This window comes from Mustela nigripes, chromosome 14 (assembly GCF_022355385.1).
Source record: "Mustela nigripes isolate SB6536 chromosome 14, MUSNIG.SB6536, whole genome shotgun sequence".
Taxonomy (NCBI): Eukaryota; Metazoa; Chordata; class Mammalia; order Carnivora; family Mustelidae; genus Mustela; species Mustela nigripes.
This window is the reverse complement of record NC_081570.1, coordinates 13,488,015-13,689,909: the sequence shown is the minus strand read 5'-3', so window position 1 is coordinate 13,689,909 and position 201,895 is coordinate 13,488,015. Positions and strand designations below refer to the sequence as shown.

At 52.8% G+C, this 201,895-nt stretch overlaps 5 protein-coding genes and 1 long non-coding RNA gene across 10 annotated transcripts; 3 read left to right on the top strand and 3 right to left on the bottom strand.

The window, feature by feature from the left end:
• The first annotated feature begins 21,086 nt into the window (after positions 1-21,086).
• On the top strand, positions 21,087-146,971 carry CAPZB (capping actin protein of muscle Z-line subunit beta). Of its 2 annotated transcripts, XM_059376437.1 has the most exons (10): positions 21,087-21,246; positions 79,299-79,388; positions 107,969-108,090; positions 113,231-113,344; positions 129,299-129,440; positions 129,721-129,837; positions 141,328-141,393; positions 142,071-142,147; positions 143,309-143,421; positions 146,138-146,225. In XM_059376437.1, exons 1-9 carry the CDS (start codon positions 21,244-21,246, stop codon positions 143,409-143,411), a joined length of 834 nt encoding a protein of 277 aa, XP_059232420.1. In that variant the 5' UTR covers positions 21,087-21,243; the 3' UTR covers positions 143,412-143,421; positions 146,138-146,225. The 2 variants fall into 2 exon arrangements, with proteins under 2 accessions (XP_059232420.1, XP_059232421.1); XM_059376438.1 differs by lacking the exon at positions 143,309-143,421 and having other exon boundaries at positions 146,138-146,971.
• LOC132001662 (uncharacterized) lies at positions 87,232-101,229 on the bottom strand. Its single transcript, XR_009399649.1, has 3 exons — positions 101,081-101,229; positions 87,751-87,942; positions 87,232-87,368 (listed from the first exon to the last, which is right to left on the bottom strand). It is a non-coding gene; the product is annotated as an uncharacterized LOC132001662 (long non-coding RNA).
• SLC66A1 (solute carrier family 66 member 1) lies at positions 146,233-168,974 on the bottom strand. Of its 3 annotated transcripts, none has more exons than XM_059376435.1 (8): positions 168,898-168,974; positions 164,684-164,871; positions 157,117-157,246; positions 156,757-156,844; positions 156,031-156,173; positions 155,812-155,904; positions 155,140-155,325; positions 146,233-154,520 (listed from the first exon to the last, which is right to left on the bottom strand). In XM_059376435.1, the coding sequence occupies exons 2-8, from the start codon at positions 164,845-164,847 to the stop codon at positions 154,449-154,451; spliced, it is 876 nt and encodes a 291-aa protein (XP_059232418.1). In that variant the 5' UTR covers positions 164,848-164,871; positions 168,898-168,974; the 3' UTR covers positions 146,233-154,448. The 3 variants fall into 3 exon arrangements, with proteins under 3 accessions (XP_059232418.1, XP_059232417.1, XP_059232419.1); XM_059376434.1 differs by lacking the exon at positions 168,898-168,974 and adding an exon at positions 167,526-167,643; XM_059376436.1 differs by lacking the exon at positions 168,898-168,974 and adding an exon at positions 165,549-165,684.
• A 123-nt stretch (positions 168,975-169,097) lies between these two features.
• On the top strand, positions 169,098-189,928 carry LOC132001667 (aflatoxin B1 aldehyde reductase member 2). Of its 2 annotated transcripts, none has more exons than XM_059376433.1 (7): positions 169,098-169,543; positions 172,479-172,666; positions 172,823-172,927; positions 176,276-176,372; positions 176,609-176,708; positions 177,325-177,454; positions 189,823-189,928. In XM_059376433.1, exons 1-7 carry the CDS (start codon positions 169,201-169,203, stop codon positions 189,835-189,837), a joined length of 978 nt encoding a protein of 325 aa, XP_059232416.1. In that variant the 5' UTR covers positions 169,098-169,200; the 3' UTR covers positions 189,838-189,928. The 2 variants fall into 2 exon arrangements, with proteins under 2 accessions (XP_059232416.1, XP_059232415.1); XM_059376432.1 differs by lacking the exon at positions 189,823-189,928 and adding an exon at positions 178,814-179,091 and having other exon boundaries at positions 169,105-169,543.
• A 4,644-nt stretch (positions 189,929-194,572) lies between these two features.
• On the top strand, positions 194,573-200,400 carry LOC132001618 (aflatoxin B1 aldehyde reductase member 2-like). The gene is made up of 7 exons (XM_059376342.1): positions 194,573-194,650; positions 195,243-195,332; positions 195,473-195,574; positions 196,501-196,597; positions 196,834-196,960; positions 198,348-198,597; positions 199,250-200,400. The coding sequence occupies exons 1-5, from the start codon at positions 194,573-194,575 to the stop codon at positions 196,929-196,931; spliced, it is 465 nt and encodes a 154-aa protein (XP_059232325.1). The 3' UTR covers positions 196,932-196,960; positions 198,348-198,597; positions 199,250-200,400.
• MRTO4 (MRT4 homolog, ribosome maturation factor) lies at positions 200,398-201,862 on the bottom strand. Its single transcript, XM_059376341.1, has 5 exons — positions 201,782-201,862; positions 201,535-201,602; positions 201,136-201,287; positions 200,665-200,741; positions 200,398-200,547 (listed from the first exon to the last, which is right to left on the bottom strand). Exons 1-5 carry the CDS (start codon positions 201,860-201,862, stop codon positions 200,398-200,400), a joined length of 528 nt encoding a protein of 175 aa, XP_059232324.1.
• Between the last annotated feature and the right edge of the window lie 33 nt (positions 201,863-201,895).

Genomic DNA, 201,895 nt, shown 5'->3' with positions numbered 1-201,895 from the left:
ACAGATGGCCCTTCTTTTCACTACATCTGTATCCTTGGGGTAAATACCCAGTAGTGCAATTGCAGGGTCATAGGAAAGCTCTATTTTTAATTTCCTAAGGCATCTCCACACTGCTTTCCAAAGTGGCTGCACCAACTTGCACTCCCACCAAGAGTGTAAGAGGGTTCCCCTTTCTCCACATCCTCTCCAACACATGTTGTTTACTGACTTGTTCATTTTGGTCATTTTAAAGAATAAAAATGAATAGCCAGGGGCCTCTGGGTGGCTCAGTCAGTTAAACATCTGCCTTGGGCTCTGGTTCTCATCCTGGGCTCCGGGGATGAGCCCCGCATCATCCCCTGCTTAGTGGGGAGCCCGTTTCTCCCTCTCCCTCTGTGTGCACTCTCTTGTGCTCTCTCTCTCAAATAAATAAATAAATAAAAATCTTAAAAAGAAAAAACAAAAAAACCCAGCCAGATGAAGAGACACATAGGGTGAGATCTGGTAGGGTCTTGAGCACGAAAGCTTCTTCTGCCCCTATGGAGTCTGGGTTGTGCTAGCCTCCTGACACAGGGATGCGTTCTACCTGGAAGATGACCAACCTGGAGCTCTCTGAATCTCTTAGGTTAAGGGGGTTCTTATGGAGGCTTCTTTGCGTAGGCACACCTGATTAAATCATTAGCCACTGATGGTTGAACTCACTCTTCAGTCCCTCTCCCCTCCCCAGAAGCTGGGGGGCGGGGCTGAAAGTTTCAACCCTCTAATCACTGTTGGTTCCCCTGGCAACCAGCTCCCCAACCTTAAGGGCTTTCAAAAGTCACCGATTTAACATAAACTCAGGGGCCACTGAAAGGGCCTTGTTATGAGTAACAAAAGATGCTCCTTCCACTTCTATCCCTCTGGAGCTATTTCAGGAACTGGGGACAAAAACCAGATATTACAATAAAAGATTTCGATTTCTCTTATCACCCAAGAAATGATAAGAGATTTTGGAACTTGGTGCCAGAAACTGGACGATGACCAAATATATTTCTTATTATATTACAATATCATAACATGTGTCCAGTTTTAGCCATGAAACCCGAATTGAGGTTAGGAAAATGTTGCCCCGCCACTACCCAGAGGTTATGGGGTAAGGGTAAAGGGGCAAGAGCTGGAAGTCAGAGTCAGTGGGCTTCAGCTGAAGTGTGCTGGGATAAGGGGGCCCAAGCCTCCTCCAGGGTCTGGAGAAGATTCCTTTCTCTCCGTCACTACCTCACCACCCCTGCCCCTTGAACCATACACAAAACTCTGAAGGCTGAACAATGGATTTTTTTTTTTTTAGGTTTTATTTATTTATTTGAGAGAGAGCGAGCACACAATGGGTTGGGGGAGGGGGGCAGAGGGACAAGCAGACTCCTCTCTGAGTAAGTGGGGATCCCAATCCGGGGCTTGATCCCAGGACCCTGAGATCATGACCAGAGCCAAAGTCAGACGCTTAATCAAATGAACCACCCAGGAACCCCTGAACAATGAAATTCTGCTTTGAAGAAGTCATAGTGCTGAAATAGATAAGCAACAAACCAGATTGTTACTCGTAGCTTGACAGACCTGAAGGCTGGATAGGATCTTCAGCATCATCTAGCTCACTGGAGTCACAGGGCTTTGAGGAGATAGGAACGAGGATCAGAGCTGGATTGTCTTGAGTTTGAATCCTAGCTCTGCTACTTACCAGCTGTGTGACCTTTGACAAATTACTCAACCTCTCTGGGCCTTGATTGCATGATGTAAATAGTGGCTCATAATAATGCCTACTTCGTAGGGCCATTACGCGGCTTTAGATGAAATTTTAAAGGAATTCATGCACGAAAGTCACTTAGAACAGAGCTGGGCATACTGTAAACGCAATATAAGTGTTAAGTTTAAAAAAGAATGATGTAGTGGCCTAACAGAGAGGCTAGGTCCTTGGAGAAACTCTGCTTTTATCTGTTTTACAGGCCCGGCTTCCTCATAAAATCTCATTAAAAGGAAGAACCAAGGTTGACCACCCCTGTTGTAATATAATCCCATATTTTACAAAGGAGAAACATCGCCAGGACAGCAAAGTTCTCTGCCTAAGTTCCCATGACCAATGAGAGGCTGGCAGAGCAGATGTAGGAGCTAGGGAAGGGCTGTTTCATCTCACTGTGCAGAGAGAATATGGGATTTGGAGGTTTTGTTTCCCTAGGAAAGCCTCTTGGATCTATGTCAATAGCTCAGCTTCACCCTGGCTGGCCTGAAAGCAGATAGTACTCATGAGCTTTTTATTCCTTTGTGGCAAAGGTCAATAAAGATGCCACATCAAGGAATTGTGTTCTCCTGTCCCATGAGTAGTAGACAGACTTCGAGTGATCTGGATGGTATTCCTGGGGGCTAGAATCTACCGTAATAGAGAGTTTGGGCTTGGCTCTCCCATATCCATACATCCCTGCTCTATTGATTAGCAGCTGTGAGACTCAGGGAATTGATACCAATGGCAAGCCTCTGGTTACTCTATGCAATCCCGACAATCCTGGGCCCTCTGCCAATGACTGGTTCCAAGATGGCAGGTCTAGGGTGATATGGGTCAATGAGACATCAAAGGATGTTTGCCAGGTCGTGAACTAGAAACACACTGTTCTGGTATCTATGGGCAGTCTTCATGCAACTGTGAAGAAGTCAGCCCAAGAACTAGACCGTGTGTGTGAAGTAGGGTAGGGAAAAATCCCGGAGTCCTGACTGCCCAGTCTGCAAGCCGTCTCTGTCCAACATGGCGGCAACTAGCCCCATGTGGCCCCTGAGCTCTTGCCATGTGGCTAGGCCAAACTGAGATATGTTATCAGTATAAAATACATGCCAGATTTTATATACTAAGGATTTAAAAAAAGGGTAAAGTATCTCATTTATAATTTTTATGGTACATGTTGAAAGGATAATTTTGGAAATATTGGGCCAAGTAAAATTGTTACTAACATTGATTTCACTTGATTTTTTTTTTTTTTACTTTTGTTAATATAGCCTAGAAAACGTAAATTACAGATGAGGTCTGTATTCTGTTTCTACGGGAGAATGCTCGTCTCGGCTTGCAGGTTTGTGAGCTGGGGGAATCTCACTGATGTGCTCCTTTGCAGGAATGTGAGAGCCTAGAATATGGAATGTCCATACTCCAGAGTAGGTAATTCTTTTGGACATTTTAATGGAAAAATGTGAAACATACACAGAAGTGGAGACAATAATGTAATGATCCCCATCTTCTAGCACCAACAATTGTCAACGTATGGAAGACCCTTTCTTCACCTATACTTCCTTCCTCGAAATGTGCTAGGTTGTCCTAAAAGCAGAGCTCAGATGTCAAACCTTCCATGTGTAAGCACCTCATTACATATTTCTAAAAAACAAGACCTCTTGTTTTAGAAAATATAAAAAAAAGTTATGAATAACACGTAAAAAAACCCCTTAATATCAACGAATATCTAGTGAATGTGCAGATTTCCCTGATTCTCTCATCAATTTCTCTTTATAATCGGTTCATTCCAATCAGGATCCAAACATCATCCATGCAGCAGCATATGTAGCTATTATGGTTGTCAAGCCACCAGTACTATTAATTCTGTTTCTTTGAAGGAAACAGTATAATATCACAACAGATTTTTAAATAAAACATTTTTCCCATAATAAAAACAATACTTGCACCTCAAGACAACCACTGCCAACATTTAAGTGTATTTTATTCCTGCCTTTTCAAAATATTTTTAAAATTTTTTTAAAGATTTTATTTATTTATATGATAGAGAGATCACAAGTAGGCAGAGAGGCAGGCGGGGGCGGGGAGCAGGCTCCCCACTGAGCAGAGAGCCTGATGCGGGGCTCTATCCCAGGACCCTGGGATCTGGACCTGAGCTGAAGGCAGAGGCTTTAACCCACTGAGCCACCTAGGGCTCCTATTTCCCTGTTTTTGAACTGTAAGCATAACTGTAAGTATATAACATATCCTAAGCAGAGATTTCATACATCACCATTCCCCTCTGGTTGGACATTTAGGAAGACCCATTAAATATTAAAAATACCAGATGGCTTCTCCTTCCTACCAGGTTCCTGCAAATCTGGTTCCCTTGTCCAGTTTACCCCCAGCCTCTTTCTTTCTAATCCAACATTCCATTCTCGCTTAGCTATACTTGTCTTAGATGAGCGGGGACGTGTGAATGATAACAGCGGGGGGTGGGGGGGAATAAGTTGGAAGCTTGCCTGGGGATCTCGGGTCTCAGACTTTATTTTACCACCAATGGGGAGCCAGCAGAGATCTTTGAATAACGGAGGGCCTTGAGCAGATCAGATCTGTTTTTCAGAAAGACCGGTCTGGTAGGAAATGCGAAAGAGGTGCAGACAGGAGGTGATGAAGGCAAGGAAGTCTAAGTGAGAAGTTTTTCCATTAAGTTCCATCTAGAGTCAGCGAACAGTGCAAATAGAACTAAGACAGACGGGAGAAAGACCTTGCAGAGAAAGAAGTGACGAGACTTGATCATCAATGAGAGAAGAATTTGGTAGAGAAGCCACTGGCCATTGGGGATGGTAAAGCCACGTGAGTAAAACCCTGCCCTTATGCCCAGGAGCCCTTGCAAGGCAGATAGCTACAGTCGTCTCCCAAGGGTTCCCCACATTCCTAGAGCCAGCCAACCACAAACAGCTGCTCAGTCAAGGAGATGGTGTGAAACAGATTATTCCTGGGCTTCCACATGTACTTTCTCTCCCACTTCACCTTTTTCTTTCTTTCTTTCTTTTTTTGCCTTTCATTTTCATCTTCGAGACGTCAGTTCCATCCACCACAACCTCCTGCGAATGAGGCTAAGAGACCTATTTCTCTCTCTCTCTCTTTTTTTTTTTTCAAGATTTTATTTATTTATTTTGAGAGAAAGATAGCAAGCACGAGTACAGGGGAGGGGCAGAAGGAGAGGAAGAAGCAGGCTCCCCGCCAAGCAGGGAGGGCTCTATCCCAGGACCCTAGGATCATGACCTGAGCTGAAGGCAGAGGCTTAACAGACTGAGCCACCCAGGCACCCAAGACCTATCTCTGTCCAACCAGTATGGATAGGTTCTTGTAAATCTTTGGGGCATTATGTTAAAAGACCTGCCTTCTCAACTCTTTCTGGGGTTAACAATGGGAAAGAGCAGAGAGAGTGCAGAGCTGAGGGTAACCCATTCTGCTACATAACCAAGAGAGGAAACATAAAAAGGACCCGGTTTGAAATTCACAATGCTGATTTCCACTTGATGCGCTGCCCTCTTAGTGACACAGGTTTTGTCCGCTGTTGGACAGACGGTGGCATGTCCTTGGCAGGTGACATCATTGCGGTGATCCAAGCAATAATGGGGACAATACTAGAGTCTCCATTCTTCTACTTATAATGTGGCCTGAGGGTTACCAGTACTGTTACAGCTCCTCCTGAAGGAAAACTTTCTCTTCAAGATCAAGTTCTGCTTTCTGGTTCAAGCAGTTATCATCTTTGCCAAGAGGCTGTGCCTGGGGGGTTGGAGTACAGATCCTTGACCAGGTCCTCACCTCTGTCAAGGTGTCTGCTGGTGGAGAACATCCTTTTCTCTGGCTTCACGATTCCATGTGGTAGGAGGTCCACCACACCAATGCCTCAGCTGCTCTTGATCCCCTGTCTTCTTGATCCCAGAAGAGGAGGCTTCCTCGACTGGTGGCTTTGGGAGAAGAAATAGGGAATGCTTGGCTCAGTGCCATCCTTCCTTTCTTTCCTCTTCCAACACACATTTTCTTCTGTTCCTCCATGGTCTCCTCCAGTCCAGTGTGTCTCACTCTGGGTGGCTAAGTCTGCCTAGCTCTGGAGGGAGGATTTAGAAAGACCCGAAGTCATACACTCAAAGCCAACATCTGCGTAATCAACTCTATTGATCATAAAATGACACTTTCATCTCTGCCTACTCGTTTCCTCTGTCTTCCCTTCATTTTGTTCTAAACTCAAGCAGGAAAAATTGGCATGTGATTTCTTGGGCTCTTCCCAAACCCTAACAGTCCCCGTAGACATACATTGAGGACGCCTATAATCAAATTAGAGAATTGGACCTCCCAATAAATAGAAATAACACATAATTCATTATAAGTCTAGCGATGAAGTGATGGGATTTCGAAAAAAGTTGTGTTCTTCCAATCTGTAGCTAAAATATTTACATGGGGCCCTGGTGACATGCAGGCGGTCGTTTACGGAGCACAGCCTGTTCAAACCAAACAGTTGCTCTGTTCCTGATTTTGGAAACTCGTCAAGGAATCAGTGTTTACTTAGACAACTTGGGCCCCAAGCGGCTCTTGTGTAGGCTGGATTCAATCCAAGGAGAAGCCATGGCCCGGGAACATTCCTCCTTCTCCCCTGACCATTGAAACTCAGACCTCTTAGCTCTCCAGGGCCCTCTGGAGGGCATCCAGCCAAGCCTCCGGTCAACCGTCCATTCCCCCCGCTGGACTGTGTAGACGGAGTTCTGCTTTAGAATTGGCCCCTTGGCGCCCAACCTAATGAGTAATCCTGTGTGTGAATGGCTTATTCATTTAACTCTCAAAGAGAGGGCGTAGGCTTCAGGATAAAGGATTTGATGTTTCAAATGTGGATGTCTTGGATTAGTTTGGCGCATAAAGCAGGGGTGGGCCAGCTATGGGAAACAGACCAGAGAGAACCTAGGGAGGTCACGTCTGAGTGTCCAGGAAATCAAATCTACTATTTCTATTCTCAGTAAGAAAACAATCACAACATTATTGAAGAACAATGTGTACAAGTATAACGATCCACAGTAATGCATGGGAAAAGCACGTGCCCCATCACCTAGGCTCTCAATAAAAGGAGTGATTGCCATCGATATTGCCATCGAGATAATTTTGACAATGAATGAGATCAGTATGTGGGTAGGGTCGGTGGCAATGATAATGGTGGGGTGAAAGTAGCAAATAGGAATTGTTTCTGTGTGCTCCATCCTTCTATTTGGCAACTATCTTTCCCCAACCTTAGGCGGTTCAATTGGACGGTCACTCCCCCTGCCAGTACAGCGGTGGATAAGGACTTAGGTGAGGCCAATCATGGTACTAATCTTTCCTTCCAATGTGATTGGTCCCCGGACGGACATGTTACACAAGCAGGGCCAATGAGAATCCTTCTCTGAGATTTGGAACCCTCCTCTCCCCTGAGGTGCATTGGTGTAATAGAGCATGAGCCTTGGTATCTGAAGCTATGATTCTGGCTTATGAAGTTGGGCAAGTTTTGTTTTGTGTGTGTGTGTGCGCGCGCGCGTGCTTTGTTTTTTTACACTTCTTTGAGCCTCAGTGTCTTCCTTTTAGTATATAATAGAGTAAAACCTATCCTGCAGTGTTGTATTAACAAGAATAAGATACACAAGCACTTGGAGCATGGTGGACATCATTAAAGGGCTTCTGTTGAGAACATACATAATAAAAAGCAATATCCTAACCCTCCCCACTGTCCCCCCCTGCCTGTCCAATCTTCACTCCATAAAGCACTTCTAAATAACTATAATTGGGAGACCCCACTTTTTAGTGGGGAGGGCCCCTCCTTAATTTTCCCTGACCCTTGTACTCTTTGGAGAGAACAGATGGGGTGGTAGAGTAAAATCTCAGGATGGAAAAGTCATGGTCCAGCCAGTCCATTGACAGCAGGTGACGAAGGTCCAAAGGTCAAGAGATTGTGTTACCTGATAGAACTTTCTGTATGTTTGAAACACTCTAGATCTATGCTGTCCACGAAAATAGCCGCTCATTGAGTGTAACTGTCGAGCACCTAGAATATGGCCAGTGAGATTGAGGCACCAAATTATTTAAATTAATTTTCCCTTAAACACCCATACATGACCATGGCTACCATGTTGGAAAGAGCAACTATAGAGGGAAGCTGGCACTGGCAGGCACCGAGGTGGATGAGAATGACAGCCAGTGCTTGTGTGGGCAGGAGCTCAAGCGAGAAGGGCTAAGACGTGGGAGCAGGTGGGTCTCCAGGGTTGAAGCAGTTGGTAAATGGAAGTCATCTATCTAATTAGCGACTTAAAACTATGCATGCTGGTTTCTGGGCCCCATGCGCCAAGCTACAAGACTTCTGAAAACTGTTTGATAATTGTCTTGTTAATCTGTAAATTGCAAAGTAATTTAACCGCATTGCAGAAAGATTAATCGCTAGAGAGGGAAAAAATCCTTCCAAATCTCCCCACACGATGATGATCATATTTATAGGGTTCCTTTCGGTCCTCTGCACATGCATGTTGATAAATTATAATCTCTATGGGCATATATCTTGTAGCCCACATCTTCTGTGTATCATAAAGACTTTTCTGTGTCATCATATTCCTCGTATCGTTTTCAATAATTGTAAAATATTCAACTGGCCACTGTCACTATAATTCTTTGGACTATCCCCTTATTTTTGTATTTCTTAGGATGTTTCCAACTTCTTTCAGAATGATTCTGGAATAGGTGTCCTGATGCACATAAGTCCCCAATGCTCCCTCAATTTTTGTGTGTGGCAGAGAGCATTAGTTCTGAAGGCGGGAAGACCTGGGTTTAAGTCCTGAGCCTTCTTCGCTTGGTGGTTACATGAACTCCAGTGAGATCATCCATCTCCCTGGGCTCCGATTTTTTAATCAATAAAATGGGAACAATAATATCTGCCTTTCTGGGTTGGATATTTGTAAATTACCTCCCAACTGCCTAAGACGGAGGAAATGTACAAGGAATTATGAAACTATTATATATTTTTTAAATTATTTATTTAATTAAAAATTAAATTAAATTAAAAATTAATTTGGGGGGCATCTGGGTGGCTCAGTAGGTTAAGTGACCAACTCTTGATTTTGGCTCAGGTCATGATCTCAGGGTTGTGAGATCAAGCTCCACATCAGGCTTCTTGCTGAGCATGGAACTTGCTTAAGATTCTCTCTCGTCCTCTCCCTCTGCTCCTCCCCCCCTCTAAAAATATGTATAATTATTTTTAGGAAGTTCAGTTACTGGTAGTCTTGCTAGTCAGAGGACCTTTAAATTTTGAGAAGTTTCCTGATTTGTTTATGCTAATGAGCATATTGGCCAGTCGCCCTTGATTGGACCAGGATCCCCATAGGCTTAGATGCTGGGGGGTCATGGGTCCCTAAGTGGGGGCCGTGGGACCCTTGGGGAGGTGCTAGTGGAAGCAGCAGAAAAGGCTAGGGAGCTGGGTGGGAGGGAGATCTATCCTTCCCCTACTAACCAAATGCACAAACCTCCCCTTAGGGTTACTTCCCAGAGCTCTTCTCTTCCCACAGCCATGGGTGGTGTGACGACTGAAAACAGGAACGTCAAAGTGAGGGCAGAGGAGAAATTAGGAGGTACTGGTAAGATGCACTTTCCTACTGGAGTTGGCAGCTGTGGGCATACAGTTAAGGCACTGGCATTTGGAATTCTGCCCCCCTGGGGGGGGGGGGTTTCGTCCCACCTGAGCTACCGAGAGCAAATCATCAAACCTCAGTGAGCTCTGTTTTCCTTGTTGGTTAAATGTTCACGCGGAATTATGAAGCTCATGTCATAAAGAAACCACAGCTTTCCTCCCCAGGCAGGGAGCACCTGTTACATACCAGGTTCCAAGGTGGGCTGTTAGTGCGCATGCCCCTCTCCGGATGTCACAACAGCCCCCAAAAGTGGGCATCGTTATTTTCACTTTACAAGGAGGAAATCAGGGGCGGGGTGTGAACGCCCTTGATTACCCCTGGGTTCCCCACTGCTTTATAAACCGAAAGCCCTGGACTGTCGTAATTGGTTGTTATGGTTCTCTGGAGCTCTTCTCAGCCCATTCTCTGGAGGTTTCTGTTATAAAGTTCTAGAGGACTGCACAGTACATTGAACAGATTGATTTGACTTATCCTTGTTGTACTCCTGCTGTGTGCTAGGCATGGTGCTGTGGATTCAGCAGGGAACACCAGCAGACAAATCACCCTCAAAGAGGATACACTTTTGCGTGGGAAAACCGACAAATAAACCCAAAACGAATATGCCCTGTGCTAAGCACTGGGGAGGAAAATTAAACAGAGAAGGGGGTTGAGTGTGCTTTCATGTCCAAAGGTCATAGAGGGGTCTGCGGTCGGGTAACAGCTGTGGTCAACAGCAAGGCAGTAGTGTCTATCCCCAGGAATACGATCTGTGCTCATCCCCGAAGCTCCAGTCCCCAGCAGAAGTTCTGGCTCCTGGTAGATAGGTACTCCATAAATATTTGGTGAATGAGTGAATGAGCAGCATGGTGTCAGATGTGCTGGGGAAATGTCCGCTTTAGGGCAGGCCTGGGCTTTCTGATTCCATTCCTACCAGCCGGCACTTACAGACCTTCCGTGTGCCAGGCACACTTTTCCCTTAGAGCTTCCAATCCAGCAGTCTAAAAGAGGAGGGAGAGAGAGAGAAAGGACCGAAGAGAATAAGGGAAGAGCGAGGGGTTAAGTGCAAAGAATGAGTTTCAGGGTCAGGAAGGGGTTCAGCAAGTGTATTGCCTGACTTTTTTTTCTTGGTGCAAAAAATAGCTAGTTCTGCTTTTTGGACTGGGACTCGCTGAGTCAGGGGTTCAAAGAGAGCAGCATGAGGATGGGAGGGGCAGATGTCCTCTGCGGCAGATGGTGATGCCCCAGGGACCGCCTGTGGCCTTGAAGATGCTTCCCTCCACCCCCTCTGGCTCAGAAATCAAGGTCAGGGGCAGACAACCAAGCTCAGTTCCCTAGGGGTCCCAATCCCAGCCTCTCAACCAGGTCAGCCCTTCCCAACAACATCACCCGTGTTCCACCCTTGGACTCCACACCAGGCTCAGCGGAGTCTCAGAGGCCAAGGGTGTGAGAAGGATCATCTCGGCATCTGTTATTCACCATTATTTCCATTCTTTTGGTCACGCTTCCTCCTTAGCTCTGAAGACGCTGGGTCAGTGTTCCTTTCTGCACAAACGAGACCATTCTGCCTGGGCCTTTGTTCGGCCTCACAAAAGAAGAGAATGGTTATGAAAAGAACAGATTTTGCATTTCATCTTTACCCCAGATGACATTGCCTTGATCCCTAAAATAACTCCAGATCTCCTAGGTGGAACTGGTTCCTTCCTTTTCATCTTTCTATTTTGCAACTGTTTACAGAAACCATCACCATAGCGATATTATCAGAGCAGGTCAAATGAAACTCCAAACCCTTGGGTTGTTATTGGTTTTTCCTTTGTACCTCGGAACATGACTTTTTCACCCCAAACTAGCTCTTTCATTTCTTAGAAGCACTTAAGTTCTCCGCTCCAAGTCAGAAGCAGCTCCTTCTAATTCCCAGCAGTGAAAATCACAGAGGCGGTCCCCACCAGGATGAGGGGTAGAAGTGTTTGAATTCAGTTTCCAAACTGGAAATCGTATTTACCAGAAATCTCCTTTCCTTCAGATAAAACTTGTGTCAGAGTTTCAGGGTATTGAAAGAGGCACTAAATAAACTAAAAATCTTAAGGACCTTCGGTGTTCGGTCCAAGGAGCATGGTTACAGAGCTCCGCAAATAAACACAGCTGGCGTGCGGTGAGCCTTTAGCAAATGCTTATCTTCTCCACTATTTTCCTTTAATAATCATCGTCTTGGACAAGAGCCTTTGTTATAGAATTCTTGTGCACTGCTGGTGGGGTTGTGAATTTGTATGACTTTGCTAATCGAGAATTTGGCAATAGGGAAGAAAGACCTTGACAATGCGCCCTTCCTTTGATGCTAACATCTACTTGTGGGTTCTAAAGAAATGATGAGGGATGTGACTAGAGGAGTACACACAAAGACATTCGTTGCTGATAATGGTGAAAAATTGGGGCGCCTGGGTGGCTCAATGGGTTAAGCCTCTGCCTTTGGCTCAGGTCATGGTCTCAGGGTGCTGGGGTAGAGCCCCACATTGGGCTCTCTGCTCAGCGGGGAGCCTGCTTCCCCCTCTCTCTCTCTGCCTGCCTCTCTGCCTACTTGTGATCTTTGTCTGTCAAATAAATAAATAAAATCTTTTTAAAAAAATTTGTTGGAGAATTTTTAATAATGTGTAAAATATTCATGATGTGTTATTAGGTGGGGAAAAAGCAGGTTACAAAAATATGCCATTTAAAAAAAATTTTATTTATTTGACAGAGAGAGAGACAGTGAGAGAGGGAATACAAGTAGGCGGAGTGGGAGAGGGAGAAGCAGGGTTCTCGCCAAGCAGGGAGCCTGATGTGGGGCTTGATCCTAGGACCCCAAGATCATGACCTGAGCCAAAGGTAGACGCTTAACAACTGAGCCATCCAGGCACCCCAAAATATGCCATTTTTGTAAAATATTTATATATGTGCAAAAGACAAAAAGATTGATAGGATAGGTTCTATAAAAAGACAGTAGTGATGGTTTCTTGGGTTTTTTTCTTTCTTTTTTTTCTGGTGCTTGTATCTGTAATTTTTCTACAACGGGCAGCTATTTCTGTAGCCGGATGCTTCAAATGCTATTTTGAAGAATGATAAGCTGGCATGCCTTTTCAAATCATCTCTCTGATGGTCTTACAGGGCAGAAACAGAGTCTTATTCCCGGAGACTCCTTGCCTAAAACTCATGAGATAGGAGGTCCTCAATGATCTCTTATTGTGGTTGGAATAATGAATTCACTGTAGGGTCGTGGAACCCATAAATATTTAATTACCATGGGTTTTCCTTCTACTTGGAGTTTAAGGTCACAGATACTCAAGGCTGACATTAACTAGGTGTCAAACATGTGGATAATATAATAAGATTGGCAAATGTGTTTACAAAATACCAAGACTTGTCTGATGTTTGGTGAGGACAGTGAAGACTGTTGGGGCGTGGGGGAGAAGTATGAAGAGCAGAACTATGATAGCATGCTATATGCCACGAGTTGATTGCTTATTTTCTTTAAACCTCACAACAACTGTATGTGGTAGGCACGATATCCCCATTTTATAGCTGCGGAAACCAGGATATGGAGGTTCGGCCACCTGACCTTTCAACATCACGGGGAGAAAGAAGATGCTTTTATTCACCAGAAAGCCCAGTTTATGACTGGAACAGTGGAGGGAGGAAGGGAGAAGTGGATGGAGAGGGATGATGTCTACTTGTATGGCATGGTCCCAAGAGGTTTTTGTTTTGTTTTGTTTTTTGACCAGACTGGTAAAAATTTAGTTTGCTAGCTAGGGAAATGGAGAATAATTTTAACTACCCACCTTCAAGCCCTTGGGGATGATGTTGATTTCAAAATGAGGATTCTAGAGTGTTCTTATAATCAATCTCACTCACCCATGGCAAGTAGCGGGAGCTTTGCGGTAATATATAGCACAAATGTGCCAGAGGGTAATATACAGAACCCTAGAGTCTATCCTCACTATGATCATCACTTAAAAACATCTAGACTACCTCTTTGTTTTGGGGTGGTGTGGAAGAGTGGGAAAAGCATAGGCTTTGGGGTCAGACAGACCTCCCTGTTCAAACCTTGACTCACCATCCGTGTAGCTGTGTGGTCTTTGTCTTGCCTCCCTGGATCTACCTGGAGATAGCCATGGAATCTTCACATGTTTAGGGAAATCCTGCCTCAATTGGTTGTCCCAAACATCTCCTGCTGTACTGGAAGCTATCACGGGAGCTCCTTCGACCTGTATTAGTCAGGATCATGCTAGCTGCTGAAACAAACAGTCCCGGACTCTTAGTAGCTTATGACCACACAGGTTGATTTTCTCCCTGAGACAGTCTGATCGGATGTTTCAGGGGACTGTGCTGGGAGGGGATTCAGGCTCCGTCCACCCTGGAGTCCTCCCTCACGTCCTATGCATATTCAACTAGTGGACAATCAAAGAGAGAGAGATTGAGAGTACGGCACAGGCCACAAGTGGGGTTTAAGGGTCCTACCTAGAGGTGGGTCCTCTCACTTCCTCCCACATTCCAATGGACAAACCCCGCCATATGACCACGACCTCCCTCAAGGGATGCTAGGAAACACGGACTATATTTGAGCCCAGGAAGAAGACGTGGAAAAGGTGAACATGTGGCCTGCGTGTGCCACACACCTCCAGCAGTCACGGTATTGTAAAGCAGAGGGCAAAAAGTCATCCAGGTGGAGCCCAACAGCACTGTAATGCCAGCTGTCCAGGGAGGGACAAATCCTGATGGAGAAATCTGGCCACCAGAGTTTTCTTGATCCATATAGGCTTTAAATGGGGCCCGACCTTACAGAATCTGGGATCAAGGACATCTGATCTTGTCCGACCTTTTAAGGTGTGAAATAGGCAGCACCAATGAATGTTAGAAATGGAAAACATTGCACTGAATCTACAGATCATCAAAATGAACATCTTAACAATACGGAGTCTTCCAATCCATGAATAGGGTACATCTATTTATTTAGCAACTTAATTTCTCTTAGCAAGTTTTCTAGTTTTCAGGGTGCACAGGACTTGTGTATCTTTCATTAAATGAATCCTTAAGTTTTTTGAGTGTTTTGATGTTATGGTAAATGTTTTTTGTGTGTGTATGTGTGTGTGTGTGTGTGTGTGTGTTTTAAGATTTATTTATTTGGGAGAGAGAGTGAGAGAGAGTGAGCACCAGGGGAGGGGTAGAGGGAGAAGAAAATCTTAAAATCTTTTTTTTTTTTTTTTTAAAGATTTGAAGAAAATCTTAAAATCTTAAACTAAGCGGACTCCACACTGGGCACAAAGCCCCCCACATGGGGCTCGATCTCATGACCCTGAGATCACCACCTGGGCCAAAACCGAGTCAGTTGCTCAACCAACTGCACCACCCAGGGGCCCCAGTAAATGGTTTGTTTGCTTGTTTACATATGTAAGTAATCTCTATGCCCAGTGTGGGGCTCGAACTCACAACCCTGAGATCAAGAGTCACATGCTCCTACGCCAATTCCACGTCTGGTTCAGTTTCATTTCCAGCAGTGCAGTGTCCGATTGGAATTAGCTATGAGCACACTGGAGGAGTTGGGGTTTGCATCCTCCCGGACAACTATGCTTGGAGGTTTTCTGGCTCACCAGGCTTCATTCACAGAGTTCTGCGTCCCAGGTACGATGCTAGTTGTGAATGAGGACTCACAGCCCCTGCCTCAAGGAGCCCGGAAAGTAGTAGGGGCAAATTGCAAGTATAAAGGTGTTCAGAGTACAAGGTTTCCAGAGGAACACAGAGCAGGAGGCCCCAAACTCAGCTTTTGAGGGGACTGTCAGGGAAAACTACACGGGGAAGGGTCAGCCTCAGACACATTGTAGAGGCCTATCCCAAGCCTGGTGGGCAGCTGGCTGGCCAGCTTAATAAACTAAACATGAATTTTCCCAAATATGCATATAAAAACTCCAACAGCTGGCCCACATGTGAGAGGCCTTTCTGTAACTCTGAGCAAGACCCCACAGATGGTCAGAATACAAATAGTTCTGGTCCAGCAGAAGGCAGCTGTGAGTTCTCCCAGGTACCTTCTAGAAAAGCCAAAACAAAAGCCCTAAGAGGATGGTGTCCAACCTCAGACCAAGATATCCTCTTGGCACTGACTTTGGGGATGTGTTTAAAAAGAACTGGATTGCTAGTGGTCTGTTTACCTTCCCACTTCTTGCTACATGTTCTTTCAAGATGCTAAGGGGTGGAAAAGTTGATGTAAGCTGTCTAGCCAAGACTGCCTCCTCTACAAACCACACAGTGTTCTGTCTTCAAAGGAAATCAGGATTTTGTTTTGCCTGTATCCAGTCCTGCTTAGGGTTCCAATGACTAGAAATTTCTGAGCCCCAAAAGGAGCCTGTTTCATTGCTTTGCATGAGTTTACCCAGAATGGATGGCCGTATGACCTTCTTCTTTTTTTTTTTCTATTCTACAGCATCTCTTCTCTTTCATTTTGTAACAGTACCCCGATTTCCCCTACCACCAGGGAAATAGTTCTCCTCCCTCATGATCAGTGTGGTGAGGGGTTAGAAGCTAATTCTAGGGTTCTTTTGTGTCCCCAAAGACATGGTAGAACATCTAAAACCACTGTTAGTAATCCAAGAAGATCCCCAACTCAGGAAGCAGGCTCAGGCTTGTTAAATCAGAGTTGATTTGGGGCTGAGTGAGCCCCAGTCCCCTGTGCCTTTATGAACCCACATTTCCAGCTGTGGGGATTTAATCAAAGGAAGGAAGGAGAGAAGCTTCTGGATAATGCCTGCTTTTAAGGTGTCCTGTATTAGCTGGTGAGCATCACAAAAGATTCAGTGTACAGGGGAAGGCGGTCTCCCTGAGGTCCTTGGGATTGTTTCTTCTTTCCCTGGCTGATAGTACAATTTGGCTCAGGGCTTCCCTCCTACCCTGCCTCAATTCAGCAAACACTTATGGACACCTACTATGTGTAAGTTGCCTTGTTATGGGCTGGAATGTAGTAGCATCATCTTTTGGCATTGACAAAGCACTCTCTTACATATGACCTCAGTTTAGGGATTCTCAGAACAGACTCAGTCAGAAAGACCAGAGTGAGGATGGATTCATCCAGGCATTTTCTGTGTGACCTTAGGCATGTCATTTCTGTGCCTCCGCTTCCTTTTCTATAAAATAGTAATAATAGAAATTCCTAGCTCAAAGGATTGTTGAGAGGAATTAATGAGGCAATACACTGAAAGAGCTTAGCACATAGTAAGCACTCATTTAAAAGTAACCATACTTTATTTGTTTTTCTAGGTCCACATAGATACACAATAATCAGTCCTATGATGTCAATATGACAATCTCATTTCTTAGACCTCCACTGAACACCTATTATGTTCTAGGTGCTGGAGAGCCATAGTAACCAAAGGAACATTTAGATACAGAAAAGGAGGCATCGAAGGAAACTCCGGGGAAACGAGAGAACCAAGAGGGGTGCATCAAGGAGACTGGCGAATGCAGCAAACACCAAGGAGTCAGCTGTGAACTGAGGCCCCACAGCGACCACTGGCTTCCACAATATGGAGTTTCCAGGTCGGCGGGTGGAGGCAGAAGCTGGACCCAGACTGACCTGAGAAACTGGAGCTAATGTGGGAGCAGCAGTTGCAGAGAACTCTCACAAGGTTTTGATGTGAAGGGGAGCAAATGAATGGGGAGGTGGCTGTAGGGAGACGTGGGATCAAGGAGCTTTTTTTTGCTGAAACAACAAAAATCCTTGTGTTTAAGATACAAGATATTGGAGCGTATTATGTTAAACAGATGGGAATGATCCAGTACAGAGGGAAAAACAGATGACGAGGGACAGAGAGATCCAGGGTGCAAGCAGAGGCGTCCGCTCTGATAGGTGGGCAAAAGCTGGAAAGCAGAGAAGGTGGGTAAGAGTGTGGAGCAGGTGGTAGAGCAGAGAGTTCTATAAAGTAAGAGGCAGGTGCATCTGCTTAGAGTGAAGCATGAGAAGGGGCACGGGTGGGAGACTGAAAGATCACCCTGGCACAGTAGCAAGGGGAACTGAAGACCGTGGAGATATAGAGCAGGGTTGCTAGCCAGGGCTCATTTGAAATCTGGGGGCATCAAACTAAAGGACGCTGGTCACTTTCCATTTCCCAGCAATGTTCAGATGTTCCGAAGCAGAGTGTCGGAGACTAGCTGGATTTACTTGGGTTTGCAGAAGTTAGAGGAAAACAGACAACGGGTTAGTGGTTTTTGCAAGGAGGCAGGTGTGGTGATCATGGCTAAGCTGGGTGAGGAGGTAAGTGAGCTTGAGAGGGAGAATAAAGACAAGGATCGGGTAGGGTCAAAGGTTTGCGGGGCTTGACAAGTTTGAAGAAATGCTTGTGTGTGCCGCTATAGTAAAGAGGTTCAAGTCAGACTTGAGATATGAGTCTGTGTTTTCTGAGGCATTGCAATTATGGGTGAGAGCAAGTCCAGGGTAAGACCCGGGGTGGGAGGAAGGAAAAACTCATTTTTAGGGAAGAAATCAGGGAGGAGTCAAGACTATTTTTGATGGATTATGTATATGGATGCTGAAGTCATAAAAAAAGGTACAGGAGGGGAGGAAGTTAGGTCATGAGAGCAAAAAGGAGGGGTGGTGCCAGATGGAAAATATGACAGCATGAACCTCAAGAGGGGTTGGGGTTTTGAAAAAGGAGGGGAGAAGAAACAATACTAAAAATATTTATGGTCCTTGTCTGCCTATCCACAGCCCCTGGTGGGCAGCTATGTGTAATGCCCACAGTCCCCATGTGCATGGCCATGGTTGACTAGTCACAGGTAGGGTCCAACCTGTGGGGACCCAATTTGTGGACCAGCCGGGGACCTGTCCAATGAGCTGTCATCATTAAAACAGGAGATGGGGCCATTGGATTCTGTTGCAATTTGAAGTAGGAGACACAATAATCTGAAGTAGGAAACAAAAATAATTTGCCAGTTAATAGAGGGAGCTGATGCAGAAAAAGAGGGGGCAGGATGGACCCAAAGCAGGCTGAAATGTTGAGGGGAATAGTGCTATGAACAAGCTGACGATGCAGGACTGCAAAGAAGGAATGGAGCAGGTGCATCCAAAGCAGCAGAAATGGGGCTGCGGGAGAGAGATGGTGTAGCCTGCCCCCGCACCCTCTTCCATGATATAACTTAACTTTCAAAGCAGGGAACTTAACTTTTCGAGTAGGGAAGCAACGGGATCAGACCTAGGGTTATGAATATGGGCTTTGGCTGGCTTTGAACTCATTAGTTAAGTGATCTCGAGCAAATGACTTAACCTCTGTGCCTGTGTGCCTCAGTTCCCTCATCTGTGAAATGGGACTAATAGCACTGACCTCACAAGGTGGCAGTGAGGACCAGATGAGACTATACAGATAATGCATTTTGAACAGCAAGGTTCCCTGTCAATCTTATTTTCTACGAATAAAAAGTTCAAGGGTTCTTTCTTTCCCAAATCTTTCCCTCATGCCTTGATCCCCCGTCTTCTAGGAGGGATACCACGTTCTCTTGGTGAGACCTCTCAGGTCACGCCTTCTCTGTCTCCTTGCTGGTTCCTCTTTACCACCTCGACCTCTTTTCCATGAACTCACCTAGATGTCTTGCACTCTTAAGTACCTTAAAATGTCATTTATTAGCCGACAGTTCTCATAGCAACTCCAACCTCTTCTGATTACTTACCCATTCGGATCTCCAAAAGGCATCCCAGACAGAGAACTTGCCCCTAACTGACTCTTACACTCCCCCACCAAAACCAAACCAAACCAAACCCTGCTTCTCCTACAATCTTCCACAGACGGGTAAGTGGCAAATCCTTCTGGTGCTGATCAAGCCAAACCTGTTAGCATCATCCCTGACTCCTTCCTTCTTCTCATCAAGCTAACAGCAAATATCCAGAATGGGATCTTCCCTTGCCACCTCTGTGGCTACTACCCTCGTGTAAGCAGTGTCCAATCTGCTGTATGGTTTTCAGTGTACCTCTTTCTACCTGTTTTGAGGATTAAATGAACTACTATTTGTAAAGTGCTTAACAGTGTTCATCGTATAGGAAGCCCCATTTAAGTGCTTTTTAAATAAATAATAGATGCCTTAAATAGCTTTCTACTGGCCCTAGCCCCCTACAGTCCATTCGGGACACAGCAGCCTCCCAATCCTTCTCCAGCCTAGGCCCCGTCCTGTCCCTGCTGGGCACTTCTCTGACAGCTTCCACCGGTTTTCTCCTGCTCAATCTGGGCCAGCCACCTTGGACTTCTCGGTCCATAAACACACCAGGGACTGCCCCCATTGGGTCTGTGCTCTTGCTGGTTCTTGTGCCTCCCTCTGATCAGATGTTACTTTCTAAATTAGCCCTCCCTGAGGCCCCACTTCCCTAATCCGCCTGGCAATTCCCCCACCCTGAGTCTCCTCCACATCTCTAATCACCACCTGACACTATGTTTACTTCATAGCTGATGGTATCCCCTTCAACTGTTCAAGCTCTGCAAAGGCATGCACTGGGACTGTCAAATTTGCTGCTCTATCCTTAGAGCCCAGAACAGTGCTCAGTACACAGCAGGTGCTCAATAAATGCTTACCAAGTGTGAGAATTCCCAAGTGGCACTCCATTCTCTGAATTCCCATAACACAGCCTTAAACACTCACTTGAATCCATTTTAATGACACTGGCAGCTTTTGACTACGAGCTCCCCGAGGATGGGGGCCTAGGACACAGCCTGGTGTGTGGTCGTAATTCCACCATTTGTGCAACCCTTTACAGTTTACAATCCCCTCACGGGTGTCCTGATTTGATTCTCAGAAAAGAGAGTGAGCAAGCCAGGCAAGGCAGGTTATTACCAGCAAGGCTAGAATCCCGGTTCTCCTGCCTTCTAGACCAAGCTCAGGGGCTATTTGTTGAATGGAGAGAGAGTGAGAGAGGAGAAATGGGGGGTTAAAAAGACTTTGAGTAACTCTGTGGAGTGAGGCAGCCCCACTGGGCAAATGGGCTGGTTCTCTGTAACACATCTCGCAAACGCCTAGGATTTATTGATGCAGTTTTCTAATCTCTACCTGTGTGGTCCACACAGCTATCCTGCAGCAGGTAACTCTGGGGGTATCTTCCTGTCTCCTGCACCTCTGCTTTCCTTCGGTGCCTCCAACAAGGCCTTGTATAGAGCGGGTACTCAGTGGGTGGTGCGGCCCCAGACTCCTTTAGAGATGGGGTTCAGGTGCAGCGAAATGCTTCCGGGCCCCCCACCTAGCAAGTCGCAGCGCCGGGACCCCACCTCGGGTTCGGGCGGCCTCGGTCTCCGGGATAGGTCCGCCCCGCGGCAGCTCTAGTTCCGGATCCGCGCGGGAAAGCGCGTGCACCGGGCGGGGCGGGGAGGGCGGGCAGGGCCCGACCCCTCCTAGCCCGAGCGCCTTCCGCGTCCCCGCCCGGGAGATCGCGCGCAAGGTCCCCCAGCCACCCCCGCCTCTGCAGCCCCAGAGCCGGAGGTGGGGCGTGGGTGCGGGCGGAAGCCCCCGTCCCCGCCCAGTCCTTGAGTCCCCGGCCGACCCGCCCACCCCGCCAGCCGCCGCGCTCCGCCCCGCCCCGCTCACAAGCCCCGCCCCGCACTTCCCTCTTCGGCGCTCCTCCCCCCGCGCCGCGCTCCATACTTGGCGATCGCCGCGGCCCTGCGCGCTCATTGGCCGAGAGCCGGCTGCGTGGGGGCGGGCCCGGGCCCGGCCGGGGCGGGGAAGGAAGGTGGCGGCGGCCCGGCGCGGGGGGAGGGGGGCGCTGACCCGGATGTTCACTCCTGGGCACCCGGGGAAGTGGAAGCGCCGGGCCCTGCTGCGGGGGGGAGAGCCACAGACGCCGGGACCGGGACCGCCGCCGCCGCCACCATGGTAAAGACCCGACGTCACTCTCTCCCAGGCCCGGGGGCCCCGCCGGAGCTCAAGTCGCCCCCGCCCCCGCCGTCCCACCACAGCCCCTGGCCCGAACAGGGTGGGTCCCCCGGGTGGGGGAGGGGCGGGGTCCCGGACCCAGGTGGACACCATCGCTGCCGGCTCAGGAGGGGGCTGCTTGCACGAGCACCTGGGCTGGGCAGCGACCCTGCCTCCCTCTCCCAGCCCCCGCCTTTGGCTCAAGCTGGAGTCCCACTCTCCGCCTCTCGGTCAGGCGGGTCTCCCCCATAGCCCAGGCGAGACCCTCCTGGACCCGTGATCCAGGCCGGGCACCCCTCTCCGGTGATCCAGGGTGGTCCCCCTTCCTCTTTGCCACGGCCGGGGCTGGTCCCCTTTGCCCGTCCCCGCCGCCGGGGTAGGCCGTCGTTTCTCCCTCCCGTGGCCCAGACTGGGCTCCCCTCCCTGTGGTTCGGGTTGGGCCTGTCTCTTCTCCATGGTTTCTGTCTGGACCCCAGTCAACCCCTCCTCCAGTGGCCTCAGTCTCGATTTGTTTGCCCCGCTCTTCCGTGGCTTCAGCTTAAATCTTCTCTTCCCTCCTTGGCCTTAGTCTGAACCTCCCCCTCCTCCGCCCGCGGCCCTCGCTGGACGTTAACCCCCGCCATCCCTTCCCCGGACTTCTCACCGCTCTTAGCGTAGCCTGCGTCAGCCCCGCTATCCTAGGTCCCGGGGTTTACCTTCCTTCCGGGGCCTTGGTCCCTGCCCTGCCCCCGACCCAGATAGTTCCTCCCCTCTGCCCCTGGAGGACCTTTACCGCCTCTAGGCAGCGATGGGAGCTCTCCTGCCCTCGGGGGGCGGGTGGTGGTCCCGGGGCTGTGCCTTCGCAGGTGGAGGGTTGCCTCCTTCTGGGGAGGCGGCCGGCAGCGAGCGGGCGAGCGAGGGAAGGGCGGGCACCTGTGTGCCCTGAAGGCAGGAAGGCAGCGCCGCGCTCTGCGGGCCCTTTTCCGTGGCCACTGCCTCCTTGCCAAGGGTGCACTGCCTGCGGGATGCCCTGCCCGAGCCTGAGTCGCAGCCGAGGAATGAGTGGGGGGGAGCCGACAGGACAGGAATGAACGCACAATCGCCCTTATGAGGCTGCAGCCCTTGGGGGGGCCGCTGGGGCTCGAGGCCAACTTATGGCCTGGACACGATGCACCCCAGCAGACGCAGCCTCCCTTTCCCCCTGAACTGTCAGCTCGTGAGGGTTGGAACTGCTGATTATGGAGGTACCTCGGATCAGGTGAGCGGGACTTGGAGGACAGAGCTGGAAAGAGCCAGCGGGCTACTTCCACTCGTGGTGTTTGTTTTGATAATGAGCCAGGTGCTCTGGGGCTCTGTGACTGGCTTGAGATTTCACCGTGGCCTCCACCAGTGAGCCTGCCCTGCCTCCACTTTGCAGCCTTCTGCGGGGCAGGCTCACCACCCGGATTGGAAGGGCCAGGTCAAGGAACCTTTGGAGATGGGCAAACAGAGCTCAGGCCATCCACCTGCTCTTCCTGCCCAGTGCTGGCAGGGGCTTGCATGTGAACTTTGGGCCCCAAAGTGTTTTGAGGATCTCAGTTTCTTGTTTAATGAAGTGATGTGGCTGCTGAACCAGGATGACTAATTAAAGAGTGGCTAAGTTTTTTCTTGCTGCCTTCCTGTATATTGATTAAAATTGTGGCTTATTGAATGCTATTTTAATAGCCATTTTTAATGCTATTGGACTTCTCCAGTGATTGTGTTGCCCAAAGGTGGCCCCACCCCAGGCGTGGGTGGGGAAGTACTCCAGGACAGGTTTGGGTGAGGACGGTGAAAGTGGAGTGAGGTTTTATAAATTTGCTGTCAGGTCAGAAGCAGGGGAGTGTGGATCCAGCGGCCAGGTGGGGCTACTTAGGGCAGCGTATCTGGCAGGGAGGGGCATCTTGCCTTAGTTCTGATTCTCCCAAGGTAGTGGGAAATGCCCATATCATGATCCAGGAGGAGCACAGCGACATGATTTCTCACGAGTCCTGTATTGGGGTTTAATTTGGACAGTCTGAAAACTGTGAAAGGGATGGAGGAAAAGGGCTAACATTTCTTGAGAACTGCTGGGTGCCTGGTCCTGTGCCGAGCAGTCGACCTGTATGAGCCTCTTGAACCCACACAGAGCCCTTGGAGGGTAGTGGCTGTCCTTGTTCTACAGGTGAAGCTGTAAGTGGAGTGACTTAACTCAGGGTGTTGCTCCGTTGCTGAGAGCAGGCCCGGCAGGCTCTAACCTCCATCCTCCCCATTGTCCCAGGCTGCTTCTGTGGCAGGAGATAGAAAGGACGCTGTTTAGAAAACAGAATAATGGGATACTCAGGGATGGCAAGGGAGAACCAGCGTTTACTGACTCCTGCTTGTGTTCTGGGTCCTTTACATAAGAGACCTCTCCTAGCAGTGTGGTAGTCCCATGGTGGTGCGGGCATATCTGGCCCCAGGCCAGGGTGTGAGTTCTCCAGGGCAGGGGGTTTTCTTTTGTGCTTTCCATGCCTGCACAGCTGGGGCCTGGAACATCACCTGGCTCTGAAGGAAGTGGCATAGAGTGCTCTTTTAGGTTGTGTCTCAGTCCATGAACTCAGGCGCTTGGATTTTCATGCTTCTCTCCTCAGTAACTCGTTCTTAGTATCCTCCAGGCTTAGAAATAATTTCTGACTCTGTATTGTCAAATTGATCCCTTACATGGACGCTCTAATAATCCAGACTAGACAGTTGGGCGAGGACACGAGTGGTGATGTGGTGTTGTGTAATAGGTAAATGAATTAAGGCCACTGTGTTTTTTATTTTCAGTAGATTTGATGGTAGAGAAAACAGCTAGCTCTCTATTAGCCATGGAGGGAAATAGCAGTTTGAGAGTCTAAAATGCACTGGACTTTGAAGTGAATTCTATGATTTTTGTTGGCATCAGTTAAGTGCACAGGCAGATGAAATGTATTTGCATGCATTCCCTTAGCAGGCAACAATCTTACCGCTGTAAGCTCTTTACAGTTTCAGAGCACTTTTCCTTACACAGCTGTAGCTTCTAACTCGGGAGTGATTGTTCTGACTTACCAGTTCTGATTCCAGGGCCAGCTGGTGGGGCTGCAGCAGTGAAAGGCCAGGCAGGCCCCCTCAGGAGTTGTCCCTCCGGCTCACAGATGGTTTTGCCTGGCTGGAGCTGATGGAAGCCTGTCACATTGCTGCAAGGTGAAACAATATAGTTGACGCTAATTTGTCTTGGCTGGGCTCCTGGTATGGACCCAGACCCCACACTATATACAGCCGTGTTCATTTAAACGCAACTAGCCTCCTTGGTGGAAGGGGTGCAGAGGGTAGCCAGTAGTCAATAGCTTGAGATTGAGCTGATAAATCAGAGTTTGAAAGCAGATATTCCTATTTATAACTCGGAAGTACAGTGCTGCTTTTACATTCCATGGGGGAGACCAGAGGACAGGTGACTAACAGCCCAGGGAGATGGGAGCGGGGCAAGTACATAGACTGGAGACGCCCCGCGTCCCAGGCTGGGAAATGCTTGCCCCGTAGGCAAACACAGAGGCGCCTCGGGGCACCTGAAGCTATAGGACGGCGTTAATTCTGTGTATAGTAAGTGCCTTTTCTGCACAGCTTTATGTGTTGAGGACGCACTGTTGAGCAAGATATGGGTCCATTCCTCACAGCTTACATTCTGGGGCTGGGGAAATGTCACTTTACCTAAAATTGAAGAGGGAAGATCCTTGTTTGATATGAGGGCAAGCCACTTGCGTGAGACCCGGCAGAGATTTAAGAGAAAGTGGGGGCTTGTGTCTGGTTTCGCTCCCAGAGCGTGTGTCTGGGAGTGTGTCTGTTCTTCCTGCTGCTGTAACTGTGGAAGCAGGTTGCCCGGCACACCCCCCTGTTGGTTCCTCTGCACCCCAGCAGCCCTCCTGCCTGGAAGTGTGACCTTGTGTCGCCCTGGAAGTCCTGCCCTTCTGACCTGCGTAGCGGCCATTGATGGGGGAGCTCCTGATCCAGAAACATGGCTCACATGATATCTCCCCCAGTTTACTTACATGGAACCTAAAGCTTGAGAGGTGGAGCGACCCGTGAGAGTGGCGCGCCTGGGCCTCGGAGCTGGGTCCCTCTGACTCCGGTGCTGGAGCTCGCTGTGTCTCGGAAGCTGAGAGCAGAAGGGCCCGTAGCTCTCGCAGCAGATCCCGGCAGTGAGAGCGGGGTGTGCAAGGCCAGAGGCTGCAGACGTTAGGACCAGCTACAGCAATGCCATTTCTAAACCTAAGCTTTCAGAGAGTCGTGTTGCAGCTTGAGGAGGTGGAGGTGTATGTTTTTAGGGCACCAGCCATGTGCGTGAGCTGTGCTGGGGGCTTTAGCCCACTGCATCCGGGCCTCAGCCCTGCCAGGACAGCTCAGTCTTTGGAGGGAGGCAGCACAGGATAAGCAGTTAGGACCGGGATCCCAACTGCCTTGGGATGAGAACAGGACCTCCTCATAAGGCTTGTTTCGAGGATTAAATGAGACAGTAGGCCTCAAGTCCTTCCAGCAGCATCGGGCACGTAATTACATACATGCTCACTGTTACTATTCTCGTCACCGTATTACAGATGATGTTCGAAAGGGTACGTGGTGAGGCCCTCCGTGGCTGTGAAGTGAAGGAACTGGGTTTTCTGAGTCCAGAGATAGACCCCTGTCCACTGCTCCTGACTGCCTGCTGGCGTTCGCTTGGCTATGGGCTATGTCTTGAAGAGCTTCTCTAATAGAGCCCGAGGCTCTACTTCCCCTGCAGAAAAGGCTCCTGTGCACACAGCCTGATGCTGTCTGTCTGCAGTTTGGATGCCTTGTCTGTGCTGGTGGAGGCCCTTGTGAGTCCTTGCCCTCTTTCCCGGACTGGGGACAGAGCTTGTGAGCTCCGGGCAGCAGGGCCCTTGTCTGCCTGGTTCCCACTAACCGCCCCACACTTCGCCTGGGCTTGTAGGTGCTTCATCATCGCCGAGTGAAGGCGTGGAGAGAGCTGAGACCGGTTGCACTTTGTTTGCTGCCTGCTCCGCGGAATGTGGGCTTTGGCGTTGGGCGCATGTGGGTTGGAGTCCTGTGTCTGCCACTCTGCATGTGATCTGAAGTGGGTCTTCTCCTCTCTGACTTCAGTTTCTTCATCTGTAGCATGAGGATAACATTTTTATAGGGCTACCGGGAAAAAGATGGGAAAATTTGTAAGCACTTAACCCAATGCTTGGCACACAGGGTTGGTAGCTTTGATTATTGTCTTATTCTGCATATGGGAGAGTAAGGTGCACCAATAGAAGCCATAATCCCTGTCCTCTAATCAAGAAAGGGGCACAGGATACATCCAAAAAGTTGAGTGCAGCAGAAGGACACAGTATAGAAAAGGCTTAAATAGCATGGGGAACTTGTCTGCTTGGCCTGCGTTCTACTTCCTCCAGGAAGCCCTGCAGACCACTTAAGTTCACAGGCAGTGGGTGGGGGCTGGGTGTGAAGCCCAGGCAGAAGGCTGGGGTGCAGTCCAGGAGAAGCCATTCTAGGCACTGCCTGGGACCAAAGCAAAGTTCAGGGGTACGGTCAGCCTCGTGCGTTTGGAAACCAGCCACAAAGTGGACAGAGCGGGTGCCTCAGTCCCGGGAGTGTGTTGGGGAGCGCTGGAGCTGCTAAGCTCAGGAGTTTGCATTCGATCCGGGACAGTGTGGAGCCAGCTAAGCATGTGGCGGGGCAGGTAGAAATTGGAGGAGGCTGGCAGAGTTGTGGTATTTTAGGAAGCGTCATTAGGCCGTGGTGTGCACAGAGGCCCCAGGAGGTGAGCGATGGGTTGGAGGCATCTGCCAGTACCAGCCTGCGGAGTTAGGAGGGTCCCAGGCCCTGTGAGGCCATGGGTGTGAAAAGGAACACATGGTTGAAAAAGATAAAGTTAGGAAAGCAGAGTGAAATGCTGTGATTTACCACCTCTGGGGCTGAGGGGGACGCTTCTGCCACCCCCTCCCAGCTCTCTGGTTAGGTGACTCCTCACGTCCCCTCCCACCCTCTTCCGATAGGGGGCTTTATCATTGATCCAACTGCTATTTCTGGTCACTTGAAATCCTAGATAGTAGTGTCTGCAAAGCCTTGATATCCTATTAACAACAGAGCAGGGATTTTAGTGGTTAGCCCAGCCGTTTCTGTGTCTGCGGGTGGCTCCCAGTTCTGCAGGGCTTGCTGGCCTTAGGCTCAGGGCAAACAACCGCCCAAGACAGCCAGTCTTCCCAGGGTGGCAAGGACCCAGTGAGGGCCCTGCATGGTGTCCCGAATAAATAGCAGGAGCTGGTTTTTATTGATGGCTTTTTAATACCCAAAGCAGCCCTGTGAGGCGGGTTCTCATCTCACCCTCATTACGCAGGCACAGGCCAGCGAGAACCCAGGCCAGCCTCCGCAGTCTGACCCTGGAGCCCGGGCTCTGGACCTTTGGTGCTGCTGCATCTAGGTTTTTTTCCCATCCAGCTGTTCATTCATTCCATGGATGCTCACGGAGCCATCAGACAGACCTAGTAGAGTATGAGTCTTACATGGAGGAGGTGGATGGACGCAGGGAAATCTTAGAGTCTAACGGCCTGGGGCCCAGGTGCAGACCCAGCTGGGTGAAGTTGAAGTCTACAACAGAAGGGCTTGAGCTTAAGGGAGCCACTTGCTTTCCCTTCTCCCTCCTGGTCACACCCCAGCAGCATCTGGAGACTTATGAAAGGGAGCCTTCCTCTGCAACTTTCCTAGTGAGAAGTCTCCAGTCCAGTAGCCCTGTTTCTTCCAAGACAGCAGCCCCCAGTGGCTCCCAGAGCCATCAACCTGTCCCAGGGTGGGGTGAGCCTGTGTGTGGCAAGTGTAGATGGTGCCTGGCACTCTGTAAGTGCAGCCGGAGTGTTGGCCGCGACCTGGTATTTTACGAATATGGATGCTTGCTCGGTGGTGGCCCACCGAACCTCCCAGCCAACCTGGAAGGCAGTGTAGCTCTCCCGTTCTGCTGAGAGCCCAAGAAGTCTCCTGCTAAAGGCTGGAAGTCTTGAGGGCTTGCAGTCTGTTGTTTTCTGGCCATGAGGGCCCGCAGTTGCCCCTGCTCAGTCCCTGAACATCCTCACCCACCACTGAAGGCTTCCTGCTCAGTTTGTTACGTTAATATTATCCAGGCTTACTGTTGGCAGAGGTTTCTCTGAGATTCAGGCAGAGAATTCATTCAACATTTACCAAGTTAAATATATTTTTTTAAAGATTTTATTTATTTATTTGACAGAGATCACAAGTAGGCAGAGAGGCAGGCAGAGAGAGAGAGAGGGGGAAGCAGGCTCCCTGCCCAGCAGAGAGCCTGATGTGGGGCTCGGTCCCAGGACTCTGGGATCATGATCCGAGCTGAAGGCAGAGGCTTTAACCCACTGAGCCACCCAGGCGCCCCCCCCAAGTTAAATATTTTTAATTTAAAATTTAAGGTTGTGAAAAGATGCTTTTGCATGTACTTTCTGCTGGGCTGAGTAACAAGCAGCCTCCCGGGGGAATTGTGTGTTTTCTGGTGGTACCAAATGCCCTCGTCCTTATCCGTAGCCATGATTAGTGGATGGAGGATTTGGGGTTGGCTCGCTCTATCTGATGCTGCTACACAAGGTTCTCCGTGGTAAGCTTTGGCCCTGAAGGGGTATGTCTGATTTTACAGGGATGGGCTACATAAAGAGTTTTTTTGCTAAGAAACTGAAAGGGGGAGCTTTTATCCGCCACACCTCCTGGTGAAAAACCCGATTTTAGCCACTGTGGCCACCGAAGGAGCTATTCTTAAATTTCTCTCTGTATCATCTCTCTGGCTTTGATTTTTTTTTTTTTTTTTAAAGATTTTATTTTTATGTAATCTCTGTACCCAACGTGGGGCTTGAAATTACAACCCCAAGATCTGGAGTCGCATGCTCCCCTGATGGATCTGGCTTTGTTTTTGTCAGTCCTTTTCTTTGCTGAACACAGCCTGTCTGCTCACCAACTGGCCCTCTCCCCGCCCCTACCTTGTAGTCACTGGGGCTGGATGGCACCACTGGGGGGCGCGCACCCCTCCGCAGCAGGGCCCGCATTGGGCCCCTTTCCCTGCTTTGCTCTTGGAGAACGTCCAGGGCCAACTGTGTTTGCTTCTTGCCTACCCCCTCCTGCCAGCTGGGGACCACTGGTCGTCCTGAGATTTGAGTCCTCTGACTTGGTCTTCAAGAGTGCCCTTGTGCAGCGGGAATTGCAGGTGCCCGAGTTAGCAGTCTTCGTCCCTTAGGTTATTGAGTGTTTCCTCCTGGGTCTCATGGGTCTGGAAGGTGCCTTCCTTCTCCCACTGTTTCTGCTGAATGCAGTCACGACCTTTAATTCCCTCAACCCAACCCTGTGATGGTGGTTTCCTCATTACACAGAGGAGGGAACTGAAGCTCGGAGAGGTTGAGGAGCTTGTGGAAAGGCCCCCAGCTAGTTAGCATCCCCCTGCGGGCCAGACCCTCTCAGAAGTGCCTGCTTCCCAAATTCTGCTACCCCGCCTGTCCTGCGCGGATTCGCCAAGATGCTTATTTTAAAGATGAGGAAGCAGAGGTCAAGAGGTTCACCTGCATGTCCAGCCATGGTGGCTGAAGACTGGGTTTAGACCTCAGAAGGTTTTGTTGGATCAGGCTGTTAAAATGAAAGTGACTGGATCTTTCTGAGCTGTGGCCTGTTTTTTGCAAAGGGTGATATGTCTTAGCCGGCCGTCGAAGGGTTGTGTCTTGGTATTTTGGGTAGGGCAGTGGATCTTTGTACATATCCTAGTGATGGTGACAGCCTCCCGCTGACAACTGTTGGTTGAACAGAACCTTGCAGGACCGCCTTGGCATTTTCCCGTGGAGCTCCAGCCCAGTCCAGGGTGCCACACACGGCGGCGGGTTGCAGGGCCTCTGAGGGGAAAGAGTTTAGCCGCCCATTTCAAAGGCCATTTGACCTCGAGCAGCGTCAATTGGTGACCCTCACAAAGATATTTCTTATCCTGAGGAAGGAAGATGGATGATAAGTGCCCCCTCAGAGTATGAAAGTCATCGCGGTGTCCTGCTGTTCCTGGCACATGGGCCATTGCGCCGTAGGGTTTGTTGCATGAGTGAATGTCTGTTAGGCCTTTAGTAAATGTGAGTGCCCCTGCCGCTTCCAAGGATGAGACTTTCTGGCTGGGCGGAGTTGGTGTCAGGGTCACTTTAGGTAGAGGTGACAAGAATGGAAGGAGCTGGGCAAGGCCTGCCTCCAGGAGGGTGTCAGTGCACCCTTCAGCTCTTCAGGCCGCCCTGGCGTTGAAGGTTTCTGGAGGCGCTGGTGGTGGCGGTAGTCCTAGAGGCTCAGCCCTTCGCTGGTGGCTCTGCACGTGGTGCGCACCCAGCACTTGGTGCAGAGTCACGGGACTGGCCTGGAGTTCCCGAGTGATCGCAGGCAGTCGGGGTTCCGTGAAGGGGTGGTGAAGGGCCCAGCCGGGAGCCCGAGTTCAGATTCAAGCCTGCAGGTTTGGATGGCTGCCTTCTCCCTTCCTCAGTTTCCGTGTTGTGAAGCCGGACGCAGTGATGTTATTGTTATTAAGTCAGTAATGAGATGGTGGTGTTATTAGAGACGAGAGTCTTCACATGCTGTTGGAGCCGGAAGAGACCTCGAGGTGGAAACTCCCTTTGCTTGGTGTTGGAAGGAATTTAGACTTTGTGTCCTGGCTTATCTCGCAGGGAAGTGGTCCTTCTCCTGTAGCTCAGGGGAAACTCCTGTCGGTTGTGGGCCTTGCGCTGCTGCACCTGGCTATCCCCTGATACGGTGTCTGAAAGGGCTCTTTGGTTCCAGGTTATAATAAGAGTCACTCTTCTGGAAAATGGCTCGAGTGGCCAACCCTGAAGTGCCAGTCACATTTGGTATCCAGGCCTTGAGGGGAGCAGGGCGTGGTGCTAATCAGTGATGGCTGTCTTCCTGCTCCCCCCCCCCCGTACCCCTGTACCTGAGCCATTTTCGTCTCTGCTGGCGACGGCAGGGGTCCGTAGGTGCGCCCAGCTTCTGCTAACCAGAGCTGCATTTGTGAGCTCGCTGTCACAGACGGGCGCGACTTCACTGCCTCAATGGGGAGTGTTCTGAGGACATGTGTGGGTTTGAAGGTAGAGTGTTGGGGTTTAGGGAGAAAGGAGGCAAAATAAAAGAAAATGGGCAGAGAAGACACTTGTTGGAAGGCAGCCTGTTAAGGTATAGTGGGAGGAGACTCCTGGATCTTATTTCTTCCGTGGGTGCCCATGAACTGTGGGAGCTTGAACTAGTCACTTCATCTCGCTGAGCCTCAGCTTCCTGATCTGAAAAATGGACACACTAGCTGCCTCTTCACCAGCAGCTAGAGGGTTAAATAAGAACAGTGTGCATGAAGTGCTGTGGCTCAGGCCTCCTATGTGGGCATTTAATACAGGTTCATTACTATCTGTAGGAACTTCATCATTCATCGTGTAAATTACATCATACCGTGGGGAAGAGAATTGAGTTGAATCTAAAAATCCCTGTATTGGGGCGCCTGGGTGACTCAGTGGGTTAAGGCATCTGCCTTCGGTCCTGGGATCGAGCCCCACATCAGGCTCTCTGCTTGGTGGGGAGCCTGCTTCTCTCTCTCTCTGCCTACGTGTGATCTCTGACAAATAAATAAAATCTTTAAAAAATTAAAAAAAAAATCCATGTATTGAGGAATACCATCATCTAAAAAGCAGATGTAGGGGCGCCCGGATGGCTCAGTGGGTTAAGCCGCTGCCTTCGGCTCGGGTCATGATCTCAGGGTCCTGGGATCGAGTCCCACGTTGGGCTCTCTGCTCAGCAGGGACCCTGCTTCCTCCTCTCTCTCTGCCTGCCTCTCTGCCTACTTGTGATCTCTCTCTGTCAAATAAATAAATAAAATCTTTTAAAAAAAAAAAAAAAATAAATAAATAAATAAAAAGCAGATGTAGGGACACCTGGGTGGCTCAGTGGGTTAAAGCCTCTGCCTTCAGCTCAGGTCATGGTCTCAGGGTCCTGGAATTGAGTCCTGCATCGTGCTCTCTGCTCAGCGGGGAGCCTACTTCCTCCTCTCTCTCTACCAGCCTCTCTGCCTACTTCTGATCTCTGTCTGTCAAATAAATAAAATCTTCAAAAAATTTTTTAAAAATAAAAATAAAAAGCAGAGGTAATGAGGGGAAGCCCTGACTTTCTGGCTTCTAGGGGCCGTGCTCTGGGCAGCCCTCCGCACATCAGCCTGGAGGATTTATCACGCAGGGGTCTTGCACTGAGCCAGTCTGTGTGCTGAGCACTATGGGTACCGTAGTCATCTAATCATGTAATCTATACCATAGCCCCATTTTGATCGTGGCCCCCCAAAACGTTTTGCAGATGTGGAAATGGGAGCCCAGGAAGTTAAGAGGTGTCTTGTACAGGGTCACACAGCTAGTAAAGAGCAGAGGTGGCCTTTAAACTCTGTCTTCTGGGGTGCCTGGGTGGTTCAGTCATTAAGCATCTGCCTTCAGCTCAGGTCATGATCCCAGATTCCTGGGATCGAGTCCCACATTGGGCTCCCTGCTCAGCTTCAGAGTCTGCTTCTCCCTCTGCCTCTGCTGTACGTGCATGCGTGCACTCATTCACTCTCTCTCTCTCTCAAAAAATAAATAAGGATCTTTTAAAGAAAACAAAAACCAAAAACCCTCCATCTTCTGGTTCCAGGTTCCAGTTGTCAGTACTCAGGGAAGGCTGGTCCGAGGATGAGGTTTTTATGTACAGAGGAAAGTATGTTGATGTTTCTAGCCAGTGTTCAGTGCTTTTGTACCTTTTGCAGCTCAAAGCAGACTGTCTGTTAGATGGCTGCCCCTGGTTCTGTTTTGATGACTTGAAGCACATCTTAAGATGCTGCAAGAATGAGGGGCGCCCAGGTGGCTCAGTCAGCTGAGCATCTGCCTGCGGCTCAGGTCATGATCCTGTGGTCCTATGGTCGAGCCCTGTGTTGGACTCCCAACAGGGAGTCTGCTTCTCTCCCTCTCCCTCTGCCCCTCCCGCTGCTCATGCTCTCTTTCTCTCAAATAAATAAAATCTTTAAAAAAAAAAAAAAAAAGATGCTAAGGAATGAGCTTGCAGTCGTTGTAGTTCTTCATTTAAAAGGGAGCCTTGTCTCCCCCAGTGTAACTGCTAACCTGTAGTCACAGTTTGGAATCACTCTTGAGACCCTGAGCACCCTGTAGTCTTTCTTTCTGCCTGCCCTTTCTCCTCTGTAGTGTGCACATCCAGGTGGACTGAAATAATGGAGTGTGGGGTTATAATAGCTGTTACATCTATGTGACCACGCTAGCATTTGGATTCAGGACCAACGTACTTCATGCCCTCGCTGGGTTACACCTGCTGCGAGGGTCAGAGACGAGCAGAGACGCTGTAGTCGTCTGCCTACCTACAGAACCAGTGGAATTAGTCCAGCCCCAAGAGGTAAAACCAATCGAAGATACTGGAAGAGATTCTTTTTTTTCTTTCTTTCTTTTTTTTTTTAAGATTTTATTTATTTATTTGACAGAGATTACAAGTAGGTGGGGGAGGAGGAAGTAGGCTCCCTGCTCAGCAGAGAGCCCGATGTGGGGCATGATCCCAGGACCCTGATATCATGACCTGAGCTGAAGGCAGAGGCTTTAACCACTGAGCCACCCAGGCGCCCCTCTGGAAGAGATTCTTGACAAGCAGAGAGCTGACAGTGCTAAGCTGTGGGTATCGGCACCTGTCTGCAGCGTGGGTAGGGTCTCTAGTTTCCGCTCGTGGAAGCCTCTATTCCTTTTTGTCTTATCATTAGCAGGAAGTGATATGCCTGGAAAATGGGTCCCATCTTCATGTTTTCTTAACGACCTTGATTTCTTCGTTCTTCCTTTAAATCACTTCCTCCAGAACGGATTATCCAGCTGTTATGTAGAATTCCCTTGTCCTTTTGCATATCAATAAAAACTGTAGGGGCACTTGGGTGGCTCAGTGGGTTAAGCCGCTGCCTTCAGCTCAGGTCATGATCTCAGGGTCCTGGGATTGAGTCCCGCATCGGGGCTCTCTGCTCAGCAGGGAGCCTGCTTCCCTCTCACTCTCTCAGCCTGCCTCTCTGCCTACTTGTGATCTCTGTCTGTCAAATAAATAAATAAAATCTTTATAAATAAATAAATAAAACTGTAAGGCTTTTCCTCTCTTGGTCACAGCCTGTGTGGGTCCTGAGCTTGCTGAATTCCAGATGGAGGGTACGCAGGGGCATCCTGGGAATTTTCCCCAGGATCCTGGGTACATATTGATTTTTGGGGAGGCATTTCTTGAAATAACAAGTGAGAAATGGTTGCCATGGTCCCCAGGGAAAGGCCCTCCCATCATGTGACTAATTGGCAGAACATGGACACACAAATAGAGTGTTGGACCTCCATATGATGAGCTCAGAGTGCCTTGTGAGCCATTGAGTTAACTAATAAAATCCCAGGAATTGAATTCTGTAACATGCTGGAATCTCTCAGGAAAGGGAAGAAACAATTTCCAAGCCTCAGATCATGGGCCGTGTGTTGTAACAAGTACAAGCAGATTCTAAGTCAGCTGAAGCATTCTGCAGGCCCTCAGAGTCCATAAGGAAGGTTCTAGCATCTGTCGCTCCCTACTTTACTTAGCACTTAACATGCATTCTCCTCTTTAGTGCCCAGATTTCTCCTAAGCATGGTATCCTGTGAATTTAGGACTTTATGTAAATCATAATTATGGAGATTTAGAGACTTGATGTAAATTGCTAGTAAATGACAGAGCCAGATTTGAACCTGACTGTCTTAACTTGAAAGCCGTTGCACATAACCTCTGCCATTGTGGAATTTTGCTGCACACACAGGGCTTGAGGCTTGTCCAGATCCTACAGAAAATCACTAGTGCAGTTGGGATGAGAGTCCTCTGTTTTCTGCTGCAAAAACTTCAGTGCATTTGGAAACTCATCTTTGAACATGCTTTTCCAGTGATGTGTGCAAAGATCACACTTTCCAACATGACATAGCTTCGTGGCAGTAGGGTCGACCAGCCCACAAAGCCCGTTCCCTTAGTTAAGAAGAAATCAAGGGACAGGTCAGGACTAAAACCAGGGTCCCTTTGATTTTAGCTCCTGCTTTGTTGCCGTGTCCGTAAGGGACCATGATTGTAGCAGCCAGGCTCAGGGGAAAGTGGCTGTCCCGCCATTCGGTTGAGAAATGGAGGTAGAGCAGCATTATGGTATATAATATCAAACTAAAACCAGCCGTTACAGTGTGATTGTCGGGACACCTGGGGGCTCAGTGGTTGGGCATCTCAGGTCAGTTCTTGCTCCTTAGGTCATGGGTTCGGGCACCATGTCGGGCTCCATACTGAGTGTGGAGCCTCCCTAAAAAAAAAAAAAGAAAAGAAAAGGAAAGGAAAAAGTGATAGTATTGAGTAAAGCAAAGCACCGAATCGGTCTGTTCTGTCGTAGCTCTCTAGAATGTTCACGTTAGAATTACCTACCTGCTTGGGGCTGTGAGGATTCAGTCAGTGACCGGTTTGCAGACACTACTGTGTCTGTCCGTTGCAGTGGATATTGACTCTTTACCTGGACACACACACACAGATGTACGTTTTCCCCTCCTTAGAGTCACTTCCTTACACTGTGTCCTCAGCAGTGGGTTGTGGGGTGAGGAGGACAAGCATTTTTCTCTCCACACGTATCCTATCTAGGGTTAGCCTCCCTGGATTTTGCCACGTCTGTCTCCATAGATCTGTTCATTCATTTTTCTTTAATTGCTTATTATTTTTTTTAACCTGAAGTTATTTAGGAGGGAAACTGTGTCATTACCATAAGTGGAAAACCAGTACCCGATGCCTCAAGTAGAAAGTATACATGAAAGTAGACTCCTCTAACTTCTGATGTAAGAGATGCTTATCGGTGGACCACTTAAAATTGATGGTGGCCAGAGTCTGGCTGCCTTCCGCCTCTGGGCCTCAGCTTGCAGCATCCCCCCTGCCCCCTGCCTTCCTCCCTTCCGGTGTCCATCCGGCTTACCCTTCGGGGACTGGCTCTGCTGCTCGTGGCCACCAAGCCTTCTCTGACTACTCCAGCCCTCTACATCCTGTCTGTGTATCCATCCATCCGTGCAGAAGCTTAACAACGCTCTCTGCACTCCTTGGAGGTGGGTGTCGTTAAGGTCCCTTCCATATCTATGTGGGGGCCATTCAGAGAAGGGGACACCATCTGTCAGAAGAACCTCTTGGTGGAAGATAATCACGGTGTAAGGGGGTGTGTGCAGGTGCAGCAAAGAGGGTGTCTGGCAGAGGAGGGGAGCACTGCAGGGGTCCCGGGGAGAGGCTTTTGCCGGAATTGAGATGAAAGGACTGATTTGCCAGGAGGACAAATGGTGGGGATGCAGTAGACAGAACAGTGTGTGCGGGAGAGTGTGGCACGTCAGAGGAACTGGCAGTGATTTAGTTGTTGGAGCCAAAATGGTAGGGGTGGGAGGGCTTGATGCCACCTGGTAGGGGTCACTCGTTAAGGGGCCTCTTATTTCACCCATGTCCGTTTCTGTGCCCTCCCCGTACCCTGACCTGACCTCTACAACGGGACCTTGCCCCATGAGGTTTACCAGTAGTCTTCCCGTCTTGAGTAGTGGTGGTTCATTGCCCATCCCCCTCCCCCATCATTATTTGCTGAGTGCCCCCTGTGCTCTGTGCCGAGTCCTGGGGCACTTGGCCAAATGAGAGGAGGACCCTGTTTTTCAAGAGCTCACAGCCTGGGGTGGGGAGACACATGGCCATCTAGTTGGGCGTGAACACCAAGGCCAGGGGCCTTGGGAAGCTTCCTGACCCCCGTCAGGGATCCCTCTGGAATGTGAAGGATTATTTTTTAAAGTTCTTAGTGTTTTCCCTTTTATTATAAAAGTACTGTGTTCATCATAGAAAAGTTGGGAAATATAGAAACGTAGGGGAAAGTGGCCTGCCAGCAGTCCTGGTCAGCCTTTGGTGTTTCGCTTCAGTGTCTTTGTCTCTGCACAGTTTTTAAAGGGTTCTCATGGATTGCCTTCATACTTCTGTGGTTTTTATATGTCATGCTGCTTTTCACAATAATTTTCTTGTTATAAAAAGGTCAGGAACTTTTTAGATGAATATTTCAACTGGGTCAGACTGTCATTTGCTTAACTGTCCCTCCCCCTGTTGTTGGATAAGTAGGGGTTAATTTTCCTTAATGTTGAGCTGCAGGGAGGGTCTTCCTACAGGGCTTTTTTTGGTCCTCCTTATCTGTTTATTGCATGCTATGACTTTGTTCCTGTAGCTTTGTCTGCGATGTGAACTCCTTGCCTTGGGAGTATGAGCTCACCCTTCACATGTGATTGTGTCTTGAGGTGTGAACTCTCTCCCTTCACATGTGATTGTGTCTTGAGGTGTGAGCTCTCTCCCCACCCCTGTGATTGTTTCCTAAGGTATGAACTCCCTCCCTCCACGTGTAACTGTGTCCTGAGGTGTGAACTCTCTCTCTTTGCATGTGATTGTGTCCTGAGGTGTGAACTCTCCCTTCACGTGTGATTGTGTGCTGAGGCATGAACTCTGTCCCTTCACATGTGATTGTGTCCTGAAGTATAAGCTCTCTCCCCACCTATGTGCTTGTGTCCTGAGGTATGAGCTGTCTTCCTACCTACATATGTACAGTCACCACGATAAGTGAATTAGCAAATCCTGAGCCACTGCTCCTAGGAGAGATGCAGGCTACAGTCCCTGGGATCCGCTGGTCACAACATTTTTGTCATCCGATTATTGCCTAACCAGAAAGACAAATGGTATCACTTAAATGTGGAATCTAAACAGCTCAGAGTGAAACTTAGAGAGTTGAACAGTGGTTGCTCGGGGCTGGGGCAGAGCAGAAGTAGAGTTTGGCGAAAGGGCACAAACTTTCAGCCATGAGAGGAATAAGGTCTGAGGATCTACTGTGAAACACAAAAGAAACCTCATTTTCTGTGTGTTTCTGGTTAAGGGCACCTTTTGATAGGGTTGGTTCTCTCACGTTGCAGTCCTGCCCGGTCTGGACGAGGCCCCTCTAGCACACGCACGTGCTCTGTAGTACACTCGGCCTTGTGTTTAGGAACGCTGGACAGAAGCAGGCTTGGGCGCCATTTTTCGACTGCAGACCCAGCAGAGAGGCAGGTGTGTGGGAAAGGGGGGCGCTGAGGAGACCACGGTGCGACAGCTGAATCCAGGAGCAGACCTTGTTCTGCCTCCGATGGCGCGCATTGGGCAGTTCAGAGTCGTCCTTCTGCGTGTGACTCGGGGGGCCGCCAGTGTCGACTCGGGGGTTACAAATAACATTTTAGTGAGCAGGTGAATTTGTAAACGTGGAATCTGCAGATCGCGAGAACCAGCGGTGCACACAAGGCCACCTCGTGTCTGCCTGGCAACATGGAGGTAGTCACAGTGATGACTATTGATTTTTTTTTTTTTTAATTTTTAAAAATTCATTTAGCCAGCTTGTAGTACATGATTAGTTTCAGATGTAGTGTTCAGTGACTCGTCAGTTGCGTGTCACACCCAGTGCTGGTCACACCGCGTGCCCTCCTCCTTGCCATCCCCCAGTTACCCATCCCCTCACGCCCCTCCCCTCCAGCCGCCCTCAGATTGTTTCCTGGAGTCCAGAGTTTCTCATGGTTTGTCTCCCTCTCTGATTTCTTCCCTTCGGTTTTCCCTCCCTTGTGCTATGAGCTTCTGTGCTGTTTGTTATATCCCACATGCATGAGACCATAGGATAAAGTGACGATGTTTTAAAAACAGGATTTTAGGGGGTGCCTGGGTGGCTCAGTGGGTTAAGCCGCTGCCTTCAGCTCAGGTCATGATCTCAGGATCCTGGGATCGAGTCCTGCATCGGGATCTCTGTTCAGCAGGGAGCCTGCTTCCCTCTCTCTCTCTCTGCCTGCCTATCTGTCTACTGTGAACTCTCTCTGTCAAATAAATAAATAAAATCTTTAAAACAAAACAAAACAAAAACCAGGATTTTAGGGTTGCCTGGGTGGTGCAGTTGGTTAAGTGTCCAACTTGGGTTTCGGCTCAGGTCACGAGATTGAGCCCTGCACTGGGCTCCGAGCTCAGTACGGTGTCCGCTGGGATTCTCTCTCCCTGTCCCTCCGCCCCTCCCCACTGCACTCAGGCACGCACTGTCGCTCTCTCTAAAATGAGAAAAATAAAATAGAAGATTGTAATAGAATTCTTCCACAAATTTTGAATTGTTGTTGTTGTTGGGAGGGGAGTCGTGGGGGAAGCATACCCCCTGCGAGAATTAGAGCTGGTTTCCTAGTAGTGAGTGACTCTCAGAGTCTGAGGATACTTGAGTGCCTGGTTGGGCGTTTAGAGCGAGTCTGACTCCAGTGTGATCATAACACCCTTTGTGTCCCTGGGATTTTATTTCTTTATCTATCTATTTATTTATTTTTTAAAAGATTTTACTTATTTATTTGACAGAGATCACAACTAGAGAGAGAGAGAGAGAGAAGGGGAAGCAGGCTCCCCGCTGAGCAGAGAGCCCCATGCAGGGCTCGATCTCAGGACTCTGAGATCATGACCTGAGCCAAAGGCAGGGGCTTAACCCACTGAGCCACCCAGGCACCCCTCCTTGGGGATTTTAGATGAGCAGCCCACTTCTAGGTCCTTGAGGGGTGGGTGGGGGTGACTCTGGAGAGCCTTGCTGCCCCTGTGTCTTCCAGCCACACATCCTGCCTCCAGCCTCTGGCACTGGCGTGGAAGGGGGGGGGTAGCATAATGAGGTATTTCGTGAACCCAAATTATACTTTAAACCAGAACAGCCCTGGGCTCTTAGCAACTGGGAGGCTCTGAGGGGGACTTCCGGCCCGCCCCCAGGAATTTAATGGAACCAGGCAGCAGAAAAGAAAGGAGAATCTGATTGTGACATCTGCATCTCTGAGGCAAGAGACCGGGATTGAACACTCATGGCTCAAGTATCAGGGGCAGGGTGAGGCTACCTTGGCAGCAGTTTTGGGGTGCCTTGGCTTGGGCTAGCAGAGCTTGGGAGTGGGGAGTGTGGGGCATGGACGCCCTTGGCTGCCAGCAGTCATTCCCTTTGTAAGGGCTGAGCTACCCCCGGGGCTCCACACCTCTGTTCCTCTCACTCTTTCACGTTTTCCTCTGGGTTCTTGCTTTGGCCTGCTGCCAGGATGAGCCCAGGGTCGTGTAGGTTGGGTGTCCCTACTTGGCCATCTGCCAGCGCACAGTACCATATTTCTATGCTACCTTGATCATTATTTATTTAATATTTTTCTTTAAATTGGCTCGAGCCTAACACCTCAGTCTGCTTTCGCCTCTTGCTAAGCAGAAACATCTGTAAGATCATGTTTGAGGTGCTATTTACATTTTTTCTGTATGTGTTATAAATTGGTGAGCACAGGACCCCATTTTTCTGTACCCCTCTAAAATCTCTCTCAGACCCCAGGGATCTGCAGAGCATACAGGAAATGGTGCAGGGGCAGAGGGCACCGTTCCAGGACGGTGGAGCCCAGAGTACAGGCCTTGTCTTGGCCCCCGATGGGCTGTGTGATCTCTGGCAGGAATTTTCTTCCCTGCTCCTCTTTCAGATTGGACTGATGAGCACCAGGGTCCCTCCAGGCTCGAGAAATCCAGGCTGTGCCTTCTAGTGGTACCTCTCCTCTCCCAACTCCTCAGACTGGGGTTCAGGATTCTGACCTGGACCTGTCATTCACTTACTCAGAGAAGTAGAGATTTAAGATTACTGCAGCTCAGGAACATTTGTCTTCCCTCGTGCTTCTCATTTTTATTTGGGTTTCAGCCCTCATGGTTTGTTAACCAAGGAAGCAGCTTGGTCTGGTGCAAAGAATAAGGCCTTGGGGCCTGGCGGCATCCTGAACCCCTTCCATCCTTCTGGCCTCCTTCTCGAACGTGGGAGTGGGTGGCCCCCATGGCAGGCCTGTCACACTGAGAAGGAGGCCAGGAGCACAGAGCTCTGTGGTGTGTGACGTGCTGCGTGGTCACTATCACCTCTGGCCCAGGAACAGAGTTGTTCTTGGACACAGATGTCAAGACCGGTTCCTGGAGCCATACAGCCTGGGTTTCTGTCCTTGCCCCTCCATTTTCAGCAGCATAGCTTTGGGTGTCATTTAACCATGAGGCTGGTGCCCCATCATAGTGTCTATTGGAGGATACACGAGTTGAAACAGGTAACATGCCCCCTGTTGCACCTGGCATGCGGTAAGGGCTCCAGGCATGCTGTCGCTGGCCTTGGGGCTATTAACAAGTGACACATGTCGCGTGAGTAGCAGCACCTGGGGTACAGTAAGCGCTCAGTAAAGGGTCATCATTGTTTTTCTACTAGCACAGTGGCTGGGGGGCTGGGACAGGCACTGCTGACCTGTGTGGGGAGAGAAGATGATGATTTTCTACATTTGACTCTCCACTCCCCCACCCCTTTAAGGTTTCGTGCCTATAACTCACCAGCAGGAACCTGGCCTTGGAACCAGCCATGGGTCGATCACCCTGCCCCAGCAGAGCCAGTGCCCAGAGCTCTCCTTTGAGTCCAATGTTGAAAGAGTTGTAACTCAGCTTTGGAATGGCAATGCAATCTCAAGATTAAAAATAAAAATGCTTGCGTACGGTACTGTGTAATGAACAGTCTCCCTCCTGTCCTTGCCCTCATGGGCCCATCTCCCCCAGCCTGCCTCTCCTTCCCCAAGTCCAGGATCCCACACTGGTAATATTTCCAAGTCTCTGTTTGGTTGTGTTTATCAAGGCATTATTTCCATGCACTGAAACTCACCAGTTGGAAGTATACAGTTTAATGAGTTTTGGTAATAGTAATGGAGCCACCACCACAGTCAAGTTGTAGGATAGTTTCCTCTGCCTAAAAAGTCGCCTGTGCCCCTTTGCCTCTCTCCTGTTGTCCCTACCCTATCCCTGGACAACCACTGGTCCGTTTTGTTACACTGGTTTTGTCTTTTCTGTAAATCCATAGAAACAGAATCATCATACATTGTCTTTTTTTTTTTTTTAAGATTTTATTTATTGGGGGCGCCTGGGTGGCTCAGTTGGTTAAGTGTCTACCTTCAGCTCAGGTTATCATCTCAGGGTCCTGGGATCAAGCCCCCAGGTCAGGCTCCCTTCTGGGTGGGGAGCCTGCTTCTCTGTCTCCCTCTGCCCCACTCACCCTTGTGTGCATTCTCTCTCTCTCAAAACCCTTTTTTTTAAAGGTCTTAAAAATATTTACTTATTTGACAGAGAAAGCACAAGCAGGGGGAGCAGCAGGGAGAGGTAGAGGGAGAAGCAGGCTCCCCACAGAGCTGGGAGCCTGATGCAGAGCTTAATCCCAGGACCCTGAGATCATGACCTGAGCTGAAGGCAGACGCTTAACCCACTGGGCTACCCAGGCACCCCAGTATGTTGTCTTTTGTATTTGACTTCTTTCATTTAGGATTGTTTGAGATCTGCCCGCGTTGTTGCGCGTGTTGAGATTTTATTCCTTTTTCTTGCTGGGTGAGATTCTGTCCCAGCCTGCTGGGACCCCAGACAAGGTGGTGGAGGCGGGCAAAGCTGCAGAGGGGGTCGCTCTCTAGGTCTTACTCCATGTTGCATGTCGCCCTCTGGGTCTTATTCCACTCTCGCTTGGTGGACCGTTCAAAGGGGCCAGTGGGAGGCTGTGCTGGGCTTAGGCGGGGTCGCATGTGTATTTTGGCGTTAGAATTAAATTGTAAAAGAAATCAGCGGGGCGCCTGGGTGGCTCAGTAGGTTAAAGCCTCTGCCTTCGGCTCAGGTCATGATCTCAGGGTGCTGGGATCGAGTCCCGCATCAGGCACTCTGCTCAGCAGGGAGCCTGCTTCCTCCTCTCTCTCTGCCTGCCTCTCTGCCTACTTGTGATCTCTCTCTGTCAAATAAATAAATAAAATCTTTAAAAAAAAAAAAAGAAAAAAGAAATCAGCTTGTGCACTGAATATATCTTGTTGCAAGACCATAGGAACTTAGCAGAGGCAAACTACTGGGCTTCTGGTGGTCCTTCTATGTAAGTGAGCCTTGGTGAGTGGACCACTGGCCTGTTTAGAAGCATGTTCAGTTTACTGATGTGGGTGGAGGACACTAGTGCAATTTTTGTGTTTGCTCAGAACACAGGTAATTACACTGCTATTTACTTTTACCTGTCCCTAGTCCTGGTGGCCTTCTAGATCCCAACACCGTCACTCCCCCAGTAATACATTGTTTGCAACTTCCTGAGGGAGATTAATCTTGTTAAGAATATGCAGATTTGCATCAAAAAAAAAAAAAGAGGCTGATGAGGTCTTTTTCTGATCTTCTGGTAGCGCTGTTACCAGGCAGTTGGATTTGGGAAACCGGATCACTGTGAAAGAAATTAAAGTGTTTAAGGATGTCTTCTGTCCTCTGCAGCTGTGCTGTCCACTGGAACTTTCCGTGATGCTGGAATTGTTCTGTATCTGCGCAGTCCAGCAGCCACCAGATGCATGTGGCTCTTGAGTGCTTCACATGTGTCTAGTGTGATTGAGGAACCGAATATTTAGTTTTATTTAATTTTTTAATGAACTTAAATAACCAGGTGTGGCTAGTGGCTGTGGTGTTGGGCAGTGCAGGTCCAGGCGAAGGTTGATGCCCCCTGAAACATTCTCTTTAACTTAAAACATTATTCTAGATTGTAGCCGAAGGGCATGCCATTAAATAATTTAAGTGATTTTGGAGCAGATTGGGTGAATATGTTGTTTCATTCTCAGTACTACCGTCTGTGCGCATAGCACCTTCGTGGGCGCCCTCTGTTGCTACGGCACTGAGCTGGGTGCTGGGCTGGGCAGTCCAACGTTACTCGGCTCAGCTGACCTTCCTGGGGTCTGGGTCCCTCTGTACTGAGGGTGTCGGACCAGATGGACCAGACTGTATGATTTTATCTTGGATGGCAATAGCGCTTATTTACTGAACAGCCTTGTGTGCCGGGCGTGGGATTCGAGACATTAAATAAACGCATTGTCTCATTTAAATGGATGATTTAATCTGTCCCAAGGAGGCTAATTCTGTGAGGCTCTCCTGGTTTCACAGATGCGAACGCAGAGGCTCCACGAAGTCGTTTACCTGGAGCTGGGACGTCCATTGACTGTAGAGTTCACATACCCACTCAGATCTGCCTCATTCTGAGCTCGTTTCCAGTGAAGGCTTTATTTATGCAATGGCTATGTTAAAAATAGATGTTTTTTTAAAACACTTAAAACTTTTTTTTTAAAGGCTTGTTTTAAGTAAAAGTTCAATCATGTTTTTTTAAGAGCTGGGCGTTTTACAGCAGTGCTGCAGGTGGGGTGGGTGGCTGTGAGGGTTAGGAGGGAGGCGAGCAGGTGGTGTGGGCAGAGGCCTGCTGGGCAGGCCTGTGTCCCCCTCCACCAGGAGCTCCAGGAGTGGCAGTGGGCGTGGGGTGGGGAGGGGAGAGGCGGAGCTTGATCCTGAAACATGCCTTGCTGCTGTCCATGTCCGTTGTGTGTCACAGAGACCTGTGGCGGACGGCAGGGCTTGCTGTTTTGGACTCAAAGATTGACTACCCGTCTGCTTCCTGGCTGGTCAGCCTTGTGCAAGTCACTCCGCTTCTCCAAGCCTGTGAGCTTTCACCCCCACACCCACCAGCAGTCCTTCTGGAGGCTCTCCTGGGAACCCCACTGTCCTGGGTGCGGAGGAGGCCGCGGTGGATGAAGCTCGTGTTCTGTGCGATGCGGGCTCTCCCACGCTTCCTTGAAACAGGAGCGCTGGTCTCCGTGAACTGCCTCACGGCGTTTTAGAGAGTAAGTGAGACCCGGCTGACAGCTCCTGGTGCCCTTCCTGGGAGACGACCGGCTTTCCTCGAGGCGCATTGGCTGCCTGCAGACAGCCCTAGCAGCTGTCCCGAAGGGCCAGGACACTGTCCAGCTAGCCAGAGGGGGCGGATGATATCGGGGAGACCCCTAGCGCCGTGCTGGGCCCTGGGGCGGCCTTCCAGCATGTGCTGTGGCTTTCTTCTAACACCTTTTCCCTTTTTTGGAGAAATTCTCCCATGTGGGAACTCAGAAGTAGAGGCTGTGAGGTTGAGCTACGAGTGGTAGGAAGTTTCAAAAAGAAGTAAATCAAAGCAGATCTCTCATTGTCTTTTTTTTAAAAAAATACTGATTTTCTATTTTTCTCACTATGCAAGTAATACTCTATTTAAACATAGAAACATGTGATGAGGAGAAGGGACCGTCCCTGAGTTCCACCCTCCGAGATGCCAGGAGCCTGGTGTACGTGTCTGGGTAGGTATTTTCTGCGTGCACGCTTAAAGCTCTTCGAAAAATTGCTCCACCTCTGCAGATGGCTCCTCAGTGTCCCTGTCCGTCAGATCCTATTTTCTGGGCACGAGGGATCCGGGTACTTCACTGAATAGCCTTGGTCTTGTCCCGAGGCCAGGAAGGGGGAGTAAGCATGCTCTGAGACACTGGCCTGAAATGTGGATCCTGGGTGCAGCGGGAGGCCTGCTGAAGGCTGGGCGGAAGTAGGGGAGCCCAGCAGGGATACCCCATCCCCTCCCCTCACACCCACTCACACACCTCGTGCAGAAAGCTGCAGCACTTGACCTTGCATCCTGGCTTTTTCTGACCCAGTGGAGGCTTTCTGCCCTTTGAACTTAGAGCTTAGAAGTGCCATCTCCACATCGTGGCAGGTGGAGAGCCTCATCTTTCAGAATTGGGCTTAAACATGGTGAAATTGATGTTCTTTGGCTGTTTTCTTTTTTCTTTTATTTATTCATTTTAAAAGATTTTATTTATTCATTTGACAGAGATCACAAGTAAGCAGAGAGGCAGGCGGAGAGAGAGGGGGAAGCAGGCTCCTTTCTGAGCAGAGAGCCCGATCCCAGCAGAAAGCAGGTCTCAATCCCAGAATCCTGAGACCACGACCTAAGCCGAAGGCAGAGGCTGAACCCACTGAACCACCCAGGCGCCCCCACTGGCTGTTTTCTCTATGGGCTGTTGCGTGTCCCCCTCGAAGGATCTCTCCACGTATTTGGATTACAGCGCTGTGCAGCTAGGCCCTCAGCCCCATCAGCTTCCTGACACACTGGGGTGTTTCTTTACATTAAGACGGAGTGGTGGCATAGAATAAGGACAGATGCTGTGAATGCCTGGAGTTATTAAAACTTAATTATAAAGCTATTAAGCTGAACCAGATGACATTGCCTTTTTTGTGGGCTGACAGTGATTGGCTATTGGCAGTTTCATGTGGTTCAGTCTCCGAAAGTTTCACAGTGAGAGGTTTGGATCGTAGAAGGAATAATCACTTCTTAACAGAATTTAAAAGTGATTATTAACAAGTCCTTTTGTTTCTCTTATGTATGTCAGTTTTGACTAGTGATGGTCATAGGCCTCATGTAATCTTTCGTCTTCCTTTTTTATTTTATTTTATTATTATTTTTTTAAAAGATTTTATTTTTATTTATTTGACAGGCAGAGATCACAAGTAGGCAGAGAGTCAGGCAGAGAGAGAGAGAGAGGGGGAAGCAGGCTCCCTGCTGAGCAGAGAGCCCAATGTGGGGCTCGATCCCAGGACCCTGGGATCATGACCTGAGCCGAAGGCAGCGGCTTAACCCACTGAGCCACCCAGGCGCCCCTCGTCTTCCTTTTTTAAAGATTATTATGACCAGACTGTGAGCTTCTCCCCTCCTCCCATCAGTTAGAGCAGCCCAAATCCAGACCACAGACGCCACCGAACACTGGCGAGGACATGGACCCGCAGAAGCTTGCTGGTGCTAATGCAAATGGTACATCCCTTTGAAGGCGTTCAGTGGGTTTTTACAAAATTAAAGGTGCATTCCAGCAACGCCTCTCCTTGGTATTTACCCAGAAGAGTTGAAAAATTAGGTCCACACAGAAACCTGCGCGTGAGTGTTCAGAGCAGCTTTTATTCATGATTGCTAAAACTTAGAAGCCACAAGTTGTCCCTCAGGTGAGCGGGTACACAGACTGTGGACCATCCCAATGGGACAGTATTCAGCACTAAAGAGAAAGAAGCCTTCGAACCAGGAACAGACACAGGAGCCCTACAAGGCACGTGTTCTTGGGAGAAGCCAGTCTGAAGAGGCCATGTTCTGCGTGATTCCAACAGTAGGGCCTTCTGGAAAAGGTGCACTGTAGAGACAGGAAAAACGCCAGTGGTTGTCAGGAGTTGCGGGAGAGGAAGGGCGGAGGCAGACGGAGCCCAGAGGCTTTGCAGGGCAGCGGAACGGCTCTGTGTGGCGGATGCCTGGTGGAGAACTGCAGACTCGGGGTGAACGATGTCTCGGTGCAGGTTCATCACGTAGAACCAGCGCTCCGCTCTGCTGGGGCTCTTGGTAAGGGGAGAGGCTGTGCGTGAGATAGGTGGGAAATCCTGCCTTCTGTTCAGTTTCGCTGCGACTCTAAAACTGCTCTAAAAGTAAAGTGCTTTAAAAATAACTTTGATCACCAAAGACACGCCCCCCCAGCTGAGAGCACAAAGTCTTCACAGCTATCCTTCCTTAATGGCTCCTTAGAGCAGAACAGATGGGCATGTCCCTAATCTCCCCAATGTCCATCTGTAGGGTGCTTCGTTTTCTGCATTCTGAACAGTGTTACCGCGACTGGTCCCTTCTGCAGTGTTCCTGGGATTTGGATTTCTTGTGTAGGATGGCCCCCCCAGGGGTAATATTCATGCATCCCGAGTGGGAACACTTTCCCAGCCCCTGACAGATACTGCCGGGTTGTCTTCCCAGGGGGTCAGCCGAGTCATGATACCACCAACGGCACGAGGGTCCCTGTGTTGCATCCTTGCCAGCCTTGGGTGTTTTTGTCCTTAAATTTCTTCTTCTTTTTCTTTCTTTTTTTTTTTTTTTTTAAAGATTTTATTTATTTATTTGACAGACAGAGATCAGAAGTAGGCAGAGAGGCAGACAGAAAACGGGGGTGGGGGCGGGGGAAGCAGGCTCCCCACTGAGCAGAGAGCTGTTGCGGGGCTCCATCCCAGAACCCTGGGATCATGACCTCAGCCGAAGGCAGAGGCTTTAACCCACTGAGCCACGCAGGCGCCCCTGTCCCTAAATTTCTGATTTCTTAAGCAATGACTCGTACCTTATTTTCCATTTGTTGGCTTAGCAGGATTGACTGTGTTTGCTCGTGGTGCCGCAGGGTGCCCTCCACACCGGTGAGGCGTGTGCGTCTACATGCTCCTACCGGATTAGAGAATTATCGGTAAGCAGTAGTGTCAGACCAGAGCTCCCCGAGTGCACACGGTGGATTACACGGTGCCCTCCGAGCCGGCCTCTGAGCCATTGTTGGGGGAATTAGAGGTGCCTAATTAGTGCGGATCAAGCTGGAAGCAAGCACTGCCGGCCTTGTCTGCAGTCCCTGGGGCCCGGTGGCGACTCCAGTGGCATCTTCCACCTTCAGCTGTTCTGTGAACTCAGCTGAAATTTGATCACATTACAGTATGGCTAAGGGACCTAATTAGCCGGAAACCTCAGGAAATTCGAAAATTAAAGAGTCCATTAATCCCAAGGCCCCTGCTTTGTCGAAGGGCTCCAATTCCCCTTTGGTTTGCTTGATTTTCCTGCTGTGCTTTAGCTCCAACAAGCCTTGGATAGAGTGACAGCCTTTCTGCTGGAACTTCCTGCCTTTCTGGGGTTAAATGGGACCCTTTAAACCTCCCCTCTTCCCTCTCCACACCCACTGAGCTAATCTCCCAAGTAATAGTGTGGAATGCTGCTCATTGTTCCATCTCCGATGGAAATCCTCCCGAGCACCCAGTTAAGGTGTGTAATGACCCTCATTAGTGCCCCCCACCCTCCTGTGACCTGGGAGCAGAGATGAGCTGTGCAGTGGTGTCCCTTGCCCAAGTTGTGTCTGAGACTGAGCACCCCATTCCTTTTCCCTTTGAGATGTTGGTGGTTTTGTGTTGTGTTTTAGGTTCTTGTGCTCTGAGCAATTCTGTGTTTGCAGTAGACTGCCCCTTCCCAGGTCGCCATGCGGGCAGCCGAGGGAGATGCTCTAAGGACGTCGGGTGGTTGGATGGGCTGATGCTTGGCCAGGCCAGGCCTGGAAGCCGGCACAGCCTTTCTGTGCAGTGCAGTCTTGGCCGGCAGTGGGCGTGGGTCTGCCCTGGATATATATATCCAGGGCAATTTGTATATCAACTAAGGGCACCTTCGTTCAGAGGAACTGAGGACTGGGATCTTGAGGCTGGTGTTGTTGGAAAGAAGTGCCGTATGACAGCCTCTTCATGGAACGTGTGTGTGTGTGTGTGTGTGTGTGTGTGTGTTTGTACACACATGTATGGTGTAAGCCTCCTACAGAATGCCTGATCCTGCTTTGGATTCGCAGCTGACCCTCCTCTGAGAGGTTTTATCAATATTCAGAGATGCTTTTTCATTTGTTTATTTCTCGAAGCTCTTTTCTCTCCAACTTGGTGCATTTCCCGTGGTAGCAGATCATTTGGTTGCTCTTAAAGTTATGAGCCTTTCATTTACGAACCCTAGAAAATGCAGGAAATTGATCTGTATTTTTCTCATGTGAGCAGTCTGCTCTGAGACTGTGCTCTCTTCAGGACTTGGAGAGAAAGAATCTGGTAGCCTCTGTCGTGCTGGACGTGACCATGTCCCTGGACCTTGGAGGCAGCCGTCCCGTTTGGAAGGCCTCAAGATGAGCAACATATTCGGGCATCTGGGCTGTTTTCTCTTTCTCTAGCTCCTCGGCGACTTATACAGAGCAGGATTGCAAATCCAAAGGCCCACCGTGGCAAGTGGGTGATAGGAGATAGGAGCGTCCTGGCCAGGCCGAAGAGACCGAGGACATGGCAGGGCCATGACACACAGGAGGGCACATGCTGCGGGTGTCCTGGTTGTAGTAGCCAGCCGGCGTAGCACAGGTTAAGCCACACATCAACCAACAGTGGTCCCAGCCTGACATGGCCAGTGGGGGTCAGGGAGGGCTTCCTGCTCGTCTGGACTCCCATTATCTGCTGGGCAGGCCTGTCGGTAGGCACGCAGAGGTGCTTGAAAATCGGCCTCTTTCTGATAACAAAGTTCATTGAGTTAGATCTTAGAAAGGGAAGCAGACTGTCACCAAAGTCTCTGATGCAGTGCCATCGTGGGCACTTGCTGGCTGCTCTTGGGAGCTTTAGCCATACTCCCCTCTCCTCAGCTGGGATTCAGCACAGCTCTGGCTTCGGCCATTTCTTAGATGCCACCTGTTTCCTCTGCCCAGGTAGCCCTGCCTGCTCGCCGCTCAGGAGGTGGGGGTCGCCTCTGTGGTTCCGTCCCTTGGAGCCCCAGGTCACTGGCCTATGGATCTCGGCCAGGCGGCCCCTGTGGGCCCTGGGCTTCCTGGCTGCTTGGTCTGCAGTTTGGCTTCCTCTTCGGGCCAGTTCCATAGATTCACAGTGTGAACTCGGCCGCTCAGCCCGCCTTCCAGGAGTGCGGCTCTGTATGTTCCTGGGGCTCCTGCTGACGCCCGCAGTTCACACCGCTGAGCTGGAGCTGCCGGGGGGGGGGGGGGGGGGGGGGGGACGGGGGAGCGTGTCAGCCATCCACTCAGAAGATGTGCTTCACCAAAAATGGCCTGCCTCTGCCTTGCAGTCTCCACGCTCCAATGCTTGAGCCATCGCTCTGAAGTCATTTGGAGAAAATTGGGGCTGTTTTCCTTCCTGGTCGAAGGCTTTGGCGTTGTGGTAAAGAGAGCAGATTTGCAGCTGGCCCACCTGGATCCCTGGGCCTGCTGCTGTGTGGCCTGGGGCCGCTGCTCTGTGGTCACTGAGCCGCCCTGCTCACTCGGGATGATTCCGTGTACCCCACAGGGCTAGAGGCTGGATCGGAGATGGGGCGTGAATGTGTGAGGTAGACAAAACCATCAGTAGTAGTTCTTAGTAATCTTAGGTAACTTTCCAAAGTAAAAGCCATAGGAAACCCCCTCCAAGTGTCATCTGTGTGACATTTTGTGGAAAAGAGTTTCTCAAGATGAAGTAGGGGGCTTGGCATCCAGAGAGTCAGGAGGGGCCATGCTTAAGCTGAGGGAATAGCAGCCCAGGCGGAAGGAACCACAGTGGGAAAGCCCAGTGGCAGGAAGGAGCTTAGCGAGTGTAGAGGGACAGAAGGAAGACCGTTGGGGACAAGGATTGGGGTGGGACACAAGAATCGAGAGGTGGGTGGGACTCTACTTCTAGCTGCCAGTTGCGGGAGGGAAGTTGTCTTCTTCCTAGGAGACTTTGAAGGGTGTAGGCCATGGGGCTGATTAGAGCTTTGCTCTGACCTAGGTGTGGAGAAGGAAGGGTACTGGGGCAAGTGTGGGTCAGTCAGACAGCTGTGGAGACCAGGTGAACATGCTGGCTTGGGCAAGAGGGGGATGGTTGGTATTGGGGATGGAGAGAAATACAAATACTTGCAATAATAAATGCTTCATAGCCTTATTACTGGCACATAGTATATGCTCAGTAAATGTTCGCTATTTGTGTAATGGATAGGCTTTGTAGGGGGAAACCCTGAAGTTCGATTTGGGTATGTGGAGGCCTCATACTATAGAGCTGTAGAGGCCTTTAAAGAAGTGGAGGCAGTAGTAACTGGCTGTTGGAAGGATGCATCATTTGCTCATCTTCCCAAACTGTCATGTGCAGAAGTGTTCTCACCTTTGGTCCCAGCCTTGTCACGGAGCAGCTGTGTGTCCCGGGGAGCGAGCACTTGCCTCCCAGAGCGTCCACGTCCTCTCCTGGAGAGAGGGGATGGTGCCGTCTGCCTTGCAGCTTTGTCGGAGGGTCTGGTGACTGAGGTGGGAGCACTTTGCATGCCCTTAGGTGCTGTGCACATGTCAGGTGGGCTCAGTAGTATTTTATCCCATGTTAGATACTCCTCTCCGTCCTTCCACCGCAGGTTAGTTGGGAGTAGAGGGAGAAAAGTTCTCACATTCTGCCGATTACAGGATTGCCCCCTCGCATTCTTAAACGCTTCCTGTCTGCTGTCTGCGCCAGTAAGTTCTTTCCTCTCTTCCGTCGTCTTCCCTTCCCTGTTCTTCCTGGCCTCTGCACCCGCTGCTCCCCTTCTTTGTGTCCTGGTCCAGCCTCCGGATCTCGTGGTGGCTTCTCCCTAGGGACTCGTGCTGACCCAGTGGGCATTTCTGAGCACCTCAGCCGCTGAGGTTGATGAGTTCTCGGATTGAAATGTCTATAAGGCCTTAAAGTGAAACAGGAACCGCTGGCAGTAATGAAAGGAGCACTGACAGTCCCTCCGCACAGCTGCTCTGGGGCATGGGAGCCCGTCCCACGGGGCAACACTGAGCAGTGATCGTCTTTGCAAGCTTGATGATTCAGCAAGATCTCCTTGGCACCAGATGAGAGTGGTCCTGGCATGCAGGAGCGAGCCCTGTACTAGCAGAGAGAGTTCTTACACATAATAAACATCCCTTTCTAGTATCCAAAGGTAAATATTAGAGGTGGTGTCGCTGGGGTTTTTCATAACCTTTTGTGGACTCTTGGCTGGTCTTTTCCAAAACAAACGTGGCGAGTGTCTGCGTTTGACAGCCTTCTCTTCCCTTGCCCCTTTATCCTTCAGAAGCAGGCGTTTGCAGCACCAGCCTCGGTATCAGCCGGCATTGCAGACGTGTAAAAGGATAGTTTGTAAGAGTGTTTGCTTCCACAGTTGCACCAGCTTGTCTTTTTCTGGACTCTGTTTTGTTTGTGGAAACAACCGAGTTGAACCTCGATAAACCTCCAAGTGATCTTCCTCCCACTTCAGAATGCACCCAGTCGAGGCTGTAGGGACATCCCTGAAGTGTATAGTAAGTACAATGGACTTTATATATCAGATCCACACTTTAAAGGATCATATCCTGAACTTTAGAAATTTTTTTATTTTTTACTTTTTAAAAAAGATTTTATTTCTTTATTTGACAGAGAGTGAACACAAGCAGGGGGAGTGGCAGGCAGAGGGAAAGGAGAAACAGGCTCCCCGAAGAGCAGGGGAGCCCGATGCAGGACTCCATCCCAGGACCCCGGGATCATGACTGGAGCTGAAGGCAGTTGCCCAACCAACCAGGGGAGCACTGCCCCCTGCCAAAATTTTAAAAACTAAGAATTCCTTGTGCGTGTGATTAAAACGTTGGCAGGAAATCTGTTTGGAGGTCGAGAAGCATTAGAATGTTCTTGTTTGGTGAGTCAGGAGGCACCATCAAATGTGGTCCTGTTTCGAGATGCCTTCTTGTTGACCTCTTTGGAAGCGCTCCAGCCTCGTGTTGTGAATGTACACCTGTTCTCCACTGGTGCCGACTGTAACCCACAGCAGAGCCATCCCTTACCCACCTGAGCCCCCTGAAGTCGAGCTCTGGCCCATGTGGGAGGACGGGCACTAGTGGCAGAGCGTGTGTTGGGAAACCACCATGCCACTCTTGTCAGAATCTAGGGTGCTGCAGTGGCCACCGTGGTCTTCTGAAGTCAGTTCCAAAGAACAGATTGCTCTGAGGTGTGGGTGCAGGCGGAGGGGCAGAGGCTGGCTCCCAGGACTGTCAGCATCAATCTGTCTATGAACTTGGACTGAGTTGGGGACAGCGGGGGGGGGGGGGTAGTTGAACCAGGTGGATCAGGTTTCAAGCGTGAACAAAGATACTGAGAAGTGCCTTGTAATCATTTCAGTGTGAGGCACGCGCCCTCCTCCCTGGACCTTTAAGGAAGCTGAAATAGTTGAAAGGGAGCAGCTGAGAGAGAGGGACGTGGTGATACCCTGTCTGTCTTCACCTGGAACTTGATCTGAAAGGGAAGTGGGGATCACGGAAAGAGCGTGGGCCCCGGAGTTGGGCAACCTGGTTCCAATTGTAGGTCGGCCTCTTCCAGGCACTGTGGCTCGGGGTGGTGGGGCGAAGCTCCCGAACCTCATTTTCTCCCTTTCACCTACCGGGGAGAGCGAGCATGGACTCCGGGTGTGCTACGTGCCTAGTGGGGTGGGCATCGAAAAGCAGTAGCTGCTGTTGTGAACAATGCTTCGGGCCTCCTGGAAAGGGTGTTGATCGCTTTGATGCCCGGAGCTCCACATGGCTCTCATTTCATCCTGACGAGTCTCCGAGGTTGGGTAGGGGCATTCCTGTTGCACAGGTGAAGAGACTTGTGCGTGTGGAGGGGGGATTTAAGTAACTGCTGGGAACTGGGCCACTTGGGTGGCTCAGTCGGTTAAGCGTCTTCTCCCTCTCCCCCTCCCTGTTGGTGTGTGCGTGCGTGCACACGCTTATTCTCTTGACAAATAAATAAAATCTTTAAAAATAAAATTTAAAGAACTGCTGGGGACAATTACTGGTGATCCCTAGTGCTAGCTAGCACACACAAGATCTTTCTTTAAGGACTCAAAAATGATAGTAGTCATGGTCTCCTCCTGATTTAGTAAATTGTAGAAAATTAGAAACAATAGCAAAGTTTAAAAAAACAAATATTACATGAAAACAAATAATCCCACTACTTGGAGAAAAATAGTTTTGGAGTACTTCTCTCTGGCCATTTGTGATTGTTACTTAATGTTCTGGTGGATATGTAAATAGGTACTGTTATGTTTCTATTCTGTTCTCTTCTGGGTGGCAGGAGAGCGTGGCAGTTCCAACCTGGCTCCTGGAGCCGGGCCACGTACCAGCCTTGTGACCCTTGATGAGCTCCGTAACTTCTCTGCATCCTGGTCCTCACGCCTATGAAGTAGGATTAGAAGTGGAAGCTATTTTACTTTTTTTTTTTTTTTAAGATTTTATTTGTTTGGCAGACAGAGATCACAGTATGCAAAGAGGCAGGCAGAGAGAGAGAGAGAGAGGAGGAAGCAGGCTCTCCGCTGAGCAGAGAGCCCGACGTGGGGCTCGATCCCAGGACCCTGAGATCATGACCCGAGCCAAAGGCAGAGGCTTAACCCACTGAACCTCCCAGGCACCCCATGAAGTGGAAGCTATTTTAGAAGCGTCTTAGGAGTCTCGAATGAATTAACACTAAGCACTTAGAACGGTGTCTGGCACACTGTAATCCTTCAGTAGAACTGTGGTTAAAATCATGATTACCGTTTTTATATATCCTTAGGTTTCCTTTATAAACCTGACCTTAGCTGTTTCGTAAGACATTGCGTAGACCTAGCATGGCTCACATTGAAGACTTGCTGCTGCCTTCATTATCTCAAGTGTGCCTGAGTGAGCTCGTGCTGGGGAACAAGGTCCCATGTCCCGGCATCTCCAATCTGAGACTAGATGCAGGACACTGAAGGGTCCCCTCCCTGTTTCCTTGGCTCCGGGGCCAGATCTGATTCACATCCTGTTAGACCAGGGCATTTCTTTTTCTTGGCTGTCATCAGAATTTCCAAGCCTCAAGACCCCACTTTGCTTTCTTACCCCTGGTTCCGGCCCTGTAAAGTGTGGCCTTTTAGTCCTGCTCAGTGACACACAAGCGTACTTTGTGCCTGTCGGCTGTGCCTCAACTCTAGGGTCAGGAGGTGTGTGTGGTGAGGGAGCTGCTGGGGTTTCATCTGCAAATGAGAACCACCTGGCCAGCTGCTCCGGTCAGATGGAAGCCAGATGGGGAAGGTGAGCTGGGGCCCTCGGGTGGCCTGAAGCAGCATTTGAGTGTCCTGGCATCTCGGCTCGTTGGGGGCTTGTTTGCAACCCAGCATCTGTCCGGGGGCAGGGTTCTCCCACCCGGGCCATGGCCAGCCCGGAGGATGTGACCCCGAACCGAGAGAGGTGACACGAGGTCAAAGCAGATAGAAGAGGAGCAGGTGGCTAAGCGGCCTTCGGGCTGGAGACTGTAACTGTCAGCCTTGGGGGGTGCGGCAGGGAAAGTAAATTGCAAAGTTAATGGACTCCACATGGCGCACGGGAAGAGAGGTTTTGGGATGAGAGCAAGGCCGGTGATTAAGCTGAAAGACACTGCAGACGGTCCCCCCAGGAAATGTGTTGGCCAAGTGACAACTTGCTGCCGACAATGGGGTAAAGGTGGTCTGGCCTCCAGGCCACGTCCCCGCGAATCCTTTGCAGCTGAGTGAAGGGAGAAGGCATTTCTGGAGGTAAGGGACAGCCGCGACTTTGCACCGTCCTTTGGTCCCAGTTGCCACCAGGATTCAGTTGGTGGTCGAGAGAGGAAACAAGGGGGAGTTGTTACCTCTTGGGCCGTGTGGGTTAAGGAGGTGGCCAGAGTGGAAAGTGGTGTGTTCATTTCAGTGTCTAAACATTCGTATTTGGGGGCAGAAAGAGTAGGAAAATATTAATTAGCTACCCTAACAGGAGGAGGGAGGAGAGGCAGTAATCCGGTTCGGACTGATTGACAGCGAGGAGTAGCACTTCTGCCTCACAAAGGAAAAGTCCCATCGGAGATAGAAAGTGCCGGGAGAGAAGGGTGTTCTGGATGTTTGCTTTCGCCGTTAGAGCTGCCCCGGCATGCTGCCATTCCTTGCCGGCCGCAGGCTTGCCACTGAGACCACGGGCCGCAGCCCTAGGTTTCTGCTCCATTACTTGGAGATTCTTCGGCTTCCTGTGTCTGTAGCCCCAGGCCCCTCAACACTCGATTGGCTGGTAGGTTGGCTGTCTTTTTCTAAAAGTGCAAAAAACTGGGAGGTCCTGGAGTCTGCCTGGCTGCCTCTGGTAGCCCTGTCTCCACCCCTTCCGTCCCACATTGGAGAAGGCTTGTGGGAAGTGACCGAGGCCTGTTCAGAGCACGAACATCACACCTGTTCTGAGTCTGAGCCGTAAAAGGAACTTCGTGCCTTAACCACAATTACCTGAACTTGGCTTAGGTGGCACCAGCTTGCAGAGTGGCACAGCACTCCGCTTGAGGTCGCCGAGCAGAGGAGTGGAGGGCCTGTGAGCTCCTGGGGCTGTGTTGACCTGGGCCCCTGAGCTGTGTCCTGCCCCGCCAGTTGCCAGTTCTCAGCTGAGCTTTGTCCGGACTGCTCTGCTGCTGACCTTGGGGAGGCATCCCGGGCCATGTCTCTTAAGAGAATCTGCCAGCTAAAATCATGTCACTAGACTGCAGTGTCTGCAGAACACTGTTGGGAAGGCACGAAGCTCTTGTGGCTCCAGCTTCCTTGTAGGCGCTATCGGGCTCCCGATACACAAGGATGAGGCCTTTGGAGTGACCCTGTGGAGCCTGAGGTTTAAATTCGTTGTATTTTTCTCTCCCGCTTGTAAAGGTAATGAAATTCACTCGGCAGGTAGATCATGGATGTTCTAGAGATGAAGGAATGCCTCTATAAAAGATCCGGAAAGTTCAGAACAGGTAGAAGGAGAAAAAGAATACTTAATTTCCCTATCCAGAGAAAAACACTACTAACATTTTCATATATTGTTTCTCTCCAGGGTTTTGGCATTTTTTCCTTAGTTGGGATTAAATATTTATATCCAGCTGTACTAACTTAACATAAAATACATCATTTCCCCATGTTTTGTTAAAGGACTTTCTCTGCAAACATTGTAATGGTTACAGACTACTTGATCATTTTCCCATTGTTGGGAGGCTCTTTCCAGTTTTTTGCACCCTAACTAGTGGGCATCTTTGTGCGTGATTTGAGTGATTTCTTTAGGGTAGATTTTCCTAGAAGGGAACAAACACTTTAAAAGCTTTTGACCCATCATTGCCAAGTACTTTCTAAGAGACTTGTTCCCATTTCCACCCTCTCCGGCACCCAGCTTGCTGATCTGGTCTGCAGTCCTTGTGCCTTTCCCGTGACGTCCGCTTCTCCGCTCACCTTCTCTTCCACGTGGTGGCTTGTCCTGTTACTCTCTTCACCTTCCAGTACTTCCAGGGAGTCCCATCTTTATCAGGGCAGCTTTCACGGCTCTGTTGGACGTGAGCAGTCTTCTCGGTTTTTCTATGCACAGCACATCCTGAACCTCTAGTGGGCCTGTGCTCCCTTCTCCGCTGCCACTCGTGGGTAAGGGTGAGCCGGGCGGTCCAGCCCAAGCCTGCTGAATGGCTTCTCGGGGCCGGTTCTTGGCTGCACCCTGTGCACAGGGGGATGACCTCTAGTGGCACCCCCCCAGCTCTCGCCCATCATCTGCGGGGCCTCTGTATGCGAGAGCTTTGTCCAGTGATTCCTGAGAGGGCCGCCAGCCTCCTCTGCTCCTGCCATAGGGTCTTGCCAGACGCTTGAGAGGAGCAGGTTGCAGAGCAGTGGGCTTTTCCTGCCCTGTTCCAGCAGAGGTGGGCCGGGGTGGGTGGTGAGCCCCGCAATGCCGTCGGTGCCTCCAGATGTGCCGCTGTTGAGTTTTCGGGGTTTTGCGGCTGCTTTACGGAGGTATAGTGTGCATACCCTAAATCTCCCTGTGTCTGAGTGTACGACTCAACCTTGTACATTTTTTAGCAAATTTACAGAGTTGCAGAGCTGTCACCACAATCCAATTTAACAACATTTCTATCACCCCCAGAAAGATCCCTTGCCTCCATTTGTGGTTACTCCTCGTCCCTCTCCTGCCCCAGGCGAACCACTAACCTTTCCTCCTTTCTGGGCATTTCATATATATGGAATCATGTGGATTGCTTTCTGGGGAAATTACTGGATTCTTGAAGTAATGCTTGTTGGAAAACATCTGGAAAAATGGAAGCCCCTTGATTAGTGTTAGTTATCTTTGGGGAGCGATGTCCTCTGGGTGGTGGGATCATAAGGGGGCATTGCGCTTTCTGTAATGCTTGAATTTTTTAGAGAGAGCCTGTATCCATTTACATTCAGAAGGGGCGGGGGAAGGGGCAAAAAGCACATATTTCAATTGTGGAAGATGCAAAAAAAGTATAAAGAGAATGAAAAACTAACAGTCGTAAGAATTCTCCCCTTAGGGATCAGGCCGCTTTCACTTTGGTGTGGGTTCCCCCCCACCCAAATCTTCTCTGAGCATATTTTTAAAATTGAGCTCCCATGTTTTAAATTTTGTGTTGTGGTTGTCCACACTGGCGTCACAGGCTCCCGTTTCCCACCTAACTGAAAACACCCTTGCAAACTTCTTGATCGTGTAATGGCTCTTTTTATGATCCGCCATAATTTAAGTGCAGTGAGCACTAAGGTCTCCGTTTTCCTTTTTGCTACTATAAATAATGTGGAATGAATGAGTGTGTAAAAGCTTTGTGTCAGACCATTGCAAAATCCCTGGGAAGGGGGTTCGCACCAAAAAACAAATTGTTTTTCTCCCAGTTTGCAGCTGTTTTTGCACAATTGCTTTCTAGATCTCTTCTCTGCTTTTCATCTACTCCTTGTAATTATTTATTTGGCTCTAGGGGTGGGTTTAGATTTCCAGGAGACGGCCCCTTTACGTCAGGTTGGGGTGCGAGGTGGCCAGTGGCGGGGGTGGGGGTTGGGGAGGGTGAATGGAAAAGCCAAACCAGGGCCTCTGGAGATGGCAGTGCCCTTGGGAGCCAGATGTAGTTTATCTTAACAAAATCTTGTGTTTCTAATCCAGATAGGGCTGAGGCACCTTGTGTTTTCTGTAAATAATTCCCTTTTGTTCATCTTTAGTTTTCAGCAAAGGTTTGTTTGTATATATGGGTGAGAAAATATCTTAGTTGTTTTAAGGGGGTCAGTCCAAAGAGATTTTTGGCCTATTCAAGCCAGAGTTGCCCAGGGCTGGTGTTGGTGGCAGCGCTTGGAAACAATCTGTGAGGGCCCCTCTGGGAGCATGCAGACTCCCAGAGAGGCAGAACCTGGGATGTTTGGGGATGGGAGGGGTCTGTGAACCCACCAGCTATCTTATGCACATGTTTCCCTGGGCAGTGGGTCCTCTTTGAGGCGTGGCACCATGAGTGCCCCAGAGGGACTGGTGTCTTCCCTAACAAGGGACACCCACACTGCAGCCCCTGCATCTGGGCTGCGTGATCTTGGTCACCGGTGACCCAGCCTCTCTCCACCACTCTCATTCACATCAGAGTTTTTGTTTGAATTTGGGCTCCTAGAGTTTTTAAAGGAGCCACAGACCCAAAATTGCCCCAGGCCACCTTCTCTCTCTCTCTCCCACCCTGAGTCTGGTGATGTTGATGAGGTTCTGTTACACCGTGTCCTGTTTATTTTAAAATAAGGAATCGAGGGCGCCTGGGTGGCTCAGTGGGTTAAGCCGCTGCCTTCGGCTCGGGTCATGATCTCAGGGTCCTGGGATCGAGTCCTGCATCGGGCTCTCTGCTCAGCAGGGAGCCTGCTTCCCTCTCTCTCTCTCTGCCTGACTCTCCGTCTACTTGTGATTTCTCTCTGTCGACTTTTAAAAAATCCTTTTGTAAAAGTAAGATGTACTCGTCATATAAAAAGTCTCGCTTATTAGTGCCTTTTCAGTTCTTCAGGCGCCTGGGCTCCTCTTGCTCCTTCCTCGGGGGAGGGGGCGCGTCCCTGGCCTAAATGCAAGTGGGAGAAAGTTGCCTGATACCCTGTCAGCAGGCCTCGAAGCCTGCAAGAGCCTGACTTAGTTGGCAGCTGGAGCTTAAAGCACATTGGTGTTGCCTGATAGAAATTTGTTTTTAAACACGCGCGCACACGCACACTTTTTATTATGGAAAATTTCAAGCATGTAATGTAATGAACCTCCTCCATCTTACCTGTTGCCCTGGCCAGTATTGTATCCTCCGTGCCCACCCACTCCACCCTCCCGTAGCTTAAATTAGTTCAAATCAGATCCTCTGGTTTAATGAGCAATCTGGGCAACCATTCTGAGAACAGAATTTTCCTACACTCTGTACTGAAGTCTGAGCAAAGAGTGAATGATTGCTGGCTTTTTTTTTTTTTGTCAGTTTAGCCCCACCCCCCCTTTTTTTTAATTTAAAAAACTCTACCTTTTGGGATGCCTGGCTGACTCAGTTGGTTAACCATCTGCCTTTGGCTCAGGTCATGATCCAGGGAACTGGGATCAGGCTCCTTGCTCAACGGGGAGCCTGCTTCTCTCTCTGCATGCAGCTCCCCATGCTTGTGCGTGCTCTCTCTCTCTCTCTCACTCTCGCTCTCTTACTAATAAATAGTATCTAAAAATAAATAAATAAATAAACTCTAGCTTTTTTGGTGATGAAAAAATGCATTCCCCTTATAATTGCAAATCACGGAATTTAGAAAGATAATAAAGCCCCAACTGGAGAAGCTGCTGAAGCGTTCTTGGTGAGACCTTGACCCCCTCAGCCAGCCAGTGAGCAACGCAGTACAGCAGCGCCAGGTGCGTCTGACGGGACTAAGATCTGGAGCGAGTGGGGCATCCGTGCCGCTGACCCTTGGGGTGCTGGATGGAGGGGGCGGGCTGCTCTGTGGGCGAGGACCCAGGCCCGGGAGGGCCGGCTTCAGGCATTTGGAGGGACATCGTGTGGCCTGGACCTGGTATGACTTGGGCTTGTCCTGGGGGTGGCGGGCAGGCCCCTGGGTGGGTAGAAGTTGCAGGCGGAAGAGCTGCTGTGTGCAAACAGGCTGCTGTAGGAGGATCCGGCAGGGGCTGCAGGGCCCAGAACCGTGGGGGCTTGGCTAGGGTGGGGGGGACTCTAGGCTCACTAAAACTCTGACCTTCTGGATTCTTTAAGATTGGCAGACCTTTAACTCAAAGGCATCACTGGTTGATGCCATCTTTTCCCACATGAATACAGATGTGGGTAGTTTCAGCATATGGGAAAGAGATTGTCTAAGGTTAGTTTCATAACTTTTATTCTTTTGGAGTAGGGCGGTTTCTTGCTTTATCTCACTTCTCCCATGTGGGAGTTTTGGGGATACCTTCCAGGAGACGTGTTGTTTCCCAACTTTGATGCCGTACCTCGAGGCCAGAAGACCTCTTTCCCACAGGACCTTCTTACCTGGGATGTGCCACTGTGTCCCCTGTCTCTTTGGACTTCGGTGGTCTTGGGCAGAACCTGCTGATTTTTACGTCCCTGGAGAATTCATCCTGGCTGCGGAGTCCATCGGTTTCCTGTCCTTCATTAGAAGCGGTTTCGACCCCTGCCCCCTTGCTCTAAATTTAATCTTTCTCTGAGAATCAACTAAGCCATTTTCCCCAGTTGGGGGAGACCCCAGCGTTGACCAAAGGCCTGCGGTTGGTTAAAAGGGAAACGGTGAGAAAGCGAGTGGGCAGTTCTTGCTAATGACCTTGAAGGCCGCTGAGGGCCTGTCACCTTTTGGTGGAGAGTTGGGCAGACATCCATGTTATTACCTTCTCTGAACAACACACTGTGCTCGAGAGCTGATGTCTTATGTGGCTCCTTCTTGTGCTGAGTCTCACTAGCGAAGGACACAGGAAAGTGGAAAAGGGAGCACAGCTCTGGGTCTGGGTCCTTGTTGCATACATAAGCTTGGGTAAGTCCTGTGCGCTCTCTGGCCTTCAGCTCCCCGGAGAGCCGTGGGAAGCGTTGATGGTCACTTTTCCAGAGGGCTTGGGGGGCCACTTGGCACTGAGACTCCTGGGAAGGTCTCTCTTCACTCAGCATGCTCTGGGTTTCCTTAATCTTACTTCCTAATTGAATTTTCTCATTCAAACCTGCTTTCCTGCGGCTGTCAGGCACCACGGTACTTTTGAGGTGGTAGAAACACGGCCGGCTCTCTATTTTTTATTCTTTTCTCCCAACCTGATTGAGGAGTAATTGAAGTACGCTAGTTGGCACGTAGTTAAAGTGGACAGTTTGATCGTTGCTGTTTGTTTTGTGATAACACGGAACATCTGCCTCCCCGCGCTTGCCTTCCTCCCGTGTCCGATCCTGCACTCCAGAGCTTTCCAGAAACCTCTTAGGAAGCAGGGATTCCAGATGGCAGATCTGTAACAAGTGTTTCCATAAGCATTCCCACGATCCTTTAAGTGAGGAGCCTGACCTCGGAACCATGTGCCCGTTCCCCTCCCCCGACGGAGGAGGAGGCCGGCGGTAAGAACAATACCGGGATGGCTCGCATGGCTGTGCTCCCTGTCTGGGGCACAGCCAGGAAGCTGAGCCTTCGTAGGCCATCCAAACACTGCTGTTCTCCTGGGATTCCAGGGTCAGGAGGGGAGAGTGAATGGATTTCTACCTTCACATTAGAGCGGAGAGAACTCGCAGAACAGCCCCCTCTGCTTTTCCAGGCTCTCCTCCGGTGCCTCCCCTTGGTTGTGGGCGCAGAACTCGTGAGCTAAGTGCAAGGGGCGCCTGGGCGGCTCCGGCGGTTAAGAATCCGGCTCTTGGTCTCAGCTCAGGTCTCCATCTCAGGGTTTTGAGTTCAAACTCAGCATTGGGCTCCTCTTTCTTGAAAAGAAAAAATTAGCAACTAAAGTGAAGATGCTTTCTGTTTGTGTTACGAAGCTCTTGCACCAGTGCGTTTTTAGCTTGCTTTGTTGGGCCCCTGGTGAACCATTCCTCAGTTTCCCTCAGCTGGTGGGAAGGATGTCTTGCTGTGACAGTGCCTGGACTGAGTTCCCCTGCCCGTTGGGTTCAGTTCCTAATCACTTCTACAGTGGTGGAGATCGTCCATCTGTGTCAGGTTTCCGTAAGCCCGAGCCAAAGGGACAGGCAGTGACTGATGTTACCGTTTATTTTATTAGAATTAGTGAGCACCCCAGTGGAAACCTTCTTTAGGTAGGTGTGCTTCCTGGGCCTCGGAGGCATGCCTTGGTCTGTGACTGTCATCTTTATCTGCAGGTGAGGAAGAGGCCAGCACCCACTAGAGGTGGGGAGGGGAGCTACACCCCGGCCCCCGAGTTGGTCAGCACCCTGTCCGCAGCTTGCTCCCTGCCCTGCTCTGGGAAGCAGGATGTGAAGTGAAGGCTTTTGGCCTGAGCCACAGTAACATTTCTTTTCTTCCCTTCTTTTTTTTTTTTAAGATTTTATTTATTTATTAGAGAGATAGTGAAAGAGACACCAGCAGCAGGGACAGAGGGAGAAGCAGGTTCCCCACTGAGCAGAGAGCCCAATGTGGGACTCGATCCCAGGACCCTGGGATCATGAGTCTTGGGGTGCCCCAAGACTCTTTACTTTTAAGGAAAGCTTACAGTGGATTTATACATCTGGATGAGAAACAGCTTTACCATGGGATGGGAAGACCCTGTTCTGAGAAATCGAGCCTTTGTGTTCATAAAGAACTGTCCTCTAAGCCATCCTTGGGTTGCCACATCATGGAGTTCTGTGCTGAATTAGCATCAAGCCTGGGCCAGCCCTGCTTTGAAGGGATGGGGAGGCCACGGGGCTGTGCAGGCAGAGCCCTCCCCGGTGCTCGCCGTCACCACCATGCCCAAGAAGCCCAAACTCCAGCACTGTGTTCTCTAGAGGTTGGCAGAAGACCAGAGAGCCCTTGATTTTCAAATTGTAGATGATATCCTTTTATTTTTCCCCCTTCCTCTTCTCTCTTGATGAACCTGTAAAGTTTCTGGAGCAGTGACTACATCCCATGTATGTGCTAAGTGCTGTATACAGAATCCCCAAACTTGATCCTTCAGATAACAGTACAAAGGACGTGCCGGTACTACCCTTCCTGTCATAGCTTGGGAAACCTGAGGTCCAGGACGGTTTGGTAGCTTGTCCAGGGCCACACAGCTGGAATCTGATGCACCCAGGATTTGAATGCAGACCCTCCCCCCGCCAGACCTGCATCCTCACTGCCATCCTCCCTTGCCGCCCAGCTGGCCAAAGGGGATGCAGGATGACCACTCCTCTTCCTTTGGAGACTTGGGAACCAGGAGGTGGCAGGAGTCCTTAGGACACAGAGCACAGGGGCGGCAGGTGTGTGACTGCTGGTGCTTGGGCACGCCAGCTTTGGCGTCAGGGAGACCTGTCTTTGAACCCCCGCTTAAGCACACTGATGCATGTAACACTCTCTGGGGCACAGTCTCCACGTCTGATAGGAACGCTAGTCGTGACCTTCCAGGAGTGTGTTTTCAGATTCAGTGAGATCTTGGCATAGAATCGCTTAGAACAATACCTTAATGCATTTTAGCCTTTACTGTGAACGCATTTGAAGTCCATGGTCCAAGCCTGCCGTGGTGTAACTGTTCAGTGGACACTGGTGGTTGCCTCTAGTGGTTGTGTTTGTGGGCGCTGGGGGTGGTCGGCATGACCGCACCCACTTTTGGGGCTTAGTAGTTCCTGGTTGCAAGATTCTTGGATCTGGAAGCTGCTGCTTCCCTTCCTTTCATTCTTTCTGCTCGTTGAGGCATGGTCAGCTCCTTACTCGCCCACCGAGTTTCTTTCTTTTTTTCTTTTTTCTTTTTTTTTTTTTTAAGATTTATCTATTCATTTATTTGACAGACTGAGATAACAAGTAGGCAGAGAGGCAGGCAGAGACAGAGGAGGAAGCAGGCTCCCAGCCAAGCAGAGAGCCTGACGTGGGACTCGGTCCCAGGACCCTGGGATCATGACCTGAGCCGAAGGCAGTGGCTTTAACCCACTGAGCCACCCAGGCGCCCCTCCCCACCGAGTTCTTGAGGCGAGAGCCCCGATCACTCAGTTAAGGGTAGAAGGGAAAGGTTTGAGCTTATGAAAATGTCCTGGTGGTGAGAGAGACAGCAGCTCTAAGGAGACATGTTGATGGAGGAGTAGTTTTCACTCCTACAGATCACTTTCTTCTAGCCCAGAAGAACCAAAAAGAAGTGGCCTGGCCCTGATGTGATTTTCACGCTCTTGTTCCAGGCGACCCGCTTGGAAGCATGCGTTTTAATTCCACATAGGAACGTTTGGTTCGCGTGTGCTCTGGAACTAAATGCTGTGGAAGAGGACAGGGATGGTATCTTTCTTGATATAAATCTCAGGAGCCGTGCTACTTTCTTTTCAGCTACTTCTGCAGGCGGCCCTTTAAAACAGTACTGCAAGGTAGGTACTAGTGATACGCCCATTTAGCAGGTGAAGCACTTGAAGCCCAGGGAGGAAGGACTTGGCTCAGCTCCGTTTTGCTTGGAAGAGGCGGGTGAAAGATTGATAGTCTCGTCTGTCTGTCTTCCAAGGTCCTTTGCCTACCACCGACTGGCAAGGTGGTCTGTTGTAGGTCTTAGATATTGAAGCCAGAAGTTCCTCGTTTTTAGGCATCTCTCTGCTTAGCTTGTCCTGACAGCCAGAAGGGAGGAGCTTTAACACTGGTCCTAGGCTAGATTTGCAGATGTGTCACAGGTTGGTAAGGTGTCGTCATGAAAGCACACAAGACCTTTGGCAATGTGTTGGGAGTGCCAGGGGGCCGGTCATTGGTGCAGGACTCTGTTGTACTATGTCATGGCTATGGTGGACCTGCAGAGGCTGATAGCCCTAAGAAGGAGCTGCCCTTGAGTGCACAGGACAAGCAAAGGTTGGAGAGCCTTCCGTGTTTATTCATATCTGGAACAGGGCGTCGGGAACCCAGGAAAGAAGTGGGCCAAGTGCTTTGCTTTATGGGTAAGCGTTGTGTTCGTCTTTTCCTCAAGCCTCCCTTTGGCCATAAGTCAGAAGGCTGCACGGCCCCCTTTTAGACAAAATTCTTGGATCGATGGAGCCTTTGTTTTCTCCAGATCCTTTAAATCTTGCTTTGCCGTCAAGATTTATGTTTGCAACATTACAGGTCAGAGCCAAGGTCTCCCCCACACCTTTGGAAGCCACAGACTTGCGTCATTGGTGTAAACCCATGGTGAATTGTTCAGTTTCATCCAGGCCATCTTATAAATCAGTGTGGGAGAAGGTTTATGTGAATTGGCTACTCCTTTAAAATTTATTTATTTATTTATTCACTTGACAGATAGAGATCACAAGTAGACAGAGAGGCAGGCATGGGGTGGTGGGGAGGCAGGCTCCCTGCTGAGCAGAGAGCCCGATGTGGGGCTCAATCCAAGGTTCCTGGGATCATGACCTGAATCAAAGGTAGAGGCTTTAACCCACTGAGCCACCCAGGCATCCCTGAATTGGCTACTTCTGCTGTGAAAAAGGGAGTCTACTTTTCTTAGCTTCCATCAGTGAATGTGTGGGTGATGTTTTCCCCAAACTTTTCTTTTTTTAATTCCTATTTGGAATACCATGACATTCTGCCTTAATCATCTTCCACTTACACGAAAGGCTTCTTGAGGTTTTGTGCCGTCGAGGTAGGAATGGACGGCGTGTATGACTTCCATGAAAGATGTCCCAGGATTGCCCCTAATTACGTATCTAACTATTAGCCGACAAAGTGGAAGGATTAGAAGCTCGTTACGTGACGGCAGTCAGGAACGTGCAGAGACAGCAGCTGTAGACATCTGCGAAGCATTAATGATCAGACAGTAGGTAATGGTGCACATCTTCCAAAAGGGTCCAGGAAACCATCAGCCAGAGAACTGCCTGAAAAAGGTGTTAGTGTTTTCGAGAAATCCACCCATTGATGATACACGTGTTTGTGAGAATCGAGTGTAATCCAGGGTGACAGGAGATTGGCCCAGCCTGGGAGAAGAGACGCACCCTAACTGATTTTATAAGCTGGTAAGCCATCTCCGGAAGTCATTTGTAATTATTATTATTTTTATTTTTATTTTTTTTAGTTTGGGTTTTTTAATATTCGCTAGAGAGTGTTCCGTCCTGGGAGGCAGACAGGCGTGTGTGTGTGTGCTGTGTCCTTCTCTGTCATTCAGTGCTTGGGATCTGGGACCAGACACTTAACTTTTCTGAGACTTGGTTTACCATCTGCAAAACTGGGATGAGAGCACCCATCTCATGGAGCTGTGGTGAGGCTTTCCCAAACCCACATGTGAAGGGCCTGGTTCCTAGTATGCCCCTAAGTTTGGCTTCTTAGCGTTCTTGATAAAGAATGACTAATCTGGAAAATAAAATTATATGGACAATATAGAAGTGTTCTTTAAAACAGCATCTTTCTAGGGCGCCTGGGTGGCTTAGTTGCTTAAGTGGCTGCCTTCATCTCAGGTCACAGTCTCAGGGTCATGGGATCAAGCCCGGCATTGGCCTGTCTGCTCAGCGGGGAGTCTGCTTCTCCCTCTTGATCAACAACGCCTGCTCTCTTTCTCTCAAATAAAATCTTTAAAAAAATAAATAAAACACCATTGTTCTAATAACACAGAATTGTATTAAAAATAATGGTTTTCGGGGCGCCTGGGTGGCTCAGTCGTTAAGCGTCTGCCTTCGGTTTAGGTCATGATTCCAGGGTCCTGGGATCAAGCCCCACACTGGGCTCCCTGCTCAGCGGGAAGCCTGCTTCTCCCTCTCCCACCCCCCCTGCTTGTGTTCCCTCTCTCCTTGTGTCTCTCTCTGTCAAATAAATAAATAAAATCTTGAAAAAAGAAATAGTGGTTTTGGGGGTATGAATCTATTCCCAGTCTTGAATTTTGATTTGTAAGCAGACAGCCCAAAACTGTATAATGAAGAGACTTGTTTTCAGGTCTTGGTTCATTTGCTTTTTAGTTCTGTGATAAATCTGAGTTAGTTTTTTAAGTCTGGGCCTCAGTCTTTATCACTTTTAAAAGAAATTGCTGATTAGATGGTTTCTAAGGCTCTCTCTAGCTAAACATTTCCCTCGGATTCTGCATCTTAAACAATCTGGAGAGGTAGAGGGAGGCACACCCAAGATAAAATGCTCCACTTCCCCCAGCTGGCTCTTAGCAGGGCCAAGAGCAGTGCGTAAGAAATCTGGCAGACCAAGGTCCTGTCAGTTGTCATCTGACCTGGGGTGTTTCCCTGTGCAGACTCCTCCCCTCCGCTGTCTGGGGCAATCTTCAGGAGCCGGGCCGCTGCTGCCTTTGAGTGGAGTGTGGATTGGGAGCTGGGATCAGTTCCTAGGACAGCTTGCTGGAGTATGGGCATAGGGCAGGCTGCAGGAGGAGAAAGGCTTCTGCCTTGCAGGGGGGTGGCAGCACGTGGGCTGGACCTGTGCTCCCTCCCCTGGCTGAGCCAGGATCCTCTCTGCCATTTAGAGGGTGCTCCCACACTCGCGCTTCCTTCGGGACTCGATGGCTGACGCCTTGTTGAGAATTTTTGCCGTCCCACCAAATTTACCGATGAACTACGATCCCTGCAGAGAGACCTTTCTGTGTTCTGCGGTTACAGGGTTTTGGACCGTAAACACTGAGTCGGTATCCAAAACCTTTTTTTTTTGACCCACGCTCCGGCAAGGCTACAGCTCCACCTGCTGAGCTGTTTGGTTTGGGATCTTATCCTGAAGGGCGATGTGTAAGGGGGACGTCAGCGGGTGGCCCTTGGGTTATGTGAGGGTTGCTCAGTTTCGCTCTGGAATGAACCTACCAGGGAGAGAGGCACTTAGAGATCGTTGCTGCTGGGTGGGGAGGCCAGGTCATCTGGGGACTCTCTGAGGGCTGTCCCACTTGTTTGCTTTCAATGGCCTCGATGGGCCTGGGAACAGCAGGCTGAATTGGTGGAGATACTCCTTGGGGCTGTCCTGGCCAGGGGGCTTCAGGAAGAAAGCCGAACCAGGAGAGGACGGCACATAACCGAAGAAAGGTCTTTTTGGGGTGAATATGGAATTTGATCCAGTCTTCCTGTCATTTGGTGTGAGGGGAGCTGAGGGTCCCCCGTGCTCCCTCCCGAACAGGGCGGGGGGCACGTGTGGGGTGGGAGGTGCGGGTATCTGCCCTCCTTTGTTGGTGCTTCATGACTTGGAAACGGAAATAACACTCCGCCTGCCTTGCTTGAGACTCCTGGCAGCTTAAATGGAAAACCTGCGTCAAAGGAGCAACAAATCAGGGAGGAAAGGGCCCTTGAGCCCCCACAAACTGTTGTGTAAAAGTCCTAGCAGATAAGCCATATACCTTGCCCTCGGGGAAGATCCCTACCCTTAGTGGAGGATGGGCTGCGGGGCGCCCACGGCCCAAATGCAGTACCAGACACAGCGCTGCATCCCGTCCCACGGCGGCGTGGGGCCTGTCCTCAGTCTCAAACACCAGGGCTCCGAGGGATTAAGCGGTGACCGACGGAGCTCCACCCTGCAGGTGCAGTGGAAGAATAGGAATTTTTATTGTTATTAGAGCACTTCTGTGCCTTCAGAGTCTTAGACTTCTTTGGAAAACCTGTGGACCCCTAACCTAGGAAAACTGTGTGCATACACATATACACACACACACACCTCCCTTCATGCATGTACACCTCTGCCTACATACACACACATGCCCCTGCCTTCACACATAAACCCTTTCACACATATGCATATATACACACCTCTACCTTCACACACACACACACACACACACGCACTCACGCACACACACATACACAGCTCTACAAACTGTCAAGGTACTCACGAGCTGTGGGGCAGTGACTGTACCCTGTTAAGAACCTGTGATTTATTCCTTCCATCAAAGTTGGTTTGGTTTTGATTTTGTTTTTTTTTTTTAAACAAGAATAGATTTCCAGTTTCCACATTCATAGTATAATAGAAGCAGCGTATTAGACGGGGAGGTGTAGTGCAGAGAAATGTAAAAGCTGACACAGGGCCATGTTCGAGGAATAATTGTTGCTAATGGTGTCCCCCTACCAGGGAGAAACAGTCACTAACTGTGTCCTCTGCTTTGTCCTCTTTGTAAGCACACGGACCCTGTAGAACACTTAGAAGGTGTCCCATCTTTCAGGATTAAAACGGAGCTGGTACTAGCTATCCCTGGGGGGGCTCCCCACTCCCCTGTGATCCCAGGAGGGGCGGCATGGTGGCAGTTCTCGTGTTGAGCAGGGGGGCGGTGTCCTTGTTTTCTGCTGCTTTGTCCTGGAGGCCTTCTTCAAGCTCCTTGAGGGTGGGGACCATGTCTGACTACTCCAGCCCTGTGTCCCCAGTGCCTGCCCGTCACTCACACAGTTGCTCAGGGACTGAATGGATTGAGGTAGGAAACCTGTCAAGTGTGCAGACAGCGGCTCACGTTGTGACTCTGTGACCTTGCCAGTCTTCCTCTGAAGCATCTGTAAGGTGAGAGGGCAGGACTTTGGTGAACTCAGAAGGCCTGTCCTGGGACCCTAATAGATTTGTTTGAGAGCAGAGACTTGTAAAGGCACCAGGTTTCCAGAGTGATCAAGGTCACCTGGGCCCTGCCACTGAGTCCTTGGCTGTAAGGTGGTTACTTCGTGTTGTGTGGTTTCCCCCTCGGGCTTTAGAAAAGGACGTGGATCCGGCTGTGAGGAGGAGCCCAGACGGGGGAAGGGCCTTCATCTGCCACGTGGGCTTTCACTGTGAGTTTGGTTCGCCCGACAGAGGGTACTGGGCTTGTCTGTGGGAAGGAGAGGTCAGCCAGAGGGAATGCTAGTGTCTGTGTCTTGCGAGCTGGCTCCCTCTGTGCGGGGCCCTCGCCGCCATGTCCCTCCTGAAAGAGTCAGTGGGGTGGGGGGGGGGGCAGTCAGGCAGCGGAAGAAACATTTTTCTTTTTGTTAACCCACATGGGCAGTTTTCCAGAGCGACTTGCAGATGGCTTGGGGGCTGCGCTGGCTGGTGACTCCCCGCATCGCCCCCAGCACAACTCTTTCCTGAGCCACGTGGCAGAAGACAGAGTCAGCTCTTCCAGAGTCGCTTGTCGGGTCACAGTTTAGACAAGACGAGCCAGGGTTACGTCAGCCTCCGTAAATTTGTGGGAGATCACCCTGGGCTCCGGCACAGTTTACCTTTGTGCTGTCTGTGAAGTAAGAACTTGCTAAGCCTCTCGGGAATGCAAACGAGTGAAGGTCTTGATGAACTTGAGAACAGACTGGAAAGGCCTTGAAGCTTTAGGTCATGGTTTACGTATCGAGTACCGATCTGCCTCAGCCGCTGCTGGAGCAGGCCAACCAGGACTTGTGCTCAGAAATCCACGCAAGGCAGTTACTGGCTATCTTTGATATTACAGACTTTTGAAAAGGGCACACGGAAACCATACACACATGCTAACGAGGCTTCAGCTGTCTTCTAGCAGGTGGTCCCTGCTAGAAAACAGAGCCCTCTCCAACTTCTTGGGCTTCCTCCCCTTTCCAGTAAGTACTCTCCTCCTGTCTGTCCTTCCTCTTAAGGGCCCTGACCCTTCCTTCCCTCTGGCCTCACTGTTCCCTGACAGTCACCAGAGATACCCTTCTGTATTGGTTATTATTGCCAACTGACAGAACTACCCCCGAACTTAGTGACTTGAAACAACAGTAATCATTATGTCCGGTGGCTTTTTTTTTGTTTGTTTTTTAAAGATTTTATTTATTTATTTGGCAGATACCACAAGAAGGCAGAGAGGCAGAGAGGGAGAGAGGAGGAAGCAGTCTCCCCGCTGAGCAGAGAGTCCAATGTGGGGCTCGATCCCAGGATCCTGGGATCTTGACCTGAGCCAAAGGCAGAGGCCCTAATACACTGAGCCACCCAGGTGCCTCTGTCTGGTGCTTTCTGTGGGTCAGAAATTGAGGAGGGCCTTGCTTGGGTGGTGGCTCTGGCTCGGGGTCTCAAGCTGTTGCAGTCAGACAGCTGAAGCTGGAAGAGGGGCAAGTGGGGGGTTGGCTGAGAGTCTCATGGTCCCTTCCTGTGGCTTTCCTGTGCAGGCCGGGTTGGGCTTCCGTAAGGAAGCATGGCTGCCACTTGGGGCCCCAAGCCCGAGTGTTCAGCCAACAAGGTGAGAAATGAATGGTCTTTTATGGCTTGGCCTCAGAAATCACACATCTTCAGTTCTGCTATTCTCGGTCGATAGAAACAGTTGCCAGAGCTCTACCATATCCAGGGAGGGGTACGTAGACCCCACCTCTCCGTGGGAAGAGTATCAGAGTCACTCCTTGAAAAAGGAGCATGCTGGGTGAGAGTTCGCCTTATGGCTGTTTTGGGACAATGTAATCTGTGTAACCTTCTGAGACAAACGCTGTTCCTCCTCCAAGGAAGAATCTCTAGGGGCTCCCAATCTTTCTGAGAAGGTAGATTTTAAAGTTGTCAAGGCCAGGGAACATGGCACGGAAGCCTTCCCTACGAAGGAGACCTAGTTGCCCGAAGACAGGAGGTCTTGGGCCTGGAGCCCACTGAGGAACCTGCTGCCCTCTGAGCTGTCTGAGTGGGAAACCAGCCTGACTGTGGGTCCCTGGCGACAAGGCCCTGCTCCCCTCCTAGTGCTGCACCTTCCTCCTGTGTGGGCCTCACTGTGCACTTTTATCCCACTGTGGCCGCAGGAGCGTATGTGTGTGGACGCCTGGGTGCACGTGGCCGGTGACAGCCGGCTCAGGCACCCTTCTGCTGAGAAATCTTCTGAGGTTTCCTACACCCCTTAGTATCCTCACTGTAACTTTGTTCGTTTTTTGTGGGTAGTTGTGTTCACCGTATGAGACTTTGAGTTTCTTACAGGTTGGGACAAGTCCTGTCCTTTCAACCTCGGGGCTGAATAATTGTCTGTTGAGGATTCCCAAATTGGTCTGTGCCATTTTACTTCATTTAATAGGACCGGGTTTTAGTACCTGCATGTGATGGACAACACTGGCATATGTCTGAGTTCCCTAGGAGATTTTTGAAGTAGTAGTGTTTTATTCAACTTATCATTCTGAAAAATTGTTCTGTTCTAGTCTGTATTAACAGTTGTTTTATTTGTTATAGGGTGATTGGAGCTGTTTGTGCTTTTTCTAGAAGTCATGTGAAAAACTAGCACAAAGTAGAGCTTTTCCTATCTTGGTTTATATGCTTAAACACACACCCACACCCAGAACTCCTAACCTGATCCCTGGAGCCCCACCAGCCTAAAGTGGGGTAACCGTTCCCTTCTTATTCTTTCATACCATAACAAAGACTGTTCCTCGATTTCCCCCCATACGAATGTTGACCGCCGCGGAAGTTCCTGAAGACGGGCCTACTTTGTTCTGTTCACCATTCAGCACCAAAAACAGCGCTTGTCACCTAGGCAGCACGCAGATAATGATTGAGTAATTGATTGGGGAGCGAACGCTGGAGAGGGAAGTGAAATGGGCCATTCTTTTCCTATTTACCTTTCAGCCTGGAAACCACCACCCGTGGGAGGTAGATCTGGCGTAGCACACTGTCCAAAGGAAGGATCTAGGAGCAGTTTGGGGTTTGAAGGAACCATCCCGGGGAGAGTCCTTAGTCACAGGACGATCTGCCCACACAATAAATAGAAAGGCAGTTAGGGACAGGAACTGGGGCAGAAACCCCACCCACCCCCCCCCCCTCCTACCCCCTCCATCATTGTCTCTCTGGGGTCACCCCGGTTGTTGCCCATAATTCGAAGGATCTGTGTTTTCTTCACTCTCCACCGCCCTTCGGGGTGTGGGACGCTCCCAGGTGAAGGGCTCTGGGCCAGTCTAACTTCCTACGAGCTCTCATTAAGCTTCACCATGCTGCTTCACTTCTGGGAGGCGTTTAGTCATTACCTAATTTAATGATAGTTGTCCTTTGCCCTAGGAATTTATAATGAAACATTTCCGATTAGGATTCATTGGGATTAATGCAAAATGGGAGTTAGAACATTTTCAATAGTGTTTTTTTACCGCTCTTGAATAGATCCAGTTGGACCGGTTTGGAGCTGTGGGCAAGGCTGTGGGCAAGGCTCCGTGCAAGGGCGGACACCGCTTCTTTGCTTTCGCTCTTCCCCAGCCGCGAAGAGTCGCGTTACAACGGGCTCTTCGTAGATAACACACTGCTCGAGTCTAGTTTCTGTCCTCTGACTACGTTCTGGGTGAAGATTTCAGTGTAGCTAAGTTTACTTCTATCCGAATTTGTTTTTTGTTCTCAGGAAATTGTTAGTATCTAGTTGAGAATGTTTCTGAAGACCGCAGGTTTTTAGGGGTTATGAGTGGTCTGTGACTTGGAATTATATAGAAGATGCTTCTGTGCATGTGTGGTTTTCTGGCGCTTTTGCTTTGATCAGAGTCTGGGAGTCTGGAGTCCCCCAAAATGATTGTTTTATTTTTATTTTTTAAAAAGATATATATATATATTTTTTTTTTTTTTGAGTAATCTACACCCAGCATGGGGCTTGGATCCACAGCCCCGGGATTGAGAGCTGCATGCTCCACAGACTGGACCAGCCCCGCACCCCCAAAATGAGTGTTTTATTTATTAGATTTTTTTTTTTAAGATTTTATTTATTTGAGAGAGAGAGCATGGGGCGGGCGGCGAAGGTCAGAGGGAGAAGCAGACCCCCTGCTAAGCAGGAAGCTTGATGCGGAACTCGATCCCGAGAGTCTGGGATCATGACTTGAGCTGAAGGCAGTCACTCAGTCAACTGAGCCACCCAGGTGCCCTTATTAGATTTTACGTATATATGTACACACTTATGTATGTATTTTAGAAAGAGCGAGAGCATGGGTGAGTAGGGGAGAGGGAGAGAGAGAGAATCCCAAGTAGACTCCCTGCTGAGCATGGAGCCCAGTGTGGGGCTCCATCTCAGGACCTTGATATCGTGACCTAAAATCAGGAGTTGGATGCTTCACTGAGCCACCCAGGCAGCCCCCAAGTTAGTGTTTCATTTTATTTTTTTTTTTAAGATTTTATTTATTTAGTTATTTGAGAGAGAGAGAGATCACAAGTAGGCAGAGGGGTAGGTGGGGGCGTGGGGGTGGGGGAAGCAGGCCCCTGCCGAGCTGGGAGGCCGATGCAGGGCTCGATCCCAGGACCCTGGGACCATGACCTGAGCCGAAGGCAGAGGCTTAACCCACTGAGCCACCCAGGCGCCCCCCAAGTTAGTGTTTTAAATCAGGGTTTTCAAACTTGACTGTGGCATTTGGGCCAGGTTGTCGGGGTCTGTCCTCTGCATTGTAGAATGTTAGAAGCATCCCAGTCCCTACCCATTGGCTGCCAGTTAGCGCCTCCTCGCCGGGTGAGGACAACCAGAAAATACCCCATTCATTGCCAGGTGTCTCCTGGGGGTTTGTGGGGCAGGCAGAATCAGCCCCAGTTGAGAAACACTAATTTGCATCTTTTTTTCAATAGATGTGATTTTTTAGAGTAGTTTTTGGTTCACAGGAAAATCGAGCGGAAGGTGCAGAGTGCCCTTCTCTTCCCTGCCCTGCCCTGCCCTTCCCTGCATGGCCTTCCCCACGCTGACACCTCGTAATAACTCAGTCCTTAGTCTCCATTAGGTGTCACTCCTGGTGTCGTACAGACCGTGGGTTTGGACAGATTCCTAATTAGGTATATCCGCCGTTAGAGCAGGGCACAGAGTGCACAGAGCGGCATCGCTGTCCTAACAGCCCTCCGCGCTGTGCTGGGCCTGTTGATCCCTCCTCCCCTTCAACCCCCGGCGACTGCCGATCTTCTGACCATCTCCGTAGTTCACCTCTTCCCAGATGTCACGCAGTTGGAATCCTGCAGTACAGAGCCTTGTCAGACCGGCTCCTTCCGCTGAGTCGTGTGCACTGAAGGTCCCTCCGTGCCTGTTCGTGCTCCGTAGCTTCATTCTCCCCAGTGCCGGGGAATATTCCCGAGTCTGGATGGACCGCAGGTGGTTTATGCACTTACCTGCCGAAGGACATCTTGGTTGCTTCCAAGTCTTGGTGTTGTGAATAAAGCTCTTAGAAACATTTGTGTGCCAGTTCTTGTGTGGAAATACGTGTTCAGCTCCTTTGGGTAAATTACCAGGGAGTGCAGTCGCTGCATCGGATGGTGAGACTAGTTTTTGTAAGAAACCAACATGCTCTCCTCAGAGGTGGTTGTGTACCGTTTTGCATTCCCACCCGCTGCGAGTCCGAGTTCCCTTTGGTCCACATCCTTGTCAGCAAGCAGAGTTCTGGATTTTGGCCATTCTAATAGGTGTGTAATGGGATCTCGTTGCTTTGAGTTTTCCTGGTGACAAATGACATGGAGCTTCTTTTCATATTCCTTACCATCTGTAAGTCTTCTTTAGTGAGGTGGATGTTTACGTCTTTGGCGCATTAGTTTATATCTCTTAACTTGTTTGGAGTCATTTAGGGTTTTCTCTTCAGGCCTGGGCGTGGGGGCGGGGCGTGTCCACAGCCAAGTTCACGGAGTTTGAGCACAGAGCAGCGCCACTCGCCAGTTCACAGCAACAGGGAAGACTTCGGGATGGGGTTGAGTGGGGCAAATGTTATAAATTATATAGATATATTTATTTTTTTCTTTTGGAAAAAGTTTTTAAAAGACTTAAAACCTGTATGTATTTATACACATACACAGAAAATACTCCCAAACACATAACTACTGTATAATAAAAATTTTACAGATATTTAATCATTGCAACAACCCTGTGGAACTAGATACTGTCTCCATTTTATGGATAAATAGAGGCTCGGAGAGGTTAAGAAATCTGCTTAAGGTTATAGTTGATGAATAGCAGAACTGGAAATTGAATAGAAGTCCAGAGGCAACCCAGTGTACCTGCGTTCTCAGCCCTTGCGTGTGAAAATGGCTTCCCGTGCCAGCAGGCCAGACCCACGTCACGTGGCCACGGCTGGCATAGAAGGCATGGCACAGGCAGGGAATTCACGGTTGCTGGAATGTTGCACTGAACAGAACAAGTACTGCGCCGTTCAGGGGTGAGTGAGTGAGTGTGTGGTCATTTGTAGGATAGTAGCCACTTTGTTGTGAATCCCAGAGTAAATGGTCCCTGATAACCACCTTCAGCAGGGGGCAGGTTTGTTGTTGCTTATTTGTTTATTTATTTTTCAAAAGATTTTATTTACTTATTTGACAAGGAGAGATCACAAGTAGGCAGAGAAGCAGGCAGATAGAGAGAGGGAAGCAGGCTCCCCGCTGAGCAGAGAGCCCGATGCGGGGCTCTATCCCAGGACCCTGAGATCATGACCTGAGCCAAAGGCAGCGGCTTAACCCACTGAGCCACCCAGGCGCCCCTGTTGTTGCTTTTTTAAAAACAGCCTGCTGTGTACATCCAGTCAGTTGCCTGGGAATGAAATAGCCTCCAGTTAACTTGATGTGTTAGTTCTTTGGTGAAATACAAAGTGGGTCCTTCTCCCATGGCCTATTTGTGGTTAATATCCCTGGAGTGTCGGCGGTCGTATTGGAAGGTCCGGTTTTGTTACAGTCAGCTATGGCATTTCGAGGATTACTTTATGTATTTTATGAAGATTCTTTAGCGTGCTGATTTAGGTATTTTAAAAATCCTGAGATTGGTCTGGGCACAGATGCTGCCTCTGCTGGGCAGTGTCAGCTGCCCCGGTGGCCTCAACTCTTCTACTTGGGGGATGTGCTGTGGTCTTCCCTGCTCTGCCTGGGCCACCTGGCTCACTTTTCTTGTCACACCTCCTGAGGTCTGCTTCTGAGCCGCAGCCCTCTGGGCTGAATTTACTCGCACTCTACCCCCGCTCCGCTCCACTCCACCTCCTTCCTACCTCCGTTATTGATCACATGGATCATCATCCAGTGACTGGCACATGGTGGCTCTGAGTGCATATTTGCAGCCTAAATGTCCCATGAGGTGAATCCTGGGAGCACACAGTGTGGTCTTTATCGTCCTGGGCCCCTGTGGCACCAGTGACCCCAGTTTGCCGCACTGGTCTGCTCTGCAACTGGAGACGCCTCTTGACCAGAGGTGCTCCGGGTCTCAGTTGCCTTGGCAAGGGCCTGGCACTTGGGGATGTGTCCCAGACTTCAGCTGAATGCCCAAAGCACTTTAGCCTTGGCATGTATCTTGCCACTTGTTCTTTGCCTGGCTTTGTCCCTGGCCTGGTGACATGACCTGCCTCATAGGTCCAGGTTGCAGCAAAGTAGAAAGCCTGACTTGCTACCTGAGCATGCTCCCTTGCTGAGCTGTTTGGGAGCACATTTGCATCTCCCGCGGTCCATTGACTTCCCGAGGTCCATTGACTTGGAACACGAGCACCGAGCGGGACTTTGAGATGTGGGTGGAACTCCAGCCCACTTCCCACTTCGAGTATCTTCCAGACATCTCCACTTGAGATAGACCGAGCTGTCACAGAGCCTGTGTTCCCCCTCCCCGCCCCAGGAGATGTGTTGGAGAGCCCACTTAGGGCCTGCTTGCTGTTAGAATGCTTTGGGCAAGCTGAAACTACAAGGATGTTTTTTTCCCCCCAGATTTTATTTACTTACCTGAGAGAGAGCAAGCACGAGCTGGGGGATGGGGAGGACAAAAGGAGGGAGGGGAGCAGGTTCCCCACTCATCAGGGAGCCCGATGTGGGGCTTGATCCCAGGACCCTGAGATTATGACCTCAGCCCAAGGCAGACGCTTAATCCTCTGAGCCACCCAGGTGCTCCAAGGGTGCTTTTTAAAAAAAGATTCCAGGTCTGCTTTTGGCAAAGTGATATAGACGCTTTTGTTTTCTCTTTTCACAGAGTGACCAGCAGCTGGACTGTGCCTTGGACTTGATGAGGCGCCTGCCTCCACAGCAAATCGAGAAGAACCTCAGCGACCTGATCGACCTGGTATGAGCTTTGTGGTCATATGGTTTCGTTTGGGCTGCGGCTCATAATCAGTTGCTTTTTCCGTGCGGAGTTCCAAACCCAGAAGAAGCCTTCCCCACCACCACCGAGTTCTGAGAGTCCTCCCTGTGGTTGTCCCTCTGAGCCCGCTGGGTTAGTAAAGCCCGGGACAGGGGCTTGGAAGTTGATCACTTGTGTCCCCTCGCCCCAGCTGCGTGTTTTCAGGTTCTAGAAGCTTGCATTTCAGCACAGGGTGGGGGGAGGCCGCACGCACCCAGCGGGCATTCAGAAGTGCCTAGTGCCTGGCTTCCTTCATTTCTTTGCTGTTGTGGAAGCTCCTCCAGCCAAGACAGTACAAAATTTACCCTGTTAAATACTTCAGGGGCTCCATTCCACTTTGGCTGGTACAAAACCTAAAAGTCGACTGTCAAAGAGTTCATCACCTCTGTTTTTAAAATATTTATCTGTTATTTAATTTAGAGTGATTGGTCTCAAATGATGCCTCAGTTTAACTGGCACCTGATACTGTTTGAAATGCTTCAAAATATTTAAGTAAAATCCAGAAGGCTATGGAAAATATTGAAAAGCAGTAACATAAACTAAAACCAGGCCCCAAAAGGGCAGCTGAGTCACTAGCTTATCTGGCCAGTGTGTTCGGGCTCTGGCCTGGGCTCCAGGTCCTCTGTTGGGCTTGTTGCACCCATCTCCTAGGATGTGCTGATGTGCCACTAGCCATGGCTCGTCAACGAGGCATCTTTTACAGGAATGGTTTTAAAACATGTCCGTGTGCTCTAGTGATGCTTCGTTCTACTATCTGACTTGAGAGCGATGGCACCTAGGAGAAGAATGACTTGTGTCATTCACAGAGAGGACTTTGCAGCAGTCCGCAGCCTGTCGTCATGACCGTGCATGTGCTTGCAGGCACCAGCGGTCCCCGTTGGGAGGCTGCCGGATGGGGGGTGAATGCTAGCCTGTGCTGGTGACACCTGCAAGTGAGGAGGGGGAGGTTTCTCGAGGTCAGTGGCCCTGATGAGAAAGGCAGCCTCAGGCCCTGTGATGGAAGGGAGGAAGGTGGCCTTATGGACGTGATGGGGCCCGGCTAACAAAGACGTGTGAGGGGAGTGTGAAAGAAGAGAGGGTAGAAGTGCAAGGCAGACAGGGCTCTACGTGCGCATACCAGGGTCAGAGCCCAGAGCCAAGGTGGGGTGGTCAGCCTGTGAGGGCTGTGGCGACAGGCCCCCTCCGGAAGGGCAGTGGCCCCTCCCTCCGGCTGTTCACTGTGGCCCTGTGGAAGGACGACCCTGTGGGGCTTGTCTTCAGACTTTTCTGGGGAAGCCGTATGTTTGGAGTTGGATGTGAGATCTCCTGGTTTTTCCACATCTGCCCAAACGTGGGATTGCTAGATCTTGTCTTGTGTAGCGTGTGAGTGGGGGCCAGCGCGGGTTAGGTGGGGGTGTTTAGCGGAAGCGTTCTTTTCTGGGAAATGGTGAAGGTCACAGTTGGACAATTGCGAGGGGTCCTCGCAGGTCAGAGGGAGGGCTTGAACTTGAGACAGAGGTTATTATCACTGTCCCCCAGACCCCAAGTCTGGTACGCACCGCACCAAGCTGCGTAGTTTGCTCGCTGGGCCTGGTGGGACCCCCCACCCTGCAAGGCAGCAGCCTGGGGCGTGCTGTGTTGCTTCTGTTTCTCTCGGTCGGAGACGTTTGCTGGATCCTATGTGGCAGAGGTGGGCAGAGGAGAGCACAGGAGGGCAGAGGCGGAGGGCGTGATCCGATCCCTAATCGGGTTAGCAGCAGAGCTTTCTTTGTCTTGAAATTCAGCAAGTCAGTGTCCTTGGCTGAGTTTAACCCCCGTGTGCCAGTTGAGCAGTTACTATATTTTAGAAATCAAATAAACAGAAGAAACGATTAGCGAACTTTTCTCAGTGCACCCTTCTTGGTGTTGAGCAGGCTGTTTTGTTCTCATAGCAGTGGAAGTGCGTTTTCTCTGCAGCCTCCCTGGTTGCCTCCTGTCTCCGAGGCGGGCACGGCGCTGCTTCTGCGGGAACCCGGGCAGCTGCTGTCTCTGCTGGGCCTGGCCCGGGTGCTTGGGCTTGGCGGGAAAACTGCAGCACTGAGTGTGCGTGAGGGAGACTCTTGGGAGCTATCTCGCGCCTCAGCCACACACCGGGTGCTCCCTGGGTCAGCCCCAGCAAGCAGTTTGCAGAAGGCACCTTGGATCCTGGACGAGGTGGCACAGTGTTCCTGTCCCTGAGGGGATATGCTGTAGGGCCTCCCACGGGTTACCATCAGGACACACCGCCTTTCCCTTGGCGACTTCGTCCTCTGCGGAATGTGGCTGGTGGGGGGGATGGAGGCAGACCTGTGTTGCGGGTACGACAGCTGGCAGTGCCGACCCCTGCCGTGTGCACAGGACTGAGCTGGACGCCCTGGACACAGTGGTCTGTGTAGTGCTCTGGCCAGTTTGCATGGTCCCCCTAGAATGCACATTGGACCACTCCACCCCTTTTTGATTGAGACTGTGAGCAAGAAGCAAAGCAGCGGCACCGGGAGTCCCAGTTCCTTCTGTGGGGGTAGTTCCTTCTGCTGGGCCCCTTTGCGTGCATCCCTCACCCCCGGGACAACAGAAGAAGTGCGGTGTCTTCTGAGGTGTCTATCTGAACTGATAGGGAGCACAGTGTTAAATAATTCACTAGTAACCTAAAATATTAAAACATCTGTTTTATGGAGAATAATTTAGAGTTCCTGTAATTAAAAACAACCACCGCGGCACTGGAGACCTGGAAGGCGGCCCCTCCGTAGAGCGGCCCAGATGGGATTAGCAGGTCACCCTTGTCCATCGCTCTGTGGGGGGGTGGGAGAGGTCCCCACTGCCCCTCGCCAGGTTGTGTAGAGGCCCTGGTAGTTTCCCGTCATCCAGAGTGGGCTGAGGAATCGGTGTTCTCCTTAATTTTTTAATTTGAAGTATGATGAATGTCAGAATGGAAATGGAGCGTGGCTTTTCGCCGAATTAGGATCTGGTAAAGCACACCTCATTAAAACTATACTGACGTGCTTCAAAAGCCACTTTTTGATTAATGGCCTTCCTTCAGGGTCCCTGCTCTGCACCATAGTGTATGAGGGGCATCTGGCCTGGTTTTGTACAGGGTCCTAGGACCAGTCCTAGAAATTACTTCTTTGAATGTTTTCCTTTCGCTGTTGCTATATTTCTTCTCTTTGCCCTGGGAATGATGCCCGGGCGGGGTGGGGGTGGGGGGTTGTTTTTAACTGGGTTTGCAGAATTCCGTCATTCTTTTAAGAGTTGGTCCATGCTGAGTGTACTGCTGTGTCTCTGAAGTTCACTTGCAGTTTTAGTTCTTCCCAGAGCTGTGATTGCAGAAAACTCACACCGTTGTGGGTCCATCTAGTAGCAGCGGGTCCAGGCCTTTGTTTCACGTAATCTGCGATCAGTCAGATGTTTTCAGAGCAGCAAGTGCCCTGCTCGGTGCAAATTGCAGTCATTCCTCCCATGCCCACCTGCCTAAAATAATGAAGGGGAGGGAGGTGTTTTCAAGGCAAGTCTCCAATTTTAAGACTGACAAGAATGTTAGGATTTGCCAGCATTCTCCATGAGGGGAATGGCCACGCTTAGATGTTGGAGCCAGAGAACCGTAGGGGAATTGATCTGGCTTACCAGCGGTCCGGGTACAGAGTCGCATGAAAGAGAAGTGCGGTGTGTGCTTGGCAGCCAGGCCAAGGAAGCCCAATTTATCATGCCAGATGAGCTCTCCTTCTCTTTTCTGTCCAGCATCAGAGCTTTTGCTGCCTTGGGATTATGGTGCATGCTGGGATTGGTGGGAAATGACCTTCCTTTGCAGATGGCCAGAACATCATTTCAGTACATATTAATCCCATTGTACTACAGTGAAGCCAGCCGAGATCCGTTGTTAAGCCGTTTCAAAAATACCCACTGGTCCTGTGGGCCAAGAATCATATGATGTTTAGATGCTCCCTTGGCTTCCTACACTTTGACCTTCTATGGCTTTACTCCGTACACTGGCAGGAATAGCCTACACTTGGCTGGGATATATTTTGAGCCCTGAGCTGAGGAAGGAGTTTGTTTCTGCAAATTGGCATCCAGCAGGCCATCCATCCGTCCTTTGCCCTTTTTAAGAGCAGACCAAAAATAGCCCTAAATCTGTTTAACCAGGCAGGAGAATCTTTGCCTGCAAGCATTAGTCATTTCATTTTTAATTTGTTCTCTCTTCTGTGCTGTAGCCACCCAGAGGTCCAGCTTGTGAGTGTCCCCAGACCCTACTCAGGCCCGGAGGTGGGCATCAGCTGGGAGAGCCTCTGAGCCGTCCTGGGCAGCCTGTGGGTTAGAGGGGGAAGAGACCTGGGAGCTGAGAGCATTGTTTTCGTGGCAGCATATCCTTCGTGACAGCTAGAATCACCCTCTAGAAATAGAAAGGGCCAGCTGGGTGCGGGGTTTGGCCCCGGCGGCCTCGGTAGGACCTGTATTTTGACTGGCATGCAGAAATCGCCCACCCCTTTGCAATTCTTCAGGCCTGACCTGTCAGAAGGTTGGGTGCATGGGGTGTACTTGGGCCCTGGGGGCCTGGCGGATGAGCTTTAAGTCTCCAAGAACCTACGCTCCGTGAAGCAGCAGGGGAAGCCAGGCTCCACAAGTTTGTGATTGCTGAAGGCGAATATTTAATGGTTCATTAATGTTGTTATCTGTCTGATTCCTGCTAAGCGTTGTTACTTAATTTTCATTCTTTAAGGTGGAACCAACAAGTTCTGGAAATTACTCTTCCATTGGTAGCTGTGTGGAATGGAGCACCAAGCTCAGCTCTGTTCCCAGGTGCTGAAGACGTCCCGGGCGTGGGGACCAGGGTCCTGCAGGCCAAGATGACCCAGTTTATCTGTGCTCAGCACCAAGGAGGCGGCTTGTGCTTTCTTCCCGCCTAACTTGCCTCTTCTCTTCACCATTTAAGAGTGGTCTCACACCAGTTTTTTTTTCCTCCTTTATTCAGAGGCGACCTTTAAAAGGTCGTCTCCTTTCTAAAGGGGTCTTAGCTTAAGTGGGTGAAAAGTTAGTGGATTTAAGCCCACATTTCCTGAGCACCCCCTCTGAGTCAGCCACTGTGCTCAGCGCTGGGAAGAAATCCTTTATTCCTTGGCTCTCCTTCCACAGGAGAAAATGCCAGGATCCTGAAACTGGTGAGAATGACCTTGGCTGGGTTCTCAGCCCGCTGGCCTTCATCGGTTCATCAGCTCCGAGGAGGGCTGTCAACGGTTATTCTACAAGAACTTCACCTCCACTGTTGGTCGAATACTCTTCCAGGTGCCGGCGATGTGGGATGGGAGGTCTGGCTCCATAGAACTGGCTTTTAGTGGAGAATTTAGGGAAGACTTCCAGAAGAAGGAAGACTTGGCTTCGGCCAGCTTGGCTCTCTCTGTCTCCCAAGCAGATGCCCAGCCGGCATGTTGGTTTGTCTTTACTTTTGACTAAAGGTGGCCCAGGCTCTTCTGTGGCTGTGCCCTGTCCCCTGACTCTGCTGGCCACCTCGGACCTGGCCTCTCCCTCTCTTCCTCACGTTCTTCCCCCAGAGCATTCCTGACAGCTGAGCAAAAATGCTTCTTTGGAGTTTGGGGGGCAAATCCCAAAGTGGCTGCCTGGAGTAGAGAATTTTATGTTTCTTCTCTTTAAATAATAACATTCTGGTCCGTAACATGCCCACATGTAAGACATTTTAATATAAGAAGAATGCTTTCTACACTGAAGCCTTAAGTCGAGTTGAGGCTCAGAGAAGTTGGCCTTTTCCCGCCTGGGGCTTGGTGAGGGGGCCTCCCAGCCGGGCGTCGCCTTCCCCCTGCTGGGCACCGACCAGCTGAGCTGTGGGTCAGGGGTCCCCCACTGACAACACCACGGACGCATGTGGGGCTCGTGCGTGGTGGTTCGGGAGTCATCTGCCAGACCCCATTTGCTGCTGCTGAGGGAAGTTTCCCTACAGGTTTATGTCAGGGGTGGGGGGACTCGGCTTCTAGCTTCCATTCTCCTGTTTGTCCTCGGGTCCACCCAGGGTCTCCTGGGAAGTTTTCTCTCCCAGGCCGGATATTGTCTCTGGTAATTATGCAAAAAGCCCCTGCGCAGTCTCTGTTGCACTGATGTTTCTGAGCTTATCCTGCGCTTCCCTGCAGGCAACACTGAGCTGCGGTTCCCGTTTTACAAGGGGAAAGCGTTCTAGCCAAGGGCCCCCAGCAGTATTTTAATGAACTCCATTCCTTGAAGTTGTGGTGAGACTGCTCATGCAAGCGTTTTTGCTCTTTGAATGGACTGCAGCTGTGGGGACTAAAAGCAAGGGAGGGGGGGAAGCAGCCCCTGGACCGAGGTGCTGAACTGGCCCCCTGTTCCCTGCCCAGGGCTGCCTCTCTGTAGTGAGATGGCCTCCCATGACCTCAGCCTGTTGCAGAGGTGAGGACCCTGCCATCTGATGGCGCGGCCTCTGATTTGTGTCAGGGTGACAGCTAGGCAGCCCTTGTAAACAGGGATAGGATGGCATGATTGGCTCGGAGGGGGAAGTGGGGCTCCCTGGAGTGCCTTCCCCTGACCTGCTCCCTCATAGATGCTGCTGGGAAGTTATTTGAAATTCTGATGAGCTCTCTTCTCTGCAGAAGAATGGGCCCTCATTTGATCCAATTAAGAATGAGATGGATTGCCTCCTGTGCCAGCAGCCCAGACCATTAAAACTTGAAGCCACGCGAATGAAGGAGAAAAGTACAGGGGCCATTTGCTTTCCTTTGTGCGCATGTGTTCTGTTGGGGAGCCAGGACTGTTTCCAGGAGACCAGAATGACGTGTCCGCTGGTCCTGAGCAACGCTGGGGCAGTAACGGAGATGACTCATTATGGCCAGGGGCTCAAGATGCTCCAGAACTAGGTTATTGGAAAGCAGTCTTCTGTCACTGTTGATGTCAACCCCCTAGTTCACTTTTGTTGTTTTTAAGAGGAAATGCTAAAGTTCCAATAGAGATGTTGTGTTTGGCCTCAGATTTATAATTTGACTCTCTTCTCTTTTCATTCGTCCTAAAGTCATTTTCCGTGAATAACACGGAAAAATGGCTTTCACGGAGAGCCACCCGGTGTGGAGCACTGATGTATTCGGGCCACGTTATTACACATTTGATCGGCATCTGGTTTAAGCCTCTCAGCCACCCTGTAAGGCGAGCGGGCAAGTCCCCTTTCATAGCCGAGGACAACAAGGATGTCCTATACCGGACGCGGGACCTAGGACCCAGTCGGGTCCAGCTGTGGGTTCAGCGTGTTGCCCACTGGATTACAGTGTTAAAGGTGAAAACGTGATAGTATGTCATTTCTTGTGTGTCTTGCTAAAATGATCCCTTCAGGTGAAACTGTAAGAGGAATCTGTGATAAGGGCGGGCTAGTGGCCACAGAACCTGTAAGTGCATCAGGAGAAAAGCCTCTTCACCTTCTCTTCTTGCCTCTTCTGGTTCAGAGCTCCATCAGAGCAACCCGATTTCTGCTTGGCCTGGCTGCTGGGAGCAGTGGACTCAGTGGGATTAGTGGTGCGGGGGTGAAGCCGTCAGTAACTGTCCCCCAGCACATATGCGCATACACGCACACACTCCTACTGTGCCCTGTGTGTGTGTGTGGGTAGGGGTGCTCTTTAAAAAAAAAAAAAGCATTCTGTCCAAACACAGGTTGTTGGCCACTCCTTATTTTTTCAGTTAATAAAGCAAATCTAGACATTTTAGGAAAAGCAAGTTCTTGCGCCACAAGAGCTAAAGGGATGGGTCAGGAAGGGGGCTGCCTTGAAATCAAACGTACCAGAACTAGCGCACAGCCCGGCAGAAGGCACTTGGAACATAGGAGGCACCTGGGGTGGGAGGACAAGATCCCGTTGGTGACAGCAGGGGCAGCTGGGCGTGGGCTCCCCATGCGGCAGGCGGCCGTATGTGACAGCGCTGTAGAGCTCAGACCTGAGGGCAGAAGCGAGGGGGTCAGCCTACTCAGCACGGGGCCCCCGTCCCCTAGGCACCTAGGATGGATTTTAAATGACATTCATGTTTCAGTGGGAAGAAGCAAATCAGATTGCTGAAACAGCTAGAAACATCGGAGGCAGACAAGCGGAGTATCTCTTGTCCGGCAGGCGCTCATCCCGCTCGGGGACTAACAGGAAGTTCATAGGCCAGAAGCAGAGGGAAAGCCTCGACAGTGGCCGGTGCTGAGGTCGGGGAGGCCTTATTCCTGAGACTGACACCGAAAGGATGGTTTATGACCACAGACAGTTTTAACTTAAAAGTTGGGATAAAATTAAATGAGGGAGCTGAGAAAAAGCTCTGAAAAGTATTTGCCACTTACGACAAAGAACGTTCCTCCCTAAATCTCAAGAAAGCAGCTTCTGAGGCTGTCACTGTTGTTCCCACCAGACAGAAGCAGCAGCAGGGGCCCGGGCTTCTTAGGCAGGGTCACCAGGTGGCCATGCTGGAGCCAAGCTTTGGACCCAGGCAGTCTGACTCCAGGATTCCCGGCCGCTGTGTGCGGACATTTCCACTAAAAAGAAAAGTGGGAATACTTTGTTAGGACAGAGAGCCAGGTGCCCAGACTGGTGGGTCATAGAGGGAGCCGTGCAGATGTCTCGTGCACATCCTTTGTGTCCTCCTGAGGAGTACAAAATGAAACAGGATAGGATGGCTGGAAAAGTGGCCTTCACGGATGACCCGACTTTATGCTCAGTGGACGGATTGAATTTCTTCCTGGATGCAACCTGCATGTTGCCTGCCTGTCATGAAATTGGGCAGCTCACCTTGGTTGAGACTCTTGAGGAGCAAAGACTGTGAACAATGGGGGAAACATGGCCAGCTCTGCCGTCTGGGAGCCATCCATGTTGACTTATTAAAGGTTCTGAGGAGTCCTGCAGTTACAAACAACATTGCCTCGATCCCAGCACTTCTCTGACTCACTTTCATGGGATCTACTTTGGAAAACATTGGTTTCCTAGAAAGGTTTATAACCTGCATAGTCAAATGGCCTGGATTCTAGACCCTTTTTGGCAATGGCCATAAGTGTGGTGTTAACCAAGCTCACAATTTTTGTGACCAGTAAAGTGGCATAGGAAGAACTTGGCTCTCCTCGTGGCTTCTTCAGATAGAGAACTGCTGCAGAGAACTCACAGCTCCTTCGGCAGTGGGGGAACCAGGAAGGTGGGAAGGAAGCACTGTGTACATTGAGCAAGTCTTATCGAAAGTCAGGGACCCTGGGTTGCAGCATTGGGTCTGCTCCTAACTTCTTTGTGATCAGCAGCAGCCAGGTCTGTCTGGGTCTCTTAATCTCCTCTCTGAAGTGAAGGCCACACGGTCACAGTCTCAGAAGCTGAGTCCCATTGCCTAGAACTAAAAGATCGTCACTGTGGATCCTGTTGTGTGGCGGTCACTACTTTTGCCGGCAGAAGAGACATTGATTGCTGTCAGGTCTGTGACCGAATAGCCTGCCGTGTATGGTAAAAATGTGGAGAGAGCCAAGCCGATGGGGACCTGTGGCACACCCCACACCCCCCCGGGGCTGGGCTCCATGGCCTCCGCAGCACCCTTCTGTGTGGGTGAAGTTAGGCTGACTGGGACCTGGATCCCGTTCTGTCACCTTCCAGCTTCGAGAGCACAGGCAGGTCGCTTTACCTCCCAGAGTTTGCTCCAGCATAAGAGATGGGGGTAAGAACACTGTTCCTGGAGCCCTTGTGAGGGTTTGAGCATGTATGTCACACACCGATGCGCGTGGCAGACAGGTGCTTAATCAGTGCTGGCTGGCTCCTTTCTTACCTTCGCAGGCTTTCCAGGACCTGTTGCTAACCCCTAGGCTCTGGCAGCCTTCCCTGTTTGCACAGGCAGACGGTCCCCATCCTGACTGCGTCAGGGGGATGGGGTTTAGAACCCAGTGCGCCATGGCTGGGACTTGGTGTATTTAACCCGGCAGGGAGGAGGTGAGAGGGCCCTCCACTGAGGTGTTGAGGTGCTCCTGACAACCATTCCCCCCGTCTGTGGACTCGGACAGTGGCATGCCTCTGACGGGCTGGAAAGCACGGCAGTGCCATCGCCCTCGACCCCTGGGCCAGCAGAGGAGGTCAGAGACCTGTGTCGTGGCCAGGAAGGACAGCTGTCATTCCACAGAGTGGGCTGATGGCGTGTCCAGCCTCCCATCCCGTCCTGGCAGAGTGGGGGCTCCCGGCCTGTGTGAGTCCTCTCTGCTCCTCCTTACCCTGGGAGCTTTGGTGGGCACGGTGCTCCCTGCTCAGCTCCCTGGATTCGCAACATTCAGAGTCCTTCTTTGGAAGCCCTGGCGGAGGAGCCAGACACAGTGGCTGCGTGTGGGACCGGTGGGGAGTGCGAAAATGTCCAAGGAGCCGGTGGCGGATCCCGCAGCCTCCCCGCTCCCTCCAGCTCATCGCCTTCACTTCAGCCATCCACAGGCACCGCACAGGCAGGTGGACGTCATCCAGGATGGGCCACCTGGGACCCAACACCCTCAGGAGCCCCCTCTGGGGTCCAGTTTCCTGTTCTCTGTGCCTTCGCGTCCTTCCATCCCATCAGGGTTGCTGGGGTCCCAGCCTGAGCCCCAGTCTCTTTAGTCTCCCCTCTGCACTGCCAGTGTGACCCCCACGCACCCCCTCCCCAGCTTGAGAAGCAGCCCCCAGGCCGACATCTGTGGCTCCTCCAGGGTCACCCGGCAGAGGGCCTCCCCGCCCCACGTCTGTCCCCCTTCAGCCTCTCCCGATCGGCGTCTTATGGCGCAGAGGCTGCTTCAGCCCCTCGCCTGCTCCTACCTATTCCTGCCCTGATGTAGACGTAGGCCTGCTAGAGGCCACCAGCCGCGGCGTGGGTGTTCGGCTGGGCTTGCAGCAGCGTGCGCATTTATCCTGCACATTTCCTTGGACACGGACTGATTGTTTAAAGATCTCCCCCTCCCCATATACCCCTTGTATGTCAGGCTACAGAAAGCTTAGAGATGGAGCGCCTGCCAAGTTCTCGGCCGGGAAGTGTTAGGGCCCCTGTGAGTCTGGCATGTCTGGAGCTCCAGACCCGGTGCGGGTGAGCGCCTGGAGCCCAGAAGGCCTGGCTGAGCCGAGCCCTCGACTTCCCCGTGTCTGAGCGGGGTGACTTCTCAGTCATGGCTTCTTCATCTTGGGGGCAGGCCTGATGTCACTGCCCTTGAAAACTAGACCTGGTGTGTGTAGAGCTCCTGGCACAGTAGGGCTTAGAGGAGGTAGCCGTCCGTGGAGGGTTCTTGCCCCAAGTCTGATGTGGCCATTGAACAGATGAAGGAAAGCTCTGCCAGTTGCCTGGTTGTTGGCTGGTAACTGTGAGCTGCCAAATCTTTTCTTGGTCCTTCGCGTGCTTGGTTTCTTGAAAGCACACCCCCCTTACAGATGAAACAGAGCGGCTCAGTAAGTCAGCCAGAGCCTCACAGCTCGTTACTGAGTAGCAGGGTCGGATTAACCCCAGGTCCGTCAGACTCATGTGCCCAGTTTCCTCCCACCATGCTGTCTGTCCCCGCACTTCTCCAGGATTAGCTTCTGCCTTGTCGCTGCAGGTCCCCAGCAGATACCGCCACAGTTATTAGCACCTGCAAGAGGTTATTCAGTCTTTGCAGAATGGAGCTTTCCCCTTCCCTTGTTGAGAGGAAGACTTGTTCTCGCCTTCCATTGTTAGAGAGAAATGCTGGTGGAGGTGGCTGTGGTGGGGATCACGTGCCCCCCAGGTCCGCATGCTGCCACCAAGTAGCGCTGTTGCCTGGCCTCTTTCTGTTAAGAGGGTGGAGGCAGGTGCCTTCCAGCCCCCCCCCCCCGCCCCCACTCCAGGCTTCCCATTGCTTGCATTAAAGAGTCAGCGCTCTAGAAGAAGGTGCAGGGGTGAAGACTGATTCCACCCTCCTCTTTCGGGTCACTGGCCTTCATCAGGCGGGACACTTTTTGTTCATTAGTCAGGCCGTTTGCAGTTGCTGCGTTGCCACATCTGTTGCTGCCTTCCTGGACCTGTTGCGCTCACAATTAAGGTTCATTACAGACCCTGTCAATCACAACAGGCACAGAGCCTGCCTTTGAGAGGCCTGGGAAGGGCTGTCCCTGCGCCCTCCCCTTCGCAAATGGTCCCCGACCGGATTCTGGATGTGTGGTGTGCGGGAGAATGGGGAGGGACCGCGCTTGTAAAACTCCACAGACTCCCGGGTCCTGGGGGGCCTGGTACCTTGTGTGTAATTGAAACCTTCACGCCAGGACGAGAATTGATGTTACAGATGGTGCTGGTAGGAGCTGTGTGAGATGGAGGCTTTGGAATAAGTGTCTGACAGCAGGCCACTCGAGAAGAGATTCGAGGCCAAACACAGAAGAGGTTTAATTATCGTTGATCTCCCTCTCTCCTCTTTCTGGAATGTGTAGGCACACTTAATTACTACTAACTGGAAGCTAAAATAACCGTCTGGGTTCAGAACGAAACCCTTTCGGAGATTTGCCCCAGGCTGGAAATGATTATTCTTCCTACAAGTGGATTTTCCCTCGTTCTCACCGTGCCAGATGTCAGAAGGGAGTGAGGGGCTGCGTCAGGCCTGGAACGTGGCCTCCTGCTCCTTCCCCAGCATTTTCACGCCTCGTTTGTTCACCTTCCCACTTTGAACTCTGCCTGCTGGGGAGCCCCACATCCAGGCTGCCTCAGTCCACGGGGCCTGGTGAAAGCGCTGCCTCATGGTGCCGCACTCCTAGCACGGGGGTGGGGGGGGGGCTGGGGCCGAAGCACTGCTGCCCCATAGCCCCGGGGTCCACACGGTGCCGGGCCACATTGCTGATGCAAAATAAGTCATGATCGGTGAGCCAGTAAACCTGCCCATCCCAGACCCGAGAGGGAGGACTCTCCATCTGTACCTTCTGAGCCGTGGACTCTGAGGAGGGAGGAGAAAGGGGGCGGCAATGCCATGAGAAGCTGGAAGGACTTCAGAGGCCTCAGCTCTGTGGGGTCGGCGCTGGTGGCCTGGGCAGTGGACAGGGGCGCACGGGGGCAGCAGACCCCAAGTCCGCTGGGTCTCGTACCCCCAGGAGACCTAGGTGACCTCGAGGAGGCCGCTTCCACGCTCAATGCCTTCGTTTCCCCGTGGGTACAGTGCAGGGAGTTGTGAATTCACCTCGTCCTCGGAGGGCAGGTGGGAGGATCAGGGGGCTGTGCTGGGGCATCGCAGGGCACATTGAAGAGCGTGGGCTTCTGTGAGAGCAAGTAGTTTGTGCAGGAGAAACACGGGGACTGGGGCAGCTGGCCTGTTGCAGTTCAGCTGTCCTTCTGAGGACGGCTGTGTCCCTTGCCAGAGTGCCCCACGTTTTCTTGTGCAGCGGGCAGCGGGCGAGTGCTTCATGATCGGGCTCAGGGAGGTGGTGCTGTCCTCCAGGGTGGAGTGGGCAGTGGGGCGCGCCAGGTCCATTCACAGTGACCGGTGCACTTTAATGCCCTCCCCTCGAGTACTTGACCTCTCGGGTCTTGGCTGAGAACACATGAAGTAGGGTATGTGGCTTGTGGAAGAACCTCGGCTGAGAGTTCAGCACAGAGGGAGGCCCTGGGAGCACTGGATGCAACTCGGCTGCCGGAGGCCGATGGGGACATGGTTTCAGGTGCCCAAGGCCATTGCTTCTAAGGAGTGCTGCCCATCTAGCTTGTCGGCCGAAGGCATGTTTATCATTTAGGGCCGTTCGGTGCACACTGATTGCTACTACCCTTTCATGGGTTACTGGATTATTCTAAGAGCCTCTGGATCTCCCTGCCTCTGGCCCCTCACCCACCCCATCTCCCTCTCAGCAGCCGGAGTAACCTCTCCAAAATGCAGTTCTCACCATGACCCCACAGAGTCATCAGGATCAAACCCAGAGAACATTCTGGGTTTAACAGACTCTTGAACTGGAGCCCTGCCCATCCCTCCTCCCTCCTCCAAGTCCCTTCCCCTCCAACCATACCGATGTGCTAGGGCTTCCCTAAGGTCCTGTGCCCAGTATTGTCGGATCTTTATACGTGCTGCCCATTCCTGGGAACACCTCTCTACCCCAGCCCTGCTGATCTCAGATCTCTGTTTGGGCCTCACTCCCCCACCCTTGTCCCTTGGTCACTGCTGCTCACGAAACTCTCTGAGGGCAGGGATCTTGTCCGCTCTGTTCACCTCTGTATCCACAGAGTGGGCACAGATGGACTCCCAGGGAAGGCGTGCCCGGCCCCTTGTGAGGGCTAGAGCCTGCGCTGAAGCATTGGGTCCCAGTGGTGAGGAAGGTAGTGCTTGTGTCTGTAGAGCCACAGTCAAGGGCTCTTGCCAAAAAGCAGGTGATGGGTGCGTACTCTGGTCGCACTGAGGATCCCGTTTGTTGCCACGGAGACTTTCTAGTTGTGTAATAGAAGAGACAGCAACTGATTATTTGTGATTGTAAGATTAGAGCTGGGAAACGGGCCTCTTCCCTAAACTGCTCCGCGAGCCAGCCTGCCTGCCACCGGAAGAGCCCCCGTCAGTTCCTTCCTGAGAAGCAGTGGCCCTGTGGACTTCGTTGACACTGAGGGCTTCATGAAATGGGCACTGCCACCCCCTTTGTCTTGTCTGATCTCACAGGGGCCTCGGGCTTTCCAAATCAGGTCAGGTGCTCTGGCACCTGCTGTCTCCCTCACAGCTCCAGGTGGTAACAGCTGCTGCTCCCAGAGGAAGCCGCAGTAGGCTCCCGGCTTCCTGATTTTCCTGAGCTCTTAGCTCTTCGGTTTTGGCAAAGGGCCGCAGGGTCTCTGCCTTAGTTTCTGATCCTTGTTACCTTTCTTAGATTTGGGAACTTCTCATAACTTCCAGGGAGCACAGGGTGTCCTTCAAAGCAGAGCTGAAGCCCCTGTTTAAGAAGACGGACCCCAGGGCTGCATCGGACACGCGATGTCCCGCAGAGAAGAGCCGCGACATGGGTGCGGGCTGTGTGCGGAAGACGTCGGCTCCTCCTCTGCCACCTGGGAGTCAGAAAGGCGAGCGCTCCCCCCGGGTGGAGGTGGGGAATAACGTTTTTCTGTTTTATTGCACATCTTTTCTCCGTGGACAGGATATTCAAGTCCACGGAAATGCTTATGAAGGTGCCATATACTAATCTGCAAACAAGAAATGCAGTTCCTAGAGCGGAGGGCCTCGCTAGTTTTCCCTGGAGTTAGGTTTCTGCCTTAAAACACCTTGAAGAAGAGCTTTCCTGTGTGCAGTGAGAGGCACCCTTAGAATGGGGCAGGTCCGGCCTACCTCCTCCCAGACCAGGGCGTGGTCCTCTGTTGCTCTAAGGCATGGGTCACCAGAACTGCTGGGAAGATGGCAGGGGACCAGACGGTGGGGGAGGAGGGGGGTGTTCATTCTCAATGAGAGTGTCAAGCTGACTGTGAACTTGTTGGTCACCCCATTGGCTTCCACATTCTTTCCATTCCGGAGACCCAGGGAAAATTGGCCAACGCTCCACAGGCTTTGCAAACCTTTCCCTAATTAAAGGGCCGCCCAGCTGTGTGCACAGCTCCTCTGCTTCACATCTCTGCCCTCCTGTGTTTGTGTTTAAAATTCCATCTTTCCCAAAAAGCTCGCCGCCAGCAAGTCTCCTTGCAAGCCTCCATGTTTGTTTGGCGAAGTCTTTTCCTCCGGTTTCTGTTCTGCCTGTGTACAGAAAGTCCAGGTCTCTTCGGGGTCACTCAGGCAGGTGCGCTGTCATTGTCTGTGTTAGCGTTGATGTAGGCCCTGGGAGGTGGCACTGGGAGCTCCGGGCCTCCCAGATGTCACACTCCTGGATGCCTGAGGGACTAGAGTGTTGCTTTGGTTTCCTTTTGGGCAAAAATGAACAAGAGCTTAGTCCTCCCGTGGTTCTGGTGAGGGGCAGTGCTACTGCAAGATCAGAGAAGTCGTTCCAGAAGAATCCAACTTAGGTCAGGATCAGGTCCAGCTGCAGGAAGCTGGGCGTCCCAAGGTGAAGAAGAAACGGGGTTCTTATCCGCTGGAGTCGGGAGGTATAATTCATCAGAAACACACGAAGATCCCTTCCTTGGCCTTACCTTGCCCAAAGCGGGGAGGGTCTGTCTGGCTTCTGTGTTTTGGGATCCCTGTGGCATCCTATTCTCACCAAACCCCAGGGAGCAGTGTTTAGGTCACGTTTGGGGAGCTTTCACGGAGGAGGTTTGAACAGTATCTCTGTAGGTTAGGTCCTGCCTCCTGGTGGGTGAGAAACACAAGGCAGGAAAGTGAGTTGGAAAGAGAGTGTTTCCCCAGGACCCGGAGAGTCAGAAGGCATTTCCTTCCTGAGAGCTTGGCAGGCACTGGCCCTGGGCGAGGCATGCCTGGGTCACCCTGGAGCACACGTCAGGTTCGGGGAACAGATTCAGAGCACTTGAGAACAGGGCCCAGCCTGCTTTCCCTGGCGTTTTAAGTAGGTCTGGAGTCTGGACGGGGACGTGGAGCAGCCTGCCTGTCCTTCAGGGGCTGGGGATTCTGACGCGTGTCTGTTCGCCAGTCCCTTAAAAGCCAGTGGCATGCTCTCAGTGACCAGGTCTCCGATGATTAAAGGGCACACCAATGTTGGTATCTGTATCATGGGCTGTGGGAAAGCCTGGACTTCCTTTTAGTGGGAGGCTGGGTGGGTGGGAGATCACTCCTGAAAGAGAGCAGAGGGGTAATGTAGGTTCTGTGTGCAAAGAGAGAAATTTCTGAAGGACCTGGAGTTGGAATTGAGGGGCAGAACCCTTGTGCTCAGAAGCCGTTCCTTAAGTTCTTCTCCCTCAGGCTGTGTCTGGGTCCCGAGGCTCGGCACCGCGGGGGGCGGGCTTAGCTCTTAGTCCCTCTCGGATCACCCGTAGCGCCTCGCTCAGTAGATGCTGTGTTTAGTTTCAGAAGGACCGTCACAAACTTCTGATGAGCTCGCAGAACCGTCTCCCAGAGAGGCGGAGAGCTAAGTACATAGACTGTCTTCAGCTCTGAGACTTTGTAGGAACTTAAGGCTGAAATGAACCTTGCTGGTCGTTTGGTCCAGTGGCTTTCAGACATTTCTTAAATCGGTAGAGCCCTCTTTCAAGCTAAGTCTTACACAAAACTTCCACGAAGTAGAGAGTGGTGGGTGGGCCTCCCCTTATCCCTGCCACCCTGAGCCCCCCACCCCCACCAGCATCCTACCAGGCGTCTCCTCTCTGCCTCCGAGAACTGAGAGACACATCTGAGTCAGTTGGCCCATTTTAGAGATGAGGAAACAGGACCATCGAGTGATCTATCCCCATTTCGTTTTAGACCCAGCTCTGACTTCAGGCCAACAGTGCGTCCCTACAATGTGTTATGTTAATTTATTTATTCCGACATGGGAAGCTCTGGGTTGCGAGGGTCACTAGTCCAGGACCTACTGAACACGAAGTGAAAGGCAACACTGCCGTCGGGAGCCTGATGCCCAGAGCCTCTGCTGACGAACCCAAACTTGTATTCTCTCCTGAAAACCCAAACTGATATTTTTGCATTCGCACCGAAGTTGGAGTTCCTTGGATGTATCTGTGCTCTCCACGTGGGACATTCTCTCTTGATTCACTTCTTTTTTTTAAAAAAACGTCTTTGTGGACGTTTTTACACATCGTGTAACACTCACCCTTTGAAGGAGTGCGTTTCAGTGGTTTTTAGCACGTTCAGAGTTGTGCAGCTGTCTGTACCCTGGGCCATGCTCCCGTGACCTGGGGGGCACCCCATCTGCACCTCGGTCCCACAGGCTTCACCGTGATTTGGCACCACACTCGGGCTTCACCTTCTATAACTCAGCTCTGTGTTAGCTCCTCATGTCTTGCCTGGACCCCCAGCTCTTTCTCTCCTGGGGGGCTCTGGGCCCTCCTCTTCGTCTCCATGGCACATAGTATGTGGGTGCATTGTTTGTGCTCTCTCTCCTCCTGGACTTGGAGCTCCTGGAGGGTAGGAACTGTATATAACTCCCCGTACAGTTCGGTGGGTCTTACCTCTTAAGAGCCAAAGTGGAGAGGAGCTCTTGGTCCTGAAGACCCCCGCCAAGGAAGACACCATCGGTGGCTCCAAAGCAGAGCTGACTTCTCCCCAGGAGAAAGAATTACAGATTTTATATTTTTTATTCCATGGTAGTCATTTTCTTTGGATGACTCAGTGAAATTAAAACAAAACCTGATGAGACCTCCATCCAGTGGAAGGAATCCAGTGGGAAACGTGGCCAGCCAGCCAAAATGGTTTTATGCTAAGAGAAGGGGAAAAACGCCCTGACTTGTGCATATGCCTCCCAGAACGTGGCCCATCCGTGCCGGCCTCCAGCCCCGCTCAGGCACACACACACGCAAACAGAACAGCACGAACAGTTCCACTCGGAAGGAACCAGCGGCCTCACTGGAACTTTGGTGGACTGTTAGGGCTGTTGATAAGTTTGTGATCCTGAGCGTTTGGGGAAGAATGTGTGGTGGAAAGAGCCAGAATGGTGGTCTGTGACTCAGTGGCTCTGAGCCTCTGCTGCTGCTTCACAGGGTTATCGGCCTCCTGGGGTGGGGAACAGCGGCGGGTGGCTCCTCCCGGGGGCGGGGGTGCTGTACAAGGCCTGGCTCGTGGGGCGGGCGGGGGGGGGGCGCTCGGCAGGTTGGGGTGGACTTGCTTTTTGGTTCACCTGCCGCACACACTCTGGAGACCTGTCCCTTGGCCAGGACACACAGATGACTTTCCAGCTGTTTGTCCCCGATTGGCATCGGAGCCCCTTCCTACGTCTCACCAGTGCGGCCCATCTCGCAGCTCCCTTCTCGTTCAGGGAGCACATGCCCTTTGTCAGGGTTCCGCAGCAGAATCTCATTTCCTGGAGGCTTTGAGACGTGTATTTTCCAAAGCCTGAGGCCTGGCCCCAACCTGAATGCCCAGGGACGAGGGAGCAGGCTGATCCTTCGTTTGCCTTCCGCTGGGACACCTTGCTGCCTTTCCCTCAGGCGGCCGTGAGGAGGGAGGTTCACGGGGACCCAGTCACGCAAAACCCCCCCTTTGCCGGGCACTTGCTCTCTGCCACTGTCCAGCTGGTGATTCTTTTGGCGGAGATGTTTTCGCGCCGCGCTCGCTCTCCAGGCCGAGGGCTCAGGGTCTTTCCCAGGATCACAGGAGGGCCACCGCGTCCTGCGGGGCCACCGTGATGGGCAAGTGAGCACACGTGCAGGGAGCTCAGAGGGGTGCCTGGTGTGCGGTGAGCCTTCGGAGAACGACTGCCGCTGCCAGGGTCCCAGCCGATGCAGCCAGAAATGAGGCTGGAGGTCCCTTGTCCCGCCCCTGAAATCACAGGGCCTTCGTGAAAAGATTGTATTCTGAACAGGTTGTTTAATGTAGTTTTCACCTGGTCATTTCCCCCGAAAGATCTGAAGTGATTTGAAAGAACGCAGCCAATGCAGTGATCCCTTAGCAGTGAAGAGGTCCCGCAGGACAGCCATGGCTCTGTGTCCGTGCTAGCCTGTGGGGGCCGGCACCAGCCCCACGGTCTCTGCACGGTGGTCGCCCATTCCCCCAGGGCTGAGGACTTGAGTCTCCGTCTAACTGGGGGGCTGCAGTGCCATCCCCAGTCCTCACCATCCCTCTTGGGCATGCTCACCCTCAGCCCCAGCCGGCCAGCCCCCGGTCCCACCTCCAGGGAGCCTGCTTCCCCCGGAGTCCGACTCGGACTTCCGAAGATCAGAACTCTGCACGAGGGACCATGTCGGCAGCGCTGGGAGCCCCACCAGTTCTGAGCTCCACCCCTGTCTGGAGGAGAAGGACCCTTGCAAGGCCCGCTACAAGGCCTTGTGGTCTGGAAGAGCATAGGCTGGGGATCCATCTCCTCTCTGAGGCTTGGCTACCTGGAGGCGGCAGGGGTCATTAGGCCCCCGGGGGGAAGAGCAGCAGCCTGGGTCGGGATGGACCGGGATGGACCGTGTAGGACGTGGGGGCCCAGGCTGCAGGCACTTCACACCGAGGCTACTGAGACTTCTATCTGGTGACTTTGTGGCCTCCGGCTTCATGAAGGTGTTTGTGTATTGTGCTCTGTTCCTCAGGGACAGGGCCTTAATTAAGAGGAGCAGGCGGGTTAGAAGGACCCTGACTTCTCTTGACTTCCCTCCACCAGGGGAGGAGTCGTGCCCCCGGCCAGGGAACAGTTAATTTAATTAGGCTCCAAGTGCTGGTTCATCCTCTTCAGGGAAGCGTAGGGTTACATGCGGACAACAGGAGCCTTGTGTGCCTGCCTGTGGTTGACTCACAGATAGCGATTTTAATTTTTCCTTTCAATTTGCCTTCTCTTTGTTTTGCCCCTTCCTGACCCTTGCTTTAGAAAACTTCTGGCCTCTTATTCCAGGCTGTGAGCTTCTAGAAGGCAGAGCTTTGGAGGCTGGAGCATGAATGGCTGAAACCCAGCCCAGGAAATTCGCCCTTATTATTTATCTGTGGGGTGGTTTGGGGCACCTGCCTGAGGAAAGGAAGCTGGCAGGGACTTGTTTCTTGAGAAAGTTCTTTGTTGTTTGTGGCATGTGAAAAATTTGTTTCTAAGTAGAATAAAATATTTGTTGATCAAAAATGATTTCCTGGGTGGGCGCCTGGGTGGCTCAGTGGGTTAAGGCCTCTGCCTTCGGCTCGGGTCATGATCCCAGGGTCCTGGGATCGAGCCCCGCATCGGAGGGGCTCTGCTCAGCAGGGAGCCTGCTTCCCCCTCTCTCTCTGCCTGCCTCTCTGCCTACTTGTGATCTCTGTCTGTCAAATAAATTAAAAAAAAAAAAAAAAAGATTTCCTGGTGTTTGCCCTGCTGGGCAGCTTCATTTAGGCCTTGAGGACTGTGCCACTAGCGACCAGTTGTGTGTGCCTGTTGTGAGCAGGCGCTTGGTCTGCTGCACCAGCCTCCTGGCCCTGAGGTGCACCTGGGTCATTGCGTTGTCATGTTTCCCAAATAGGGAAATTGCTGCTTCCATTCACACGTCCTTCGAATGCTATTCTCGTTAATCCCGCATCTTAACAATTTACAGATATCTAACGAAGGATACAGTCTGTGCTTTCATTTGAAGAATAGCATTCTTAGAGTCAAAGGCTAGCTTAATTGGAAGAGGGCTGGATCTGAAAGGTGCGGGCGGGACGGCGCCCCCACCTGTGTGTGTGTGTGTGTGGTTGGGAGTGGAGGACTGAAGTACACAGTGCCTGTCTCTCCTCTTGCTTGGCGCTGGGCTGCAGGCACAGGGTCCCTGCTGAGGTCCAGGCGTGGCTGGAGGGCTCTGGGTGGGCAGAGGGCCCCACAGCACAGAACCATTGCTGGTTCTGTGCCCTGTCGGTGTCCAGTGGCCGGAGCATGCTTTCGGCTGTGTGTGCCTGCCTTGCCCGCCACTGTCCTTGGCCCCTAGCATCTCCCTGGCGTGGGTACCTGGCATGCACCGAGCAAAATGAATCTCTTGGAGGCGGGTACCGTCACGGCATTTCCGAGGTTAAGGAAGGGTACACTCAGCCAGGAAGTGGCAAACCAGGGATTTGAACTCGTGTTTGATTTCAAGGTTGGTGTTTTCCAGAATGCCACACACTAGATTGTTTCTTACACCAGAATGTGTGTCGCTACAAACGCCCTCTCTGGTCTTACATTTCATTTTTATGTTTGTTTATTTTCATTAAGGAAAAAAGGGGAAAGTTTGTAGCCTTAGAAAAAATAAAACCAACCCACCTGTAAGCAGAGACCTCTGCTGGCCGCCGGGAGCTCCTGTGTCCGGACACTCAGCCACCGGGGAGCCCGCGCTTCCAGCGCTGGGAAGGGGGTGCGGGGCCGGCAAGGCTCCCCCAGCCGCGATTTCACCAGCGTCACTCGGCCAAGTGTGCGACCCAGCGAGCAGGGTCTGGTTTTGATTCTTATCTCTCTGGTGGCGGGCTCCCAGCCAGCGGGCTCCCAGCCAGCGGGCTCCCAGCCAGCGGGCGGATCAAACGACGAAATGTGTGCATTTGGCCATTTTTTTTTTTTTAAGAAATCGAGGCACAAGGGTGCACTTCTTAAGGATAGGGGTACCGTGGATTGGATTATCCGTGCAGTTGAACTGGTCTGGCTTTTGTGCTTTTTTAAGGGGCTCATCTCAAGTTTCTTTTTCTGGTTGAACAGTTGTTTTCAACATTAATAACTAATGGAGAAGGGGAAGAGGCAAAGTAGAACCACGTGGCGGCACAGGCACGAACCTCGCTTGCGGCCGGAAGCTTCTGATTTGTATCTCTTTTCATGTGATCTGCTGTTGGGTTAGACAGTAGAAAAAGCCTTCAGTTTGGGGCAGCAGCAAGAGTGGATGTGATTTTTTTCATAACCGAACTGTTCTGTATCTCGCATGTCCTGTCTCAGCTCTCTCGCAAGTAGTTCTGTGACTTCGGGCACGTTCTTTCTCCAAGGCCCAGCTTACCCTTCTTTAAAATAAGGGTTCTCGGGGCTCCTGGGTGGCTCAGTGGTTAAGCGGCTGCCTTTGGCCCACGTCAGGATTCCAGAGTGCTAGGATCGAGCCCTGCATCAGGCTCCCGGCTCAGTGGGAAATCTGCTTCTCCCTCTGCCCCTGGCCCTGCTTGTGCTCTCGCGTGCGCGCGCTCGCTTTCTATCTCTCTCTCTCTCTCTCTCTCAAATGATAAAATGTTCAAAAAGTAAAAAAAAAAATAAGGATTCTCTAACTGTTCGACATCAAGGGGTATTTTGAAGATTAAAGGAGGTGTTACAGGGAGAGGCTGTGGTACGGTGCCTGGCATGCACTCCCAGGGGCGGGCTGTGGCGTCCTGCTCATCCTTGTGCTCATTATTATTAGAGGATCACCCGTGGCTGGGGCTCAGGACATCCCTCCTGGGGTTTTTCCCTCCCTGTCCCAGTTCACTTTGTTCCCGTTGCGCTCCCCGCCTCCCCCACCCCCCCACCCCCCGCCCCCACCACACACCAGGGAGCCAGGTGGTGGTGTAAGGGGCATGGCGCTCCCTGCTCCCTGGGGTGTGGCCTCAGGGGAGTTAGTTCCGGGCAGTGGAGAAATGAACCCGTGGAGCCCTGAACCCCACCCCACCAGGATGGTGCTCGGGCCAGTGAAGTGTTGTTTACAGTTCCAAGTCACTTAGAATTAAGTTCAAGTTCCCCCAACAGCCTGGACTGATCTGACAGCTTTGGTGTTACCCGAACATTCCTCACAAAGGCTGTTAAGCGGTTCACATGGGCAGTTTGGACAGAAACCATCCGGCCCTCGGGTGTCGGCACCAACCACATGTTCTCACTCCGAGGCAGCGGAGCCGATGACACGAGCTCCCCGCGGTGAACTCTTGGCTTTGTTTGGACCCGTCCTTTCATTTAAATTGCCCTGCAAACTCCTGATCCTGGAGACTTCATGGGATTTCTTCCACTGTCCTAAGCACTTGACAGGACTGAGTGGGGGGTAGACTTGGGGCTTGAGTCTGGAGAGTGCTGGTAACTAATGGACGGCAGAGATAAACGGCCTTTCTTCGGAGTTTACGGTAGGACCTCCAAGCAGTCAGCAGACCCGCTGGAGCCCCCACCACCCCCTGCGTGTCGCTGGGCTGGGTCGAGGGACGGGGCTCTGCCTCTCTAGGCTCAGAGTCAGCACTCAGACTCCAAGAACAGTGAGTAGCCAGGGAGGAGGAAAGTGATAGCTGATGGCAGGATTAGAACGGCCCTCCCCAAAGCGTTTGGGCTTCCGTTGACATCTGCGTTACTACAGGAATTCCAAAGAATATGGCATCTTGGTCAAGAAGTCAGAGTTTGGGCTGGGTTCTGAAGGGTCCTCGATTTGAGAGAAGAATGGGTTTGGGTTGCCGGATTTAGCAAATGAAAACATACGGCACGTAGTTCAGAGTCGCCGTGTGTCTGAAGTTAAAGTTGAACTGCCCAGTGGTGTATTTTCTCCCGCAAACCTTTAAGGGAGGATATTTTTAGGCAGAAGAACACATGTGCTTACTGGCATGTGCAGAGAGCTGCGAACAGGGCAGGGTGGGGGTGGGAGGCTGCGGGGGGGCGGTGGGGGGGGATGGTATGGGAGTAAGGTTGGCGGGTGGCGTGCCAGATCGTGACTGACGCACGCTCGGGCAGCTGCTCTGGTACAAATCTGGGCACGCCGTGTCATCTCCACTTCTCGGTCCCCGTGACGACAGCAAGAGGATTCTTCCAGAACACTTGATCTCTGATCAAAGACACGGGACTGCTGGAAGGGAGTGGCATACAAAAATATGGTCCAACTTGAAAGTTGATCCAAAAGCCAAAAATTGTACTTGCTTGGGTGAAGAACCGGCTGGCCGTAGCATGTCGCAGATGCTCCTCACAGAAGGACACGTCCCCCCGCGCCCCAGGAGTTCCCCGTGGTTGTCTGTGCGCTGCTGTAATTTTGTGGTGACAGTGCAGATGCGTGTTCTTCTGGGGTTGGTTAGTACCTGGCCGTGGACGTTGAACGCCCAGTCACAGATCTTCAGGGGTGGTGGGATGGGGGAGCTCAGAAGCTCACGCGGATGCTCTCCTCGGGCCTGCTGCTGTTGCCCCAAACCGGGCAGCAGTGGGGTGGAGGTCAGCTTTGCCCAGACCTCGTGGGATCGAGAAGTTTCGTGACCGAACAGGAAAGGTAGGCTGGGGAGGGAGCAGGAGCGGCCGCTGGGGACACCCGGCACCGCAGACCCACCCGCTGCACCCCTGCCTTAGCTCTGTACTTTGAAGACCTTGAGTTACAGTGTGGGAGGAGTGGAGTCTCATCCGGTGCTTTACACTGACCTTGAAAGTTACCCTGATCTGCTTGGACGGCGGGGAGGGCTGGATCCCATTTTCTAGACCAGTGGCTGCCACATTTTTTTATTTCACAGGCCAGAAACTTTCTTCTTCTTCTTTTTTTTTTTTTAAGGCGGGGTGGGGGGTAGTGGAGAAAGAAAACAAAAGAAGAATAGGGCATGGGGTCGCCAGCTTTTAAAACAGAAATCAGGGCGCCTGGGTGGCTCAGTGGGTTAAGCCGCTGCCTTCGGCTCAGGTCATGATCTCGGAGTCCTGGGATCGAGTCCCGCATCGGGCTCTCTGCTCAGCAGAGAGCCTGCTTCCCTCTCTCTCTCTGCCTGCCTCTCCATCTACTTGTGATTTCTCTCTGTCAAATAAATAAATAAAATCTTTAAAAAAAAAAATAAAAAAAAAATAAAACAGAAATCAAAACCTCTCATTTCATAACATTAAAGGCATCTTAATACCCTGCCCCCAAAAAGGTATTCTCCAAATAAAGGATGAATACATTTAACTGTATGAAGGATTTTATATCATTTTGTTTATAATCTTTCTTTACCTGTGGTATTTTCACAGAGCAGTGACGTCCATGTCACAGACCAACAGCAGTCGGTCTCCAGCGACGCTCACTCACTGTGTTGGGCACGCGAGCCACCAGCGCAGAGGCTGGAGCCCAGTCGCTCAGTTCCCAGTCTCGCCACCGTTGCTGTGCTGCCCGGGTAGTGATAAAAGCACAGGGCTTGAGTTACAATGCCAGCTCTCTCGTCTTAGGGCTTCTGCACTACGTCACAATGCATACATGAGAAACCACAAGTGAAGTTGGTCGCTGGTATCCTTCTAAGTTCAGTTTTTGACGACCAGTTCTTCTGATAAATGTCCTTACTGTACACCAGCTCACAGACTTGAAAACAAAGCAGACTGGTGTTTGGGAGGCTCGGTCCCGGGCCCGGATGCGGCGCACTCTGTGTGGCGCGCTCCCTGGAACGTGGGCCCCAGCGATGCTGCCAGGCCCCGCCCCCGCCTCCAGCAAAATCTCCGTTCTGGGGAAGGGGATGTGAGATAGCAAATAAATTTAAAACCCTCTTCAGTCAAGGGGCGCCTGGGTGGCTCAGTGGGTTAAGCCGCTGCCTTCAGCTCAGGTCATGATCTCAGGGTCCTGGGATCGAGTCCCACATCGGACTCTCTGCTCAGCAGGGAGCCTGCTTCCCTGCTTCCTCCTCTCTCTCTCCTGCCTCTCTGCCTACTTGTGATCTCTCTTTGTCAAATAAATAAATAAAATCTTAAAAAAAAAAATAAAAATAAAAATAAAAATAAAAAATAAAAAAAAATTAAAAAAAAAAAAAACCCTCTTCAGTCCATATAAGTGCCAGGAAGAAATTATTGAAATACTTCTAATTCGTGGGTTAACCTTTTGGGCAGTGGTGCGGGCTAGCCTGCTTTGTACCAAATCCCATTAGCTCACAAGCTTTCCTGGGTCAGGTGGTGGAGCTGCAGAGTAGCAGGACGGACAGCTGGGCCCAAGCAGAGCATTTCAGAACTGGATTCTAAAAGGTCCATTTGTATCCAAGGCCTGGAGCGGTGTGTTGAACTCAGATGGGACCCAGACTGATGTTGCCATCGGAGAATCACAGACAGCGCATGACACGGAGTACAGAGGAGGGAGAGTGGGCCCCTCGGTGTCTGTTACTAGCTTGTGTGTATATCCCCCCCCACCCCGCCCCCACCACACCCTGGGCTAGGCGCCGAACTGAACGCCGGATGCGTGGTCTCATTTGATTGCCCCAAATCACAGTGAGTGGGGTTTGTTCTCCCTACTTGACAGATAGGGAAATTAAGCCGATAGTGCCAGGGCCCCAGCTGGTTAGAGCAGGGTTCTAGGCAGGAGTCAGGGCCCAGCAGGTAAGCTAAGGCAGCAGCCCAAGAGAACAAATGGTGCTTCCGGAGAGGGCTGGTCTGGCGGGCTGGCATTGAGGGGCTGGGGCCATTTCACTGGGGCCTGCGCAGGAAAGCAGGCCTGCTTCCAAATCCCAGCCGCCCTGGGCCTGGAGCTGTTTGAGTCCTCTTCTTGGCCGGGACTTTCTTCCAGGCTCTGTGGCCATCAGTTGCTGAGTGGGGAGAGTCTTTGCCACCACAGTGTGCCTTCGGCAGTCACTATCCTTCCTCTTCATGACTGTGTTAAATCAGAGTTTGAGTGTCTACTGCTTGCTTCTTGTGTGGGCCTGGGGCAGCTCAATAACTCTGGGCCTCCGCTGTCTGCGGTCTGCAAAATGGGCATAATACACGCGCACTTCACACAGTGAGAGTGAACTCTGGCCCAGCTTAGTGCATGGTACACAGCAGACACTTGGAAAATGGTGGTGGGGGTGTGGGGGTTGACGTGCTCATCACCAAAACTCACTTTGAAATCGCCCTGTTTGGGGGCGCCCGGCTGGCTCCGTCAGTGGTGCACGCAGTTCTTGATGCTGGGTAGGTTCGAGCCCCATGTTTGCTGTAGAGATGATTTAAAAATAAAATTTCAAAAGGAAAAAATAGCCATGTGTGTGTGTGTGTGTGTGTGTGTGTGTGTGTGTGTTCAAGGCGAGGAGATGCAGGCGGGCATCGCAGGTTGTGTGCGGGATTTCGTGGGTGCACATTCCTTGCAGGGCTGGAGGACCCGCACCCGCCCGTGTAGAGGGAACCGGTTGTCTCATGGAGGCCAGAGCTCAGGTGAGCCAAGGTCTCCATCCTCCAGTCATGTTGGTTGGGTCCTGGCGAGCTGTTCTGAAGTATCTTGGGGCTCAGCAGAGGGTCCTGGGGAAGCCCACAGACACCAGGTGGTCTAGGACGTGGCTGTCCCCTGCCCTGCCTTTCTGGAACTGCTGTAGCAGTCCGCCGCCTGCTACCAGGCTCTTCTGGGTATCTTTGCCATATGATCTAACTTTTCCATTTGGAAGGGCTGTTGGTGCAGTTGGCAGCCACTGGCCTGGTAAACGATATGGTGGGGCCTCCATAAACCTGGGGCCGTGAAACGAGTAAGTCAGCACGTTGAAAATACAGCATGGAAGTGACTCAAGCCCAGCGGAATCCGTTTCTGAAAGTGCTGCCGTCCCTTCCTGGAATATGTTGGTGGAAATGGATGTTTGAATTGGGAGGAAGAGGCCGGCAGCCCGGTTACTGGTGGAGCCCTGGGTCCCGTTGGGCAGGATTTGCCCTGGGAGTCAGCCCTGCCTGGCCCAGGCCCCGGGGCCACCCTCCTCCTCGGTGACGTGGCTCCACGTGGGTCCACCTGAGACAAGCCAGCCGGAGCTCGGCGCGGGGCCAGGCCAGTGTGCAGCTCCCTTTGAGGCAGGTAGGGGCAACTGTGCAAGCCGGCCTGGTAGTGCTTGGCCAGGGGCCTGGAAAGTGTTGGAAACTCCACCCAGCATGGGAGCCCTTGGGAGTTCTTGAGCACGGACGGGTTATTCTCCGAGTTCTTTGGATTCCTGGTATTTCATATGTTTACCTTCTTCTCAGGACTTGAGCTTGCACTTTGCCCACCAGAGACCAATACCAGGCACAAACACTCTTAACCGTACCAGACCACCCTGGCGACCAGGTAATTAGAGCTGCACGCAGGTTTGGAAGGCAGGCTGTGTTGGGAATCCTGCTCCACTGTAATTCAAGAACAGATTTCTTTATGGAAGGACACAGTTGGTGTCAGACACATGTGGAAAAGAACAGAACAGGCCCATGACTCTGGCAGAGGACCAGGGGCCAGATGTTCAATGTGCTGACCGTGATGTGGTCACAGTTGCCATTAGCCAACCTGGGTTGGACGTGTTGTTCTAACCCCGGTTCTGCCTTTTCCTTTCTTTCCGCCAGGTCCCCAGTCTGTGCGAAGATCTCCTGTCTTCTGTTGACCAGCCCCTGAAAATCGCCAGAGACAAGGTGGTGGGAAAGGATTACCTTTTGTGTGACTACAACAGAGATGGGGACTCCTACAGGTGAGCACCCATCAGCCCTCGCCTCTCTGGCTTTCTGCCCTTCCTCCCGTCCGTCCTTCCATCCAGTCAACCTCTGTCTGTGGAGGGCCTCCTGTCAACATTGGAGACTCAGCAAGGAACAGAGGGCCCCAGCCCTGGCAGAGCTTCTGGACTGACAGGAGAAGGCCCTTGTCATGGCACAGAAGTTGCACGAAGTCGTGTTGAGGTCGCGAGGTACAGGATGTACCCGGTGTGGGGATCTGGAGCACGAGGATGACCTGTGTGGGCGAGGGATGTCGAATGAAGCTTTGTCCAACAAATACGGGACTCCTTTCTCTTCCTGACGCCGTGCCGAGGGCTGTAGATGACAAGGCTGCCATTTGTCCCCACACTGGGCGGTCCCTGCGCTAGACCAGGACATGCTCCTCGCGGCTGCTGGCCATGTGTTTTGTTTGAGGCCTCCAGGGCCAGGCTTGTTTGGAACTGGAGGAGAGCATGGAAGAGGCTGGGGAAACTCCTGGAAAGTTTGCTGAAGGAGGTGGTGTGCGAACTAGGTGTTTAAGGGTGTCTAGGCATTCTTCCTGTTAAAAAAGATCAGGAATCCTTAAACCCTCCAGCATTTCTGTGATGGATGGTTGAGGTCAGTGCCTTGGAGAATGGCAGAGGAATGCAGTCTGCTTTAGGTTTCTAATTTAGAGGCCATAGAACCCAGGCTGGGTCTTAAAGGTCCAGCTTAACGTTCTTCTGGGGGAGCAGGCAGATGTCAGCTCCAAACCAGCACTTCCCCCTCCCTGAGGCATTGAGGCCTTTGACAAGTTCCTTGTTGTTTCTGGTCTTTGGCTTCCTCCCGTATCATCCGGAAACGAGAGCATTTGTTCCTCCAGCAGAACGTGCGGTACCCTCTGTCAGCCTGTACCGTGTATGCGGGCTCTAGTCTCAGTCCCTCTTCTGTGGAGCTGCAATCCCAGTGAGGAGGCCAGCTCGCCAGTAAAAGCGGAAGTGGTAGAACATGGGGAAAGTGAGTCAGGAAAATAAAAAAGGAAAAGGGGAAGGAGAGGCGGGGTGGGAAGTCAGGGAGGCGCCCCTGTTAGCGGGACGCTTGAAACGGACTGGAAGATGAGGAAGTCAGGTCATGCGCGGTATGGGAGGAGAGCCTCCAGGTGTAAAGTCCCGGTTGGGCTAGAGCTTGGCAGGAAGGCCGGAGCAGGAGGTGAGGCCAGAGGGCACAGCACGGAGTCACCAGGGTTACGAGAGTTGATAGACTCCACGTGCCGAAGGGCACAGAGCTTGGTGTGAATTACAGAGATTTTAGTAGTGCTGACTTCTCAGAGAGACCAGACAGATGTTTTGTGATCGTGTCCCCGTGCCAGCTTCAAATGGAAGTTAGATCAAGAGTAGATTGAGGCCTAGTGCAGACCAGAGACCAAGGGGCGATGGCGAGCCTTCATCGGACTTGAGGTCTGTTCTGAGAGCAGTGCCGGCGGCAGGCGCCCGTGGATGGGGGGAACGGTGGGGGGCGACTGCAAGGCTTCTGGCCTGAGCAGCTAGAACGGAGGGCCCTCTGTGGGTTGAGGTGAGGAAGACTCTGTGAGGAGCTGGTCTGGGGACATTGTAAGCCTGAGATGTCCAGTGGGCTGCGGAGAGCCCCAAGCTCCAGGAGCGGGGGCAGGATGAGGTGGACGCGTGGCTCCCCCACCTGTCCCAGAGGTGCTGAGGCAGCCCTGGGCTAGATCGGGTTCCCCCGGAAGGGCCAGTCACTGTCGGTCGTGGGCATAGCGCCAGGTCCAGTCCCCGCTAGACAGAAGTCTGGTGGCCCTAAGTGGTCTGACAGACCAGACGACATAGCAATGAGGGACAGCTGGCCCGTCCAGCCCTGGGGTTCAGAGGCAGCTTCCCAGGGGGGCGATCGTTGATCTGAGTCTTGCTCCCCCAACGTCATCACTGTATTTCTGGCTTGCTTGTTCTGAAAACTCCGGCTCGCTGTGGACGGCAGCTGTCCCCAGCAGCCCGTGGACGTCTGCAGTCATTTCCAGAGCCGGCGTCCACGCCTCACCAGGCTTCCCGGGACTCGGTGCCTGCAGCCCTGCGGGTTGCCCCACCGACTGACTCCCGCATTCCTGGGGCCCCGCCAAGGGGTCTGGGGGAACCTCAGTCTAAGAGGGGTCCCAGGTGTCAGGGCACAGAACTGTTCTTTCCTTTTTCTCTTTTCAGTCTAAAACTTCAAGGTCTTCTGATTCTCTCCACACACTTCCATCCTAACTGTGCTTGATCGTTTGCTTAAATAAGATCCGTATGGCGTGACCATTGCCAGCAGCACTGTTTGAAACCTGTTAGCTCAAACAAAAAGCATTCTCTGAGGGAAATGAAAGGCCTGACTTTTGAAATCTTAACCGTTCCTGTCCATCTGTCTTTTTTCAAACGGCCTCCATTTAAGCTCTTAAATGTGTTCCGAGTGCCCCTTCCACTAAGAATATTCTGGGTAATGTTATGATTTTTTCCCCCAGCTACAATTACCCCGGCTCCAGGACTAACGGCTTCAAATGCTGTCGTCTGTGAGCCGGGAGAAATGTGAGTTACAGGCTTCTTGAAAATTCCAGGCCCCCGGTCTACAGAAGAGAGATGGGCTCTTGTGTCTAATCAGGTCTCCTCTAAATGAAAGCCAGTTGGAGAGGGTCTTCGAGGCCCTCAGGAAGGCGAAGGCTGTGTAGCCGGGGGAACGAAGGTCAGACCTGGGGGTGTGGCGAGAAGTCCTGAGCAGGGCACATGGGGGAGGGAGGCCTCTGGCAAGTGCAGGTCCCAAGCCTAGTGTACGAATCCGTAGTGTGGGGGACCGCACCCTGCCGCTGATTTGTCTCGGGTTTGTTGTTGTTGTTAAGTGCTTCGGTGTCCCTCAGAAAAATCAGGCTCCTTCTCTGCTGGTTCGGAGGACCCTTGGCACAGTCCCTTTGGGTCCCCGTTCCCACCTGCGCTGTGAGGCTTTGGCCCATCACCGCTGCTCACTGCCCAGGAGCTCTCCGGTTGGCACTGGGGGGGCGGAGGGGGAGGACAGCACAGGCGCCTTCCCCACGTGCCCTCACAGCCTAGGGAGCGGGCGGGCTGCCGCGGCTGTCACATTCCACGTTCATATGCGAGAGTTGGGGCTGGCGGGGCTTCTGGGGGGGGGGGGGGGGACGGTGCGAGGGCATCTTCCTGCTTTTAACAGCTTTCTCTAATGAGCGCGTTGTGAAGCGCCAGGCTCTGTTGTGCGGAGCGAGCACTGGCCATCAGGACAGGAAAGACTGGCCCTCTGAGAAACTCCGCTCCAGGATCGGTTGTCTGCATCAATTCAGATACAGTAGAGTTAAAAATATAGCTCCTTGGCTGCGCTAGACACATCCCAGTTATTCAGTGGCCTTCTGAAGCTCGTGACTGCCATTTTGGACCAGCTGATATAGAACATTTCTGTCCTGGAGTAAAGTTCTCCAAGGCAGCACAGTTTAGGGGGTTGCTGGAAGATGGGTTCTAACAAGAAGAGACACGTCAGGCCTGCTCTGGAAGCGAGAGGCCCCTCGGTGAGGATGTGAGGGTGCCCAGTGTCGGCTTCACACCTGCCCCCTAAGCCGGATGGATCCTGGCTTACCCGACCTCCCTTCCCCATGCCATGTGCCCAGTCCCGGGTGATCAGAACTGGCCGCTGGTCATGGGGCAGAAAGGGCATCGTACCTCGTTCTTGTCAAGTCTCTGTACCAAGTGAGGAGAATGGCGGGGTGGAGTGGCGGCTGGGAAAGAGGGTTTCCAGAGGCTCCTTGTGCCTCACAGTAGCCGGGGCTGCTGCTGTCTGGAGCCCCTTTTGGGAAGCAGGCACAGTGACTCCCAGCAGCCGAGAGAGCTGGGACCTCTGTGTGGAGGCAGCCCTGGAGAGCGGCCACCCAGCTTGCTCTGGTTCCATACTTGGGAGAAGAATGATGGTTGTGCGTGGAATTCTTTAAAACGGGGTTCTGAGGGTGGTGGTCCCCTTTTTCCATAGCATCAATTCCAAATTGAAAGGTATTGTTTGAGCCTTCCATGAGGTCGAGGTTGCTTGTCAGAGGGATGGGAAAGGCCTAATGCCGAGGAGTGGAAGGACTTTGTCCATGGCTCATGGCTTTCCCACCGCCCTCCATTCCTCTCAGCTTTTCCTTCTCGTTCTTTCTCTGAACTCCACCTGCTGGAATTAACAAGTAGGTACTTCCCCTAGAACCGCCTTTCCAGTACCCTCTGTCACTAAATGCTTTCCTGATGTGGCAAAATATATTTTTTTTAATGCAGCAAGTTTTGGGGCTGGAAAATGAGAGGCTGGTTCTCATTACTTGGCAGTCTTTCTTTTTTCTTTCTTTTTAAAAGATTTCATTTGTTTATTGATAGAGAGTGTGTGCACAGGCACACAAGTGGGAGGAGGGGCAGAGGGAGAGAGAGAGTGTTGAGCAGACACTCTACTGAGTGCAGAACCCGAGACCGGGCTTGATCTCGCAACCCTGAGACCATGACCTGAGCCAAAACCAAGACTCGGACACCCAATGGATTGAGTTTTTAGCAGGCTGTGTATTTATTCGTCCATGGTTTCAGATGGGCAGGCTCTCCCATTCCCGTGGAGAATAGGACCCGTTAGGCTTTCTCATGTGTCCTCAGCAGGACCTGCCTGCCTCTGCGACCGGCCGCTCTCTTAGTCCTTACCTGCGCAGGGAGGTCTCCGGAGTCCGCATTCGTCTAGCACTGCCTACAGGTCAGGGAGGCGACGGGTATCAGGGAAGCTGTCTGTCCCATTGTTGACAGCACACGCCCAGCTCTGGTCTGGGCACCCAGGACGTTTTCTCTTTTGCTCCTGACAGCGGCCCTGTGGGTAGCAAATGGTAGCCTTATTGAACACGCTCGGGGAGGCAGGCTCAAAGAAGTCAAGACACTTGCCGGAAGTCCACAGCTGGTGAGCAGCGGCACTCAAGGTCCCTGCCCAGTTTTGTCTGCCCCCAGCCCTGGCTGGGCAAACCTCAAGGAAGCCGTTGTTTATTGCAGGTCCTGGAAACCTCTTTGCTGTGGGTAGTGGCTTTGCCTCTGAAATGTCGGACAGCCGGGGCTCGGCTCACAGCTCACAGGCCGTGTCCCCTGCAGTGACCGGTGTTATTTCCTTCTCCTTCCTCCCCTCCAGGTCACCGTGGAGTAACAAGTACGACCCTCCTTTGGAAGACGGGGCCATGCCTTCCGCTCGGCTGAGGAAGCTGGAGGTGGAAGCCAACAACGCCTTCGACCAGTACCGAGACCTGTGAGTGACTTCCTCCCTTCCCGCGCCCGTGGTTCTGGTTAGTGCATCACAAAGGAAAGCGTGTGCAGGCGCAGCAGCCTTCCTCGAACCCGTGACGTGGCTTACCCAGTGAATTAGAACTGAGCTGTGAGGGAGAATGCTGGACATAGATGGCGCCCGGGTCACTGGCAGGGGCCTCGGCGGTGCCGGTGCTGGCGTGTGCAGGCCTGCCTGTGCGGGCCCGGCCTGGTGCCTCGGATACCAGCAGGTGCCCCCAGTGCTGCGTGCCTTGTGTGCGTCGTCCCAGAGCCTCACAAACACCATAGCTGGTAGCCCCCTTGCACAGATGGACAGATGAAGGCTCAGAGAGATTGAGGCATTTGTCTGACGCGAGCAGCAGAGCCGGGAGTCCGTCAGGCCTGTCTGTCTCCGGAGGCCCCATGTTGTTACCATCCTGCACGCCCCGACCAGTCGTACCTGCGGCCTGGAGACCCCGGCCCACGTCAGGGCCCTTGCCCTCTCCGAGCCACTTTGTCCCTGACTCCTGAAGTTTTGGGGGCCTTCGCCCTGTCTTGGAAAGCATTTGTGCTGGATCTGCTTAGATCCCCACCTCTCTTCTCCGCTTTCGTCTGGTCCTGCTGCACCCCGTCCCACCAAAAAGAGCGGCCACTTATTCACCCTCCTTGCAAGAAGGGCTCTGGCGAAGGTTAGCCCCTGAACCAGTAGAATCTCGTGGTAAAGTAAGTTTTGCCTTGAGAGTAGAGTGCGACTGTAAAAGACCCGGTACCACCACCACACAAACTCGGTCATCTCGGGGAAGGGCCCACAGACGTTCCTGTGAAGGGCCAGACGGCGAGCTAAAAGTTTGGGCCTCGTGGGTCTAAGAAGTCCCTGTCATTTACTCTTTTTGTCTTGTTTTATGTGTGTCACCGTCTACAAATGTAACCCCACACAGCCCCAAAACTACAGATGTAAAAGCCCTCTCCCAACCCTTAAGGCGGGTGAGATTTGGTCTGCGGCTGTCATTCGCCCGCCCGGACCTAGGATCTCGGCAGGAAAGTGGAAGTGGGAGGAGCGGAGCATCTGAGCTGCTGGGACCATTGTCCCGGAGCTAGTCCTGTGGCGTGGGGACCGCGGGCTCCGTGTGCGGCAGTTGGCTGGCCCTCCCTCTCATGGCAGATTCGGGGGAACACCCTTCATGAGGAGAAGTGATGCTTCTCAGCCTGACACACAGGCCAAAAACACATGACGCCAAAGCAGACAGAGGGAATACCAGGGCCCGGCCTGGAGGAGGCACGGTCAGGCGGGCCCCCATGTGTCTGCGGGCCCCGGCTGCACCCCCATGTGGCTCGGCTGGAGCTCGAGCAACCGGCACATGCCAGCAGGTCTGGCCCTTACGTCTCATCCCTGGAGGATCCTTGGGGACGAGGGTTGCCCCTTATAGATGAGGAGACCGTGGGCTCGGGTCACTAAAGGACTCGCAGTAGGACGCAGAGGCGAAGAGCTAGGATTGGGTCTGTGTTTGCCTCAAGTTCCCGCAGGTTACCAGTCTTCATGGTTAAAGTAAGTCGTTGTGTTGAACGTGCCGTCATGTCCGGAAGGACGCTGTCGGAGCCCAGTTGCTCGCGCGGGGAGGCTGACATGGACAATCGCTGTGCCTTCGGTGGCTCGTGGTGGGTTTTACTGTCGCTTTCCCCGGCCATTCGGCAGGAAGCCAGTCCGGCTCTCACACAGGAGCTTCCGGGTGGGGTCCGGCTCGCGTTGTAGTGGTACGATTGGCAACAAGAGGGCAGCGATGATCAAGCAGTCCCAGCCCCATGTGTCCACAGTTGGCTCTGTGTTCATAGCCCTGCGGCTCTGCTTATCCCATGTCTCCAGGACAGCCCGTGTGCCAGGATCGTCCCTGTCCCAGAGGAGGGGACAGAGTCACAGAGCCACAGTACCTTGCCCGGGCTCACACAGCTGGTGAGTGGTGAGCCTGGGATGGAAGGCCATCCTCATCCAGTTCCAAAGTCCACAATCTTCATTTACTTGACCTGCACTGAAGGTGCCCACCAGGTACTGGGGGTGCATCCTTAAACGTGGCAAACCATGTCCCCACCTTCTGGGGTGTCTACTGTGGGAAGACACCATGTGTGAACAGGTGTCACAGCAGGTGGCAGGATGAGGAGTGACTCGCTGCTGTAAGAGGAGCGGCTGGGACGGCCTCTCCAGGACGTGACCTTGGAGCTGAGTGAGGTCAGATGCCGGGAGGGGGCTGGCCATGCCAGCGGCCAGGAAAGAGCGGTCTGTCAAGGCTGCTTCTGCAGGCTCCTCTTGGATTCCGCGGGGGGTCAAAACGAGAGTGGTTTCTTTTACACACTAGGGTTTGAGTTATGACTTCCTGAATGAAGCGATTCGGACGTGTGGCCTTTGTACTGGCCTTTGGGCCAGCCCTGGGGAAGAGCCCAGCTCTTTGACGTCTTACTTTCTTTCTCCTTCTTGCCTTGTTGGTTCGCATGTGTAGTGATGCGTGCTCATTGTTAGGCTTGTCTCTTCTGTGAGGCCTTGACTGGCCACGGTGTTCACCTCTCCTCAGGGCGGTCACACTGCTCGGGGCTACTGAGCTTGGGACCCCACCCCCCACCCCCGCCCCACTCCAGGTGTATCTCCTTATGGCACCTCCTGGGAAGACTTCCCTTCCTGGGCAGATGTCCATCTGGAAGGTGGCAGATGTCTGTGAACCTGTGCTCACCTCTCCAGGGGCAGGTGACCTACTGGGGGCATGGGAGGGGCTGACGGGACCACTGCTGACACCCAAGTAGGAGATCAAAGTGGACAGGCCCAGAGCCAGCGGTGCTGTGGCCATCCGCAGGCGTGGAACATGGCCCAGAGGACACCCTACTGTCCCCAGCATCAGTGTGCTGCTGCTGGTCAGGGGGTAGAGTGTTCAGGACCTCTGGGTGTTGGGGTGTGGGGTGGTCCGTGTCTCCCCAAGTGACAGGCAGCTGCCAGCCACCACAGGGGTGGTGGTTAGAGCCATCACTGGGGATCCAGAGTCCTGTTTCAAACCACCCACTGTTATCAGAGTGATGAGGACGTTCTCTCCTGAGACCACGTGTGGGGGCATTTTCCCAGCCGGACCACACATGATGAGTTAAAATGAGACCTATTTCAGGCTAAAAATTATGAAAATAAATCTTGTATTTTTCCTTTTTTTAAAAAAACTGTCTTGGTGCATTGCTCACCTCCAGAAGTTGCCATTCTCAGAGTGCCCTGAGTTGTTGGTGGCCACGTTGGTGACCATGGTATGGGGCCCAGAATGTGAGCTCTTCTTTTTCCTGTGGTTTTGGGGAAGGGAAGAGGGAAGTCAGCCAGGGGCTAAGAGGCCGTGTCTCTGCCTTGAACTGAACATAGGCCAGTGGTTACCTGGTGTTCTAGGGACCGGCTTGTTCCCTAGGATGAAGGGGCAGTAGGCCACACCTTCCCTCTGTCCTTTCTCTCTACCCCTTCCCATTAGAAAGACGCGTTCTAGAGGCGCCTGGCTGGCTCAGTGGGTAGAGTGCAGGACTCTGGATCTCCGGGTTGTGAGTTTGAGCCCCACGTTGGGTGTGGGATTACTTAAAAATAAAATATTCAAAAAGAACAGCAACAAAGACACATTCCGTTCCTTCCTGTGGGAAGGCTCATTCATTGTCACCCCCAGGGAATGAAGCCACGGAGCTCTCCTTCCGCCTCTCCTGTCACTGGCAAAGGTTGCTCTGAGCGGGGAGGCATTCTGAGCTGCGGCAGGAGGAGCCGGCATGGTGGCCATGTCCCAGGCCTGTTGGGAGATGCCAGGAGGCTCGGGAAGAAGAGGGAGTGCTGCCACCATGAGCGTGGAACAGGCGCACCACTGTGTCCCGGAAGATGGGATGAGCAAGCCCGCCCCCTCCAGGGCGCGCGGTTCCAAACTGGAGCTTGGCCTGCACCCCATGGTGGTTGAGGAATGGCAAGAGCAGACGTATCCCCTGTGCTAACTGGGTCTTTGAGTCCGGATGACCCTAGATGTTTCAGATTCCTTCAATCCCGATGGGTCACAGAGTTAGGACTGGGCCTACCCTGTGCTCGACTTCTTGACCACTGACCCTCTCGGGTGACTGAAGCTGCCAGGCTCCAGCCTTCGGGCTCGAATCCTCCTGTGGTGAATGCTTCGGAGAGCTTCTGGTTGTGTGGACTGCTGCTGGGAAGGGCCCTCGCTGTGCTGGGAAGGGCACTGAATTTGGCTCAGAGATTGTCTGCTTCATTCTCTGAAGGTGTGGAGACTGGACATACACGAACACCCCCCCCCCAAAAAAATGCCTAAAGTGTTCTTTCTGCCACCGCACTGGTTTATGCCCTAAGACTGGCCTTGTAGAGAGATTGTATCATCCTGACCTTTCTCCTTCTACTTGTGGCCCTGTTAATCTTGTTCCTGCTGCTGATGTTCTCCTTGGGAGGATGACTGCCAGAGACTAGAACTGAAATGTGATCCAGGCCGGGCACCTAGAGCTGCCCAGGCTTTTCCAGAGAGAGGGAGGGAGAGCTCGCTGTCTCCCCAGGAGCTGGTCAGAATGCTCACAGGGAGGGAGCTGGAGCCAGGGATGGGTGGACCTGGACGCCCTCCACTTCTAACTCCCGTGGGGGCATCGCGCCCCCTCCCCTGCCTGCACACCCCTTTACCCATTGTGGAAGAAATGTGCCTCCCTTCGGGGTGTGGGCAGGAGGCGAGTCGGGGCCCCTTGGAAGCCAGTAAAGTCTCTGCTTGCCTGACGCTCCACAGCTCCCTCACTGTGTTCTTCCCTGAGTCCCTACCATGTTTATTGGTGGGGTGTTTTTTGCCGTCGTCAGTGGCAGAAAGGGCCTGTGGTGGCAGCTTTCCCTGGGGAGTAACTGTCCAACATCTGTAGGTTGCACCACCCAAGCCGTCCTGGTTTTCGTCTCAAGTAGTCCATCTGCTGCACATGCTTAGGGATGTCAAGCCTGTTCTGCGCGCCGGTCAGGTGGGGTCTGCTCTCGGGCCATACTGACTCCTCGCTGCTCTTCCCCCAGCCCTCCCATCCTGGTCACCAGCATCCAGCCTGCTCGATTCTTCTCTATTAAGCCCCAGTGTAGTTTTCTGCCTCTCAGCGTGGGCCCAGCTCAGTCCAGGGAATGTCATCGGAACACGCCTGGCATCTAGGGAGCAGGGAAGGTAGCAGAAGGGGCAGGCTCTTGGGCGGCTGGCTCATGGGATCGCTTCACATTCTTTCTTGGCAAAGTTGACTGCTTTTTTAAGCCCAAGCGAGGGTAGCTCATCAGTCACAAAACCCCACAAGTTGGTCTGCGCATCGTTCTTGGGAGACTCGGCAGTGGGGTCTTCAACACAGGGTGGGCGCTTGCTGCTGCCGGAGACCTCGCACTTGCACTGTGAACCACCGGTTGGCTGCCATGAACCCCAGGATCAGTACTTTGACTTTTTTGGGTTCCCAGGGAAAGCTTCCCAGCTCTGGCTTTCACGTTGGGTCTCACTGTTGCCTCTGTCGGCCTGGATTCTGCTGAGACCAGATGTTCTGACTGAAGGGGCTGGCACTGCTTTCGTCCAGAGATGATTACTCCCATCTGTGCCAGACATCTTGCCCCGTGCTCTGCAATCCTCGGCTCTTGGCTTGCAGCAGATAATACCTTCAAACATGCGGTTGCAATTTATAGGCCTTATAAGTTAATTTTAGTGGGTGTGCAATTGATTGAAATCAAAGCTTAATGAAGGCCAGAGTCTGGGGGGGTGGTGGAGCAGGGCGGGAAGGCGTTCTGTGTTCTTCCCTTGCTTCGGGTCTGAGATAATCTTCAAAAGATTTAATTAGCTTTTCTAATCAACCCTTCTTGTCTGGAAGAAGTTTACAGAATGAAACAAGGCTGGCGTCCCTGTGGCAGTCCAGAAATCCATGAGCCCCTGGGAGAGGCCAGGCTGCCTGGTGGATGGCCTTGACCCAGCTCCCTGCCGTGTCTCCTCTCTCTGGGGCCATGCTGGAATCGTGGTTATTTCTGCCTCTTCCTCCTGTTCTCTGGCCCTCTATCATTTGACATTTGGGCAACACTGACTCTGGAAGGGCAGGGCATCCTTATTCATGTGTGAAGAAAGTTCGTTGCTGTGGTTTTGGGAGTCCTGGAAACTCCCATGTTCCCGGCTGCCTTCCCAGACCTTGTTTCTGGGCACCTCAGATCCCCCCTCCCACCCCTCACCCCCACCCCCCACTTTCATCGGACATCAGCATCAGGCCTGGGGGATTTCAGCATGTCTGTCCTGGTAGGAATTGCAGAAAGCAGTGGGAGCTTTTCTGAAGAGAAGGGAGCAGCAGAAGCAGGGGCAGCAGGTAGGCAGTGGCGGGAGGACCAACTCGGACAGGAGGCGGAGACGGCCTAGGAGCAGTCTCAGGCCCACCGCCGTCCAGCCAGCTGCACAGTCGGGAGGAGCCGGGCCCCGAAAGGGCCTGGACTTCATTCTGTCTTCGGCCCTACTCGCTCGCTGACTTTGGGTCAGTAAGTGAACTCTCTGAGCCTCTTTGTTTCCTTATCTATTGAGGAGGTCAAGGTCGTTCTGCCGTCTTAGGGGCTGAGGGGCCTACAAGGCTTCTCTTGCACTGACCTGTCAGGTCCACGTGGTGACCTTTGAGCTGTCAGGAAGACAGGATTGTTTCATTTTATGGTCGTTATCCTGTGGTTGTCTTATGTTCTGTGGACACAGGGTGTTTGGGTGCAGACTCAGTGAGGGAGCAGGCCCTGGAACGCGTCCCCGGCCCCAGTGGAAGGCTGCGTGTTCTGGCTGGGCCTCTGCTCCCGGCCCGCCCTGAGACCTCAAGTAAATCCTGTCTCGAAAACGGAGTGAAGTAGTTCCCATCTGTGGTGACAGGCGAGTATTTACGACCTCGTTGTGCAGACACTGAGAACCCATCGTGCTCTGAGCACAGGGCACAGTGGGGAGTGCGTCAGGGACAGCCCCTGCTGTCGTGGGGCGCAGATTTTCGCAGGGCTTGAAGAGGTACAGGTGCACACAGGAGGAAGGGAGCAAAGCAGACGAAGTGCTTGCTCGGTTCCCGGGCGCTGGGAAGGACACACCCAGGCAGGGAGGCAGCGAAGCCTGACTTTAGGAAGGGGTGGAACTGTGCGCTGATGACACTGGATTTGCCCTGGTGCAGGAGAGAGTTCGAGTAGCCGGCGTGGGACTCCTGCCCTTGTAGCGCTGGCCTCGGCTGGTGTCCAGGAACTTGGCTTTCTGGAGGGTCCCTACCTTTCCTTGATAAGAATGGCTCACGGTGCTTCAACTCTTCACGCGAACATAGTGGTTTATGCCGAGCTCCTGCTTCCCTTCTGGGAGCCTGGAATTCTGCCGTGTGCTAGGCAGACAGCACTCTGGCAGTAAAAACCCTGGTCGCCAAGTCCGTGGGCGTCCCTGCAGACAGTGTCGCACACTTGCTGGGGGAACGAAGCATGTTGTGTGCGAGCCCTGGAAGAGGAGCCACATGCTCTCGCAGACTCGTGTCCGGTTTCCTCTGGACTCTTCCCTCCTGCCTCTCCTTTGGCTGCTCCTGCCCAGTCTCTTTCAGCTGGAATGACTCGTGGTGGCAAGATTCCGTGCTGAGCCCCGTGAGCCTCTCGGTGAATCACTGAGCCTTGGGTGGTCATGAAGAGCCCAGGCTCTACCGTGCTGCCTGGCAGGAGCAGGGGGAGCACGGCTTTGGTCCTAACTACTCGTCCCTCAGCCTGGCTGGGTGAAATCTGTAGCTTAAGGTCGCCCAGTGCCTCCACGACCAGAAACAGCTGGCCATTACTTTCGGTCTCCAGAGTCACAACTCCAGCCCCCCTAGGAGGTGGGGGAAAGCACTGAGCAGGCAGGCGTGAAGGGGTAGCGGATCGTGCAGGAAGGTTCTGCTAGATGGAGCCTGGGCCATTTGGTTTGGCCCCTCTGCCCTCTGTCCCTGCGCCTGCCCAGAGGTCTGATGGTTCATGATGCAGAACACTTTTTGTTCCTGCCCAGAGGTGTGGGACCTCTTCCAGATAGGAAGGTCTCTGGCAGGCCCTGTGACGGGCCCCGCGTGCCGCATGTGCTGCGCTCTAGGGACTGCCGGGCGGGGCGGGGTCTGCGTCTGGCTTTTCACTTGTCGGCAGCGTAATTAGTACTTGGGTTTTCGCATGTATTATTTGTATCTTCAGCCATGCGTACAGAGGGCCTCTGAGAACTGCCCCGCCTGCTGCGGGACTCTGGCTTGCCACTCCTCAGGCTTTTGTGAAAGTGCTGGAAGCACTTAATGGGGAAACCTGGGCCCCGTTCGGTTGTGCTATTGTAACTGACTAGGGAAACAGGTCGAGAGGGTCCTGTTGGCTTTCCAGGGGATGGAGGTGCTGAGCTGGCCTGTGTCTTGCCCTGACAGTGTTGAGTTTTAGCTCTCCCATGCCACTGCTCTGAAGCAGAGGTGTTGCCTGCCACAGTTTCTCAAGCCCCTAAAGAGAGGGTCTGGACAAGCCTGCAGGATGCCCCCAGCCTGCAGGCCAGGGATGGGACCCCTCCGGCTGGCATCCTAAGGCTGCAGCTCTGGGTTTAGCGGCCGTGGCGTGGCAAGCACCATCTGACTTTCATCTGCTAAAACAAAGTTAAACAAAAAGCAGGAGTGTGCAAAACACCTTTTTGTTAACAAACACGGTCCTGCAGATCATCAGCATCAGGGACTCTGATTCCTTTAGAACTTATGGGTTCTTGCAACTACATGGCACACGGTCACATTCTGGATTGTGCCGATGCACTTACTGGAGTGCCAACACCATGTGGAAGGAGTGCCCAGGTCCATCCATGGTCAAGCTGTGCTCTTGGCTGAGCTGCCTCCCAGGCTCCTGGTAGACCCATCTTTGTCAGGAGGCTGCTTTGTGTGGGGTCCAGGGTGGGTGGTCTTAGGAAGATTCAGCCAGTAGGCCCTCGTGGCCTCATTGAGGTGGGGGACCCTCCTTCACCAGCGTCCCAGAGCGGGGTGCTCCGTGGTGAGGTCCCACCTCCCAGCCGCTCAGTGTAGTGTCCTTTGTTCCCCTGACTTTCTCCCTGACCTTGAACTAGCACCGCACACAGCAGCATGGTGGTGGGTGTGTGTTCACCTTTACCAAATTCAACCTCAGTCTGAACCAAGGTCCCGAGCCCAGCTGCCCACCTGCACTGCTGTGGTAGCCCTCCCACACGCGGCCAGCCAGACCCCAGGGCTGGTCCCAGCGGCCCTCTTCTCGGCCATGTGGCTGGGGCACCGTTCTTTCACTCTCTGGGTTTTGGTTTTCTTAATAATGTGTTCAGAGCCCTTGACACAGAATGGGCTCCCACCAGTGGCAGCTCCTGGATGAGAGCGGTGGGTCTGCACTTCCAGAAGGCTTGGGTCGTCGACATTCTCGAGTCGTGGGCCAAGCTGGGCGGCAGGATTGTCATGAGGGGCGCGGACAGCCAGGAGATGGTCACAGTGGTGCCAGGCGTGGACAGCTCGCTCGGGTCCCAGAGCCAGGTCTGGAGCCCCTGCAGCAGCTCCCTTGTTTCTAGAGAGGCCTTCATAGTGTGTCTGCAAGTAGAAAACTGTAAAAACCCCGTGACGGACTGTAAAGGGCTGCAGCTGGGATCCAGATGGCGCATCGACAGGCGAGCAGCATGAAAGCCACACGTGCCTGAGCCAGTCGGTGAGCTTGCTCAGGACGGACACACCTGTGTGTCCTGGAGGGCATTTCCACAGAATAGCTGTCCCATGTCCACGGACAGGCTCGGACACGTGCTGCAAACTGTGGTGAAGACACATGAGGACAGTTGGGGTCTCAGCACGCATCTGCCAGCCCAGAGCCAGGTGCCCACCTTTCTCCATTTTGGGCAGAGCCAACGGCAGCCCCCAGGGAAGTGCGGCTAGGACCATGCTCACAGGGCAGGCGAGACCTTGGCTAAGATTAGGAGGAGGGAGGAGTTGTGCCCTTCTCGGCCCAGAGAGAGAGACTTGGGGACTCAGAAGGCCGCCAGTGGCTATGAACGTCTTGCGGTTTCCTGCGCGCTTCCTGCCGCCTCCACCAAGGTTCACGGATGCACCTCAGCAGAAGCTGGGACACCGGCGTGGCGGGGAAAGCCCACAGTCCCCAGACCCTCAGAGTCATGGCCATCGGCCTGTCTCCTCTGGCTCTCTGTGGGCTCTCCAGAAGCCGCATCTGTCGGGCAGCACCCACCTCCCTCTGTCAGGCAGGGAGGATGCTTAGCCTCTTGTGGTGACTGGTTTGGAGCCAGTGAGGAAGGAATGTTGGTCTGTGCTGCGAGGAAGGAGGCCAGGTGTTAGATGCCTCTCCAGGCAAATGGGAGGTTTTTCTTTTTCCCCGGGGTAGAACTGAATTGTTCCCACCTGTGGGTACCAGGTGCCTTTTTAGGTTGTAAGGATGTTTTTAAGGATGACCAGAAAAACAGACTGCTGCTGGTGGCTGGCAACTTCAGTCTCTGTTTTAGGCTGGGAGGACACAGGAGGTGTTGTTCTGGGGCCAAACCCCAGCCACCGGTGGAGTGGCAGTGGCTCTGCCTCGGGGTTTTGTTCTCCTTGTCTTTGCCATACACTCAGTCCGCGAGCATGGGGGTTTCCGTTGGAACGAGGGCCCACATGACCTCCTTGTCACTGTCATGACCAAGTGCCAGGCACAGTAAAGAGTGTCCCTCAAGTCTCACTGCTGCTCCTCGGCAAGACCCCAGAAGCACAACAGACTGGACATGACCCCTGAGCCTGCAATCCAGCTCCTTCGTTTTGCAAATGGGAAAACAGTCTTTGGCATCACATTGGTGCCAGATAAATATTCCTTACCTTTCTCTTGGCATATTCAGTGACGCCCCCTCACACTCCAGCATCGGGGGAGGGGAGTGCTCACCTTATGATGCCCCAGACTTGTCTTAGAGGCTTGGGAGTGATGGCATGGGCCTCTGCGTCTGCTCCAGCCTCCTGGCCCCGCTCCCATGTGGCAAAAAGGTCACATCTGAGTGAAGCCAGCCGGGGCCAGCCCCCAGCAGGTGTGTCCTGGCTGGGGTGAACCGGGAGGGTGGTGGCAGGTGACTCATCACCTGCTGAGGGCCTCCATCTTGGGAGCACAGGTCTGGCTCTTCTCCCTGGAGGGGATTTGAAAGGAAGGAGTGAAAGCCAACGACGTCACAGCCCTTTCCAGTCCCATCTTCCCGTTGGGTGTGCAGCTCGGTGTTGGCGGAGACTGGGGCTTGGGTGATGCAGGCTCACAGCTCACGCTCCCGGAACAAGCGTCCGTGCTAGGGCTCCACACACGGCCTGGCTTCGCACACTCCATAAAGCTTCGGGGGCTGGGGTATTTTCTTTCCTCCTCTCTTTTGTGAAGTAGGTCATTTTGCGCAGGAAGTGTTAGGTTTTCCCTCTTTTCTCCCTGTCCCCCTTGGTGGGGGGGGGGGGTCCTATAGTTGAAGAATTATGGACACAGAATCCATGTCCGTGATTGTGACATGATTCAGGAGCAGGAGTCATTTTCTGGGAGAAACGATGCTGAACTCCGAGGACAGGACCGTTAACTGGCACATTGGCCTTTTAGTTGGTCCATGTTCAGGGATCTGATGATAGAGTGTAAACGTGACCAGGTGCTTCATTGTCATTGTGCTACTGCAGAGCTAGCCCTGCCATGTGCTCCCTGACCAGCTTGGGTCGGTGGGGCCCTGATCCTGAGCTTACAGAGCCCGTATCTGTGTGTTGAAATCGAGTAGTTTCCAGACGGCCTGACTTCAGGAGCCAGCGCACAGCTACCCCGGCTCCTTGGTGCCTGCTGTCTGAATTCCCTGCCCTTCCATTTGCCTTAGGGCACCTTCACCCTCGGGGTGCCTGGCTGACTCCCAGCAGTGGAGCCCGCGACCCTTGAGCTCTGGGTCGTGAGCTCGGGCCCCATGTTGGGAGCAGAGTTTTCTTTGAGAAAAATCATTTAAACAAATAAAATATTGGGCGGGGGGGCAAGTGGAGAGAAAAAAAAAACAGAAACTTAGTGTTTTCCGTTACTGGGAAAGTGTTGGAAGCTGCCGAGACTGTGCGTGGTTGAATGGGTTTGCTCCTCTGTCCGACTCCGGTCTGTCGTTCTCCCCCAGCTGTGTTCCTGGCGCTTCCCAAGGCCCCGCTGCCTCATGGGTCAAGCCCTCCCAGGGGCTGGGGTGCTCCTCCAGTGTCCCTGCGTTCTGTCCCTGCGTTGTCCACCTCCAGGGTCATTCACCTCTTCACTGGCTGTGGGTTTCAGGCCTAAGAAGAGCCTGTGCTTTTGTCTTTGGGCCTCTGTGCATTAACGTTCTCTGACCGGCGCATTCACCGCAGGAACTCCGGGCCTTGCCTCACACAGCAGTGCCGTGGCCGTCAGTGCTGGGCCTGTCCCCCCGCCCTCCCTGGATGGCTGGGGCCTATGAAGTGATCCAGAGCTGGCAGAGCCCTGGGTAGGGCCAGGTGGCTTCCTCTGTAGCCCGCTCTCGGTCCCGGGCCCCATTTGGTCATTGGTTCACGTCGATGTGCAAGGGCCCAGGCGTGGGGCAGTGGCAGTGGTGGAGCCACCTTATTGGAATGGCATGTTAGCATTTAAACAATATTAATACTATTTGACTCATTAAGTATACAAAGGCCAGTTAAAGTGCTTCCATGTGTGAGCTGTTAGTTCTGGCGGGCGACTCCTCAGATGGCTTCATGTGGTTTCAGACAACATTTTAGCACATTCTTAAAATACCCACAAAAGCCTTTATGTAAAAACTCATAAATGTGAGCCACATAAAAATTATTTTTTTCCTGTTTCATGTCATTATGATCAAAGTACAGTAGGTAAGAATAAATTTTCAAAAACTTGTTGAGGTCCCTCTTTAATTAATGCTTCACTCGCAGAGCAGAGCCGTAAACCATGTAATGGGGGGCTGTCTGTATGCCCCGCAGTCACCCTGCCACCGGCCTGCTCACCACGGCCCTGACGGCACTTGCCAGAGAGGCTGGTGTTTCTGGGAGACCCCGAACCGGCCCTTTCTCGTGGCACAGTCCTGTGCTCCCTTTGTCTTGGAGCATCAGGTTGAGACTTGCTGCTGCCCCGGTCTCTGGAGATGCCTTTTGGTGAATGGAATGCAGGTCCGTTGTTGAATTGTTGCGGTGTTGGGGCCCTGCCTGCGGATCCCCAGTCTCAGCACGCCCGCCTCACCCCGCTGAGGAACACCCTGACGATGGGAGAGGAAGTAGATTCCAAGCCAGGACGATAGCATCGCCTCCGACTCGGCTGCCATTCCTCTGTGGCAGATCCGATCTACTGTAAATTAGGGTACTAGCTGGTGGAATGCGACCTCAGCTGCGAAAAACAATTACCGAGATCGTGTGGCTCCCCGGAGAAGCGCTAACGAGTCCCTGCCAAGCGCAGAGGCTGAACTCAACACGGCACCGTGGCTCTGCTTGTCGTTTCGTAGAAGTGAGGCATCCGGACAAAGACTGGAAGGGGATTTGGGAAAACGAGATTTATGGGATAAGTTGGTGTATGGTGTTCTGGGCTAGTTTTTCAGTCTCCCTGTTTTAGAATGTCCTTGCCATGAATTGCTTAGTTTTGGAGAAAAGAAGAGCAGCAGAGGTCAGAGTTAAGTTTGCATTTTGCCCTCCTGGTCTCCAGCATCTTGGCACCTTGGGTCCGGTCACTGTGGCCCACAGAGGAAGCTGAGGATGCCAGGGAGAAGCTGCCCAGAGTGGGAGCTGGGCCACTGGGTGGGGCGTTGGAGTGGAAACGGCCAGTTCCACCTTATAAAACATAATGCGGTTGTTCATTTTCCGGAAGAAAATAAATCTAAGGGACAGGACAGAGGGGATGGACTGCAGCTGCCTAGCGCTTTGGAGCAGCTCTCCAAGGACATCATCAGGGGCTCTTGGGCCCCCAGAGTCTCTCTGGGCTCCCTTCTGGGGCAGCCTGGCCTGCTTTCCCTGGTATCCTGGCACACAGAGGGCGTGGGGCCTTAGACAAGACCAGTGCCGCTCTCTGGTCATGGGGATCGGGGCACACGCTGTGGGGAGCAGAAGGGGGAGCACGACCACTGGGTGTCCGCCTTTACTCCTGGATGGCCAGCACCAAGAAGGGATTATTGGCCCTTCCTTCAGACCAGCATGAGAGAAGCTGCAGATTTAGAGCTGTTGCTTCCCTTTTGATGTGGGGCTGCTCTCCCTACAAGCCCACCAAGGAGGAATCCGAGTGCTGGCGCAGCCCTCTGTGTCCGGCAGGACTGGGATCATGTTAGCTGGGCTGCTCTTCCCTCAGTGGTGCTGGTGTGACTCCTAGGGAACTTGGATCTCTGAGTTCTGTTACGTCCACCCGCCCATTGTGTGTGTGCTCTGCGTCGCACTGGCCTGGGGCTGGTCCTCTGTGCGTCTGTCCAGCAGGCCCACTCACCGGGCGTCCACTGCGCCAGCCCCACCTCCCAGGGTGACCGGGGCTGTGAGGGTAGGCAGTGGGGTGAATCTTATTGGACAGCTTAATCACCATGGAGCCTGTGGGGACAGAGAGGCAGAGACAGGATGTGGTGGCCACGGCGGGCTGGAATCCCAGTGGGCAGGGGAGCAGACCTCGTGTGCAGCCTTTGGGCCCTCACGGGCCCTGCGGTGGGTTGGCCCCGTGGCCCCTTACAGCTCAGCAGGAGGCTGTGGTTCTCACAGGGAAAGACGCTTCCTTTGCTCTGATTGTTACAAAGAATTCTTGTGTACTCTTCACCCACATTCTCGAAATGTTAGCGTTAATCATGTATATTTTTATTATGGAACAGCTTTATTGAGAATTCACGGACCTGTTTATTTTTAGTACTTATTTTTGTTACTAAAATCAATAATAGTCTTTGGTCAGATTATTTACTTTCCTATTTTTTTTGTATCTCAAGAGTCCTATAAAGTAGGTATTACCGTTCTTATTTCATAATGAAATGAAGGCCCTGTTCAGATGGTTGGTCCCTGGGAGCACTTAATAAAGAGTTGGTGGCTGGGGAAGGTGCGGCCGTGGCTGGTAGTGGGGGGCCCGTGCCGCACCCCCCACACACAGCCCCTGCTGTCACACGCGTGCTGCTGGCCCGGCTCCTGCGCTCACACGCGATAGCGCCCTCCTGGCGGGGCCCAGCGTGCCTGCCACACTGTGGATGCTGAGGTTAATTGGGGTCAAAGAGGCCATAGACACACTGGTAAAAAACATGCCAGGCCACAGAGACACGTGTTTTCCAGCGTTCCGGTTGGTCGTCGGCGGAGTTTGAGGCCCCATACGGCAGCTGGTGACCCACCTCCGCCCCCGGCAGCCCGGCCCTGCCATGCTGTCGCCTGGAGTCTCTTGGATTTGGGACCCTGGCCTGATTTCCTTTCTCCTCTGGCCTTTTCTTGTGTTTGTTCTTGGGAATTTTTCCGTGTCGACTCAGACCTGAGTATGGAGCTCTGCCCTAAGCTCAGCTCTTCATTTCCAGCTCCAAAAGACCAACAAAAACCCAGGCAGCGGGGGCTTGGAGGGAGGTGGGGAGGGTTGGGGGGGTTCGGGGTGGGGAGGAGTGTGCTACTCTGGGTTTTTTCCCCTTTATCCCCCTGTGAAATAGCCATCCCAGGAGGTAGCAGTGACCCCCCGGGAGGTAACAGCAACAGACCCGAGTGTCTGTCCCATGTCACACACGTTGCTGGGTCCTTCCTCTGGAAGGAACATGAAGCCAGAGAAGTTTTGTAAGCTTGCCCAAGACTGCAAAGCTCGATTTAGCAGCAGAGCTCGAACTCGAGTTCATCCTGAGCCCCTGGTCTTTCCGGTACTCCTGCCCCCAACCAGCAGGTACTCAGGACATGCACAAGAGTCCGGCCCGGAACCATCACAGGGAGGGAGGGAAAGAGGGGCCTTCCTTCCAGACATTCAGGAGAAGCTTTGCCGAATGAACCCCTGGGCTGATCTGTAATCTGACTGGCTTGGCGTCTCATGGGCACGTGGGCCTGTTTCCCGCAGGTATTTTGAAGGCGGCGTCTCATCTGTCTACCTCTGGGATCTGGATCACGGCTTTGCTGGAGTGATTCTCATAAAGAAGGCTGGAGACGGATCCAAGAAGATCAAGGGCTGCTGGGATTCCATCCACGTGGTAGAAGTGCAGGTACACTCTCCGGCCGGACCTGTCTCTTGAAGCAGTGGGAGGATGCTGTGATACGTAAACCCCGGTCACTCCTAGAATGCCCCAGAGCCAGTTCAATTAAGATAAATCGGGATTGCAGTGGTCACTAACGATAAAGACCCTGTGGTTGCAGATTGGTCCCTTTAGAGACCAGCCCCGGTTTTATAAGGTCGTGCTGTGACCCCACATCCAAGGAAGGGACATGGGAGAATGACCCCAGCTCAGGCTCAACCTTGGGGTTCTGACCTGTCTCCTCCCACAGGAGAAATCCAGCGGTCGCACCGCCCATTACAAGCTGACCTCCACCGTGATGCTCTGGCTGCAGACCAACAAATCCGGCTCCGGCACCATGAACCTCGGAGGCAGCCTTACCAGACAGGTAGGGGCGCCAGGGGCAGCCTCTGTGTCCGACAAGATCTCCACAAAGTCCGAGATCCGGTCCTGATGGCCTTTACCTTTGGGTCAAGGTATTTAAAATTAAAATTAAAATGTTCCTGGGACAGTTAGGATGGACTCCTGATAAGGTAGAATGAATGAACGTCACTGCTGTGACTTAGATCCCTCCGGTGCGGACCCTTAGTTGCAAGTGACAGAAGTGAAACCCTGCCATTAAGCAAAAATGGAAACAAGGCAGTTCAGCCAACTGAGGAATTCAGGGTTTCTGTGGTGTGCCTGGGCCTAGGACGTCAGGACGCCAGGACGCCAGGAGCGTTGCGGCGAGCCCCGGGCTGTCCCGGAGGAAAGAGCTTCTCTTTCAAAATTCGGTCTGCCCTAAGCCCAGAAATGTCTCCCTGGCTTCAGTTACTTGTATCCACCAAAGAATCATCCCCCCCCCCCTTTTTAAAAATATTTTACATATTTGTGAGAGAGAGTGCGTGTGCACAAGCAGGGGGAGTGGCCGGGAGAGAGAGAAGCAGGCTCCCCACTGAGCAGGGAGCCAGCAGGGCTCCAACCCAGGACCCTGGGATCATGACTGAGCGACCCTGGCGTCCCCACAGAATCTGCTCCTGAGGCTGAGGGGCACGAAGCCGTCCAGCCAGAGGGCAGGTTGTGTGGCTGCTAGGGTTGGTATCGATGGAAAAGGGAGCGGTTGCCTGTAGTCAAATCCAGCTGCTTCTCGCCAGCGGGGGGATGCTGTGGGCCGGCAGCGGGCGCCGGGCACCCCTGGGGGAGCTTTGTACAGAAAACTGACTGGCATTCTCTCGCCAGTGGGGGTGGGCGGCAGGCTGCAGGGGCGTCATAGCCAGCGTCTCCAGAAAGGAGCCAAAGGGCTGAAGTCCGAGCTGAGGACCCACGGAAGCGGGTCTGCAGGCCTTCCCACAGGTGCCCTGTCGCGGCTGGGACGCAGCAAGCCTTGGGGGGCACGTGGCCTCCCGCCCAGCAGAGCCGAGCGCCAGCCCCCAGCTGCTGCACTCCCGGCCTGGCCAGCGACACTGCCCAGAGCACTTGTGTGTCGGTGAGAGCAGGTTGCTGTCAGGCCCCTCGAGCTCCTTCCCCGCAAGAAGATGCTACCTTAGTCGCAGGCCACCCCCCTCCCCCGCCCCCTGCGTGCCAGTTGCCGACAGGCAAGCCGAGTCTGCCAGCCTTCTTCCCTGGCAGCCTGAGGACGCCTGCCTGTCCGCCTGCAGCCCGGTCCCAGACCGGCGTCAGCAGCACCAGATAGCTCGTTGGACACGCAGGCATCTTGGGCCCTACCCTGACCCCCCAGCCTGGGATCTAAATGTTACATTTTCTAGGTAATCTCTGTGCACATTGACAACCAACACACCTCTTTCAAGCTCCGCACCCCATCCCACTGCGGGCGGAGCGTGGGTCCCCACCCCCACAGTTCTCTGCGCACTGGCGGGGCGGCCTGCAGTTCGGCTTCCTCCAACACTGTCCGCCTGAAGTGGGCATCAGATCCCACAGGGGAAGGGCTCAGCCCCACAAGACTGCCCCCCGACAGATGCCCCCCGACAGAGTTCGATTACTTTGTTGGAGTGGCCCACAGCGACTCGGGAACCCCGTGGACTCGTTAGATGGGTGCGGCCTGACAGGGAGCAGAGGAGACAAATCAGCCGCCTTTGAGGGGATGCATCGGGTGAGGTCTTAAAGGAGTTTCTGTCCTCTCGGAGTGGAGCTTGGGGCTCAGCATGGTGGCACTGGGAAATGTTCTTTGAAGCCCTCTTCTCCCCTGCCTGGAAATTGGGGGTACTGAGAGTTCCTTGGGCCTCCAGCCCCCATTTTGAGGTGCTTTCCAAAATCACCTCGTTAACACAAGCCCAGTCATAGTGGGAAAGAGGATTTTTTTTTTTTTTTTTTTTTTTTAAATTTAACAGACAGAAATTACAAGTAGGCAGAGAGGGGGGAAGCAGGCTCCCTGCTGAGCAGAGAGCCCGATGCAGGGCTCGATCTCAGGATCCTGGGATCATGACCTGAGCTGAAGGCAGAGGCTTAACCCACTGAGCCACCCAGGCACCCCATGGGAAAGGGCTCATTGTGAGTAACAAGATCCCCTGGGCACCTGGGTGGCTCTGGAGTAACTTCAGGAACAGAAACCAGGAGCCCGGCAGAAGATGGTCCCAAGGTAGCTCAGGAGATTCCAGAGATTTGGGGAGCCATGAGCCAGGAACTGTGGACTGAGACCAGTAAACGTGAGGAGTGTGTTTTGCTCATCTGAATGGATGTGTGTATTTCTTACGGGTCGGGATGTCCCCGCTCCCACGTGCCTCTCACCAGTCTTCTGCTTCGGTGTCCTTACTACCCCGTGTCCAAGGTGTCCCCTCCACGTATGTCTCAATTGAGCTACGAGCTGGTTCCCCCAGAGCAGACTCCTCTTACCTTCTGGTTCAGGTGCCTTTCAGATGCTCCTACGTGTCTGCATGTAGGAGCCCTGACTGCCCGGTCCCAAGGGGTAGCCTTTGCCTGGTGCTCATGCCGCACGTTGTAGTGTCTCTGTGGGAAGGGAGGAGAAGGCACAGACCCAGGAACATCTGGTGTCCCTGACGCCAGCCGTGGCCGCAGCACCATGCCCTGGAGAGCACCCTCCAGGGGAGGCTCCCCGGGCCAGTAGTGTATGACCTCACTGTGGTTCCTTTGGACAGCAGATACCTTTTTATTTTTAAGAGTGTACTTATTTATTTGACAGAGAGAGAGCACAAGCAGGGGGAGGGGCAGAGGCAGAGAGAGAAGCAGACTCCCTGCTGAGCAGGAAGCCCAACACGGGGCTCCATCCCAGAACCCCGGGATCAAGACCCAAGCTGAAGGCAGACACCTAACCGACTGAGCCACTCAGGCACCCTGAGCAGATCCCTTTTTTCTCTTTTTCTTTTTTTAAGATTTGAGTTATTTATTTGACAGAGATCACGAGTAGGCAGAGAGGCAGGCACAGAGAGAGAAGAAGCATGCTCCTTGCTGAGCAGAGAGCCCGATGCGGGGCTCGATGCCCGGACCCTGAGATCATGACCTGAGCAGAAGCAGAGGCTTAACCCACTGAGCCACCTAGGCACCCCATGAGCTGTTTAAATGAGATTAAAAACTCAGTACTTTTAACACCTGTATTTGATAGAGTAGATGGTGAAAAGGATGAATCTGGTGACTCTGCGGGTCTGTAGCCTAGTCTTGGGACGTGGCATGCATTCAACGAGCGCAGAGCAGGTGTTTTGTCCACGAGCCTGGGGTGCCCGTCGGAGCCTTGGACTCTCTGTGCGAAGCCTCCACTGCCTCTGCTGAGTCAGAGTGGCCCGGAACCACCAGGGATCTCGGGGGTCCCTGTCGCTGGCCCCCCATGCAGGGCTGTCCCCACTCCTCCCGGATCCAAGGCTGATGCTCACTGGGGCAGATCCCATCATTCTGTGTGGACACAGGCCCTTGGCCTCCAGGAACCACTGGCCGGGGAGGGCAGCCGAGCCCCCAGGCCACGAGCTCTACCACCGCCCGCCTCCCCCATACCCTGTTACCTGGGCCCCAGTGGGAAATTCTAAATCCATATCCAGAGATGGCTTCCTGCCCCACTTAGCGTTCCCAACTATTTACAGTTCCATCAGTTGACGGAGACCTGGACAAATACTTCCTGGTAGTTTCAGTCAGAGCCACCAGCCCACGGCCAGGGTCACGTCCAGCTCGCCGGGAGCAGCACCTCCTGCCGAGCCCCGTGGGCCTGTTTGGACCACCTGGTGCTCTTGGGCTTTGATGAGGAAATTCATGCTTCTCTCATGATCCTGACGACCAGTCCCGTAACTCATCTGAGGTGCATTGGTGCTAGGCTGCTTTCCAAGGTCCGTAGCTGTGAGAGGAGAGGCAGGGCAGCGGCGGGGAAGGCCGGTCTCGGTTAATGATGTAGGGCTTCGGGGCAGATGGGCAGTGCGAGTTGTGGGATTAACCATGTGTCCCAGGTGCACCTTGGGGAAATGTCTGGTTACTTTGGATGGGAGACGAAGGGCTTCCAGGCAAGTGAGCAGAGCGGTGGCAGTGTGTGAACATGCATGGGGCAGGGGGAGGTCTCTGTGCTTTGACGTAAGCAAAGTAGTATTGCCTTTCCCCTGTGACAGTGAGGAGACCAGCATTTGAGCCCTGAAGTGATCTCCTCATGGTGATTTATTCACTTGGAGGCAGAGCCACAATTTGAACCCAGATTTGTCTGTCTAGGAAAAAAAAATTGGGCTTCTTCCCACCACACTACATTGTTCTGCTCTTTGTCCCATGCCTGACATTTGGTAGGTGACTGGAGGTTTGCACAGAAGTGCGCGGGGCGGTCCGCTCAGTGTGGCCAGGACGCCCCACCCCCACGGGCACCTCTCCACCTCCAGCTGCCAGCCAGGCCCTGGGAACAGACACCCTGAGTTGGGGGGTCTTGTGGAGGGACCGGCCTCGCTGGGGGACAGCAACCCCAGCCTCGGGGTGCCTCCTCCACTGGACTTTCAGTAAAGTCAATTTTTCTTTTGGAGGTAAGTTGGCCACATGAGACCACGCTCACCACCAGTGGTGCTGGGGCTTACTAAGATGTTTAGTCAGGGGACGCCTGGGTGGCTCAGTCGTTAAGCCTCTGCCTTCAGCTCAGGTCGTGATCCCAGGATCCTGGGATTGAGTCCTGCATCAGGCTCCCTGCTCAGTGGGAAGCCTGCTTCTCCCTCTCCCTCTGCTTGTGTTCCTCTCTTGCTGTCTCTCTCTGTGTCAAATAAATAAATAAATCTTTAAAAAAGAAAGATATTTTAGTCAGTTGAACAATCTGATTAGATTTCTGTTTTCAGAAAATGGCTCTTTGGGGTGTCATGGGGGGAAGTTGGCAGGGGGAGGGAACTGTTATAGTCCTCCAGGAGCGAGGTGACTCGGGCCAGATGGAGGCGGTCCGGAAGGGCTGGAGGGGACAAGCCTGTAGCCAGGAGGTCGGTACATGAGCTGGTGTTGGCCTCAAGGAGGGGAGGGGACAGGGCAAGAGACATTTTGAGGTAGGGCGGGCATGGCGTGGGTGGGCCTCCACCGTGTGAGCGGTGGGATCAGAGGTGGCTTCCTCATTTGAGCTCGTCCCATCGAGCAGTGCTCGCAGCGACCAGACCCGGGCTCTCCCTCTGGCAGGTAGGCCTCAGCTGCCTCGTGTGTGTCTGGAAGGAAGGACCCACGCCAGCAGGCACCGGCCCTGTGAGCCGGCCTGGCCATGGTCAGGAGCACTGCTCCGCAGAGGCCCCCTGGGCTGTTCCCTCCGCTTCCCTCTTCCCCGCACCCCAGTCTCCCCAGCTGTCCCTCTGCCGCTTCCGCTTCGGAGGCTTTGTCGCTGGCCCTTTCCCATCTCATGAGGTGGCTGTGAGTGTAGGGTCGGACAGGGAGAGCTTTCTCTAAATTGTTGGTAAATTTAGGGCACCTGGGCGGCTCAGTTAAGCATCTGCCTTCAGCTCACGTCATGATCCCAGGGTCCTGGGATCGAGCCCAGCATCGGGCTCCTTGCCCAGCATCGGGCTCCTTGCCCAGCAGTGAGTGAGCCTGTTTCTCCCTCTCCCTCTGCCTGCTGCGCCCCCTGTTTGTGTTCTGTCAAATCTTTTAAGTAAATAAATTCTCGTAAATTTAACAGTGACTTGGGAATTGAGCCACACATGTCCCCTCTGGTCGTGACCCCCAGGCTGCAGCGGCATCCCCGGGGGCTCCGACCGGGTGCAGCCCGGCCTGTGCGCCCTCAGCACACTCACCCATCACCACCCCTTTGGCCCTTTCTTCCCTCCACCCCTACGTAGCGACGTCTCCCTTAGGGATGTCAGCTGGAAGGCAGGTAACTGAGGTGTTTGGGCAGATCTGTGCGGCTGGGGCGGCTGGGGAGGAAGGGGGCGCGGCGGTCTTTGTGGGAGCGCCTCACAGCCAAATCCTGCAGTCCTTCCGCGGGAGGAGGGCGGAAGGTGCCCGTTGGCGCCATGCCCCGCCGGCCCCAGTGGGAAGGCTGTGGAGCAAGTAACAGATGTTGCAAGCCAAGTACCAACATGCTGGAAAGGAAGTTGCGCTGAGAGGTCACTTCTCCTGTGTGACAGCTGGAGACGCGGGAAGGCGGCAAAGGCCGTAAATCTCTGGAAGGAGACCCGAGACTTCCGATTTGGGGATGGGCCCTGCAGGTGTTCGTTTGATATTTTTTTCAGATTCTAAATATTTAGAAACGAAGGTGGAATGTTCTGTCGAGTTGGGGGATCAGGCCAGTCCTTGGCCGGCTGTACGCTCTCTCTGCCTGCTCCAATGTACTCTCCCCGTGACAGAGAGACTCCCGCAGGGCCACCTGCCCGTGTGTCATGGCCGGGAAATGCTCTTTGACTCGAGCTTGGCGCTCGGTTTGGCCAGCCCGGGCGGCACGTTCTGGTGTGGGGAGGAGGCCCACGGCCCTCTTCCGGATGTGGGGGAGCCGGGCCTAGGCCCAGGGAGTGCTGTCCTGCTGGGGGAGGCACAGCTGCAGCCGGCTCCTTGTGTGCCGGGGGGTGGCCTGCGCAGGGATGAAGGCCGAGAGCCTTCTAGGAACAGCCAGGCCGGAGAGGAAGGCACTGGAGATGCGAAGAGGGGGGCCCTGAGGGGGAGGCACGGGGCTGAGGCAGGGATGGTCACTGTTCGGAATTTCCAAGCCCTGGATTGTGCTTTGTCTTTGATTTTTCCGGTAAAGGATGTACATGGGTGTGAGCAGAGAGGTCTTGTGCAAGAAAACAAGTTTCAGAATTGCCGAGACGTGGTTCAGTGCTAGCCTGCCCCCTTCCCAGCTGTGTGACCTGGACCGTCCACTTCCCTTCTCCAAAACTCTGCATTTTCACCATCAGGCTAATTATGCCTATTCGGAGACGGTTGCAGAGAAGAAGGTCCGCCTGGACTCCTGGTCTGTGCTCAATCAGAGCTGCTTGTGCTGCTTCCCCGTGCCTCACAAGCAGAGACTTTCTCGTCTTCTAGAATATATGTAGTTTTAGGCTCAGTTAAAATTTCCCTGGACTGGGCAAACTGAACCTTCCTTGAGAGGCTGTCTGACCACTGTCTTCAACTTGACAGCAGGCTAAGTCCTGGCCCCCAGGCCAGCTCTTCCTAGAGCGCAGGTCAGTAACCAAGAGGACAGGACAGGAGGAGCCCCAGGAATGGAGCTGCCGTCCCGCCGGGCCCCGTCCTCAGCGCCGTGCGAGTAGTTCCTCCTTCAGCAGAAAGCAGAGGCCTAGGCAGGCCCGAGGCCCTCAGAGTGGGAACCATGGCGCCGGGGCTGGCTTCCCCCACCCTCTGGGCCGTGCCTGCTGGGAAGCGCTGCAGAGCCAGGGGAGGGACCGTGCCCTCCTTCTGAGGAAGACGGCCTGCTTTCCAAACACTTGCCATGTCCTTCCTGTCTCCAGGCCACAGAGAGAAGGAGAGGGAGGTGCTTGATGGGGACAGGCGGGCTGGGCTCTGACTTCAGACGTGTTTGGAACCACCTTGTGGAACATCTGTGCGGCCACAGCACATAAAAATGTTTTTCTCTGGCAGCCACTTTTATAAGGATGTAATAATATATGCATTGCAAAAAGAGGCCTATTTTTGGTGGGTCAGCGTTTCCAGCAGGCTGGTCCTGACCAGGCGTGGAGGGAGTCAGCACGGCTGCCCGGGAGGGCGCCGTGGAAACGTCCGCGTGTGCCAAGGCCTCCGCCCGCACCCGGCCCACGTCCTCCTTCCCTTCCCTGGTCCCTGCCAAGTCTTGCCTTGGGTTCAGACCCCCTGCCTCGAGTTTAGAGCCCCCCGCTTCCCTCCCAGGGAGTCCATCTGCTCGCAGAGGAAACCAGGTGTCCTTACCTTTCCCCTGTCCGTCCCCAAACCCACCCCAGACCTTTCTACCTTCAGGCGATGAGTGGTTTCGCCACGTCAGTTCATTGGAAGGTTGATTCTGGAGCACAAAGACGATAGCCAAGAGGTTGAATTGCTGATGTGACTTGACCTACCCTGATGGCCCGGACCCCTTTGCCAGCAGCCTGGGCCTCCCTTTGGACTGTGGAATCCTCATTTAAAATGGGGCCCTCAGTGGGGACCTGGTTGGCGTAGTCAGTTAGGTGTCCGACTCGGTTCAGGCAGTGATCTCGGGGTCGTGGGATTGAGCCCCATGTCAGGCTCTGCACTCAGCACAGGGTCTGCTTAGGATTCTCACTCCCTCTGCCTCTGCCCCTTCCACTCACGTGTGTGCACGCTTTCTCTTTTTCAAATAAATGTTTAAAAAATGAATGAAAAACAAAGTGGGCCCCTGTGAGCTCAGAGGCTCATCGCTTCCCTGAGATTGCCCAGATCCTGCCCCCCCGCACTGAGCTGGGGAAGGTGCGGGACGTCTCATCGTGGGAGCACATGATTTGTCTGGGTCCCACCCCCCAGGCTTCTCCCTGCCCAGAGGAGCAGCTCTCTGAGCTGCCCTCAATCTGGGCACAGGAACCATTTCCAAGGCAGGAGGGGGGAAAAGCACCTACTCCAACTACTCCTACTCCTGGTGGCCAGAAATCCCTTTTAAAAGTGGGTAGATGAAGGGGCACCTGGGTGGCTCAGTGGGTTGAGCCTCTGCCTTCGGCTCGGGGCATGGTCTCAGGGTCCTGGGATCAGGCCCCACATCGGGTTCTCTGCTGGTCGGGGAGCCTGCTTCTCCCCCCCCCCCCCCCCCCCGCCCGCCTCTCTGCCTATTTGTGATCTCTATCTGTCAAATAAATAAATAGAATATTTTTTATAAATAAATAAATAAATAATAAAAGTGGGTAGATGGAGCACCATCCTTCCTCCCGAGCGTGCGCCAGCTTTTGTCCAGCTTGCGCACTGCGCCTGTCTCAACAGCAGGGTTTGGCTAAGGGCATGTGTTCCGGCAGGTCCCTTGGGATGGCCCAGGGTGGGGGATTTCGGAGACCTGAAGTGATGGGGAGTAGCTGTCACTTCTGAGTTCAGGAGCTCTCACTGCTGTTTGGTAGGGACTCAGGTAGTCTCTGAGGGTCAAGACTCCCCAGGATCACTGGTCCAGGGGCACGGAGGCAGGGCACATGGCCCATTCTTGCCCATTTCTTGAGGTCAGGGTGTTCGGACCTTTGAAGCTTTGCCCGTGGGTCTCTTCCAGCCCGGCCTCTAAACTGAGTCCGGCCCTGCAGGCGTGGCTGTGCCAGGCCGGTACTTCCTGAGGGCTGGAGCCCGCTGCTGCAGCATCGTAGTGGGACGCCACCCCCGACCGGGCCCCGGCACCAGTCCTTTCCCCAACATTGTGGCCGCACAGCACGTGGTTTTCACGCTTGCGAGCCCTTCAGAACAATGAGTGTCTTCGCAGGACTCGGTTCCCATTTTTTACTTGGTGGGAGTCATGTCTGAGCCCAGGAGAGCGATTCACACTCCCCTCAGCCCGCCGAGGCAGGAAGAGCAAACGTGCTGTGACCCGGGCAGATGACCCCTTTGAGCTTCCATGTCCTTGGGTTGAGAACAGAGTTCTTCTAGAGACTGAGTAGAACAGGCGACTCTGTGCTTGGCCATGCTCCATGGTAGCCCATCTTCCTCGGCTCTGACTTGGACCCTCGCTGCAGTCACCAGGATGCTGAGAAGGCTCACGGCTGTGCCTTCTCCAGGTCCCACGCAGGCAGGCTGGCTCAGGGCCAGGAAGGAAGCCTGCAGGACAGCAAAGGGACAGCAAAGAGGCCGCCCTGGGGACCTGGTATCCCAGCCATGGCCACGGGGGACTAGGTGGGAACCTGCTAGTGGTGTGATCCCCTAGAGGAGTTCTCTGTACCCAGCATCCCCATCAGAATAGGAAATTGGGGCTTCTTGTGGGACTTGTCCACGATGAGCCCATGTGGATTCCTAGATTAGCGATAGCCGATTTTAGATGTGCTGACAGATGAGTCTGAACAGTCCCATCAAAACTTGTGAGGGAGCCTGCTTCCCCCTCTCTCTCTCTGCCTGCCTCTCCATCTACTTGTGATTTCTCTCTGTCAAATAAATAAATAAAATCTTTAAAAAAAAAAAAAAAACAAAACTTGTGTGAGTCAGACGGTCGGACCCAGGGTTAAATTCTGACTCTCGTCTTCCTCATTTCGTGAAAGCGGGATCAGCCTCCGCCCTCCTCGGGCATTCGGCCCCTCCTGGGCGCGGGGTCCTTTTTCAGGGATGGCTGACGGCTCCGTGGAATTGGACGTGTCCAGCCCTGCGAACCTCATTAGTGAGAGTGACTTGGGTCTCTCCTGTCATCTGCTCGCCCATTTGGGGCCTCATCTCACTCTTAACTGGGTCTTTTCTACCATTTTTGGCCTGATGATCATTCTCCCTAATGGAGAAGAGAAGTCCAGACAGGTGAGCCGCAGCAGCAAAGCCTTGAGGCTCTGAGCCTTGGCCACACTCCCCGAGCAGCCGCCAGGGTCTCCAGCCTCTGAAGCCCGTTCACTGGCCCAGCTCGGCCATGCACTCTCCACATGTCCGAAGCCCTTCCGAGCTCTGGCCATCCCGACACCACCGTTCCTAGCTCTTTGTCCTGTCTCGAGATGACCTGTTTCAGCGTCAGTGTTTTATTTCAAAGACAGTTCCGTTCTGTAACTGAGCATTCATGGGCTCACCGCTCTCCTGGGCGCCCCTCGAGGTGTCGACAGGGGAACCTGTCCCTAAGGGAGCGACCTGTCCCGTGAGGGAAATAAGGCTGATGCAGAGGGAGAGGTGGGGGGTCCCGCACCTCCTGCATAAGGACACAGGTCAGGGATCCTGTCCCTCTCCCCCCGCCCCACCTGCTGCCTCCTATTAGTACTTTCAGTAAAACTTTACCAGAACTTTAATAGTTACAATTATTGGGTCAGACCAAACCCTGCCCGAGACTCGGCTTGCTGGGTCCCACTCGGTCCCAGTCTAGGCATCTGGGTTCAGATTCTTCTCTTCCAGCCGCTCCCGGGCCCACAGCCAGCCCGGCAGACTGTGCAGTAAGAAGACTCTGGCCTCGGTTCGGCCCTCACTGCCTGCGGCACCGCCTAGCTGAGCCTCAGTCCCCCCAACCCGCCCCCCTACTCTCTCCGGCTGCTGGATCCTCCCTTTGAAGCCGCCATCGCAGGGCAGTGGAGGCGTGGTGAAAGCTCCCCTGCATCCCTAGCCGGTCCCCTGCCAGCATGGTCCCTTGTGCCCTCCGTGCAGCGGCCCTGGGACTGGGAGGGTCATCATGCTCCCAGCAGGGCAGCAGCAGAAGACCCTCTGCCAGGGTGGGACCTCTGGGTCTCTGCCGGCTGAGCTGTTTAGGCCCTAAAGCTGCAGTCCTGCGTGCTTGGGGCCCAGCTGGAAAGGTGGCCTTGTACCTCCCCCAGCCAGCTCTACAGCTGGCAGCAGGAGCAGCTGGCTCTTGGTACACCCCCAGAGCGCATGGTGCTGGAGGCAGAGGCTGCCCTTTGCAGGGAGTGCCCGGCCCTCTGACATGGAGGAATGCTCTTCTCTTTGGCAGATGGAGAAAGATGAGACCGTGAGCGACTGCTCCCCGCACATAGCCAATATCGGACGCCTGGTAGAGGTGAGTGGGCCTCGGGGCTTGGGTCACTCCTGCAGTGTGGGCCGTTCTGCCGCCGAGGCCTGAGTGCGGCCTGCTGGCCTTCTGCCTGACTGCTTCCAGCCCTGTGGCAGCCTGCAGCGCCTGTCACCTTTGTCGTGCTTCTCGGGTTTTGCTCTGTTGCCCTGGGCTCATGCTCTGAGCCTTCTGATGGGCACGCAAACAGGGCTCTGCTAGTTAGCCACCCCCTCTCCTGCCCGCGCAAGGAACCCCCTCCTGCTTCTGGAAGTCTGCACTCCAAGGCCATGGGCTCAGATTGCAGTGGCCTTTGCCTTACCTTGGTGGGGGGGGGGGGGGGGGGGGGGGGGGGGGGGGGGGGGGTGGGGGGGGGGGGGGGGGGACTTGGGGCGTGGTGATGTGGTTTAGACTGGCTCCCATCGAGGTCAGCATTGGCCTCCAGCCCCTGAGTATTGGCTTCCTGGTGCCTGAAGCCTAGGAAGCACTCAGCCTGCAAATTGGTGGGGGCGGTCCTCGGCCTCTGGGGGGCTGGCTCACCTGGCTTTGGCGTGGTCCTGTGCCTCCCCCCTGTGGTCGCAGTGGGGACTGCAAGGGTGGGCTGGTGGGCGGTGGGGGTGGGGGGGGTAGAGTAATGGGCCTCAGCCTGCTGTTTGCCATCCTGTCTGACTGGCATCCCTTCCCAGGATATGGAAAATAAAATCAGAAGTACGCTGAATGAGATTTACTTTGGAAAAACAAAGGACATCGTCAATGGGCTGAGGTAACGTACCCCAAAGCATAAGCTTCGGAACCAAAAAAGGTGGATTAGAGTTCCAGGTGTTCGACGTGGTAGTCACGTGGCACTGGGCCTCAGGTTCCTCGTTGGCGCCCCTGGCACCTCATTGGTGCCCCCACCCCGTGGGGTCGTTAATGCAGATTCGGAAAGGTCAGACACCTCGTACGTAGACGCTGGTTCCTACCCTGCTGTTTCTGTTTTCTGGGGACTCTCACTTGGACAGCCACTGGTGCCCTCGTGCCTGGAGTCACCCCTCAGTCCCCTGCCGGGCCAGTCCCATCTGCGGCATCTGCCTGGACCTCCCCACGCGTGAGGGATTGCAGCCCCCTGAGCAGCCTGGTCCCCAGCTGCCCCTCCCCACCCATCCTGTGCCCTCGGTTCTGTAGCGTTGGCCCAAGTGAGCTGAGAAGGGCTTTCTGGATCTTCAGAGTCCACGGGGTGGACAGAGCAGAAGGCCAGAGCCCCTTCCAGCGAGGGGCGGGGGGAGACAGGAGAGGTGGCGGTGGGATGAGCGCCGTTCGCCCGAGTCGAAAAGCGAAGAGCTCAGACAGGTCTCCTCTCCAGGACGCTCATGCAGTCAGAGAGGCAGGCATGCCGCAGGGGTCAGATGGGATAGCGTCTGCCCCACCACAGTGTGAGGCCAAGGTCTGGTGCGCTGCCCTCAGCATCCAGCACCCCCCCCCCTGCCCGAGCCTGTTTCCCTGTGTCAGTCTCTCCTTTTGGGCCAAAAGCGGAGGTAGGGAGCAGTTCAGGGGGCTGCCTTGATTTGCAAATTCCCCCAGGAGACAAATTTCTAGTCTCCTTCTCATTAGAGTTTAAAATAGCGAGGAGCCCCCTCTGCATCTGCATCTTTCCAGTTTCCCACCTGCCAGCGGAGACATGCGGTCTGGCCCCTGGTAGGTTTCCCTCCCCCGCTCCTGCGGCATCGCTGTCCTGTGGTCACGTGGGGGCCAGCGCGCCATCCTCCAGGAGCCCACTCCCCGCAGCGGGGGGTGGGCGTGAGTACCTTCAGCATCGGGCTCTGCGGCTCCCCTCCGTGCGCAGGGGGCTGTGACGACACCGCTCTGGCCCCGCGTCTTCAGCAGCCACCTGCTCCTCGGTGTGTCCCGCCACCCCGCCGCACTCACCTCTGACCACTCTCTGTAGATCTGTTGACGTAATCCCCGACCACCCCAAGTTTCAGCAGCTGCAGAGGGAGCTTTCCCAAGTGCTGACCCAGCGCCAGATCCACATCCAGCCTGATAACTAAGCCGTCACAGGTACCCTGCCTGAGAGGCGTGAGCACCTGCCCCACTAAACAGGACTCACTAGCCCGCCGCCGCCCCTGGACCGGCTGTGGCCACGCGGTCCCTTAAACCACCACTAACCCCCTGTGTGTTGGCTCCCGGCCGTGGGCAGCCACGTTAATGTGCCGATGCGGCCCCATGTAACACAGACCCGCGTCACGTGTGTGCTGTGTGTGTCTTGCACTCTAGGCAGGGCTGGGTGTGGGGCAGGGAGGGGGTTTTGGCTCTGGAAGAAGCCCAGTCTGGGGATTAACCCTGCCTCTCCAGCAGAAGCTACTTGTCTACACCACTTGGGTTGGCCACAGAGCAGGGCCGTGTGCCCGGCCTTCTGCAAGGCCACTGCCCCAGGACAGTCTCCCCGAGCCCGCGGTCTGTGCGCCCAGGGTCTCGGGCTTCCCCGCCCAGCGTCCCAGAGGCCATAGAAGCCTTCTTGGTGGGAAGTGGAATGTGGGCGGCCACGACTTTTGAAAGGGGCGTATGGCCCCGAGCCTGAGGAGAGAGCACAGAGCAGAGGTTGAAACCCCCCGGCTGGGCTTGCTGCACCCCTCCACCCCCCACCGCACCCCCAGAGCGGCTGCTGCTGGAGCTTGGACCCGCGTAACCTGTGCCTAACACGCTGCGGCCGTCCTCATAAATGCCTCACACTGACGAAAGGGAAATAGTCTTGCTTGTTGAGGACAGCCGAGAACCACAACTTAAGCTTGGACAGATACAGGTGTCTGAAAGCCATCGGAGTCCCAGGAGGGGCTTGGAAGGCCTGTGGGGCAGGGCTGCAGAGCGCAGGGCTAGGGGATTTCTGCCCAGGGACTGGCCCCTGGGGGCCTGAGCCAGAAGAGGCTCAGCAGGATTTCCAGTGGGTCGGGGGGTGGGGGAACACCATTTATGGAACCGGGCGGCAAGGCTACTCTGCATTCGTGGGACTTCCGCATGTCCGTCTGGCTTCACACCGGGACCATGACATTCCTGTCACAGCAAGAGAAAACCTCCCTTTTGAGGCGTGCCACGGTAGTGCAGTTTTCTTCCCAGCCCTGCCGCGTTGGCGGGGAGGTGCTTCTAAAGTCTTCTAGATCCCTGCCCTTGGTCAGTCCCGTGGCCACCACTGGAGGCTTTCTGTCATAAACCTGCCCCTGCAGTAGTGGGCAGCTGGCACTCCAGGGTTCCGGGACGTGTACTTCCCACACTGGTTTGATGTGGCTTAGCAGTGACCTTTCCAAGCTCTGTCCCCTAAATGAGTTCTCGGTCCTTACACCTCCAAGCCATTCTAAGCCCGGTCTCCCGTCTCTTACCTGATTCTCACTCTGGTTCTAACTCTGGAACTTTCTCCCTGGTGGGGGTTGAGGGCTGGGCACAGCTCTGCTTGGCTTCTCCCTCCAGAAGAGGCAGCACCCGCGCCAGCCAGGATGCTGAGCGAGTTGCCACGGCCTTCCGCGGGGGGCTTTTCCTGAAGCACGAAGTGGACTGCCAGGGCTGGTGCCGACCCTTCCTTTGCCACCGTAGAGCCAGGGGCCACCAGGACAGGTGTTCAGAAATGTTAAAAAATGACAGCACTCGTGAGAGTTTCTAGCGGCGCGGGGATGGTCTTGCCTGTGCCCTCTGGGAGCGTGGGGAGGCCACTTCCGGTGCGTGTCCGGGAGGGAGTAGCCAGAACTGAGCTGGGGATGATCCTCTCCTCGGCACTACTTGACCCATTCGGGGACGTTGAGGATTGTTTTTTGGCCCCTCCTTCCCACCCCTCCTCATGGCCAGCGCACACGGAGCCTGGGATTCCTGAGGGGCCTGATGTCCGCACTTTTCCCACCAGACCCCTCTTGTCTGCTGCTGCGGAACTGTTGGAAAGTTTATGAGTAGTCGAGTCAGTGCTTGGTTTGTCGACATGAAGGGTCATTTGGACAGAGTGACCATTCAGGGCATCATCAGGGGGCGTTTCCCGAAGCCTTCGTGTCCTCATCTGTGAACTGGGGACACCAGGAAGACCGCCCCCCCCTCCAGGACGCCGTAAGAGGAAAAGGAGGATGTGTGGGAAGCGCTGCGTGGACTGTCCGGCCCCGCGGAGCTGGGCGGCTGCTCGCTTTGGGGAAGAGTGTGAGCAGCCACGTCAAGTGCACGCACGTCAGCCTGCCCCCACGAATCCTGGATTTGGTGGCGGTGACCCAGGGCCCCTTAGCTCAGTCCCATACTGCCTCTGGAAATCCAGGCCAGGGGAGTTTCTTGGCCGAGTTCAAGTTGATGGTGCCTGCCCTACAGGAGCCCCCCTGGACGTGAACCCAGTCTGCTCAGCTGTCCAGAAGGTCTCAAATGTTCAGTGGGTGGACCTCTGTCCCCCTGCACATGGGGGGGGTTAGCAGCGGGCTGCTTCTACCGGGCAGGGATGTGATGAGGGGGAAGCCCAGGAGCCCCCTTCTGCTTCAGGCTGACTTTGGGACCTGCACCCAGAGAAGTGATTAGGGTGCTGGTGGCTCCAGTGGGCGCCCCCCGCCCCAGCCTGTTGCAGAGGTGAGCAGCCGTCCAGGTGGGCTGTGCACCTCCCCTGTGGGGCCTGGTGAGGGGCCGGTGGGGGGTGGTGCGTGTCTGGGGCACTGTGGCCCTCAGCCCCTCTCCGGCACCACCCACCGTGGGGCCCAGCCCGGCCCCAGCACTGCAGCGCCCCTGCCCAGTACACGGCCTGATGGACTCCTTTCCTCCCTGGCAGGTCTGTGCAGACTTTCGCAGACAAATCAAAGCAAGAAGCTCTTAAGAACGACCTGGTGGAGGCCTTGAAGAGAAAGCAGCAGTGTTAGAGCTCGGCTCCGGGCTACCAGGACGCGCCACACGCTCGTTAGTTTCCTTTCTTAGAGAACTCGTCTTCTGCTCCCTTCCTCGCCCTGCGCCTCCCCACCAGGTCCTGTAACACCGGCTTCACCGACCGCACGGCGCCGTCTCCCCCCGAGAATAAAGCCCAGTCAACACCCTCCGTCTCCGAGGCCTCCTTCCCACCACGTTTTGCTGTCCGAACTCTCCGCGTTTCTGCAGAGACCGCGTGTTCGTGTTTGCCCCGGCCCCCGACCTGCCCCCCACCCGTTTATCGGCATAAAATACTGTCCATCTCCCCTTCCTTCCCACCTTTTTGTTACATTGGTGTAAAAAATGTAAAACAAAAAAATTTTATGAACTAACTGTGGTGTGTGAAAGAGAGAAGAAAAACTGGAAATCTGATTCCACGTGTGTTTGGGAGTAGCTTGGGGTTGGGGCTGGGGGACAGGGGACAGCTCCGGGAGAAAGGGGGTGGCCCTCCGCTTTGTCCTGCACGGACTTGAACCCTGTCCCACGGAGACCACGTGGTGGGGGTGCGGGGGTGGGGCCTGCTGACTGTCCGCTCTCTGGCCAGGTGCTTTCTTTCAATTTTTACGGAATGCAAAAGGAGTTTTTTGTTTTATTTTGTTTTTTTGTAAAGCTTAAAAAAAATCTACATCTTATACTTGAGCTTCCATACTTAAAAAAAAAAGAAAAAAAAATAAATAAACAAACAGAAACTGGGACGCAGTTAGCACTGGCCTCGTGTTCTTTCTCACCCGCCTCCCTTCGCAAGCATCCGTGGCCCCAGGCGGGAGCCGGGCAGACGCAGGTGGGACCCACACCACAGCGGCGGGACCTGTGCTGTGAGCGGGGACAAGAGGGCCCCTTCCGGAGCCCGGGGCTGCCGCTCAGCTCCCCAAGTCCTGCTCCAGCGCCACGTGCCCCGGAAGACCTGGGCATCCCCACGTCATTCTGTCACTCTGGGTGTGGACTCCCCAGACCCCTCATTTCTGCAAACACCCTGGGCGTGTGGGACGCCTGCATGCCCCAAACCCATCCTCGCAGCCGGCAGGGACTGTCCCTGCTCTCCCCACTGACAGCAGGCGGCCGTGCAGCCGGTCCGGAGGGCTCACACCCTGGCTCTGGGGTGAAGCCTGCACCCAGTTGGCACCCCTGGACGGGTGGTGGCCTCAAGAGCATGAGGCCTCAGGGGACAAGCTGGGCTGTCCAAGGCCCTTCCACCCCTCCCCACAGTGTCCCCAAGTCAGCCCCTTGGAGCCTTCACAGAGGGCCTTCTGGGACCCTGTTTCAAGATTCGCTGTGTCCAAACTGTCATTCATTCGCATCCTGGACTAAGGAGACACTGTGTGGCACCTCCACCGCTGCGGGGAGCGGGCACCGTGCGCTGGGCCTCTAGTGCTACCTGCTGCGGATGTGACCCCTGCCCAAACCAGGGAGCTCTCGCCGGACAGACTCTGAGTTTCATTCCCACAGGGAGGGTTTCCTGCTCGCAGGATCCCTGGCGCAGACTTGGCCTCTGTCTTTCCAGATGCCACGGGCTCCCTTTCCCTCTCCGCGGGGAGCCCCATGCATCCTCTGCGGCAGGCGTTCTCGCTCAACAGGTGGGCTTCTGCTCCTGGCAACCAGCGAACTAAGGAGAAAGGGCTCCTGGGGGCTGGCATGGGCGCTGACACCCCCCCCCAACCACATGCCCAAGGGGCTGACAGGTCTACCCCCACTTCACAGGAAGCGGGGTAGAGGGGCGGGATGTGCACTCCACCCCCCCTGACCCCACTATCCCTCACTGGCCCCTCCTGCCTGTTTTAGAATTCCAAGAGAAGACCAGCTTTTCCTCCTGTTCTCTTGGTGATGAAGCATCTACAGCAAAAGCTGCAAAACTTTTTAAAGATTTGATTTCAGGGCGCCTGGGTGGCTCAGTGGGTTAAAGCCTCTGCTTTCGGCTCAGGTCATGATCTCAGGGTCCTTGGATAGAGTCCCACATGGGGCTTTCTGCTCAGCAGGGAGCCTGCTTCCCTCTCTCTGCCTGCCTCTGTCTACTGTGATCTCTGTCAAATAAACAAATAAAATCTTTAAAAAAAAAAAAAAGATTTGATTTCATTTGAGAGAGAGAACATGAGCCGGGGAGAGGGAGGAGCAGAGGGTGGGCGGGGCAAGCAGACTCCAAGCTGAGCCAGGAGCCCGCGCAGGGGGCTCGATCACGTGACCCCAAGATCATGACCGGAGCTGAAACCCAGAGCTGGCTGCTTCACCAGCTGAGCCCCCCCAGGCGCCCAAGGCTTCAATTTTTTTTTTTTTAAGATTTTATTTATTTATTTGACAGACAAAGATCACAAGTAGGCAGAGAGAGAGAGGAGGAAGCAGGCTTCCCGCTGAGCAGAGAGCCTGATGCGGGGCTCGATGCCAGAACTCTGAGATCATGACCTGAGCCGAAGGCAGAGGCTTTAACCCACTGAGCCACCCAGGTGCCGCTTTTTTTTTTTTTTTTTTAAGCTTTTATTTGGCTTCCAATTTTTTAAAAATAAAGTATGTCTCATTCCAAACAGTAAGTTAAATAAATGTTAAAATTTACCTATCACAGGGGCGCCTGGGTGGCTCAGTGGGTTAAAGCATCTGCCTTCGGCTCAGGCCATGATTCCAGGGTCCTGGGATTGAGCCCCAAGTCAGGGTCTCTGCTCGGCAGGGAGCCTTCTTCCTCTCTCTCTCTCTCTGCCTGCCTCTGCCTGCTTGTGATCTCTGTCTGTCAAATAAATAAAATCTAAAAAAAAAAAAATTATCATAGAAGTGAAAATGCTTCATCATTATTTTCTCAATATAACTAAAATATGTAAAACTTTCAGCAGGAAAAGCAGATTACTTAATCATACCTTGTCAGCTTGTTCCTTCAACCAGAACCGACCAGCTTTGCTGCAAATGTTTGGACTGAGGGCTTCGTCACTGAGTTTGCAATTCTGTCTTCCACCCTTAGGAAGCAGATGATCTATTAAACAGGTAATTTCTTGGGGCACCTGGTGGTTCATGTAATGATCTCAGGGTCCTGGGATCGAGCCCCACATCAGGCTCTCTGCTCAGCAGGAAGCCTGCTTCCCCCTCTCTCTCTGCCTGCCTCTCTGCCTACTTGCGATCTCTGTATGTCAAATAAATAAAATCTTTCAAAAAAAAAAGTAATTTCTTTCAAAGAAGTTGGTGTTATGATCCCAGGGTCCTGGGATCGAGCCCCGCATCGGGCTCTCTACTCAGCAGGGAGCCTGCTTCCTCCTCTCTCTCTGCCTGTCTCTCTGCCTGCTTGTGATCTCTGTCAAATAAATAAATAAAATCTTAAAAAAAAAAAAGGGGGGGGGGCGCCTGGGTGGCTCAGTGGGTTAAGCCACTGCCTTCGGCTCAGGTCATGATCTCGTCTGATCTCAGAAGTTGGTGTTATTTTTGTTTCATAAAAACATTGGTTATAATTCGCATGACCAACACTCCAATTCACTGTTTAAAAAGATGAAGTTCAGAATATAAACATATAAGCTCATAATTTAAAGAATTTAAGTTTCTAAAATTGAAATGTGGTACAAATATTTTTAATGTTTTATTTTTAATTTTCTATCCTTACTTTGTGTCTTTCAAAATATTACTTCAGGGGCACCTGGGTGGCTCAGTCAGTGAAGCATCCGACTCTTGATTTCGACTCAGATCCTGATCCTGAAGGATCTTGACCGTGACCTGAGGCCATGAGACTGAGCCTTGCATCAGGCTCTGAGCTCAGCAACGAGTCTGCTTGTCCTTCTGCTTGTCCCTCTCCCTCTGCCCCGCCGCCACACACACTAGTGTGTTGCGCACGCCCTCTCTCCCTCTCAAATAAATAAATATTTTTAAAAATTTCTGGGGCACCTGACTGACTCCGTTAAGTGTCTGCCTTTGGCTCAGGTCATGATCCCAGGGTCTTGGGATGGAGTCCTGCATCGGGCTCCCTGCCCAGTGGGGAGTGTGCTTCTCCCTCTCCTGCTCTCCCTACTCTGTCAAATAATTTTTTTTTAATCACTTCATAGACTCTCCTACCACTGTTCTCTACCTTTTTTATGCAACTTTTTTTTTTTAAGATTTCATTTATTAGAGAGAGTGCAACAGAGATAGAGTGGGGAGGCAGAGAAGCAGGCTCCCCTCTGAGCAGGGAGCCCAACATAAGGGTCTCAAGGCTCCATCCCACGACCCTGGGATCATGACCTGAGCCAAAGGCAGACGCTTCACTGACAGCCACCCAGGCCCCCAACCCCAAGATGGAGTCACAAGCTCCACGACCGAACCAGCGGCCCACTTTGTGCAACTTTTCAAAGTAAATGCTCCGTTAGTGCTTCCTAGAACGAAGAGCCTGTGTCGCATACAACGGATCTTCGACCCGCCCAGGGAATGAAACCATTGACAGTTCCTCACGCATACTGGGCGTCTGGGTCATCTGCAATGACTACAAGTGAGCAGAAATGTTGCAAGATGAAGTATATCTATACCCATAACTTCCCATGCGAATTTAGTCATCGCTGACTTGATCCTTTCTCAAATAGCGGTCTTGAGACAGAGCTCCTACAGCACGCTCTCGCCCCACGTCGAGGGCACACACTCAGCAGTTCCACGATCGTGGGTTCCATGCCTGGTACCTTCAACCAGACGGAGGCTCCCTGACGGCCGTTGTGTCGGGCATTCACTCACTCAGACATTTACTGAGCACCTACTGTGGGCTGGGTGAGCGGGACAGACGTCTGCCCACACTGTTGGGCGTGGGGAAGTACTGATAAAAAACTGGTCTTCCCAGAGCACTTCCGGTGTGCTGCGCAGAGATCCCCGTGGGTGGCTGTGTCCTTGGGCTGTCACGGGGCTGGGGGACTGGGCGGTAGTACTCAGGTGCATGGAGTTAACCCGCAGCAGAGGGCAATCCCCCCCGCCCCCCACCGTGGGGCTAACCCTCCTCTGGATCCGCTCAGCGCACTCAAGGGAGGCAGGTGGGCCAGCTGGTCACAGAAGTCAGCACCTGGCTGTCTACCCAGCGGCCTCTGCGGTCCCTCCTTTCAGCAACAGTGAAAGCCAAGTCCAACAGCAGAAGAGGTGAACAGGGCAGTGAGCTGCAGGTTGCTCCCCTTCCTCAACTTTGGGGACTCAAGGCCATATCCAAATTGTGGCTTAAAGAAGCCCATTAAGTTCACTGAAGAACCCTGGGCTGGAAGGGCCTGGGGCCACATGCACGCTGGGTCCTTCTGCTTCCTAGGAGACTGCTACCTGCCCGCCAGCTCTTCCTGTCCCCGCCAGGATTCGGGGGACACGGGGACCAGGCGCTGTGAGAGGCCTTTGCACACACGGCATCTCATTCAAGGGAGAGTCAAGAGCCAAGCGAGGGCTCTTTTGGGGTGACTGGTCCAACCTCCTGCTCCCCCTGAGTGTCCAGAGAGAGACTCCCTTCCGGACAAGGACACCCGACAAGTGACAAAGGTGGTGCCCCTCTTGGCTGAGTCTGGCCTGAAACCTGGAAGCAGAATGCCGCCGAGCCTGCGGGTTAGGTGGGAGCGCTCACCCCTCCCGGCCACCCCCTGCCTGCAGCGAGCTAAGAGGTGTGCACCCGGGGGGGGGGGGGGGGAGGGAAGTCTCCCCGGGCTCCCCACCCAGGCCTGCCCACCTGGCCCCGTCCATGTGGGGGAGCTGCCGGAAGAAGCTGGGGGGTCCGGGCACCGGCGATACTCATGTCGCCATCCCGTACCTGCCTCTTGCCCGGTGGTGGTGGTGGCGGCGGCAGGCGCTGGAGCCTAAACACTCCACCACCAGCACTCCCTCCTCTGTCGGACAGGGTACTGCCTGGGCCACAGCCATCAGACCCGGGCCTCCTTTGGGAGGAAGAACCGTGGCTCAGCGCCGACTGGGCATGGCAGAAAAGCAAGAGCTATGGCCCCGCAGACCGGTGCTTCCCGGGAGGAAGTGAGGAGGCCACCTTCACGAGGCAAGGTCCTCCGGACAGGGCTGTGACCCGTCCTCTCTCTCAGGCGGCTCTGACTGAGGCCCGCACTTGGGGTGCTCACCGCTATGGTGAGGGAGTCCCCGGTAACACATCAAGCAAGGTCCTGGCCCTGGGGGGAGCCAGAAGATGGCTGGCGAGGGTGCCCCAAGAAGGCCCAAGCGAGAGCCAGCTGGCACCTGGGGGCAGCTTCGCCGGGGAGGGCCTGGGGGCTCCAGGAAGGAGGAAGGGAGCCTAAGCCCCCAAAGTTGGGCTGCCCGCAAGGAGAAGCTGTGTAGCCCACAGCCCTGCCCTCTGGACCCCTAGCCAGGGAGGGGACTCCGAGAGCCCTAGTCCCGGGCAGGTGTGGGATGAGGGACAGAATGGGGTTCAAAAAGCTGCTCCGCCGTGAGCAAGCTGCTTGATCCCTCGAAGCCTGTTTTCCATCTGGAAACTGGCCATCCTAATTGCACCGACCCCATATCACCCTGCCCAGCATACAAGCAGCACTCATCAAAGACCGGCCCGGTGCCAGGGTACACACAGGGCTCCGCAGGCACGACCAGGACAGGCACACGGCAGACTGGCCCAACTTGGCCTCACTGCCCACCTGAACCTCAGAGGCAGCTCTGAGGTCTCCCCAGATCCCAATTCCTGCCTTCTTTTCCCCAACCTGCTGTAAGCCACTGCCCCGGCCCCTGCTCCACGACCCAGCCTGGCTTTCCAGCGGCCCCAGCTCCACACCTGGGCACGCCCTTCCCCCTTCCTGACTCCCCTCCGTCTTCAGGATTGACCCCAGGGCCCCTCCTCCGAGAAGCCTTCTTCGCGGAGTCTCCTCATTCTGATGGCACTTTGTATCTTCTGGTCAAAGCCCTCACCCCCAGGCTCGGGCGACCATCTTCGCTCCCTGACAAGGACCAGAGCCCGGTCGCCCCCCTCACAGATGCCCAGCACAGCCGGGCCTGGTGGAGGATACTCTCTGCCGATCTATGTGGCACCAAACTGGCCTGTGGGCCTCCCCCACCCCCGTGAGCTCCTTCCTGTCCCTCGGGCAGGAAGAGCCACAGCTTCTCTCCCTGACCAGCCCTCAGGCACCCAAAGATGCATGGCCAGTAAGTGGACTCAGAACGGGGTCTGGGAGACAGAGTGAAGTTGGGGTCCAGGACCAGAGCTCAGGCCTGAGCCCTGTCCTCTCCTCCCTTCCCACTGCTGCTGCACCTCCATCCTCTGCCTATCACGCGCATGTGCGCGTGCGCGCGTGCGCACACACACACACACACGTGATCTCCTGCATGTCACCCTCCTCCAGGAAGGTCTCTGATCTGCAGGGAGATCTGCAAGTGCCTCTCCTCCAACTGAAAATTACCAAAGCTAACCTTTATGGTACGCTTACTACATGCCAGACTTTGGGACTAACTTCTGCTAATTACACCCATTTCACAGATGAGGTAACTGAGGCACAGAGAAGCTAAGAGGCAGAACCAAGATCTGAACCTTAACTTTTTTTTTTTTCCCCTGCTGCTTCCTGAGCACTGAGGGGCTGGGACCCCGTCATTCTCGCTGCTGGATCCTCAGCCGCGGGTGTGGATTCTGTTAAAGAGAACCAGGTCCTGGAACCCGAGGTCCCCTGGAGGCGGGACAGTCTGCTCCTGTTTGGCTCTGCCACATCTCAGCCTCTAGACCCCCACCTGGGACCTGGAAGCTGGGGCCCGGATCCCTGTGCACCGCGGCTGCCCAGCGCAGCCTAGACCGCAGCACCTCGGGGAAGGAGCACCAGAAAGATGCCTCGCTGGGAGGGGCCATTTACTGCGCTGTCTGCGGACACTGGCGACAACCACACCCGCTCCAGGGGTGTGTGTGTGTGTGTGTGTGCGTGGGCAGACGGAAGGAGGGGAGTTGGGGGGCGCCCACTGCCTTTGGAGGAGCCGAGGTCTCAGCTGCAGCCCCCATGGGGGCTCCCAGGGACAGCAGTCTCAGATTCTAGGGGTGTGTCTCGGGGGGGACGAGCCCCAGCACCCCCCTCGTTCCCCACGCCCTGCCCCCCTGAAGAGTCCATCAGTCAGGGTTCCTGGAAGAGTCACCCAGCAGGTTCCGGAGGTGGGGGAGGTGCCTGGGCCGGGCCCTTAAGGCACCCCCGGCTGCCTGCACGGCCCACTCCAGGGTCAGCAGCACCATGTCTGCCCCGCACTAGTCCCTTCTTGGGAGCAGCGTCTGGAGATCCCCGTTGTCCTGGGCTTGGCCTGGGTCCGGGTCAACTGGGGAGGAGGGGCTGGCGCTCCGAGGAGGTGGCCGTGTCCCTGTATATCAGGAACTGTATGGAGATCTGGGGGGCCAAAGTCAAGGCCAAACCGAGCGGAGGCTAAGACGGCCACGCTCTTTCCTCCCTCTCACCCCAGCCCTCCCTGAGACGCCAAGGTCTCAAGCTACAGCCCCCTCCCATGAGGCTCTCGGGACAGCTTCCTCCAGGGTCCAGCTTGTACTCCTCTGGCCTGGAGGGACTGATTTCCCCAGATTCCTCAGGGCCTTGGCATAGGCTGAGTCGGAAGCACCCCTCCCTTGCCTTTGCCTGACTCCGCTCTTCTCCTCCAGGCGCTTCAAACGGCACTGCAGGGTCCCTGGCTGAGCTTCTAAACTAAGACAGCCCCTGGGGTGACACCAGGCAGGTTTCCCTGCAGTGCCCAGCACCACCGCGGTGAAGCGTGTGCGGACCACCTCCGCCCCGAGCCGGGAGCTTCCTGGGCCACTCGGTTCTTGCTCGCTGCCGGATCTGGCACCTAGCGGGGTGCTGGGCCCGTGGAGGTTCACTCTGGATGGATGGGCGGGCGCATGGACGGGTGCAGGGTGGGTGGGTGCTGAAGCCGCCTGCAGCGATGCTGTGCCCGCCTCCTCCCCTGCCCCCACCCCACCCACCCCGCAACCTCCGTCCCCACCGCAAAGGATACAACAGTGTCGAGCAGCAGCACGCCCAGGCTGCCCACGAGCCAGGGCAGGTGGTGCAGCACGTAGCTGCCCTCGCTCTCGCCCACCTCCGGGTTTTTGAGCAGCACGCTCAGCCCGTACAGCGTGTTCCCCAGCATCACCAAGGCGAACAGCGAGTAGGAGACACCCCGCGTGGACTTCCTCAGGAACTGGGGGTGGGGGGCAAGGACGAGAGGCCTGGGACGGGGCTCCTGCCGCGCTGCCCCGTCCCACTGAGCAGGGTCTGGGCACGTTTCTCACCATGTGCCCGGCGAGCATGCCCACGACCTGTCCCGGGTCCGCGGAGACCGGCCGCGCCCTGCCCGGGGCCCCCGCCGACGGCCGCCTCTCCTGCCCCAGCACCCCTCACTGCCCCGCCAGCCTCCCCGGCCCCAGCACGCCCCTTGCTCCCCTCCTCTCGGGACTGTCGGCTGAGCCTCTGCCCCCTCACCGGACTCCTGATTCTCTGAGACACACACAGGGCACCTGTGCCCCTCGAGACCGGCCTCACCTGTGCCCACTTCACAGAGGCCGAAACTGAGGGCTGGAGAACTGGATTCACTTGCCCAAGCCAACGGTGAGTTTGAACCCAGACCTTCCGCACCATGACCCCACCCCTTGACCCGGAGGACCCCCTGCCCCGGCCCCAGGCTCACGTTGGTGCGGATCTGAGGCAGCCGGGAAAGCAGGTAGAGCATGCTGGAGACTGAGCCGATGACGAAGCCGATGATCTCCTGCTGAGTGAAGGGCTGAGAGGGCAGGCGCCGCTCAGGGCCCGGGCGGGGCCAGAGGACAGTGCCCTGGGGATGAGCCAGTCCCCCCCAGCCCGCCGGCCCCCCCCGGCCGCACTCCACCGTCACTGACCCACACCTCACCTTACTGCCCGGCTCCACTGACAGGAGCGTCCGACCCCGGAAGACCTCCCTCCGGGCGGCCACAGGGCCTGTGGTCCTCAGCAGTGGGGCAGCACACGCCATCCCCAAGATGAACAGCAGCGCAGAATTGATGGGGGTAGACACTGGACAGGAGACGTGGGGGAAGCCGAGGTCAGGTAGCAGAGGCAGCAAACCGGGCACGACTTGAGTCCTGGCCTTGCCCTTCCGTGGCTGTGTGACTCCGGGCAAGTAACCCAACCTCTCTGAGCTTTAATGCCTCCTCTGTAGGATGGGTGTAGTAGCACCCTTCTCCTCGAGTCGTAAAGGAGACACAAGGGCAGGAGAGGATCACCCAGAGCAGAAATGCTCGTGAGACAGCCCCACCCCCAAGTGCCTCCATCTGCCCTCCACTCCCGCCCCCTCTCAATCCTCAAGGGCAGCTGAGACCGGTGTCCTCGTCCTCGTCTCCTTAGCTCCAAGCCCAGGGCCAGGTACGGAGGAGCAGCTGAAGCCCCATTTGTGGAATGAGCCTCAAGAGGAGGGAGGTCCCTGTGGTCGCGCCCGGATGCACGAGCCATCCTCCAGCCTCCCTCTCTGCGCTCTGGGACACCTGCTTGCAGATAAGGCCCGTTGCTGCGCTGATCACTGCACAATGGGAAGCCCACTTCCTCCCGCGCCCCTCCCATTGCCTCGCGCCCCTCCCATTGCTCCACGCCCCACACGCACACAGAGAGGGGCGCTTCTTAAACTTGTAGTGAAAGTAGAGGGACAGCATCACCAGGTCCGCCAGCACGTAGTACACCGCCGTGTAGGTCTGCAAGAGGAGTGGGAGCCCGTCAGCGGCTGTGGGGCCGACCAGCCTATTTCACCTCTCGGACCTTCTGTCTCCTCCTCTGTCTAGCCCACAGCAGAGGGCCCGGCCTGGACGGAGGGAGGAGAGGTGGCCGGCGCTCCTCATCAGGGCAGAGTGGGACTCGGAGCTCAAGGGAGGGCTCTGGTTTGGACCGGGTGGGGTCCTCCCTCTGCCATGGTTGTCCCAGGCGGCCTGCCCCGCCCCGCCCCGCCCCAGCCCCGCGTCAGACCCACCTGCAGGGGCAGCTGGTCAGCGAGGAAGGAGCCGATGAGGTTGCAGGAATCCCCTCCAATCCAGCCCAAAAGGAACCACAGAGACAGCGCCTGGTCCATGTTGCCCGTCCTGCAGGCTTTGATGTACTGGCTGCGGCCGAGGAAGGAGACGCAGGCTCAGGGCAGGAGGGGGCCCGGGCCAGGGAGGCAGGGACGTCACCTGTGAGCCCATCCTGCTGGCAGGGGGAGCTGCGGGAGCCTCTCGGTGCCCCTTGGGGATTCTCACCCGCAGATTCTCTTCCAACCAGGGAACTCAGCGGCAGCCGCATCTTTCCAGAAGCATCCATAGCATTCCTGAGACTCCCCTCCAGAGCACCCTAGAGTCTCCCAGCAGGGACCTGGCGTTTTGTGTCAGGCCCTGAGACGCGTCACAGGGACCCTGCATTCTTTCTTCCATGGAGGGGAAGGGGGGTGGCTGTGGCAGGGACCTGCGGCCTGGCGCTGCCCTATCTTCAGGAGCGGCTGATGATAAGATAGGCCAAACCACAGCCTGTGGCCTTCAAAGGGCAATGTGGCAGGGCTGGGCGATGGCCTGAGTTTGACCTCAGGGCTTTGGATAACCTGGTAGTTTGTATTTTGGTTGTTTTTTTTTGTTTTTTTAAGATTGTATTTATTTATTTGACAGACAAAGATCACAAGTAGGCAGAGAGGCAGGCAGAGAGAGAGAGGGAAGCAGGCTCCCTGCTAAGCAGAGAGCCCAATGCAGGGCTCGATCCCAGGACCTTGGGATCATGACCCAAGCTGAAGGTAGAGGTTTTAACCCATTGAGCCACCCAGGCACCCCTGGTGGTTTTTCCTCAAAGGCCAAGTGTCAGCACGAGCTCCAGGCTGACAACAGGTGTTAAAGGGTTTCAGGCAGAGGTCTGACTATGAACTCCTTCAGTCCTGCAGACTACCCCCCCACCAACCCAGGGCAGGTCTAGTCCCGAGGCTCCTCCTGGGGCAGGGAGACTCAGGGCACATGGAGGCCAGAAGCCAGGATTACAGCCAGACCCTGAGCCCTCCCTCTCCAGTCTCTCTGCACCTCTATGCAACTGCCATTTACTCTTTTTCTGTTTAACATATATATTTATATATATATATAATATATACAAACACACACACACATATACATATATTAGAGAGCAGGGAAAGGCAGAGGGAGAGAAAGAAATCTTTTTAAATTTTTTTATAAAGATGTATTTATTGGGGCATCTGGGTGGCTCAGTGGGTTAAGCCGCTGCCTTCAGCTCAGGTCATGATCTCAGGGTCCTGGGATCGAGCCCCGCATTGGGCTCTCTGCCTAGCAGGGAGCCTGCTTCCTCCTCTCTCTCTGCTTGCCTCTCTGCCTGCTTGTGATCTCTCTCTGTCAAATAAATAAATAAATAAAATCTTAAAAAAAAAAAAAAAAGGATGTATTTATTTATTTGAGAGAGAGCGAGCTAGAGCACAAGAGGGGCATGGCAGAGGGAGAGAATCCCAAGCAGGGGCTGAGCTCCAGGCCCGATATGACCTGAGCCGAAACTAAGAGTCAGCTGTTTACCCGACAGAGCCACCCGGGCATCCCTCGTCTGTGTGTATTTAATTAAAGGGGGACTAAATGGCACTTAATCTTCCCCAAGACCCGAGTCAGAAACTGAGAATGCCAGGTATGGCCCTGGTCCTTCCCATGGCCAAGCTTCTTCCTCCTCCTCCTCCCGTGGACACCCTCCCACCCCCCCCCCCCCCCCCTCCCACCCAGTCTGCGTGCCTCTGTGTCCTACCCAAGCTTCGTTCCCCCTGAATCTGTCATCCCTCTCAAGGATCTTTCTAAAGCCCCCGGCTGGCTGCAATCATTTCGAGCCTCCCGCTGCTCTTCCGGGGAGCCTCCAGGGCCAGCTGTCCCCCTGCCGCCGCCCCCAAGGGGGACCTATTTCCCTTTCTCCAGACTCACCAGCAGCCAGTCTCCCCCCTCCTCTTCCCCTTTGTCTTCCATGGCTCAGGAAATCTCACTTCCTCCCCCAGGCCTGCCTTGACACAAGCTCGCCAGTGTCCCCTACTTCCTCCTTGGTACCACAGGACATCCTAGTCTCTCCTGGACTCAAGCCTCCTGAGGGCAAGAAGAGTGTCCAGCTCAGGTCTGGCACCAGGGAGGCCCCTAATGAAGGTGTAGCCTGTGGCCCTTAAAGCCCCTTCTAGGACATGCGATTTGGCCTTCCTGCCTCAAATCTCGCTTCCTGTCCCTCCAGTCCTCCCTATGACTCCCAGACGGCCTTTTAAGGATGGCTGGATTGGAAACTCTGCAAAGGCAAGGAAAGCATCTGTTTTGTTTACTTGCAACATACCTACTATGGCGCCGGGAACAAGCTAATTCAATGAAAATGTCAAGTCCACAATGAGGTAGTAGGATAACTCCATGGGGAAAAGAACGCCTTTGAAACACCGGGTACTGGGACAACCAGACATCTCCATGCAAAAGAATGAGACTGGACCCCTACCCCATACCATACACAAAATATAACTCAAACTGTAGCAAAAACCCATGAAAAAGAAAACCACAGGCCCAAGATGGGAGTCGCTTAGGCCAAATCAACAAACAGAGGCTTAATAACTAACCTAATCACACAGAAATGTAGCCTTAATGGGTCAGGAATTTTCTGGCCGGTAGTCATGAGGTAATCTATCACACGGGCCCTCTCTATGCCCCACAAAGGAAGATGAGATCATCTACTAAGACCCCCTGCAGGAAAGTGAACTTGCCTGATATAATCCTTCCTCCCCCAGTCATTTCGTACCCAGCCTCTTTCCTATAAAACCTTCCATTTTATAAAACTCTCGGGAACATCTCTGTTTGCTAGACGGGATGCTGCCCAATTCCTTAATGGCTTGATAACACAGACTGTATCTTCAAATTTAGTCAGGAGGATTTTGTCGGTTAAGTATCAGAGACTTGATTTTGGCTCAGGTCATGATCTCAGGGTTCTGAGATGGAGCCCCACTTGGGGCTCCATGCTGGGCTTGGAGCTGCTTACGATTCTCTCTCTCCCTCTCGCTCTGCTGAAAGAAAGGAAAAGGAAAGAAAGAAAAGGGAAAAGAAAAGGAAAAAGAAAAAAAGAGAGAAAAGAGAAGAAAGAAAAGAAAAGAATATATTTGGTTTTCACCTCATCCCTGGCAGAGAGTTCCTAAAACTCTTGGAATTTCCTAAGTGATTTGAGCAATAAAGGTGCATTTGTTAGTTAATGAGGTGACTTTTGGAAAGCCTCAGTGTGCCCTAAAGATGCGGGCTGGCTGCCATGATGTGATGAAACCCTTGGAACTTTCAGTCCCATTCCCCTGACCTCCGGGGAGCGGAGAGGGGCCGGAGACGGAGTTCAATCACCACTGGCCAATGATGTCATCCATCATTCCTGTGCAGCGAAGCCTCCAGAAGAACTCGAATGGATAGGTTCAGAGAGAGCTTCTGGGTCAGTGAACGTGCTCAGGGAGAGTGGCGCCCCGGGAGAGGAACCAAAAGCTCCTGGCGCCCCGCCCGCATCCTCAGCCCCGTGCATCTCTCCCATCTGGCTCTTCCCTGTATCCCTTCGTAAAACACCAGTGATCTACTGAGTCAAGTTTCTCTGACTTCCATGAGCTGCTCCAGCAAATTAATCAAACCCAAGCAGGGGCTTTGTTGGGACCTCCAGTCTATAGCCGGTCCACACCTGTCAGAAGCAGAAGTGACAACCTGAACTTGTGACTGACCTCTGAAGGGGGAGGGGCAGTCCTGTGAGACTGAGCCCTTTGCCTGTGGGATCTGATGCTGACCCAGGGTATACAGTGTCTGAATGGCGTTCACTGTGTGGCGGTGTGGGAAAAAATACACATGGGCACTGGCATCAAAATCAGGTCAATCTATAAAACTGTTCAAGGAAAAGATAACGCAAGAGGGCTTGACTAGCCCCACTCTGACCTCAAACTTTCTATACTTGATTTTTAAGTACACTTCACACCCAGCACAGGGCTTGACCTCACCACCCTGACATCAAGACCTGAGTCAAATTCTAGAGTCGGAGGCTTACCTGAGTGAACCACCCAGCTGCTCCTTGACCTCGAACTTTCTAATTGATAAAGTTCTTCTTTCTAGTTTATTCCTTAACTCAGGCAGAAGACCCCGTGGGCAAAGGATCCCAGGAAGGGAAGTGGAACTACCTCCTCAAGCAACCAGGACCGTCCTGTGTCTGGGAGATCTGGAGTGACTGAGCCCATGACCATGACTGACCAGACTTCACCGCCCCACTGCATGTTACCAACCGGCCATCGTCCCCAACTTTCCTTATATAATTCTGGAAGGACTGTCAGCACTTGTGAGACAGTCTACGCCAGCTTGTGGGTCTCCTGGTGTTGGCCTCACAGAGATAAACCGCTTTCTCGCTCCACCACCACTCGCGTCTCTGCCGTTGGATTTGGTCGGCGGCGAGTGGCTGAACTGGATCTGGCTACCCGCCTCCCCGCCAGAGCCAGATGCTCTTGTGCCCCTGTGCCCCGGTTACAATCAGGGTAAATCTCTGTCACTTGGATAAGGCATCGATGTTTTTTTAGATATGACACCAAAAGCACAAGCAAAAAAGATAAAAAGAGATAAGCGGGACATCATCCAAATGCAGAACTTCTGTGCTTCCGAGGACGCAATCAAGAAAGCGAAAAGAGAACCAGAGAATGGGAGAAAATGCTTGCAAATCATGACGCTGTTGTATCCAGAATATATAAGGAACATTTGCAACTGAAGACGCCTGGGTGGCTCAGTCGGTTCAGGGTTTGCCTTCAGCTCAGGTCATGATCTCGGGGTCTTGGGATGGAGCCCCACATCAGGCTCCTTGCTCAGCTGGGGGCCTGCTTCTCCCTCTCCCTCTGCCCCTCCCCACCATTCGTGCGCTCTCTCTCGTAAATAAATAAATAAAATCATAAAAAGAAAAAAAGAGAGAGAGAACTCTTACAATTTAACAACAAAAGGGCAAATAATGTAATTGAAAAATAGACAAATGGGGGCGCCTGCGTGGCTCATGGTTAAGGCTCTGCCTTCAGCTCAGGTCCTGATCCTAGGGTCCTGGGATCGAGCCCCACATGGGGCTCCTGGCTCAACTGGGAGCCTGCTTCTCCCTCTCCCTGTACTGTTGCCCCTGCTTGTGCTCTCTCGCTGTCAAATAAATAAGTAAAATCTTAAAAAAAAAAAAAAAATAGGGCACCTGGGTGGCTCAATGGGTTAAGCCTCTGCCTTTAGCTCAGGTCATGGTCTCAGGGCCTGGGATCAAGCCCAGCATGGGGCTCTCTGCTCAGTGGGGAGCCTGCTCCCCACCCCCCCACCTGCCTCTTTGCCTACTTGTGATCTCTGTCAAATAAAGTATAATAAAAAAAGACAGAAAGTACGCCTCGATGAGGATATGGACGCACTGGAACCTCACACGCAAGGGAATGGAAATGGTGAAGCCACTTTGAAAACCGGTCTGACGGTTCCCTGTTAGAAAGAAAACCACAGAAGGCACCAGGCTGGCTGGCAGAGTCTGTGGAGCACGAGACTCTTGATCTCGGAGTTGTGAGTTCGAACCCCATGTTGGATGTAAAGATTACTTAAAAAAATAAAATAAAGGGGCGCCTGGGTGGCTCAGTGGGTTAAAGCCTCTGCCTTCGGCTTGGGTCATGATCCCAGCATCCTGGGATCAAGCCCCGCATCAGGCTCTCTGCTCTGCAGGGAGCCTGCTTCCTCTTCTCTCTCTGCCTGCCTCTCTGCCTACTTGTGATTTCTGTCTGTCAAATAAATAAATAAAATCTCAAAAAAAAAAATAAAATCTTAAAAAAAATATATATATATATATATATGCATGCACACACACACACATACATAGAAAACCAGGGGTGCCTGGGGGGCTCAGTTGGTGAAGCATCTGTCTTCACCTCAGGTCATGATCCCATGGTCCTGGAATCAAGTCCGGCACGGGGCTCCCTGCTCAGGGGAGCATCTGCTTCTCCTTCCCTCTGAAGCTCCCCATGTTTATGCTCCCTCTTTCTCCTGTCTCTCTCAAATAAATAAATAAATAAAATCTTAAAAGATCATAATAAAAAATAAATAAATAAACTTGCTCCTTGAACACATTAAAAAAGAAAAAGGAAAAAAGAAAACCAGAGGCCCCAAATGACATCACTAGGGCTAGGCCAAATCATGAAACCGGACTTAACAATGTTTTTTTAAACATCTTTGAAAGATTAAACATAGCATTACCCCATGACCCAGCAATTTCACTACGTAAGCATATACCCAAGAGAAGTCAAAACATATGTGCCCACAGAAACTTGCACAGGAATGTTCACAGTAGAGACAAAGCCACATTTATCAGCAACCGGCTGAGTAAATGGTGGCCTGTTGCACGGGGAACATTACAGCGACTGCACAGGAAAGTCTTGAAGAGGTTCTGTTAAGGGGAAGAAGCTGGACTTTAACATGCTCTCTGATTCCATTTACAGGAAATGTCCAGAGTCGGCAAATCTACAGCAACAGGAGGAAGAGGGGTAGTTGCCCAGGGCTAGGAGCTCCGGGCGAAATCAGGGATGACTCATTTCTTTGGGGGTTTCTTTTTAGGGTGATGGAAGTATTCTAAAACGGATTTTGGCATTGGTTATACAACTCTGCGGATACACTAAAAACACTGAATTATACATGTAAATGGACTAATTCTATGGTATGTGGACTATCTCTCCATAAAGCCATTTTTAGAAAATGCTGAGCTCCTGATTAAAGCCTTATCTTTCTCCCTCAGGATAAAGCACCCATTTCCTAACAGTGGAGAAGCCTCACGGCACAGTGTCCTCGGTGACCTCTTCGACCTCCCTTCTCCCCGGGGGGCCCCTAATGCCCACCCCCTCCAACCAGCCACAGGACTGTGCCCACATGGTGCAAAGGCCCCAGGTCCTTCGTGCCGTCGTCACGGCAAGCCTGGGAGGTCATCAACACCGTGCCCATTTTACAGATGAGCAAGCTGAGGTACAGAGCAGCAAAGTGACTCCCCCAGGTCACAGCGTGTCCCTGTTCCTCAGTCACAACAGTGGTCACACTCTCTTGTAATCACGCTTGCCCACCCATCACCAGACTGTCACAGGACAAGGCATGGCAGCCCTCCCAACCCCTGCTTTCTCTCTTAGCAGTACAACCTAGAGCAAGTGACTTAGCCTCTCTGGCTTTCCGTTCCCTCCTAAGTAGGGACAGTTACACGGTTATGAGGCTTAAACGAGGTAAAAACATGACAAGTGCTCAGAACTGAGGTATGTAGCGTGCACTGAACAAACAGCAAGGGTTAATACTGTTACTGTCACCTGTGTGTTGGCCTTGGCCAGCACAAGGTGGGGCCTAGGCCGGGCTTCAGGGTAGGGTCCTCCAGGGTGTGCTGGAAATCAGTGAGTGGGAGTGGAGGAAGGAGTCCGTTTGGCCTTGAGTCTGGAGAGGCCCAAGGCAGGTCGGACAGACCTCTCCTCCAGGCAATGCCTGAAGCCATGGCCCCAACCCGCTCCCCTGTCCTGGTCCCACCCCCCTGCCACCACTCACGGGAAGGTGGATGCTGCAAAACAGACAATCGAGATCAAGCCCAGGCCCACACTGGCCTCATCCCAGCCGTCCTGGGCGCATTCGCCGAACACGTCCCATATCCACCGGCGGGAGCCATTGGGGCAGTCGGAGAAGTTGCCGGGGCCCAGTTTCTTCCAGACCATGGCTGCCGCAGGATGTGGGGAGGACTGTACAGGGAGAAAGAAAGGGGGCCTTTAGCCTCGGCAGGTCTGGATCCTGTCAGCACCACCTCCAGCAACGCCCACCCCCAGTTTCATTGCCCGGCACAGACTGAGCCTCTGAACCGGAGGGCACAATCAGCTTCAAGTACACACACCACCTGTGCGGGGACAGTGCTAGATCAGCGGTCAGGGACAAGTGTGTCCAAATGCCAGTTTTTTTAGCACTGGTCAGTGCTGCGACTCTGGGCAAATGCCTCAGCCTCCCTGTGCCTCAGTTCCCTCATCTGTAAAAGGGGTCCTCACAGTGTCTCCCTCAAGTCCTGCCCCTTATATGAATTCATACAATGAACCCACAGCATCACTTTGTTACAACTCTCCAATGTTTACATTGTTTCTGATCTCTTGTTCTGTAAATTACATCTATAGAGACCAGCCCCCATTAAGTATTTTCTCACTGAAAGTAGGACTGGGGTACCTGGGTGGCTCAGTCATTAAGTGTCTGCCTTCGGCTCAGGTCATGACCCCAGGGTCCTGGGATCAAGCCCCACATCGGGCTCCCTGCTCAGTTCCCACTTTCCCTTACTTGTGTTCCCTCTCTCACTGTGTCTCTCTGTCAAATAAATAAATAAATAAATTTTTAAAAATTTAAAAAAGAAAGAAAAGAAAGTAGGACTGTCACCTACAGAGGGTCAGAGAAGGCAGATGGAGAATAAGAGCCAGGTGGGTCCAGGGCTTGCACAGATGGCTGGCACTCAAGCAGAATTCTCCAGGAGCAGCGTGGGCGGGATAGGGTACCAGGCGACCAGGGCCACTTCCCCGTTCAAAGCCCAAAGTGGCTGGTTGCAGGGCAGGCAGGAAAGTCCCCCTCCCGATGCCCTGGCAGCCTGCACAGTGACTATAGCACTCACTGTCTGTGCGACAGTCCCAGAGAAGGGACAGAAAGCGGAGCCAGACGGCGCCATCTCCACCAGGCGAGACTCACCACAGCCCCTGATTACGAAGCTCTTCACCAGCCCTGGGCTAAATACCTTGCAGGCATTTTACTCATTTTGCCCTGAAGGGGCATGAAGGGGGCGGGGGAGCTCCAAATATATCCAAGGAACCAGGGAAGTGACTTGCACCCAGCCAGGAAGCGGCAGAGGCAGGAGCCAAACCCAGGATGGGCCCCAAACCCCGACTCCTAGCCACCGTGCCATGCTGCCTCAGGCGCTTCTTTACCTGGATGTGGTAGGACCCCCCTCCCCAGCCTGTGGTCTGGCTGACTGTCCAAGCGCCCCAGCAGCCAGAAGGCGGGTGTGTGTGTGTGTGTGTGTCCCCCATGCTCAGAGGCTCAGAGGCTTTACTGGGATCCTCTCCAGCTACCTTCCATTTCTCCCTCTGCCTACTGCTCCCCCTGCTTGTGTGCTCATGCTCTCTGTCAATAAATAATTAAAATCTTAAAAAAAAAAAAAAAAGCAAGTTCTTTTGTCCCCCGGTCACCCCCCAACGCCCTTTTTTACAGATTCTGAGTGTGCCGCTCCCTCTCCCCACTGTAATACACTGACACCCTCGTAATTTTCCTGCGAGCTGGGGGAGACTGCCCCCATGTTCCAGGTACGGTTGGGTCGCCCTGCCTGAGCGAGGAACCTGTTTGAGCCTGTCTGTGAAATGGGACTGATGACACTGGCTCCTTGGGGTTGGTGGTAGAGATGAAATGCAGGTAAGGAAGACTCTCAGCCCCGGGCCTGACCAAGCCATGCAGGGGGGTGTCGTGAGGATGAGAGGCCAGGAGCTCGAACACCCTGTGGCCACGCTCTCACTCCCTTTCCACCAGGTGAGGGAGGAAATGAAGGGAACGCCTGCCCAGTGAGGGAAGGGGGTACCTGGATGATTGTAGCTTGGCTCACAGGGCCCAGAGCACAGGGCAGGTGCTCCCTGATCTCGCACAGGGCATAAGCACAGCTGGGGACACTGAGACACGCCTGAATCCCAACCAGAAGGGGCTGTCCTCTGGGGGCAGCTGCACACAGGGCCCATCATCTGGAGGTCCTGACCCAGCTAGAGAGTCAGCCTGGCCCCAGGCCTGGGTTCTGGGAATGGGCCCACCTCCTGGTCAGACAGCACTGTGAGGATGGATGTACAGGGTTGCAACAGTTTGACTGCATCCAGAGATTTGACAAGGACCACAGCAGGGGTGGGCGCCTTGGAACCACAGAGAGCACGTGCCCAGAATTCAGGCTCAGTGCCTCTGGACTTCAGAAGCAACCCCAGGGGCGCCTGACTGGTTTATCTCGTAGACCGTGCAACTCTTGATCTCAGGGTTGTGAGTTCAAGCCCCAAGTTGGGTACAGAGATTGCTTAAAAGTAAACCCTTAAAGGGGCGCCTGAGTGGCTCAGTGGGTTAAAGCCTCGGCCTTCAGCTCAGGTCATGATCCCAGGGTCCTGGGATCGAGACCCGCATCGCAGAGAGCCCGCTTCCTCCTCTCTCTCTCTCTGCCTGCCCCTCTGCCTACTTGTGATCTCTCTCTGTCAAATAAATAAATAAAAAATCTTAAAAAAAAAAAAAAGTAAACCCTTAAAAAAAAAAAAAGGCAACCCCAGCTGATTCTGATGCACTTGGCCATGCTTTGGGAAGACCTACACTGGAGAAGGCATCTCGGGCCACACCTAAGCTCTCCTACCGGATTCCAAGATGAGTCAGGGAGATGCTTCCCGTGAGAGCTTCCCAGGGAAGCAGCAGGCCTCCAGGCTTCTGCACATGTGGTCTTTTCCCTTAGGAGTGTCCTCCCCCTGGAAGTCCTGGTAAGGAGACACAGTTCTAACATGCCATCTCAAAGATGCCTTGCAAAGGCTGGCTGGAAGACACCTGTCACCTCTTCCCTCCCCCTTCACAAAGCTGAAGAATGCTTATCACAGTCCTCAGCTACTCTGGCTCCTCAAGTCCACACCCCTCCCTTCACCCTAGCCATGACTGACTCTCAGGGCCAGCAAGACCAGCTGCACAGTAAAGGTTCAGACAGTGCTGAGGAAGAGAGAGGAGACAGAGAAAGAGGGAGACAGACAGGAAAAGGAAGGAGAGGGACAGAGAAAGAGGGATAGACAGGGAAGGAAGGAAACAAACAAACTAGCTGTGAGCTCAGATGACCCAAGTTTGAGGAGAGAGCACTAGGGAACTGACCTGCTTAATGCCCACAGCATAGAATTCCAGGGCAAGTGACAGCCTCAGAATTCCAGTCTATACAATGGGGGGATAACCTATGTACCCACCTCCTAGGCCGACCGCAGAATTAAATGACAGGATCCAGGCCAAGGGATTAGAATGGAGCCTGGCAGAGAGTAAACACTCAGTAGGAATAGCCAGGGATGAGTATTACTCTGCTTTGGTTGTACCATGTCCCCCCACCACCTTCCCTGAGACCATGGGACAAACCAGCCTTTGGTTAAGGGTTGCAGGGACAAGACGGGCGCCAGTCCCAACACTTCCAAACCCAGCCTCCCCACGTACACACTTCCCAACTCGTCCCAGGCCTGAGCAGGGGAGAGTAATCTGGGATCCCTGTAAAACCACCTCGTAGGTGGAGGGGAGGGGAGTCCCCACTGGCGGCCCACCCCCTCCAGGCCTCCGAGTCCTTGGCCACCTGGTGACTAAGACCAGAGCGGGCCACCTGTTTGGCAGGGATAATGACAGGGCAGCTGCTGGGATCAGCGCTCAAACGCCGCGAGGCCCCCTCCCCTGCCTGCCCTGGGGAAAACAAAGCCGTCGGAAACGATGGGGCCCGTCCGCCGGAACCAGGAGGTGAAAAGAGGACCCAGACCCCCCAAACCCTGGCCAGGCTGGTCCGAGACCATGCTCAGGAGGGGGACGTATGCTTCTGAGGGTCCAGCTAATCCCGGCCCAGAGCCTCGTCTGCGGATCTCGCGCCGCAAGGAGGGGACAGAAGCCCCAAAACAGTCCAGGGGCTGTAAGAAGTAGTTGGAAAGATGTGGCCGCGACGCCCCAGAGTCCCGACCCGCGCGCCTTCAGGCTTGCCCCCAACCTCAATTCCCACTCACCGTGTCAAGTTCCGCCGCGGGTCCCGGCTTCTGGGCTCTGCCTGCGCCCGCCTGGGTCAGCTGACCCGAAGCCCCGCCCCGTCCCGCCCCCGTCCCGCCCCCGTCCCTGTGACACGTGGCTCCGCCTCCTCCGCCGCGCGCAGGGCGGACAGTCCCTGGGGGCGGTGAATGCGGCGAGAGCGAACCGAGCGTGCGCGGTGGGGCGGCTCGCGGCCAGTCCTTGCTCTCTCCTCGCCTCCCGGCTCCACCCCCGCGGCGGGGTGGGCGGGACTTGAGGCGCCCCAGGGCGCAGGCGCAGACCTCATGCTAAGCGCCCTGTCTCGAGCAGTGGCCGGGGCAGCGGTGCGCTGCACCCGCGGTTCCCCGGCGCCCGAGCTTCGCGCCGCTGCCGCTACCGCCGCCGCCACCATGTCCCGGCCGCTGTCGCCGCCGCGAGCCGCTTCCGGGGCCCCGGTCCGGCCCGCCACCGTGCTGGGCACCATGGAGATGGGGCGCCGCATGGACGTGCCCGCCAGCGCCGCGGCCGTGCGCGCCTTCCTGGAGCGCGGCCACACAGAGCTGGACACGGCCTTCATGTACTGCGACGGCCAGTCCGAGAGCATTCTGGGCGGCCTGGGCCTCGGGCTGGGCGGCGGCGACTGCAGAGGTAACCCCTATCTCCCCCTGCACGGTTCGGCGCCCACCCGACCCCAGCCGTGGCCTGGCCGCCGTCACGACCAACGGTTTCGGCCCCTGCGGGGCGCTGACTGCCCCGCGGACCCCTCCCACCTGCTCCTCAGGCCCCATGCACGTGTCGCCCCGGACAGACAGACAGATCTTTGTCCTGACCTCCTTTCCCTCCCCTTCTCTTTCCTCTGGGAGTCGCAGTCAGGAACCGCCCCCCGCCCCCTAGTCTTACCGCGAGGCTGGTCTAGTCCTTCGTTTCCTCCCCGCCTTGCTTCTTGGGGCACCTCTCTGCGGCAGCGGTCCCCAGAGCTATGCAGTACCCCCTCTGACCCTGTCAGGTGCCCCCAAATCGCCCCTCTCCCCATGGCTCCCTGAGTACCCTCTTCTCATCCTGGCCTTTCATCAGTCCGTAGACTTTGCTCTGTTCAGCTGGCAGTACCTGGCTCCCAGAGGGACCTGCAACTAGGTCACGAACGAGCTAGGGGATCGGGGTGGTATGGAGTGGGGAGGTTTGTTATGGGGCTCTAAGAGGGAGAGTGGGTCCACCCCACCCACAGGGAGCTTAGAGTCTAACGAGGAAGAAGAGGAAACACTTTGGAGGGATTAAGGGATCAGGAAGAGGTGTGAGAGAAAGTTCAGAGAACACTGGAGCTGGGCCTTAAAGAACCAAGTTCGCGGTGAAGAGAATGGGAGACAGCTGCATCAAAGCTGAGGGCAGGGCTATGCAGACCAGGTTTGGAAATGCAGCCTCTGGTGCGTGCAGGGACCGCCAGTACCCAGGTGCAGCTTGAGTGGAGGATATCAGTGCAGGACAGGGACTGTCCCTCATTAGCCTGATGCCCTTGGAAATGCCTGGCACGTGGTAGCAATATAGGAAAAGGGGGTTTGGAGCCAACGGCAAGGAAAGAATTCTTGTGATTCTTGAGACTTCTTCCATGCAAAACGATGCTTTTATCAAAGCCTGGGGACAGGCCTGGTGCGCAGAAAGAATACCACTGAGGTTGTGATGGGTGACTGATTATATTCTTTCAAGTTGGGAAGGTGTTTGGGACAGCACAAGCCTCCAGGGTATTTTGGAAACAAGGTTTCCAGGACCTTGAGGGGGCTAGCTATTGCTGGGAAGAGGTCATGGGGCACCTGGGTGGCACAGTTGGTTAAGTCGGTTGGTTCCTTGAGCTCTCATGTTGGACTCTGTGCTCAGTGCGGATTCTGTTTAAGATTCTCTCCTCCCTGAGTTTCTTCCCCCTAAAATAAATAAAATAAATCTTAAAAAAAAAAAAAAAAAAAGGAAAAGTTCATTTATTACCGTTAGTAAAAACTCAGTCACGAGGCCCTTCAGATGTGTATCGGTCAGTCATATGCCTGGAGGATCATTACCGACATGTCTTGCGGGGGTAGAGATAAAGGAGAAGTTTCTAAAGGAATTTTTATATGTTAAAGTAGGCTTACAGGATCCTGGAGAAAGGGGGGAAGTGGTCAGACTAAGATTACCTCTTGCCTTTAGCAAAGTATTAGCATCGAGGCGACTGAGTTCCTAGAGGCATGTCCCTCTGCCTGTTTCAAGGGCATGTCAGGAAATTTTATTTTTTCTTTTGCCTTTTGTCTCCCACATCTGTGGGCCCAGTAAATGTTCACCGTTACTACCGTCCGCTGCTTCTTCCTTTCCGCCTCTCCCGGCTCTTGTGCAGAACCCACCTGTGGGTCCTCCTCAGATTTGGAGCTTGGTAGATGTGGAGGAAGCTGTCAGACCCATGCTTTCTAGTGAACCCAGCTAGCTGCCCCCTCCTGAATAATGGAGATTTTGTTTCTGACTCGGTTTTTCTCCTCCAGCCCTCTCTGCGGACTGAGCCAAAGTCCGCAGGTTGGACTGGAGGCAAAGTTCACACCCAGAGTGCAGAGGATTTGAGAACTGGGGGAACATGGAGAAAGTGTGCACAAGAAGCCGTGGGACTGGTTCTCTCCCGCATCCCAAGGGATCATGTGCCTCCCCTCTGACCTGCTGAGTTGCCTTTGCCGCCTGTGAAAAGTGCACAGTCCTGACAAAATGAGCCGCTTGCTTGGCAGAACACGGTTTCCTTCTCCTGGGGGCTGTGGGTGGGTCGTGCGCATGCGCACGCTTCTCTGAGTCAGAAGGGGCAGGGTAGGGAGCCCAGCTTCTGCTCCTTTGACATTGTACCTGTCTCTCAGGTGGATCTGTGCCCGAGGCGCCCTCGGGGGCTGCTGCATCTTAGCAGAATTCTCGCCGTAGCCTCTTGCCTCCCTGTTCCCAGGCCTGCCCCCTCAAGTTCCCTCCTGAACACACACACAGGAAACATAGCTGACTTTGGTTGATGGGATTTGAGAAAAGTGTTAGCAGTTAGGTCTGCCACCTGTCCCCCTGTTCCCAGCCCAGGCCCGGAGTCGACACTCTTAAAACTCCAAATTGCAAAGATGGGCCTCACATACTGTGTGTGTGCCGTTCTGACTCTGCCCATTTTCCCAGGCTCGGGAATATGCTTCCTACCCTTCGCTATTGGCAGGGTCTCATTCTTAGAGACTCAGCTCCCAGGGTATCCCCACAGGGTGCCTTCCCTGGTCTTTCCAAGATGGCCACACCCTCTGTGCTGGGCTTCTTTAACACTGGGGGCCTTCCTCTGTTGTGCATACCTTACAACTTCACCTTTAGTCTGTGAGCTCCTTGAGTGGAGGGAGCAGGTGTGTCTCCCGGCAAGCCCTGGCTCAGTAACTACTACTAGTGATTGTAACCGCGGTGGACATTGAGAACTTACCTATTTAATGCTCATGATCTCCCTGTGAGGACAGTTCTGTTGCTATACCCCCATTTTACAGATGAGAGAACTGAGGCTCAGAGAACTGAAATAATTTAGACAGAGTCATCTAATAAGCCTCCTAACCATTGCACGCTCCCCTCAAAGTGAAAATCGCTACCAAGGCCAATCCCTGGGAAGGGAAGTCGCTGAAGCCTGACAGTGTCCGGGCCCAGCTGGAGACGTCCCTGAAACGGCTGCAGTGCCCCCGGGTAGACCTCTTCTACCTACACGCCCCAGACCACGACACCCCCGTGGAGGAGACGCTGCGTGCCTGCCACCAGCTGCACCAGGAGGTGAGGCCAGCCCCCGAGCCTCCAGGAGAGTGGAGGCACCAGGGTCATCCCAGAGCAGGGCCGGGGACAGAACCCACTCCCAGGGTCCCCACGCCTGTCTCCCCTTTGCAGTGTCCTGGGCCGTGGTGGGTTCTGACCGAGGTCTCTCCCCTGCAGGGCAAGTTCGTGGAGCTTGGCCTCTCCAACTATGCCTCCTGGGAGGTGGCCGAGATCTGCACCCTCTGCAGGAACAACGGCTGGATCCTGCCCACTGTGTACCAGGTGAGGGCCTTGGCCGCGGGGGCCTGACTGCGGGGCTGCTGCTGATGCGCGGTTCTCCAGCCCCTCTCACTGCCTCCTGTGCCCTCTCCATGGCAGCCTGTGGATGGCTCCCAGGGGCTGTGGGGATGACATGCGAGCTCCTCAGCTTGGCCAGCAGGCAGCTGCTGGCTCTGGGCCTGGCTCCCCTTCCTGCCCGCAGGTGCTGCTCAGGCCCTTCCTTCCTGCTCCCTGACTGTGGGCCTGAGCCTGGACCAGCCTTCCCCTTCTCCCGGGAAGGGGTGAGTGCTCAGGGCTCACTTAGCGGGCTCGTCCCCTGGAAGCCTTTCCCGATGTCCCAGAGGAGCCTCCAGTACCCAGACGGATACAAGGATTTTTGAGCCCCTGCTGTGATCACAGAACCCTCCTCTCTCGTGATCGGCTGTCTTCTTTCTGTGCGGGTGTATCTCTGTGACTGAAGTGTAGTGACACAGTGTTATATTAGTTTCAGGTGTGTGACGTATTAGTCTGTGCGATGCTCTGCTCCCCACAAGTGTGGCCACCCGTAGGTCAACATGCAGGCTGTTAGGATGCCGATGCCGTCTTCTCTGGTCCCTCTGCTCTACCTTTCACCCCTGCGCCTTACTCCATCTGTAACTGGAAACCTGTACCTGCCACTGCCCGTGCTCCCTTTTGGCCCAACCCCCAACTCCTTCCTCCCGACAGCTGGCAGCTTGTTCTCTGTGTATATGGGTCTGTTTCTGCTTTTTTGTTTTTTCATTTGTTCTGTTTTTAGATTCCACGTGTAAGTTAAACCATGCAGTATTTTTCTTTCTTTGGCTTATTTCTCTTAGCATACTCTAGGTCCTTCCCTACCGTGACAAAAGGCAAGATCTCCTCCTTTTTTTTTTTTTAATTTAAGATTTTATTTATTTATTTGACAGACAGAGATCACAAGTAGGCAGAGAGGCAGGCAGAGAGCGGGGGGAAGCAGGCTTCCCGCCAAGCAGAGAGCCCAATGTGGGGCTCTATCCCAGGACCCCGGGATCATGACCTGCGCCGAAGGCAGAGGCTTTAACCCACTGAGCCACCCAGGTGCCTCCTCCTATTTTTTTTTTTTTAAGATTTTATTTATTTATTTGACAGAGTGAGAGAGATCATAAGTAGAGAGGCAGGCAGAGAGAGAGGGGGAAGTAGGCTCCCTACTGAACAGGGAGCCCGATGCGGGGCTCGATTCCAGGACCCTAAGATCATGAACTGAGCCGAAGGCAGAGGCTTAACCCCCTGAGCCACCCAGGCGCCCTAACTCCTGGTTTTGACTCAGGTCTGATTTTGGTGTGACATTAAGGTCCGCGCTCAGCATGAAGTCTGCTTGAGTTTCTCCCTCTCCCTCTGCCCTTCACCCTCCTGCTCACATATGTACTCTCTTTCTCTCTAATAAATAGATAAATCTTTTTTTTTAAGATTTTATTTATTTATTTGTCAGAGAGAGAGAGCACAAACTGGGAGAAGCAGGCTCCCTGCTGAGCAAGGAACCCCATGTAGGACTTGATCCCAGGACCCTGTGATCATGACCTGAGCCAAAGGCAGCTGCTTAACCAACTGAGCCACCCAGGCGCCCCAATAAATAAATCTTTAAAAAAATAAATAAAAGGATAGCCACATGCAGAAGAATGAAACTAGACCGTTTCTTTACACCACACACAAAAATAGACTCCAAATGGATAAAAGACCCAAATGTGAGATAGGAATCTATCCAAATCCTAGAGGAGAACACAGGCAGCAACCTCTGTGACCTTGGCCACAGCAACTTCTTTGTAGACACTGTCTCCAAAGGCAAGGGAAACAAAGGCAGAAATGAACCATTGGGACTTTGTCAAGATAAAAAGCTTTTGCACAGCAAAGGAAACAGCAAAACCAAAAGGCAACTGACAGAATGGGAGAAGATATTTGCAAATGTCTTAGCAGATAAAGGGCTAGTATCCAAAATCTATAAAGAGCTTATCAAACTCAGCACCCAAAGAACAAATAATCCAATCAAGAAATGGGCAGAAGACAGGAGCAGACATTTCTGCAAAGAAGACATCCAGATGGCCAGCAGACACATGAAAAAGTGTTCCCCATCACTCGCCATCAGAGAAATACAAATCGAAACCACAGTGAGATACTACCTCACACCAGTCAGATTGGCTAAAATTAACAACTCAGGAAATGATAGGTGTAGGTGAGGATGCGGAGAAAGGGGAACCCTCCTACACTGTTGGTGGGAATGCAAGCTGGTGCAGCCACTCTGGAAAACAACATGGAAGTTCCTCAAAAAGTTGAAAATAGGGGTGCCTGGGTGGCTCAGTGGGTTAAGCCTCTGCCTTCGGCTCGGGTCATGATCCCAGGGTCCTGGGATCGAGCCCCACATCGGGATCTCTGTTCAGCAGGGAACCTACTTCTTCCACTCTCTTTGTCCCTGCCTCCCTCTCTGCCTACTGTGATCTCTGTCTGTCAAATAAATTTAAAAATTAAAAAAAAAAAAAAGTTGAAAATAGAGCTACCCTACGACCCAGCAATAGCACTACTGGGTATTTACCCTACAGATACAAATGTAGTGGGGCACCTGGGTGGCTCAGTGGGTTAAAGCCTCTGCCTTCAGCTCAGGTCATGATCCCAGAGTCCTGGGATCCAGGCCTGCATCGGGCTCTCTGCTCAGCGGGGAGCCTGCCTCCCTCTCTCTCTGCCTGCCTCTCTGCCTACTTGTGATCTCTGTCTGTCAAATAAATAAAATCTTTAAAAAAAAAAAAAAGATACAAATGTAGTGATCCAAAGGGGCACGTGCGCCTGAATGTTTATAGCCACAATCTCCACAATAGCCAAACTACGGGAAGAGCCCAGAAGTCCATCAACAGATGAATGGATAAGGAAGATGTGATGTATATACAACGGAATACTATGCAGCCATTGGGAAAAAAAAATGGAATCTTGCCATTTGCAACAAAGTGGATGGACTAGAGGATATTTTGCTAAGTGAAATAGATCAGAGAAAGACATTTCGTATCACCTCACTCATGTGGAATTTAAGAAAACAAGGATCATAGGGAAAGATAGGAAAAAATAAAACAGGACAAAATCAGAGATGGAGAACCATGAGAGACTCTTAATCACGGAAATAAACAGGGTTGTGGGGGTCAGGGGGCAGGGTAACTGGGGGATGGACATGAAGGAAGGCTTGTGGTGTTGAGAGCACTGGGTGTTATATAACACTGGTGAGTCACTGACCTCTACCTCTGAAATGAGTAATACATTAGAAGTTAATCGAATTTAAATTAAAAAAAAAAAGCTGCGGGGTTCCTTCCCTTGACACTAGCGACCTCCTACCCACAGGGAATGTACAACGCTACCACCCGGCAGGTGGAAACGGAGCTCTTCCCCTGCCTCAGGCACTTTGGACTGAGGTTCTACACCTACAACCCTTTGGCTGGTAGGGGCTGCTCGGCGGGGGGGCTCCCCCTGGGGTGGGAGGCCATTCCTGGCCCATCTCTGCCTCTTGCTGACACGGGAGGTGCCCGGCCCAGGGTCTGGGCAGCAGGGAGGGCTTTGAAGAGAGGCTGGGCCGTGGCCTTCATCCTTCCTGGGTTCTCCCCAACACCCCCACCAGTCCAGAACATCCTCTGGGAGCAGGGTGGGCCCATGGCTCTGATGGTGGTCTCCCCGCAGGGGGCCTGCTGACCGGCAAGTACAAGTATGAGGACAAGGACGGGAATCAGCCCGTGGGCCGCTTCTTCGGGAATAACTGGGCTGAGACCTACAGGAATCGGTGAGCCGGGGATGGGCTACATCAGGATGGGTGGGGTGCAGGGTCCCCTTTATCTGACTTGGAGAAATTCTAGGAGGTTTTCCTGGGGCTTCTAAGTCTTCCCTGATGTCTGGACCCATGTCTCTTGATTCCTGCAGAAATTACCAAACTCTGCTGGGTTTCTTGTTTTCTTGGGAGCTCTGTGAGCAAATGTCGACCCTAGGTCTTATACTGGGTCTTCCAAGGCCAGGCGCTTCCTTGAGGACTGCTTACCCCTTGCCAGGAAGGAAAGAGGGAGCCCTGGATCCATGCTTAGGAGGCCTGGGACTGAGGCCTGCCCCCACCCCCCACCCCCCATACTAGTTACCTTTGCTTCACCAGGTAAAGTAAGGGCAGGCAGTTCTGAAGAACTCATGAAGAGACTAAAGATGTCTTTGAGGTGTTTGGTGAGGCCCCTGCAGCTGCCTCCTGTGCCCAGTGGCTCTGCTGCCCCATCAAGCCAGCCCACTGCTGGAAGAGCACCGGGCCCCCCCTCTCCGCGGTGTTGGGTACACACGGCTGCTGTGCTTGGCTTTGTGGCTATACCTAGTGTGACCTCAGGTTATTAACCCTTGTGCCACCCCCTTCACCTGCCCAGCTTCTGGAAGGAGCATCATTTTGAGGCCATCGCCTTGGTGGAGAAGGCCCTACAGGCCACATATGGCAGCAGCGCCCCCAGCATGACCTCGGCCGCCCTCCGGTGGCTGTACCACCACTCCCTGCTGCAGGTGAGCCGGCTGCCCCTGTGGCAGAGCCAGAATTACCTGTAGGTCATTTCTGAGTCATGTGTTCTTTTTTTTTGCCCCCCAAGATTTGATTTGGGGGCGCCTGGCTGGTTCAGTTAGTGAAGCACGTAAAAAGACTTTATTTAGTTATTTATCAGAGAGAGAGCATGAGCACGAGCAGGAGGGAGGGGGAAGAGGGAGAAGCAGGCTGAGCAGGGACCGCCCCCCTCCACCCCACGATGCGGGACTAGATCCCAGGATCATGTCCTGAGCTAAAGGCAGACACTTAATTGACTGAGCCACCCAGGTGTCCCGGCATGTGATTCTTTTTTTTTTTTTTTTTTAAAGATTTTATTTATTAATTTGACAGAGAGAAATCACAAGTAGACGGAGAGGCAGGCAGAGAGAGAGAGAGAGGGAAGCAGGCTCTCCGCTGAGCAGAGAGCCCGATGCGGGACTCAATCCCAGGACTCTAAGATCATGACCTGAGCCGAAGGCAGCGGCTCAACCCACTGAGCCACCCAGGCGCCCCCCGGCATGTGATTCTTGATCTCAGGGTTGTGAGGTCAAGCCCCATGTTGGGCATGGAGCCCGTTTTTTGTTTGTTTGTTTTGTTTGTTTTAAGATTTTATTTTTCAGTAATCACCCCCAGTGTGGGGCTCGAACTCACAACCCTGAGACCGAGAGTCATATGCTGCACCGAAGGAGCCAGTCAGGAGCCCCACCTAAGCAGTTTTTCCCGGTGAGAGAGCTGGGGAGCAGCTGTTCCGCTGTCCTGAGCTATTGTCTGAGCACCAGGCCCCGGATGAGGGCTTCACATACACGTACTTAGTTACTCTTCTGGCCCTACGAAGTGCCATTCCCTCAGTTTTACAGATGGGAAAATGGGTTCACACCGCTGCGCAGGGGCTAGAAAATATCTCCAACCTCATTATCCTCACACACTCTTTGGCGGGAGTTGGAGCTCCCTATCTCTGTTTGGCTAAAACCCTTCTCCTGCATCAGCCTGACGTACAGCGTTTGACGTGCCTAGAGTAGTTTCCCACAAAACTGGGCTCAGTGCCTGGCCTTCCTCTTCCCTATAACCGTGCTGAGGATAGAAAAGACCAAGTCACTGAGAGGCGGAATGACTGAGCCCGGGGTACCAGCTGAGTGGCCGAGCTGGGCTCTGAGCCCAGGTCTGTCTGAGGATGAGCGGAGAGACAGCGGGGTTTGGGGTCACATCCTAAAAATCACTAAGCGCGTCAGGCTCCTATGGAACTCTATTCAGTGTGAATAAACATCCGCGCCCGGGTCCCGGCAGGGGCAGGGCGGGGAGGGCGGGCAATGGCTGGAGTCACAGCTGGCTGTCTCCCCTTGCAGGGCGCCCACGGGGATGCGGTCATCCTGGGCATGTCCAGCGTGGAGCAGCTGGCACAGAACTTGGCTGCGACCGAGGAAGGGCCCCTGGAGCCGGCCGTGGTGCAGGCCTTCAACCGAGCCTGGCACCTGGTTGCCCACGAATGTCCCAACTACTTCCGCTAGGGCCAGTCCCGACTCAAGCTGCCAAAGGTTTCTCTCTTTTCCATCACTTCTTCTATCCTCTATCCTGACCAGTCTGCCTTAAGTTGATTTAACATGGTCTTTTTTTGATTGTCTGACTTGATGCGGTATTTTTCTAGATCCCTCTCCCGGCTCCCAGTTGCCTTCGCTTCCCAGTCTAAAGGCTGGGGCTGTGGTCCGCTTGGGCAGTTCCTGTCTGAATAAAGCAGGCATTTGCCCGGGCTGTGGCCTAGGCCCCAAGGAAACCCCACAAACCTGTCTCCTTTACTTTCTGCTGCCTGTTTTCTTCCTACCTGGGGGCTTCCTGCCATCAGGGCAGAACCATGAGCTGGAGTCTCCGAGGGCCAGGGTAGAGCACACGCTGCCCTCAGGAGGCTCTCTCCCGCCTTCTGTCCTGAATCCAGCCTGAGCTGTCAACAGCAGGGCTGAGGTGGCCCTCGCTCGGCTCTGCACAGGGTCAGACAAGCAGGCTGTGCACCCTGAAGTGTACTTTTTCTTATTCAGAATCACCTCAGGAAATAGAGACACTTAGAACTAGAATCCCTGGGGCCAAAACCTCCTAAGCTGCTCCTGGCACCTCCTGAGATGCAGCGTGACATTTTTAACAGACTCTCCAGTTCAGCAGCGGCTTTACTCTTGTCCTGGTGAGAGATTCCTGTCTCCCTCTTGTCCATCGGACTCTCAGCCTTTCCCTGGGTCACCTGCTGTTGGAGGTGGAGTGTGGCACGGGCAGCCAGGGTCCCCATTTCCTTTGGCAAACCCCCTACTCCAAACAGGGGCACCCGACACTGGGGAAGAAAAATCCCAGGTCTGATGGTTGCTTCCCAGTGCAGAAAAATCCGTCTAGCCCTGGGTGGGGGGCTGGGGTGTGGGCCAAGCAGCCGAAGTCAGTACTTGGGGCTTGTTTATCTGGAAGTGAGGAAGGGGGCTCAGCTTGGAAATGCCAGACCAAAGCACCAATCAGCAGCACTATTTTCTTCTAGCAAATGTCCCATTTGCCATCTAGAGGGAGATACCTTGCAGACAAAATTGTATTCTCTACAAAACAGTCACCCTCCCTTGTCCTCATCCACAATAAAATGCCCTCAGCAGGGTGGGATATCGGTACCGTTGTACAATTAGCTCTCCTAAACCAAACTGCTTAAAATGACAGAATCCCCAAATTTAGATTAAAGATTCAATGCAATCCCTATCAAAAGTCCAACTGGTTTTTTGTTTTATCTTTTTTTTTTAAAACAAATTCATAAACAAATCCTAAAATTCATATGGAAATTCAAGGGACACAGAATAGATATAATCTTGAAGAAGAGGACTGAGTTCTCTGATTTTTTATTTCAAAACTTACCCAAAGCTACAGTAATAAGGGCAGTGTGGTAGTGGCATGAAGGTAGACATAAAGATCAATGAAATAGAACCCAGAGTCCAGAAGTAAGTACATATAGTACTTTCAGTTGATTTTAGAGAAATGTGTCAAGACAATTCAATAGGAAAAGAACAGTTTTCAACAAGCGAAGCTGGGACAACTGGATATCCCCATGCAAGAGAATGAAGTTGATCCCCTTCCTCACACCATCCACACTCACACAAGATGAACTTGAGGATGGTAGACCTAATGTAAAAGCTAAAACTGTAAAGCTCTGAAAATACAGGAGTAATCTTCATGAACTTGGGTTGGACAGTGATTTCTTTGATGACAGCAAAAGCACCAGCAACAGAAGACAAAAAAGAATTAGACATTATCAAATTTTAAAATATGTGTGCTTTAACGGATACCATCAAGAAAGTGAAAAGGCAGGGTGCCTGGGTGGCTCAGTGGTTTAAAGCCTCTGCCTTTGGCTCATGATCTCAGGGTCCTGGGATCGAGTTCCACATCGGGCTTTCTGCTCAGTAGGGAGCCTGCTTCCCCCTCTCTCTCTCTATCTGCCTCTCTGCCTACTTGTGATTTCTGTCTGTCAAATAAATAAATAAAATCTTAAAAAAAAAAAAAGTGAAAAGGTGGGGGGTGCCTGGGTGGTTCAGTCAGTTAAGCATCTACCTTCAGCTTAGGTCCTGATGCCAGCCAGGGTCCTAGGATTGAGTCCCACATTGGGCTCCTTGTTTGGTGGGGAGCTTGCTTCTCCCACTGCTTGTGCTCTCTCTCTCTGACAAATAAATAAAATCTTTTTTAAAAAGTGAAAAAGTGACCTACAGAATGGGGAAAATATTTTGCAAATCACATATCTCATAAGAAACTTCTACCTACAATATATTAAAAACTCTTACAACTCAATGGTGAAAGATAGAAAACCCAATTTAAGGGGCACCTGGGTGGCTCAGTGGGTTAAGCCTCTGCCTCCAGCTCAGGGCATGATCTCAGGGTCCTGGGATCAAGCCCTGCATTGGGCTCTCTGCTCAACAGGGAGCCTGCTTCCCCCTCTTTCTACCCACTTATGATCTCTGTCAAATAAATAAATAAATAATCTCAAGAAAACCCAATTTAAGAAACAGGCAAAGAGTATCTGAATAAACCTTTTCTGAAGAAAATAGACACAGGGCCAATAAACACATGAAAAGCTGTTCAACATCATTATCCACTAAAGAAAGTAAATCAAAACCACAGTGATACCACTTTACATGCCACCAGGATGGTTAAAGTGAAAAACAGACAGTAACAAGTGTTGACAAGGATGTGGAGAATTTGAAATCTCCCACACTGCTCGTGGGAATGTAAAATGGTGCAGGCACTCTGGAAAGCAGTGTGGCAGTTCCTCAAAAGATAAGACCTAGAGTTACCATATGACCCAGCAATTCCATCCTTAGGTACACACCCAAGAGAAGGGAAAACACACAAAAATTTGTACACAGATGTTCATCGTAGCAATAGCCAAAAAGTGGCAGCAGCCCAATCCATCTGCTGACAAATAGAGAAATAAAATGTGGCCTATCCATACGGTGGAATAGCAATAAGAAAGAATGAAGTAGAGAAGCATCTACCGTCTGGACGAGCTTTGGAAACAATGCTATGTGGGAGAAACCAGTCATAGAAGACCTAGTTGATGCTTTGGTTTACATGAAACGTCTGGAACAGGCAAATCGACTAGAGACAGAAAGTGGATTAGTGGTTGCCAAGGGCTGGAAGGGCACTGGAGGAAATGGAGAGTGGCTGCTAATGGTGGCTAATCTCATGGGGGGTGATGGAAAACTCTACAACTCTGATGACTGTACAACTCCAAATACCCTAAAAACCATTGACTTGGATGCTTCATGTAATGTGCGAATTATGTCTCAGTGGGGAATGCTCATCTGCTCCCCATTGTCTGAGAAGGGACCTTAAAGCCAGAGATGGCATCACCTGAAGTCCAATGCACCCACACGTCTGGCGTTGAAGGTGATCTCCAGCGGGAATGCCAGCTGCTGTGGTCAAGCGTAGACTCATGTGTGATGCCTCTACATAGCCTGGACTTCCTCAAAGTGTGGAGCTAGCTTCTGAGGGCAAGCATCCCAAGAAAACCAGGTGGAAGCCATAACGCTCGATATGTCCCATCTTTGGAAAATCCACAGCAGCACTCTTGGCTCATGGGTTGAGCGTCAACGTTATGTTGTAAAGGAGGATGTGAGAGAACAAACGGTCGTCTTTGGAAGACAACCTCTGTCACGGGGAGCAATAGTCTAGTGGTCAAGTCAAGAAGATGTGCCTTTGGACTGGCCAGGAGACCTTCAGTCCCGAGTAGCCCTGTTTGGGATGTGTCCTCTAGGTCATGTTCCATCTGTTAGAACTCTGAGGTAGTGGATCTCACACAGGTTTCATGGTTACTGGAATTCAGCCATTTCGTATCTAATGAGCTTTTTTAAAAGACAGAGGAAGAGAATTCTGGAAAACAGCACAAACTTAACTTCAGAGTGCCTGGGTGGCTCAGTGTGTTAAGTCTCTGCCTTCAGCTCAGGTCATGATCTCAGGGTCCTGGGATCGAGTCCCACATCCGGCTCTCCGCTCAGCAGGGAGCCTGCTTCCCACTCTTTCTGCCTGCCTTCGCCTACTTGTGATCTCTCTCTGTCAAATAAGTAAAATCTTTTTTAAAAACAACTTCAAACTAAGGAAACTGGTCTGTGGTGTATGAAAGACTGGAGAATGACGTGGAACAGATTTTGTGTACTCGAATTAACATGGCAGAAAGGCATCTACTGAAGCTAGAGGCTGGAGGGGGGCATCTGTGCTGACATACTTGCTCACGTCCCATTCTGGTCTGTTTGTCAGCATCACCAGTGTCGAATGTGGGGGTGAACATTATCAGTGGCTCAAATTTGCATTCTGAATACCTTTCAGAAACCATGTGGAAGGGGGGAATGTGAGGCTCCATACTACATATGATAAAGTACATTCGTATTCCATTGATTTTTAATTTAACAGGACAATTTTTTTAAAAGATTTTATTTTTCATGTATTTGAGAGAGAGGGAGCATGAACAGGAAGAGGGACAGAGGGACAAACAGACTCCCTGCTGAATGAGGAGCCCTATGTGGGGCTCCATCCCAGGGCCCTGGGATCATGACCTGAGCCAAGGAAGATGCTTAACCAACGGAACCACCCAGGTGCCCCAGGACTATTTTTAACGTGACACCATGGTGCATTAGAATTTGTGTGTGCTCATTGCAAAAACACTTCCATCTTTGATGCTGAACTTAGTAATTGAATTTAACATAGCCTTTACAGGGCACTTGGGTAGCTCAGTCAAACGTCCAACTCTTGGGGCGCCTGGGTGGCTCAGTGGGTTAAGTGTCTGCCTTCGACTCAAGTCATGATGCCAGAGGCTGGGATGGAGCCTGACATCAGGCTCCTTGCTCAGCAGAGAGCTTGCTTCTCCCTCTCCTTCTGCCTGATGCTCCTGCAGCTTGTTCTGTCAAATAAGTAAATAAAATATTTTATAAATAAATAAATAAATAAATGTCTGATTCATGATCTCTGCTCAGATCTTGATCTCAGGGTTGTGAGCTCAAGTCCCACGTTGGTCGTGGAGCCTACTTACTTAATTAATTAATTAAATTCACAAGAGTCCCACATGTTTTATCTTTGACAAGATGAACTTCCAAGAGGGGCACCTGGGTGGCTCAGTCAGTTAAGCTCAGGTCATCATCCCAGGGTCCTGGGATCAAGGTCTTCATCAGGCTCCCTGCTCAGAGGGAGCCTGTTTCTCCCTCTCTCTCTGCCTGCTGCTTCCCCTGCTTGTGCACTTTCTCAAATCAATAAGATAAAATAAAACAAAAAGATGAACTTCCAAGAGCTTTACTTTGATTGCATGAAGTGGACGGAAGAAAAGTTGAATGATTATTGGAATTAACTGATTTTCTATTAGAAGTGTCTGGCACTGATAGAAAACTGGCATTAGTTTCTATTTGTGAAGTGTTTCTGTTATTGATACCAACACACCAACAGCTACTGCTTGACTCCTGACATGCCTAAGGAAACTTGGAATGACAACTGAGCACATGTAATTGAGAAGGACAGTTATTTAATCTAGATCAAAAGTTCTGTGTCGGGGCACCTGGGTGGCTCAGTGGGTTAAGCCTCTGCCTTCGGCTCAGGTCATGATCTCAGGTCCTGGGATCCAGCCCCGAATCGGGCTCTCTGCTCGGCGGGAAGCCTGCTCCCCCCCCCCCCGCCTACTTGTGACCTCTCTCTCTCTCTGACATATAAATAAATATAATCTTTTTAAAAAAAATTTAAAAAGTGAAGTGTCATAGTGCTAAGAAAATGGACCTTTTGGGGTCACCCAGGTGGTTCAGTCAGGTAAGTGTCCGACTCTTGGTTTCAGCTTTGGTCATGGTCTCATGAGTCCTGAGATTGGGCCCATGTTTGGTGGGGAATCTACTTGAAGATTCTCTCCTTCTGCCCCTCCTGTCATTTGTGTTCTCTCTCTGTCCCTCTCTCTCTCTCATAAATAAATAAATCTTTAAAAAAAAAATCAGCTGGACTTTCTACTTTGCCCAAGGTCAGTCATCATCTCCAGACAATGGCAATCATTTCAAGACGCTCATGCTGACTGTCTTAGTCTCTCCTGGCTGCTGTAACAAAACACCACAGACTGGGGGGCTTAAAACAACAAATATTTGTTTCTCACAGTTTTTGGAGGCTGAAGTATCCAAGATCAAGAGCCAGCGGTGTATTCAGTGTCTGTGAGCACTCTCTTCGTGTTGTAGAGGCAGCTGCCTGTTTGCTGTCTACCCTCACCCGGTGGAGAGAGAGCGCTAGTCTCCTGTACTTCTTATTAGGACATTAGTTCACATCAGGGGGCTCGACCCTTGTTGCTTTGATGAGGGAACAGAAGGCTAGCTGAGGACAATGCACAGACTAAGACTTGCAACCACCACTCCCCCCAACCCCACAGGAGGGATGCGTGTGACATTCTTCCAAGAATCTCCCAACTGTCTTTTATTTATTTATTTATTTATTTATTTGAGAGAGAGAGAGAGAGTAAGAGAGCACAAGCAGGGGGAAGGAAAGAGGGAGAAACAGACTCTCCACTGAGTAGGGAGCCAGACAAAGGGCTCGATCCCAGGACCCTGGGATCATGAGCCAAGCTGAAGGCAGACACTTAACTGACTAAACCACCCAGGTGCTCCAAAGCTCCCAACTCCCTTAGCATTATGGCTTTCCTGGAGGGGAAACCAACCTTGACTTGACAATGGCAAGGCCTCCAGTATCTTGTAGATCCTCCCTAGCCTATGAGAATTCTTTTGAAAACTTCCCTTTTCCCTTACCTTCCCCAACCCCATAGTATATAGTCAGCCACCCCTCACAACTCTGGGACAACAGCTCTTTCTGCCCACCCCCCCCGGGTCCTGTCCCCGTGCTTTAATAAAACCACCATTTTGCACCAAAGACGTCTCAAGAATTCTTTCTTGGTCATCAGTTCTGGACCTCACTGCACCGAACCTCACCTATATTCCAAAACCACACCACATGGTGCCCAAATGTGGGGCTTTGAGTCTTTTCATCTGGACTCTGACCTTCAATGCGAACTTAGTGGGTACTTTCTCTCCTCATCCTTTATTCTCATTTCGGGAGCTCTTCAAGGAGTATGGTCTTATTGGGACACTTTCATGCCGACTGCTCAGGCCACAACCCTCTAGCCTGTGGCTACTCTGCGGGGAGGAGAAAGCCTGCCTTTCGGCTGGAAGTTAGTACCCTGGCTGGCATGTAAACTCGAATGAAACTCGAGTTTCATTCAGAAATGAAATTTCTGAATTTCATTTCAGAATGAGCATTTCAGATGCTCATTCAGAGCATCCAGAAACTCGATGCTCTCTCTTTACTCCTGTCCTTATACAGAGTCATCAGCCTTGGGCACAGGACAGCCAACTAAATCACCAGGATGGTTCCAATCTTAAGACAACATGTGAGGTTTCCTCCTGATTGATCTAATATCAACCCTTTACATCCCTGGTCTAGCCACTTCTGGCTGCAGGACTTCCACTGGGAGCTGGCCAAAACCAGGACCCAATTGAACTAAATAAAGCCCAGCTGGGAACCATTTTCTAGGGAAGTTGGCTGTAAGGACCACGTGTGTTGGAATGTTGCTTAGAACCATGGTGGATTTCTGGGACGCCTGGGTGGCTCAGTTGGTTGAGCGGCTGCCTTCGGCTCAGGTCATGATCCCAGCGTCCTGGGATCGAGTCCCACATCGGGCTCCTTGCTCGGCAGGGAACCGGCTTCTCCCTCTGCCTCTGCCTGCCTCTCTGTCTGCCTGTGCTTGCTCTCTGCCCCCCTCTCTCTCTCTGATAAATAAATAAATAAATAAATCTTTAAAAAAAAAAAAAAAAAAGAACCATGGTGGATTTCTATCTTTACTGCTTTCCATCACTGTTCTCTAGTAACTAGTTGAATTACAAAATTGGGTAATTTCCCTTGTAAAACTCTCCTAATGCTCTCCATGAATTAAAAATGGTAGGGGGTAACCTGGTTTCCAGGGTATAAGGCAGCATGGCACGTGTTTCAGTCCCTTTATCAGGCACCCATCTGTAGCCTAGGGTGCGATGGGGAAACGGAGGGCCACCAGCATCCCTCCTATGGGGACTTTTATGGCAGGAATGTCTTTATGGTGAGGCAGGATGGTGATCAATAGCGATTTTTTTTTTTTTAAGATTTTTTTTATTTGTCAGAGAGAGCGAGTGAATACAGGCAGACAGAGAGGCAGGCAGAGGCAGAGGAAGAAGCAGACTCCCTGCCGAGCAAGGAGCCCGATGTGGGACTCGATCCCAGAACACTGGGATCATGACCTGAGCCGAAGGCAGCTGCTTAACCAACTGAGCCACCCAGGCGTCCCAATAGTGATTTTTTTGTTTGAGGGACACCTCTGGTCACTTTTGACACACAGAAACACTGACAAAGGCTGCATGGGACCCCATCCCAGAGTCAGGGGATTTTGGTAATGGACCTTCTTTACTTTTGTGGGAACGTGGCCTCTGTAGGCTTCTTCACTCCCCAGGGACTTGGGATGCTTTTTAACCCAGTGGAAACAATTCAGTTTGCAAAACATAGGAAAGGACTGATCTCCTGTAACACTGCCGGCCTCAGTGGGATCTGTCAGATCTCTCTGCGGGAAACAGGGCGAATAGAAGCACCCTAGGTCCATCCAGGCTTTCGGGGCTCTAAATCAGGACCCAGACCTAAGGGCCTCTTGCAGAACATGTTTGGCTCGTAAAACTACCTCCTGACATACAGATGCTCATTCTCTAAAAAGGCCTCCTCCAAGGAAACCCAGGTTGCTGGAGGAAACAGGCCCTCCCAGACGAAGGGGACTCTTGATTCTCTATGACTGTTCTTCCTAATAGATGCAGGAGAAACCCTCACTCATTGCTCAGGTTAATGGCTATTGTAAGGGCCAATTTAGCCAGAGTGGCCCCACCTTGGTTGAACAGCCATTTTGTTGTTTATGCAGTAAAACTTAAATTGATGCTGCCCGGCCCTCCCGGGGAACTTAAAAGCAAGTCCGGGAAACCGGTCCCAGGTGACAAAGCCCAAACACAAGGGTGGGTCAGATCAGGTGGAAATAACAGCCCAAATACAGGGATGAGTCGGGTCAGGTGGAGATATCCAATCAGTAGAGTGCACATACGTCTCCCTAGCTACCAAGGAGTGTGGGCCCTGCCTTTTGGGCGCCAATTCTGACCAAGGTGATAGGCTAGTTCAAATGTCTACTATAGGGTAAATTGTAATTCAATTGGTCATTTATGTGTGACCTAGCATGACTGTGCAGCTTTCTTTGTGTGTTACAATCTCATTGTAAAATTTGTAGTGATGTCTCTTCTTCTTTTTTTTTTTTTAAAGATTTTATTTATTTATTTGACAGACAGAGATCACAAGTAGGCAGAGAGGCAGGCAGAGAGAGGGAGAAGCAGGATCCCCACTGAACAGAGAGCCCAACACGAGGCTCGATCCCAGAATCCCAGGATCATGACCTAAGCCTAAGGCAAAGGCTTTAACCCACTGAGCCACCCAGGTGCCCCAACGTCTCTTCTTCTGTTTCTGATGAAGGTAATATGTATCTTTTATTCCTGATCAGTCTAGCTAGAAGTTTACTAATTTTATTAATCTTGTCAAAGAACTTTCTTCAGGTTTTGTTTTTGTTTTTGTTTTTTGATTTTGTTTCACATGCCATTTATTTTGGCTTTTAGCTATATTATTTCTGTCCTAACTTTAGGTTTAATTGGTTCTTGTTTCTCTTGTTTCTTTTCTTTTTCTTTTTCTTTTTTTAAAGATTTTATTTATTTATTTGACAGAGACAGTGAGAGAGCACAAACAGAGATAGTAGGAGAGGGAGAGGGAGAATTAGACTCCCCAATGAGCAAGGATTCTCAATGTGGGGCTCGATTCCAGTGCCCCAAGATCACGACCCGAGCTGAAGGCAGATGCTTAACCATCTGAGCCACCCAGGTGCCCTCTTAAAGTGGAAGCTTAGATCATTGATTTGAGAAATTTCTTCTTTTATAATATGTCCTTATGTTACTATAAATTTCCATCTTAGTTTTACTTTATATCTCAGAAAATTTGATACATCATATTTCTACTTTCATTTGGTTCAAAATATATTCTAATTGCCCTGGCGATTACTTCATTGGTCCATGGATTGTTTAGAAGTGGTATTTAAGTGCTAAAGACTTAGAGATTTTTTTCCCCAGAAACAAATCATTCTGTTATTGACTTCTAGTTTACTTTCATTATAGTCAGAGAGATACTTTTATGGCTTGAATCCTTTTATTAAGACTTGTTTTATGAACCCCAAAAGGGCATATCTTGGTGAATGGGGACTTGAAGAGAATAAATATTCTCTTTTTGGGTTCACTATTAATTATTTTAAGTCAGTTAATAGTGTTGTTCAAGTCTTTTATGTCTTTACTGAATTTCTTTTTTATCTTTTAAAGATTTTATTTATTTATTTGACAGACAGAGATCAGAAGTAGGCAGAGAGGCAGGTGGAGAGAAGGGGGGAAGCAGGCTCCCTGCCAAGCAGAGATCCCGATGTGGGGCTGGATTCCAGGACCTTGAGATCATGACCTGAGCTGAAGGCAGAGGCTTAACCCACTGACCCAGCCAGGCGCCCCTCTTTCCTGAATTTCTGTCAATGATGATTAATTACTGTTCACAGTTACTGAGAGGAGTATGGAAATCTCCAACTGTAAATTGCATATTTATCTATTTCTTCTTTAATTATAACAATTTGTTTCATGTATTTTGATGTTCTAATATTAAATGCATACACACTTAGGATTGTTATGTCCCTTTGATTAACTGACTTCTTTGCTCTTATTTATTTTATTTTTTTAAAAAGATTATTATTTGTTTAATTTGTCAGAAAGAGAGAGACTGAGAGAGAACACAAGTAAGGGGAGGGAGAAGCAGGCTCCCCACTGAGCAAGGACCCCTGGGATCATGACCTGAGCTGAAGGCAGAGGCTTTAACCCACTGAGCCACCCAGGCGCCCCAAGGTATGTCTTTTTCCATCCTTTTACTTTTAACCTATTTTTATTTGTATATTTCAGTCAGTTTTTCATTACTTCCTATATAGTTGGGTTTTGCTTTTTGAGCCAATCTGACGATCTCTGGCTTATTTCATGGCAACATTTATATCATTTGTATTTAATGTAATTATTGATGTGATTGGGCTTAAACCTACCTTGCTATTTGTTTTCTGTTTGTTTCATCCGTTCTTTTTCCTTTTCTTCATATTTATTGGCCTTCTTTTGGCTTAATTCAGTATGTTTTTATGATTTGGGTTTACCTCCACTATTGCCCTCTTAGCCACTCCTCTTCGTTTTATTGTTTCAGTGGTGTTCTAAGGTTTATGATTTACATTTTTAACTTATCACAATCTGCCTTCTAATCATAGTACACCAGGTCACTTGTACTTAAAACAGTATACTGCCTTTCATTCCATTTCCTGTGTGCTATTGTTTTCTTTTTTTTTTTTTTTTTTAAGATTTTATTTATTTGTCACAGAGAAAGAGAGAGAGTGTGAGTGCACAATCAGGTGAAGCAGAGGGCAGGGCTGAGCAAGGAGCCCGATGTAGGACTTGATTCCAGGACCCTGGGATCCTGACCTGAGCCAAAGGGAGATGCTCCTACTAAGCCACCCAGGCGCCCAGTGTGCTATTGTTTTCATGTATTTTACTTCTAACTTTGTAGTAAACTTCTTCCTTTGCATTATAAATAATACATTGTTATTTTTTTCTTTGAACAGTATCTTTTTTTATGTTCCTACTAATATATAATTTATATGCTAGTTCACCCTTTTAAGGGTACAGTTCTTTCTTCTTTTTAAAGTTTTATTTATTTATTTATTTAAGTAATCTCTACCCCCAATGTGAGATTTAAACTCAGGACCCTGATCAACAGTCACATGCTCTCCAGACTGAGGCAACCAGGTGGCCCAAGGATACAATTCTGAAAGTTTTGACAAAGGCATACAGTTATGTAAGCACTAGCACAATTAAGATGTAGGACAGCTCCCTCACTCCCCCGGACTCTAAGTGGTCCTTCTGTCCTCCTACCACAGCCCCTGGTAACCACTGCTTAGATTTCCGTCTCTCTAGTACTGTCTTTGCAGGAATGTCCGGCAATGTCTACACTGCAGGAATGTAGAATCCTACAGTATGCAGCTTGGCAGATGAGATTCATCCTTGTGACTCCGCTGATCTCTTCATTCCACTGTATGAATATAGCACAGTATCCATCCTGCCATTGAGGGACATTTCGGGTGTTTTCAATTTTTGTCTATTACAAATAAAGCTTCTAAAGAACAGGTTTTGCTGTGAACGTAGGTTTTTGCTGAGACCTATAGTAAACTTATGTGTTTTTTTTTTAATTTATTTATTTGATAGAGATCACAAGTAGGCAGAGAGGCAGGCAGAGAGGAAGGGAAGCAGGCTCCCTGCTGAGCAGAGAGCCCAATGCAGGGCTCCATCCCAGGACCCTGGGATCATGACCTGAGTCGCAGGCAGAGGCTTTAACCCACTGAGACACCCAGGCGCCCCTAAACTTATGTTTTTGTTTTTGTTTTTAAGATTTTATTTATTTATTTGACAGAGATCACAAGTAGGCAGCGAGGCAGGCAGAGAGGCGGGGGGGTAGCAGGCTCCCCGCTGAACAGAGAGCCCGATGCAGGGCTCCATCCCAGGACCCTGGGATCATGACCTGAGTCGAAGGCAGAGGCTTAACCCACTGAACCACTCTGGCGCCCTGGTAAATTTACGTTTAACTTTATAAAAACGCAATGATCTTTTTAAAAGGTCAAAGATGGGGGCCCCTCCCTGGCTCAGTCGCAAGAGCGTGTGACTCCGGATGTCTGAGTTGTGAATTCAGCCCCACCTTCGGTGTAGAAATTACTTAAATAAATAGACTAAAAACAATGGTTGAAAATGAAAGTGTTTTATATTTCTCCACCTTGACCACCCCAGCGCTTCCCTTTTTTGAATTTGTAAATCAAATTTCCTTCCGTCTGAAAAGACTTGCAGCAGAGCGCAAGTTTGCTACTCTGAATTCTACACCTCCGCTTGTCTGAGCAAAGTCTTTATTTTGCCTTCACGTTTGAACAGTATTTTCTTTTCTTTTTTTAAAAAATTTTTAAAAGATTAGGGGGCGCCTGGGTGGCTCAGTTGATTGGACGACTGCCTTCGGCTCAGGTCATGATCCTGGAGTCCCAGGATCGAGTCCCACATCAGGCTCCCAGCTCCATGGGAAGTCTGCTTCTCCCTCTGACCTTCTCCTCACTCATGTTCTCTCTCACTGTCTCTCTTTCAAATAAATAAATAAAATCTTTAAAAAAAAAAAAAATTTTTTTAAAGATTTTATTTATTTATTTGACAGACAGAGATCACAAGTAGGCAGAGAGGGAGGCAGAGAGAGGGGGGAAAACAGGCTCCCTGCTGAGCAGGAAGCCCAATTCGAGGCTTGATCCCAGGACCCTGGGATCATGACCTGAGCCGAAGGCAGAGGCTTTAACCCACTGAGCCACCCAGGTGCCCCTTGAACGGTATTTTCGCATGGGTATACGTGTTCCAAGTTGACGGTTCTTTGTCTTCAAACTTGACCCTGGCATTCCACTGGGACGCGCGCTGGAGCCTTCGGCAAGTTCCATCGCAGTCTCCTCTGGGACCGCAGGGCGACAGGACAGCCCGAGCACCGCCGCCCCCCGCGCCCGCCTCTGTCCCAACCAAGACTTCATTTTAGGTAGGAAAACCATCCCTGGGACGACCCCGGAACGATTCCGGGACCTCGGGACGATTCAGGGCGAGGCCGAGGGAGATGCGAGGCATGGCCGCGAGGCCCCTGGAGTCCCAGTACTTAGCTTTGGGGCTCGCTCGTAACCCTCGCACTGGAGCACCCTCCCGACCTGCGGCCGAGCCCCAGCTCACCTGCCAGGCAAGCGCCGGGTCCCCGAAGTCCGGCGAGGGGCGTGCGCGCAGTGGGGTCCGGGTGGGGAGGGAGAGTAGGGCGAAGGGGGAGGTGCGCACACTGCCCCGCCCCTCGGCGCTCCGCCCCCAGCCCCTGTGGGCGGGGCCCGAAGCCCCTCCTTAAAGCGGCGCGTGGGTCGCACTGGTTAGTGCTTCCCGCTCACCGCAGAGACCCCTGGGCTCTCGACCGCGGGCAGGACTGACGGCTTCGGCCCCTCCAGGCCGCCGGCCTCCCCGCAGCCCTGTGGAACCCCTGCTCCTCAGGCCCCGTGCACGTGTCACTCCAGACAGCCAGACAGTGATTTGTCCTGAACTTCCTTTCCTCTCCTTTTCCCTTCCCAGAAGGTAGCCCAGGACCCTCCCTCTGCAACGTGCCACCCCAGGTCCAGTGTGGAACGACTTGGTTAGGTCTTCTAGGGGGCCCTGAAAGCAGGAATCTGGCGCTGTGCAGCCCCTACCTCCTTTCCTGCCCCTCGCAAGTGCCCCATGCGGACCTGATGTGCTGGAACCGTGCCCATACTGTCTTGGCATTACCATGCACAGCCCCGGATCAGACTTCGGAACCTGTGTGGGGATCTGCTTCCTCCTAGCTCTGGGTCCTAGACTATGCTCTGTGGGGCTCCGGGTGCCATGCTCGGTGGGCAGGGCCTCAAGCTTCACGAGGGTGGCAGCGCCTGGGAGCCGCAGGAGCTCGGTGGGCGGGGTCGGGGGGTGGGGGCGGTGGGGTATCTAACTGCCCTCTGGGCTGGCCTCTGAGGTCCTCCGCGGGAAATTGACATGAAGCCACTCCACGGAGCTCTAACTCTAGAGAAGGCTGGGGAAGCCGGGAAGAGGGTGCACTTCTGGAGGGGCCAGTGAAGAAACCTCAGAAGAGGGAATGTTAGACATTGAAGAACTGGTTAGTTTGCCAGGAGGGTAGGCTGTTAGCGCTGTGGGCGTGGGCAGTGGGTGTGCCAAGGCAGAGAGATTTGGCAAGGCGCAGGTGTTGGAGCAGACAGATGCAGCTAAGTGAAGGGATTGTATAAGGGCAGACGAACCTCCACCACGAGTCTGATGCCATTTGAGAAGCTTCGGCAGTACCTAGCAGGTTCCTAGAGTTAGCAATGTTGGCTGTTACTGTTACAGTCTGGAGTAGTAATCCTAGTGTCACTAGCACCGGGCACGGTGTCTCCCCGGGGCTCTTCTCTCTCCTCTGCTAGAGTCTCGCTTGTCTTCTGTGATTCACAGCACGCAGGGTCTGGAACAATAAGACAATATATGCCTGCATCTCAGTGCCTGCCCTTTCTAGATCACCGGGCTGCTTCTCTGACCACTCTGGGTCTTATTTCTCAATGTCTTTTTCCCTCCTTCGCTCCCTTCCTTCTGGTCAGAGCTAGTGGGGTCAAAGTCCTTAAACCTCAGATCCGAAGTTTGATTAACGTGAAGAAGAGACGGAGGAACGGGAAGAATTCTAAGTGAGCCGTCCTCCAGCCTGCTCCTAAGTCTCAAGGAGCCAGGTGACTTGCCAAGGGCCAAGTGTGCCGGGAGGGCCGGATTTCACGGGGTGCTCTCAAGGACCTTCGCATTGGGTCTGTGGCCCTTCTCTTGCCTTGTGTACCCCCTGAACCTGGTGCCCTGGATCCCTGGAACTGCAGGCATGGTTCATCTCGCACCATGTTCTTTTCCAATGGTCTTTTGCCCTTGTCCTCGCCCTCTGGGATGAACTTCCCACCCTTCCCGGACTGGCAGCCTGTGACTTCCTCCCAGAGACCAAGATTCGGATTCCAGAGAAGGCCTTTCCTGAGCTTGCGGGGGGCCTTCTGCCTCTATGTCCCCGGCTCTGCCAGCACCGGGTGCATATCCCTGCCTCACTTATTGTAATGCAGCAAAGACAGTGTGTCCTCGAGGGCAGTGATTGGCTGTTGGGTCTGCCAGTCATTGGTGCTGGGTAAATAGTCCATCACAGTGATGACCTTAGCAATGATGATAATGAACACGTCCATTCAAGTTCTGAGCAATCCTTGGGACCAGCCCACAAAATAGGTACCAACAGCACTACCAATTTATAGTTGAGAGGACTGAGGTTCAGAGAGGGTGAGTAACTTGGTCAAGGTCACAGAGCTAGTAGTGGCAGAGCTGGGATACCAACCCAGGTCTTTCTCTAAGTCATTACTCTAGACTTTTTTCAGTGTTTGGTTAACTGGCTTGCACTCTCATTTCACACCCCCCACCAAAGTGAAAATCGCCACCAAGGCCAAACAATTGGGTGAGAATTCACTGAAGCCTGACAGTCTCCGCGCCCAGCTGGAGACATCCCTGAGGCGGCTGCAGTGCCCCCAGGTAGACCTCTTTTACCTGCACCTGCCAGACCACGACACCCAGACACCCACGTGGAGGAGACGCTGTGTGCCTGCCACCAGCTGCACCCCAGGAGGTGAGGCCAGCCTCAGCCTTCAGGAGAGTGGAGGCACCAGGGTCATCCCAGAGCAGAGCCAGGGACAGGGTTCCCACCCCATCTCCCCTTTGCAGTGTCCTGGGCCGCGGTGGGTTCTGACCGAGGTCTCTCCCCTGCAGGGCAAGTTCGTGGAGCTTGGCCTCTCCAACTATGCCTCCTGGGAGGTGGCTGAGATCTGCATCTGCAGGAACAACGGCTGGATCCTGCCCACTGTGTACCAGGTGAGGGCCCGGGCCGTGGGGTTCTCCTGGCCCCTCCCACTGCCTCCTGTGCCCTCTCCATGGCAGCCTGTGGATGGCTCCCAGGGGCCGTGGGGATGACGTGCGAGCTCCTCGGCTTGGCCAGCAGGCAGCTGCTGGCTCTGGGCCTGGCTTCTCCTTCCTGCCCGCAGGTGCTGCTCAGGCCCTTCCTTCCTGCTCCCTGGCTGTGGGCATGAGCCTGGACCAGCCTTCCCCTTCTCCCAGGAAGGGGTGAGTGCTCAGGGCTCACTTGGTGGGCTTGGCCCCTGGAAGCCTTTCCTGATGCCCCAGAGGAGCCTGAGATCGATCTATCTCAGGCTCTACCCCTCTACCCCCCTCATTCATTCAGCAAATGCTTATACCCCTACTTGGTGCCAGACAGTGCTCCAGAGCTTACTAGTGGACTCTGATTGCCTCTTTTCTTTCTTTTTTTTTTTTTTTAAAGATTTTATTTATTTATTTGACAGAGAGAGATCACAAGTAGGCAGAGAGGCAGGCAGAGAGAGAGGAAGGGAAGCAGGCTCCCTGCCGAGCAGAGAGCCCGATGCGGGACTTGATCCCAGTACCCCGAGATCATGACCTGAGCCGAAGGCAGCGGCTTGACCCACTGAGCCACCCAGGCGCCCCGCCTCTTTTCTTGATGATACCTGTTGATGCTCTACCTTGCTATTAAAGCTCTCAGGGCAGGGGACTTGTCCGGTTGGTGCGTGGATGGAAATTTCATGTCCAGCCCATGGCTGGTGCTCGGAGACGTTGGCTGAATGAATGAATGTTCTTTTCCACTAAGGATATGCTGATTGTTCAAGTCCTAGGATTGTTAGGGTCTGAACTGCAGGCTCTGCAAGGGAAGATTTGGGGTCCCTTCTTCTGAAATGTGTACACACTGCAGCTGGCCCTTCTACCCACAGGGAATGTACAACATTACCACCCGGCAGGTGGAAACGGAGCTCTTCCTCTGCCTCAGGCACTTCGGACTGAGGTTCTACGCCTACAGCCCTTTGGCTGGTAGGGGCTGCTCAGCGGGCAGGCTACCCCTGGGGTGGGAGGCCATTCCTGGCCCATCTCTGCCTCTTGTTGACACAGATGGTGCCCGGCCCAGGGTCTGGGAAGCAGGGAGGGCTTTGAAGAGAGGCTGGGCTGTGTCCTCCATCCCTCCTGGGTTCTCCCCAACACCCCCACCAGTCCAGAACAGCCTCTGGGAGCAGGGTGGGCCCATGGCTCTGATGGTGGTCTCCCCACAGGGGGCCTGCTGACTGGCAAGTACGAGGACAAGGACGGGAATCAGCCCGTGGGCCGCTTCTTCGGGAATAACTGGGCTGAGATCTACAGGAATCGATGAGCCGGGGATGGGCTGCCTTGGGGCAAGAGGTGGTATAGGTCCTCTTAGTCTGAAATAGGGGGTTTCTGGGGCTGTTTTCTGAGAGCCAGCGCCTCCTCTTGGTGCTCAGACTTAGGGCCCTGCTTTCCCAAGGGCTTTACCAACATCCCCACACCCTGAGTATTGTGTGTCTCTGGAGAATGTTTAGGGGCCTGGATTGGGAATGAGGATCCCTGGGCCTTCTCAGAGCTCCACGAGTCTTTCCGGGGAAGCGCTCACCCCCTGGGCACTTGGGGGCATGGGAGGGGGTACCCTTGGATCAGGACTCTGGAAAGCTGACCCTTCCCGTCAGAACAATACGGGCCCGTGGCTCAAAGCAACCTCTTGCCAAGTTGTACAGTCAGAGGTGATGATTTAAACTCTTCTGGCTCTTTCCCTCTGGGCTCTCCTGCGAGCTCTCCAAAGTGCACACTTTATCACTGTTCATTTATTAACTTTATTTTTTAAAAAGTTGTACTTATCTCCACCCAGTGTGGAGCTGGAACTCACAACCCCGAGATGCAGTCACAGGCTCTTCCAGCTGAGCCAGCCGGCGCCCCTCCTTTTGCAGATTTAGATGTCCTCCGTGGACTCCCTGGCAAGCTTCTAACCAGTTTATAGAGGGCGAGTCTCCACAGTTAATTTCTGTGGGTAATTTATTTGCCTTGTTCCACGCCCTGCCCTGGGAGGAGGGCGAGAAGCAAGTTTTGTGCAAGTCTCCAATGTTAGTCTTGTTGAAATGGCCAAGGACATTTTAAAGCAGGGTAGTGTCTGTGGGTGTCTGTTTGGATCACCTTGCGTGCGCTGCTGTGATTTCAGTCCTAATCCGGCACCCCATCCCTTCCACAATTTCTGATCTTCCTGGCCAGGCGTCCAGGTTTGGGAACCATTGCCCCAAGCAGTATTCTCAATTTCTTACCACCACCACCGGGGCCTGCCTTCACCCTGGAGAATGGTCTGATGGTTTTGACCTTGACCAGTCTTCATAGTTTACAAGGCTTGCCCACCATCAGGTCCATTATCTCCTTTACATTTTGCACTGCAAGGGGCTAGCCTGGGGCATCTGCTGTCCTCCCTGAGCCGGTAGGAGAGATGGAGGCAGGTGGCTTCAGCCAGGATTTGTTGCGGGTCCAGTAACAGGAGGCACGCTGGTGTGGTGCTTTGGCTGTTCCTGGGTCCTGATCTCGGGGCCTTGGTTGTTCACATGCGGTGAGCGTGAGAATTGCAAGCATCTCGCCCACTGCATCCCCTTGACCCCCCTCACTGGACTGAAAATGTGGGTGAGGGGCTGGAAATCCACCTGCATTCTCAGAGGACGCCGGCTCCGGGGGGCCTCAGGGACCGGGGTGGGACATCTGCCCTGGAGAGACCTCATAGCACTGACTGCTGTACCTCCAGTGCCCCCTGCCCAGCTTCTGGAAGAAGCAGCACTTTGAAGCCATCGCCCTGGTGAAGGCCCTACAGGCCGCATAAGGTGGCAGCTCGCCCAGCATGACCTCGGCCGCCCTCCCGTGGCTGCACCACCACTCCCGGTGCAGCCGGCGTCCCAGAGGAGCGGCTTTTCCCCGTGGTGGGGCCAAGGAGAACATGGAAGAAGGGAGAGTGCTACACAATTACTCGATAGTCTGAGAGGACGCCTTTTCTTCTGGTATTTCCCCATGCTAATTCCCCAGGGAAGTTTCATTCAGTGCCCCCGTTAGGAACAGCCCTGGCCCTATGAAGCGTGGTTTTTCCAACTTCCCAGATAAGGAAGCGATTTCAGAGGCGCTTAGGGCCCCGCAGCTACACCAGACAGGGCACCAGCACCAAGTGGACTCTGAAAAACTTACATTTTTTTAACCACTAGCCTTTGTTCCGCACCAGGCCACACACTTGCTGAGTTGGGCTCTGTGCCCGGCAGGGCTTCCCTCTCTGCTGTCCTATGCTTCACCCACACCTTCCTCCGGCCCCAGCATGATCGACTTCTGAGGGCTCCCTTTTCCACAGCTGTTCAGGGCCGGGCCTGATGCAAATACTACACAAAATTTTAATTCCTGCAAAATTAAGGATGTTTGCAGTTTGGGGCTGTCAAGTGACTACCCCAGGTTCACCCAGCTGCGGAAGGGCACAGGGGAGTGGCTCTGCACTCACGGTTGCCCGCTGGGGAGTCTGTAGAGGCTGGGCTTTCAAGCTATTTGAAGGCCATATAAATTCTGGAATAACATAGGGTATAAGTAGACATGTGAGCCCGGTCCCGGCAGGGGCAGGGTGGGAAGGGGGGGCATGTGGCAGGAGTCACAGCTGGCTGTCTCCCCTTGCAGGGCGCCCACGGGGATGCGGTCATCCTGGGCATGTCCAGCGTGGAGCAGCTGGCACAGAACTTGGCTGCGACTGAGGAAGGGCCCCTGGAGCCGGCCGTGGTGCAGGCCTTCGACCGAGCCTGGCACCTGGTCGCCCACGAATGTCCCAACTACTTCCGCTAGGGCCAGTCCTGACTTGAGATGGCAGAGGGCCTCCTCCCTCTGTCACTCTTTGACCTTCTCACCCTGGGCCTTAAATGGCTTTATTTGGCCTGTGCTGTTCTCCAGTCCCCATTCACAAGCTGTTTATTTCCTCCACTGCTGCAGTGCTCCCAGCTGCCTTCACGTGAGAAGGCTGGGCTGTGATCCATGTAGGGGGGTCCTGCCTGGACAGAGAAGGTGCTAGACCCAACCACCCACCAGCTCTGCCTGCAGCCTTGGGCTCGTCCTTCCCAAGGGTTTGCGGGGAGGGGGCAGGAGCACAGGCTTCCTGGCCTCCCTCCGGAATCCAGCCTGACCTCTGGATGTGGCAGCTGGCAGTGGCCCTCACTCTCACACATAAGAAAGCTGGGTGCCCTGAAGGTTTTCTCTCATTCTGAGCTCCTTTCACAAAGAACAACTTGGGCAAAAACTACCACTGAGTCACTCCCAAGAATAAAAGTTCCCAGAATGCTGTGGAACAGTTTTCATATCTGCTCTGGGTTTCAGCAGTGGCTTTACTCTTAGTGAAAGTGTCCTGCCTTGTCATTAGACCCCTAGCCCTGGTTCGGGATGGGGTGGGGATGGAGGTAGAGAAAGAAAGAGGTAGGAAGAGTAGCCAAGGTTCCTCTATTCCTTGACAAACCCGTTTCCAGGAGGGGCACAAGGGCCAGAATAGAGAAGCCCTAGCTCCAGTAGTGGCCCCCATGTCCCCAGCCATCATGCAGGAGGTCCCCAGCCATCATGTGGGAGGCCGTGCTGGAAGCTGGCTCCAAGTTAACGAAAGGCACCCAGGGAATCCAAACAAAAGCTCAAAGCGAAGGCCTTTTTTCCTAGAAAAAGTCCTCTCTGCTGTCCACAGGAGCTCCCTGCAGACAGTTTTATTGCTTACAAAAAAGCAGTCCATCCCTCGTGCCCTCCCTGCCGTTCGGCCAGCGGGATGGCGGTCCCACAGTCCGGCCAAGTGTCCGTCAGCTGTCGTCCTCCCCCTCTGATTCTTCTGCTGATTCGGACGCACTCTCGGGCAAGTCATCTCCCATCTGCTGGAAACTTCCGGACTGTGCATCCCACATGTATTTGATGGTGACCTTGAATTCAGCCATCTCATACCCGAAAAGCTTCTGTAAGGGACACATAAAAGGAACCAATGGTCAGGAGGAGCAAGGGTGACGTGAGGGGGTCCCCGGGGCTACAGCGCACAGACTGTGGCTGGGCGGAGGGGTGGGGGGCAGACTCACCAGCACGCGGGCCTGCTCTGGGGTCAGCACATCGCCCTCCTTGCACACCTCGTGGTCGGACAGCAGGGTCACCACACCTACAGAGAAAGGGACTTCACACGGTGACTTCTGCAGAGGCCCGTGCACAGCTCTCTGCCTGCTGCCCAGAGCTGGGAGGGAGCTGGTTAGGGCCCCCCCGTCCCCCCCAGCACACTCAGGCTAAAGCTGCAAGTGCTCAGCTGCCCAGGAGGGTCTGCGGGGACCCGCCCTCTCCCTTTGGGGAGGGAGACCTACATGACAGCCTCCCTCAAGTCCCTTAGCTGCTGTGTTCTGGCTGCGAGTTACTGTCCACTCTCGCTCGGACGTGAGAAAACAGAGGCTGGCAGAAAGAAGCCGCTCAGCCACAGAGGCCAGAGTGGGTCTGTCAGGTGTGGGAGCTTGTGCTTCCGGCAGCTAAGCTGGGAACCTTCAGCTCCAGGGACGTCCCCCTACCTCTCTTGAGGGCGGTGGGCAGGCCCAGCTGCCTCAGCTGTGGCTCCATGGAGTGGGGGAACTGCTCCAGGGGCCCTGGGTCCAGGGTCACAGTGAAAGTTGCTTTGTTTCCGGCTCGAGCGAAGTCCATTTCCGCGTATTTCGTAAACCACCTCAGGAAAAGACAAGTGGCAGGAGGGGAGGTTCCTGACTGGCCCAGCCACAGAGCACGAAGTAAGGCTCCCCCGGCCTCGCCTCCCCGCCCGTGTGGGCTGCTGACTGGCAGTCCGCCTGGAGCGCGGTGCCGCAGAGAACCAGGACTCAGGAGCAGTGTTCCAGGAACCCATTTTTCCTTGATACCTCCGTATAGTACAGTGTACCCTGATTACTCCTTCCCTCCTAGTCCTCAAAAACACTTACTCATTCACTTCCTCCTTGGTGCGGTTGGTGAAAAGGAGACCGACCTCACCCCTTAACTTCTTGCTGACCTACAGAACAAAAGGAGGGTTGGCCCAGTCCCATTAGACATCTGGCAAAACCTGCAAATATTTTTGGTTGGTGTCACTACTCTGGGCCTGGGGATTAAAGGAGGCCTGAGCTTTAAGCTTTAAACCAAGCTTTACGCTCTCCCCGATCCCTCCACCAGTTGAGACGGCCAGAAACTCACCTGATGTAGGTTGTCTTTGTACTCGTCAGCTGGGCTTCGACCCAAGGCCACCATCATCACCTTGTTTTTGCCAAAGAACATCCTAGAGAGAAAAGAGGTCTGTGAAGGAAGTGC

Excerpts from the sequence above, each read along its gene's own strand:
- CAPZB (XM_059376437.1), top strand. Across the intron at positions 108,091-113,230 it reads AGAGATGGGGACTCCTACAG|GTCACCGTGGAGTAACAAGT; the intron begins GTGAGCACCCAT and ends CCTCCCCTCCAG. Across the intron at positions 142,148-143,308 it reads GACATCGTCAATGGGCTGAG|ATCTGTTGACGTAATCCCCG; the intron begins GTAACGTACCCC and ends CACTCTCTGTAG.
- LOC132001667 (XM_059376432.1), top strand. The coding sequence starts at position 169,201 with ATGCTAAGCGCCCTGTCTCGAGCAGTGGCCGGGGCAGCGGTGCGCTGC. Across the intron at positions 169,544-172,478 it reads GGGCGGCGGCGACTGCAGAG|TGAAAATCGCTACCAAGGCC; the intron begins GTAACCCCTATC and ends CTCCCCTCAAAG. Across the intron at positions 176,709-177,324 it reads GCTGAGACCTACAGGAATCG|CTTCTGGAAGGAGCATCATT; the intron begins GTGAGCCGGGGA and ends TCACCTGCCCAG.
- SLC66A1 (XM_059376435.1), bottom strand. The coding sequence starts at position 164,847 with ATGGTCTGGAAGAAACTGGGCCCCGGCAACTTCTCCGACTGCCCCAAT. Across the intron at positions 155,326-155,811 it reads TGCCTCAGATCCGCACCAAC|TTCCTGAGGAAGTCCACGCG; the intron begins GTGAGCCTGGGG and ends CCCCACCCCCAG. Across the intron at positions 154,521-155,139 it reads TGCTGCTGCTCGACACTGTT|ATCTCCATACAGTTCCTGAT; the intron begins GTATCCTTTGCG and ends TTGGCCCCCCAG.
- LOC132001618 (XM_059376342.1), top strand. The coding sequence starts at position 194,573 with ATGTTCTTTTCCAATGGTCTTTTGCCCTTGTCCTCGCCCTCTGGGATG. Across the intron at positions 195,333-195,472 it reads CACCAGCTGCACCCCAGGAG|GGCAAGTTCGTGGAGCTTGG; the intron begins GTGAGGCCAGCC and ends TCTCCCCTGCAG. Across the intron at positions 196,598-196,833 it reads CGCCTACAGCCCTTTGGCTG|GGGGCCTGCTGACTGGCAAG; the intron begins GTAGGGGCTGCT and ends GTCTCCCCACAG.
- MRTO4 (XM_059376341.1), bottom strand. The coding sequence starts at position 201,862 with ATGTTCTTTGGCAAAAACAAGGTGATGATGGTGGCCTTGGGTCGAAGC. Across the intron at positions 201,603-201,781 it reads ACAAAGACAACCTACATCAG|GTCAGCAAGAAGTTAAGGGG; the intron begins GTGAGTTTCTGG and ends TTTGTTCTGTAG. Across the intron at positions 200,548-200,664 it reads CAGAGCAGGCCCGCGTGCTG|AAGCTTTTCGGGTATGAGAT; the intron begins GTGAGTCTGCCC and ends TGTCCCTTACAG.